This window comes from Haliotis cracherodii, unplaced genomic scaffold (assembly GCF_022045235.1).
Source record: "Haliotis cracherodii isolate W230 unplaced genomic scaffold, xgHalCrac1.p SCAF_10, whole genome shotgun sequence".
Classification (NCBI taxonomy): Eukaryota; Metazoa; Mollusca; class Gastropoda; order Lepetellida; family Haliotidae; genus Haliotis; species Haliotis cracherodii.
This window is the reverse complement of record NW_027266265.1, coordinates 53,407,204-53,695,561: the sequence shown is the minus strand read 5'-3', so window position 1 is coordinate 53,695,561 and position 288,358 is coordinate 53,407,204. Positions and strand designations below refer to the sequence as shown.

Here is a 288,358-nt window from a genome sequence, read left to right as displayed (position 1 = left end):
AGATGGAACGGACAGATGTCTAGCAATTAGTCTTGCCCTGTAGACATCAGGCACCATACATGCTTGAGCAGACGGCAGTGATGAATGTAAAGGGCATGAGGTCAAACTATATTGGGTCGTTCATCAGATAGGGTTATATTAGGAATACAAGGCTGTATCATCCGTAAAGAGTCTGTGTTCATGGAATGGATTGGGTAATGATTAGAATGATTAGGTCAATATGGCAGGGCAGAGCAGAAAGATTACCTTCTCAATCATCATGGGGATTGTGTGTCCACAATGGCTGCTCGGTATGAATATTGTTTGAACAATTGAGGGAACTGGGTAACACGGGTAACGTAGATTGTTTTTCAGTCAATGGATTATGCTAACATAACACACCAGTGGTTGAAAAATCTGTCATACAGATCTGAAACAAATATATCCAATACAGCCCATGTAAGTCTATAATAGTGGGCAAGTCTAGATTACTGCAGTATCAAGAAAATCTGAAAATAAAGAGATTCTCTGGGCTCCTTTTTCCTATATTTCATAACAGTGAGTGAGTGAGTGAGTGAGTGAGTGAGTGAGTGAGTGAGTGAGTGCAACCTTACACTTGGCCCAGAATCAGGATATCAGTTAGGTTTTAATATCCTTTTAATAAGTTTTTGCCTTGGATACTCGAGATATTGATATCCCATTTATTATAGCAGCTGAAACCTGGGACACAATTAATAAAGTTGTTTCAAGTTAAGACAATCCATTAATTCTAGGTTTCACAAATGTACACGATACAAACTCATGACCAATGTTACCAGGTTCAATGAAAAGAGTGCACACATTTATGTCAAATATTGTTATTTTCAATAATTATTTCTTTTTGTCAATAGTTCCAAGGTTTTATCTATATTGAATGTTAAACTCTTTTTGAAACAATTTTGTGAACAATCTATAAATATGTTTTATCAGGAATGGCATTCCACTCTAGAAATCAGTTCAAGGTATGACCTGTACAGAACCTTTAATAATCTTATTCAACCAGAAAAATACTTATCTACATTAACATCAAGAACCCTTTGATGTCCATTTATTCAATTTAGGCTCGGATTGTTAGATCTAATGATAAACGAAGGAAGAAAAATGTAAACTGAAACATCGAAGAGGCTGTGCCCATTATGTCATACAGCTATAGAAAATGAAATTAATTTTACTTTTGTCTGTCCTTATTATTGTGACCTAAGAAAAAAGTACCTGCTTTTATTTCTCGTCTTTCTTCAAAAGATGATGCTGTCATATCAAAACTGGCTATAAATGTTAAAAATGCAATTTCCCTCAGAAACAAATTGTTAAACATGAGTATATAGCCAAATATGTAAACTACTTTTTTGTAACTCTCTTGTGCATGGGCCGGGGACCCTACATGTAATAAATATCTTTGACTTTGACTTTGAAAGTCGATTAACTTGTACATTTCATACATTTCTTAAAATGGGTGAAGATAATATTCCACGGCAATTCTATATCGAATGGGTTTTCGCATTCAACACAAAGATGCAATTTTCCTGATCTAATCAGTTTATTGTAAAATATTCTTCCACTTTTTGATGTTTTGATGACTTAAACATACTGAAAGTTATAAGCATCAGTTTAATATCCTTTTGACTTCTGCAAATAAACTGCAAAGGATTGGGGGAAACAAGTAATTTTTTTCATTTATAAATTTCTCTTTTCTCATATGTTATGGAGTCAAAACTTCATTAGCGCCATCCCCCAAAACACTGACAGTAGTGAGTGAGTGAGGTAAATTAAAGTCGCATTGACAGTATTTCCGACCTATCAAGATCCCAGACACTGATCTATAACAGAATGCGTAGGTTTGTATGAGGTCCTTATAATCTGCTGATATGGATTATGAGACCATTCAAGGTTAGCACCATCGGAAGTCAAGATGGGAAATAAATGGAAATAACCCAGGAAAGGGATTTGTTGATGCCAAAATGGTTCTAATTTGCTCCTGGCTGATGTAAAACAGGATTAGAAGAATCCTTGGCGTCTTTCCTGTGTTTTCATAAAGGAAATTGTAGAAAGAGAATCCTTTCTTCGCAGATACTGAGGAGGAAAAAGAGTTCAAATGGCTGCTGATTTTGTTATTTCCTTCCAGCTGAAGAAAAGGCTCATATGTGTGCCAACCTGGTTTATTTCTAGTTTTACCGATTTTCATGTCGAACATGCAGAAGACAAAACATTTATTTTACAAATATTGTCAAGGGTTATTTAACGTTAATTTCCTACGAGAGTGAGTGAGTGAGTGAGTGAGTGAGTGTATGAGTGAGTGAGTGAGGGACCAGAATGTTCCTGCTGACAACTACCACTACTGATGTTGCAGCTGCTGCCGTCACTGCTTCTGACACAACTACTGCGACTACTACGACTACTACTATTGCTACTGCTACTACTAATGCTACTACTACCACCACTTCCACTATTGACATAACTACTACAGCTCCTACTACTACTACATATATGCTGATATTATGCACAATTGTGTCTTGACAATGCAAGATTTCTACCAGTTCTATCCAGTTCAATTAAGCTACAAACCTTCCTGCACCTATATGAAATTAATAATCTCCATCCAACCTTGCTTCAAACGGTCACTGGAACAAGTAATTAAAACGGTCACTGGAACGAGTACCGTATTCAACGTAATAAGTGCCCCGCTCTAATAAGTGCCCACAGCAATATTTGCTGATATATTGGCTAGTAAACAATCCTAATTAGCACCCCTTCCGATTGATCAACGTACACAAGACTTATTTATTCGCGTATATGCATATGTTATATGCACCCTTAATTGTGGGCAATTAAATTCTGGAAAGATATATGTCGTACATAAACATTTAAGGCTGTCACCATAAACCACGAAATTTATCTTTCAACTCTGTTTTTTTCCCACTAAAATAACATTCTAATAAGAGCCCCCTATTTCTAATTTTGAGAGAGCCCTGGGCGCTTATTACGTAGAATACAGTTATTAAAACGGTCAGTGGAACAGGTGAAATCATACATATATAATTACTATACAAACACATTCTGGGTCAATTGCACATTTGCCAAATGTATTCTACAGGTCATGAAACTGGACAAGAGGCAATCAATGACTGTGACACCGTTTATCAATAGGAACCTGTCAGCTGTACAATATTCCGAGTTTAAACTAATCAAGGATTTCATGCCACAATTCCTTTTAATAAACAAGCAAGATAATGACTATTTTCTATGAATGTATTGTTGAGAATTAGTAAGTGAGTGAGTTGGGTTTAACGCCGCTTTTAACAGCATGCCAATTATATCACAGCGTGTCAGCTTAACGTGGGTGGAAAGCCCGAAGTGATGTAGGTCTCAGACGTTTATCACTTCGGTGAAACCCACGAGTATGGGTATGGTGCTAACAAACCTTGAAACATAATCAGGGCGAACAAGGATTCAAACCCACAATCATAGGTTTCTGGTGTGCCCAAGGGACGTAATTCTGCAAAGTGAATCATGGCACCTTAGATGATTGGGCCACCCGTGCCCCCTGTTGAGAATTAAATGTATGTCAATAAGTGCACGGGAGACTGGTAATTTATTATGGAGGAAGTTTGGCTGGGACAGCGATGAGATTGGTCTTAGAACTGTATCAAATTGTGCTGACTACCCCCAAAATACCCCCATCACCCCCCAACCGCAACCTACCTTTAATAAATGACTGATAATGTTCAAATTTTAAATGTTAATTTGAAAAAATACCACAGTGTAATATTTTTCATGAAGATATGAAATTAAAACGAAATTCATGTGATCAAATAACATTATTAGTTATTCTGTCATGCATTTCATGTACGTCCTTTGCACTATGCAGCCGCAACAACGCCACCTGTTGCATCCGTGCTTACCTGTATGTTCATATCATTGCATATTTACACATTCTTGATAAATGAAATGAATTGATATCAAAAACACTTTTTCCAGCCCATAATGGAATGGACCTAGGCAGTGACCAGTTCTGGATAACAAAGGCAGCACACTGCAGGTGAGAAACAGATATTTGTTGATGTTTCATTGCTTCTTTCAGTAAATCGGGACTCATCTAATATACAGGGTGCAATAACTTTTCTTAGGAATGTATTATATTCTCCTGACACACACACCGTTTTATTTATGTATCAAGTCATTGTCCCCCTTCTCCCCCTCCCCCGACCCCCCAAGTAAAAACTTTCATGACCCCCATCCCTCCTCCCATTAATAAATGACCAGTCTCTAAATTATGTTCAATTCATTGAAAAAATAGAACTGTGTCACTTTTAAATGAATATTTGAAGAGAAGGCTTTGAGCCAAGCTGATTTTTATAGATGTACATAAAACATTACGAACCTATTTTAAATAATTCATCTTTGGTCAAGGACTTGCTTGCACATTAAATTTTCCGTTGAACTCCTAAAATCTGCTTTTTCCATTCATTTTAGTCATATTTGGGAATTTGACCTGCAAAAACTTGCAAGTGTAAGTAGCAACATAGGTAATTTGTCAGCCATTTAAACGTGTCTGATTATTTTCACAGCAATTTTTCAAAGTTTTTCACAACTTTAAGCAAACTATTAAGTGGCCCAATGTGATCCTTATGCCACTTCTCCGCCTTTGTCTTCCAAATATGTTTCATAATGTTCGGTAAAAAGTCCAGTGTGCGACATTTTGAATTTATGACCAGAGTTTGAAACTCGAATTTCGTGCAGATCAAAAATTTGTATGTTTGCTAGCATCATTGACACACATCTACCATAAATACTCAACACCTCAAACATATGTATGTGGGTTAAGAAGACATGTTTCCAATAATCTGTGTACCATTTAATGACAAAACTAACAATCAGCTTACCAGATTATGAAAGTGACAGTCAGAATGTGATTTCTAATCATACAACCTCGAAAACTTTGACCACAGGGTATTCTGAACGATGGTTACGGGTTTAACAACTGAATCCATACAATCTAGACCATCTATCAGCCATTGCAGAATGTTCTTTTGTTCAGGTTTCAAATTTGTAATCGAGAATTTGTCAAAATATGTTTCGAAGCGTAGTCGCCAGTTTGAAATTAGTGCCGTAAAACACGAGAAAGTTCCGTTCTGATTGGTCAATCCATTGGTCGGTCAAAGTTCGCGCAAGGTCGGTCTGACGTGACCCGTAATGGGATGTCCTCAGATCTTTGTTTAGCGGTAGCAAGAACTAAGGTCTGATTTTAATGTGATTGTATCACGATATGCAGCACGTGACTTCCAAACTTTACACGCTAATCCTGCACAAGACATATGGTGCATGTCGAGTCATGGATCTATGACGTCACATGTGATGTGATCATGAGCATCAGTTCACACAACATACTTGTATGTTCTTTGAGCATCGAACCAATCTAATATCTCTTGAATATGAGTAATTCTTCAAATATTAACCAACATGTATGGTATTCACTTTTCTTTTGTTGGTGATTATATAATAATTTTCTTTTCTGCTTTCAGATTAAGATGTCGTGTCCCAATCTGAGTCTAGACAATGATGGTAATACGACCTCTGACCTCCAAGACACCCAGAGTGCCGAGGAGCTTCAAGCAATCGCCATCCAATACTATTTCATGAACATTGGCATCCCTGTTGTGTGTTCGTTTGGGATTGTTGGCAACATTTTAAATTTATTAGTGTTAACGAAAGAAAAGCGTCAACGCACATTGACCAAGATGGAGTTATCTGCCCATATGGGCCTCATCGCGCTTGCCTTTTCTGATTTCATGTTTTGTCTATTGGCACTGTTGTTTGTGATGCTACCACTGAAGGGAGTTTACGTCCTAGGTGATGCTCTGATCTACTATGACTGGCTCGGGGGTGGCTTCATCACTATGTTTATTGTAACCAGCACCTGGTTGATTGTTGTAATGGCTGGTGAACGGTACATGGCCGTCTGTCATCCCTTTAAAGCCAGGAATCTTATCTCCCTTCGTCGCACTCGTATCAGTATCACAGCTATATTTGTTGGATGTGCCTTTTGCACCATACCGATCTTCATGCAAACACGCATTCAACACTTTCAATGTGCTGACAACGTAACTTACCTACATGTCATAGAACGAAGCATGTTCACGCGTAAAGTTGTAGCAGCCAGACGTCTCATGTGGTCGGTGCTGTTTGATTTCATTCCTTGCGCTGCTCTGATCTACTTCAATATCTGTCTGATATGGAAGATTCACCATGCCAAGAGGATGCGGAGGAACATGGCCCCGATGCAGTGCCATGAACAGAGTAGTCTGTACAGCGCAAACAAAAACGGAACGCTTTCAACATCTGTGAGTTTTAAAAGAAGTCCTGGACAGATATCGTACAAGCCATCCTGTTCTGTCGAGCTGGAGTCTCAGAGCTACAACTCCAGCCCCCATCAAACCAAAATGGCGCGGCATATTTCGCGGAAACGATCCACTGATAGTGCGTTGAACAGTGTGACAGCAACTCTGGTTGCCGTAGTGATAATGTTCCTTATTCTTGTGTCACCAAGTGAATTGCTCAAATTTGTGTTGAACTACACCACAGACTCCCAACAGTATAAAGTGAAGATCGTGAATGCCATCACTAATTTTATGCAGGCACTGAATTTTTCCACAAACTTTGTGTTGTATTGTGTAATTAACAAGTCATTCCGTGAAACACTGACATCAATATTCTCTACAGTATATTGTAGGAAGATGCTCCAAAGTCGAGAAGAGCATCTCATCCTGGAGAGATCTGGATGAATCACACGATGTGTGCAGGGACATTTTTCACAAAGCGATCTTATTGCCAAGCTTACGCTGAACAATATGAGTTAAGACAATCACAGCACTACTTGCTTTGTGAAATTGGCCCAGGACATTAATAGTAGAGCTTCAACAGAGTTTGAGACTACTTATCCTTATTTAGGGCTAGTAAGCCAGACAGCATGGCCCTTAGTGAAGATATAGTACTCCAACGGAACTTTTTTTTTTGGTGTAGTGATTCTGCTAGAAATGTTGCAACCTAATTTTGAAGATTATTACACAATTGTTTAAACAATGATCGCTGTACAGCTTGAAATGTGATGTTATATTATATATGTGTTACACTGCTAATATATTCAAAATCTCACAAAATCGAGGGAAAGCAGGATTCTAATCTATATTAGCCACAACGGAGCCTGATATTAATACCTAAACGGGATTGACAAAAAATACTTTGAACCAATGTGAGTGGAAAAAAACAAAGGCCATCCCAAAAATGTGTAATTATACTACTAAAAACAGTTAAGGGCACCTGATTCTTTCATATTACTATAGTTAATCTGTCATGGCATGACTTTTTTCTTGTTGAACGCTGCAGTCAGCAATATTCCAGCTCTATGATAGCGGTCTGTAAATAATCAAGTCTGGACCAGACAATCCAGTGATTGCATCATGAGCATCAATCCATGCAAGTCAGCGAGCCTGACCACCTGATCCAGTTAGTCACCTCTTACCTCCTAAGACAAACATAGTCACCTTTTACGGAAAGCCTTATTTCCAAAGACCTATTCTAACCTGGATCTTCGCGGGGCTTTAGTAATATAAAAGAATAGGGTGGTCCTTAGTACTTTTTGAGGAGTATACAATGTAAGGGATTGTTGTATCATGACCTAGTCAGCAATATTCTAGGTAGTTTCAACAACTGTGTCCTGGCCAGACAAACAGTAGTATGAGCAGAAGCAATGTCAACAGGATTGCTTCTGAGTGAGTGAGTGAGTTGGGTTTAACGCCGCTTTTAACATTATACCAGTTATATCACGGCGTGTCAGCTTGATGCGGGAGGAAAGCCCGAAGTGATGTAGGTCTCAGAAGATTGCATCTGAAGACAAGTGAAAATCCGAAAGAACTAAGTGTCTTCTCTAGAACCTCATCATTTCCTAAACCACTCATCCGAAATGATCTGACCTAGTTAATATCAGTCACTTGTTTGTCTGGTCCAGATTGAATTATTAACAAGCTGTCATCATTTCCCTTGGAATATTGATGAATGCTGCGTTAAACAAGAAACAAATTCAATTGTGGTAGGTATTTGCTGAAAATGATATCCATGTGATATTTTCTGAAAAAAGATCTTGAAGCATCCCAGAAGAAAGACCTCTTGGCGTGAGACTCCAATGGTAGTCACAGCGTGTGAGTAAGTGAGTTCGGATACCACAGCCCAAAACAATATTTAAATTTTTAGCCTTGAGATTTCTCATGATGCAGTATCCATGAACAGGGTTAAATATTGAGACAGCATAGCCCTGTTCGTGGATTGCTTCATACAATATGTTCCAGCCCACAGCGTATAAGTTAAGATCAAACCATTGAAAATATATTCCAGAAGGGGCTTTGTCTTTGTCCAACGTTTATGCACACAAATACTTCTTCACAAAATTACTGTTTTCCTTCTTAGATGAGCAATTTGTGTCCATGGTTTGATGTAGTGGTTGCTAAAGAATGACAGTTATCACAGCCGCCAAAGCATATGAAAGACGTCAAAGAATGCAACAGTTGTCTTAATCACGTAGCTCTGTCATTGTCATATTCTGTCTCTTATAGTCACTGACTTCAACACAACGGCCTTATCAAGTGGTCAAGACACTGCTGGTCATTCTCACACCGGTCATTGTTGGGAACTAAGAATATATGTATGATCTCATAGTAACAGTTCCAACCTCACACAATTCTTACAGTGACCGACTAGCCTCAGTTGAGCTGGGAGTCCAAGTTTGAAGTCATCAAAAAAATGTTTTCTTTGTGTAATAACTCATATTTGATTATGTACACAGAAACCCTTATATTATTTAACTCAGTTATACAGACTGAAGAATCATGCCATATAAAAACAAAACAACATTCCATAGCTTCTGACGTTTAGCCATTGTGGTTTGGTTTGGTTGGTTTTGTTGTTTAACGCCGCACTCAGCAATATTCCAGCTATATGACCGCGGTGTGTAAATAATCGAGTCTGGACCAGACAATCCAGTGATTGATATCATGAGCATCGATCCACGCAATTGGGATCGATGACATGTATCAACCAAGTCAGTGAGCCTGACCACCCGATTCCGTTAGTCGCCTCTTACGACAAGCACTGGTTGCTGAAGACCTATTCTACCCCAGAATCTTCACAGGCCTTAGCCATTGTGACATCGCTAACATCATTATCAAATAGAGGAATGTTCTTGATTGCCTTGACTGGTAATTGACTAGCCTTTGCATGTGCTTGTGACAGGTACCACCAGTGGGGCAGGATACGCCCACCTTTTCGCGAACACCTGGTATCATCCCTATTTGATTCATAAACACATGCTCGTGATATAGTCAGAATCGTACAATCAACTATTGAATATTGAAAGGGTTTTGTAGCTGTTATTTATCTAGAATCATTATTCTATCAACTAATTTACATTTCTTACCATGTATTAAGTGAGGAAAAAGTATATGTATACAGTCAAACAACGTGGTGTCGAAGTTGAAGGAACCTATGTAAATACTTCCAAGTTATCCAGGGTTTGACATAACCAAATATGTTGAATAAAGAAGGAATACAGAGGGACTAAGCTTTTTCTTTGAGACAACCGTAAATTTGACTTTGACTTTATTATCTCCCTTTGTGTCAGAACTACATTCTCTCTGATCCAATGACACATGGTCATTAAAATAAAAGGAGATTTAGAAGCCACATACAAAATACTTTACAAAGAGAATACTTGGCTTTCCCTGTGAAATAAGTAAAGTCTCATGCACCGGTCTTAAAAATATCAACGTGATAGGGTCACTCAAAGTAGGAACCTTATTTTTCAGCCGAAAACTTTATAACAGGTAGCCGTTAACAAGTAGCCTGTCTATCAACATTGCAATCATAGTTTATCAACAGTCTAAGAAGAAAATGTAAAACTTTCTGATTTTTTCTGAGAATAGCGTTTCCTGTTTTATTGAAAGACTTATGATGGCTCATAAGGGAAAAGAATTCCTGTCGGACCACAGAGTTTATTTATAGCATATGGGCTGATTGAGATCATAATATTACTCTAAGAAATGGTGGCTTATTTTAACTCATCACATATCAATTTATCATGCTCTTCTTTGTCAAGTTTTCTCCTTTTTGCATATGACAATAAAATTGCATATCGTTGACTGTAACTGTTGTGTCATTATCTTATTTTCACAAGTCTTCTCCAAAGTCAGATGCAGACTGAGAGATTGACCATCCATTTTCCTCCCTGACAACTTATCTGAGAAACAGAACCCATTTGACCAGGTGTGAGGGAAGAGTGAGTGAGTGAGTTGGGTTTAACGCCGCTTTTAACAGTATTCAAGTCATATCACGCCGTGTCAGCTTAATGTGGGAGGAAAGCCCCAAGTGATACAGGACTTAGATGTTTACCACTTCGGTGAAACCCAAGAGCACGGGTATGGTGCTGACAAACCTAGAAACATAATCTGGGTGAACTGGGATTCGAACCCACAATCATAGGTTTCTGGCGCGACCAAGGGACGCAACTCTGCACAGCGAATCGCGGTGCCTAAGACAACTGGGTTACCCGTGCCCCCTGTGAGGGATGAACTCCCCCACCCTGTGTTACCATACACATTTCAAGCATTCCTAGTTAACTATTATCTATCATTTAGGGCTGGGACAAGTCCAAATTTACTTCCAAGGTACCCGACCCCCTATTACCCGACCCTACCCAGGTGCCCACTGCTGATCTCAAGAATTGGGAACAAAATGTCTGATTGGGAATTGTTTTACCGCAGCCCTGGCCAAAATTATTTAGATACACATATCAAACAATCAGATCATGCGTACACTGAAGTTGACTGAAGCTTTATCGTTACTCAAACATATACACGTCAAAAGGACTATGTGAACCGTCAGAAAGAAATGCGAACATTAGCGACTTGTAGTGTAACTCTGAGATGAAGTGAGTTTTTGTCATTAAACGACATATCATGGGACTAACTACAGGTCCATGTAGTCCTGTGGGTACCCGTCTTACCCGTCCCAGCCCTACCTGACTTGCAACATATGTCAATATCATGTCATTAGGATGATAAACTTTTGTCATGCCACAGTTTAAATTGCACATGGGTGCAATGTTTGAAGCCCATTTTTGCTAAAAGCGGCATTAAAATGTCGACACTTTTTAAGAGCCTATTGTGAAATTTAGAATCCACATATATACGAATAAAAAAACAACAGAAAATGTTTACCTTGATCATTGGTTATAACAAACTATTCAAAAGGTTTGGATTGCTTTGTTAGACAACAAATAAACACTTACCGTATTCAACGTAATAAGTGCCCCAATCTAATAAGCGCCCATGGCGATATTTGCTAATATATTGGCTGGGGAACAATCCCAATTAGCACCCCTTCCGATTGATCAATGTGCACATGACTAATATATTTGTGTATTATAATACACACAGACTCTTCATTTGTATCATTCAAGCTGTCAGCGTAAAACATGAAATTCATGATCTTTCAACTGTTTTTTTTTCACCAAAATTATATTCTAATAAGAGCTCCCTATTTCTAATTTTAAGAGCACCCTGGGCGCTAATTATGTCGAATACGGCACTTATTATGCAAATTGTGGGAGTGGCAAGGACATGCGTACCCTTTTTTGCAAACACCTGGTGTCATAACTGACTGTCAATGATCAATTCATACAGTTATTACCACAAATAAAAAATACTGAATTAATTAAAGGCTATACCCAACAGATTCTTCATCCCTAGAACTAGATCTGAAAAAAAAAAGATTCTAACATGGATAACAAGCTGGTCAAAATCAGTCAGAGTCAGTCACCACCAGCAGCCAATCAAACATCAAATACATAATTATCTATAATGGCGGACATGGTTTTGCAAGTAACAAACAGATACAACACGTATTTGTCACAGAAGTGATGAAATGTCCCCCGCCTGTATATACACCATAGTACCAAATATGAAGACAATCCAGCGATTAGTTCTTGAGATATCGCGGCAACACCGTTTTCCAACTCCAAAAGCAGATATGCCTGCTGTGACCTTGAAAATGGGGTCAAGGTCACCAAAACCGACTGGTGTCAGCGGAGTCTGTATATACACCATAGTTCAAAATATGAAGACAATCCAGTGTTTAGTTCTTGAGATATCGCGGCAACAAACAGGTGGGACGTACGGACGGTCGTGAATACTATATCCCCCGCTTCGCGCTTTCGCGCGGCGGGGGACAACAAACTAATTTTTACAATCCTCAGAGGTTTGTTGTAACCCTGTTTTACTGTGGATCATTTCAGAGCACAGAATCACCAGCAAACTGCCAATCAAATCCAAGGAATCTTACAAATAACCCAGAAATAACCACCACCTTGTCGTCATCTTTGCTCCGATGATTCAGTAATAAACACCCAATTTCATAACTTCAGCAAACTTGAACACAACGATCGGCAGAAATGAAACCTGAAGCTATTATCGGCTAAACATGGCTAAACTATGCTTTTTTCACATGTGTTCAAATTGAAAAACATCTTCCAGGTAGCACTTGATATATAAAATACAAAACATCAATGCCCCAAAACATCCAGTCACGATCATCCACCAAAACAGATTCATTCCATTTGGTGTAAAATTCAAAATTGCAACCAAAATTATATGAATAGATCCTCTAAAAATCACACCAGGTGTTCGTGAAAAGGGAAAGCATGGTCCACCCTACCAGTAGCTACTGACACCTTGCAGAGAAAACTAAGTGTTTATTTGTTAAAATGACCCTGACCAGCTGTATTCCTGTCATACGAGGGCATCATAGGTCAGTTTTTTACATAGGCAATAATTTGACAAGCCACTGTTAAAAACTGACCAAGTATTCAGTATTCATGAAGACGAAAACATCCTAAAGCCAAGCTACTTCACACAAGAAAGGGGCGGTTGGGTAGCCTAGTGGTTAAAGCGTTTGCTCATCATGCTGTAGACCCGGGTTTGATTCCCGTCATGGGTACAATGTGTGAAGCCCATTTCTGGTGTCCCCCTGCCTTGATATTGCTGGAATATTGCTAAAAACAGTCTAAAACCATACTCACTAACTCACACAAGAAAACAAACAATTATTGCACATAATAATTCAAACAGTGGATTATAAAATATATTTATTCTCTACAACTATGGCATTGTTTAAGTTTTCAGTCATGGTGAGTATATGCAGTTGGCAGATCAGTTCACACACAGTTTTGCTCAAAATCACAAAAAACAGTACAGTAAACTATGGTTATAACGAACTCAAAGGGACCTCTAATTTTAGTTCGTTATAACCGAAATTTGCTATAAGCATATATACAGCATAACAGCAGCAAATAGTCAGGACAAAAATGTAAGTTCGTCATATCCATCAGTTCGTTGTAAGTGTGTGCGTTATAAACGTAGTTTACTGTAATTAATGTAATTTAATTTTGAATAATATTAATTAAATGAACTTAAAAATGAACATGATGCAATCAGGAAATACAAAATCACAGATAAGTGAATTAGGTGTTAGTGTTGTGTGCAAAGGAGAAAGAGAAATTGCAATCTAGTGTCGGTACTGTGGTCATGCTACCATGACAGCATCAAAACTCAATACTAACAGAATGTTACATTTAACTGACAATACATAGCATAGCAACAAGTGTGAGTGAGTGTAGTTTGATACTCCTCTACACATACACTACTCAGGTTGTGATGGGGATAATCAGTGAGTGAGTGAGTTGGGTTTAATGCCGCTTTTAACAGTATTCAATTTATATCGCGGCGGGTCAGCATAATGTGGGAGGAAAGTCCGAAGTGATGCAGGTCTCAGACGTTTACCACTTCGGTGAAACCCATGACAAACCTAGAAACATAATCGGGGCGAACCGGGATTCGAACCCATAATCATAGGTTTCTGGCGTACCCAAGGGACACAACTCTGCACAGCGAATCGCAGCACCTTAGACGACTTGGCCACTTGTGCCCCCGGGGATAATCAGACATGTCCTCTTCAACCATACGCGTCACATATTATGAGATGTATTTTTCTGTATTACGGAAAGCTAAAAATATTCCAATCAAAAGTGAAATGGGATTTTTCCAGGAATAATATAGCAGCTAACTTCGGACACCAAGATTGGCATTAGGCATGACAAGGGAACACTTCAACCACAATCCTACAATACCTTGCAGAAACTATAAGTAACTTGACAGATAATATCACAGTTTCAACAGCAGCAATCTACACAGTCCTAAAACCTCGAAAGGATTTTTCAAATGTGTTCATTATATCTGAAGTTCGCTAATCACAAAACCATGTCTGCCATTTTAGATGACCAACATGTATCATCGACTGCCTGGAATGCAAAAGTTTGGATGAATTTTAAAAACATTGTGTATAACTAAAAGAACTTTTTGTGAAGACAATGAAGACACATAATTGTTTTGGAAATCTAAACAAATTATTTGCATATTTAGAAATCTGTAGAAATAGTTTGAGCAGTCTTATGACATATATAACAGAAACTGGTGATATCATATGCAAGTCGTCTCATCAAAGTATTTAAAAAACATGACACTTTGCAACAAAATGAGACTCCTCACATCAGCAGGTAAGGTGAAAACTGAAGGCTTGAAATAGATTTAGTGATCAGTATTTAACCAGTGATAATATATTATCCAATTAAACATGGCACCAATCCACCGAACACCACAAAAGAAATGAATAAGTACTGAAACAGTGGAATCAACCAATCAAACGATGACATAGGATCAGGAATCATTTTGACCACTGAAAACGTCAAATTTGAAAGTTACTCAGAAAACCGAAATATTGGCATGAAATTCATGAAAAATAAAATTTTGAATGAGTATTTATATATACTACTCAAAAGAAGTAAAAGAACACCAGATTCTTTCATAAATGTATTACTGTAGTCAATCTGTCATGCCATGAGACATGGCGACATAAAATCAGAGCATATTTTGCGAATCCAAAGGGAGGTATTTTTCCCGAAATAATATTACTACTTTGAGTAAAAACAATACTGACAATGTTGGGTTCATTGGGCAAATTAAAACATTTCCTTGGTTCAAAACATTTTCAGCAGAATGTACTTCCTCAACATATTTATTGTCACGTCCGACCTGTTATATATCAATAAACTGGTACATATAAGTTCAGTTTAATAATTTAATATTACGTTTAAACATATTTCAATCCAAAGTAAATATTTCAATATTTGTTCAGACTATCATCGGTTTAACATAATGTTTAACAATGTTTTCATGGATATTTAATATCTCTGATGAAAATAATTCATCCAAAAATAAATAGGAATATGCTATGATAGTGCTATCACCTGACAAGATCCCGGTAGGTATACACAATAGTTCTGACAGTTCTGTGACACTTCCATTACAGAGGCTCCAGCAGATGGTAACCAGGTGACACCTGTGACAGTCTACACTGTACAATACATCTGTATCCTGAGCATCTTCACAGATACATACAAGCTCCTCAGGACGTAGCAGCAGTTAGCTCCCTTGGAACCAGGCCTGACCAAGCTTCTTCCCAGCATGTCACCTTCATTACACTCTCGGAAACATCGCTGCCACCAGTGTGTGCACGGCCATTACAAGAATCTTCGAATTTGCCCTCTAACCCCAAATGTAGTGACATTTATATTTATTGTAAGTCTTTGGGAATGCCATCATCATGAAATTTGAAAAGGTTTACAACTGACTTACTATTTTCCAGATGAAATTATGTTTCAAGGGTGAATCCTGCATTTTTAAAAGGGAGGGGTCCAAAATATCAAAATCTTCTCCCACATGATTTTACTGATTTTACATACTACATCCAGACCCGCTGGACCCGCCCCCTCTGGATCCGCCTATGCATTTGTTTGCTTGTTTGTTTGTTTGTTTGCTTAACTCTTTCAACACCGCAGGCCGGAAAACCGGCCAAGAAGCCTTGAGTCCCCAAACACCGCAGGTAGTAGTCATGTCAAAATAGTATATAATTTCATTATACTACCTGTCATATTATTCATTTATTAAAAATATCACATTGAACAATGTCTGAAATACGTTTTTCATTTCAATTTATCATATTTTTCAATAGATTAAAAGCTTACTCACTATTTCCTGCAATGTTATTGAAAATAAAATTCTTGGACACACACTTCAAAGAGCAAAATAAAGATGTTTCAAGTAAATCTTTAAATACATTGTATAAAGTAAGAAGTAAAATCAACAAAAATATATCAAAAAGATATCAAACTTACATCTAAGTTATTATTTCCATCTTTTTGTGTGATTGCGTATAATGTAAGTCAAATGACATCGCCTCGAATTCTTGGCTCGGACACAATGTCTAATGCAAAAATATATTCATGAGAAATCTTTGCACAGCTCATAACCTAGCATGATACATTCACGAAGTTCCATATTTTTAATATAGATCTCTATTTCCTGCTTAACACGATTTAACCAAAACCTTTCATCACAATCAAAAACATGAGGGCAGTACCATTGCTGTAATTTGATTGGCTGCCTGAGATCATGTGCTTAAATTTGACCAAGTACGAATCTAGCAGCAGATTTCGGCAAGAAAACGTCATAAACCAATTTCTATCTAATAAAATGTTACAGCTACGAAAAGATTCCAGGGGAGATAACCATGATATAGGTGAACATATAATCTTTCTAAATTTGCCTGACTTCGAGGTTTCGACAAACGTGTTATTCATACGAAGATTCGAAAAAGGAAGTATTTCCTCATGTTACTGAGCAGACAGTCACTGTTATCAGCAAATGACAGATTCTATTCATAATTCTTTTTAAAATAGTTTTCTGATTACGTAAACAATAAAAATAAAAAAGAAATAGGCAAGTGGATTTTATTAAATCTTATAATTGCCGAAAAACGTCAAATTTTCACTTCCATGGTCCTTAAAATGGGAATGATATGAAGGTGTTAGCTTACATTTTTTTAATTTAAAACGAACTTAATTAAGTTGTAAATGCATTATTTAAATTATGTGATAAACATAACTTTCATATGTAAACAGTAGGATTAGACCTTTCAAATGGTGTATAACATGTAGTAGCTTAGATGTTTTACAAGCAGATCATTTTCTTGATAAATGTTGGCTTCATATATCACACAAGAGGGAGACTCAGGGAGACTCAGTGTCACAGTTGTAAAAGCTACTGGTTGACTGGTGTTGAAAGAGTTAATCAGATAGGTTCGAGGTTCCAGATTGCAGACTAAAACAAAAGCACCTGAAAATGTAAAACGTTACCAACAACATATTGTATTCAATTGAAGTATCACATAACTTTAGGCCAGAAAAACTTTCAGTCAGTCCCGGTGACATGATTTATCCCTTATCGTGTCCCGGAAAGGAACCTGTTCTAAAAATAGCAACTTTGTAAGCTCAGGCTATGAGAAAAATGTCCCCTGACAAGTAAAGCAAAATATATCCAATATACAGTCAAGTCTTGTTGATACGACAATCGGTTTTATTCAACACTTAAATGATGGGGACCGATTAAATAAGTGCTGTTTAGACCCATTAATCCGACAGTCTTACACTCCCACACACCTAAATTTTGCATGAAATTGCTGAAATCACTCATCAATCAGTCTTGTTATTCCGACACAGTGATCAGCGTTATCTGCCTGCGAGTACACAGCCCATGTTTTGATGCAAGACGAGTGGGCTAGTGGCTGCAGAGAAGCTTGCTTAACAATAAACAATTAATGCTTTAAATAAACAAAACATGATTAATCACATTTCGCCGATGGATCCTGCAACACAATTCCACAAATTATGTTATCGGGTATTGTGACGTGATTGTAAACTTTGTGGTGCAGGACCATGTTCCACAAGGCGATCGTACTGTAGCGCAACTGAGTCGTGATAACCTTAGCGCTACAATAACTTTGTGGAACGTACGCCTCCCATCAGATACCAGAACTATTCACTCGTTTAATAAAATTGGTATTACATGAGAGCACCTTTAGTGTTCTATATATATTGGGCAACCTGTCTCTGTTGTTGTTATTAAAACAAAAGAAGAAAAAAATGATTGTTGTTCTATCATTACATAACTGCTACTGCCACAATAGATTCATACAACCATGAGAGAACACTATGCATGAGATTCAAGAGAAAATGAATGCTTTTATAATGACAAAAAATATCTGACAGAAAGGTAATGGTGATGGTGGTGGCGATGGTGACTGATACTTTGGTGTTTGTGTTTATTCTACTGGTGTCGGTTTTATTGTGCTAGCTCACTGAGATACAATGCCACAGTGTAATAGAGCTCAACTGAAAAAAACAAACTTTTTAAAACATGCTAATAGTCTTACAAAGTACATAGGTACAAGAGTCACATGTGATTTCATTAGGAAGAGAATTTATGTGTATGTATGTATGTATGTATGGATGGATGGATGGATGGATGGATGGATGTAGGGATGGATGGATGGATGGGTGGATGATGGATGGATGGATGTATGTATGGATGGATGGATGGATGGATGGATGATGGATGGATGGATGATGGATGGATGGATGGATGGATGGATGGATGTGTAAATTATTTTGTAGTAGATCTCGTGGACGAGAGATGGACACACTCTGGTACAGGAATGTAGCTAGACCGTCACAGGGTCACATTTAGTCCTACTCTGCGTGCTTATTCCAACCAACCCTCATCCTTCAGAAGACGTGGTGCTAACAAACCCAGAACTAGCATCAAGGCAAATCTGGGATTCAAACCCAAATTTATACATTTCAGGCTTGAGAGATGCAACTCAGATGAGTGAGAGAGTGGGTTGGGTTTGACACCGCTTTGAACAGTATTCCAGTTATATCACGGTGTGTCAGCTTAATGTGGGAGGAAAGCCTGAAGTGATGCAGGTCTTAGACGTTAATCACTTCGGCGAAACCCACGAGCACGGGTATGGTGCAGACAAACCTAGAAACATAATCGGGGCGAACCAGGATTCGAACCCACAATCTTAGGTTTCTGGCATGCCCAATGGACCCAACTCTACACAGCGAATTGCAGCGCCTTAGACGACTGGGTCATCACTGACCCCCAACTCAGATGGCACAACCAAAACCATCAAAAATAAAAGAAAATACAAACATTCAATTTTCCTATCCACTAGATGGGAACAATAAAAACATACAACTACAAAAATCATACAAAATTTAAGTAAGTATCAACTTTATAAGTAATAATTGTTTTATGTCTGCGGACACTGCAAAGTGCAAATCTCTTGCGAAGAGAACAAACCTTCTCAGAAGCATACCGCTACCGTATTCTCCTTATTACGTGCCCTGCTAAAAAAAATGCCCCTCTGGTCTTGACCAATCTGTAGTAATCTTTCTAAGCATCCCCTAATAAGACCAAAAAATTACATGACAACAAATCTTTTCTTTTGTACAACACACAATTTTTTACACAAAACATCATAAAAGTGCATATAATTGCCTTGTAACTTTTTAGTTCCATCATTATGGCTTAAATAAGGGCTGCCTTTTGTCAATTTTCTAAGCCCTTATTCTGGCAAATACGGTACATGTCGATGTGAAAATATTAAACATGCTATACTTTAAACAGTATTGGTACCTAGTCCACAAAACAATCAACCTAAACAATGTCATGTTATTGTAATTTAAAAGCAAGACGGGCTACACCAATATATTTATATTTTTGTTTTGGTTGACCCAAGATTATTAGGCAGCAGAAATACATAGACCATAAAAAACATTTGTGGCCTAATAATAAATGTAAGAGCAAATAGAGTGCAGGGCTGCATCGGTGGTATACTCGTTATTGTAGCTAGAGTTACTAGTTTCGTCGAGTTTCGACTCATCAGACTGATTACTAGCTGTTGTGTGAACCTTTTTATTTTGTGTGTTTGTAACTATAGTGACGCTTGTTAGCCAATCAAGTCCCTTAATCGGACCGGTGGTTTGAGGTTACAAACAGGCAGGTCACCGGTTTGGTGAGCTAGTGTTGTTATGACAACAATGGGGAGGTTGTCGCCGGTGATTGCTTCTCAAGATCAAGAGGCCGCCGGTGTCTTGAATGGTGACATCTAAATGAGTACCGGTGGTGTTATTGTCGCCAGTGTTTGATCATGGGTTAACTGCCAGTGGCAGTCGTGATTAAATATAGAAGGATTTAATATATAAACAACATCCTGGTTGAGATATTGTTGAGAAGACGTGGTGCTAACAAACCCAGAACTAGCATCAAGGCAAATCTGGGATTCAAACCCAAATTTATACATTTCAGGCTTGAGAGATGCAACTCAGATGAGTGAGAGAGTGGGTTGGGTTTGACACCGCTTTGAACAGTATTCCAGTTATATCACGGTGTGTCAGCTTAATGTGGGAGGAAAGCCTGAAGTGATGCAGGTCTTAGACGTTAATCACTTCGGCGAAACCCACGAGCACGGGTATGGTGCAGACAAACCTAGAAACATAATCGGGGCGAACCAGGATTCGAACCCACAATCTTAGGTTTCTGGCATGCCCAATGGACCCAACTCTACACAGCGAATTGCAGCGCCTTAGACGACTGGGTCATCACTGACCCCCAACTCAGATGGCACAACCAAAACCATCAAAAATAAAAGAAAATACAAACATTCAATTTTCCTATCCACTAGATGGGAACAATAAAAACATACAACTACAAAAATCATACAAAATTTAAGTAAGTATCAACTTTATAAGTAATAATTGTTTTATGTCTGCGGACACTGCAAAGTGCAAATCTCTTGCGAAGAGAACAAACCTTCTCAGAAGCATACCGCTACCGTATTCTCCTTATTACGTGCCCTGCTAAAAAAAATGCCCCTCTGGTCTTGACCAATCTGTAGTAATCTTTCTAAGCATCCCCTAATAAGACCAAAAAATTACATGACAACAAATCTTTTCTTTTGTACAACACACAATTTTTTACACAAAACATCATAAAAGTGCATATAATTGCCTTGTAACTTTTTAGTTCCATCATTATGGCTTAAATAAGGGCTGCCTTTTGTCAATTTTCTAAGCCCTTATTCTGGCAAATACGGTACATGTCGATGTGAAAATATTAAACATGCTATACTTTAAACAGTATTGGTACCTAGTCCACAAAACAATCAACCTAAACAATGTCATGTTATTGTAATTTAAAAGCAAGACGGGCTACACCAATATATTTATATTTTTGTTTTGGTTGACCCAAGATTATTAGGCAGCAGAAATACATAGACCATAAAAAACATTTGTGGCCTAATAATAAATGTAAGAGCAAATAGAGTGCAGGGCTGCATCGGTGGTATACTCGTTATTGTAGCTAGAGTTACTAGTTTCGTCGAGTTTCGACTCATCAGACTGATTACTAGCTGTTGTGTGAACCTTTTTATTTTGTGTGTTTGTAACTATAGTGACGCTTGTTAGCCAATCAAGTCCCTTAATCGGACCGGTGGTTTGAGGTTACAAACAGGCAGGTCACCGGTTTGGTGAGCTAGTGTTGTTATGACAACAATGGGGAGGTTGTCGCCGGTGATTGCTTCTCAAGATCAAGAGGCCGCCGGTGTCTTGAATGGTGACATCTAAATGAGTACCGGTGGTGTTATTGTCGCCAGTGTTTGATCATGGGTTAACTGCCAGTGGCAGTCGTGATTAAATATAGAAGGATTTAATATATAAACAACATCCTGGTTGAGATATTGTCTTGATGTTTTCTTTAACTCTGATTTTAGTTCAGCGATAGAGAACAAACATATTGTATTTAAGACAGAATAAAAATCATATAATGACACTGTGTTTTGGTCATTATTTGGTGATATTGGCACAAGTTGTGTGTATCACCTATAGAAGAGGTGTGTTCTGGTGTGATTAGTTCTCACATAAAGGGTGACAAAAAATTCTTTGACTGCAGAGGAGTTTTATATCTCTGAGTGAGTGAGTATGGTTATACGCCGCTTTTAGCAATATTCCAGCAATATCACACCAGAAATGGGCTTCACACATTGTACCCATGTCGGGAATCGAACCCGGGTCTTCGGCGTGACACTTTAACCACTAGGCTACCCAACCGCCCCTTTTTTCTCCGAAATTACAGGGTTATGTCTGTAATGTTGAGAAGCATGGATGTCCGTAGGATGTCTTGGTGGGTGGTCCCAGGGAAGGTCTGGTTGAATTCCCTAAGAATTTTGTCCAGTTCTTCCTGGACCTCGGGGATCCGCGGCTTGGGGGTCAGCCACGTCGTACCTGTTTTGTGGGCGGACAACCCTCCAATGTTCAGTGATGAGGGTCTCTCCTGAGGACATAAAGGTGTCCCAGTTACACATGGGTGGTACTAGCGTAAACCCGTAGTATGTGTGGAAGTTACTGCCGAGATGCTCAAATATTTTAAGGTGGTTCCTTACTTGGTTGGTTGCATTATCTTGCAACAGTGGTGGTGTCGTCTTGTGGGCTGTGGGGGCCTTGTTTGGTTGAGCTTCCTGAGACTTAGATGTTTGCAGTCTCCCGTTAGTTTGCATTAATAATAAATGTAGTACGTTCACTTGTCAGGAGTGAAAACAAACAAACACGATGAAAATGAAATTGTTTCATAAAACACTCAAAACATATGCAGATATGTAATAGTGGTAGAAGTTTCGTAAGAATTATCGAACAATAGTTATCATTGTTAATAATTCTAAGAGTGAGTTTGATTTTACGCCGCTTTTAGCAATATTCCAGCAATATCACAGCGGGGGACACCAGAAATGGGCTTCACACATTGTACCCATGTCGAGATTAGAACCCGGGTCTTTGGCGTGACGAGCGAACGCTTTAACCACTAGGCTACCCAACCGCCCAATAATTCTAAGAATACTACCTCTATTACATCCGAATTACTCCCTCCCATCTCCCCACATTATCTACCTCCAGTAGGAGATGAGGGAAAACACTGATATTGTGCCAGAGTGACATCACGGCATGTGTAGTTACGAGACTACATGGTGGCAACTAATTGTGTGTAACTGACAGTGAAAAGGATGTCTGTTGAAAATCTGAAAATTTTAGTTTTGATTGAAGTGTGATTGAAGCAAAAATACAGGATTTATGGCAGATATGTAATAGAGGTAGAAGTTTTGTAAGCATTAGAAACAATCTGTCATAGATGAAAACATGGCTGTGCAAACAGCAAGACGGTTGCCAGGCAACTGTCAGCTACTGATGATGTACATGAACCTGTCAGTGACACAGCCACCATCTCTGCTCCGACACTGTGGCCTGGTACAGCCTTCAACCTTCCTGTCACTACATTTCAAATAGATTCTTTAATATCAATTACAGAAGATTGGCTCCTGGGAAACCAAGATTAACAAACTCAGAGTGCAAAAATACCAGGAATGGCTAAAATGGACAAAAAGAAGAAGAAACTGCACTTAGGTTAAATTCAGCTTGGTAATCGCAAGCTAAATAGAAGTATTTCTAAAACACTTTTGAGGCACAATTGAGCATTCTGCAAAGATTTCTAAGAGTGTCATACAACTCTTGCTCAAAAGTTGTAGGATCAAGGTTACAACATTTAAGTCTTTAGTTAAGCTTTCAAAACGTATTATGGTGGACACGTGGAGGACATTTCCAAATTTGATGCATCAGTGACAAAGATGATGTTAGACGCAGTTCCCTGCTTTGACTTGCACCAGATGTTCATGTGGTTTTTTTCTTAGCTGAACAATTGACTTGCCTTTGCATGTGTTTGTGACGGATGCCACCGGTGGGGCAGGATACACTCACCTGTTTGCGAACACCTGGTATCATCACTATTTCATTGTGCTTTATAAACACTTGCTGATGATATATTATATATCAGTCATTTCACAGAAACACACACATTATTAGAAGTTGCTCGTCACGCTAAAGACCCCGGTTCGATTCCCCACATGGATACAATGTGTCAAGCCCATTTCTGGTGTCCCTTGCTGTGATATTGCTGGAATATTGCAAAAAAGAGTACTAACTCACACATTATTAGGAGTGAGAGAGTATGGTTTTATGCCGCTTTTAGCCATATCCCAGTAATATCATGTCAGGGGACACCGGAAATGGGCTTCACACATTGTACCCATGTGGGAAATCGAACCCGGGTCTTCGGCTTGATGAGGGAATGCTTTAAAGCCTGTACAAACCCTCCATCATAGTGACCCCTAAAACCTACTGATGACCCAGCAGAACACTAGCAGTTAATTGATTTCACATCAAATACAAGAAGACTGCACGGAAAGGAAGCTGCATCGTAAATCGTCTGCCTTCATCTTCATCCCTTCATTAGCCACGATATGTAAAGCACTAATGGTGCCTTACATGCAAAGGTTTGCCAAAAAGAGAGCCAAAAATTACAAAGAAAATACATTACCTCCCGTTGTTCATATTGCTCGAAGCAATTGCCCATTCACTGTCTGTCTAATTCATCAAGAGGTTAAGTCTCAATTAATGCTGTATTAATGATATAATCGTGTGGCCAAGACGATAATACATGTAGTCATAACCTATGGCATTAAAGGTGCATGTCCAAAATTAAACTTCTTTTCCAATTTCTGCGGTCAAGTGCATATTTTGATAGGCATTTGTCACACGTTTACATCATTTTGTGCAGACATAAAATCCCACACAATATTTCATTCCCTGTCAAGAGCATGACAGGTGACATGCTGCAATAATATGATTATATAGACACCCTGGCCGTATCATGCAATAATATAACTATATAGACACCCCTGGCTGTGTCATACTGCAAAAAAAAATATAAAGCCCTTCTTATATAGACTTCCTGGACTCGTCATAAAGATGCTAAAAGAAGAAACTTGTTGTTACCATGCCTGCCTGAGCTTTAAGGGCAAAAATCAGGACTGGTCAGCTCGGAGTCAGTAAAATGTGTATCCATAGCTAGGCTAGCACTAAGATCAGGCAGAAGTACAAGTACAAACAGTCCTCCCCCTAACCCCATAAAGGTAAAAATTTGACAAGCCACCTCTTATAAATAAATATGTCAACCATATTAACATCACAGAAAACTTATTCAATCATTAACACAAAAAGCTGTAGACAACTACAAAATCAGTGACAATGTTATCAGCTTAAAATGCAATCAACCAATCAGAAACAGGAGTCTGGAAGTGGGTGTGGCCTAATTTAGTTTCTGTTTATGGAAACATAAACATTCAAAACATTTCTTGGTTAGCCAATCAAATGTCATGGAATCACTTGCAATATATTCATAAACCAATCAACATGGAGTTGGCAGTGAAAGCCGGAGGATTCCAAGGTCAAAGGGCAGAAAATCGATACCCACTCATATAGAGTTATGCTATACCTCACCCATGTTCTTGCTGTCAAGAAAATCACAACCGGACACGCAGACATGGCTGAGTAATGGGTACAAATACCACTTCCAATATGGCTGTCATTCACTGATTTACCACATACAGCACAATTCGACTCAAAGCAGTTTTAATATTGCCTTGAACAAACTTTGAACCCCTGCACCTACTGATGGTCGGGACTATCTACAGTGCACAGAAATAAGCTTGAGCTCCATCCATCAAGCAGCTCTTGAGATGAAGTGGAAATTAAAACTACACAGATGCAAGACGATGATGGATCCTTTTCAAGTTCAAACGGCCCTTGGGCTAGTTGTAGGAAAGTATTTTAATTGACTGTCCAATGTGATGATATTTGGCAAGGTTCACCACTGATGACATCACACTAACTACTTTTAGTTTGCCCATTTGTCCACGATATGCTTTTAATTGGTCTAACAAGGTGTCTTGGAGAACCAATTCCCTCACAGAAGAGCAAGCCAGGTTGGATGAGGACTCTTGAAATCAGATCAAATGGACAAAAGCTGACGTGAAGAATCAATCAAGACGAGCAAACTTACGAGGAACCCGACCTTACGTAACCAGGAGAATCTCTTGTTTCTACTTCCAAAAGCAACAGATTGGAATGATTCGTCCGACTTAAACCATGTTATGGTTCTTCAATAATTTCCCTATAATTTTGCATTATGACCTATAGTTTCGTCAGTTTTACTTGTTGAGTGAGCGAGTGAGTGAGTGAGTGAGTGAGTGAGTGAGTGAGTGAGTGAGTGAGTGAGTACCTTTATAATTGTTTCCTCTGCTTCCACACTCCAATATTATGATGCCCCTGCCCTTTTGACCATCAGGTGAAACACGAATTTCATATTTCCCACATTACTGACATTGTAGTATTAAAAATATAATGAGTAAATATCTTATATATATGTACCAGAAATTCAAAAGGAATTTTCTATCATTATTTCAATCAGAAATTCTTATTTTCTTTGATAGGCATTTAGAAGTTGGAGGGAGTACCAAGTAAGGATAAGAATTTATGGATGAACAACTTCTTTATGACAATTGAGAGCGACATTTTGGTGTAGGTTCTAACACCGCTATCAAGCAAGAAATTCTTACTTTAACCACAGCGGTTATTACACAAATCATTCTCCCAAACAGTAGTTATGAACATTCATGACTGAGAATTTAACAGTAAACAAATTAACCTTTCAATTGCAGGTTGCCATTGGAACATCTCAAACAAACACTCTGTCAGAGAGACATGGATAATTAGGTGGGCCGTAACCCAACCACTCATCTCACTTCTGTCGAGTCACCGGCCTTGATTAGTGTTATACAATGAAGACAACATGATGTTAAAATGTTTTGTCCCCATTCTGGCATTGTGCTGAGAGCAGGATTCCTTGACAAAAACAACTTGACATCAGATTACCCAGGATTAAATTACGGGTCTAATAGGAGCTATGTCTGAACTCTGTTTGTCAAAGGCCTACCCATTGTGAATAAAAGCCAAAAAAACATTTCCATATCAATAAGAAAAATCCCCTGTCTGATTCTGACTGCATCATTAGAAAGGTATAATGCTAGCAGGGATGTCTTATTTACCATATTTAGTGGACAATGAGAGAACTGATTGAGCCATTCCTGCACAAAGAGATAGATGGCTTATACAAATAAGAAAAAGTATAACTTGATGGATAACAATTTCTGAATTATTGCATGTTGAGCTGTTTCCATGTGTTTTTTACACTGCTATCAAGCTGGATATGCAACAAGCTAGAAGTTGTTATCCATGAAGTTGTACGTTTTCTGACTTACTCACCAGCTTCTAGAATGCCAATCCAACAGATGACTAGCATGGACTGGCATTATTGTCTGTGGTATGATGAATAACAAACAGCCACATATTCTCAATCTCCCTACCTGATACAAGATAGGAATTGCTCATGCCACTCAAATTTATCTTAACACAAATATTTCTTCCATCAGGTACCCATTTCAAAACTTTGCATTGCAGTTCATTTTCCAAATAGTTTGAATCATTTCTCAACAATATTGAATTGTGTTTCTAATTCCTAAAATGAGTGAAGAATATCCCTGGCAACCGGAACAGCACTGTCAAAGCCATATGGCTGATTATGAGAGAGAGGTAGCCCTATCAACCACACAAATGGTTGATAGTGCAAGCAATGTTTCAGTCATTGAGAAACAACATTACATAATAAGTGAAGACACAGCTGAGAATCAGCTTAGATATTTTAGTTTCATTACTCGTCCATGAAGAGATAACCCGCTTAATAAACATACAGCGTATTACTCGTCCATGAAGAGATAACCCGCTTAATAAACATACAGCGTATTACTTGTCCATGAAGAGATAACCCACTTTATAAACATACAGCTTATTACTCGTCCATGAAGAGATAACCCGCTTAATAAACATACAGCGTATTACTCGTCCATGAAGAGATAACCTGCTTAATAAACATACAGCGTATTACTCGTCCATGAAGAGATAACCCCCTGAATAAACATACAGCGTATTACTTGTCCATGAAGAGATAACCCGTTAATAAACATACAGCGTATTACTCATCCATGAAGAGATAACCCGTTAATAAACATACAGCGTATTACTCGTCCATGAAGAGATAACCCGCTTAATAAACATACAGCGTATTACTTGTCCATGAAGAGATAACCCACTATATAAACATACAGCTTATTACTCGTCCATGAAGAGATAACCCGCTTAATAAACATACAGCGTATTACTCGTCCATGAAGAGATAACCTGCTTAATAAACATACAGCGTATTACTCGTCCATGAAGAGATAACCCCCTGAATAAACATACAGCGTATTACTTGTCCATGAAGAGATAACCCGTTAATAAACATACAGCGTATTACTCATCCATGAAGAGATAACCCGTTAATAAACATACAGCGTATTACTCGTCCATGAAGAGATAACCCGCTTAATAAACATACAGCATATTACTCGTCCATGAAGAGATAACCCGTTAATAAACATACAGCTTATTACTCGTCCATGAAGAGATAACCCCCTGAATAAACATACAGCGTATTACTTGTCCATGAAGAGATAACCCGTTAATAAACATACAGCTTATTACTCATCCATGAAGAGATAACCCGTTAATAAACATACAGCGTATTATTCATCCATGAAGAGATAACCCGTTAATAAACATACAGCGTATTACTCGTCCATGAAGAGATAACCCGCTTAATAAACATACAGCGTATTACTCGCCCATGAAGAGATAACCCCCTGAATAAACATACCAAAACGTGTGTTAATTTACAGCAGGAACAAGTTTCACAAATAAACATTGAAAACTCCCAACAATTCAAAGACATTGTGTGTAGAGATGATAGATGACTCAGTGGAGCTTTTCCACTCGATGACCCTAGCAACCTTGTTGCTAGGCTGATGTCACATGGCATTGTTTCCTCAGTGGATCTTGCAAAATAATTCCACAAATTACGTCATCGGGTATTGTGACGTGATTGTAAACTTTGTGGTGCAGAGCCCATGCCACAAGGCGATCGTAGTGCAATGACAGTCGTAAGTCTATGTTAAAGTACGGGAGTTACAATAACTTCAGAGGTACTATAGCATTGTGGTACGGACCCCTGAATTCAAAAGGTGGGTCATTGTATGGTATCAAATTAAAAAGTATAAACTTTTGACATGTTTGAAGTATTATTCTGTTAAACTCCTGTGGATCGCGTACTCTGCACCGAAAACGGCAGCCACTTAGACCACTGGGTCAACTGGTGTGACTCATGCTCCTCCCCTGTAAGCCAGGATAAAGTATGTGAGTAATATTCTGAAAGACTCTGGGGATTTATAGGATACAATAGGTCCCCAGTAACCCATACTTGTCACAAGAGGAGACAAAATGGATCGAGTGGTCAGGCAGAGTCATCATATCCTGGCAGAATGGCAGTTTCCTCTTAAAATCAAGCACCAGATTGTCTGGCCCGGTCTCCATTAAATACAGGCCTGTCATATAGCAGGATTAATGTTGCATGATGCATTCAAGAACAAACAAACAAAATATTCTGTCATGAATATTCAAGATGTCAAAATCATAATTTGGTATTCAATGCTTTATATGACAGATCTTTTAAGAAAACCTCTGAATACTTTGGAGACACTCCAGTTCAGTTTGCATAAAAATAAAAAGAGATGTTTGCATTACATATAAACCCTTTTGTACTGAATGATCACAAAACTTCCACCAAAAACATGTATCAGAAACTATTTGGACTTCACCAATTAAGTAACTGTTATATTCTTTGCAAAAATAACAAAAAAGGACAAAGCGTTAAAATTCTTATAATTGCGATAGATGTGTACAGATGATATATAAAATTGATTATTCTGAGCTTATGTTGTCATGTCAATTCTTACCATAGTGTCACATGACAAAATCCCGCACACATGCACGAATAAAATTATTTTTTGTCAAGCCATTTTTAACTGGCACTGCATTTCCATAGTCTCGGTACATGAAAACTACAAAAGGTAACACAAATGTTAATAGATTTATAACTTTTTCAAAGTTTTTCTCTTTCTTTATTACTGTTTTTCGTTTCAACAACATTATCAAATCCGTTTTCGTGTCACTGGATTGACTGTTACAGAGTGGTAGTACAATATACAATGGCAGCATAGAATGTGAGAGCAGTGGACATGATAATTACAAGAATAACAAGAGTCATCACGGGATCACAAATCACTGGCCCCAACAAGTTCGAAAGAGCAAATCACCTGAAGTCCAACTTGATGAGAGAATTTCTAATCTGTCTGTCCATATACAATAGTAGTTTTTGAGCTATAAAGACAATACTATGGAATTGGGATTCAGAACTTCGTATTTCTTTGTCAGTCAAAATTAAAGTTGTTGCCATGGATACAGATATATATATAAATTCTAAAAATACCTTAATAGCAAAAAGTTGATAACCTGGTCTTTGTGTGTGCACAGTTTCAAGAAAGAATACCTTTTAGTTTTAGATACATGGTCCAGATAAACACACTACTATGAACAGAGACAAAGTCAAACTTGTTGCCATGGAAACAGAAAAAAATAAATTTAAAAATTACAAAATAGCAAAATGCACCACTTCAGCCCTTGGTTAATACATGTACCAAGTTTGTATAAAAATTCTCTCACTGTTTTCAAATTGTGCTACATAAATGACACCTACCCCCACCCTTTTGAGACTAAGTCCAAATTATTTCAACAGAAATCAAGAATTAAAAATAACAAATTTAAAAATTACAAAATAGCAAAAGGCACCACTTTAGCATGTGACTGATACATCTTTCAAGTTTCGATCAAATATACTGAATGGTTTTCGAATTCTGCCCTGGAAACGAACCCCATCCACAAAGGAGCCTCTGTCTAACTTCTTATAGAGTCAATGTCCAACTTCTTTCCAAAACAATGTTAAAAAATAAAAAAATTAAAAAAATCCCAAATTATCAAAAGGCACCACTTCTGTATGTGACTGATAGATTTGCCAAGTTTCGATCAAATACACTGAATGGTTTTCGAGTTCTGCTCCAGAAAAGGAAATTATTACAGACGGACAGACTGGCTGATCGCTATATCCCCCACGCATTATATGCCTTAACAGTGGTCAAGCTTCCATGATAGCCTAGGCTAGGAATCTGGGGTGAGAAGTGGTCTTCACACAAAAGCTTGTCAGATGAAATTTGAGATGACAGACATTCGTCCGCTCCACTTACATAGTCTAACTAGCACTTTCACACAGTGCAAACCAACCCAGTGTCACTAGAACATCACAGAATATTCAACATATTTCTAATGCTTGGTAACTATCAATACTATTCCGGATGTTTACAGATAATTTTAACATCTAAATCTAATAACTTCCTGTCCACTGCTTACATGAAACAGAACTACATTCATAACAACTCATCATAGTCCAAATACAATGCAATGAACATATACTGAATCTTAACAGAAACAATGTTATACAGTTACAATCATTGTTTAACAATACATTACACTGCGATATAACACGTATATTTGCCCGTGTCAACCACAAGTTGATGAGGGAACTGCACCCAAAATAGTCATGACTGAAAAAGAATGATGTCAAAGTCTTTCATGCGTTCAGTTAAACAGGTTTTTCAAGGACTCCAACAGGAATGATCCAACTTTAAAAATATCCAATTAGATTTCAACTGATGTGAACAAAAAGTCTCATATTTTACCTTGAGTATAAAGCAGACAATCATCAATACAAGCTAAAATATTCCCAATTCTCAAGTTTGTTGACAGCCTCTCATTGTGCTTGAACACTTTGCTATCTGTGAGTAATAAACATGGAATCTAATAATATGTCATCATGAGAATGTCATCTTCATAGCGGTTTTCAGGCACAAATAATATCTGTCTTCTAACTCAATTTGACATCAATATATCAAACTTGCTTTGAAAATATTTTTCTGCATATGCATTTTTTATATCTGAACATTTATCCACATGAATATAGAAAAAATGAATGCAATTTCACAGAATGAAGCCCAAACACAATTGTTATGCTAACTAAGGCGTGTCAGGGAAATATTTGCAGTGTAATTTCAGGGTTTTTTGGCAAGTATTATTGTCTGAGCAGTTATTTTCTAAGCCTGGTTTAAGTATGTCATTAAATGCAGAATTCTATTACTTCAATTCCAATTGTCTAAATGCAAATTCTTCAAAATTGGGAGGGAAAACGTAACTTCACCAAGTTTATTAATTAAAAGGAGACATCAAAAACTGAGATCCATCAACAAGTATAACTTCAAAGGCTCTCTCCCTTTCCTTGTGGATTTCAACATCCTGATTACATGGGCTTCATGAAACCGCACGGTGTCAAGTTGGTGTCTCGTCAATAATCTTGTAAGCCATGTAAAAAGGTACTGTATTGCAGAAGCTATAGTGAACCCTACACTCATCATACCCGGTACATATTCCACGATACTGTCTTCAGCCCGACTTCCATGAGTTACTCTAGCAATATGACTTTCATATCATAGTCTTTTGTCAGTCTGACCATTTAATTTTAAAATAGTCATAAGGCTGCTTAAAAATAATAACATGGTTTTGGGGAATATTCATTAATCTTCAAACATTTATATTCATTCTTAGCCAATCAGAATATGCCTACATATTTTAGCCAATCAGAAGATGGCTATGTATTGTTAGCCAATTAGAAGATGCCTCTGTATTGTTAGCCAATAAGAAGATGCCTACTAATGTCAGCCAAACAGAAGATGCCTACAAAATGTTAGCCAATAAGATGCCTACGTATTGTTATCCAATCAAAAGATGCCTTCATATTGTTAGCCAATCAAAAGAGATCTCCTGACAGCTGTTCTTTGCCACAAGAGCACAGTTATCTGAGACACCTCTCAGTGAAAAAAATGCAGTACTAAATTATGAGTTGGCTCTGAAGGCTATTTCCATCTCATATTCAGCCTGAGCTAACCCACCTTTAGAGGATTTATCAATCTCAATTCATCTTCCTGAGGCAAAGCAGTTAACTGATAACAAAAGTTGCCGACCTAGGCTGGAATTTCATGGCACTATTGTAGCGCCACCAGTGGCGATTACAAGTTACATGTATGTCCCTTCTGTGTTCCTCCTATTGACACATCAGTTTCCAACTCTCATATGACTAAAAGATGGCAGTGCACAGTCAAGACGATCTAATTGATAATCAAGATCTATATTGTGATAAAACATGTCTTACCTCGCAAAGTGCATCAAATTATAGCTTGAGCACCTTGATTAAAAATATGAATAGATTTGGAAAAAAGTTGGCAGTGCAAATGCTTTGCAAATCCTGCAATTGACTGAAATCTGTATGACTGTTGTCATGTTACGAACTAGAGATCGATTTCATTGTACCATTTTGATTGGACTACGCAGACTCATTTGTCCAGCCAAAATGTAATTCAGAAACTCCAACCAAGTTTGACAATGACGGGAACTGGATTTTTATAGTCAGTTCACGCCCTTGCCTTGGGAAGATGATCTAAAAATAACACATCAATGGCATGGGTCATTGCTGTGAACTGTCTGATGGCGTCTACATCCAGTAATGGCATGGATCGTTGCTGTGAACTGTTGACATACACCAATGGCATGGAGCCTTATTGTGAACTGTCTGATAATGTCAACATACACCAATGGCAGGGATCGTTGCTGTGAACTGTCTGATGGCGTCTGTTTAATACACTAATGGCATGGATCGTTGCTGTGAACTGTCTGATGGTGTCTATTTTGTTTATACACCAATGGCATGGATTGTTGCTGTGAACTGTCTGATGGTGTCTATTCTATTTATACACCAATGGAATGGATTGTTGCTGTGAACTGTCTGATGGTGTCTATTCTATTTATACACCAATGGCATGGATCGTTGCTGCGAACTGTCTGATGGTGTCTATTTTATTTATACACCAATTGCATGAATTGTTGCTGTGAACTGTCTGATGGTGTCTATTCTATTTATACACCAATGGCATGGATCATTGCTGTGAACTGTCTGATGGTGCCTATTCTATTTATACACCAATGGCATGGATCATTGCTGTGAACTGTCTGATAGTGTCTACCTATACCAACATGACAAGGAGCGTTGCTGTGAACTGTCTGATAGTGTCAACATACACCAATGGCATGGATCATTGCTGTGAACTGTCTGATGGTGTCAAACATATAGCAAGGATCTTTCTCACACAATCATTGGTTCAGCTCGCACACTCACTCACTCAATCGTGTTAAGGCCAGATTGATGTTATAAATGGACATGAACAGTATTAACACCAACTTGATTGCACCATGACGGATAACATTTCATAAGCCTGCCATGCCATTGATTTTTAAGGTACTGACGATTGCAGTTGAATGCATCTGTGAAGAAGTAAAATATTCAATCTTGAGATTAAGTTCAACAAACACAACTGGAAGGTGCAGTGACAAAAAACACTTTGCCATCATGTTTCAAGTGCAATCAGCTCAAGTTAAAGATAGCGTAGCCCCCAAACACTTTGCTCTCAACGCGTGTGTGAGATTGATTTGAACCGTATTTTAATCATTTCATGGTGTGCCCCCTTGATATTAATAATGTTTCAAGTACAACGAACACAAGTGTTTACAAGTTAATATATTTTTAGAGCAAATAAACAATTTACAAGTTGTTATCGTTGACGATTCAGATTCTAGGAATATGGCATCAGAGTTTCTGAAGTGGTACATTGAGTGCGTGCGTGGGTGAGTGGGTGAGTGGGTGAGTGAGTGAGTGAGTGAGTGAGTGAGTGAGTGAGTGAGTGAGTGAGTGAGTGAGTGAGTGAGTGAGTGAGTGAGTGAGTGAGTGAGTGAGTGTGTGAGTGGTTTGGTGAGTGAGTGAGTGAGTGAGTGAGTGAGTGAGTGAGTGAGTGAGTGAGTGAGTGAGTGAGTGGTTTGGTGAGTGGTTTGGTGAGTGAGTGAGTGAGTGAGTGAGTGAGTGAGTGAGTGAGTGAGTGAGTGAGTGGGTGAGTTTGAGTGAGTGAGTGGGTTCTGAGTGAGTGAGTGAGTGAGATACCACTTTTACCAATATTCTAGCAAAACCATAAAGGGGACATACAAAACATGAACCAAACTTGGTGTTTCAAAATGAAACTTGACACCAGTCTCAGAAGTACAGTAGTTGGGGAGACAGTTGGGGACAAACCAAACCAAAACTCCAAGGGGCTGCTTCAGATGCTACACAACACATCACTTCGTATTAAGCCAAAATTTATGAATATTCTGAAACATGAGTTTGTCAGAAGAAAGTCTGAGAGTGCCAAATGAGAACAGGTTGTTTTATTTTTATCAGCCTAATATCAATACCTCCTCATCTGTTATATGTCCTTCTATTCCTGGGATTGGTGGAATGGTTTCAGTTCGCAATATCAGGAGGCTTCGGCATCATGTTACAGGCAATAATATAGTTGAAAATGGAAAACTGAGCACACGGTCATCATGTCAAATTGACAATTTACAATGGAGGATCACCAGAAATAGCAGGCAAATTTTGCATTCATCCAATTATTTTGATGAAGCAGCATCAGCTTTCAGCGCCAATGGTGCCAGGAAGGCTTTTGCGTCGCTAGAATCATGCAGAACATGGAGCCTAATTGTGCATTCTTATAACAAAGGTTTTATTCACAACATAATGTGTTAATTCAGAAAGAAAAAACAGTTGCATTTTTAGCATTTTAGACTGATCAGAATAACAGATGATTAGTAACAGCTAAATAGGTCAGGGAAATTATGGGAAAGAAGAGAGAGGGAGATTAACTGAGTGTGAGTGAGTGAGTGAGTGAGTGAGAGTGATTTTATTGAGTGTGTGAGTGAGTGAGTGAGTGATTTTATTGAGTGAGAGAGTGATTTTATTGAGTGAGTGTTTTATTGAGTGAGTGAGTGAGTGATTTTATTGAGTGAGTGAGTGAGTGAGTGAGTGAGTGAGAGTGATTTTATTGAGTGTGTGAGTGAGTGAGTGAGTGATTTTATTGAGTGAGTGAGTGATTTTATTGAGTGAGTGTTTTATTGAGTGAGTGAGTGAGTGATTTTATTGAGTGAGTGAGTGATTTTATTGAGTGAGTGTTTTATTGAGTGAGTGAGTGTTTTATTGAGTGAGTGAGTGAGTGAGTAAGTGAGTGATTTTATTGAGTGAGTGAGTGAGTGAGTGAGTGAGTGAGCCACATGTCATTACTTGCAATCACATGTCACATATTGTAAGTAAGAGTTTTAAACCTTTGCTGTTGAGCTGAACTGCATCTATGCACACAGTACCTGCTCCCTAAGCCTGACAGGAATTGCCTATTACATCATCTTGTACATAATAAAAGGGAAAGAGGTGAGGACAGTTAGGGTTTGATGCTCATCTACTGATCTGTTGCTTGAATCTAAACATCTACTGTTTGCAGAAAGGATTAACTGTCAATCTCCAGTCTTAATGCCGCGAATGAATATGCATGTGTGTGTGTTGGATTTAATGCTGCTTTGAACTATATTTAAGTTACATCACAGGATGTCAGCTTAATGGTGCTGGAAAGCCTGAATTGAGGTTTAAGATGATTACCACGTTGGTGAAATCAGCAAGTATTTGTATGGTGCTGTCAAACCAGGAATTATAATCTGGGTGAATCTGGGATTTGAACTCATGATCGTATGATTCTGGTATGCCAAAGGGGCACAACTCTGTATAGTGAACATACTTCTTTAACCTTGCAGTGATTTTCTAGCCATAAGTTCTTGTGTGAATTGTTTGATTCAGAAACGGATGGTCAGCGGTTGAGAGATTCATGTCTGTCAGCAATCTTACAACACAACCAGTGGCTGTGAGAGTGAAAAAGATTCACATCTGTCAGCAATCTCACAACACAACCAGTGGCTGTGAGAGTGAAAAAGATTCACATCTGTCAACAATCTTACAACACAACCAGTTGAAAGTGATTCATGTCTGTCAGCAATCTCACAACAAAACCAGTGGCTGTGAGAGTGAAAAAGATTCACATCTGTCAACAATCTTACAACACAACCAGTGGCTGTGAGAGTGAAAAAGATTCACATCTGTCAACAATCTTACAACACAACCAGTTGAAAGAGATTCATGTCTGTCAGCAATCTCACAACAAAACCAGTGGCTGTGAGAGTGAAAAAGATTCACATCTGTCAACAATCTTACAACACAACCAGTGGCTGTGAGAGTGAAAAAGATTCACATCTGTCAACAATCTCACAACACAACCAGTGGCTGTGAGAGTGAAAAAGATTCACATCTGTCAACAATCTTACAACACAACCAGTGGCTGTGAGAGTGAAAAAGATTCACATCTGTCAACAATCTTACAACACAACCAGTGGCTGTGACAGTGAAAGAGATTCATGTCTGTCAGCAATCTCACAACACAACCAGTGGCTGTGAGAGTGAAAGAGATTCACGTCTGTCAACAATCTTACAACACAACCAGTAGCTGTGAGAGTGAAAAAGATTCACATCTGTCAACAATCTTACAACACAACCAGTGGCTGTGAGAGTGAAAAAGATTCACATCTGTCAACAATCTTACAACACAACCAGTGGCTGTGAGAGTGAAAGAGATTCACGTCTGTCAGCAATCTCACAACACAACCAGTGGTTGATAGTACAAGCAACAATCAAGAGACAATTCAGTCAGTTTACGGCCGCCACGATTTTGCTGGAGTATTGCAAACATTGGCACAAAAATGAAACTCACTCACTCACTACTTTAAAGGGGGCATTATGGCTGTGATGTGTATCAAACTGCCTATCATTTCAGTCAGTTTTAAACAGCATTAAACCTACAGGGGACCAAAGATGTTTTTCTAGGGTCTAGCAAAGTCTAAGCTGAGCATGAGAGACGGACATACTCTGCGCACTGCACCAGATACTCCAATTCAGCCCACTCAGTAACCCTGATGTAAGCTCCACACAGATGTAATCTCTAGGAGACTGCTGAAGTCGTACTCAATAGTCAGCGGAGGAATTGTGGATATCATAAAATGAGATCCTTATTTTCGAAATGCTACATCTAACCAATATAAATGGAAATTACGAGACAACAGACAATTCTGGAGACAAAATGCTCAAACAAAAGAAAAAATGTCATTGATAGTCTCTGCTTATGAATACAAGAAGATATACACAATTTACAATGATAAGATAAATAACAATAGTCTTTCTCAATAGCTTCCTATATATTACTTTTATACCTCTATACATATCATTAATGAATATATTAACTATTCAAGCATAGTATTGGAAATGAATGAGCGAGTGAGTTTGGTTTAACGCCACTTTTAACAGTATAATAATTGGGGCGAACCGGGATTCGAACCCACAATCGTAGGTTTCTGGCGTGCCCAAGGGACGCAAATCTGCACAGCGAATCGCAGCGCCTTAGATGACTGGGCCACCCGTGCCCCCATATTGGAAATAAACTTAGATGTAAGAGATTCCATCAGCCTTTTCTCTTCCAATTGCCTATGAAACAGTCAAGTGATTATCTTTTGATCACCTTTTTTCTCTGTGAAAAGTAAAAAGTGTACCTCTGCCACAGGCCAGCGCCATGTGATGATTCGTCACATGTTAAGACACTCCATTCAAGATATTGCACATGATTCTCACCTGTTTCATTATTAACAAGTCTACACATCTAGATAAACATATGTCATAGAATGGTTACATTTCATTGGGAAAATATCCTAAAACGTGAAAAACTATTTCCATTTGTGTAGTTATCAGTATTTTTGTTTACATTGATTGTACAGCTCCACGTGCTGTCGCCAAAGCCCTACGGAGAGCTAGCGATAAGGCCATTTTGATGTATAAATATATATTGTCATGCACTTCATTGTCTCAATTGCAGTAGCATATCTATGTAAGTATGCAAAACAATGTGTAAAGCACACCGAAAAGCTTGCATTAGGCCAGTCTTTTCTGATTTCAGAAAAAGCATGTATGTTTACAAACAAGAGAAAACCCTGGTCACATGTTATGCAAATTAGCCTGTGGTAGTGGTGTTATGCTAAGTCACCACTGCACCAGAATGTGTTCGGGAGGGATTTTCTGCATAACTAAAGCTGATTCTCATTCATATATAAACCAACATTCAGTGTCTGTTTTTTTGGGGGGGGTTTAACCTATTTTGACCTTTGGTGGAGATCTTTTTTAACTCATGGATAAATTTAATTTTTTATCATTTTGACCTCATCACAAAACCATCTTTTTAATTTTTGTTGTTGTGGACTTAATTGTTGCTAATCGTGTGCTAGTGAAAACCCCAATGAAATCATTAGTGTCATATTGTTATTTGTTATGTATTCAGTGATATGAAATATATGTCCTGCATTTATCTGATACAATAACATTGATAATTCACCTGAATGAATAACATAAAAATAACAGAATGCCGGAACTACTTTCAGTCTACCCAAAAGAGACTATCATTTTCAGAGGTAGGACCTTGAAGATCAGTCCGAAATTCCACACTTTGTCAGATCAACATGTTATTCATCTTCCCGAGGCAAGAGAGTTAACTGACTTCATAAGTCCAGTTTCCACCCTTGCTGAACTGGGCTGGAATTCCTGGGCTCAATCATAGTATCATGGAACTGTTCTGTGAGAACAATACCTTCCAAATGGCGTGCTGGATTTCTTGGGGAATTAGTCAGCAAAGACCCAGAGTCACAGGAGACTAATCACAATTTTATTTACAAGAACAATTAACAATTTACAATATACTTAGAAAATAATTGAGGGTGCCACAGAGAGTCGGTACAACACTCTGGGCTGTGGGAGAGAGGTCTGCTTGGTAAGAGAGTCAAACCCCTTCTCTCCTCCCTCAATCTCTCTGGACCAAGGCTTATATAGCCAAGGTCACCTGACATTTAGTAAGTAATAAATGTAAACAGTAAATCATCAGTGACATACTTGCACATCCTGTTCAGGATGGCAGATGGTCGATGTACACAAAAATGGGGATTAACAAATAGGATTAGCATCTAATAAATAACAGCAATTAAGTGTTTCAAGGCATATAGATGTCATGGCTCCAGGGTAATGAGCCTTTGCAATCAAATGTTCTTCAGACAATGGATGTCGTAAATCAGTCGCTATGACAATAGCACCACCAGAGCCTGTTACGAGTTATATCCCTTCTTAGCCTCTCCTTTGGACCAACCAGATCCACCTCTCGTATCACTTGCATTTCTTCAAACCAAATGGGGGCACTCAGTCAAAACGATCTAATCGATAATCAAGATCTATATTGTGATAAAACGGGTCTTACATCACGAAGTGCATCAAATTACATGAGCACCTTGATTAAAAACATGAAAAGATTTGGAAAATATCTGTTGACAATGCGTTGGCAGTGCACATGCTTTGCAAATCCTGCAATCGACCAAAATCTTCACAACAGTTTACAAACTGGATTTCGATTTTGATTGAACTATGCATAGACTTGTTAGTCCAGCCAAAATGTAACTCCATAGTACCAGCCTTGTTCGGCAAGGATGGAAACTGGACTTTTTATAGTCAGTTAACTCTCTTGCCTCGGGAAGATGCATGTTATTTGACAAGAAAATACAAAGACATACTATATCTTATACTTTACAATTACATTCAGAATTATATTTGATTCTTGACTATAGTTTTTAAACTAATACAAATTTGTTTGTTTGTTCAACGCCGCACTCAGCAATGTTCCAGCTATGTGACAGTGGTCTGAAAATTATCCAGTCTGGGCAAAAAAATCCAGGGATTGATATCATCAACATTGATCCTTGAACCGAGATACGATGACAAGAAATCAACAACATCACTGAGCCATTTCGTCGCCTCTTACGACAAGCATAGCTTGCTGTGGCCCTTTATTGTTACCCAGAATCCCCATGGGGGTATGAATGTAATAATTATAGTTTGAACTAAAATAGCCATTTCGCAGTGATGGCGTCCTCGGAATATTCATGTAAAGACCGGGCTCTAGATGATGTTTTGAGCCACTGAATATTTACTCTCAAGTTATCATTCACCCTGGATATTGATAGTTTTCTTTGGGTAATCACTATATCTCTACTCCCCTGTGTTCAATCTATTTGATATTTTTACACCAATGAGAAGACATATTTTTTAAATAATTCTGCTTAAATGCTGTTCTGGTGACTTATACTTTGTGTCTGTTCGTGTGCTGCCCCAAGTGTGTAACTTGTCACTTAGACTGACAACAGCGATATAATGTCCCATTAACAGTAAGCAAGACACAGTGCACAGCAGAAGACTAGAGTTCATGTGTGTGGGAGGACTGCATTTAATCAGCAAATATAAAATAGCTACACTATAATCATAAAGAGCAATGAAGAACGAAGCATGGTTTATTTCACGATAAAACATTATTCTATCATGACGTCATTTCCAGAGATTCGAACATATTCTCGCATCTTGATGACATCGTAAATCAGATGACGTAATTTTTGGTAGTGTCTAGTGAGTTGTTCCCCTTAGATGTAGCTAAGCGATCCCTATGGTCGAACATCATAAGTGGGCAACATATACTGAGGGAAACAGATTTGGGAACACACGAAAGAACATGTTCCTTTATTCTTATCCAGGTTTCTTCGCATGCTTTGAGCTGCTCTGTGGGTGAAAGTCTGGAAATAAATAAAGGAACAGTATGATAAAGTGGTGTTCCCTTATTTGTTTCCCTCAGTATATTACAATCGGTATTGGGAGAAAAGGTACAGATAATCAATGTAAAGATTGTGAGAATATCAGTGAAATACCAAATATAAGTCCCCTGTTCATTAAATGGAGTTGTTCGATATTGCCAAAGTCGGATTGTATTCAGGGAGTCATCATTATTTAAATACGGGCAAATATTTTTAAAACTTGAACGTTTTAACGTCCATAAGGAGGTTGTACATAATGTTGATATCTCATATAAGAAAAAACAACTCTTGGTCTTTGTTTACCGTACATTTTATTCTCCATGCAGTCTTTTATTAAAGAATTGACTTTCATTTTGTGTGAGTTCATTGGAGTAACTTTCATAGAGTGAGGGCCAAATTGTATGAATGTCGGAGCTCATACAATTTCACACAATTTCTTACCTTAAAGGATGTCGGCCAAGATCTTTACACAATTTTATTTAGTATGTGTGACTTCATGTTTACAATGACAGCCATACAACAACCATCTATATCGTGGAATATAATAGTTCCTCAAAAAGAGAGGTCACATGAGCGTATGGATGCACAACTTGCTCTTCAGAAACATCTTACACAACACATGTATTTAAATATTATCACCATTAGATAAGAAAGGTCTGTTAAGAACAACCTCACTCGTTACAATGAAAGCGTGTCATCGTACATTTACACTAAGTACAAAAGTATGATAAACGTGAGAGGAGAGATTTCGGGAGTTGCTAATGAACCCATGGCGGTTACATGTTTTAGTCATCATTGATAAATTGGCCGATCATTGAAAGGTGATTAAAGATGTGTCAAATAGACAGTCACTGCCAGCCTAGACACGGATCGAGTTTTTACTACCATAGTTTGGATGTGCATTTCTTCGTTTTGATCACTAGGATTGGTCATAGCGAGGATATTTATGAACGACCGTGCAGTCAAACTCTGACATTTCTCAAAAAGCTGAGTTCAAGATTAAAGGGTCTAAATGATCAGATTGTTTGTTTTGTTGTTTAACGCCACACTCAGCAATATTCCAGCTATATGACGGCGGTCTATAAATAATTGAGTCTGGACCAGACAATCCAGTGATTAATACCATGAGCATCGATCCACGCAATTAGGATCGATGACATGCATCAACCAAGTCAGCGAGTCTGACCACTACTTCTGTACGTATTCGTGTTTGGGAATTCCCAGGGGTTTCCCCAGGAATGTGGAATTAGTCCATCAGTGTTTACGTCATTTCAAGAATATGGTCTCGTGAAAAAACGTATGAACGTCAAATTGTGTCGTTCATACACATATGAATGTAAATTTCGAGGTCAGGTGACCGACGTCTCGCCCAATTGGAAAGCCATATATCGTGTAAACTTCAAATTAAAAAATTAGAACTCCCACTCGTCATTCATTTCTTAAATAAAGTGTGAGCAAGTGGAATCTAAGTTTTAATAATATTTTCCTTATTCCGTTTCCGCACAAACTAAGATTCACATTTCGGTTGTTATTGCCTGGCCGAGTTTTTTGATAAAACACCCATCACCAAGCACCCCGCTTGATTTACTTTCTGCCTCAAGACATTCCAAGTTTTCTTGTCAGAGGCAGGCTAGTGAACTGCCACCTTTATCTAACCCTGTAATTCACAAATTCTTATAAGTAATTCTACTAATAAACAGACATTGAATTCAAGTGATGTGTGTTGTGACTATAAAGTGGACCTGGCTACAAAAGATTTGTAAAGAAGTAAAGTTCACACATGGGCTTCACACATTGTACCCATGTCGGGAATTGAACCCGGGTCTTCGGCGTGACGAGCAAACGCTTTAACCACTAGGCTACCCGACCGCCCCTGTTAAGAAGTAACGTCATGCAAGTTGTAAGTATACATTGGGTGACTTACAGAGTGCTGGTATAGGGTGGGATTGTAAAAATAATTTCATGCCGACTTGTACCCAAGCAACTCCATATTAAATATGTTATGATGGTATGCTTTGCTTATCTTATGCAAATATGCAATATACCTGGATAAAGAAGCTCTGGAAGGATAAACATAAACACATGCATATATGCAGGACTGCAGGATATGATCTCTTGCAGGAAGATTGTTTGACGAAAGAAAAAGTTCAAGAGACTTCCAGAGCAGCAATAATAGATTCAGTTATGTAGAATAGTGGCTGTTACTGTGGATGGCTTGGGTATAATGCTATCATTCATATGACATTCTTCATCAGCTTTCAGTCAAATACAACAATAAGGCTGGTCTTAGACGGCATCTATAGACCCAGAAATGGGTGAGGTGAGATGCTGTTTAACGCCACGTCCAAGATTATTGCACTTGTATAGCCACATGTACGTATGTATGTGTTTGTGTGGCTGCTTGTACTAGTCCGGACTGATGCCGGTTTATAGTGCTAGCTCACTGAGATACCATGCCGCAGTTTAACATGAATACCCCACTCAGACACAGTATACCGACTCTGGACTGACCAGCTCTCGTTTTAGCCCCTTAATGCCGAGAGGCAGAAAGGGTAACAAGCACCATCTATTAACGTCTTTTAGTATGATGTGGCCAGGGATCCAACCCCAGAACTTCCCCTCTCCGGGTACGCTTTACCACTAGACCTTGTAGACGTGTACCAGGGTCTCAGTCCTCAATGGTATGACATTGAGTGAGTGAGTATGGTTTTACGCCGCTTTTAGCAATATTCTAGCAATATCATGGCGGGGGACAACAGAAATGGGCTTCACACATTGTACCCATGTCGGGAATCGAACCCGGGTCTTCGGCGTGACGAGCGAACGCTTTAACCACTGGGCTACCCAACCGCACCCCCAGTATGACATTGAAGGCTACAATGTAGGTACACTATGCTGAGAAAACATAATAAATGATGACATGCAGATGATTGTTCAAAGGGAGATGGGTAAAAAAATATGTCATGCCTGAAAAGCTCTTCAATATGGTGAATAACAAAGAAGTGCTAGCCAAAATGCATTATGGGACAATTAGCCAAAGGCACTGTGGGTATAAGTATTGTTTGATAAATAAAATAAAAAGTATAATATAAATTATTTCCTACGACTTAAAAAACAATATCAGCTCTAATGAAAAAGGAATAATATATGGGAAAGGACCATGTTAAAACTGCAGTACTGGACACAAGGTCGTAATTATCACCATACTTGTGGACTGAGGTTGCATCAGTGAACGTGGTAAATGAAAATATATACACCGCATTTGTGACCAACTTGTGTTATTCCGGGACAAGCAGAATAGCGACTCGTGGCCATTTTTGCGACCAGGTTCCCTCTTAGCACAAACCGGCATACATAAAACAATTGTCAACTCGTTGCGTAATGTTTCACATATATTTCCCCATATATTATATACATTTCAGATGCAATTAAAAGCACACCAGGATATGCGGATTTATACAGTATTATTGAACACATTTAACTGTGTCTTGGGTATATTTTTAGATGCAAGACATATGTAAAATCAAAAATTGTTTCTTTGGGATTCTTTGACGAAGAACTTGAAATCATACATGCATTCTGATTGGTTTGTCGTATTTTTGCACATAACATTCATCGGTAGGGGGACGAGTCTTCTTGCAGGTTACGGAAAGGGGTGAGTGGTGACGAATGATATACACCGATGGAGACATGCGTAAACTGACAGGTAGAAAACAAGCAACGAGGAATGTACCTGACGTTTGAGCCAGTTATTCAAATGTTAAGATTGGAGACAGCATATAAATACCGGTAGGAAATGTCGCTGTTGCATTAACTCAAGTTATGTATATTTATGAACAGTTTGGTGAAATGCCTAAATTATACTGGCTAAAACTACTTCATATGTCTTGCAGACTGTGTAAAGCATATGAAATGTTATTTAATCTTGATTCAGTAAGTCGACAGAACTGGGCAAGTAATGTCAGACAGTTCCTATTTAGTTCAAGTCTTGCCTATGCCTGGGTTGAACAAGAAGCTGGATGTACAGCTAGTTTTCTGGACCTTTTTTAAGCCAGAGTGAAAGGTATGTACAGCCAGGGTTGGACTTATATATTATATTCTTGAACTAGTTAATCATCTCTACCAGTCTGCTTGCTGACTCTGTGTCCATTAGACAATTCACTGGCTTCTAGTTCTAATTCACTGGCTTCCAATCATCCCAATCAGCTTCCGTGGTTGTTAACCCTGTCCCATTTGTCATTCACTGGCTTCCAATTATCTTAATCAGCTCTCTGTGTCCATCAATCAGTTTATAAACATTGATGTTAATAAGTATATATACCTATGTTGTTTATTGCACTATCCATCACTTGCTTGATAAAGGTGTTAGGATCTACACCGAAATGTCGCACTAATTGTAAAAAAGTAGTTGTTCATGCTTAGAACTTGTCCTACTTCATCACACCAACTTCTACATGCAGTTATCTTGTACTAGATATGAATGTTATATACTTTGTAAGATAAGCCAAGCATAGATTAACAGATTCGATCTAGTGTACATTTGCTACAGAGTTGCTCATGCTCGAGTTGGACATACAAGGCTTAAACATGATACCGGAAGTACATCACAAAACTCCTCAATCTGAAAGATTATGTACATTTTGTAACTTTAACAGTATTGAAGATCTGTGTCATTACAGCTTTGTAGTTGTTACCAAGTAGTTGTTGCACAACAAACGAAAACCGAGGGAGCAAAGATAAAAAAAATGTTTATTCTGTCAGACATCATCACAGTTTCAGGCTTGTACATAGTCAAATTTTATCTTTCAAGTCCTGTATATGCAGCGGCCATAAAATCTCCGAGTCCCGTCATAGTTCCCCGTCAACAGAAGGTACGCCCCGGGCCGCATAGTAGGGTACTGAGACTTATTTCACTCAAATTTAATATGAGCGCGTTCAGCCCCATGTTTGGCACCAATGTAGCGGCCATAAAATCTCCGAGTCCCGTGATGGGATTCGAACCACGAACCTTCTGATCAGAGGTCGGACGCCTTGTCCACATGACCAAAGAGGTTAACCCCGTCAGCAAGCTGACAAGGTAAGGATGGCATCTGTGGGATGACTCCACACCCTGCTACATAGTTCCCCCGTCAACAGAAGGCACGTCCCGGGCTGCATAGTAGGGTACTGAGACTTATTTCACTCAAATTTAATATGAGCGCGTTCAGCCCCATGTTGGGCACCAATGTAGCGGCCATAAAATTTCAGAGTCCCATGATGGGATTCGAACCACGGACCTTCTGATCACAGGTCGGACGCCTTAATTGTCCACAGGACCAAAGAGGTTAAGTTAACCCCGTCAGCAAGCTGACAAGGTAAGGATGTCATCTGTGGGACGACCTGATGCCCTGCTACATATACATTACATGTACGAAAATATGTACGTTAAACGTCATGGATCACCCAAGGGTGCAGCATTACACATGGAAACAATCCAAACACATCAATCTCCCGCAATCCCACACAACTCCATTATTCCCAGGTCGCAATCTGACCACATGGCATTTTTTCAAGGGAGGTAACTCTAGTTCAATCTCCTAACTCAAGCCAAAAGCTTGATCAACATAACAATGTTCCTCTTTAAAAGATATTTGAAAGCAACACGTACCAAATATATAGGTGAATCGACCTTCAGCCCAACAATGTATTCACCTTATGGCAACCGCAAATTATCAAGATTTAAAATCTGTTCTATTGTGTTTCCAGCATGCCTTCAAGAGCAGAAATGTACTGAAATGAAACACGTTTGTTAGTTTGTTTGTTGTTTAACGCTGCACTCAGCAATATTCCAGCTATATGACGGCGGTCTGTAAATAATCGAGTCTGGATCAGACAATTCAGTGATTGACATCATGAGCATCGATCAACGCAATTGAGATCGATGACATGCATCAACCAAGTCAGCGAGCCTGACCACCCTATCCCGTTAGTCGCCTCTTTATACGACAAGCACAGTCACCTTTTACGGCAAGCATGGGTTGCTGAAGACCTATTCTTCCCCAGATCTTCATGGGTTGAAATGAAACATGTGAATGTATTTGTATAATGATCCTGCATTTTATTGTGTGCAATTCATGTATTTGGGTCTACGGCCTTTCATTCAATAAACATTTAAACAATTCAGTATGAAATTGGAGTTGCATTCTACCCGGAGATATTTAGCTTATTGACACACACGGGTTTCACTGCAAGTTTTGGATATTAGATGAAGCACTTCTATGACTCAGAGCCAATGCCCCCACATTCATTCCGTCGAAAGTCAGCAATATTCTCGTGATGGCTTGACCGTGGCTGTCCCCCTGTGTGTGGTCTCTGATTGCAATGTCGATGCTCCGACATCTTTGCTATTTCAAACAGCATGTGAAGCCATGGTCGTTATTCACTGACTGTGCGACAACATAAAACATTCCAGATTAATAAAAACATGCCAGCACCCTAAGTAATGCATGTGATATGACATAAACAGCCTTGACCCCCCCTCCGCCCAGACAGCCAACACATGATAAAGAACATCAAGTAGGAAAACGTATCCTAAAAACAACAAAAACATTCCCAGCTGACTTGGCCTCAGATGTTTATATTGATCTGTATACTTTCTCTCCTACCAGGGAGATAACGTATCCTGACATTTTTACGATACACACACGAACATGACTTCACTGCGGATACTTGTGGAACGTTCCTGAAAAGATTGAAAGTATTTTTTCAACTGCAAGGCAGTAGTCTTTAATTTGATTAAAGTTAGATCTTTTACTATGATTAATATCCGAAAACCTTCCACGAGAGGTCATGTCAGGTAACCCTGAGCGAACTTTGACTGACCCCAAAATAAAAGATGCGTGAGTTTTGAGCCAGTCAGATGTCACTGTTTTTTTAAACAATTCAATTTTACCATATTCTTAATTTGGTTAAAACTGTCCGGTTTCTGACCCCAAGAAGAAAACTTACACAAAGTTACCCTCGATGGTGTTTCATCCAGGCCACAGATAATAGCAGATGCCATGCTGCTCAGACAAAATGACTCTTTTATCTCCACTAAGAACTGCCCTTTAAAAACCAATTTCGAGACAAAGAACTGAGACGTGCTGCTTCAAAAGTTCGTGCCATTCACTCGTACCAAAGAGTTTGAAGTTTTAGAAGTCCACCTGATGTGGCCTCAAGTGGAGGTTTTATCAGATCTGATGGAGAGGCGCTGAATCAGAGTGAAGGATCTCATTTAGATGAAAGTGTTTTGATTAACGTGATTACAGAATTGGCAGTAAAGTGAGAGAGTATTTACATATCAGTCAGGTCAGATAATGTAACCACCCAATACTCCTTTGTCTGCTTTTATGACAAGTCTGTGGTTCTGGTGATAGGTTCTGACCTTCGGATCCTCACTGGGCAAGTCAGAACTTTTCTTTTAAAAGAATCAGGTGATGTTGGTAACTTATCATTACCCTCATCTGCAAAATATGTTAGCGAGTAAGTAAATGTAAATGTTCACACCTCTGTCACCTCTGTCACTTTCAAGAGGTAATGTAATATACAGCATGGATTTTGGCTTTGTATGACAAGAACACAAAACACAACCCAAGCTTACTGAAGTAAACTGCCTTTTGGAGAGATACATTTCTTCAACATTGGGTGATATGGGCAGAGAGTGAATTCCACGGAGATGTATGGAAGCTTCATTTTACTTTAGGCCTTCCTGCCTCTTAGGTGGGCCCTCTTTACTATTGCTGCTTTATGAAAGCCATCTGTAAATAACAGAGTCTGGGACAGGCAAACCAGTGGTTGACAACATGAGCAACAATCAGTCGGGTCACATACTGTGACATTAACCTGCATTTTAGCCATCTCGCTACAAACTAGGGATCTTTAGGAACATATTCTGTCTGGAGATACTGGGGACATATTCTGTCTAGGGATACTGGGGACATATTCTGTATGGAGATACCGGGGACATATTCTGTCTGGGGATAATTGGGGACATATTCTGTCTGGGGATACTGGGGACAAATTCTGTCTGGGGATACTGGGGACATATTCTGTATGGAGATACTGGGGACATATTCTGTCTGGAGATACTGGGGACATATTCTGTCTGGGGATACCAGGGACATATTCTGTCTGGAGATACTGGGGACATATTCTGTCTGGGGATACTGGGGACATATTCTGTCTGGGGATACTGGGGACATATTCTGTCTGGGGATACTGGGGACATATTCTGTTTGGGGATACTGGGGACATATTCTGTATGGAGATACCAGGGACATATTCTGTCTGGGGATACTGGGGACATATTCTGTCTGGGGATACTGGGGACATATTCTGTCTGGGGATACTGGGGACATATTCTGTCTGGAGATACTGGGGACATATTCTGTCTGGGGATACTGGGGACATATTCTGTCTGGGGATACCAGGGACATATTCTGTCTGGGGATACTGGGGACATATTCTGTCTGGGGATACCAGGGACATATTCTGTATGGAGATACTGGGGACATATTCTGTCTGGAGATACTGGGGACATATTCTGTATGGAGATACTGGGGACATATTCTGTCTGGGGATACTGGGGACATATTCTGTCTGGGGATACCAGGGACATATTCTGTTTGGGGATACCAGGGACATATTCTGTCTGGAGATACTGGGGACATATTCTGTCTGGGGATACTGGGGACATATTCTGTATGGGGATACTGGCGACATATTCTGTCTGGGGATACCAGGGACATATTCTGTCTGGGGATACTGGGGACATATTCTGTCTGGGGATACTGGGGACATATTCTGTTTGGGGATACTGGGGACATATTCTGTCTGGGGATACCAGGGACATATTCTGTCTGGGGATACTGGGGACATATTCTGTATGGAGATACTGGGGACATATTCTGTCTGGGGATACTGGGGACATATTCTGTCTGGGGATACCAGGGACATATTCTGTCTGGAGATACTGGGGACATATTCTGTCTGGGGATACCAGGGACATATTCTGTCTGGGGATACTGGGGACATATTCTGTCTGGGGATACTGGGGACATATTCTGTCTGGGGATACTGGGGACATATTCTGTCTGGGGATACCAGGGACATATTCTGTCTGGGGATACTGGGGACATATTCTGTCTGGGGATACTGGGGACAAATTCTGTCTGGGGATACCAGGGACATATTCTGTCTGGGGATACTGGGGACATATTCTGTCTGGAGATACTGGGGACATATTCTGTCTGGGGATACTGGGGACATATTCTGTATGGAGATACTGGGGACATATTCTGTTTGGGGATACTGGGGACATATTCTGTCTGGAGATACTGGGGACATATTCTGTCTGGAGATACTGGGGACATATTCTGTCTGGAGATACTGGGGACATATTCTGTCTGGAGATACTGGGGACATATTCTGTCTGGGGATACTGGGGACATATTCTGTCTGGGGATACTGGGGACATATTCTGTCTGGGGATACTGGGGACATATTCTGTCTGGGGATACCAGGGACATATTCTGTATGGAGATACTGGGGACATATTCTGTATGGAGATACTGGGGACATATTCTGTTTGGGGATACTGGGGACATATTCTGTCTGGAGATACTGGGGACATATTCTGTCTGGAGATACTGGGGACATATTCTGTCTGGAGATACTGGGGACATATTCTGTCTGGAGATACTGGGGACATATTCTGTCTGGGGATACTGGGGACATATTCTGTCTGGGGATACTGGGGACATATTCTGTCTGGGGATACCAGGGACATATTCTGTCTGGGGATACCAGGGACATATTCTGTCTGGAGATACTGGGGACATATTCTGTCTGGGGATACCAGGGACATATTCTGTCTGGGGATACTGGGGACATATTCTGTCTGGAGATACCAGGGACATATTCTGTATGGAGATACTGGGGACATATTCTGTATGGAGATACTGGGGACATATTCTGTTTGGGGATACTGGGGACATATTCTGTCTGGAGATACTGGGGACATATTCTGTCTGGAGATACTGGGGACATATTCTGTCTGGAGATACTGGGGACATATTCTGTCTGGAGATACTGGGGACATATTCTGTATGGAGATACTGGGGACATATTCTGTCTGGGGATACTGGGGACATATTCTGTATGGAGATACTGGGACCATTTTCCATCTGGGGATACCAAGGACATATTCTGTCTGGGGATATCGGGGATATATTCTGTCTGTGAATATCGGGGATATATTCTGTCTGTGGATATCGGGGATATATTCTGTCTGGGGATATCGGGGATATATTCTGTCCGGGGATATCGGGGATATATTCTGTCCGGGGATATCGGGGACATATTCTGTCCGGGGATATCAGGGATATATTCTGCCCGGGGATATGTTGGACATATTCTGTCAGGTGATATCGGGGCTATATTCTGTCCAGGGCCCCGTTCCACAGAGTGATCGTAACGCTATGACCGTCGTTAACTTATGTTTAAGTATGGGAGTTACGATCACCTTAATGCTACAATCACTTTGTGGAACAGACCCCAGGAATCCCCAAGGGGTGGAAAGATTTGAGACAAATGTTTTCAGGAATCATGACTGGAAAATTCCTCAGCATTCCTGTCCATTTCACTGAGATCAGGTTTAATCAAACTATAGGAAAATATTGATTAAGGATATTTACTGCTTCTGATCTGACAACTTGACATAATCACCAAGGAACATGATCAATAATGGAGGTCAAATTGGCACTCTGATGATTGCCCAATTATATGGCTGACACAGTTATTAACTCTGTGACACTATGGGTCACCTGGTGCTCAATTTGACCAACTACCACCAAGTTTAGTCTGGCTACTTCCGGGATTCTCCATCAGTGGCCGGTAATCATGAGGAAACACAGCAATGACAGAGGTCAGCTCACCATGGGTAGAGGGAAAATCTTTTCGGTCTAGTCACCAAATGTGTTGAAACTGGCACAGAGGTTTACTGGATGCACAACATTGTAACACCAGCGAGGAAAGAAAACTGGTAGTTTGGACTGATTAATTTTCATTTGCTGATTATATGATGTGAGTGAGTGAGTGAGTTGAGTGTATCGCCGCTTTTAACAGTATTAACATTATTCAGCTTAATGTAGGAGGAAAGCCCGAAGTGATGCAGATCTCAGATGTTTACCACTTCGGTGAAACCCACGAGCACGGGTATGGTGCTGACAAACCTAGAAACATAATTGGGGCGAACCAGAATTCGAACCAACAATCAAAGGTTTCTGGCGTGCCCAAGGGACGCAACTCTGTACAACGAGTCGAGGCAGCTTAGACGACTTGGCCACCCGTTCGCCCCCTTATATGATGTGACAACAATGTAATGCATTATGTAATGTGAGCTGTGAAAATGGAGGGCACTACCCTTGTTGTCCTCGGGGGTGTAATGTAATAAGCTATGTAATGTGAGCAGGTGAGTATGGTTTTACGCCGCTTTTAGCAATATTCCAGCAATATCATGGCAGGGGACACCAGAAATGAGCTTCACACATTGTACCTTGTGGGGAATCGAACCGGGCTTCAGCATGATGAGCGAACGCTTTAACCACAAGGCTACCGAACGCCCCTATGTAACGTGAACAATGAGAAGGGAGCACTCTGCCCCTGTCGTCCTCTGTGTTGAAGGAGATTCAAAATGCATATTAGTACCAACTGTTTAGTGCTCAGTTGACTGGACTGCAATGTGAGGTAACAGAAAGGACACAAATAACTAGCACTGCAAGTCTCACAGGATGCAAGAAAGTATGGCTGTTTGAAGCATAAAAACCAACTAAATTGTAGCCACGTTAGCATGACATTAATTCTACTGTCCATGACCAATATTTTTAACTCAATCACCAAATTTGCTTCAAAGAAGAAACGTCTCATTCACAGTTTGGAAAGATTTTATGTTTTATACTACTTTGGGACACCCATATACATACCCACAGCCCTAAAGACATCTCATTATAATAAATATACCAACAGCCCTAAAGACATCTCATTATAAGATATATACCTGCAGCCCTAAAGACATCTCATCATAAGAAGCATACCCGCAGCCCTAAAGACATCTCATAATAATAAATATACCCACAGCCCTAAAGACATCTCATAATAATAAATATACCCACAGCCCTAAAGACATCTCATAATAATAAATATACCCACAGCCCTAAAGACTTCTCATTATAAGAAGTAAACCCACAGCCCTAAAGACATCTCATTATAATAAATATACCCACAGCCCTAAAGACATCTCATTATAAGAAGTATACCCACAGCCCTAAAGACATCTCATAATAAGAAGTATACCCACAGCTCTAAAGACATCTCATTATAAGACATATACCTGCAACCCTAAAGACATCTCATAATAAGAAGTATACCCACAGCCCTAAAGACATCTCATAATAAGAAGTATACCAACAGCCCTAAAGACATCTCATAATAAGAAGTATACCCACAGCCCTAAAGACATCTCATTATAAGAAATATACCCACAGCCCTAAAGACATCTCATTATAAGAAGTATACCCACAGCCCTAAAGACATCTCATTATAATAAATATACCCACAGCCCTAAAGACATCTCATTATAAGAAATATACCCACAGCCCTAAAGACATCTCATGATAAGAAGTATACCCACAGCCCTAAAGACATCTCATTATAATAGATATACCCACAGCCCTAAAGACATCATGTTATAAGAAATATACCAACAGCCCTAAAGACATCTCATAATAAGAAGTATACCCACAGCCCTAAAGACATCTCATTATAATAAATATACCCACAGCCCTAAAGACATCTCATAATAAGAAGTATACCCACAGCCCTAAAGACATCTCATAATAAGAAGTATACCCACAGCCCTAAAGACATCTCATTATAATAAATATACCAACAGCCCTAAAGACATCTCATTATAAGAAATATACCAACAGCCCTAAAGACATCTCATTATAAGAAATATACCCACAGACCTAAAGACATCTCATAAAGAGAAATATACCCACAGCCCTAAAGACATCTCATTATAAGAAATATACCAACAGCCCTAAAGACATCTCATTATAAGAAATATACCCACAGACCTAAAGACATCTCATAAAGAGAAATATACCCACAGCCCTAAAGACATCTCATTATAAGAAATATACCCACAGCCCTAAAGACATCTCATTATAAGAAATATACCCACAGCCCTAAAGACATCTCATTATAAGAAATATACCCACAGCCCTAAAGACATCTCATTATAAGAAATATACCCACAGACCTAAAGACATCTCATAAAGAGAAATATACCCACAGCCATAAAGACATCTCATTATAAGAAATATACCTACAGCCCTAAAGACGTCTCATTATAAGAAATATACCAACAGCCCTAAAGACATCTCATAAAGAGAAATATACCCACAGCCCTAAAGACATCTCATTATAAGAAATATACCAACAGCCCTAAAGACATCTCATAAAGAGAAATATACCCACAGCCCTAAAGACATCTCATTATAAGAAATATACCAACAGCCCGAAAGACATCTCATTGTAAGAAATATACCTGCGGCCCTAAAAACATCTCATTATAAGAAATATACCCACAGCCCTAAAGACATCTCATTGTAAGAAATATACCTGCGGCCCTAAAAACATCTCATTATAAGACATATACCAACAGCCCTAAAGACATATTGTAAGAAATATACCTGCGGCCCTAAAAACACCTCATTATAAGAAATATACCTACGGCCCTAAAAACATCTCATTATAAGACTTATACCCACAGCCCTAAAAACATCTCATTATGAGACTTATACCCACAGCCCTAAAGACATCTCATTATAAGAAATATATCACCACCCCACCCTTTCACAGGCACCTTATATGACAACCTTGTAGGTCTCTCTATTGTGTATTTGTGTGTTCATATTGGGGTCGTGTGCACCACCCATTTTCGAAATCATTGAATCAATAAATGTATTGGTAGTAAAGTCACTCATCATTATCAGTAAATGTACTGGCAGTCAAGTCACACATCAGTTAATGTATTTGAAGTCATTTCATATATCTGAATAAGTAAATTTATTGGTAGTCAAGTCACACATCACTAAATGTATTGGTAGTCAAGTTATACATCAGTAAATGTATTGGTCATCAATTTCCACATATGAATCAAATAGTGTTTGATACAACAGCTGCAGTAGGAAATACTTCCTCCAATTTGTCTACAAAGTTCAGCAACACATCTTTTGCCAACCTGTCACCAGGCTTCAACATTGTGTTGTTTCCTGGTGTACAAGAGGCAGAAATAATACCCCTGGCTTCAGAATTGTATTGTTCCCTGGTTTACAAGAGGCAGAAATAATACCCCTGAGTTCAGAATTGTGTTGTTCCCTGGTGTACAAGAGGCAGAAATAATACCCCTGGCCTCAGAATTGTATTGTTCCCTGGTGTACAAGTGGCAGAAATAATACCCCTGGCCTCAGAATTGTGTTGTTCCCTGGTGTACAAGAGGCAGAAATAATACCCCTGGCTTCATGATTGTGTTGTTCCCTGGTGTACAAGAGGCAGAAATAATACCCCTGGCCTCAGAATTGTGTTGTTCCCTGGTGTATAAGAGGCAGAAATAATACCCCTGAGTTCAGAATTGTGTTGTTCCCTGGTGTACAAGAGGCAGAAATAATACCCCTGGCCTCAGAATTGTGTTGTTCCCTGGTGTACAAGAGGCAGAAATAATACCCCTGGCTTCAGAATTGTGTTGTTCCCTGGTGTACAAGAGGCAGAAATAATACCCCTGAGTTCAGAATTGTATTGTTCCCTGGTGTACAAGAGGCAGAAATAATATTCCTGGTTTCAGAATTGTGTTGTTCCCTGGTGTACAAGAGGCAGAAATAATACCCCTGAGTTCAGAATTGTATTGTTCCCTGGTGTACAAGAGGCAGAAATAATACCCCTGAGTTCAGAATTGGCATGTTATTTAACTTGTCTTTCTTGAGAACTTCAGAAGACAGACTTACAGCAGTCATCTCTTACACCCCAGTTTGGATGGACACCAGTGTTACTTAAGCATAGGACATACTGGCAGCAAATCCAACAAACAAACAAGTGTTTGTGGTGTAATATATTTCTCAAATGTGTATAAAAATGAGTTCAAAGTATGACTGATCCACAGTGGCTGCCATATGGCTATTTCACCTGACATAGTTGTGACCTGACGTAATGGCGCAGGGGCAGGTGCTCACATAAATCTGTTCATGGCGTGACCACAGGGCTCAACACTTGCATATCTCACAGTTAACCAGATTGGAATAATCAAATATTACAACAGAAATATTCAGCATACACTTTGATTTGATTTAAAACAAATAGATACATTGTAGTGTTTAATCAGATCTAGCTCCAAGGGAGGTAACTGATAGTGCCATTACCTCTATTTTCTACATAATTCATGCCTTCAATCCCATCACTAGTTCTAATCCAAGCACAACTGTTTTTCAATTTTTTTTTGTTTTTGTGTATTCTGTAACGTCCAGTGGCAGATTGACTATACAATTTTCAGCCGGATTGTTTTTAAATTCTTTAGATTAAGAAAGATTGACACATGATGACTTTACATCTTGATGACTGTCATCTATTCCCAATTTAAAAGCGTCATGAGTTTCAATTATTGATTAACATCAATAACTTCCTATTTTGCAAAATCTGTTAGACAGCTCAGATGGGAGCTTCATAATGGACACATTTTATAATTCACAAAATAAATCAGTGAATCACCCTGTCTGCAAATTCAGACCATGGAATGACACACCTGACACTTACCTGATTGCACATCAATGGTGGCTGGAGACAAACTGTCAATCATGGAAGACGATTCAGAATTGCTATTCCATGACTTGTGCAGACTCTTTTCCAAATGATTCATTTCACCAAAATAATGATGTTCAGAGTGGCAACTATTGTGTACAGTCACAAAAAACTAAATCCTGAAATAAAGTGTTTCCTCAATCCTTTCTGATAAGTTCTCAACAAGTGTTATAGCCATGACAGAACTTTACACCCTAATATTGGAAGATTTAACTTGGCAAAAGAACTCAAATCGATGTCATGGCAAACATCAATAAACCAAATTTGGTTAAATACATCAATAATTAAATTTTCCTCCATTCTGATTAGCTGAATTGGTCACGTGTTATTGCATTCATTTCCGAAATAAAAGTAAAAAATTAAGCCACGCCCACCGGGGCGGACTACTTTTATTACTACGGAATCCCACTATTACAGTCGAGGGAATTCCCTTTCTGCTCACGTGTATCATCATGCACAGGACATCAAGCGAAAATCACACAGCTTGCACATCGGTTTTTTGATTCATACCTCAATGAACCGAAAAAAATACACAGTCAATCCTTAAATAACTGTCCTCATTATTCAGAAAGCCGAGGTCAGATGGTAGGAAAGACGACCGACCTGCCATTGTATAAGATCTACTAATCAGTGACTAGTTGATTATCTGGACCAAACTTGTTGAATCAAACCACAATTAAAAACATCCTTCCTCCAAAGATATATCCATTATACATTTAAACCGAACAGGCCAAATAAAATCAATTTAATGCTTTTTATGTTCGTTACTAATTAATGTTTAGGGACGAAAATGATTATCATTATATTGAATTGAATAAACAAACTTATTTTGCAATTGCAATTATTAAAAATGATATTGTGGTTTGATCACAAAGAAAACATATCACCATCACAAAATCAAATTATCTCCCTTACCTCAGGGTCAAGGAAGAGGTGGCAGTGCGAAGTCTTCCCATCACGTCCGGCTCTCCCTATTTCTTGAACGTAACCCTCGAAGCTCTTCGGCATGTTGTAATGTATTACTGCCCTCACATCGGATTTGTCAAGTCCCATGCCAAACGCAACTGTTGCCACGACGATACGGAGTTGACCGGACATGAAATTCTTCTGCACACGTTTTCTCTGTGCAGGTGTATGGCCAGCATGGTAGCTTTCAGCGACCGAAAACTTTTTCTTTTTTCCTTTCCCCTTCGGCTGTTCTGCTGTTAAATAGGAGGACATGTCAGGTTACTATACAATGTGGGGTGAGTGAATACTGTTTTATAAGCATGGTGAGTGAGCAAGTGAGTGAGTGAGTGAGTGAGTGTGAGTGAGTGAGTGAGTGAGTGAGTGGGTGAATGGGTGGGTGGGTGGTCAGTTGAGTGAGTGAGTGAGTGCGTAGGTGAATGAGTGAGTGAGTGAGTGAGTGAGTGAGTGGCTTGGTGGGTGGGAGGGAGGGAGGGAAGAAGAGAGCGAGTGAGTTGTTTTAAGTCAGTTAGAAATTCACGCAGTGATGTAGTAGACTGTACCTGACAAACCAGTGACTGATAGCATGAGCAATCATCCGCTCCCCCACCACAATAACCCCTTGCCCCGGATATGATCGACCGTTTGACAGACTGTAAGTGAGTGAGTTGGCTTAAGAGCCGCTTCAGGTGGAAAGCCGGAATTGAGGTTATAGACGTTTACCACTTTGGCGAAACCAGCAAGTATGGGTATGGTGCTGACAAACCAGGAATAACAATTGGGGGGAATCTTGGATTCGAGCCCATGATCATCTGATTCTGGTATGCCTAAGGGGCATAACTCTGCACAATGAATTGCAGTATCTGTTACCCTAGAAGCTACAAAAAGTGAAATTCACTCAAGTCTCGCCATGAGCAAGGGCATGGAGCTGACAAACCTAGAATCATAATCAAACCCCAAATCATAGTTTACTTTTGTGTGGATTGGGTAGTCAGACTCACTGACTTGGTTGGAGCATGCCATCAATCCCAATTGCGTGGATCGATGCTCATTATATCAATCACTGGATTGTCTGGTCCAGACTCAATTATTTACAGACAGTCTTCATATAGCTTGGATATTGCTGAGTGCGGCGTGAAACAACAAACCAACCTACCAACTTGTGTGCCTTTGGGACCAATTTTGCATGGTGCATTGTGGCGCCTTAGATGACTGGGCCACCGTCACTCCTTGTAACCATCTAACCCCTTGTTTAATCTGCACTACAATGAGCAAGGATTCTGGGACCCGTTTAACAAGCAGAATATGACTGCCAGAACTCCCTGGCTCTAACATAAAATAGTCACAACCCAAGGATCTTATTGTGAAACGGAGCCCAGGATGTGTTCATTGAGGTTTGCAGTATTTCTGTTCTTTACCTGCTTGATTAAGATCCACTTCCTGTTCCTTGAGACATGTGCGTAGGAGGGTGGCAACACGATTGGTCAGTTCCCGTCGTGTGCAGTAGATGATGATGGAGTGACAATCCCGGAACCTCTCACCCTGAAGCAGCTGCACCAGAGCCTGGAAGAGTGAGTGAGTGAGTGAGTGAGTGAGTGAGTGAGTGAGTGAGTGAGTGAGTGAGTGAGTGAGTGAGTGAGTGAGTGAGTGAGTGAGTGAGTGAGTGAGTGAGTGGCTGGGTGGCTGGGTGGCTGGGTGAGTGAGTGAGATTTTACACCGCTTTTTCAATATTCTTGCAATATCACAACGGGGGACACCAGAAATGTACACATGTGGGAAATTGAACCCTTTGTTGTTACATATAACCAATGGGCTTGAAATGTCAAAGATTTGGACAGTTCAGCTTCGGCAGTGTGGCAATTTCAGGGGAGAATATATTTACAAAGCTAAAATTCAATAGTCAAAACACCTAGTTGCTTTTCTGAAATAGTGATACATTGGGTGTATCTTGTTCCCATGTTACCTTGACATTGACCTACAAACTAACCATGTCTCAAAATTGCCATTTAAGCTTTTGAAACAACCCCTGCAGCCTGTCAGCAAGGTGTTTCCATCAAGCAACTAATATGACAAACAATGAAAAACAGATGCTATTAACATCAGTAGCTCACAATTGCTTTTCACAAATGATACCACTTTCATTTCATCACTGTCATCCATTTGTTGTAGTAATGACATCTAAGCTGTTTTGTATCATCTAATTTCAATTTGCATAAATTGTACTTTTTGTCATCTATTCGCATTTGAATAGACAAGGCCTTTTAGAAAGTGGTCAGATATAACATATGTTATATTTGGGATTCACTGTCTTAGTAAAATGCCAAACCTAGTTATTTCGAATACCATCCAGAATTCGAACCCACACTTCTTACTTTGATAATTAAATGCTACATTCATCTTGGATGAAGAAAAAGTTGCTCAGACACAAACTGAATTGATATTCCTCTTGTACAGTGTGCCTACTGACACTGCAGTTGTCACCATTCCCGACAGTAATACATAGGGACATCTCCAATAGTAATACATAGGGACATCCCTGATAGTAATACATAGGGACATCCCTGATAGTAATACATAGGGACATCCCCAATAGTAACACATAGGGACATCCCTGATAGTAATACATAGGGACATCCCTGATAGTAATACATAGGGACATCTCCGATAGTAATACATAGGGACATCCCCGATAGTAATACATAGGGACATCCCTGATAGTAATACATAGGGACATCCCTGATAGTAATACATAGGGACATCCCTGATAGTAATACATAGGGACATCCCCGACAGTAATACACAGGGACATCTCCGATAGTAATACATAGGGACATCCCTGATAGTAATACATAGGGACATCTCCGATAGTAATACATAGGGACATCCCCGATAGTAATACATAGGGACATCCCCGATAGTAATACATAGGGACATCCCTGATAGTAATACATAGGGACATCCCCGATAGTAATACATAGGGACATCCCCGACAGTAATACATAGGGACATCTCCGATAGTAATACATAGGGACATCCCCGATAGTAATACATAGGGACATATCCGATAGTAATACACCAGAAAGTACAGAATGATGCCGCTACATGCAACATAACCCTGGGACACCAAGAAGGGGTTTCACACTTCATATCATGTAAGGAATGGGTTGGTATTCCCTATGCTGTCCTACCCTCTGTTTGCTGGGAGGACATTTTGAGTGGAAGTATATGTCTTATCGCCTTCAAGAGACATATTCATTACATTCCTGAAAACAATGTCGTAAAACTACTACGATAGACTGATTTTCTGTACCTCATCCCTGTTCTCATCCTGAGATACAGACAGGACCAAATTCTTTGGGATAGGAAGCCCTCGGACAGTTGCCTTATCGACGTCTTCTATCCCAAGATGCCTTGCAACATCCTGTGCTGTTGACTTGGTTGCTGTGGCAGTGAGACCCAAGAAGCACTTGACTCCGTATCTCTCTCGCAGTACCTAGTCATAAACAGGACAGCGAGTCAGTCACATGGGTTAACTTTGAACAGTATTCATTTATACTGAGCCCCTGTTAATCCAGAGGGAATTGTTCTTAGTGAAATTGTACAGATTCAGGGCAAACAAATAATAATAAGTAGTCATATTGCACAAGATACATATGGGCATCCCCGATAGTAATACATAGGGACATACCTGATGGTAATACATAGGGACATCCCCAATAGTAACACATAGGGACATCTCCGATAGTAATACATAGGGACATCCCTGATAGTAATACATAGGGACATCCCCGATAGTAATACATAGGGACATCCCCGATAGTAATACATAGGGACATACCCGATGGTAATACAAAGGGACATCCCCGATAGTAATACATAGGGACATCCCCGATAGTAATACATAGGGACATCCCCGATAGTAATACATAGGGACATCCCCAATAGTTATACATAGGGACATCCCCAGTAGTAATACATAGGGACATCTCCGATAGTAATACAAAGGGACATCCCCGATAGTAATACATAGGGACATCTCCGATAGTAATACATAGGGACATCCCCGATAGTAATACATAGGGACATCTCCGATAGCAATACATAGGGACATCCCTGATAGTAATACATAGGGACATCCCTGATAGTAATACAAAGGGACATCTCCGATAGTAATACATAGGGACATCCCTGATAGTAATACATAGGGACATCCCCGATAGTAATACATAGGGACATCCCTGATAGTAATACAAAGGGACATCTCCGATAGTAATACATAGGGACATCCCTGATAGTAATACATAGGGACATCCCCGATAGTAATACATAGGGACATCCCTGATAGTAATACAAAGGGACATCTCCGATAGTAATACATAGGGACATCCCCGATAGTAATACATAGGGACATCCCCGATAGTAATACAAAGGGACATCTCCAATAGTAATACATAGGGACATCCCCGATAGTAATACATAGGGACATCCCTGATAGTAATACATAGGGACATCCCTGATAGTAATACAAAGGGACATCCCCGATAGTAATACAAAGGGACATCCCCGATAGTAATACATAGGGACATACCCGATAGTAATACAAAGGGACATACCCGATAGTAATACATAGGGACATCCCCCGATAGTAATACATAGGGACATCCCCGATAGTAATACATAGGGACATCCCCGACAGTAATACATAGGGACATCCCCGATAGTTATACATATGGACATCCCCGATAGTAATACATATGGACATCCCCGATAGTTATACATATGGACATCCCCGATAGTAATACATATGGACATTCCCAAAAATCAATAAGGAATAGGTTTGTTGAAATTGTTTTCAACATTAGATCATAAAGGCCATCATACAAGGGTAGAGAAAAAATAAAGGTCTAGATGCACTTCAGGGCTACTGTAGGGGAAGAAATACACTGATATCTATACATGCAACATCCTCGATAATCCAGGGTATAATACCTCCATTCCACTTTGCATGTTCCAATCAAGAGAAAAGAAGAGTAATTTGATTGGCCTAGTTTTAGTGCTATGTCATCTGTATTTTTGGTTGTTTAATGTTCCACTCAGCAATATTCCAGCTCCATAAAGGCAGTCTGGACCATACAATCCAGTGATTGACATCAAGAGAATTGATCAATAGGAAAAGATGGCATGCATCAAGCAAGTCAGTAAGCCTGATCACCCAATTTCATTAGTAAAACAGTCATTGTGGTGAATGTGTTCTAAGTAGATATCATAACAGAATAGTGAGTGAGTATAGTTTTACGCCGCTTTTAGCAATATTCCAGCAATATCATGGCAGGGAACACCAGAAATGGGCTTCACACATTGTACCCATGTCAGGAATCAAAGACGAGTGAACGCTTTAACCACTAGTGAGTGAGTGAGAGAGTTTGGTTTTACGTCGCTTTTAGCAATATTCCAGCAATATCACGGCGGGGGACACCAGATATGGGCTTCACACATTGTACCCATGTCGGGAATCGAACCCAGGTCTTCTGCTTGACGAGCGAACGCTTTAACCACTAGGCTACCCGACCGCCCCCATAACAGAATAGAGCTGTAATACAAAGAATAATCATGGATGATTATGTTTACAATTAACAAGTCCATACCTTGCATAATCTCAAATATGATGGTCTAAAGTTGTGTGACCATTCCGAGAGACAATGAGCCTCGTCAATGCACACAAATGGTATTGGCGGCAGTTTATCGGGAGGGGGGAAAGCCCCCTTCGTTGTTCCACCACCACCCACTATGGCCTCGGGGGACATCAACAGGAAGTGCACACTCCCATCATTCACCGCTGCGATAATACCATCACGCTGGGCTGGGGTCATGTTGGCGTGTAGACATGCTCCTCGGACACCAGGGGGCAGGCCAGTCACCTGATGCGACAAATGTCAAAGGTTGAGTATGTTTAGGTTGAATATGATGCTAACAATAATAATAACAAATAGTAACAATACTGTTACATAGTGAAGGTAGGAAGACTGCAGAGAAGCAGATCCATGCACAGCTAAGGGACACAACTCTGCACAACAAATAATAACTCAAACAACTAGGTCACCTGTGCTGACAAGCATGCACCACTGACAAATTAACTTTGGTCATATTGAAAAATTAGGTGTTCCTGTACTTATTTTGAGTTGTATACAACAGAAACACTCATTCACATATGCTATACAACATTACTCGTAAAAAAATCATAAACAGAAAATGAGAAGGAAAGTACATTGTATCACATGAATTTGTACAACAAATATTTCAAATTCACAATATTGAAATTCTGTGTCAACATTTCTTTAAGCATCTCACCTGATCTTCCATAAGAGACACCAAAGGGGAGACAACTAGGGTCAGACATCGGGAACGTTGGCCATAGATGTATGCAGGGAGTTGATAGCACAAACTCTTGCCTCCACCAGTAGAGAGCACAACAAGGGTAGACAACCCAGACAGAATTCTCTTAATTGTCTCCTCTTGACCTGGTCGGAACTGTTTGAAACCAAACTTCTTCAAACCAGTTTTCAAATCAGGTATGTCTGATGTTTCTGTTAAAAAATGAAGACAAGTCACAGCTTACATTTCAGCAATAATCATCTTACCCAAGCTCCTCACAGCGATAGCCTGTTATTGTCATAGTAAGAATGTAAGGGAGAAGTTGGTTGATTTTCCGTTAGTCTGCAATCTCGAACCAATCTGATTATTAAAACAACAAAGTAAATTCATCTGGAAAACATGGTCAGTCGTAAACCTTTTCAAAATGAAATATCATGGAATTCCCAAAGATATAAACAAAAGTATCAACGTTACTACATTTGGGGTTAGAGGGCAAATTTCAAGATTCTTGTAATGGCCGCGCCCACACTAGTGGCAGCGATGTTACCGAGAGTGTAACGAAGGTGTCACGCGCTGGGAAGGAGCTTGCATCTAACCAATGCAAGGGAGTTAACTGAATTTGGAAGTTCAGTTTCCACCTTTGCCGAACTAAGCTGGTATTATGAACTTATATTTTGGTTGGACTAACGAGTCCATGCTTAGTTCAATCAAAATCACATAATGATATTGACATCCAGTTCATAAACAACATGACAACTGCCAAATTTGTTTGATTTCAGGATTTGCAGAGCATGTGTACTGTCAAGTGGGCATTGGCATATCTTTATGATATAGGTGCTCAAGTGATCTGATACACTTTGCAAGGTAAAGCCCGTTTTATTACAATAAACATCTTAAAATTATCAATGAGAAGGTCTTCACTGGGCACAGCCATTTTGTTTGGAGCAAATGCTATAGAACGATAGAAGGGACATAACTCCTAATAGCCACTGGTGACTCTATGATCAAGCTCAGAAACTCCAGCCTAGTTCGGCAAGGGAAGATGTCGTTAATGGGCATACAAGGTCAGAAACATATTTCAGGTATATGATGACTTTGCATGTCAGTACACTGAGTAACACTGTACACTATAACTGAGTTTGGACAAGATGTACATTCTCTGTTGGGAATCATTTCTTGAAGCATTACGCCTTGGCACATTAATTAACACACATCATGTTATGGTCTCCATGTTTGCCTTCTGTTATTACTTGATGACATACATATAAAGGATATTACATCTAACAAATGTTATATTTGGGATAACACTTTCTTTGTAGAGTACAGATTCTAGTACTCCTTAGGGTTGAGACCCATCCGGGATTCCAACCCACACTGGTAACTTACACACGAGCCTTGAACATTTACTTTTAAAAAAATTAAAAAAATAAAAAGATGCTCAATTTGAATTTTTATCTTTTGCCGCATTGATCAGTCATAGCAGTGACTTGGCTCTTTGCGTCTTTGTCAGACATTGCTGAATTGCCTTAGTTTTCCTAGGTAAGCTGACATTTCTGTTACTTAAAGAACTTGAAAATACTAAGGTTGATGCTGAAAAAACAGTAGTCTAAACACTCCAGTACCAGCGACTTCTCCATTAGGTTGCAATGTAAGAAGAGGCTCCACAGATTTCGGAGGTTCCATGACTTCCCGCCGTGATCTAACAATCGACATCTCCACATCCATCATGGGGTCTTCATTCGCTGGTTGAGTGTCTGTCTGTGTGTCCTGCATGCCTCCTGTCTGTGTGTCCTCGTGGCCTTCAGTCTGTGATGGTCTCGCCACAGTTGATGAGGCTGATTGGACAGATATCAAAGATCAAGAACTGGTTTATACTTTGTGGGAGGTCATCAGGACAAGCTGCATCAACACTGATCAAAGTGTTTTGGGATCATCAACACTGATTCTGTACTGTGAGTGAAAAGATCTGTGTATAAAAAGTTATGACAAAAAAGTTTTGTTTGATTGTTTGTTTGTTGTTTAACGCCGCACTCAGCAATATTCCAGCTATATGACGGCGGTCTGTAAATAATCGTGTCTGGACCAGACAATCCAGTGATTGACACCATGAACATCGATCCACGCAATTGGGATCGATGACATGTATCAACCAAGTCAGCGAGCCTGACCACCCGATCCCGTTAGTCGCCTTTTACGACAAGCATAGTCACCTTTTACGGCAAGTATGGGTTGCTGAAGACCTATTCTACCCCGGAATCTTCACGGGTCTATGATGTTAAGAAAAAGTTTGGTCAAATATTTGTCTGTGTAAATTAGACGCATCTTGTGAATGGCATGAGATTTGCAGGAATGGAACTTGAAGCAGGAACAGGGGACCGCTATATTGTGACATGACAAGCAAGTGACACCACACCACAGCTGTCATGATGTCCATGTCTCTGTTCAGAGTGTACGGACAACATTCAAATAACTAGATTCTTTAACCATTAATGACACATAATTATACAAGGCAACCCCAGGTGTTTTCTGAGGAATGTGGCTGTAGTCCGTGAGAGCTCACATCATTTCTAGAACAGAGTTTTGTGAAAAACATACGATTGTTAACCTTCTAAACTTGAACACTTTGGTCAGCAGCTGGTCCAACCAAACCATCAAATAAGTGTACATATTACTTTATAGAATGATAACTCCTTCAGCACAGAGGTTAGCTATGATCGGTAGCCAAGCAGAAGAAGTGTAAGCCCATGACACTGATTTTTCCATGTTCCCATACAATACCTAGCAGTTCACTCCTTCTAATAGAAAAATGTGTGGCGGGGTAGGCTAGTGGTTAAAGCATTTGCTTGCCATGCTGACAGTCCAGGTTCAATCCCCCACAAGGGTAAAATGTGTGAAGCCCAATTCAGGTGTCACCCACTGTAATAATGCAGTAATAATGTTAAAAGTGGCATAAAACCTCACTCACTCACTCACTCACAGACTGTGAGAGTATACATTGCTGTCTCACCTGCAGGTGTTCGGACTCCTTGGGCCAACAGTGCTGCCTCCTGGATTGAGGGGAAGTCACTCTCGTCTATCTCTTCCACAACCTTCTTCGATCCACTATTCTTCTCTGAAACATCAGACATATTGAGTGCATGTTTCATATCCCATATAAACTACTGACCAAAAGTAAGGGAAGTGATGAAATGATAGTGAGTTGCGATGACGATAAATGTCTGTAAAGTTAATTTCGGGCGGGTAGATCAATATCTGGTGTGTCCACCAAGTTGGGTGATACATGCATGACACCTTGTTGGCATACAGTTCTTGCGTGTGGTTGCCCTTGGTATTGCCCGCCATTCCATGTGAAGAGTTTTCCCGAGCTGGGCCATGTTGGCGTACACACTTCAACCAAGAACATCCCTTAATTCAAAATTTCTGCCAATATTTCTAGCAAATGGAACAAGGACACGACGCTGGCCAGTCAAATGTCCATTCACTAGAACCAAATCAGTTCGTCTGTCATGTGCAACACACCATCACATGTACACTACCTGCCGATACCAATCATGGTCAAGAATTGTTCCCTGGCATACCGCTTGCCTCTACATCTCCGAAGACGTTTTTGGACCACCTCCATGGTCTAGTGGTAGAGCATCCGCCCGGAGCGGAAGGTCTGGGGTTCGATCCCCAGCCGCGTCAAACCAAAAGACGTTAAAAGATGGTACTTGTTGTTACCCTGTCTGGCGCTCGGCATTAAGGAGCTAAAACAAGGACTGGTCGGCTCGGAGTCAGTATACTGTGTCTGAGTTGGGTATTCATGTTAAACTGCGGCATGGTATCTCAGTGAGCTAGCACTATAAATCGGCATCAGTCTGGACTAGTACAAGCAGCCACACAAACACACACACGTACATGCACATCACTTTATAAGTGCAATAATCTTGGACGCGACGTTAAACCCCATTTCACCTCACCTCACCTCCAAAGACGTTTTTGACCATCTGCTTCCAAGGCCAAACCTTGATTTGTCTGTAAATATGGTGTAAAACCCATTATTGCACAGCCGCCCCCTGTGCTGCCTAGCCCACCCACCCATTTTTGCCGCCTATGATAAGCAGTTAGGGTCACACCCTTCCCCAGATGCCTTGCTTTCAAGCAGGCTGCAAAGAGCTGTTTATAATGGTTGAATTTCGCGTTCCTTTTATACGAAATTCTCCCTTGATAACAGGAGCAGATTTTAATCTATTGCGTGATGCAATTAATGTAATAAGACGATCTTGTCAAGGTATTGTTTTTTAGTGTGTGCTTAGCTCAATTGCATTAGTGTTTGTGAGTTCCCCTATAGCTCCACAGACTTCGGCTTCTGTGTCCACGTGCATCACCTGCTGTTCACGCATGATGTGAAATGATGTGATAAGGTGTTTCGTTCAGAGGCACCACCAAGGTAATGTCAATGTACACCTCAGTGATAGCTACATTCAAATCATTAGTTCATCAGGGCACTCTCAAAATAAGAAATGGGGGACTCTTATTAGAATGTTATTTTGGTGAAAAAAACTGACTTAAAGGATAAATTTTGTGGTTTATGCTGACAGCCTGAAATGTTTATATGTGACAGATATATTTTTCTGGAATTTAATTGGCCATAATTAAGGGTGCATATAACACATGAGTGCGTATTATACGTGAATAAATAAGTTTTGTGTACATTGATCAATCGGAAGGGGTGCTAATTGGGATTGTTCACTAGCCAATATGTTAGCAAATATCGCCGTGGGCGCTTATTAGAGCGGGGCGCTTATTACGTCGAATACGGTACTTCTGGTCTGTAGTATACCAGTAAACTGATCTCATGGTTCACACTAAACAAAATCCATGTCTGATCCCATCACTTGAAGCCAGTGAACTGAACAGTTTTTCAGTAATATCACACTCATCAGCCTCGTGTGGGTGGCAAGCCCAAAGTGAGGCAGGTTGGAGACATTTACAGTCTTGTGCCTCCATTTGATACCTGTAAATTTCCTTTGAAACTGAACTTGAAAGGTATCAAATTGAAGTAATCTATACCAGTTGGGAAAGGCACAACAACCAATACACTTCCAATATATCAATGTTCTTCTACTTCAGAAGGATAACATACAAGATGACCGCCGGAAGTGGCCATTGCCAAGTAACTGTAGCATTTTCCTAAAAGGGATAATGGCGCTAGTCATCAGCAAGATAATGGTCTAACATGGATTCGATACCTCTGGTAGACCAATCAGTATGCAGGATTCTTTAAAATGTCATGGCAGAATTAAAATAAACATGCATCAATACCATAATATACTTACGTGGACAGTCTCTTGACCAATGACCTGTTCCATTACAAACGAAGCATTTATCACCATAACTCTTGCTGCGAGCTTGCATCTTCTGTTTCCATTGGTTCCTCTTATACTGTCCACCTGTCATATGGCGGCCATCTTTACGTCTGTATTTTTTCACCTTCATGTTCAAGCGAACAAAATTCCCAGAGGAAACCCTCGATGCCGTTGCTTTTCTGTAAACAATTGCAGACACTAATAAACATCAAACTAGGTCATCGCTTAACATTAAGAACATGCCAAGATGTTAACAGTCCAAAATCTTTCATAAAATCGGTCAACACCTATGTACACATCAGAAGCACATACAAAACGTTAAGTATGATAAAAGTTTAATTATGGTAAAAACAGTAATTATGGTAAAAATGGTAAGTATGGTAAAAATGGTAAGTATGGTAAAAAATAAGAAGTACAGTATGATAAAGACAGTAGATATGGTATAAATGGTAATTTTGTAAAAAAAGTGAATATGATAAAACGGTGAGTATGGTAAAACGATGAGTATAAAAGATAATTAAGGCAAACAAAAAGATAACAGACCTAGGTTGAGCTTTTGGATTGGACTTCTTGACCACTTCCCCATCCTCTTCCTGATCTTCAGGAGCATCACCGGCCTGGAATTGTGGGTAAGAGTGAGTGAATTGGGTTACATGTTGCTTGGAGAAGTAAGATTTCAGTTTTTTAAAAAGCCAACAATCTGGTAAAAAAAGCCAAAATTAGACACTGACATCCCATAATGGTGAAACCCTTGGGTATGGCACAGACAAACCAAGAATCATAATCAGGATTCATCGTGGATTCGAACCCATGATTAACAAATTCTGATACAACTAAGGGACAAAACTGAAGTGGAGCAATGGATGGGGCTAGCCATCACCCAAACACTTCATAGAAAGGATCCAGAAGTGGTGAGTGAGTGAGTGAGTTGGGTTTGACGCCGCTTTTAACAGTATTACAGTCTTATCACAGTGTGTCAGCCTAATGTGGGAGGAAAGCCCAAAGTGATGCAGGTCTCAGATGTTTACCACTTCGGTGAAACCCACGAGCACGGGTATGGTGCTGCCAAACCTAGAAACGTAATCGGGGCGAACCGGGATTCAAACCCACAATCATAGGTTTCTGGCGTGCCCAACTCTTCACATTGAACCGTGGCGCCTCAGACAATTGGGCCACCCGTGCCCTGGTTCCAGAAGCAGTTTGACTCAATGCTTTATCCTTTTTGTCATTTGACCACAGTAAATATTAATCTGCTGCGATAATTTCCCTTATTTAATCCCATCAGCATTTTGTAAGCTGACTGATTTACTGAAATACAAACACACTTTACGTCATGCATAAAAGTCAATTACATTTGTGTAAAAAATATTATTTCCAGCTAGCCAGCCCTAAATTTAATTTTGAAATTATTGCAAGTGGTACTACACCTATTATTTGAGCTAATATTTCAACTGACAGTCTTAACACAATAAATGATACTTACTGTACAAGAACTGCCATCATTTGCCTTGAGTCTTTTCCTCGAGGTCGACCCTGACTTTTGTTTCCTCTTCTTAGTCTTTTTATCCATTGGATCCCCATCATCACTACCATCATCACTGACTTCACCAGCATCATATGCGTCTGTCACTGCTGCCCTCGACACAACTGACGTAGACGGTGATGACTCGTCTTCTCCAAAACCTCCCATAAAGGACGTATATTTCTCTCTAGATACACTAGTTGTTGTGTTTCTTGTAGTATTATTACTTGCAACAAAAGAAGGCATCTCAAAGTTTTCCGCAAACTCTTGTTCAAACATACTCTCATCCACCTCCATCACTGTTCTGGTTTGTGTGGGGAGAATAGAGTTATCTCCCTTTACTGTATTTTTATTTGAAAGGTTATCTCCCTTTACAGTGTTTATATTTGAAAATGAATCTGATTCATCTTCAGGAAATGGGTTTTTCAATTCTTTTGGTTTGAAAGCAGATACAGAGAATTTTTTTCGAGCTGTGAGAGTTAAATGACCTGGAACATCGACATTATCCGGGAAAGATTTTGTTGAATACCTATTTTTCGGTAATTTGGGTGTTGGTGAAAAGATTGAATTTTTCACTTTATTTGTAAATGGCATTGCAATGTCACCATCAATCTCATCCATGGCCCTTTCTGATTGTTTGTCACTCCCACGTTTAAAGTCACTACCAGTGCTATGTTTATATTGTCTGACGCTGACAGGTTCAAGGTCACCCCCAACATCCTCAAAAGGTGTGCTAGGCTCATCCTCAGGACCTGCAGGACTTGAGACAACTTTCTCATGAGTATTCTCTGACCCGCTTGGCTTCCAGCGCCATGATGCCTTCTGAGGATCCACTTTCTGAAATAACATGTGAAACAATTAACTGACTTATGAAAGATTACAAGGTGGTTGGGTAGCCTAGTGGTTAAAGCATTCACTTGTGACACCAAAGACTCGGGTTCGATTCCCAAAATGGGTACAATGTGTGAAGCCCATTTCTGGCGTCCAACACCATGATATTGCTGGAATATTGCAAAAGGTGGTGTAAAACCAAGCTCTCTCACTCACTCACTCACTCACTCACTATTAAAGTATAAACATCTTGAAACTAAAACACTGGGGACCAGTCAGCAGTATTCCAGCTGCATCATGGCGGCCTGTATAATCGACTCAACGCCAACCACTGACTGAAATTTTGAGCACCCCTATCACGTCCAGCGGGGCACAATGGCCGCAATCAGTCAAGTTCCAAAGTCTGACCACCTGATCCAATTTAACATGATCCATACAACATAAGGGATGTATCATAATAATGTTTGGTTTATTTTGAAAAAAACCCATCTAATTTTCTATTTAGAGTTTCCCTTTAAACATTGGTATTAGAGCATTAAGCTTCTCATAATCACTTATCTTAAACCATATGAGTGAGTGAGTGAGTGAGTTGGGTTTAACTCCGCTTTTAACAGTATTCAAGTTATATCACGGCGTGTCAGCTTAATGTGGGAGGAAAGCCCAAAGTGATGCAGGTCTCAGACGTTTAAGCTTCGGTGAAACCCACGAGCACGGGTATGGTGCTGACAAACCTAGAAACATAATCGGGGTGAACCGGGATTCAAACCCACAATCATAGGTTTCTGGCGTGCCCAAGGGATGCAACTCTGCACAGCGAATCGTGGCGCCTTAGACGACTGGGCCACCCATGCCCCCAAAACCATATGAGAGTATGACTTTATTATAGATACAAATGTTTTTGCAAAGACAGAAGAGCTTCTGTGGTCAGTTATAGAAGCATACAAATCAATTCACCACCAACAAATAGATCACTGAGCAGTATAGGAGGCTAACACTGGTTGTCCCTTTAAGCACACGAATCATAAAATTTCCATACATTTTTCACTTAAGCCACCAACTATTTTACATGCAATATAAAAACGTGCTATCTACACTGTCATTCAGATGTCTCAAGGAACAGATAGAAATATTTTCTGGACTAAGCAATACACATCGAAACAGTACATTTTGTTAGCCTTTTAAACAGTGTAATGAGGATACAAACCTTTCCAGCTGATGAAAACTTTTGTGAATTTTGGAACAGTTTGCTTCCAAGTTTGTCAAGTAGTTTCTGTGATTGATGCTGTTTTGTGACTTTCTTCTGTTTTTTGCTTCCCTCAGCGATGCCTTTGTTAAAACTGACCCCCCATACTTCATCCGAGTTGGACTTGTCCACATCATTGACTGTCTCCCTCTCGTCAGCTGATCCGTCCTTCACATCAGCTGATCTGTCCTTCACATCAGCTGATCCGTCCTTAACATCAGCTGATCCGTCCTTCGCATCAGCTGATCCATCCTTCACATCAGCTGATCCGTCCTTCACATCAGCTGATCCGTCCTTCACATCAGCTGATCCATCCTTCACATCAGCTGATCCATCCTTCACATCAGCTGATCCACCCTTCACATCAGCTGATCCGTCCTTTACATCAGCTGACTGTATAGCTACACTGTTGTAACTGGTTACATGTTCAAATGCAGACAAAATCTGAGGGCTTTGTGATGTGTCAGGAGTTGTCTCCCTTGATGTGTTCAGTATGTTGTCAGTATTTCGTCCATCAGCTGGTTTCTGTGAGCAAAACAATCTGAGTATTATATCTATTTCCACATAGCTGATCATAGTAACACACATAATATTGCAGATTTTATCAATTCTGTTTTCTTGTATTACTGATAATGCATTCTTTCATATTTCACATCCTCCTTGATTTGCAAGTGTATGATATCTTTCTACTCTTAAGATACAGACCATGGGTACATCGGCTATCATACCTTTGTCTTAGTCCAGCTTTAATGACACAACACTGGAAAGTAGCTATCCAATCAAGTTACACTTATTTAAGAACAAATGCAATGTCAATATCTTGATAGCATAAGGGTTTTCTTCACCGTCACTAAGGAAAACATCTTTTCCAGAACGATATGAAGTTCATTGATATTAAATGATTATTATCTTTCTGATTTGATTAAATAAATTGATTAAGAGTTTTTGTTTAGAAGAGTCACTTTGATGATGTGGTGATGATGAGAACTTCATGAGCATGATGAGCAAGAGACATTTTGTGCTATGTTATTGGTAAGAGATAGGGATGGAAAAGTCAGTGTTGAAATGAAGCCAGGTTTCAGATCAGTTCCTTTTATAGGATACTGTCTGATTATCATCAAAATTGTTCTGAAGGTTTTGCTCCAAATTTGAGAATGATATCACAGGAAACCCTAATTTAATCACAGTTTGTTACATGGGTGAAAGAACATTGAGAAATTAGCCTTATAATATTTATAAAGAAAAAGAGATTAAACAATGTTAAAGCCCAAAGACATACATGAAACATGAAAAAGTTTACATACCTTACTGTCACTTGAAATGGAATTTCCTTTCCTCAAATTGGCATAATTCTTGTAAGCATCTAAAATGATGATTTTACAGTCATTAAACAGATAGGTATCTTAAAATTCTGAAATATTTGTTCATGCCAGAAACCTGAGTAAAAAGTGGACGTGAAACTGTTTACATAAGTCTGTAACAATATTTTCATAATTAGTCAAAAAACAGTTTGGGACAAGGTTGCACGTGAGTTGAAGTTAAAGCCATTCCAGTTATATCACTCATGACAGTTTGATGTGGGCTGAAAGCCCGATCTGAAGCAGGTATTGGATGTTTACCACTTTAGTGAAGCATGGTGCTAACAAACCAAGAATCATACTCAGAGCATATATTGGATTGGAAATCATTATTATCAGATCCTGGCACAACTAGGGGATGCAACAACAAATTGTAGTGATGAAGACTGCGCCATCTGTACCCAATGACAAAACGGAAATGTCCTTAAAATAGAAGTTAAAAATAAGATAATAGAACACACATATATCAGGCAATATTTCCAATACGATGTGTGATACATTAAGTGCATGATACAGTTTAAGTAAGCAAGGTAAGCATTAAGCAGTAATTACCTCTGATTTCTTGAGGTGCATCGTCTATGTCAGTCTGAAAGAAATAGAAATCTTGGGATATTAATTATCTTACTGGTTTCACATTTTGATGTGCTTATTCTGACATATATTTGAAAATATTCTTATAGATAAGCACCGTTGCCATGTGCTCTTGGCCTTTGTAGTGCAGTTGCCATGGTAGCTACTTAGTCATTATTCTTGGCTACAGTGAATGTGCTTAGCAAAATCTGTTCCAGGCGTGGTGAGTTTACATTCTTACAATCATGAACTACTTCTATAACTTAAATTTACTGTAAAGTTTATTAAACTTTTTTGGTATCTTACTTTGCTATTGAAAATGAATCAATACACACATGATACAACTTCATCATGCTACTGTCTTACAATTTTCGTAATATGTTTTTCAACAGACTATAAACAATAAAGTTCTAGCTTAACTATTGTATATATATGTGTATGAAAGAAATGTATAAGTTGTTCATAAGCAAAGTAACACTGAACCATGCTAAACAGGGAAGTTAAAACATGTGAACCTCAGGAAAGCAAACCCAGGATGAGTATGACATGAAAGGGGTGTGTCATCTTAATGTTAAAAATACTACTTGTGTAATTAATAAACTATAATGATTACTGCAAAATTTATCAAAAAGCATACACCGTGAAAATAACATTTTATGGAGGGTTGAATTTGTTTAAATACACACAATGACATATTGATCAGCAATACCAATATCGACCGCGATCGATAAGCTGTCCATTGCTTCAGTGACCAGTTGGGGACGGGGATTTGACGAGTATCCTACAGATTATACAACCTTGGATGGTTTCCTGCTGTGTGTCTTGTAGAATGTCACTTCCCACTTTTTCAGAGTTTTCTTCAATTCTGTTACGTCCGACATCTTCCACAAATATTATGGTACTGATAGTCACAACTAGCTCCACAATACAAACAATAACGCTGCTGTCGCGTCAAGAAACGTCGATAGACACTGCACTGTCATCGCGAAAGTCCCGCCATCTCTGTGACGTCATATGGGGATTTCCCAAAATGAACCAATTAAATCCCTTGACAAGACGCACGGCTTCATAGAACGGGCACGTGTGGCTATGAACTGGATACCGTCTATGGGCGGAATAGTAACCACTATGTCTTTGCGGACGCGGAAGGTATGTAATGGTATCAGTCAGAAACGTTCATCAACTAGAGTTATTCGCCCTTTGTGTACATGCACGAGAACGTTGCAGGCCGGGTTTTGGACGAAGTTTGCGTTTGTCCGTTGTCTGTTGTGGAAGAAACAGAATGACTACTTGCGAACTTGTTTGCGTGAATAAGACCCACGAACCTATACTCCTGCCAAACGGCGAGGCGGTGGTTATAGGGAGAAGTCCGCAAACACAAATAACAGATGCACGATGCTCGAGAAACCAGTGTGAGAATGTTGTGATTATTGACCCGTGACGTGACATAGCTGATACTAGTGATGTTTTCAAATACTATAAATATTTTTTATATATTTAAACGAAGTAATCACATTTATTTAAATTATCAGTGCTTAAAAGCTGATGCTGTATATTGCAGTTTTCTTGGCGCAATTTCAGTGAGTAGTGCACTTTACCAGGCGCACTTTTTCATATCCAATTAGCACTGTGGGGGCGCGAACGCGCTTCGCCGGCTCACCGGCTTGGCTAATTTATGTGTTAATTAGCCAATGCGCTACCACTGGACCACTAGCGCTATCACATGTAATCAGTGCTCGTTTAACGGGTCATTAGCACCCCATTAACAAGCAGTAAACAATGAATTGTGCATGTGTATGACGTCACTGTCCGCAGTCCCATTAATCTTTTCTGGAAACCACACCCGCCATTGTTTATGTCAACCTAACCGACCAATAAGATTAACCGGATTAACGCTTTAAAAGGTAAGAAGATATGGCTAACCCTTGCCCAAAGCAAGCTAACCCTAAGGACCGAAAAGGTGTGTTGGATCGTAAATACACGTAAGTTTCCCTAAGACTGAAAAGGTGTGTTGGATCATAAAGACGTGTAAGTTTCCCTAAGACCGAAAACAGGTGTTGGATCGTGAAGCAAGAGTCACCAGAGTGTGAGGCACGGTAAACCGTATAGCGAGACAGCGGTAGGACTATAGCGCGGTAATTGAGATGATGGTTGAGCTCAAGCTGTGCCTGGTAAACTGCATTGTTGCCCAATTTCATATTGTGCATCACAGTTATCAAGTCGGTGTTTAATCCTGATTATACGCCAATCAGATTGATATCTTATATATGTATTTAAGACTAGACCAGCGTTTGACATAACGAAAGTGGACATTGGTAGAAGCGTAAATTGTCTCTGTAATATTTCCTCAATTAATAATGTTGTACACAGAAGACAGTAGCATGTTATTTTCGAAGGGGTTCATGAACATGATTAACGGCCAAATTCAATTAAAATTCTACTTATGCTGCAAGAAGTGAAGGTTGTGATCATTTTCTTGATAATCTTGATAATCAGGAAATATGTAGTTGGCACACTAGGTTATATACTGGTACACTGCTCCCAACAAATCAGCCTTCGAAATTCACACTAGTCGGCAAGCCCGAGAAAATAAATTGTGCTGAGGACAAGTAAAAAAAACCTTTGATAGTAGTCCTCATTGACTTGTAGCATTTGAGGGCTATGGTTCTGAACCAGTTTGAATGCTTCAATTTTGGTACAAAATGGAACTGAATAAAACTGACAGAAAGGTAGACATTGTAAAAATATTTTCTTGTTTTGGCAGGACAAGCTACAAATTACAAGCCAAAAATATCTAGAACTCGATGGTTACAGTACAAGTACTATTGTTCGCATTTCTTTCTGACTAAGCACCATTGCTTCTGACCTTTATAGCTTTAAATAAAAATAACACTTCAGTCAACTTCAGTGTATGCATGATCAGATTGTTTTACACATATATTTAAATACATTTTACCAGGGCTAAGCTCAAACTATTTCCAGTCGGACATTTAGTACCAAACTCTGTAGGCTGGATACCAGTTTTATTTATCATGTTGTTCACTGTACCTTCATCACCTCATGTTTCCCCCTCTGTCATCCTACAGTGGAACTCAAGGCAGACTGCAAGAGGAAGGAGGTTCAAGTGAAGCAGGTCGGAAGCAACCCTTCGGCTGTCGACAACACAGAACTAGAGAAGGGGAAAACTGTCAAAATTAAACCTGGAGACATTGTTTATGTTCTTGTCGGTAGTTATCCACATATTGTCAAGTTTAAAACCGCTGACAAAATATCTGTAAAAGATAAAAAGAGGACCTCCAGTTCTGATTCAGTGAAGGTGTCGTCAGTTCAGAATGGTAGTAGGAAGAGGACAAGCACAGGAGAAAGTGAGCAAGACACAAAGAAACGCAAGTTGTCTAAAGATGAACAAAACAAAGTCAGTTCACTGAAGAAATCGGAATCACATGACAGTGACGAAGAGCATATAAAGTCTGTGGCTGAAAAACTTCAAATGTTAAAACAGTCAAAGCCGGACAAATCTGAGAGTGATTCAAAACCAAAACAGAAAGTTTCATCTAAAGTCTCAAACACAAGTTCAAAGGATGTACAGCCAGCATTAGAATCAAGTTGGTCACAGCATGACAAACTATATATCTACACAGGCAAAGGTGTCAAGTCCAGTGACAAGGTACTGGTTATATGTTTGACTACTGTATTTGACTACTACTGAAAATCAATGGAATATACATTTTCCATATTGTTATCTCTATGACAATCAGCGCAAGAGGTTTATGGGTAAGAATTGGTCCCCAGCAACCTAAGCTGGCCGTGCTCATGTTATCAATCACTGGATTATCTGGCCTAGACTCAATTGTTTACAGACCACCATCATATAACAGAAATATCGCTGAGTGCTGCCTCAGACGTTATCTATAGCCATGATAACCATGAACTGAAAAAGAATAGGAAAACATAGTTCCTCATTATACATAAATGTCATTTTATGAATTATCACGTTTTACCTTTATTAGTGTTACCATGGTTGCGCACCAGATTCCTGGAATAACTCAAAGAAAAGAAAGTTGCGACACATTAACATAACTGGTAACTGCAATGACACATTCATACTTTCCTGGGGGCAGTGAGTTAGCCTAGTGGTTGAAGTGTTTGCTCATCAAGTGAAAGGTCTGGGCTCAACTTTCCACAATGAGTGACCCCCATTTCTTGTGTCCCTGATTTTGTTAAAACTAGTATAAAACCACATTATCTTTTCATATGGATTTAAAAATATGTCCATACGGCACCAATGAGTGAGTGAGTGAGTATGGTTTTATGCTGCTTTTAGCAATAATCCAGCTATATCACGTCGGGGGACACCAGAAATGGGCTTCATACATTGTACCCATGTCGGGAATCGAACCTGGGTCTTCGGCGTGACGAGCGAATGCTTTAACCACTAGGCTACCCGACCGCCCCTACGGCACCAATGATACATGACAGTTGCACAGTAACTCAAAACTATCGCAGCAGACATCCCAGTATAATCAGTGTTGCCTGCACTGTTGAGTTCATGTCTGCATCCATCATCAGCTGCATCATCATGACTCTGATTCAGATTGCCAGCTTTGACATTGACGGCACTATCATCACCACACAGTCAGGCAAGGTGTTTGCCACACACAATGGAGACTGGAAGTAAGTGACAATATTTTATAACCTCACAGGTTTTCTCTTCAAAATGTAGCTAGAATTTGACAAAATATCAGTGGGATCGCCTGTGGCAGATCCAGAATTATTAGTAATTTTTAGGGTGGTGATGGGGAGTTAAAATATTTTCAGTGGGAGTGTTTTTCAAATTCTGAATCTTCATGGGCTGTCAGGTTGGTGGGTGTTAATTCAGACACGATTGGCTGGTGGTATGATCATGCCGATGAATTCATCTGGTTCAATGATACAAAGGTATTATTTTTTGGTTTGTGTCATTTGGGATCAGTTTATGATTTTAAAAGTTTTGGGTTTGAACCCCATTGTTGACATTTAAAGTCAAGCATGATAACCAACTGTCGACCCCTTTGAACCTCAATACTTGTAATGCTGCTTAGTGTGTTTGATCAAATTTGAGGTCTGAGAGTAAGAGCTGGTACAAGTCCAAATTTGCTACATGGGTACCTGACCCCCTATTACCATGATTACCTGACCCTACCCAGGTACCCGACCCCCTATTACCTTACCCTACCCGGGTAACCGACCCCCTATTACCTGACCCTACCTATGTACCAGACCCCATATTACCTGACCCTACCCATGTACCTGACCCCCTATTACCTGACCCTACCTATGTACCCGACTCCATATTACCTCACCCTACCCGGGTACCTGACCCCCTATTACCAGACCCCATATTACCTGACCCTACCTGGGTACCTGACCCCCTATTACCTGACCCTACCTGTATAACCGACCCCCTATTACCAGACATTACCTGGGTACCTGACCCCCTATTACCTGACCCTACCTGGGTACCTGACCCCCTATTACCTGACCCTACCTGGGTACCTGACCCCCTATTATCTGACCCTACCTATATACCCGACCCCATATTACCTGACCCTACCTGGATACCCGACCCCCTATTACCTGACACTACCTGGGTACCTGATCCCTTATTACCTGATCCTACCCAGGTATCCGATCCCCTATTACCTGACCCTACCTATGTACCCGACCCCATATTACCTGACCCTACCCAGGTAACTGACCCCCCTATTACCTGACCCTACCTGGATACCCGACCTCCTGTTACCTGACCCTACCCGGGTACCCGACCCCCTATTACCTGACCCTACCTGGGTACCAGGTGTGGGTCTCAAAGGTTTGGTACAAAATGTCTGAATTGTTTTACTGGAGCCCGGGCAATCTGATCATGCACACACTGATGTTGACTGAAGCTTTATCTTTACTCAAACAACGGGAAGGAATGCATGCACATTCAGAAAAGAAATGTGAACATTTTTTTAGTGGCTTGTAGCAATGTGTAGTGTAATCAATTGGGTTTGTCATTAAATAATTTCATGTGACCAACAAGGGTTCCAGGGTTCACGGGTCCTACTCAAGACACCACCCCGAATCGAGTACCCAAGTTACCCATCACAGCCCCAAATAGAGTATCTGATATATTTGTGCCTCTTATTTACCCCCTGGGAAGTTTGTTTTTGTTTTATACATTTTATTTCACCTTTTCCCTGTTACATGAGGAGGATGGCCATCCCCCCTGGGAAATTTAGTGAAATTTGATGAACTTAAAATTCAAGGTCACTCAGTATGAACTCAGAGTGAAAACAACTTGTGTATTTGTAATTGGAATGTGAAGAGACTTAGCATGCCGAATACCAAGGCATAGAAAGGTGGGGTCTGAATATCGTCAACATTTGGAAGATCTCCATATAAGGTCATGGTCACTAGAGGTCACATGGCTCCTATTTCAGGACATTTTGGATTAATTGATGAAAAATCAAAGCATTTTCCAATCAGTAATGATAGACTCTAAATAACTATCAAACTCAGTACCTGTTGTCATGGTCTTGTGTCATAGCTGTGTCAAATGTCAAGGTCACCATGAAGGTCAATCACTCATGAAATTACTTTCAACAATGCTCAACAGGAATCTTATTTTTAGAAGATTCCAGTGACTTCTTTCTGTTTCAATGAAACTGGAAGCGATGTCATGTGTTAATGACTTTGTTGCTTCAGGTAGCTATAGAAACAGAAATTTATATTTCAAAGTTGCATTGGGTATGTTTCTTCCTAGGTTTGAATGTCATGTAATTAAACCGGAAATGCTCTCAATTGTTAGTCAAGTTAGGGTTCCTCGGGGCGCATTACTAAGTGATAATGCATTAGTCAACTTCATGGATCAAAGATTATTGCCAATAGATATTGGTGATGTCACCTGATTTGGTATGGTCAAAATGGTTCCGGATACAAGTTTCTGGTGGGAAAGGTTTCGGGCATTTATAAAATGGTGGTGAGGGAGCTGCTCCTGTTTTCTTATTTCAATTTGTTTTAGGTTTACAATCTTTTTTTATCCTGTTTTAGGATTATGCTACCAGAAACATTTGGGAAGTTAAAGAAGCTGCATGCAGCTGGCTTCAAGATTGTCTTCTTCACAAATCAGGTAAGTTTGCACTGCCCACACTGCTGGGCAGGCTTTCTGATACACCAGTGCAGTGCAGGGAGAACGAGTTAGGTCACGCCTTGATCATGTTGATCATTACTTCGGCTGCATCTAGAAGGTTGGCTTGAAGTGGAAGCAAAAAGTGTTGCAGGCCAGATATAGTTAGCACTTTGGTCAAGAGCACCAGCAGACGAGTGAAGATCCGGGGTAGAATAGGTCTTCAGCAACCCATGCTTGCCGTAAAAGGCGACAGTGCTTGTCGTAAAAGGCTACTAACGGGATCTGGTGGTCAGGCTCGCTGACTTGGTTGATGCATGTCATTGATCCCAAATGCTCATGATATTAATCACTGGATTGTCTGGTCCAGACTCGATTATTTACAGACCGCCGTCATATAGCTGGAATATTGCTGAGTGCGGTGTTAAAAAACTAACAAACAAACCAACAACCAACTTTGGTAAACACCGCGAGCAAGGGGAGGTTCCCAACAAACTATAGATCATAATTTTGGCAAATCTTGGGTCGAAAGTCGTTTTAAGAAGATTTGATATCTTGAGTCTGTTTATGACAATGATGTATTTTCAGTATCATAAAAATGGGATCTTTTATTCCATTGTGAGACTGCCTCTGTGGTTTAGTGGTAGAGCGTCCGTCCAGAGAGCGAGAATTCCAGGGTTCAATCCCCGCCGCGTAATACCAAAAGATGTTAAAAGATGGTACTTGTTGTTACCCTGTCTGACGCTCGGCATTAAGGGGCTAAAACAAGGGCTGGTCAGCTTGGAGTCAGTATCCTGTGTCTGAGTGGTGTATTCATGTTAAACTTGTTACCTCAGTGGGCTAGCTCTATAGTATATGATCGGCATGAGTCCTGACGAGTACAAGCAGACAGACACACACAAACGGACACACACATGCTATATAAGTGCAATAATCTTGGACGTGAAGTTAAACCCCATTCATTTCACCTCACCCATATGTAATGCCGCTTATCTTGCCCTCTCACTACACTGTTTTAATAAAACTTGCTTAGTGTGATGAATTACCACTTACCGATGTTAAAGAACATGACGAAGGACTGCAGGTCTTGCATGGACCTGGTGTTGTGTTGTGTACCTCTGTCAACCTGCCTCTGTGACATATTGCTAATTGTTGTACTGTCCTTCGGCGACAGGTTTTTATATATAATATAAATGTATATCTTGTTCAAGTCACGATATGGCTGAAATACTGCCGGTGTGACTTTAAATATTAACTCACTCACTCACTCACTCACTGTATCTACAGATGGGGATACAGCGAGGCAAGGTGAAGATTGATGAACTTAAACAGAAGTTCACCTACATTGTGGAGAAACTGGGCGTACCTGTACAGGTAACTATGACAACCAGAGGATTTGTATCTTGACTTTCATGGGACAGCCCTGTGGTTAATGCATTTCATATTGTTGAGAACTTGGGTTCGATTCTCCACATGGGAACATTATGTGATCATGGTGATGCCTCTTTCTGGTGTCCTCTGTTGTGATACTGCCAGAATATTGCTCAAAGCAGCGAAAAAGCATACGTTCTCATTCACTTCAGAAGTGCTTTCTGATATCAACAGGACTTTCACATGAGTTATTAGCATTATTAGAAGGCACTTTGTCACAATATGACAATGTGGTGCCTCAAGTCATTTTGTTAAGATGAAATAACTGATTATGATAGGACCACTGTCAACATTCATCAGTTACAGAGCTACTTGTGTCACTAACTTTGTGTGGGACGTAGTGAGTCTGTCTGTGTGTCCCCCCGCGGAGTCGACAAGCGCACATGACTGTGTTGTGTCATGTTGAGTGGCGTACGTAAATGCTTTAGAAGTCAGAAGGAGTTAAGAGTTTTCAACGATGCTGATCTGAGAGTGGACATGAATATTGCCAGTCTCCAGCACATTATGAGACCACTTTGACCTGAGACCCATGAAGATCCGGGGTAGAATTTGTCTTCAGCAACCCACACTTGTCGTAAGAGGTGACTAATGGGCTCAAGTGGTCAGGCTCGCTGACTTGGTTGATATATGTCATCATATCCCAATTACGTCAATCACTGGATTATCTGGTCCAGACTCGATTATTTACAGACCGCCGTCATATAGCTGGAATATTGCTGAGTGCGGCGTTAAACAACAAACAAACAAACTTTGACCTGAGAGTGACCTTGTGATCCATATGCTGTTTTTACACAATCAATTTGTTTCCTAAATTTAGTAAGATTTACGAAGTTCCTTCTCCGCAGATATTTATTGCATCTGGAAGTGGGATATTCCGGAAGCCGTCGACGGGAATGTGGAAATATATGGTCAAAAAGGTACTAGTTTCATATTTGGGAGGTCGCATGATTATTTCTGAGACAAATATACCACTCAAAAGAAGTTAAAGAACACCTGATTGTTTCACATGACTACAGTTATACTCTAAACTTCTTTTGAGTAGTATATTATCACATGATTATGTTTATAATATTGTGGAAATAAGATTGTATTGAGGGTTCAACTTCACTCGTCATGTGTTATGACGGGATTTTAGATCATACAGAAATTCATTATGAGCATATATACAGCAAACGGACGGGACTAAAAACAGTTTGTTATTAGCGTGTTCATTATAAACATAGATTACTGTATTTGACACAGTGTATTGACATGTGGTTATAGACCTAACACTGCATGTTTCAATGTAATTTGTTAATTATTCAGTGACCTTGTGTCATTATTTACTGATTTCACAATATAGTACTGTTATAACGAACTAAAATTATTAGTCCCTTTGAGTTCATTATAACCGTAGTTTCTGTAGGTGGCAGCCGCAGTAAGTTACAGGCCCGATAACATGTGACAGTGCACTCACGATAGTCCAGAATATTCTCACTGTTTATTGTAAATCTGGACGAGTGTTGGGAACTGCTAGGACTCAGTGTTTCAGATAGGTGTCCTGTCTACACATGGAAAGTAGTTGAGACGGACGCAAGTCACACTTCATGTTACAATCTGGCCTCTGTAACACTCGTTAGTATATGAGCACTCTCTCACTCACTCACTCACTCACTCGAGCTGGTTATCTTGGTAATGAGTTTCTTTATCAAACTGATGTCAGTTTACTTTATTTCAGCACAATGATGGCATCCGTGTAAATATGACTGATAGTTTCTATTGTGGAGGTAAGTCCTGACCTGTAGATCTGTCATACAGCAGTAACCATGGTAACAGTTGTTCCTCATCTTTGATTATGCCAGTCTCCGCTGTTTACTCAAAGAAAACATTAGACAAAATTGGGTATTGGCATGGGTAATGGTGGGCTTATTTTTTGTGAAAAATATTTTAAATTTTTTACTTATCCTGCATTACTCCTTAAACATGTTAAACGTAGTAATGCAGGATAAGTATACAAATGTAAAAAATATTTAGATTTTACTAAATTTTTTACTTATCCTGCATTACTACGTTTAAGGAGTAATGCAGGATAAGTATACAAATGTAAAAAATATTTAGATTTTACTAATTTTTGTTTATTTCAAAAACGTCATCTTTTGTTAAAAGCAGAAATAATCTGGTTTCATGGGTGTTGTGTGTTAAAGTTTAAAAGAGGATTATTTGAGTTGATGTTAAGTAGTTTGTTATGTCATGTGACAGATGCAGCAGGGCGACCTGACAAGTGGACCCAGGGCAGGAAGAAAGACTTCTCGTGTAGCGATAGACTGGTAGGAGTCTTTATGTCCAAATGAAAACTTTTCAAGGAAACATGCTTCTCGTTCACAGATCCTTTGTCTGTTAGTGTTAGCACCGGTCTCAATAAAGTGGGAGACCAATATTTGTTCTACTGCAACGAATGACTGAAAAACAAACAAGTTTTAACATAGCAACATACACAAACATAATGGATTGGGATTTTTGTAGAATAAATTTTTTAGGTATTTCCTATGAAACACCAAACAGTAAAACACTATTTTGTCAAAAGTCATTTTATTTTGTTCTAATTTCAGGTTTTTTTATTGGTCGTATAAAGATATAAGGCCTAAACTGAAAAAAAGCTCAAAGTGGTGTTAAATCCCAACTCACCTCTAAAATTGTAATTCTCGTCACAATTCTTGATAAGAATTTGAACTAGCTGATAAAGGAAGAGAAAATCAATGCCAGACCCGGAATGTCTGTGGATTAAAGCTGTGTATTTATGTTGCAGTTTGCTCTGAATGTAGGCCTGAAGTTCTACACACCAGAGGAGTATTTCAGAGATCACAAGGCAGCTCCTTTCAAACTGCCCGAGTTTGATCCTGTGAGTAGCCATCAATTTCGATACTGGTTTGCTGTATTTATTGTTGACCACTGACATTTGTATCCGCTCCCATGAAGATCCGGGATAGAATAGGTCTTCAGCAACTCATGCTTGACGTAAAAGGCGACTATGCTTGTCTTAAGAGGCGACTAACGGGATCAGGTGGTCAGGCTCTCTGACTTGGTTGATGCATGTCATCATATCCTAATTGCGTGAATCAATGCTCATGATGTCAATCACTCGATTGTCTGGTCCAGACTCGATTATTTACAGACCGCCATCATATCATGCATATAGCTGGAATATTGCTGAGTGCTGCGTTGAACAACAAACAAACATTCATATCAGCAGTAGGGCACAGGTGGCTAGTCATTAAAGCACCACATTTCACTTTGCAGAGTTGCGCCCCTTAGATGTCCCAGGGTTCTATGATTATGGCTTCGAAAACCCTGTTCATTCTGAATTTGGTGTAATTATAACTGCAATTCTGTTCAAAGCAAGAGAAGGAGGAGAACTGAGTAAAAAAGTAGCATCCACAAACTCATCCATGCTTTGTTGTAAGAGGCGACTAAGAGGATCGGGTGGTCAGGCTTTCTTTCTTGGTTGATGCATGTCATTGTATCCCAACTACGTGGATCGATGCTCATGATGTTTCAATCACTGGATTGTCTGGTCCAGACCCGATTATTTACCAACTGCTGTCATATATCTGAAATATTTTTGAGTGCATTGTTAAACAACAAACAAACGAAGTGTAACTGTTTTAATATCAATAATAGAAAAACAATTATGACATCCGGGTAGGTTAGATTTCACACATACACATGTTAAAACAGACTTGTATGCTGTGTCATGTTATTTGTTTCACTAGTACAGTATGGACATGAAGATATGACATATGTTACCGTACTGCTATAAATGCCCTCTTCACTTACTTTCAGAAGAAACTGAGTTCAACCAGTGAAGTTGTCTCCCCTGCTGGTAGCCCTATCGCTTCTTCCACAAAGGAGGTAGGTTTTATGTTTGCCATGTCATACTGTGTAGGCACAGATGGGTGTAACTGTTGCCTAGTCCAACCTTATCTGTGCCATGCTCACTGACAGTACTAACTACTACAGGATACTGGACTGGTGATCATCATTGGCCAAAGGGAACACTCCATTTGTTTATAAGCTCTCTCATCTTCCTGAGGTAAGGGAGTTAACTGTCTGAAAAAGTCCACTTTCCATCCTTGCCGACCAAGGCTTGAATTTCTGGACTCAATCGTAGTGCCTCCAGTGGCTTACAAATTATGTCCCTCCTATGCCTCTCCCATTGACCAATCAGATTCCACCTCTCATATCACTTGCATTTGATTCAATCAAGATTGCGAATCTGATGAAATAATCAAGTTCTCTTTATGTAATAAAACAGTTCTTACTTCGCAATATGCATCAAATCACATGAGCCCCTTGATTAATAACATGAAATGATTTGGAAAATATCTGTCGGCGCATGCTTGGCACATCATCCTGCTGTCGACTGAAATCCTGCACTTAGAAATCCATGTTGTTTACAAACCTGATGTCAATTTTGTTACGCAATTTTGATTGGCCTATGCATAGACTCGTTAGTCCAGCCAAAATATAACTTCATTCTCGCCTAGTTCGCCAAGGGTGGAAACTGGACTTCTACAGTCAGTTAATTCCCTTGACTTAAGAAGATGAAACGCTCTCTGTTTCTTTGTGATTTGCTCTCAGTGTATGCAGTAGTAAGCCTGTTGTTCAGTGGCCTGTGAAGAAAAGATGATGAAATTGTGCACCTGGTTTTGTCAACACATGCCAGTACTGTACGTTAAAGCGTGTGCTCGTCACACCGAAGACCCAGGTTCAATTCCCGACATGGTTACAATGTGTGAAGCCCATTTCTGGCGTCCCCTGCCATGATATTGCTGGAATATTGCTAAAAGCGGCGTAAAACTATACTCACTCACTCACTCATCTGTTTAAAAATGTATTTTCTTTTTGCAGGTTGTCGTGTTAACTGGCTTCCCAGCTTGTAAGTATTTCATTTTTATCTATGACTTGTCATGGAATAATATTGTCCTACGTCATGTATATGACATGACTTTCATGATATTTTTTTTATCTAAACTGAATCTATTTTATTTTTTCCTGAACGGTTTAACGGATATGTATGGAGTTGTATCACTTTGCACAGATGACCATTCACAACGAATCATTCTGACCATCCGGGTCTCGACTAAAAGGGCTTCACTGTGCAGTGTGTAGAAAGTAAATCAGCTTACAAGGAATTGTGTTGGAGCTGTTACAGATTACCATTCATTTAATATTTGATGTATTCAACAAGATCTGTTTTCGTATTTCAGCAGGAAAATCTTTCTTTGCGAAGGCACACCTTGTACCCAAAGGCTACGTACACATTAACAGAGTAGGTTATAATCTGACACATGGTACAAAATGTGAGACGTGACACAGTGATCAGCTGATGTTTGTTTGTTGTTTAATGCCGCACTCAGCAATATTCCAGCTATATGACAGCGGTCTGTAAATAATCAAGTCTCGACCAGACAATCCAGTGATCGACATCATGCAAACAAGCAAACAAGCAGCACCATACCCATTTTCATGGGTTTCACCAAAGTTGTAAACATTTCAAGACCTACGTCACCTCTGACTTTCCTCCCACATCAAGTTGACATGTTATTATCATGGTAATATCACTGAAATACTGGTTCAACTTAATTAAAGAGACATTATACCCAACTCACTCACTCACTCACTCACTCACTCACTCACACATTCACCCGCCCACCCTCACTCACTCACTCAACCACCCACCCACACTCACTCACTCACTCACACACACTCACCCACCCGCCCACCCGCCCTCACTCACTCACTCACCCACCCACCCACCCTCAATCAACCACCCACCCACCCACACTCACTCACTCACACACCCAATACCCTCACTCACTCACTCACTCACTCACCCACCCACCCACCCTCACTCACTCACTCACTCACTCACTCACTCACTCACTCTAATGTACCGATACGTCTTTCTTCAGGACACTCTAGGCAGCTGGCAGAAGTGTGTCACACAATGTCACAAAGCTTTAGCCGAGGAAAAGAGTGTTGTCATTGACAACACCAACTTGGATGTGGAGTCTCGAGCTAGGTAAACAAAACAACAAAACAATTCTACATTTTTAAACAATTTCATTATTCATATATTTGTAAACAAATAAGAGACAAATATTTTATGATGAAAATATATACTTATCTAATCTATAAATTTGGCACTATGAGTAAGATCCGTAAGCAATGGTAAGAATATACATAAGTAGAACATTTGTCTTTTCTTGTCAATAACATGTTTATCTTGTGAGAAGTGCCACTTAGGAAAATATTACTTCTTCAGGTCACTTGATAAGATACCATGTTAATTGACAAGAAAAGCAACAGTCATCCTCTCTATACACTGTGATAAACTACTCAAAAGAAGTTAAGGATCACCAGATTCTTTCATATTACTTTAGTTATGACAGATTAACTATAGTAATAAGAAATAATCAGGTGATCCTTAACTTCTTTTTAATAGTATATATTACCAGTACTGAACAGGCTCTCTGGAAGTCAATCCTCTCCCATCATGTTTATCAAATTCATCTTAATGTTTGATTTTATCTCAGAGATTCTCGTTCTCATTGTTTGCTGTTACCATGGATACAGTAAATAGGTATGAATTGAGTACTGGTTAATAGTCACAGGATTCCAGGTAAGAATACACCCCAAGGAGCCATGGTAACCGATGCTTTTCGGAAGGGGAGGTCTGGCTGAGTGACTTTGTTGATTATACTTCAACGACGATGGACCTTGTTCCTAATATTAACACAGACCGTTGTATAGCTGGAATATTGCTGCTCACTTCAGCATAAAACAACAAACTAATAATTATTTGAATGAGGTTCATGATTTTTCTGACTTTTTTTTTCAGGTACGTGGATTGTGCCAAGAAAGATTCTGTACCATGTCGATGTTTTGTGTTCACCACTAACATCCAGCACATTCGACACAATGAAAGGGTAGGTTGTGTGCTTTCATTACCAGCGAACATTTCAGATGTCAGTCAGATACTGTAAATTATGAAACTATTTCACCAGACAACGTGACATAATTATTTATTTTTTTATTTTTAGGATTACAGATTTTTCAGCCAAAAGTCTAGGGTTGGAGGAGGGGAAAATAATAAAAAAAGCCAGATGCATTTTTCTTAATGCAGAATGCCTCTGGCATACTTTATGAACATATTCTGTACTCAAAAGACTGCCATTTGTGACGATAAAGCCCCTTGTAACAATAAAACTTCTACCACTTACAACATGGACAATTCATGTTCGGCTTTGAGATCAACAAAGATCAATTATGTATCTCTTTACAAGTTTACAACGGTAAATTCATACGTTTTTTAATAAAAGGGGATGATAACAAACAAAATAACTTACTATGCGGCTATCGGTGAGGGTAAAAAAATGGAAATATGATTTATTTTTTTTACATTTTCTAAAAAATTAGAGTCGGTGGGTCCGTAATCCGAAAAATTTATAACGCCTGGCCTTAAGCTTGAAAACCCCTCGTCTGAAATGCCAGTAGCCTTGAAACCTAGAAACAATGAGTAGGGCCAACATTAAGACTCAACTCAATATGTTGTGTCATTAGATCTAGTTATGTAAGACTGTAAATTAACTGTAAATGTAAGATTGTTTGACAAGGATACAAGGACAATGTGCCATCATAAGTAACTCTGAAAGATTCTTTATTGGGATCAAGGGCATTGCTAACATTTGGGATGTTAACTTAAAACTGATGTTGCAAACAAGTTGCTAGGCTTGTTGCACAACGCCTCAGTGTCATGTCTGATGGACAGTTGTACTGATCGGACCTGGAACAGTGGCAGCATTGTGATTCGTCAAATATACAACAGTACTAACATTGACATAAACATTTTCCTTGTAGTATCGTGAGATGACAGACAAGAGCCACAAGCCAATCAATGAAATGGTCCTCAATTCTTTCAAGTAAGTCAATATGGGCATAACAAGACTGGAAGCAGTCAACCCCTGTTTCCATGGTTTCCAGTATGAATTATTTTCACCCGGGGTTGTTCCAAATCCACAAACACCTCTGGAAACAGAGAGAGTATTTCATTACTTTGCATGTGATTGTGATTAAATGGAGACTGGTTCCAGTCTTCTCATGATCTGGGACAAGACAAGCAATATATAAGTTTCATGTGACCTGGCTGATCTTAAGTTAAGCAAATGATTTGCCTGACCTTGAGTCTTCTTAGTAATAATATTACTTACAGGGCACCCTTAACTTCAGTCGAACCTTGTTGTGTCAAACTCATTGAGATCTGGAAAAAAGCTATTCAGGGTTCGAGACAACCATCAAAGTGAGTTGCCAATAACAAAACATCATGTTCTGAGAGATGATTACATGTAATCTAGTCATCTTTGGTCTTATACTACCTTTCAACGTCTATGATGCTTTTTCTCGTTACTCCCATTGACACGTGTCAACAACAGACACATGACAATGGTCCAATATCTTGCTGCCAATGTCTATACAGTAGTCAGGACAACTGGGAATTAGACAGATCCGAGTATAAATGATGATAAATATAGAGGGAATTTGTAGGGACAGGAAGTAGAGTTTAAGACACCCAGGAATTTGATACAGGCAAGTTCGACACAACAAGGTTCGTCTGGAGTTTGAAGTTCGTTGACTGCAGTTTTAAACAACCTTTGCTTCCTTCTGAACAAGTCTCTCATTTGAAATGTGAATGATCCTGGTGGAATTTTAATCTTTGAAGTGTAGCTGTGCATGATGTCATTTCAGGTCTAAGTACAAGGAGCCAAACAAAGAGGAGGGATTTTCTGAGATTCTTAAAATAAACTTTGTGCCCAAGTTTGAGAGCAGCGCAAGCGAGGATCTCTACAAACAGTTTCTCCTGGAGAAATGAAACTCCACTGGAACACATGAATGGTTCTGAGATGCCTTGTGAAGTGAGTGAGTGATATATCACGGTGTGTCAGCCAGGTGTGGGAGGGAGAACAGTCTGTGGTGATGCAGAAAGCAGAGTATTCCACCTGGAAGAAGCCCCCAATACAATGTAGATGACATCTCTGCCATCATTCCTTGAGCCATTCTGGGATTCTGGGATTCAAACCCATGATCAGTGAATACCAGCACAACTAAGGGATACAGCTTTTGCCTTATTGAAGCAATATCTGTTGCCATGGTATCCTGGCATGTACCATCTTCCAAAGGCAAGGGAGTAACTGACTATAAAAGTCCAGTTTCCACCTTTGCCGACCTAGACTTGAATTATGGAGTAATGTTTTGGCTGGACTAACATGTCTATGCATTGTCCAATCAAAATCGCATAAGGAAATCGACATCCGGTTTGTAAACTGCCGTTCAGATTTCGGTTGATTGCAGGATTTGCAAAGCATCTGCACTGCATCAACATACATATTCCAAACCTTTTCATATTTTATATAAAGATTTGATTTGATGCACTTTGTGAAATAAGACCTGTTTTATTACAATAAAGATCTTGATTATCGATCAGATCGTCTTCACTGGGCACTGGCATTTTGTTTGAAGCAAATGTATGTGATATGAGAGGTGGAATCTGATTGGTCAGTAGGAGGGACATAGAAGGGACATAACATGATAGCCGCTTGCAGCACTACAATCAAGCCAAAAATTCAAGCCTAGTTTGGCAAGGATGGAAACTGGACTTTTACAGTCAGTAAACTCTATGGCCTCGGTAAGATGGGCATGAACTGTTGCTGAACACTCTGTTGCCATGGTATCATAGCTTGTACTGTTGCTGAGCACTCTGTTGCCATGGTATCCTGGCATGTACTGTTGCTGAACACTCAGTTGCCATGGTATCCTGGCATGTACTGTTCCTGAGCACTCTGTTGCTATGGTATCCTGGTATGTACTGTTGCTGAGCACGCAGTTGCCATGGTATCCTGGCTTGTACTGTTCCTGAGCACTCTGTTGCTATGGTATCCTGGTATGTACTGTTGCTGAGCAATCTGTTGCCATGGTATCCTGGTATGTACTGTTGCTGAGCACTCTGTTGCCATGGTATCCTGGCATGTACTGTTGCTGAGCACTCTGTTGCCATGGTATCCTGGCATGTACTGTTGCTGAGCACTCTGTTGCCATGGTACCCTGGCAAGTACTGTTACTGAGCTCTCTGTTGCCATGGTATCCTGGCATGTACTGTTGCTGAGCACTGTGTTGCTATCGTAGCCTAGTTTGTACTGTTGCTGAGCAACCTCTGTAGCAATATATGTTTCTGTGTTTGCATTTGAGATTTGTTTTGAATCAATGGACAATGTAAACTTGAGGGAGATTGTTTCATTTGGCTGCAGTTGAGAATGAGACTGAATGTGGTCGCGAAGTGTTTGCACGTGATAGAGTGTAGCTGCCTCGTCCAGAGCCAGCCAGATAATGAAGGACCATGTCCAGAGATGCCCTCGTGTTCAACTCATGGTGTTAGGACAGTAAGGCCTTCTTTTCAGTTGTATATTTACACAAGTAGACAATGCCTTCTCGTACAAAGTAACAAGTGGTATTCTAGATTGAAGTGAACATAAAGTGTAGGAAACGTCATGTCATGCTATATATACCGGTACCTGGGAGGGGGAATGCATGGTGCCGGCCCCTATTGTCATCATGATACACTACCCAACTTGACTGCATGATTGCTTGGATATGTTGTCATGTCAATATTTAATATTGCCATGGAATTGAAGCATGTGTAGCTTCATTCCAAGTTGATTGCACAGTTCTGTAAGTTGTTGTTGTGGTACGTCACAGTATGAAATATCCCAGTATCCCTACCACATGTTAGTAGTATATCATAATACCCGTGAAGATCTGGGGTAAGGGAGGTCTTCAGCAACCCATGCTTGCCGTAAAAGGCGACTATCTTTGTCGTAAGAGGCAACTAATGGGATTAGGTGGTCAGGCTCACTGACTTGGTTGATGCATGTCATCGTACCCCAATTGTGTGGACCTCATGATGTCAATCACTGGATCGTCTGGTCCAGACATGATTATTTACAAATGCAGTCATATAGGTGGAATATTGCTTAGTGTGGTGTTAAACAACAAACAAACAAACAAATAATACACTGTTTTTGTAGAAGTATTTCACACCAGTAAGTCTTATGTACCTGGCATAATTATTTCAATCCCACAGAACACAATCAATACATACTCGCAATATGTGATAAATATACCGTATTCGACGTAATAAGTGCCCCGCTTTAATAAGCGCCCACGGTGCCATTTGCTGATATATTGGCTGGTGAACAATCCCAATTAGCAACCCTTCCAATTGATCAATGTACACAAGACTAATTTATTCGCGTATAATACGCACTCGTGTGCTATATGCACCCTTAATTATGGGCAATAAAATTCTGGAAAAATATATCCGTCGTACATGAACATTTCAGGCTGTCAGCATAACCATGAAATTTATCTTTCAACTCTGTTTTTTTTTCACCAAAATAATATTCTAATAAGAGCCCCCTATTTCTAATTTTGAGAGCGCCCTGGGCGCTTATTACGTCGAATACGGTAATATGAATGTGGCGCCATGTTATATCAGATGGTCAGTGGAATATACCATGATATCCCCTCCGTGAAGATCCGGGTTACAATAGGTCTTCCACAACCCATGCTTGTCATAAGTGGCGACTAACGGAATCGGGTGATCAGACTTGGTGCCCTTGATGATACTTGATAATATGGATGATGAAGTGAAGTATTTCACACAGACAGTCAACACAAATGTCCTTTCATGTTTGATTATTGCACAACTATAGTATCACAACACTGTATCATGTGGGTTGTGGGCATCAACAGAGGTGAGTGGTCAATTTGCCTTACATTTGGTCCAATGTTTTTGTTGAAAACAAGGCTCTTCATCCATTAAGATTTTTGTCATAGCATGGTATGGTGTAATGAGAAGAACATTGACCAAATTGACTTTATACTTTATACTGTTGTTTGGAGATGTTTCAAGCTTGCTTGATATGTTTTCATGTCAGAATAAATTGAGGTCCTGGCCTACCTTTAGAATACAGTACCACAAACTTTTCAAACACGTGATCATACCCTATGACGTAATTTGTTGCCAGTCACACCGGCGAAACAATGCCCTGTGACGTCAGGGGTCATCGAGTGTGCATAAGCTCCTCCCAGTGATCTATCTTCTCTACACGAAATGTCATTGAATATGCCAAGCGCTGTGGAGAGTTTTGAATATTTGTTTACTGAATATAGACTGCGGCGGCGCATTTTATAGCAAGCGCTAGTTTACGAAAGCACTTTTATTTTTTATTTATTTTTTATTTCGTTTTTCTCGTAATTCAAGTGGCTAAAAGGGTTATAAATGGGGGGATACATATATTATTTTTTCGGTGCATTAATTTTCATTGTTATGCAAAAGAATGTAGTTTGTTAGGGATATTTAGTGGTGCTGAACACATCCAAATGTCGCCAGTGTTAGGGTAGGTTACCCCGAACTCTATCCTTAGCCCTTGGATCCCCTTTACAATAATTCACCCCTTTACGATCATTAGGGTTAGGAACCGGTTTAGTGGCTATTAGATTACCCTAAGTCTATCCTTAACCCTTGGATCCCCTTTACGATCAATCACCCCTTTACGATCATTAGGGTTAGGGGCTAGGTACTCATTTAGTGGCTATTATAGGGTTAGGGTTAGGGTTAAAAACGTCGAGTAAAAAGGATGAAATGGTTTTGTGTCGAATATTTTGGCAACTGGAAACTGTCCCGGAACATTCACACAAGCCACTTTCACCGGCTACATTTTTCAGTACTGATTCAAAAGCGAACTCACCGTTGTGTCGTCACTAGTCATGCTTATTCCTCCATCGTTCCTTACTTTTATCCACATCATCCTTACAGTGTTCCCTACCACTCTTTTCTGTCACAAAAATCACCCGACGAATTATTAAATACCATATCATTCATGCGCACTCGCGAGTTCGACGTCTGACGTCTGACGCCTGGAGCCGTTTTCAGTTCGCAGCATATCGGCTCATTCCTCACCACCCGGTATCTTGTAGATTACGGAATGGGACGAGTGTGCCAAATGGCATCGGGATCATTCGTAAGTGTCCGTAGACTAAAGTCACGAGACACCATGCCCACCCGTAACCTTCGTAAGTGTCCGTCACCTATTCGACCCTTTTCGTTCAGTTCCGTAACGTCATAGGCATGACTAGGTAGATTTGCACTAAGTTTAACAGTGTGGACGTAGCTCAGTCGGTTAGCTGTCAGGCTAATAATCCGAAGGTCGCGGGTTCGCGTCCGACGGATTCTCACTAAAACTGGTTGCTTGTCTTGTGACATGTGACCTTCGGCAGAGATCGTCCTCACGAGAAGTTACGGTACTGTATTCTAAAGGTGCTCCGAAGTCCTTTCTTACACTCACTGTTGCGTCTGTTGTGATGGAAAAACAGCCCCTTACTGACTTTTGGTGTAATGTACACCATGTTTGCCTTAATAAATGCTTAAAAGATTTATGTGGGGGGAGGGCTTATTACACAACGACTCAAGTCTTTTTTCAGAGATTGTGCAGAAGTGGATGAACTACCTAGTTCAATTAAGAATTGACCTTCACTTTGTGTGAGTTCATTGGAGTATGAACCTTCATAGAGTGAGGGCCAAACTGTATGAACGTCGGAGCTTGCGACGACGTTCATACAATGTTTGGCCCTCACTCTATGAAGGTTCATACTCCAATGAACTCACACAAAATGAAAGTCAATTCTTATAATTTTTTATCACAATTTCTTACCTCTAAGGATGTAGGCCAAGATCTAAACACAATTTTATTTAGTATGTGTGACTTCATGTTTACACTGACAGCCATACAACAACCAGCTATATCGCGGAGTAAAATAGTTCCTCAAAAAAAGAGGTGACGTGGGCGTATGGATGCACAACTTGCTCTTCAGAAACATCTTAAGCAGCACGTGTGTTCAAATCATATCCTCATAAGATGAGAAAGGTCTGTATAGAACTACTTTTGTAAGTCAGTCACAATGACAGCGCGTCGTAATACATTTACATCAAGTACAAGACGTCAAAATGGCAGACACGATAAACGTGACGGGAGAGATTTCGAAAAAAAAAGTTGTTAATGAACGTGTGGCGGTTGCATGTGTTAGTCATCATTGATCAACTGGCCGATCATTGAAAGGTGAATAAAGATGCGTCAAACAGACACTAAGGTAAATTCATAGATTGCTGGAGACGGTCAATGTCAGCCTAGGCACGGATCGAGTCGACACTACGATAGTTTAGATGTGCATTTCATCGTTTGTTCATTAGTATAGGCCGCAGAGAGGATATTCGTGAACAATCATGCAGTCACGCTCTCTGACATTTCTCAATGTATACTGAAACGCTGAGACCAAGAATAAAGGTTCTAAATGATCAGAAAGAACGCTTATGTGTGTTTTCGTGCTAGGGAATTCCCAGGGGTTTCCCCAGGAATGTGGAAGTAGTCCGTCAGTGTTTATGTCATTTCAAGAACACGGTCTCCTGAAAAACGTATGAACGTCAAATTGTGTCGTTCATACACTTATGAACGTCAATTTCGCGGTCATGTGACCGCCTCTCGTCCAATGGAAAAGCCGTATATCGTGAAAACTTCAAATTAAAAAATTATTAATTGATGAAACTAAAAGTTTTTCAATACTTGATTGTTATAAGGCAGTTATATACTCCTTCCTCGCTGCTGTGTTATGTAAAAATATAACATACATGAGAAATTATGGACTGTCATTATGTAACTTTTCAGTCTTTGTAGGGAATGTTTATAAAGATTACTTACAGATTGGTATTGTAGTTGGTCAGGGGGCACTTATTGGAGCAGTTTCTAGGAGGATTCGGGGTCACGGATGGCCCAGTCGTCTAAGGTGCCGCGATTCGCTGTGCAGGGTTACGTCCCTTGGGCACGCCAGAAACCTATGATTGTGGGTACGAATCCCAGTTCACCTCGATTATGTTTCTAGGTTGTAAACGTCTGAGTCCTGCATCACTTCGGGCTTTCCTCCCACATCAAGCTGACACGCCATGATATAACTGCAATACTGTTAAAAGCGGCGTTAAATCCAACTCACTCACCGAAGACAGATATTTTTGGCATTGACCTGAATGTTTCCACATCTTTGATACTTCATATGTTAAGTGACAGAGAGTTCCATAAAGTTGGGCCAGCTTTTGCAACCGAATGATCTCCAAAAGTGCTTGTCCTCATTCATGGTATCTTCAGAAGATGATCAGGGCGGTGGGGTAGCCTAGCGGTTAAAGTGTTCGTGTTCCAGGCATATCAGCCAACAAGGTCACTATGATCAAGTCATCATCTTTTGAGTGAATGAGCATGGTTTTATGCCACTTATTATATTCCAGCAATATCACGGCGGGGCACACCAGAAATGGGCTTTACACATTGTACTCATGTGGGGAATCAAACCCAGGACTTGGGAGTGACGAGCAAATGCTTTAACCACTAGGCTACCCCACCGCCCCGGGGGTTCCGAGAGTACCTCAGGTTGGTCAACAGATGAACCTGTGAAAACCTGGGTGACAGTTGATCTTCAGCAACCCAACCCATCGAAGCATTATGATACTGCAGACCAGCAGAATTATTCCAAGTTAATGACTGTCACCACTTGAAACGATGAAGAAGAATTCTTGACAGCATTAGTTATGAAAGTTTATTCCATAAACTTCAGACAGAAAATAAACATGGAAGTATAGGGCATTAGGATGAAACTAAACAGGTATAAGAAATAACAATTCTGTACAGGGCAATAAATAGTAAAATAGATCAGCCAATTAAATGAAGACAGTTTCATTATCACAGTTCGTTGTACACACATCCTAGAGGGAATACAGCAAAGGGAGACAACTCTGGAGTTGGGCCTAGAGGAATACAGCAAAGGGAGACAACTCTGGACTAGGAGCTTCATCACGTCAGGTTGAATACTGAAGTTACATAAAACTGAAATACTGTTTGGGAAATCTGTTATTACAAATGCCGAATAAATATCACTACTCTGGATATTATTGCAATAAGTTGTAATACAATCACTACAAGGAATGTAAATGCTATGGATAGTCATCACCTAATTTTATCTACACTTCTGAAATATTATTCAATAATGGTCAGACAAGAACAATTTTTGTTTCTAGTTTTAAGGTCTTATAAAAAATCAGGTCATCTTTAATATCTAATGAAAAACCGTACAATTCAGATTGAACCAAATAAATAAAAACTTAATTGAACGCATTTTTATAATATATTTTTTCACCTTAACTTCAAGGGAAGGCTTATCCATGAAAGAGAAGACAAAATTGTCTTGCCTGTTAATGAAACATAACACACAGATGCTATGCGCGTGTTAGTACAATTGCTCTACTATGTACTGCATGTAATAACACATACATACCACCCCTGAGTAGAAGCACTATCTTTATTACAACATATCTACCAGCTAAACACATGGTGAGTGTATAAATGTTTTATCACAGTGTGGAGGGGCTTCCAGAAATACTGACAGTGGATACAATGGATGGTTCCAAATAAATATACACAAGATATTTAAAACAGTTTTTATCACGGATACTTGACATGACTGCTAATCAAAATTCATCACAATAGAAGAATGTTTGTGCAATGAAACATGGACGGACTGTATGAAGACAAAATTCAATATTTTCTGATCAGTTCAGAAACCCAGCCTTTTTGAAAGGCTATTGTCACATCAAAATTATCCATTTAAGAAATATTATACATAGAAACTGGCTGCTTTTTTTAGTATAATGTTGATGATCGGAATAAAAATACCATGCAATAGTTTGTGCATGTAGTTTTTTAATCCGTCACATTTTCATCATGACAAGAAGTTAAAGCATTTATAACCAGTTGTTCAATTCAATTCTACACCGGCTCATGGCAATTCAAGAGCAACACAATCTGCTGTCGATTGTGTCCAGTAACTCACATATGGTAACATTGTTCCGAAGAATTGTACTTTTTGACAAAAAAATGTCATAACAAAGAAGTTGATTCTGTTAATAGAGTTTGATATAAATGCTTTCTAAGCAAAGCAAGGCAATACTTTAAACATATGTGAATCAAGACCATTTTCCAAAAATGGAAAATATAATAAGAAATATGGTAAATCTTAAACTACGGCTATTCACAATATTTTGAAGTAGTAAACTCAGATCACAAAGTGGATCAATTATTTCTCAAAATGAAAAGTCTGCTGACGTGAATGTTCCTTTATTTGATGTCACACAGGAGGGCCACGCCACGCAACACCCAGTGATCTGGCGGCTGGTTCGTCTTCAGGATGACGCCAGCGATGTACGTGAGATCTGTACGCTGTGGCTTCTTGTAGATAGGACAATAGTACATGCGTGCATCAGTTGTCCCGGACGTGCTGTTGATGGCGTAGATGTGGATGACTGGCATCTGCTCGAACAGCACCTTGGGTTTGGGTTCAATGAGCTTGCTTCCTCTCCGGTCCCAGCCAGCGCCCTCTAGGTACAGACCGTACACGTACACGCCCTCTGTTGGTGGCTGAGTGACATCGTCCCGGTTATACTTGGTGACGTCGTTATGGAGGATGACGGTGTCCAAGGCCCATCCCTTGTGAGCACGTGTAACTTCCTGTAGACAGAGGTGACGTGTTAATAGAGTTTACTTCCCTTCACACAAAATTCAAATACACATTGTACTCACCACCAAGAGAAACGCGAACCATAGAAACATATAGAGAAGTATGTATGTATGTTAAGTCATGACACCAATCTCATTTACATCAGACCTCAGTCAGTCATGACACCAATCTCATTTACATCAGACCTCAGTCAGTCATGACACCAATCTCATTTACATCAGACCTAAGTCAGTCATGACACCAATCTCATTTACATCAGACCTAAGTCAGTCATGACACTAATCTAATTTACATCAGACCTAAGTCAGTCATGACACCAATCTCATTAACATCAGACCTCAGTCAGTCATGACACCAATCTCATTTACATCAGACCTCAGTCAGCCATGACACCAATCTCATTTACATCAGACCTCAGTCAGTCATGACACCAATCTCATTTACATCAGACCTCAGTCAGTCATGACACCAATCTCATTTACATCAGACCTCAGTCAGTCATGACACCAATCTCATTTACATCAGACCTCAGTCAGTCATGACACCAATCTCATTTACATCAGACCTCAGTCAGTCATGACACCAATCTCATTTACATCAGACCTCAGTCAGTCATGACACCAATCTCATTTACATCAGACCTCAGGTTCGGGTCACATCGGAACAACATCTCATCCAACCAATCAGAACGTTGCTTACCACATAGGGAAAGTGACAGTCGGATAATGTTTTCTAATCATGGAAACCTTGAAAAGATTAACGTGTTATTTCTAACGACAGTTTAGGGCTATACAACAGATTCCATCAAAATCGTCTAACTCTCGCTTCTGTGGGATAAACATTTAAAAAAGAGAGACTTTCCACGGACCATGGTAAGAACTGCCACACATTCTTAACCATCTATTATAGTCATTTAGAAAATTTCTTTTGTTCCATTTTCAAATTTTGAATCAACATTTTTCAAAGGGTATTTTAGAATGGAAGTCACCAGTTGTAAACTGGCACCGTAAAGCTTGAGAACTGAATGGCAAATGTTGGTAGTCATTTCATTGGTCAGTCAAAGCTTACGAAAGATCATTCAGACATGACCTGTAATGGGATGTCCTTTGTATAGTGTTAGCGAGCTAGAAGATCTGATTTTAATGAGATAATTATTACACAGAAATAAAATCAACCTGATATGATGCAATTCTATCGTTTTTCAGTCAACTCCGAAATTGATCCTTCTCATATACAGAATTGAAAGAAAGGAACCACAAAATATTTGTATCATTTTGTTCTGACCTGTCGCATGGCCGTGAGGAATCCCTGTGGGTTGAAGAAACCGGTCATCCAGAACGTGTGTGGTCGGCCATCGAAACACCAAGTGTTGAACTGACTGTTACGGTCAATGAGCTCCGTGAACCAGAAACCCAGAGTGCTGGAGTCCCAGGATATCTGAGAAAGCAAGGTTACATGATCATAGCTAGGTCACATGATCATAGCTAGGTCACATGATCATAGGCAGAGTCAAGGGATCCAAGGGAACAACCCTTTTGAAAATTACATGTACACCAATGAATTTTCTATACATAACAATACATAATCAGCGCCAAATATTATTTTATAAGTCTACCTGGCTACTACTCAAAGAGTGAGTATGGTTTTACGCCACTTTAAGCATTATTCCAGCAATGTCACACCGGGGAACACTGGAAAATGGGCTTCACACATTGTACATATCTGAGGAATCGAACGCGGGTCTTTGGCGTGACGAGCCCTCTACTACTCAAAAGAAGTTAAAAAACACCCAATTCTTTCAGACGACAATAGTTAATCTGTCATGCCATGAGAATCAGTGTTCCTGAACTTCTTTTGAGTAGTATATACAAATTCTGAGTCTCGACCACACGACCCCGGCAGTGAAATGCTACAATATTTATACACAATGTGATCCAATATAGAGAGGATTACAAGGAATACATATATGTAGAGAGGCCCTTTCCCAACAGTTTATTTGGTTACATACTAGTTTGAGCAACCCAAATAAAAAAATTGCCCACCCACACTAAATTTTCAATAGCCATTGCCTGAGAACAAATTCTTTTATTTTGTTAGCCTTAGAAGTAGATATTTTTAGTAGCATTCATAAATTTCCTCCTGAAACTGCACCCACCTTCTGCCACGCCTTGGGAATCCTAGCATCATACATGGAGTCCAAGGCATCTCTCAAAGTCTCACTCATGATGATGGTGCCGTCAATGGCCAACTTGAGGTCGGTCAAGGTCAGGCGCACCAACGTGATGACTTTCTGCATCCTGTCAATCTCCTGCCTCAGGAAGATGTTCATGGGCTGCAGGATGCCCATCTTTTGGAGTCTGTTCTGGACCTCGAACGGGATGTAGTCAGCCGGTAGTTTGTCCAACATGTCGTCACAGAGGCGGTAGACGATGGACTCGCGGGTCTCCCCCGTGCCGCCGCTGCTGTCCTTGGGTTGAATCTGGAGGATCGTGTCCAGGATGTTGGAGGCTGTCTTGCTCTGGTAGCTGCATGAGAGGGCAACCATGTTAACATTCACACTTGGTTCCGTGTCATGGAACGTGTCCAAAAATATTTTTAAAAGCATGAAATACTCATATCCCCTGCCAATATGACGTGTCTGGTTATGTGGAGCACTACCACCATTTTCAGTCTAAGTCAAAGTCGTTGCCATGGAAACTAAGAAAGTAATTTTTTCAAAAAACCCAAACTATCAAAAGCATCAGTTGACCACTAGACCTATCTATGTGTTAAGTTTGGTTCAGATATCTCTCATGGTTTTTGAGTTCTGCTCCGAAAATGAAATGTGATGGACGGATGGAAGAACGGAAGGACATACGGACAGCACCCATTCCTATATCCCCCTTCCACTTTGTGGTGGGGTATAATAATAAACACATTATCTAAACTTTCAGATATGACAGACAATGCGCAGTGTATCTGATTTTACATCCCTTTTAGCACCATCAGGGACACCTGGGATGTGGCGCACAATGTCCCTGTCTCGTGTATCAGAGGGAATGATACAGTGTGTATCACCTTTTCCAAACTGAACACTATCAAAATATCAACTGGCAGTGCGAAAAAAAACCTCTTTTCAATGCACGAAAAATTTCAGTTGTCACAGCTAACAGCTGAATTTGATCAAGCAACACTAAGTTATATTTACAACCAAAATATGTTAACAAACCCTCATGGTCATGTCTACCAACAATAGACAACTCTAAAAGTATGTGACAATGTGTATGTCAAGTAGGCCAAACCAACTTTTGTTTTACATATCTAGTAGGTGAAGATACACAAGGAAACATAGTTTAAGGTTTGATTTGAAAGTTGTAACAAACATACAATTTTTTTTTTTTCAGAAAACACATTTTATCCATGCATTTTAATATTATATATAATGAAGCTAAGGCCCAACCAAATGAAACGACATCTGCCCGAGGCAAGGGCGTTAACTAAAAGTCAATTTCCCACCCTAACTGAACTAGGCTGGACTAACGAGTCTATGCATATTCCAATCAAAATCGTGCAACGAACTAGATATCTGGTTCGTAAACAATGTGGATTTAAACGATCAGATTTTGGTCGACTGCAGGATTTGCAAAGCATGTCTTCTGCCAACTTGGCGTTGACAGATATTTTCCAAATGATTACATGTTTCTAATCAAGGTGCTCCCATGATCTGATGCACCTAGCGAGGTAAGACACGTTTTATTACAATATAGATCTGTATTGATCAGATCGTCTTGACCAGAAGCCGCCATTTTGTTTGAAGGAAATGCAAAAGATATGAGAGACCCCTGTGGAATCTGATTGGTCAGTAAGAGAGACATAGAAGGGACATAACTCCACTGGTGGCGCTACAATTGAACCTGGAAATTCCAGCCTCATTCAGCAAGGGTGGAAACTGGACTTTTATAGTCAAATAACTTACTTGCCTCTAGAAGATGATGAAACGATTGCTATAATGTAAAGCTTACATGCAATAGTTACAAAATAGTATATATATAACTGGCAGAATGGACAAATGTTCTCAACATACGTGATGTCAGCGTTGCTGTGAAGTCCGAAGGCCTCAGGAGTGTCCTTGATAGGCAGGTTGTTGATGTACTCCATGTATTCGTTGTGTTTGGAGCACTTGGGGATGACGTAGCCCTTGTAGAAGTTGAAGTTTGGAGTGAACATGTTCTCCCCAAACCAAACCTTGCAGAAAGTGTTCAGGAGGCGCTTGTCGAAGTCGTCTGTGACTCGACCGCCATATTGGATCTCACCAAGCATGTAGCGAGTGCAAGTCCAATTGACACCCTGTGAACAAAATATACATACATGTACATACAAATATTGTTTACACAGTAGAAATTCCTGCAAACATTGCTCAATAGCACTTCAGTTGGAGAAGAAATTGTCACAGTCTTGGAAACCTCATCAGAGACCCAGTTAGAGAATCTTGTCTGACGTGACGTCACACATTATCTTGAAAAAGTGTCTTCAGTTGGGACTTGAAACTACATCAATTTCAGACATGTTGCTTCATGTTTTATATTTTTTGGATTACGGGCCCGCCGACTCTAATTTTTTAGAAAATGTAAAAAAAAATGATATCAGATTTCCATTTTTTTTTCCCCGTCAATAGCCGCGTAGTCAGTTATTTTATTTGTTCTCATCACCTTTTAGGAAAAAACATGAATTTACCGTTGTAAACTAGTAAAGAGATACATAATTGATCTTTGTTGATCTCGAAGCCAAACATGAATAGCCTCCCTTGACAACTGTCCGTGTTGTAAGTGGTAGAATTTTTATTGTTACAAGGGGCATTATCGTCACAAATGGCGGTCTTTTTTTTCTTTCCCTTTTCTTTTTTTTCCCTCCTCCAACCCTGGACTTTTGGCGTAATCCTCAAAAATAAAAAAAGCCTGGCCTAACATAACATCGCATCTTACCCTCTTTATGTCCATGTCATCAAGATGGTTCTGGACAAACTGCACACTAGCGTTGAAGTCCGAGGCGTTGAACTCGTACGGTATGTTCCATCCAAGCGGGCCGAACTTCCTGCGTTCCTGCACCGTGGTGTGGAGGAAGGAGACGCCGTACAGCATCGGCTTCCACTGCGGCATGTTGGAGATGTCCAGATAGTCCTGGGTCATACTGGCGTAGGTTCGCTTCAGACCCGCCTTGATGCCCTGCGGCGGCTCCATGGTGAACTTGATGGCTACCTGTTAGTGGGTTAGAGGTTATCGACAATGAAGGATTATTTGCAACTTGTTTGTGAGTTGCAACAAAATAGTTATCTCTTTGTATAATTATTCATAATACTTCTTCTGTGCTAATGTAATTAATTATTCTTCTATTTGTGATGACAAAATATAATGTAAGACATGACTAAACAGTGAAACCAACAAACTTCAACAGCCTCTTTTCCAAAATATATCCAGATGGCAGAATGCAAGGTCAGTCAAGATCCCAAGGTCATTAAGGATCTCATGGTCTGTAAGGATCTCAAGGTCAGTCAAGATTTCAAGGTTAGTCAAGATCTCAAGGTCTGTCAAGAAATCAAGATCAGTAAGAATCTCAAGGCCAGTCAAGATCTCAAGGTCAGTAAGAATTTCAAGGTATGTCAAGAAATCAAGGTCAGTCAAGAAATTAAGGTCAGTAAGAATCAGTAAGGTCAGTCAAGGTCTCACCTGGAGGAAGCTGATTGGGAACTTGGGGTGGACCTCGGTCGTGACCCACAGACGGAACTCTTCATGAATGTTCTCGGTCTCCATGATGGTGTCCATCACCTCTTCCACAAAGTCCAGACTGAGATGACAGTTCTGCAGCAGGAGCCAGCCACCATTCTGGGTCCCTTGTGCCATCATGCGGCGGGCGTGGACTTCCTGTCCCTGACCCATGGATATGGCCCTGTACTCTGTGAGAGGAATACAAACACGTGTAAAGACAGCACTTGGAGCCAGAGAGGTGGTTCAGGAGTAAATAATCAACCATATTTTCATTATCTTAGTGGCGAATATATAGCTGGCCAAGACCTTATCAGTAAAACTTCAGCCAAGTTTAAACTTTCCACCCATGACATTTTGTTATAGGCTAAAATTTACCATCCACATGGAAACTATGGGGTATTTTTTTTTTAAATTTCCAGTTAAATTTCAATTTCATGTTTTAAAGGTAATTCCACATGTATAATGATGTGAGTCTCCTTACCTAGCCTGAACTTCTTGGCCAGTGCCTCAATGTTGTTGGTGGGATCTGACCCCATGGACAGCAGACACACCATGGGTGTGCGGCAGACGCTCTCTTCCCACATTTTCTCGATGTCCAGGATCACCCCCTCGGCATACTTCTGTCCCAGGGTGTCTCCAATGTAGTTCTTGGCCTGGGACAGTGTCCGGTCTGGACACCATGACCTCACCAGCAGCAGACGTCGGAACACGTCCAGTGAGTTGTTGTAGCCGTCGGGGATCACCTCCTCCTCGGGAGCATCCTTGTCGAACCACTGCCGCCATTGTTTCTCATTACGAGTAACCTGTAGAGCAAGATTATATTCGTGAATGGTTAGGAATAAGTGGTGGTGATGATACAACAGTACACTGATTGACGTATTAGTGAGTGAGTGAGAGAGTGAGCAACTCCTAGTAATATGTTTCTTCCATGATTCCACCAGTGTACAGTGGTCTGAAGAAATATTTTGGTTCTATTAACCCTGAAGTTAGCAATATCACAATCTCATAGAAATCAGATCTAGGTTCTCACTGCTGCTAAACAAAGATCTGAGGACATCCCATTACGGGTCACATCAGAACGACCTTTCGCGAACTTTGACCAACCACTGAAATGACTAACAAGAAGTCGACATCAGCGATCAGAAAGCAGCTTTCTCGAGCTTAACGGAACTCGTTTCAACCTGGCGACTTCCATTTCAGACTACACTTGAAAGATATGTTGACACAGTTCTTGATTAGGATTTTGAAAACTGAACAAACGAACATTCCGGAATGTCTAATATATGGTTGAGATTGTATGTCAGTGCTTCCCCCACGTACTGTGCAATCCCTTCTCCGTTCAAATGTTTATCCCACGGAAGCAAGAGATAGATGATAATTTTGACGGAATCAGTCCTATGGGTCGTAACTGTCATTCAGAATACCCAGTGTTAACGTTTTCAAGATTGCATGATTAGAAAACACATTTCACTTTCACGATCTGGTAAGCGACGCTTTGATTGGTCGGATGAAAGGTGGCTCTGACGTGACCCGTAATGGGATGTTTAGCGATAGCGGGAACTAAGATCTGATATTAATGAGATTGGCAATATCACAGTGGCCTTACACAACTGAGTCTGGACCATGTTATTATGAGCAGCATCTCAAGACATCAGGGTCAGACGACACATCATCAACACGTCACCAAGTCTCACCCTCCAGTTGAATGGATCCACCTCTTCTGACAAGCAATGAGAATACTAGGGACCTATTCTGACCAGGAATCGACACGGCCTTGTCTGATGAAGGAAATACTGCACCTACCTGTTCCAGGATCCCGGAGAACTGGTGCAGGTTGCTCAGCTCCACCAGGTTCAGCCAGGTCAGGTCAATGATCCACTTGTGAGGCTTCGGCTGAACCACGTTCAGATCCAGGGAGGCACCACCTACAGGAGGAAGATCATAGCCATCAACACATTGAGTACCTTGCCAATCAATGTTAGAATGACGTTTAGAATTTGGGATCTAGTCCAATGACACCCAAAATTATTGACAAACTGCCCTCACCCAATTCCACAAAGTAATCCCAGTGGTCTGACTGTCACAAGTGCTTTGCAGAAAAAGGTCAAATATTTAAGTTTGCACAATTATCAGACAATGTTATTATGGATGACTAAATCTCCCATGACCTTGTGTCTTGTTATATCTTTCAGGAAACCCTGGGATTAACCAACAGCCAGCAGATCTTGGCATAGCTATTGGGTACAAATTTTCCCTAGCCCACTATGCCACCCATATCATTGACAGATGGTATACAACCTATGATAAGGTGGAGAACGCCTCATCTTCATCTATGACTTAGACCGCTTGGCCACCTTACACCTATATGGCCCATGATAAGGTGGAGAATGCCTTAAGCTTAATCTTAATCCTAATCGTATCCCAAAGGAATAGACAGCCATAATGGAACAGGAACGTGGAGGTATACTTACCCTTGATAAGTGTGGAGAACTCCTCATGCTTGATCTTGTTGCAATGAAGGTCAATCTTCAGAGCCAACAGCAAGGTGAAGGTCATCTTGTCTGTCTCATACAGACCACGTACCGCATACTTGAAAACTTCAAACGTCATGTACTCAATGATGTTGGTGATTCTCTTCTGTGTGATGGGAGATTTTTGTGACCTGAAAAAAGATGAAGAAAGGATTAGAGACAGACTGATTAGCCAGGAGACGATAATATCCAGATCAAAGAGAGGAGTGAAGAAGCATTGTTAGTCACATACACACCATGACTGATTCAATCATATTCCCCAATCTCATTAGAGACAGATCTTAATTCTTGCTACCGCTAAACAAAGATCTGAGGACATCCCATTACGGGTCACATCAGACTGACCTTTCGCAAACTTTGACTGATCAATAGAACGACTGAAAAAAAATCACCATTAGCCAATCAGAAGGCAGCTTTCTCGTATTATACGTCACTAGTTTCAAACTGGCGACTATGCTTCGAAACATATTTTGATAAATTCTCGATTAAAAATTTGCAAACTGAACAAAAGAACCTTCAGGAATGGCTAATAGATTCCCTAGATAGTATGGATTCAGCCATAAAGCCTGTTACTCTCAGAATAACCTGTGTTACATTTTTCTAGGTTGCATGGTTAGAAAACACATTCTGACTGTCACTTTCCTGACCCTGTAATCAACTCTCTGATTACTTGAAATACAAGGTCGTTCAATACACATAATCAGCTGACAGTACGAATGTAGACTCACTTTTTCATGGACATGTCAAAGATGTTGAGGAACTGTCGTAGGGACGTCTGGTACATGACGTTGACGAGACTCATCTCTACAATCAAGAAGTACAAGATGCTCCCCCTGGTTGCCACAGGACGGAACTCTTCTCGGGCGGTGTTTATCTTCAGCTCTGTCTCCTCTGCGATCTGAAGCTTCTGGCGGACATCTTGTGATGTGGTCTTTGTGACATTCAGCACATTGATCAAGTCTTCATCATCGACCAGAGAACCCTAAAATACAAGTGTTAAATTTATATCAGACCAGTGGATGGTCCATGCAGTCCTATCTTGTAGTGTAATTGAAGATGAAGTGAAATGGGGTTTCATGCAGCATCCAAGATTATTGCATGTGTGTATGCACATGTTTGTACTTGTCGGGAATAATACCCACTGAGAAACCATGCTTCAGTTTAACATGAATACCACACTCAGACACAGTATACTGACTCTGAGCCGACCAGTCCTTGTTTTAGTCTCATAATGTCAAGTACCAGGCAGGGAAACAATAAGTACCATCTTTTAACATCTTTCGGTATGACGCAGCCAGGGATCAAACCCCCGATCTTCCGCTACCTAAGCAGACGCTCTACTACAAGTCCAAAGAGGCGGTCAGTTTTGTATATGCACAATACAGTGATTTATAACTCAAGCATTTCCCCCAAACCACTGAAGGATTTTTACAGTGCTTTGAACATATTGCAGTAATATCACAGAGATGCAGGTGACAGATCTTTACATCTTTGGTGAAACCCACAAGAACAGTATAGTGCTGATCTCAATAGGGGCAAATCATGGATTCAAATAAATACCAGCGTATCCTGGCATAGGGAAGGGATACAACTCCACACAGCAAACCAATCTTAGACCACCGGGTCTCCTGTGCCTGGTAATATAGATGAAAACTGGAAACATTGGAGATTCTCACCTCGCAAGTTGAGAGCATCATGTGTCATGAAGCCCACATTGAGAAGCAGGACAGCCCATTGCTGACTCACTGGTTGGTTGGTTTGTTGTTTACCGCCGCACTAAGCAATATTCCAGCTATATGATGGCGGTCTTTAAATAATTGAATCTCAACCCGACAATCCAGTGATTGATATCATGAGCATCGATCCACGCAATTGGGATCCATGACATGCATCAACCAAGACAGCGAGCCTGACCACCCGATCCCGTTAGTCCCGATCCCTATGACAAGCATAGTCGCCTTTTACAGATTCTACCCCGGATCTTCATGCTGACTCGTTTTCCCACCTGTGTGCTGGTGAGGCGATACAGCAGGTTGTCCTCGAGCTCCTTCATCTTCTTGTTGTTGGCCGTCACCTCCTCCATCAGCTTCACTCGTTCACTCTCCAGCTCCTGGAGGCAACAAAGTCACGTGTCAATATAAACGTACACTTAAAAATTCAATTTCGATAAACAAAGTTATAAAATGAATGAGTAGTATTCACAACAAAGGACCGAATCCAAGACACGTATTATCTCACCATGTCATAACTTGGAACTAATACATTCTGTCACATACAGAATGGAACGCAATGGTAATCAAAAATAATCTTGAAGTATATATAACTTGCTCTCCTGATTTGACCAGACAGAAACTCCCATAGCCTATGGTTATTGTTGGTCCCACAATGCTGTTATAATAACCTGGGACAGAAAGCAGGAGGCAAACTTTAATAATTAAGTGTTCGCTCATCCTGCCAAAGATCTGGGTTCGATTCCCAACATGGGTACAACGTGTGAAGCCCATTTCTGGTGTCCCCCGCCGTTATATTGCTGGAACATTGCTAAAGGCGGCACAGAGCTCCAGATAACTTTTTTTTTTCACTCTATGGTTTCTATTTTAATTGGGTTATAACATTCTTCATTGGGTAACCAATATTATTTCACTCATCCATTCATCACTCTATTGGGATTTAAAAAAAATGAAATAATGTTTAAGATGTATGTAACTGTACTAAATATACAGGCTTGACTCAGAACAATGTCAGAAAGTAAATTAGCTCATAATTGTGTTTCGGAAATTAGCTCCGTTGTACGCATGCTAAAAAAGCTTTATTGGGTATTTACACGTACTGTTTTGATACATTTGAGTTTTTCCTTTAATGAATGTGTTTTACGCAAGATAATTGAAAGTAATTGGGTTTTGAATATTTTTGTGGAGTATTTTACACAAGTACGCAGCTTATCTGTAGCTCAGCCGGCATAAAACCATACCCACTCACACCCTCACTGACTCACTCCTAATCTTAGTAATCAACTCTTTGGCACCAGTCAATACGATGATGTATTTATTCACTACATGTTGCAAGTTTTGATCAGAATGTTAATTTCCTAAAATAAAGTCTCGATATAAAAGTTTTAACAAAATTGTATACAAATCAATTTCAATAAAAATTGTATTTAATTTTTTGGGGGGTATGGAGTTTGTTAAATTTAACATAGACTTGTCCAAAAAACAAGAAATTTACCCTGAAAAGAACTTAAAGGACAACAAATGTTGTCATATTATTTCCGTTAATCTGTCATGACATCACACAGAGGAACACTAACCACTTTCTCTGTGAGGATGACACGTCCTAGGAGCTGGTCCTCCAGGCCTTTCATGGTGACAGTGAAATCAATGATGGAAGTTCGGGCCGATATCTCAGGAGTGTAGGCAGGGTTGGGCAGCTTCGTTGTTATGTAGAGCGTGAAACCCTTCATGATGTCACACTCTTTGTCTCCAACCTTCACCTTCAGGGTTGACCCGACCTTAATGAAGTTCTTCTCAAGGACATTGTCAAGGGCAGGGTCAAGCTCTTCTGCTACGTCTTCAAGAAGCAATGGTCTCCCCAGGGACATGGAGTCTTCAAGATGTGTACGGAAATACTTGTGATTCAAGGATGTTATCTGCAAAATAAGAACAAAATATTTTTAAAGATCATCTTGTATCTGATGCATGTAGTAATTGTAGCATTTGTTTACTCATGTCATCAGTTTGATAGTTGTAGTAGAGGGGTGGTGGTGTAGACTCGTGGTTAAAGTATTTGTTTGTCCCGTCAAAGAGTAAGGTTCACTCACTCTCACTCATTCAAAATCTTAGTAATCAACTCTTTGGTACAAGTAAATTTGACGATGTATTTTTTCATTAATGAGGGATGGTGGGGTAGCCTAGTGTTCAAAGCATTCACTCACCACGCCGAAGGCTCGGGTTCGATTCCCCACATGGGTAAAATGAGTGAAGCCTTTTTCTGGTGTCTACCGCCTTGATATTGCGAGAATATTGTTTAAAGCAGCATAAACCCATACTCTCTCACCCATTACTGGAATGTAAAAGTTTTGTAAAACAAGCAGATGTCTCTAGGATAGCCTTGTTCATGTCTGTTTCACACATGGCTACATCATCACAACAAGTTACAGGTCTGACCTATAGACTTCTACGTTCCTACCTCCAACAGTCCAGAGTAACTTCTGACTCACCTGCAGCTCGTTCTTGGACTCCTTGTTCTTGATCCAGATCTTGCCCTGGCCCTGGGGGTCGATGAGCAGAGGGTAGCGAGCCGCCTTGGTGACGATGATACCGTTCTGGACTGACAGCTCGTCGTTGGGAAGCCCCTGGAGATTCCACTCAGCCACCTGGTGTCGAGAAACAACACAACAAGAATAAACACAGGAATATAAACAGGAATTTACAAAGGGATAAACAACAGCATTTACAAATGAAATCACTTTGAAGCTAACATTTGGGTAGAGAAGTAGGCATTTCTTCTTATCACTGAAGATTTGCTTTACTAAGACAATACTGTTTGAAATGAAACAGGAAATATCTTGGTTCACAGATACTTCAATAATTTATTTGCATTGTATCAGTGACCATCAGCCATAATTGTCAATCATCCATTTGAGCTGAAGAAGGAAATGACATTAAAACTGGAAAGCTAATTTTTCATTGTATACTTTCATTCTGTTACCAATAAGTTGGGTGATAGTTTTCACTAACGAATGATGCCCATTTTATATGATGGTGTGTCGACATAATGTGAGAGGAAAGCCTAAAGTCGAACAGGCAAGAAAACTTTTACTGCCCTTACGACACTGATAACATGGTGCAGATAAACCAAGGATGATAATAAGAGCAAATCTGGGAACAAACCCCATGACCACCATATCCAGGCACATCTAAGGGGCACAACATCTAAGGGGCACAATGATTGAAAAGTCAGGTTGTTCTCATACATACCGTTGTAGGGTCTGTGAGCATGGTGGTGGTGTTGAGGTTGGCGGAGTACGGGATCTTCCTCGTCTTCATCTCCTTCATCCACTCCTTGTTGAGCAGACTACGGTAGTCCTGGTTGAAAGGCCCAGAGTAGGACAGGAAGGCTGTGCACGCCAACACGTCACCCACCAGTCTGGAGGGAGAGCAAGTTCACCATATTACCCTTTGAACTGTGACTACAGGAAATCTAGGAAATCTCAGAACCATGGGAACCCATAGTTCAAGTTGAGCAGGATGCCAAATTAGACCAAAGCGCCCATATTAGACCACAGTACCAATATGACACCACAGTACCAATATGAGACCACAGCGCCCATATGAGACCACAGCGCCCATATTAGACCACAGCACCCATATTAGACCACAGTGCCCATATTAGACCACAGTGCCCATATTAGACCACAGCGCCCATATTAGACCACAGCGCCCAGATTAGACCACAGCGCCGAAATTAGACCACAGCCCCAATATTAGACCACAGCGCCCATATTAGACCACAGTACCCAAATTAGACCAAAGTGCCCAAATTAGACCACAGCACCCATATTAGACCACAGTGCCCAAATTAGACCACTGTGCCAATATTTGACCACGGTGCCCATATTTAGACCACAGTGCCCATATTAGACCACAGTACCCAAATTAGACCACAGTGCCCAAATTAGACCACAGTGCCCATATAAGACCATAGTACCAATGAGACCACTGTGCCAATATTAGACCAAAGTGCCCACATTAGACCACAGTGCCCATATTAGACCACAGTGCCAATATTAGACAGTACCAATGAGACCACTGTGCCAATATTAGACCAAAGTGCCCATATTAGACCACAGTGCCCATATTAGACCACAGTGCCCATATTAGACCATAGTACCAATGAGACCACTGTGCCAATATTAGACCACAGTGCCCATATTAGACCACAGTGCCCATATTAGACCATAGTACCAATGAGACCACTGTGCCAATATTAGGCCAAAGTGCCCATATTAGACCACAGTGCCCATATTAGACCACAGTGCCCATATTAGACCATAGTACCAATGAGACCACTGTGCCAATATTAGACCAAAGTGCCCATATTAGACCACAGTGCCCATATTAGACCACAGTGCCAACAATAGACCACAGTGCCCATATTAAACCATAGTACCAATGAGACCACTGTGCCAATATTGGACCATTGTGCCCACAGTGTCATGTCTGTGTATCATCAAATCTAATTTTTCGTGAGCCAAGCTAGCATTATTTTTAAGTCCAAAGGGGCGATGGGGTTAAAGCCTTCACCCGTCATGCCAAAGACCCAGGTTTGAGTACCCACAATGCCTATTTCTGGTATCCCCTGCCATGATATAGATGGAATAATGCTGAAAGTGGCCATTAACACACGCCCTCAGTTGTTTTGGTCTACACCCATATAGAGAAACCAATGTGTTTGTGACATGGTTGTTTCAATATTTTCATGTAGTTCACCTTCCAATCTGAGCCTTGAACTCCTTGCTCTGCTCTGTCCATCTCTCCTTCTCCCCAGCCAGGCCATTGATGAGAGCAGACGCAGCATTCATCTTCCGTCTGCACGTCTCAGCATCATCCATCAGAGCCTGCAGCATCACATCATATCAATGAACTGAAAGTGTTTCCATAGCATTGGATTGGTTAACCAAGCAATGTCCTTTTTTTGTTTATGATTCCTAACCAGAACTAAAATGAGCCATGTCTAATAACAGACTACTGTTTCCCGATTGACTGATGATAGAATGGCCGTTGCATTATGCAGAGAATGATGTCACCGATGTCATATTGTTGTCTACAGGTTTTTGTGTGTTAATGATTAGATATGCAGTCTGTGAAGTTATTGTTGATGTATGTATCTGTAAGAACTGACTTGTGTCAACACACTGACCATCATAACATCATACACAACAACCTATCATCACATGGACCAATTCATAGGGTACAGACTAATTCGTAATTCAGTTTGAAATTATTTTTTTAAGAACAAAATTGGGCATATATTTGTCTTTCAGAAAAGTCTTGAGTTCTGAAGTCAAGCTGGAATATAATAAATTATGTAACTTGCAAACTATCAATTGAGAACAAATTGGAAAAGATCTGAAAGTAACCCTATGCTGCCAACAACTCCTCAGATCTGCCTCTTACGTAATGAACCATGAAGTTAAAGTATACTCCTAAAGATACGTGAACCATAGAAACATGTAGAGAAGTATGTACGTTAATCATGGATGTTTCCAATGTGTATCAATTAATGACAAAACTAACAATCAGTCAAGTCTTACCACAAAGTGACTTTATTCTTATCATGATATGCTGCACGTGATTTCCAAACTTTACACGCTAATCCTGCACAAGACACATGATGCATCTCGAGTCATTCATCTATGACGTCACATTTGATGCATTCATGAGCATCAGTTCAGACATAATACCAGTATGTTCGTTTGTGCATCGAACTGATCTAATATCTCTTGAATAAGATAGGTCTTCGTATATTAAGCAACATGTATGGTGTTTTGGCTGGTGAGTACCGGTATTTGACATGTATAATTCTCAGTTAACTAGATTTCCTCACCTGTTTCTCGCTCATGGCCTTGTCGTACTGTGCTCTCACAATGGCCAGCTCGGCCTCCTTGGCGTCCAGCTGCTCCTGAGCCGTCTGCAAATCTCCCATGGCAACCTGAAGTCTTGCCTCCTGTACCACCAGATTGGCCTGGGAGACAAATGGACGAACATTAGCAATGGCAGCACAATATGTTCATACACTTGTAGTTTTACCCAAAGCTGTGAAACATCCATTGGTTTGTGAAATGATGTTATCTGGTTTATTCATGATACTGTCTTTTTCACCATCCAGTAAATAACCTTCCCTTAGCTCTTCCATTTGTGCTTCCTGATGAAGAGGGGAGGTCAATCTTAACTGTTTTATTGCTTTTCTAAAAGTTTGTAAGTAAATAAGAAAACATACAACTTTGTGGATAACAACCTTTGGTTTATTGTATCAACAAGCAAACGCTTTAACCACTAGGCTACCAGACCACCCCTGATTACCACTATAATAATCATAACTCCCTGTGTGATAATAACACAGTAATAACAATAACAACATTTATTACTTGCCCGTGAAGAGATCACCCGTTTAATAAACATACAGCTGTATTACACATTGTGTAATACCAAAACGCGTGCTTGTGTACTCTCGGAACACGTTTCACGAACAAATATTGAAAGCTCTCAACATCACTTGGCTTATTCAACGACATTGCGTGTGGAGTTGATAGATCACTGAGAGGAGCTTATGCACACTCGATGACCCCAGCAACCTTGTTGCTAGGGTGACGTCACATGGCATTGTTTCGCCGATGGGTCTTGCAAAAAAATTCCACAAATTACGTCATCGGGTATTGTGACGTTATTGTAAAGTTTGAGGTACAAGGCCCGTTCCACAAGGCGATCGTATTGTAGCGCAACGACAGTCGTTAGTCTAAGTTAAAGTATGTGAGTTGCGATAGTCTTAGCCCTACGATAATTTTGTGAATTCTAAAGGTGGACCGTTGTATGGTATTAAATTCATACCTTTCAACTTTTGACGTGTTTGAAGTATTATTCTGTTAAACTCAATTTGACTATGCCGTGGATCGTGTAGGTGTCAGCTAGCCTATTCATACTCAACAGTATAATTCTAAAAACATTGTAAATGGCAAGTAATAAATAAAATACTAAACTCGCTCCCGTGTAAAACCAATTTTATGAAACTCGTGAATAGTTGTGGTATCTGACTCGCTTTCGCTCGTCAGATACCAGAACTGTTCACTCGTTTCATAAAATTGGTATTACACGGGAGCTCGTTTAGTATTCTATATTTATGAAACATACCCAAGGACACGTTTAAATATCCACAATAAAGACCTCACCTGAAAGCCAGTATTGATTAGTTTATCTTCATTTAAACATTTCTCACCTTGAGAGGCAACACCTCTTTGTTGATGGCAAAAAAGGAGGCCATAGCCTTCGTCCAGGCAGCCAGACCAGCGACGTTGCCACACACTTTCTTCGCTGTCTCCAATGTGTAATCCTCAGAGGAAAAGTAGGGTGTCAACAGCTCCACTGTTTCATCGTTGATGGTGTCCTTGGGGAAGGTGATCAGGGACTGCAGGAAGCCTGTGCCTGCCATCATCTGGAAGAGTGAGTGAAGCTGCTTTTAGCAATATTCCAGCAATGTCATGGCGGAGGACACCAGAAATGGGCTTCACACATTGTACCCGTATCGTGAATCGAACCCAGGTCTTCGGCTTCGCTACCTGACTGCCCCAAAAAGCTGCTTTGAAGGGAATCATGGATCGTTCCATCATGCTGTTAAACCTAGGATTATGATAAGGGCCTTCAACCCTAAGATTTGTGGAAACTGAGTGGTAAGGGACACAACTCTGCACAGCTAAAAAATATGTCATTGACCAGTGAACTGCCCATGCTCCATATATGGAAGAAGGTACACTTATTGATTATACCCAACTTCCGATCTTGCTATAGCAATGACTTTACAGACTGATCAACAGGTAACACAACGGTCTACATGCAACACAACGGTCTACAGGTAACACAATGACCTACATGTAACACAATGACTTACAGGTAACACAAAGACATACAGGTAACACAATGACTTACAGGTAAAACAATGACCTATGACCTATAGATAACACAATGACCCACAGGTAACACAATGACCAACATGTAACAATGACCTACATATAACACAACGACAGACAGGTAACACAATGACCTACACATAACACAATGACCTATATGTAACACAATGACCTACACATAACACAATGACCGACAGGTAACACAATGACCTACACAAAACACAATAACCCACGGGTAACACAATGACCTACACATAACACAATGACCAAAGGTAACACAATTACCCACAGGTAACACAATGACCTTCATATAACACAATGACCAAAGGTAACACAATGACCCACAGGTAACTCAATGACCCACACATAACACAATGACCGACAGGTAACTCAATGACCCACAGGTAACACATTGCCCTACAGGTAACACATTACCTTCAGTGACTCCCCCCAGGAGGGTTTACTGAACTCTGGCTTGTCCACGTCCTGTTTGACGGGCTCCAGTCTCCCCTGGAACAGCAACAGCACACAGTCCATGATCCTCATGATGAGATGTGGCGGCCGACCCAGCTTCCTCACTGTGGCAATGTCAGCAGGCTTGATGGTGTTAAGCGCTGCCTCGGCCTCCTCCAGAGCGGGTTTAGCTGCCTCCAGCTTGCCCTCGGCTATTTTCTTGTCCTTCTCAATAACGTCTACAATGGCTTGAGCTTTGTCCTTGACCTTCTGAACTTGTTCTTTGACCTTCTCAGCAGCCTGTGCCTTCACTGTCACTTCCTTCAGGACCTTCTCTGCTTTGTCGTTGGCAATAGCAAGCTCCTTTTCCTTGACTGCCAACTCCTTGCTTAGTTCTGCGACAGCTAATGATGCTTCAATCAGCTTCTCAAGACCTGGAACAATGGAAGGATGGAAGAATGGAAGAATGTAATAATGGATGGTTGGAACAATTGAAGGTTGGAACAATGGAAGGATGGAACAATGGAAGGTTGGAACAATGGAAGGATGGAACAATGGAAGGATGGAACAATGGAAGGTTGGAACAATGGAAGGATGGAACAATGGAAGGTTGGAACAATGGCAGGATGGAAAAATGGAAGGATGGAACAATGGAAGAATGGAACAATGGAAGGTTGGAACAATGGAAGGATGGCACAATGGAAGGATGGAACAATGGAAGGTTGGAACAATGGCAGGATGGAAAAATGGAAGGATGGAACAATGGAAGGTTGGAACAGAAGGTGACACAGTATACTGACTCCAAGCCGACCAGTACTTGTTTAAGCGGCTGATTGCTGATCACCAGGCAGGGTAACAACAAGTACAATCTTTTAAAGTCCTTTGGATTTACGTGGCCGGGGATCAACCCCCCAACCTTCCACTCTCTGGGCAGACGCTCTACCACGAGGCCACGGAGGTGGTGAGGCGACATTTAAAAAATACAGGGACTTAGGGGTTGATTGTTGTATATCATTTCAGGGTCAGAAATGTAGATGCTGAGTTGATGAAGTTACAATTTGGTTCAAAGTTGTAATAATTAGGTCTTTACTCCCTAAACATTTCAAATACAACTTCATATGGATTTATACATTTAAACATAATTTCAGACTCCACTTCTTTTCCATGATATTATTTTCATTGCTTACTTAATATTCTACTGAAACCTTTCTCTACCCTGGACATTGGTCACTCGTGTCTAAGGGGGTTCTGGACATTGGTCACTTGTGTCGAAGGGGGGTCTGGACATTTGTGGCTTGTGTCTAAGCAGATTCTGGAATAAACATTTCAAACAACCACATTCATACAGACACAATTATTACACACCTGTGTTCATTCTCTGGGCCAGTTCACCGACTTCGTTCCTCTTCTCAGCGTAGATGCTCTTGTAGCCGTTGATGAAGGACAGGTAAGACTTGGGTGTCACATGAGTTGCACGTCGGTATCTGAGTCACAGACACACAGATACTACACAAGTGGTTACCATGGTTACATGCAACAGTAGGAAGCAGACGATTTCCAACGATTCATGCAAAAGGTGTCAAATATTGTGTACATCAACATCAATGACCTTCGCCTTCAACAATATTCATTCAAAACCTATCCATGCCTGAAATATATACAGTGAAAGCTCGTTGGTTGGGACCCTGTTTGTAGCCCACTTCCAAACAATACTGGAGTGGAATGTGGATATAAATGGCTCCTACACATAAATGAGGTTCACTGAGATACTTCCTACACATTGAGGTTCACTAGGATGCTTCCTACATTAATGAGGTTCACTGGGATGCTTCCTACATTAATGAGGTTCACTGAGATGCTAACTATAGATTAATGAGGTTCACTAGGATGCTTACTACATTAATGAGGTTCACTGAGATGCTTCCTACATTAATGAGGTTCACTAGGATGCTTCCTACATTAATGAGGTTCACTGGTATGCTTACTACATTAATGAGGTTCACTGGGATGCTTCCTACATTAATGAGGTTCACTGGTATGCTTCCTACATTAATGAGGTTCACTGGGATGCTTCCTACATTAATGAGGTTCACTCAGATGCTAACTACAGATTAATGAGGTTCACTAGGATGCTTCCTACATTAATGAGGTTCACTGGGATGCTTCCTACAGATTAATGATGTTCACTAGGATGCTTCCTACATTAATGAGGTTCACTGAGATGCTTCCTACATTAATGAGGTTCACTGAGATGCTAACTAATGATTAATGAGGTTCACTTGGATGCTTCCTACATTAATGAGGTTCACTGAGATGCTAACTACAGATTAATGAGGTTCACTAGGATGCTTCCTACATTAATGAGGTTCACTGGTATGCTTCCTACATTAATGAGGTTCACTGGTATGCTTCCTACATTAATGAAATTCACTGAGATGCTAACTACAGATTAACGAGGTTCAATGGGATGCTTCCTACATTAATCAGGTTCACTGGGATGCTTCCTCCATTAATGAGGTTCACTGGGATGCTTCCTACAGATTAATGAGGTTCACTGGGATGCTTCCTACAGATTAATGAGGTTCACTGGGATGCTTTCTACATTAATGAGGTTCACTGAGACGCTAACTACAGATTGATGAGGTTCACTAGGATGCTTCCTACATTAATGAGGTTCACTGAGATGCTAACTACAGATTGATGAGGTTCACTGGGATACTTCCTACACATTATTGTGATCTCACTGAAATAGTTTCTACAGATTAATTCAATCTTACAATGTCTATTATTACTACAGAATCATTTCCTGGAGCCATGTCCATAAATTGAAATGATTGTCACTGGTCTTGTATTGGACTTCAGATCACTGGATACATTTACATACCATCTTGCATTCATTAGGTTTCACTGAAACTAGTCTAAACTTGATTATTCAATACATCTTTCTTATCATTATTCTACAAACAATCCACAAGTGAACATCTTTGCTTCAGCATCAATGTCTACAGGCAATGTTTTCATATTTTCTTATTGTTTTTTTAGCAAGGCTCCGGAACTTATAAATACCCCAACTGTTAACATGACCATCTTCCCGAGGCAAGGGAATTAACTGACCCTAAAAGTCAAGTTCCTACCCTTGCTGAACTAGGCTGGAATTTCTGAGATCAATTGTAGCGCCACCAGTGGCTATATCAGAGTTATGTCCCTTGCCTCAGGAAGATTCGTAACATGACCAGCCCTTCTGAGATTAGTCGCAGTGCACCCTCATCCAAGCACACCTTTAAATAAATGAACCCTCCCAAAAAATGACCTTGACCCACCTCTGGAAGTAGCTGACACAGTTCTCCGCGACGCCATCATGAATGGTGCCCATGGTGTAAATGACCTGCTTCTTGACGTCTGCACTGCACTCAATGTCGAACTGGGACAGGAAGTGGTCGGCCACAGCAATGAGAGCATCCTTCGGCCATCGTTGGAACCAGTCCATGGTGCAGCCTGAGATCAGACCAGGGAACTTCAGCGACCTCTGTCGGAACTTTTCACCAACCTGAAACACATGCATCATTGACTAAAATGCTCTCAAAACATTTAGAAACATTATATAGTGCAAAGCAGTACATGATAGGCATTGCTCATAGGCGGATCCAAAGTGGGGTTGGCCGGAACCCCCCTTTTGAAAACCAAATGACATATGTTGTTGGCTGTTAATTTGACTGAGGGAAGATTTTGATATTTTGGACCCCTCCTTTTATAATGCTGCATCTGCCCTTCCTGCTGGACAATTTCTGTCATCCCTCCAGAACAACTATAGTTCCTCAGTGTCAGGACACTTTCAAAGACGTCTTTCCTTCTACAGCTGTTTCTACAGTGTCTAAATGGTGAAAAGGTGTCCACAGTGTCCCCAGAAGAACAAACCAAACACTTCCACTTGTGAAAAGGTTTCCACAGTGTCCTCAGAAGAATAAACTTCCACATGTGAAGAGAAATCTGGATATTTCCACATGTGAAGAACGTTGCAAAAGCATATCCAAAATGCTTCCACAATGTCATCTACTGGTGATTGCATATCTGAAGATCTTCAAAAATAATTTTTCCTTCAGAGAAATATTTACAGCACACCTTCATTTTCCTTATCGGCTTTCTCTATAATCAAACCAGGACAGGACTCTAATGAATGTTTTGTGATGCTGCTGATACAACTGTATGACTGACATACTGTTCTTGTTGGAGACTGTTGTCATATTCACTTCAATTATGTTTTCCTGCAACTGTATGTAGGTTACTTACAGGAGAGAAGCAGAGCGTGACATGGAGATTGTTGCGGACACGGGACAGGTAGTACTCATCTAGGTTCTCATTGGATGGTGGTCGTCGTGGAAACTCTTTCTTCATGATGGGGATGAGGTCACCACGAATCTCATCAATTTCATCTCTGGCAAATAAGTTAGCCACCTAGGGAAACATAAATATGATTATCAAATACTCGGTAAATTGACCAAAACAATCTTTCCATATTCATAAGAAATATCTGCTACATGGAGAGTCAATTTCAGGATTCCGACTGTATTATGAGCTTGTGTTTATGAATCACCATAAAAAAGAAATGACACTAGGTGTTCGCGAAAATGTGAGTGTATCCTGTCCCTCCAGTGGCACCCATCACAAACACATGCAAAGGCAAGTCAATTGTTCACCTGAGAAAACACGGGAACATATAGAAATTGCATTGGACATAATATTTGTCACTGATGCACCAAGAATGGAAATGTCCCCGACATGTCTACCACAAAACATTTTGAAAGCTTTACTGAGGCCTTGAATGTTGTAACCCTGATCAAACAACTTTTGAGCATCCACACCACACCCTAAGCCTCAGCCCAGAACATTCATATGTATATTTAGTTTAACATGTGTCCTTGGTGTAAGACTACGGACACACGGCCTACTCACCACACCAGACGAGAGCATGTTGTTGAGGTACTCCAGGAAGCCCTCGTCCTTGATCTCCTGGTCGGTGAAGATGAAGGTGATGCCCTTGCCCTGCTGCCCTGCAGTGCGGTACAGGTACTTCAGGTCCTCCAGCAGGTTCGACATGTTGTACGACCTGAGGGTACAATCACAGCAGTATTAATAATGGTATTGTGAAAACCCAAGTTGTTTGTTTTCCAGACACACTTTGCTTCACAACTCTGGCATCCGCAAACATTGACAGTCAAAAACATGTGTGAGAGTATGCTTGAAGAAAAAAGAATATAAATGGTGTATGGGTGTGTACGTTTCTGTGCAGACAGACCAAACATAATAATCAAAACAAATCTGGGATTTGAACTCGCAATCAGTGGACTTTGACAATCAAATTGCATCACCCAGGACCACAGGGCCATATGTATCTAACTGTATCAGATTTGTTTGTTTGTTTGTTGTTGAATGCCGCACTCAACAATATTCCAGCTATATGACGGTGGTCTGTAAATAATCGAGTCAATCCAGCGATTGACATCATGAGCATCAATCCACACAATTGGGATATGATGACATGCATCAACAAAGTCAGCAAGCCTGACCACCCGATCCCGCCAGTCACCTCTTACAATAAGCATAATCGTCTTTTACGGCAAGCATGGGTTGCTGACGACCTGTTCCACCCCGGATCTTCATGGGCCTTACTGTATCAGAATTGTGAATTCTACAACCAGAACCAACACATACCTTGTCAGGGTTATCTGGAAGGTTTTATATCCAGCAATGAATGATGCCAGTCGGGTGAGGGACTGCTTGCCTGATCCGCCCACACCAACAAGAAGGGCGTGGCCACGTGGGGTCCGAATGATACGCGAGATCTTCACCAGATGTGTCATGGCGTCCTTAAAGAACACCAGGTCCATACCGGCACCACGGATACTGTCATTGTACTGTTGCAGGAAGAAGTTGAGGCGCTCTTCAAGAGCTTCCAGAGACTCACACTAGGACGAAAATACGAGAATTTATCTACCATGTCAAGTTATCCATATTCACCAGCAAGTAAATATATGAAGCATGTGTGTCATAATTATTTCCTAGGCTTCCACAGACTTGGACTAGGGAGGAAACTACAAGAATTTCCATTCATAACAAGATCTGTGTGAAGAACGTGTGTAATACTGATTTCAGGAGCATCCAGAGATTTGCACAGGGGAATAATATAGCAGAATTTGCCATCCACGTTTATCCACATTTATCACCCTTCATAAAAGCATACGTCTATAGCACATGTATAATAATGATTCTATGAGCCGAACAAACATTAATATCATTCAGAACCATCCTACATCGGACTACTCACTGCCTCATAAACTTTCGGCATGTCGAAGTCTGCATCATCTGGTTCATCACCAGTTGCCTCTGGGGCATCCCTGTGAGGGGGAACAAAGGTCAAGGTCAGTGATGAAAGTACTGGTAGTTGTCAACCAAACAGTATATGTAAGAAATAAATATCCAATCGAAAAAAGACAGTTTGTAGAACAGTTAAATTAATTCTTTTCAAATCAAATCACCTTAACATTACAAAAACATTTTTTTCAAAACAAGCAATTTGAATGAAATATGATCCTGCAATATCAAACTTCATTACTGGGTGTTAATGGTGGACCACACAAAAACACAACTAATGTAGACTTTCATAAAATGGAGTGAAAACGTGTTACAATAACTAGTTGTACATGTTTGTGACGTTACCACACACGCTGCAGTGTTAAGCTGGTTATCTTATGGTTTAATATATTATATAATGTGCATTTCATGTTAAGATATTAACATAAACACTCAAAAGCTTAAGTCGTGGGCAATATTCAAGTCACCTTTTAATTCAAAATGAATGCAGATTTCAATTTGGCCTGAACATTTAACAATGAATTTGACTGTATATCTAAATGAAATATTCATTTATTGCATTCATTTTTAACCTTGGTGTACATTAATTTCCCGCAGTGCAAACAACAAACAATGGTGAAAGCATTAAAACACACACAAAGAGGATTAAAAAAAAAAAATCTTAATGAAAGTAAATATAACAGAACTGAATCCCCCTAAATTAATACCAGTAAACAACACCAAAACAGTACCATGTTAGCCATCAGTCTCTGAAACAACTCCAAGTTTAAGATAAGTTCACACTGCATATCCTGGACTGCCTACACTCAATAGTGGCCACACGAAGCTGCAATAATGCTGATGTGGCATAAATAATTATTTCACCACTCCATCAATTTTAGCATGTTTGTGACTGAATATCAACATTTAGAGAGAATAGTAAAAACTGAATTCACTTCAGTTATTCAAAATTATCACTAGTCTCTTAATGGTAAATTTATCAAGAAAAACATTCAGAATTTCCAATGCCCTTTATCACATACCGGTATTTGGAGAGTATGGGATAAGAAGCACAATTGAAATAGAACGACTCTAAGTTTGAAATTGCCTTTTTTATCTTCAATTATGACTTGATTTAAACCAAATCAATGAGCTACATTACCATTCCTCCATCTGACTTAATACGCAGTTTGTCAAATATCCATGTAAGTTTGTGTAAGTTCAACATCAACATGAGTTATCAGCCATCAACAGAATGGCGTCAGTGGAGGTTATGCCATGTGTTTGTTATTCACCTTCACAACAACAATATCACAACAATGTCAACACGGTGCAGTTCCTTCTCTAGCCACAGGTGGACGTCAGTGACGACTAGTTCAGTATTGTGTACAACAATGTGTGGCGGGTACATCATGTCCAGGTTGTATGTATATGTCATTTAAAGAAACAGGAGGACACTTCTTGATTCTGATTGGTTGAATTGGTTTTTGATCACCCCAACAAAATGAGCCCTTACCCATAATTCACTGAAGATAAAACACTCAATGAAAATAGAAATGTGGTGATTAGAAATATGCTTCCTTTAACAAGTTTGACATTAGACAATTACTCTATTGGATAATGAATGTCAAATTAATCCTGTTTATTAATCTTTTTCACAAATATTATCTAAAATAGGTCTTCAAATCATACATCATTACGACCAAAATGTTTCAAACCAAACTAAATAAAAACAGATAAATCAACAACCTTCAGAAAATGTCCAGCTGCTTCTTCAAATACAGTCGTGGTAGAATATACTCAGTGTCCATTTACGAGCATGCAGACGCATCTCTTGATATCAACAACATCTTTGTTGTGAGTGGACAGCAATATGACACATTAACTGATGAATGTTGTGTCGTGTGATCAAAGCGTTGTATTCTGTACTATTGTGTTTATGGCATTGTGTTGTTGTAGCAGTCAGTGAAAGTACCTCAGGAAGTCAGTAAACCAGTAGGTTGGGTTAGCTAGTTGTTGGATTTCTTCTGACATTTCGCATTCACCCAGCACCCGCTTCAGCGTTTTGTCGAACCATACATAATCTTCAGGTTGTACAAATCTAAACATAGCAGCCACAAAAATATAACAACCAAAAAAAGAGTTAGAGTAAAAATAGAAAAAAATTCAGACTGTTTCCATTTGATAACTGGATTTTGTTCCGTAAACAAATTCATAGTCATTTGAATATCTATACCAATTTCAGGCATCATTTGTAATAAACCAGACGACAATAAAAATTTCACAGTTATTGGACCAGAAACAGTCTGATTTTAGGAGTAGGAAAAGGTAACTCTCATACCAGATCTGATTAGTAATACAGAGTTACCTCCCCATAATAAAATCTCTACAAGCTCCCCACAGTGCTAAGCTACAGATCAGTGCAGTCACACATAGCAGTACACTGTACGGAGTAACCATGTACCTCATAAAGTCTACAAAATAGTCACTGCGTTCAATCATTGCGGGGAAATGCTCCCCAAGATCCTCTGAGGCAACACGATTCATTGTCTTCAAAAACCATTGCAAATCTTCCACTCCTGTAAATCTTTGGTTTAAACAGACACATGTCAAACATTTTCTCCATTATCATACATGTCACACATATGAAAGGACCCTGAGCCACAAAGCAACCTTAGCACAATGACTGTTGTAAGTCTATGTTGAAATGGGAGTTAAGATTGCTTTGTAGAAGGGGCCCTTGATCTGTTCAGTGAGTGCGTGAGTGTGTATGGTTTTACACCGCTTTTAGCAATATTCCAGCAATATCACGGCGGGGAACACCAGAAATGGCCTTCACACATTGTACCCATGTTGGGAATCGAACCCGGGTTTTCGGCGTGCCAGCGAACGCTTTAACCACTAGGCTACCTGACCGCCCCTGATCTGATCAGTGTCAATGGTAAATATTGATTTATTATACCACTTTGCTGGTATGGACAGGCGACCTAAAATAAAACAAACATCATTAACATCATACATTTTAGTTACAGCAATGTAATAAAAGCCAGTAGAAAGTAATTAAGAAAAGCGTACAATGTAACAATTAACCAGAAGTGGTTATCCATAAAGTTGTACGTTTTTCTTAACTATTTGCCAACTTGTAGAAAGTAATTACTGAATTAACATCTATTTTTTTCTGCAGATTTGGGCTGTTGAGAGAGAAGCATTTTATTTTTCAATTCCTTTTTCAGACAAATTGTGATATAGATTTCAATTGAGTCTGACACATGAAGAACTACAGGAGCAGCAAGTTAGTCTCCCACTCAAACATGTCTGAGTTTGAGGGGATAAAATTAGAAGGATCAAATCACAAAGATGAGGTGAGGCAGTAATATTAAATAATTACTTTATATTGGCCTAACTGAAAAATAATGATAATTTCAATAACATTAATAACAGATCTTCATGTCAGGATGAGTTAGTAATTACCGCTTAGCACCAAGTCAGCAATTTTGCAGCTAATCATGGCCATTGATTATAACCAGCTTCTTTTAAGAAAACAGTTAGTCCTCCAATAATGTCAAACGTTTCAGACAAGTAATAACATTCACTTCTAACCCTTGAACGACACATAAAACCCAATTATGATGACATATTTTCTCAAAAAAGTTTTCAGAATTTTAAACAGTTGTACATCATAACCTTGACCCTATGACCTTGATGTCAAAGGTTACCTGTCTGAGATGACCCTGGAACACTCATGTTTCCATAGCGCCATGACACTCTCCTCTGACTTGATGACAGTGGAAGAAGTGTTCAACATGCCCTGCCAGATGCGAGACAGATCTCTCAAGTTGAAGATGTAGTGGAACTTGGCTGGGGTCGGCAACATCTTGATCTATATGGAAAAACATATATTGATTGTGTAGGGTTTAGTGCTACTTTGAATCATATTTAAGTCATATTATTGCATGTCCATTTCTGCAGAAGGAAAACCTAAGATAAAGTAGGTCATAACCACTGACGTCTGTGCAGAAACTTTCAAGGAACCCTCAAATCATGGATCATAACTCAGTCAACTATAAGATTTGGACCCAGGGTCAACAGATCCAGGCTTAGCAAAGGGGCACAACTCTTGTTGTGTTCAAGAATTAAAAGATGAATAGAGTATAAGCATGGTCTCTGTTAAAAAAAATTAGAGCATTTTAAAATGTCTGTTGAGTGGGTGAGTGAGTATGGTTTTACGCCGCTTTTAGCAATATTCCAGCAATATCACGGCGGGGGACACCAGAAATGGGCTTCACACATTGTACCCATGTCGGGAATCGAACCCGGGTATTCGGCGTGACGAGCGAACGCTTTAACCACTGGGCTACCCGACCGCCCCAAATGTCTGTTGAAATCAAATCTATCTGTAAATAGATACTTTTGACCAATAAACATGCAGTAAGATTATCCCATGCTGTTTATCCAGAACATAAAATGATTCTACAATACAAAGCTAAATTAAAATTAAAATCATTATTCAGTAAAATAAACTATTAATAGTCACTGCTGGAAAGTGACCTTGACATGACCTTGACCCACTGACCTTTGTGAGCTGCCAGAGCCTTCTTGTGACAGGGACAAGATTCTTCACAAGTTTCTGGACACTTTCTGAGAAGCCACGCTCTTTGCAGAAGTGACCACAACCAATAACATTGAAGATCTTGTCAATGGAGGGGTTAGACGGCAGTGTACAGTTGAAGATGGCAAACTGTCGCTTGAGACGTTGGGGAATGTCGTTACGACCGCCTCCTGGCTGGATCATAGCGGCCAGGAACTGAAAGAGAATAATTATTCCCAGGGATAGAAATGTTGTGTTATTTTCAAGTGTGCCACAGTTGTAATTTAGACAGTTTGCCCCTTCCCTGTTCGGTGAGATTGATAATAGCCTTTACAACTTCCCCATCCAGGGTTTATTTCGGCAATCATATTGTGCATTAAAGATATTAATATGGCCATCATCTTCCACGTCTTTGCCCAGTTTACCACTAAACTCAATCACTGGCTTGATATCAAAAATATTGACAAAAACCATTTTTTTTAAAAAATAATTTCAAAGTGTGCCCTTATTGCACCATGAACATCATTTAACCGTGGTTAGATATTCAGGTTAGATAGTTTTGATGATTTCTCCTAAGGGAGCATGTTTCATGCCAAGAGTATTTCATAAATCCAGGTTTATCTCAGCTTGTCAGATGAAGTCGGAAGGCCGCAACATGGCCTGGGGTGTTGTAGTGACAGACCAATGACAAGAATTTGGGCAAATCAGAGATTCAACAGATATTCAGCAGATCCCTCTTTGGCTAAGGGAAACAACTCTTGAACAAGATGGGTTCAAGATGAACAGAGAGGAAGAGAAGATCTATCAGGACAGACATGGCACACGACAAACACAAAATGATGGCTAAAGGGAGGCAACTGGGATGTGAAGTTGCCTACCTGGACATCCACAATGTTCGTGAAGTCTCCAGGCTTCTCAAGGTTATAAAAGCCACCGTTCTCCATCAACTGTCTCACGATCTCGTTAGCGACCTGGTCGCCCCACTCGTTAATCACTGGCATGTTGATATCATCGATAAACACTGACATCTTCTTGCCAGCAGGGGGACCGTATGTCGAGCCAACTCTCTTGTCCACGTAGCTCTCAACGGTTCTCTGAAACAGGAAGTGAATGAGTGAGTGAGAAACGAGTATTTCGATTCCATGGCATTTGATTGGCTAGCCAAGAAATATTTTTGCATGGATGTACCCCCAAAACGAAACAAAATTAGGCCACACCCACTAGCCGTTTACTGTTCCCTGATTGGCTGATAATAGGGTGGGCAGGGCTTTCAGCTGCATTATTGTGATGAACAATGCCACTGATTTCATATTGTATACAGTTGTTTTGGCTAATAAATACAAAGGCAGGCTGTGAGTTATTATTGTTGACTTGTTGATTTATAAGAATTTGTCTTAAATAAGTTTTGGCGTTTATTGGGGTATTACGTAAAATATTGTGTGCACACTTATCCAAACATATATATGTTAACACACTATAAACGCAAAAATTATTTTCGTCAATTTTTTATTAGCCTGTGATGAATTTAAGTGTGATGCATGTCGTAGATGTTTACTGCATTGTGAGATGGAAAAGTACAGGTATAGTGTTGACAGCCCAATGTTCATAATCTGGTCAATTTCAACCCGCAGAGAATCCGGACACAGATGCATGTCATGCAGAGTTGGAACTTCATTTTCAATCAGTGTATTTTCCTTTGCCAGACCCTGGGAGCTTCTTAACTCAGCACTCGTGTTAGAGGCTGGCTCTCACTCCATTCCAGAGTGAGAGAGTATGTTTTTTAGCCTCTTTCAGCAATATTCCAGAAATATCACGGAGGGGGACACCAGACGTGACAAAGAACAACTTAGTTCATCAAACATAATGCTATCAAAATTTCTTGTGGATAAATTATTAATATTAATTTTTTATCACTTTGAACAGTCACACAATCGGATGATCTGTAATCTTACGCATCTTCTCATCATCGTACCTTCCATATTGTTTCAGAGAAGAAGGATTTGAAGTTTAAACAATCCTTACCACTCTACTCTCCACAGAGAACTCTCAACAACAGAAACTATTTTCTATTCCACATTTGGCGAAAGAACCTTCACTATTCCGCAGCGATTCTTTGAACTCTCTTCCAGATAGTGTGAAAGTATCTCATTCAATCCCTGCTCTTAAAGCCCACCTCAATACCCACCTTTAGAACAATAACTATCAATGCTAAGCATACTGAACACAAAGTTTTGTGCCCTTTTAGTGCTGTATTAAATTATTGAGCAAGCATTATTATAAGTAGTATTACCTGGAACATGTACGGCGTTGTGGCAGAGGAGAAGTTAAGTGACTGTCCGACGTGTTCCTCTGGGTTGTACTGGTTGAGGTAGTTGTTGATCATCACAGTCTTCGCCGTTCCCTGTTCACCGATCAGCAGCACAGCTTTGCCCTGCTTGGCGATGGTGTGGATGAGGAACTCCGTCCTCACGTTGTCCACCATGGGGACCAGGATGTTGCAGTACTCCGGCTCATAGTCGCTCGGGTAGAGGAAGTCTGTCACCTTGGAGTTCCAGTGCACCCAGTTCCCTGTGTTGTGGACAGGCAAAAACATAGTCAAGGTCGTCGAGTCAACTCAGTGGAATAGGTTTACAAGGTTTCCATAACTCCTGTTCTTTTGTTTGTTTGGTTGTTGCTAAATGCCGCACTCAGCAATATTCTAGCTATATGACGGCGGTCTGTAAATATCTGGACCAGACAATCCAGTGATTGACACCATGCGCACTGATCCACGCAGTTGGGATACGATGACATGCATCAACTAAGTCAGCGAGCCTGACCACCCGATCCCGTTAGTCGCCTCTTACAACAAGCATAGTCGCCTTTTACGGCAATAATGGGTTGCTGAAGACCTGTTCTACCCCAGATCTTCACGGGTACTATCACTTCTGAACAACCTAGGCCCTTAAAGTACACCACAGGTCCATTGGAAGGGAATATTTGTCCTGAAAATTTTCTATTCATAGCAAGTCGTAATGCAAGAAACTGATCAATTAGATATCTAACATACAAGCGACAAAAACATCCGCCTACCGTTGTTGTCCACCATGTAGTCAAACATGGTGTAGTCTGCATCAGAGGGGATGTCGGGGAGGTCCAGTTTGATCTCCTCGTGGTTCTTGAGCCACTCCTGCACCCGGTACCTGTCGTCCAGCTCCAGCAGGGCGCCGATGCTCCACATGAGCGTGAACACGTACAGCTTCTCGTAGTGATCCCGCGTGATCTGCATGCCCTCCTTCTCATCTTTCACCGGGATCAGCCCGGACAGCAGCTTCGTGCACTGAGGGGCAGGACAACACACACTTGCAATGTCGGACATGATTCTTGTTTAAGGGATTATTACTTGTAGTTCCTTATAATAACAACAACAACAACAACAATGATGTGTGGAGCGTGGTGAGAGAGAGTGCCACCAACCTGGGAGATGATGAAGGCCTCCAGCATGTCCATCTTGAAGACGAGGTTCTGGGTGGCGAAGCGGTACAGAGCCGGGAAGGAGTTCTCAAACAGAGTCAGGATGATGTCCCGCTCGTAGCTAGGACGGTTGTTCAGCCATCCCTGCAACAAGCATGTATATAATAGTACATAAGCTTTTCCTAATCCAAATATCAAACCCACTGAGTCCTGTACCCCCATTACTCCCCTACACCCACAGTGACCTCACCATACTGATCTCGTTTCCAACAGCTCCCCTCACACAGCTACTCTCCCCTACCCCCAGATCCCTTACCCTACACCCACAGTGACCTCACCATACTGATCTCGTTTCCAACAGCTCCCCTCACACAGCTACTCTCCCCAACCCCCAGATCCCTTACCCTACACCCACAGTGACCTCACCATACTGATCTCGTTTCCAACAGCTCCCCTCACACAGCTACTCTTCCCTACCCCCTGAAGCTCCCCTACACCCACAGTGACCTCACCATACTGATCTCGTTTCCAACAGCTCCCCTCACACAGCTACTCTTCCCTACCCCCTGAAGCTCCCCTACACCCACAGTTACCTCACCATACTGATCTCGTTTCCAACAGCTCCCCTCACACAGCTACTCTTCCCTACCCCCTGAAGCTCCCCTACACCCACAGTTACCTCACCATACTGATCACGTTTCCAACAGCTCCCCTCACACAGCTACTCTTCCCTACCCCCTGAAGCTCCCCTACACCCACAGTTACCTCACCATACTGATCTCGTTTCCAACAGCTCCCCTCACACAGCGACTCTTCCCTACCCCCAGATCACTTCCCTTACGTCACCCCTCCCTTATAGGTCACTTCATGCATCTTTGATTCCCACCACCAAAGCCAGTCTACAGCTCCTCTACCACAGTTCCCATCCAACACTGCAGCTCTCCCAAATAGCTCCCCGCCCACATGGCTCCCCCCCCCAACGTCCCCCCCAGTCCCCCTACCTCCAGGATGGGCTGCCAGTGGAGTCCCCCCCAGTCCCCCTACCTCCAGGATGGGCTGCCAGTGGAGTCCCCCCCCCACGTCCCCCCCAGTCCCCCTACCTCCAGGATGGGCTGCCAGTGGAGTCCCCCCTACGTCCCCTACCTCCAGGATGGGCTGCCAGTGGAGTCCCCCCTACGTCCCCCTACCTCCAGGATGGGCTGCCAGTGGAGTCCCCCCTACGTCCCCACCAGTCCCCTACCTCCAGGATGGGCTGCCAGTGGAGTCCCCCTACGTCCCCCCCCAGTCCCCTACCTCCAGGATGGGCTGCCAGTGGAGTCCCCCCTACGTCCCCCTACCTCCAGGATGGGCTGCCAGTGGAGTCCCCCCTACGTCCCCACCAGTCCCCTACCTCCAGGATGGGCTGCCAGTGGAGTCCCCCTACGTCCCCCCCAGTCCCCCTACCTCCAGGATGGGCTGCCAGTGGAGTCCCCCCTACGTCCCCCCCAGTCCCCCTACCTCCAGGATGGGCTGCCAGTGGAGTCCCCCCTACGTCCCCCCCAGTCCCCCTACCTCCAGGATGGGCTGCCAGTGTTCCCCCCCCAGTCCCCCTACCTCCAGGATGGGCTGCCAGTGTCCCCCCCCGTCCCCCTACCTCCAGGATGGGCTGCCAGTGGAGTCCGGAGCTGCTCATGTACACCATGCCGTTCCTGGACACCGTAGCTGGGGAAGCGTTGTCGATGTTGTGAGGCTCGAAGATGATCTTGCAGTTGGGGGCCATCGGGATTCTGTCACCGTTGGCCAAGGTCAAGGTCTTGTTGTCATCCAACACAGAGTTCAGGTTCTCAATCCAGATGGCATCAACCGGGCCATCAAGCACCAGCCACAAGTGTTCACCTGGTAACATTGAACAGATATCCCTTGATAGATACACATCTATACCAGAAATCCGAATACTGGGTTGGAATTTTAATGACAATCTTAGCAACTTAGCAGCTTTTAGTAGAAAATAGCAAGTAGTGAATGGATAAGATTTTAGCTCTATTGGCAACCATTTCACAGTGGGGGACACCAAGAATGGGCAGTACACACAATACCCACGAGGATAATAGAACCCAGGTTTGGGCATGTAAAGTGAATACCTGTACAACTGGGCCACCCAACGGCCCCCATAACTTGCTTGGCAGTTTAATACCAGTTGATCTTGGGAATGGATATGAGAACAAAATTAAAAACTTTTTTTCGATCATTTAAGATCATCCAACTGTGAATGAAACAGAAAGAGTTACCTTTCTTGACTCGAGTAGTTCTCCTCCAAAGTGTAGAGAAGATACCATCGGTCCAGTCGTTGGTGGCGACATCAAGGCGACCAAACATCTGTGGGGCTGTGATGGCCTTGGGGTTCATCCTCCACTCCTTGTGTGGGTCTCCGGTGTCGGTCATGGCCTTCATCAACATGTGGATGCAGCTTGTCTTGCCCGCGCCGCTCGGCCCCAGCGCCATCATGCCGTGACGGACCCGCTGGGTCTCGAACAACTGGAAAAGGTACAACATGGATGAAGTTCTACGTTAAACAGTGTTCAAAATAAGTCCAGGGCCCTGTTCCACAAAGCGATCGTAGCGCTAAGATGATCGTAACTCCCATACTTTATTATAGGCTTACGACAGACGTAGCGCTATGACCACTTTGTGGAACGGGGCCCAGGACCATAGGCCCGTGACATGAAGAATTTGTATCAGGCCCATACAGTAAAGTACGGTTATAACGAACTCAAAGGGACCACAAATTTTAGTTCATAATAACTGTAGTTCGTTATAAGCATATATACAGCAGATATACAGCATATATACAACAAATGGCCTGGACAAAAAAATAAGTTTGTTATAAGGGGGTTCGTTATAAACATAGTTTACTGTAGTTTTCAAATTTGTCTTTTGGCCTACAGTAAATTTACGTCTGGATTTATCTGTCACAATAAGCTGCATTTTTTTTTAAATGAGGGCCTGAAGGGTTTAGTCAGGGCCTGCAGCTTCTAAAGTTTGTGGGTCCTGACGGCAGCCTGGCCAAAAAAAATTATTTCGAACACTGACGTTAAGCTTTCAGTACAATATAATTTTGTGGCAGTATTTGTCACATCTGCTTTTTGACAGAATTGTGCCATATAATCTCAAAACTACCAAAGCCTTCACCAATATATCATCAAGTTACACATGTTTGTCAAGAATTCTGTCCTTTGTGTTACTTATCTCCAAGGCCAAGTTCACCACTGATATTGAAGTATGGTGCAATGGGCTTTAAAGTCACATTCAAGTTTATTGCACTTATATATGTGTGTTTATAAGGGAGGAACTGCTTGTACTAGTCCAGACTAACGCTGGTGTTATAGTGCTAGCCCACTGAGATACCATGCCACAGTTTAACATAGATACCCCACCCACAAAGGCCATGGAGGTGGTGTTATTGATATTGACTCCAGGGGAATGTTAAACATACCTGAATGAGTTTCAGTATCCATGACGGGTGACACACCAACTTGGCATCCTCAACATTCTTTGCAATGGCCGCCTCCAGCTCTGGGTAGCCTGCTTTGTCCAATGTGATGCCAGGGAACAGATCGTTGATGAGAGACAGGAAGAGAGGCTCGTCCTGGTCCACCAGTTTAGACAGGTTCATGTCTCGCAGGACCCTCATCACGATCGTCTGCTCGGTGTCCTCAGGGGACTGGCGCTTCACAGTTCCCAGGGTCCTCAGCACAGACAGGATGTTACGCAGACCAAAGTCATAGTGAACCTGGAGACAGCAACAAGAACAGTTATGATGATGATGATGATGATTTGGTTTGGTTTGTTTGTTGTTTAACACCACACTCAGCAATATTCCAACTATATGATGGCGGTCTGTAAATAATTGAGTCTGGACCAGACAATCCAGTGATGGACATCACGAGCATCGATCCACGCAATTGGGATAGATGACATGCATCAACCAAGTCAGCAAGCCTGACCACCCGTTAGTCGCCTTTTACAACAAGCATAGTCGCACTTTACGGCAAGAATGGGTTGCTGAAGACCTATTCTACCCCGGAATCTTCACGGGTCTGATGATGATGATGATGATGATGATGATGATGATGATGATAATAATATAATATAATCTGGACCAGTGATTGACATCATGAGCATCGAGCCACACAATTGGGATATGATGACATGCATCAACTAGGTAAGTCAGCGAGCCTGACCACCCAACCCCATTAGTTGCTTCTTTCGGGAAGCATGGGTTGCTGAAGACATACTGGTAATGGTGTGCACCTGGTTGTCACTCCCTACTGAGTTGTGGTGATGATGTGTGCTGTACAGTCGAGATGTGTACCTGTTTCGTGAGCTGCTCCTCACACAGCTTGTACAGGGTGTAGAACTTGCGAGCCAGGATGATGTTGTCCATGAAGCCCACGGCAGCAAGTTTCACACGGATGATGATCTGACGATCTGGCACCATCATGGCCACAGTACGGAAGTTGATCTTCAGGTTCTCAGGCAGCTCTTGTCGGCCGGCATAACCGGGGTTCTAAAAGGAGACATTATGACATCATTGAGACCCGTTTATATCCATGTCCTGAAACCAATTCTCAACAACACGTAGTGAATACATAATTAGTGACCTTTCCTTTCCTCGTAAATGAGCAAAATCTGGTTTCAAATGAGCCATGATTTGGATAAATAAACAAAGTGTTATATTTCGGGCCAAACTTCTAAGGCTCATCAATGTCTAGAATTAGAGCAGAATATATGAACTCTGCAGGCAAGATGTCTCACTTTTCTGGATAAAGAAACTGCCTTAATTTAGACAACCGGCATTAAACTGACAACTTTCAATAAATAAGTGAATAAAGAAAATGTTATCAGACTTTAGTGATGTTAATACATTGCTCTTCGAATCAGAGAGACTAGAAGGTTCGAGAGTCTCACCATTGTCAAGAAGATGCCGAATTCTGGGTTCATGTCGACATTGTCGCCATCAGTGAAGATGAAGTTCTTCTTGCGCTCTTTTTTACAGGCGAGCACAATCGCGATCTGCTGAGCCGCCACAGACAACACTGGCAGGTCAATACGGTTAAACTCATCGAAACATCCCCACGAGCCGGACTGGGCCAGACCTGGAACAAACGGAACAGTTCAACTGAAGAAAAGCAGACGCCATATTGCAAACACACAGAACACATCTACCTAATATGCAATGAAAGTACAGAACTGTATGAAACAAATATAAAATATTAATATAAAATATTTTGTAATTGTTGCAAATAGCTAAAAAAATTGCTGTTCTGGCAATATTTGGTATTAACCAGAGCATAATATGTGAACATATATAAATTACCCCGAAAGCAAAGAATTCAAAACTTGAACCTATCCCGAATCTGGGGGCTGAACCTGAATCTGCCCCTGCCTTAGACCACTGGGCCATGATCACCTCTGTCATAACAAGGAAGCTTCCTCACCTTTGTAGATACGTCCCAGACCTCGGAAGTCCATCTGATCTGAGCAGTTGAAGACAACGACGTATTTGCCGAGACATCTGCCCATGTCCTTGACTGTCTCTGTCTTGCCCGTCCCTGCCGGGCCAGCTGGGGCCCCGCCCATGGACATGCCCAGTGCCTGGGACAGTGTGATGTAGCATCTGGAAACAGAGTGAGTTTGACCTTAACGCTGCTTTGAACTGTATTTCAGTTATATCATGGTGTGTCAGTTTGATGAGGGAGGAAAGTGATGCAGGTCTGAGATGTTTACCGCTATGGGCAACCCATAAACAGGGTATGGTGCTGACAAACCTAGAAAAAACGGGATTTGAACAGACAATCATAGGTTCCTATCACGCCTAAGGGAGACAACTCTGCACAACGAATTGCGGCACCAAAGATGACATCCATGTCCCCTTCAAATGGAGAAAATAGGGTCAATGCACAGTTTCTTACATGTAAAATGAATAGTAATAAATGTGTCAAGTCACTGCTGTAGTCTTGTCTGACTCTCCTGTCAGTGAGGGGGAGATCTAATTAACTCACCTGTCAGTTAGGGGGGATCTAATTAACTCACCTGTCAGTGAGGGGGGTGATGACCAATCTCTCAGTGCAGCCAAGAACCTCATTCTGGTAGTTGAAGTCCACATCCGTGATGGAGATGAGACACTTATCCTGGTCCTCGATGAAGTAGAAGCGAGACTGCTTCAGCCACTCAAAGTCTGTTGGCGACTTGATATGTTGACGACACTACAAGCCAGACATAAGATGCTGCATGACAATGACCACAAAAAGTAACATTGTTTATCCTAAACCTGAACAATCATTTAACTACTGTTCTAAAACAACAACAATGGTCTATTAGGTCTCCAGTTCAAGAAGGGTCCACTAACAAGAATAACTGATCGAACTATTGCAATTAATCATCAGTTATTGGCATAAATTGATGACAGGGGAAAATATCAGGACAATTATTCCTCAGCCATTGGCAATAAATCAATGACGGTAACAATATCAATAATTGACATCCATACCACACTAAACTATCAATGGTGTATCTCAATTGTTAGACAACTAATGTTCTTGCATCAGAAAAGTGTCTTTAAATCTTTAAATCAGTACTATACTGCATTATTCAAAAAGTCACCACTCAGATATCACAAGATTCTGGAAAATAATATCAATAGTTGACATCAATACCACAATAAACTATGGTGTGTTATAACTGCTGCATGTGCATCACAAAAGTGTCTTTACATGTTGCAATACTGTATTGTATTATGTAAATGTCACCCTGCCAATAACCATTCTGACACACTCACCAATTCCTCAAAGATGTCTCTCTGATGTACGTGGATGGTGATCAGAGTCTCAAACTTGGTCCTCTCGATCTTCTTCAGGTCCATGGTGGTCTGGGCGATGAGAGTGTTCAGGAGCTCCAGGAACGCGTTGTTCGTCTGCTGCATGATCTTCTTGTCGTACTTGGCGTGGGTCAACGCCTCTGTGGCATCACGTGTCCAGATCATTTGGATGCCAAGAAGCCCGACCTACATGAAAAACAAAATAATTGTCAGAATTCTCAGATCATTAGGAAACCAAGAGTATCAACAAATGTGAAAAAAACAATTGCGTGTGATTATTATCATTCAGATTATCATTCAGATACCAAGGAGGTCCACAGATACGAAAAACAAAAATTGTGCAATAGATCTAAAATTCAGCAACAATATCATTTCAGTTTCTGTTTCTAAAAGATCCAAAGAAAGTAAAAAATATAGAGAACAGATGAGCTCTCTGCACTGATGTCTTCAATAATTCATAGGATATTAACATACCTGCACTCAAACACCACATATGACTTTAATTCACACAGAATCTATCTTGCAACAGAGATCTTTTCCAAACTTATACTGACTGAGTGAATGGGTAGTTACGCCGCTTTTTGCAATATTCCAGCAATATCCCGGCGGGGGACACACATTGTACCCATGTGGGGAATCAAACCCGGGATTTTGGTGTGATGAGCAAACGCTTTAACCACTAGGCTACCCAACCACCCTGGATATTCACACAGAATCTTGCAAATGAGATCTTTTCGTAACTTTAACTGAGATGAGCAAAAAAATGCTAACAAATGTTACAGAGATGAGAATTTATTTTGATTGCCCATATCTTGAATTATCACGGTAGAAGTAACTAAGGGTGTGTCCCTCCCACCTGTGCTGGGAACATGTTGAGGAACTCCAGCAGCTGGAAGCTGGGGTCCTGGATGGCCATGGCGGCCTGTCGGATGACGCCGTGGACGGAGCGGTGAGCCATCTGCATCAAGGCCATCAGCCAGATCTCCACGTTGCCCTCGGCCTTCACGGGCTTCTCCAGCTGGAACACAGAACAGTGGGTGTAGGCATGCAGTGAGTGTAGGCATACAGTGAGTGTAGGCATGCAGTGAGTGTAGGCATGCAGTGAGTGTAGGCATACAGTGAGTGTAGACATACAGTGAGTGTAGACATGCAGTGAGTGTAGGCATGCAGTGAGTGTAGGCATACAGTGAGTGTAGGCATACAGTGAGTGTAGGCATGCAGTGAGTATAGGCATACAGTGAGTGTAGGCATACAGTGAGTGTAGGCATACAGTGAGTGTAGGCATACAGTGAGTGTAGGCATACAGTGAGTGTAGGCATAAAGTGAGTGTAGGCATACAGTGAGTGTAGGCATGCAGTGTTAAACTTAGGCATACAGTGAGTGTAGGCATGCAGTGTTAAACTTAGGCATACAGTGAGTGTAGGCATACAGTGCGTGTAGGCATGCAGTGAGTGTAGGCATACAGTGAGTGTAGGCATACAGTGCATGTAGGCATACAGTGAGTGTAGGCATACAGTGAGTGTAGGCATACAGTGAGTGTAGGCATACTGACAAGGTCATTGGTGGGTAACACACCAGTTACTAACACTAAAAACGCAGTAAACTGTATCCAATATATTACTATGTTCACTTATGTTGGGTCATAAGCATGTAGATAAAAAAAAGCTAGGACAACATAAACGAATAGTTCCATATTTCATTGTGGTTTCATAAAGACTGATGTTAAAATTAAACTGACAATCTGTTTACTCATAGGAAGGTGTATCTGTTAAGAATTCTCACCTCAATTGACTCTCCTTCTGTAGAGGCCACAGACAGGATGAGGTCATAGTTCTTCTCGTGGAACTTGACCGTCTTGATGTTGTCGAAGACGGACAGGAGGTGAGCCTGAATGGTGTGGGGGTCACTGGCCTGACCCAGGATCTCCAACAGGGCGGGGTCAGATACGAAGAAGAATCGAGGGAATGACAAACGCTTCTTCTCCAGGTAGCTAGAGAATGAATGGATTCATCAGAACTTGATCAGTTTTTTTATTTCACAATGTATCCTTAACCACATAAATAAGGATCTGGCAAAATTTAAAGAAACTCAGTCTTCACTCCAAAAACAATATCTACATAAATATTTAATCCTTAAGTCTTTTTGTTCAGTATAGTATTTTCAACAACGACAATGTAGAAGAACGTACCCCGTGAGAGACTTCTGGCAGAGTTCCAGCTGTTCCAGCAGATGAGGCAACAGCTGCATCAGAGTCTCGTCTCCAACACAACATGTCACTACGTTGGGAGTCTCGTGAGCGCGCGTCATGATCTTCACCCAGGACTTGTCGATGTTGCTGAACCTTTTAGCTTCCTATAACATTAAGCGAGTCAGTCATCATTATAAAAATAATTATTCTTGACAAGGTCAATATGCGAAAACAAGTTTAAACCGTGCTATTTCATAACAGTAACTTAGCTGCGAACTGTGAAGTGTTCATACCATACGCCATCGGCTTTCTAGCAGACAATATTCATCATGTGACAGGACAATACTGATCATGTGAAGAGTCAATATTCGAGGTCTATGTCAGTCACATGATTTCAGGGTCCACATTTAAACATATTGTTCCGTCACGTGGTATTAACCAATGGAATTGTAACATTTTTAATAGAGGTATTACAATGTTTAACAAGTATCGGCCACTTCATGGTGAGTCTTGTTTCTATAACATTTGTTCTTTATTATACAGCATGATTACAGTGATGGAGATGGACGTGAAACCTCTTCTGAAATAGGTCCATGGTACATAATAGAATGGAGACATAATATCCTGGATAACAGAGGATGGTAGGAGGGTACTGTGTGTCATAGCTCTTACCTTAGGCAGCTGTTTGGCGATGTCCCCACCAACAAACACGGCTTCCAGATACACCCAGAGGTTCTGTACTGTCATCCAGTTCTCAATGATCTCAGACGAGTTGGTCAGGTTCTGAACCCAGGTCTGAATCTTGGGCTTGAAGGGTGCATTGTACCGGTTGCTAAGTAACGAGCTGAGCACCATGAGAGAGTCCTCCATGAGGACGATGATCTCAGAGGTTGTGTCGCCTCGGAGGAGGAGCTCGCCGCGGTTCTTGAAGTTGCCGAAGGTGAAGTCCTGGTGTCCCCAGTCACTGATGACGCCTTTCAGCTTGGCCTCAATGTCCTTCTCCTTCACCGCCGATATACAGATGTCCTGGAGAAACAGACAGAGGTTAACCAGGGCCCAGTTCCACAAAGGGATCTTGGCACTAAGGTGATCGAAACTCCCATACTTTAACATTGGCTTACGATAGTCAAAAGCACTTTGGAACAGGGCATTTTGGAAAAGGGTTTAATATAAACTTAATATGTAGTTTATGAAATTCTACAATATTCTAGGTTAAAATATGAAATATAAACGAGAAAGGTGATTGTACTAGGAGGAGACATAGGCCTATGAGGTCAATGATTATTGATTCTGTTGTTCTTGGTGAAAGAAATAACTTCTCATGAGTTAGCGGGAATTACCAAGATTAGGTCTTGTAATATAAGTGCCACAGAGCAAATGAAAAGAAGGAATAAATGGTCAGTTTTGTCATGATCAAATATAGCTTGATTGGAAACTTCTAAATAAGGGTCTTCTGGCACCTACTAGTCTGACACTTTATTTGTTTTTCATCCTATGTTCACGTGTCTGATGAACTTTGGTAGTTAACTGAATTATTTTAGACAAGAAGAGTTTGATAGCATGAGTGAGTGAGTGAGTTTGGTTTTACTCCGCTTTTAGCAATATTCCAGCAATATCACGGCGGGGAACACCAGAAATAGGCTTCACACATTGTACCCATGTCGGGATTCGAACCCGGGTCTTCGGCGTGACAAGCGAACGCTTTAACCACTAGGCTACCCGACCGCCCCGTTTGATAGCATGAACTGAATCTACCAGTTGTATCATTTAATGGAGTGAGTGAGTGAGTTTGGTTTAATGTTTCCTTGAAGAAAGTATCATCTTAAACACCCTTCTCTAATACATGACCCATGGGGAGCTTCTAGGCCAATCTGTAAGTAATCCTTGCAACCGCCGCCTAACACTGAATATTTACACGACGGTCCTGAAGTTCTTGTGTATGATAAAGATATGTTAACAGTAAATAGCTGGGTAGAGAAGGAATATATGATTGCCTCGTAACTATTCTCGAAAAAATGTCATCTTGACCGCATTAGAACTAATTTTGTTCACTACTACTCAATCACTGACAACAAATTTAATTTGTGTATGGTTATAAAGCACCCCTCTTTGTTAATTTTCTAAGCACTGGGTGCTTATGACAGCAAATACTGTATATCATGACATGTCAGCTTGAGAGGGGAAACCCAAAAGGTGATGCAGGTCATGCCTCAAACTTTGTCTGACAAGCATGTTGTGAATCAACTGACAGGGGCGGTCAGGTAGCCCAGTGGTTAAAGCGTTCGCTAGTCACGCCGAAGACCCGGGTTCGATTCCCAACATGGGTACAATGTGTGAAGCCCATTTCTGGTGTCCCCCATCGTGATATTGCTGGAATATTGCTAAAAGCGGCGTAAAACCAAACTCACTCACTCACTCAACTGACAGAATCTCGGATATAATGTACCAACAGCTCTTTCAGACCATCATGTGGTTCTAGAGAGAGAATGAATCTGTATAACTTTAGGTGACCAGAATTGCCTTAACTCCATACCACCCTGTGGGGAGTTTGGGCTAGAATAGGGAATAGGACCCCTTAACCTATGCTGGTTGTAGGAGGTGACAGGTGGTCGGACTCGGGGGCTTGTTGATAGCGAGTCATCACACTGTGGATCATTGTTCATTGACTGGTCCAGACTTAATCATTTACAGCTATCATATAGGTGAAATATTGCTGAGTGTTGCATACAAACAAACTAACAAACAAACAAACAAACACTCCATACCTCAATGTCCTCCTTGAACTGCAGCAGCGGTGCCTCCAGGATGTTCCTGAGTGTGAAGTTCTCTCCCTCGATGTCGAACATGTGGCCGGTGGTGTCAGACATACGTTTCCAGTGACGAGGCTGCATGGACTTGTTGGCCATCAGCTCCAGTAAAGGCACCATTTCGTTAAAGTCGTCAATTGTCTGTTTCAAATCCTCAAAAGCTTGCCAGTCTTTAAGGGCACGTGGCAACTTGCGGCACCTGTGGCAACATACAACAGTTACAGTATATGAGTGGTGGTGAGAGACAGGCTTCACTACATGTTTTGGATAGCTAATACATCCTGACATTTCTGCATATCTGAATTCTGAATCTTCAAAATGAATGTAAGCAGGCAGTTCTGAATGGAAAATGATACAGGCTTCACTATGTGTTTTGGATAGCTAATACATCCTGACATTTCTGCATATCTGAATTCTGAATCTTCAAAATGAATGTAAGCAGGCAGTTCTGAATGGAAAATGATACAGGCTTCACTATGTGTTTTGGATAGTAAATACATCCTGACATTTCTGCATATCTGAATTCTAAATCTTCAAAATGAATGTAAGCAGGCAGTTCTGAATGGAAAATGATACAGGCTTCACTATGTGTTTTGGATAGTAAATACATCCTGACATTTCTGCATATCTGAATTCTGAATCTTCAAAATGAACGTAAGCAGGCAGTTCTGAATGGAAAGTGATACAGGCCTCACTGTGTGTATTGGATAGTAATTACATCCTGACATTTCGGCATATCTGAATTCTGAATCTTCAAAATGAATGTAAGCAGGCAGTTCTGAATGGAAAATGATACAGGCTTCACTATGTGTTTTGGTAATTATCACAGCCTGTCATTTCTGAGTCCCATAGCATCTGCTACCAAAAGGGTGTACTATTTTATGGCATATTTATGTTCTGTGTCAGTTCTCTTTTCTTAAAGTCAAAACATAGTGGTCAAGAAATAAACATTTTAGAAAGCTGACATCTGACGGGCACAAGACCCCATGCATCCTTCATTTAGATTGGGTACTATTTCACAACAATAGAGCCCTTGTGGTTGTTACTAAAAGTTATTAAACTGTTTCGTGGCTCCTTCAGCAACTTTACCTGTTTTGGAACTCCTGCAGTTCCGTATTAATCTTATCAATGTTGACATCCTGCCAGTTGATGTCGTAGTACCCGTGTACGGTGTCAATGACGTCATTGTAGAGGCCGTACAGCTTCTGAAGGAGGTTTAGTTCCTTCCTGATGCGGACCAACTCTGGGTAATCGGTCACAGGGAGGCCGAACAGCTCCTCGCCTCCAGAGTATGTCACAAACTTCCTGTTGAGCGTGTCAAACTGGTTTTGGAAGATGATGAGTCTGTCGGAGGCCTCACGCGGGGCAACTCCAGGAACCATTGGTCCAGTCTGTCAACACATAGTACACCCATATTACCATTCATGACCAACTCTTGTTATTCTGGAACAAGCTGAATAGCGACTCGTGCCCCTATCGTGGCCATTTTTGTGACTGGGTTCCATCTAAGCGCAAACAGGCATAGCTAAAACAATTGTCAACTCATTGCGTAATGATTCAAGTATATTTCTCCTATTTGTCATATATATGCCAGATGCTATTGAAAACGCTGGGACTTACAGTATTATACAGTATGATTGAACACATTTAACTGTGTCTTGGGTACATTTTTTAATGCAAGACATATGTAATATCAAAAATTATTCCTGAGGGATTCTTTGACCGAAGTACTTGAAGTCATATGCACATTTCAATTGGTTTGTCGTATTTTCGCACATAACATAAATCGATATGAGGACGTGTCTTCTTGCAGGTTACCGAAAGGGGCGAGTGTTCATGAAACCCATATTACATGCATATTACATGCACATTACATGCATATTACACCATGACTTGAGTGTATGTATTCACACTGTGACTTACAGTATCGTAACCTCTGTAGAAGTCCGTTGTTTCCTGCTCGAAGATCTTGACGTTCTCCACCAGTTCGGACTTGAACTCAGGCTGGATAGTGAGCAGGTGGGTCTGGACCTCGGCCGCCTGGGTGTTCAACTTCTCCCACGAGTATCGCAGCGTGTCGCATCTCTCCGTCTCCTCTTTCACAACAGGGAGGTCGTGTTTGTTCAGCACTGCATAGGATTCCTGTAGGACACAATACCAATCATTGGAGAATGTCGTAATTCACAAACCAATTCTGTTATTCTCAAGAATATCAGGATCAGTTTAAAAAAGCTTTCAAATAATTGTATTCTGATTTTTTTATCTGGCACACCCAAAATCAGAAATATCTTGCATGCATGACAGGATATTTAAAAAACTTGTCTGATTCAAATCTTAACTAAGGTTTTTCAGTAGTCATGCCGCCAAGCTCCCATAACGAGCGAAAGTCTTGGGCCTTACACCTCCATATTGTAACACACCTCTAACATAGTAATGGTCCTTTTAGGAGAGCAGAGCAGCATGGCTCTACAGAGTGATCAGATTACTTTCTTAAAGGGTAAGTAAAGTAGACATCTCAACTTTGGAAATTTTAATATTTTAGGGCATACCACGGTACTTAATCACAAATGCACAACCAACATTAAATTTGAAATATGAGCAAGTGATTTCAGCACTTTCTCTTCGACATTTAAACACTTTCTATAAATATTAAGAATGTTTATCTCTTGGTTGGTTTGTTATTTAACGCCACACTCCAGCTATATGACGGCAGTCTGTAAATAATCGCGTCTGAGCATGAGCATCAATCCACGCAATTGGGATCGATGACATGCATCAACCAAGTCAGCGAGCCTGACCACCCGATCCCGTTAGTCGCCTTTTACGACAAGCATAGTCGCCCTTTACGGCAAGCATGGGTTGCTGAAGATCTATTCTACCCTGGAATCTTCACGCTCATTTTTATCTCTATATAGTCAATTTCCAAGAGATACATATAGTCAATTTATATCTTGGAAATTGACTACCGTATTCGATGTAATAAGCGCCCAGGGCGCTCTCTAAATTAGAAATAGGGGCTCTTATTAGAATATTATTTTGGTGAGTTGAAAGATCGTAAATTTCATGGTTAATGCTGACAGCCTGAAATGTTTGCATACGACAGGTATATTTTCCAGAATTCAATTGCCTATAATTAAGGATGCACATAACCCACGAGTGCATATTATACATGATTAAATAAGTCTTGTGTACATTGATCAATCGGAAGGGGTGCTGATTGGGATTGCTCACTAGCCAAATATTGGCAAATATTGCTGTGGGCGCTTATTACGTCGAATACGGTATATGTATCTTGGAAAAGTGACATTCGCAACAACATCGCAATCATTCTTTCCCTTTACTTGCCCATTCAGCTTAGTTGCAGCATAATCCCGAGGGGTAGATGAGGTTTTATGATTTGGTTTTATACCATTAGCTTATACCCCCCGTGATACTGCTACAACAAATTTATCTTGCCAACATGTTTTAATCTGTATAGGAATAAAAAACCAATTAGATCTCAACATTTTGACAGGGAGTTGGGGTGGGACGTGTCCAAATTTACGACCCCACTATTACCCAAACCTACCCGGGTACCTGCTGTTGGTCTCAAGAGATGGGTACAAATGTCCGATTGGGAATAGTTTGACCGTAGCCCTGGCAAAATGTATTTAGATACTCATATAAAACTATCTGGTCATGCATACACTGAAGTTGACTGAAGTTTTATCTCTATTCAAAGATATAAAGTCGGAAAGAATGCGTGCATAGTCAGAAAGAAATGTGAACATAAGTCACTTATAGCGCAACCGTGTAAGTTCAAGATAATTTTTGTCATAAAACAATATAATACGTGACTAACCACGGGTCCGGGTAGTACTCCAGAACCACCCGACCCGAGTACCCAAGTTACCCATCCCAGCCCTAACAGGGAGATAAGATCATAACTTTTATTACATGAGACCCTAATCCTCTGAAAACAAAAAACGGAGTAAAAAGTAGACTAGTCCCAATATCGTCTCCTCACCTCGATGGGGCCGATGCTCATGTCAATCATTATCTCCCTTTCCCTGATCTCCTTCAAGACAGCCATTGAGAACCTGATGTCATCCAGGTCTTTGATTGGTCGGGTCAGCCTCTTCTGGGATTCGTCAATGAAGGTGAAGATATTCTCCATCTCATCTCGGTACTTGGCGTTGCAAGCTTTACCATAGTGAAGGCGCCACGCTTTGGTCTCGGTGGTCAAACCCAGTTTCAGCTTCTCTGTAAAACACGGATTGATTGAGATTGGTTTGACGCCTCTTTGAACATTTCAGTTATCATATCATGGCGTGTCAGTGATGCAGGTCTTAGACATGAAACCCACAAGCATCGCTATGGTGCTGACAAACCAGGAATTATAATCAGGGTGAATCTGGTATTCAAACCCACAATCACAGGATTCTGGCATAACTTTGTTTGTTTGTTGTTTAACGCTGCACTTAGCAATATTCCAGCTACATGACGGCGGTCTGTAAATAATCAAGTCGGAAACGGACAATCCATTGATTGACATCATGAGCATTGATCCTTGCAATTGGGATGCGATGACATGCATCAACCAAGTCAGTGAGCCTTACCGCCTGATCTCTTACAACAAACATGGGTTGCTGAGGCCAATTCTAACCCAGATCTTCACCGGGGTTTCAAAGGTCATCACTGAAACTGTTTTCTTAAACTTTCACACTTTATACAATCCTGCTCACCTGTATAGAGAGCAATGGCGCCCACATCGTAGTACTCCGGCTCGTTGTTGATCCGAACCTCTTGTTCTTCGTAGTGTTTGATCTTTGCCTCAAACTCCGACAGTTTGGGGTCGTCTTTCATGAACTCAGTAAGGTCCTCGTCGCGGTCACACTCCCAGATGGCATGGTAGTGCGAGAACTTGTCCAGTGCCGTTGTTACCTCCTGCAAGGAAAACACCGCCATATTTGATAACCAACTCACTATGTGCAGACTGAATTTACAAATAAATACAATGAAATAATCTAAATAAGATGAGACACACCTATTACCTCTGCAGTGACTTCGTAAGGTTTTATGCTTCTTATACCAACGTTCCAGCAACATTCTAGCAACATTCCCGCAATGTGCCCACAACGTTCTGGCAACATTCCGGCCACGTTCCGGCAACATTCCAGCAACATTCTAGCAACATTCCTGCAATGTGCCCACAACGTTCCCGCAACGTTCCGGCATCATTCCAGCGACATCCTAGCAACATTCTAGCAACATTCCCGCAACGTTCCCTCAACGTTCCCGCAACATTCTCGCAACATTCCAGCAACATTCCAACAACATTTACACAAGATTCCAACAACGTTCCCACAACATTCCTGCAACGTTCCAGCAACATTTACACAACATTCCCACAACATTCCAGCAATGTTCCAGCAACATTTCCGCAACGTTCAAACCAATGGGCTTCATACAGTGTGGCCACATTGAAAATCAAAATTATATCTTAAGCATGACGTGTGAACCACCCCCTAAGGTTGGTAAACTTATGTTTCTCATAAATAAATTATGTCCCAAAGTGAAATATTTTGGAACAGAAAAGGGTTGAATAACACACTGTACTGACCTTCTTGGTCGAATTGATGGACGTGGACAGAAGGGAGGCCAGTTTAGCAATGTCCTTGTTGTCCGACACGCTCTTAAAGTAATTCTTGACTTGTTGCAGGATGACCAAGTTGCTGGGTGCAGTCTCTCCATCACCACGCCCTTTGCGGTCAGGGTGGGACCCCTCAGAAGGGGCCTGACTGGCCACGCTGCCCCTCCTCTCGTGGGAGTAGTCACCAGTGACCGACCCGGACCGCTCGGTCTGGGCTGGTTTCACGATTCGCTTCCGTTCCTTGCTCCACTGAGACACGCCCTTGCTGACACAGATGATGTTTTGAACGGCTTTGTTCAGGGCCTGCTGGACCTCGTCCAGGGCAGGCTGCATCGTGATATTCGGAATCTGTAGCGTGGCGTACGTTCGGTAGAAGGGACGGCTGTCTCGCTTGTTGTCTCCAAACACGGACGTGTCGGCTGGAATTACAAAAATAGAGGAAGGAGTGAGTCAGTTGGGTCTAACAGCACATTGAACATTATTTGAGTTATATCACAGTGTATCAGCTTGATGCTGTACAAAAGCAAAAGCAAAAGTAGTGACGCAGGTCTTAGACTTTTACTACTTCGGTGAAATCCACAGGTATGGTGCTGACAAACCTAGAAACATAATCGGAGCGAACCAGGATTCGAACTAGCAAAAATAGGTTTCTAGCATGCCCAAGGGACACAACTCTACACAGTGAAAGGAGCTGTCTTAGACGAACCCTTGACCCAAGAATAAAGGACAGAAATAACTTTAGAAAAACAAAAATAACTCCTAAGTTGTATTATGCCAAATCATTCACAAAGAGTAAAACTTTTTTTGTAGGTTTTCTTGGTTGATCTGCTTAGACCCACTTGGAGTCAAAGGTGGAGCATAAGCTTTTATTAAAAACATGTTCTTGACAAACTAAACGGAATGAGAAACTAATCTCTTAAAATTTGCACAAATATATGATACAGATTTGACACTCTTTATAGTTTGTAGGGATTAAAAGAAAAACCTTTTGTCGCCCCCCCCCCCATACTTGTAACCTTTTGTCATGTGGCAACCCCCCACACTTTTGATGTCTTTTGCCTCCCCCATAATCTCACCTCTCCCTATTATAAACAACCAGTACCTCATGACAGCCTATCAGAATATGCTACTTTGACAATAAAAGTATCACTAGGAACATGCCCTGTGACTGCCAGACTTACTCATATAGTGGGTGATTGAACTGGAGGTGATCCTCTTCCTGAGTGACTCGAGGGTGTTGCGGACACAACGTAGGAGGGCGTCCAGGTTGCGGTTGTTGAAGTGGATGAGCAGCTCCATGGCCGACTCCTCGATGTTCTCCCTCATCTCGCGCTTCTTCTTGGCCACATTGAGGGCCTTGGAGGACAGAGGACGCGATCGCTTACTGCCGCTGTGCGACATGCGAGACTCACGAGGAGATCCATCATGGCTCTTCACCTCAGCTGTCAGGAAAAATGTGGAGGTCAATTGTGTGCATGTATACCATGGAATCTTTAACAGTACCTCAAAGTTAAACAAGAGTTTGCCACTAACATGGCTATATCCCCCGCCCCTGTTGCAGAATTTATGAACTTGTCATGGAAATTGTAAAAAATAAGAAGAATTCCATCTTGTTGCCATGGAAACATAAAAAATAAAAATTGCTAAAATTGCTAAATAGCAAAAGGACCAGTTCAGCATGTACCTGACAAACCTGCAAAATTTCATGAAAAAATATTGAACAGTTTCTGAGTTATGCTCCGGAAACGAAACGAGAGGGACAGACGGACGGAGCCCGTTTCTATATCCCCCACCAACTTTGTTGGACGGGGGATAACAAGCATATTTGAAATGTGACAGAGGGAGTTATAGGAAAGTGTACCCTTGACAGAATGTCAACCTAGAGAAACACAATAGTGGATATTAAACATGGCGAGGTCAGAGACTGCAATACTCAATACTTAAAGTCAATTCTTTAATGTTGGTTCACAGATCTGGTTAACAATTTTTCCACAAGTCTTTTCTTCTTCTTGCAAATATAACAATAATATAATTTCAGTAATGCTGTATCATTTGTGTCGTCAGCGAGCAGGGAGCAAACTGACATAAGGTTTGAAAGTAATCATTACAAGAACAAGGGAGACAACTCACCATCTTCCTCCGGCTCCTCTTCTTCCTCCTCCTCTTCCCCCTCCGTCTCCTCGGGCTCCGAGTTGCACAGCATGTTGATCAGCTCATTGGCTGCCTCCTCCACGGTCTGACTCTTGGTCTGCAGGATGTGCGCTCCCTTTGCACACAGGATCTGCCACAACACAACACTTGATAACACACGAGCATGGTGGGGCGGTCGGGTAGCCTAGTGGTTAAAGCGTTAGCTCGTCACGCCGAAGACCCGGGTTCGATTCCCGACATGGGTATAATATGTGAAGCCCATTTCTGGTGCCCCCCGCCATGATATTGCTGGAATATTGCTAAAAGCGGCGTAAAACCATACTCACTCACTCACTCACTCACTCACTCACTCACTCACTCACACGAGCATGGTAGGTGATTGTAACAATAATAACAGGCCGGAAGTCTTTGATACGCATTTAGGAGTTGGGAGAACATGAATGCATGACACTTTTTTATGGATAGCAACTTCTTTTATTCTGTGTATGACGTTTCAGAGCTACTTCTTGCTCCTTCACCTGACCATAAAAAAGTGTCATGTATTAAAAAACAGGCCTCTTAAAAAGCGCCTTACTCCAGTTTATGAGTGAGTTGGATGTAAAGCAGCTTTGAACACTATTCCAGCTATATCACAGCATGTCAGCTTATTGTGGGAGAAAAGCCTGAAGTAATGCATGTCTCAGGTGTTTACCACTTCGGTGAAACCCACGAGCATCGGGGTGAACCAGGATTTGAACCCGACAGTCCAAGATATTCTGTACTCTTTATGCTCAGAGCACATAACATATTTAATATGCATTCTTAGCTGCCTGGGGAGTATACAGTGCAGTCTAACATTAAGTCCCAGAAATACATTTATCTTATTTAAAAATATATGTCTACAAAATACAAAATAAAATACAATGGGGCCCAGAGCAATTCGTCAATTCTAGACTTGTCAAATCATTCTAGATTTGAGTTGGATTCCTTTTAATATATTCCCTAGGGTCTGGGAGACACTACCGGTACATATTGTGGCAACTACAGTGAACATTTTTTCAGTTATATTGAGGCAGGTCTTACACGCCTGCCACCTTCAGGACACCCACAAAGACTGACTAAGGCTCATTATCAAGGAGAATCTCAGACTCAAACCCACAACCAATGGATGCTGAATAAAGATGTAATTCACAGCCATTTGGCCACTGGTGGCCTGGCAACATGTTAAGTACTATCATAGTTCATGTCATATCTAGCAGATACATTTCCTCATATATCAGCTCGGAATGACAGCCTGGTTCTATAGGTTCTCAGTACCTGTGTATTCTCAAGGAAGTGGTCGACAGTCCAGGGTTCATCGTCCGGAAGTTGACACAGTGTTGTCATGGCCATGTCGCGTAGGATGGCGTCAATACGGAACTCGGTCAGGTCATGGGCTCGGTCCATGAGCAGCTCCAGTTCTGCCAGAGCCTTGTACACCTCACCCACATACTCATGTATGTTGATGGAGGTCCACGTCAGAGTTGTCACCCCTGGTTCAATGGCATCGTCCACTTTGGCAATATGGAGGCCCATCAGCATCTCGAAGGCAGCAGGAATCTTCCCCAGGACTCTCTTGTTTTCTTCCAACATCATCTACAGACATGAAGCACATGTTGTGAAACTGTCCAGACAGTGACACACAACATTGTCATAAAATGCGTAATCTACAGCTTGTCATCGTGTTAATCCCCTTGTGGGAAATGATAGGAAGAGTTTGGATGAAATGAGGTTTAACAACATGTCCAAGATTATTGCACTTACATAGCGACGTGCATGCACATGTTGGTGTGTGCGTCTATGTGTGAGTGTGAGTGTGTGTGTCTGTCCATCTGTCTTTCTGTGTGTGTGTGTCTGTCTGTCTGTGCGGTGAGAGAGTGTGTGTGTGTCTGTCTGTATGTCCATCTGTGTCTGTGTGTCTTTCTGTGTGCCTGCGTGTGTCTGTGTGTGTGTCTGTGTGTGCCTGTGTGTCAGTGAGTGTGCGTGTGGACATGCTAATCCAGGCTATGCAATAAATATTCTAACAATAAACTGTCAGTCAAGAGTTACTTCCCTTGCAGGTCTATTTTGGAGGGGATTTTTTAGTGATGACAGGACTTGTCAGAAAGAAAATAGACAAGTAATAAAATCTTAAAGTGACGTTTTTGGCTTGGCTTCTCCACACACATGCAAATCCATGCCTCACCTGAAGTGCATTATAGTTGTCCTTGTACTCAATCTGTTTGGCTCTCATGGTCCGAGCGGCAGGCGGAATCTCCAGGCCAAGTCGACTCATGCACTCCGTCTCTCGGATCATGGTCAGTATTTGGGAGTCAAAGTTGACATAAAGCTCTTTTGTCTCTGGATGGCGGACCAGCAGAGACGCATGGAGGCCAGACTTGGCAGCCTCAACCTAGAGGAGGACAGGGGACTTACTGAAGGCTCAGATAATGTGGCTTAATGTTGAAACATATCTCAAATGACAATCTCTGTCTGTTGTAGTCGTCAGGTGAGAACTTTCTAATTACATGTATATTCCTGACTAATTTCAGGTTACAAAAGCTTTGAAACATTAATGAAAAAAAAAAATCAGCCAGTTTTATTCATATTCAATCTCACATTCTTATAGTCTGAGACCTAATTACATCGCTGCCAAATTTCCAAATCTCCATCATGACAGAAGATATTCAATATGTTAATGTAAGAAGAATGTAAGATCGAGCTTCCGATTGCCATATGTTATATTTGTCATCTTTCTTGCATCATGGGCCTATGGCTACAATACTTGTCTACCATATTTTCTTGAGTATAGTTCGCACTTATTTTCCAAAAAACATAGCTGTGTAGAAGGGGGTGCGCATTATACATGCAATGATGAGTTTTGATGTTTTTTTCCCAAAACGGAAAGACATTACTGTGAGCATGTAACACCTGAAATACCATGTCAACAAATCCATACTGAAGTACGCAAATTAATCATGTAATTACACTGTCTGGCTATAAAAAGTGTTCATTGTATATCTAGACTCATGTTTGTTACTTATTTCATTTTTTATTAAAAATTCCTTTTAATATTATTTGAAATTAATTTCGGTGAAATCGTGTTACTAACAGCAACCACGGTCAGATTACCGCTATTGACACACCTTGAAACGAACTTTAGTTGACAGAGAATGGATACATATATAAAAAATGCCATACTTTGACTCGTTAAAAGTTATGTTTGTCATAGTTTGACGATTCTATGTCAACACATAGTTGTCGCGATCATGTGCACGGGAGCCTCGACGGTAACTGGTCAAACTTGTTCCATGTCAAAAATAATAACCGGCAATAGGGATCAGCAGCCACCCTTAGGGTTATTATAAGTTTAAATATATTCAGTAAAAGCTGCAACTAAAATAACAAGATATTGGAATATATTATTCCTGATAAAAAATAGTTTTAGATACAATTTTTGCTGATCCTTGCATTAAAATCCTGAAAATTATATCATTGGGTGTGTCTTGACTGAATCACTGGTAGATTCCAAGAAAACGTGTGTACAAGCTGATTGCTATTTCCGGCTTAGTTTACCAGAAAATACAAAAGGTAATCTTAATCCCTGGATGTAAAACAATGCCTAGCAGAACAAAAAATACAACCGTAAACGGTAAATCAACATGGTGATTTTTTATCTCAAATTTCAAATTTGTATTGACCAAGTTTTTTATCACTCATTCGTTTACCGGGATTCGCTGAAGGGGTACAGAATTTTTTTTCTGCGCTTAATATTAAAAAAATACTGAATCCACTTGAGGGGGGTGCGCATTATACTCAAGAAAATACAGTAAATAACTACTGAATATATCAATGGCTGTTTCAGACACCCTGACCATTTCACACAGGGCAGGTGCTAGGACTAGAGTTGTCTCCTACCTGTCTGATCCATCCTCGGTGGTACAGGACCTCAAACTCCAGCAGCACCTTGGCAAGCTTGTTGAAGCTCTTGATGATCTTCTTGGCCTCGGGGCCCTGCAAGATGGTGGCATGTTCCTGGAACACCTCCATCGGCTCTTGGATACGACGGTACAACTGGCGCGCCCACGAGATCTTGCCTGCAGAGGGATTGAGCAAGTGAGTGAGGAGTCATATTTGTATACTGCTCACCGCAATAGTCCAAGAACAAAGGACACCAATATTAGGCTTAACACGCTGTACCCTTGTTGGGAATCAAACTCAGGTCATCAGTAGAGTGAGTGCTCTTACCCCTAGGCTAACCCACCAACCCCTTAAGTAAGTCAGGCAAAGAAAACCTTCATCCCAAGTAAGATGACCAATACTATTGTTCACTATGACTGGAACAGATTCATCATGCAGTGTGTACAAGGTTCCTAGAATACTTGATGTTTCCGGCAGTCATAGTTTAATCTTGGGGCCACCAAAATCTTCAGTTTTGATATTAGGCTAATGACAAGGAAACCTCTACCCCTCTCAAGTTTCAACACTGTCACAGTATGTTTCAGAAAGCAAAAGTTATCAATTCAATAATTTCGTTTGAATGGAAACAACCACCACCAGCAAATGAAAATAATCTTAGCGCTAAGACTGTCGCAAGTCTATGTAAAGAATGGGAATTCTGACAATCATGGAGCTATGATTGCTTAGTGAAACAGGGCCAAGGAGTGAGTGAGTGAGTGAGTGAGTGAGTGAGTGAGTGAGTGAGTGAGTGAGTGAGTGAGAGAGCAAGTGAGTATGGTTTTACGCCGCTTTTAGCAATATTCCAGCAATATCACGGCAGGGGACACCAGAAATCCGCTTCACACATTGTACCCAGGGGAATCGAACCCGGATTTTGGCATGACGAGCGAACGCTTTAACCACTACACCACCCCACCAGGACAGAGAAACAGTGTTAGACTCCTACTGACAAGCAACTGGGGGCAAGTTTCTGTCTACAATTGATTTGTAGAACCAGGGCCTGGCCCTGTTATATGAAACAATAATAGCGTTTTTACTGTCGTAAAGATACGTGTGAATTCCAACAATTATATTACTACGATTGCTTTGTGACACAGGGCCCAGGACAAAGAAACAGTGTTAGACGCCTACTGACCTGCAACTGGGGGCAGGTCTCTGGCCACGGGCGGATCACTCTTGTTCTTCTGGTACAGACGGGCCACCATCTCGATGTCCCGGCCGTAGTGGTTGAGGATGCGCTGGTACTTCTCCTGGATGCCCAGGTTGGGGATGTCCAGGCGCTCAAACTTCCTCAGCAGCAGCAGCGCCCTCGCGGTGTTTGAGATGCGATCAAACTTGCCGTCCATGAAGCTCACAATGCCAGACTGGAACATACAAGCAGACCTTCTGACTGATATATATATATATATATATACGGAAATATTGAAACATAGGGTCATGGGACTCAGATGTTGTGAGTGAGTGAGTGAGTATGGTTTTATGCCGCTTTTAGCAATATTCCAGCAATATCACAGCGGGGGACTCCAGAAATGGGCTTCACACATTGTACCCATGTCGGGAATCAAACCCAGGTCTTCGGCGTGACGAGCTAACGCTTTAACCACTAGGCTACCCGACCGCGCCCCCCAGAGATAAAGGGCCACTTGTTGTTTTCAGGGTCAGTGATCAGGGGCAGGAAATTGTCTCCATCCAGACAAGACCTCCCCCCTTACTTACAAAAGGAGGTACAGGCCATCTTGGGCAGCCATCTTGTTTTGGGATATAAAACTTGTCATGATTTCAACATGCAGGTAGAATGTGAAATAATCCAAACATGATATTCATTAACTTAAAGTGAACACAAGGTAATGTGAGGTATATAGATATATATAGATATCTGGATTCAAGCAGGAGGCTGAATCTGACCTGGTATTGATAATAATCATATGTTACAGCCTGATCCCTATTTCATTGTATTCATAAACAGAATATGTATGCGTTTCATAAACAGAGTGCTGAGGTCTAGTCTGGCCCAGAAACCACAGGGGACAAGAAAACATAAGCCTCATAGTGTGAATGGATTAAAAAAGAACGTAATTATTGACAATTATTAAGCACACAAATAGCATCATCCATTTCTTACATCAAGACCCTCAACACAAACTTTTTAAAAGAACGATTCCAGAGAACTCGGTTCCTCAAAGACAATGGTAAGTTACAAATCTGGAATACTGACGTGCAGTTCTGAGATCTGGCGCTTGAAATCATCAAAGTCCTGGTCCACCTCCATCTTTCTCTGGTCCAGATAGTCGTACGACTTCTTCTTCATGGCTGTCACAATGACGCTGAACTTGTTGGCCATGATCTCCAGACCTGCAACAGATCGGTGTGCTTCACAACGATTCTACACGCACATCATGAACATAAAGCCAGGTGTGCCTGGGATACTCTCGACACACAGAGGTACATAAGAACAGACAAACCATTGGTGGATATTATGAGGGTACAACTACATTGAAACGCAATCAACCAAATCACAGAATGTAACCGACCCATCCTACTCAGTCTCCTACGACAAGCAAACAGGCTAGTGATTATTCCGGTGGTTATTCTAGCCTTTGTCATGGTGGAGGCCATGAAACCAGCTGACATGCTGTGATATGACTGTCATACTGTACAACTCACTCAATGGAGTCTTGCCTCGGAGTGATTCCAGCTTAGAATTGGTCCCCAACAACCTACTGGTAGGCTGGTCAGAAGACGAGATCAAATGGATCGTGCTGTCAAGCTTGGTGCCTTGGTTGATAGCGTGTCAACATATCCTGATGGCGTAGATTGCTGCTCATTATGTCAATCACTGGATTGTCTGGTCCACACTTAATTATTTACAGGGCCCCCGTCATAAGGTGGCAATAGTGCACTGTTAAACCACACACACACCTCACAAGGAAAGTAAAACGCACATATTCTGTCTTGACATCAACAGGAAATAAATCCTCCCTACCTTCAATCTTGGACTCTGCTAGATGGGAGTAGGTGTCCATTGTCTCGAACATCTCAATGATCTTCTTGAGTCGCCGTGTGAAGGTGTCGAACTTGCCGAAGATGTACATCTCGGAGAAGTCAAACGGACGTTCCTGGGGCATCTTCTCCAGCTTGTCCTTGGTCTTGTGGAAGTGGCGCTGGTAGTCTATGTTCAGTTTGATGCAGTCGTGGAGCTTGACAACCACCTGGTCCTGAGGCTGAGACCAGATCGTGTCTCGGTGAAGGTCGGTGATGTAGGCCTTGCATGCAGTGATCATCTGGTTGGTTATCTGACGAGGAGGAGGATTAATAAATAATAATGATATGTACTTTTGTACATTCCATACAGCGTATGCCCATAACATGTACATATTACCCCACTTCGCATTCTTTTTGCATTTTCAGCTCCATGGGGAAATTACAACCAAGCTGCCTTGAATGAGTGAGTGAGTTGGGTTTTACGCCGCTTTTAACAGTATTCCAGTTATATCACCACGTGTCAGCTTAATGTGGGAGGAAAGCCCGAATTGATGCAGGTCTCAGACGTTTACCACTTCGGTGAAACTCACGAGCACGGGTATGGTGCTGACAAACCTAGAAACATAATCAGGGCCAACCGGGATTCGAACCCACAATCATAGGTTTCTGGCGTGCCCAAGGGACGCAACTCTGCACAGCGAATCCCGGCGCCTTAGACGACTGGGCCACCCGTGACCCCAGCTGCCATAAAACCAGCACATCAATATAGCACAACCTTGTTACATCAAAGCCCCCTAGCATTAAATATATATCGAGTGATCTATAGTCAAGGCAAGCTGTGCACTGATTCTAACCAGTGAGTCGAGCTTGATGCCCCTTTCAGTTGGAATATATTATTTATAACCCATCCTCCTAATTATGTCTGTCCTTGTACTTGTTCATGTCAAAACACAGTGTATAACACCTGACAAAGGTACGCACCTTGACGAAGAGCGACGTCATCCTCTCTGAGGTGTTGTAGTAACGTGAGATGCTGTGGATCATACGGATCGCGTTGATGAGTCCCGGGATACCTTCCAGCATGCCCACCTGAAGTACACATCACATCATGTTGGTATACTTCGCATAAGTCTTCAATCATCTCTTAATTAGAGATATGCGGGGTACTGGGGGGTACTGAGGGGTACTGGGGGTACTGAGGGGTACTGGGGTGTACTGAGGGTACTTCAGCTTCAGAAGACCCCAATGAAATTTGTGTTACTTTTCAGTATTGTTTATTCACAAAAAGTGTTAGGCCGAAGGCCTATTACACAGAACTATTTACAGAGAGAGGGAGAAAAAAGAATTACCACTATTTTACATATATATCCTTATCCATACGCATTCATACACATACACATGCATATATACAAATAAATATTTAGACTGTATGCAATGAAGGAAGTCGAAAAGCTTTGTAAACCTAGACTACTAGATTTCGTATGATTTCGTTACTTTTGTCAATATATGATTTTATTTTTATCATGTTTATGATCCATCAATGATTGAGCAGTTGGGCAAATAAAAATACATTTGATCTATTCATATTATATTTTTTTTATTGTGGCTTTTGCTCCAGTTGGTCGAACCCCTGTACCCCAAATAAATACAGTGCCTCTGTGTGTCCCAAAGCAATGATTTCTTTCCTGAACAGGACCATCTATTCTTGTGATTTTAAAGTCAAAAAGTGATTTGGCAGAGTGAAACAGTTTTGATTGTCTAGGCCTGGGACTGTTCAATGGCAGTTTAGGCCGCAAGTAGTATCAATCAATGTGTGTAGGAGTGTGAGTGAGTGAGTTTGGTTTTAAAGCTGCTTTGAGAAGTATTTCAGACATGTCATGGTGTGTCAGCTTGACGTGGAGTGAGTGAGTGAGTGAGTTTGATTTTACGCCGCTTTTAGCAATATTCCAGCAATATCAACGGGCTTCACACATTGTACCCATGTCGGGAATCGAACTCAGGTCTTCGGCATGACGAGCGAACGCTTTAACCACTAGTCTACCCGACGTGGAAGGAAAGCCTGAATTGAATTGATGCAGGTCTCAGATGTTTACCATTTTGGTGAAATCAATGAGCACAGGTTTGGTGGTGACAAGCCTACAAACATAATTGGGGGGGGGACCAGGATTTGAATCTATGTTCCTTGAATGCCAAAGCAATGCAACTCAACAATATGCAGTGTCTTAGACAACTGGGTGTATGTGGGTAGGAAGAAGGTCTCACGGGGTCACTGTTGTACAGAGGGTCACAGAACTTCTCCAGCGTGTAGAGGAACTTCACGTTATCCTTCGCCTCATTGGCCGTGTCGGTGATACGCCGGTCGAGTTCCTGCCAGACCTGTATGCATAGTGAAACAAATAAAACATTTGCAAATGGAATGACAACAATTGTGAGGTACATATTTCTGTTCAGTAGTGTACTATAAAAGTCCCACGTCTTCAAGTTCTGCCAACTTGTACATGCCTATCAAAGAGAATCTTATTTTATCTCTAAGGAAGAAAGCTTTTATTTGTAGGAAAATAATCCTCCTCTCACAACAACATATTCTGGTTCTTCAGAAGTTATCTGCAAACGTACCTTGATTAATTTGGACTTGGCTGCATGAAGAACGCCCAGAACGGCCTTGACATCTGAACCCTTGATCTGATCCAGAAGGTAGTTGAACTTTGACATACGTTTCTTCCAGTGGTCGAGTTCAGCCCGGGGCCCGATGTCGTCTGCTTCTCGTCTCATCTGCTCACTCTCAGCAAGAACCTGCAGCAGCAGACGGTCACATTATCAGCAGACGGTCATACTATCAGCAGACGGTCACATTTTGAGTAGGGCAAGGTTTAGGACTTAACGTTTAGTCTCATTTAAAAAGATTACTTATGTCAAGCAAGACTTTACCTATATAATGCAGAAACCAAGTCAGTTTTTGAGTGAATAAATGGTGTTTTATGCTGCAGTAATCACTATGTCACCCATATCTGGCCTGTAAATACTTGAGTCTGGACCAGGCACACCAATGGTTGACTGTATGGGCAATGAACCACTGAGTCAGGTACGATGACACACAGTGCAGCCACCGGATCCCCATCATTTACCGGTAAGTCAGCATTAAAGCAAGGGGTAGCGGGAGTAGTGGGACGCGGTGGGGCGTGTGGGGGTTAGTAGGAAAATATGGGCCTATTTTTACTAAGAAATCACCAAAGGGTTTTGCAAAACCTAGCATCTTACTGTATTTGTCAGTTGCAGATTCATTGAAATCCTGCCTACCCAACACTTCGAAGTGCAATAAATCAAAAGAGCAGTTTTTGCCATTTTAAAAGAAGACAACAATAAAAAACATTTGGACAACAAAACTATCATTTTATAGCATACTATATTTCAAAGGCACCATCACCTGTTCAATCTGTTTGATCCACACATGCATGCACGATTCAATGGCCTCCAGGGCCTCCGAGCTGTTGGCCACTGACTGGTAGTCAGCAGCTGTCTGGATCTTGCTCAGCTCATAACCTTCACATGGTCTCAAGGTCACCTTCTCCTGAAGACTCTCTTGGGCACCTGCAGGTACAACATTATCTAGCCTTATAAACAACATCTTGAGAGAATATGTCACACACAATTAGCAACTTACCACATCACTATCATATACATGTTCTTGAATATTTGACCAATCCTTTACAAATATTGTCCTCTGTTTCAGCTATAGTCTGTTCCCCAATTTTTTTTTTCAGTCTAGTTAGCTAATTTTATGACAGCCCATATCCAAAGATTAAAAGCTACTGTTAACCATCTTGGAAAAATGTTCAGGATAACTGAAGGTCAGGTTGATATTAACGAAGGATGCACAGATTCATTTTGGAATAAACAAAACTAAATGTTCTGGCCCTCGTTTCACAAAGAGATCTTAGCGCTACGATGATCGTAAACCTTTGTTAAAGTATGGTACTTATGATCACCTAAGTGCTAAGATCGCTTTGTGGAACTGGGCCCTGCTGCATAAGGTGTCCCTGGGTCATGTTCCTCATGTGTTCTTAGCACTAAAGGCGATTGTAGTTCCAATACTTCAACATAGACTCATGACAGTCGTAGCGCTAAGATCGTTTTGTGGAAAGAGGCCTTAGTTTGGCTCTGTTCCTTCCTCACCGACAAGCACCGACACAAAGGCATCCAGGGAGTTGAGGAAATCAGCTCGGACATTGGCGTCATCTTTCTCCAGCTTTCCCCACCCTTTCTCCAGGTTCTTGAGGGCCGGGATGAAGATGCTGGACAGCAAATTCTCCACCGCGTGTAGAAGACCACGCCCATTGTGAGCATGACCATTAGTGTCAAGCATCGTGAAGTTCACATCCTGTGTAATTGAATCATATAATTGGAAAACATGATCAATCATTTTCTGGGGCACACTGGTCGGAAACTCCCATCACCCCTCAGATGTCCTGTGACATAATGTTGATGGGTAGGCGGAGTACATGAAATTCATCGAATCTCCACAGGGATAATATTGATGGAAAAAAATACATAAATTGTAACCATCCATGTTGAAAATTTACAAGTCTTGACTGCCAATCTGCCCCTATAGATACAACACTGTCCATGACTTTTGTTTATATAATCATCCAAATTGGGATATAAACAACAACAAAGACAATAAATCAAAATATTTAGTTCAAATCTACTATGAATAGATATATGTAAAAAAAATTAAAGTAAATTAATTCAACTAGTTATTTTCTTAAATATCTTTGGGAGAAGTTTGGGAGAAGGTGTCCTAAGTTGGAGAACTTGTACCAAAACCTATTAACTTTTCGTGAACAAAATATGTTTAAAACAAACCAATAAAATAACATCATGCCCAATGCCCCAGTAATGCAATAAGGAAAATATAGAGACGTACTGGTCGAAAAATACCATTGTTTCTTGTGTATAGTGTGCACTTGACCATGATGCATATATTTTGACCCACCCTGATCCATCCTGACCCACCCCAACCCACCCTCATCCACCCCGCCCCACTACGACCCACCCCAACCACCTCAGCATAACTGTAACTGGTGGAAAAAGTGCACATCACACACAAGAAAATATGGTATCTCAGTTTCAACTGTCATCATTCTTAGAAAGTTTTGGTAAAGTTCCCCGAGAACTGCAGACCTTTGAGATGGTTTGCTCAGTGATGGCGTTGTCTGTGGGCGCTTTAGTGAAGACAAGGCACGTCCCTCGAAGTGGCACCTCCTTCCCATCGGCTAGAAACACCTTCGGTTTGGTCGACTTCACCGTCTTCGTAGTCGGTGGGCCAATACGAACATGATCAACTGGAAATTCAACAAATTGATTTAACTCTGTTCATAAAAACATATTTTAACTTAAGGTAAAAAAAAATCAAGATATTCTTGATTAATGTAATATAAATAGGCTACTCCATAAACGGTGACAATGTGAATGTATTAATGATTGTGTTACAATATCTATGTCATGATAATGAAGAGAATGTGCTCCACTGGGTTAGACGACATCATTGTCTGGATGTTGCTGTGGATAAGCTAGACGTCATGGAAAGATATCATGAATGTTATAACATATTATAGCTCCGGGACTGAGTATGTCCTCAAAGTCAAATCTAATCATTTAAGTCAACAATATTCCTGACATTTGTCTGTTAAAACAATAAAACCTAAAAGTATGTTCAATTTCTAGGCCAGACCAATTTTATTTCTTGTTTTATGAACAAATATATGTTCAGATCTAGCAAACACTAAAATAATAAATTAACTTTTGATACGAAAAATGCTTTTTAACCAAAATTTTGTTTGTTTTTTTGTTGAAATTTTTATTGCAAGATATATAGCTAACATCCACATGGATCAAAAGAAAATAGTTTTACAAAAACAAGAAATAAGACATGGAATACAACTGGTCGGGTGCTACTAAATAAGACAAATACATCATGATGTGATAAAACTGTAATTTCATATAGTGTCTATTGAAATTTCTTTTTCATATTTTTCAAATATAAACTCTTATCAAGAAATAAAGAGCAAAATAGCTGTAAAAATTATGAGCGATGACAAAAAGAATGTATCTGGTGCATACTGTCAGCTATGAAGCAGAAACTATACTGGAATAAACTTGAAATCCTCCGGGAACCAGGTGTGCGTCCATGATTAGAATCAGTTGTCCACCAGCACAATATTACCAGTATTACTTAAGCCATAGCAAAGCCAAGTAATGTTATAGCCGTGGCTGTAGATACAAAGAGTAGTACCATGATACATGTGCCGTTGTGCCATAATGACGTCATTTGTGTCAAGGTTGTAATGTTAGACTGACCACACACACCATTCTGTTATAAAAATAGGCAACTGTCACTCTGAACACTGTACATGCTTTACATAAACATAAAAAATGTGATGTCTTTATAGATTTATCTCTATCTCAATGAACAAATGGATGACAAGAAATATCGGTACATATCACGTCCGCATTAGTTGTATTCTCCATACAGATACCGTATTTGACATATTAAGCACCTGCTCATGTTAGCCCCCACAAACATTTTGAAAACCAAACATCAGGCGTTTTTAATAAAGATTACACGTTTCTCGCCTGTAATTTAATCAAGCTTAATCAAGTTAAAACAACATCTTTGATCAATGTGAACAGGCACCCCACATGGAAACTTATCATGATTATAGGAGCATAATACGTCGTATATATGGTATGTTCGACTGACCCATTGATACATATTTATTAATATAATTTCATGATAACAAAAACACAGATTTCAAGATGCCAGTTGCCTACAAACACCAATAACACCATGTGACAGAGTTAACCTCGCTAACCATCACCAGTAGAGTGTATCAATGACAGTTACGTCAAATCATGCTGTTTAAGTATAACTGATATTTTTCAGTGATAAATAGGATCTTTGTGTATATTGACGTTGTCTGTACATATGTACATTCTAATTTCATCAAAATCTTGCCACTAAAAACATATACACTAAAAAAATGCGAAAGCACTTATACTGGTAGATTTTACATAAAAATTTAAAAAATGCAAATATTCAAAAATATGAAATTTTTACACTTTTAACAAAATAGGACAAAGGACTGTCAAAAAAAAAATCAACATTTTCATTGTACAGATCCATCTGTAAGATAAGTTTTTTCTCTTCTTCACAATAAGAAATGTGCATAGGTTTAGTATTGGTGTTCAAAAGTAATGAGGTTTGGTTAGAGGGTAGGTTACAGCAACCCCACCACAGACATGTTCCGTAAATAATATTCGCACTTATATCATAGCCAAAACTATATCCATGACTTTGACCTATTTTCCATCCTAAATTTTGGTACAGAAGCCATGAAAATAGAGAACTTGTCACACTGATAAGTTCAGAATCAGTAGGTGATTTATCAATATTATTGATTGTTTAGTTTAGGTACTGATTCTCTAAACCTCTGTGATATGATACTCATAATGTACACAGCTTTTTAAAATATTTTAAGGGGCAAGAGATTTTACCTATTTTAACTCTGATAAAAAAATCAAATGTTTAATATTCAAATGTTTATGCCCTGTTATAAGTAACGACAATTACACAAATGTCTCGCTGACATGAAAATACAAAAGCCAATCCTGGAATACCAGTCACTGAGTGCCAAAATATTATAACAATTATCCTTAGAAAACATGTCACTATGGGCCACAGCTTCCTGAAGCATGTAACCCAATATTCTAAACTACACAACGTATAATGAATAAGTCATGAAACGCGACATTTCACTGACACAAGCGTAAAGAAAGCAGAGTTCCTATTCATGCTCTGAGATTTGATTTCATTGTCGTGCCTATCCTGCTGATAATTGTTCAATCACCATGAGTCCAATATTGACGACAACTTAAACAATTCCTTGGACATTCTTATACACTGCCTCAGTCAGGTCAAATAGAACCTAGAACTCAAGCTGCAATAAAAGTAACAAACTGGCCTCCATTCACAAGAGAGTGCTTGCAGCTTCGTAGCCTAGCAACGGGTAAACAGTGTGCAAATGACATGAAAGTGTTGACAGGTATACACTGGTGTACGCCTATGACACTAGGGCGACACAGAAGAATTGACAACATCTAGAACAAGAGTATCCTTCTACCTGTTTCAAATAGCAACGTATACAACACTGATATGCAGGAGTTTAAGTACAATCTACGTAAGCAAAAGGATTTGCTTGCTCACACATTAAACCTCAGCTTTAAGGTTGTATATCGACAATCATGAACATGAATGTTAATTTACTTGATATACATCTTGGGTGGGTGAATACATAATTTTTCACAGGGTCAATAATTCATATTGTACTTCAGGATCTGATATTAATTAATATTTGATATGATTCCAGAGGGGGTAGGCGGATAACATGTAAAGTTATATTGCAATATATATCACTATATCATTAGTAGTATTGAGATTATTAAATAATAGCAGAGATCATCAAATTATCCTTTCAAAATACATCCATGTTGATTATGCCAGTACCATCTCATGTCATGATCTGAGTTCCTGCCATGGGTAAATGTTGGAAAATTACTGGAAAAACAATTTGGGGAGGTTCTGAAAAAATGGACATGGTTATGGGGATAATAATTAAAAGAAGCCTTTTTCTGTTCACCAAAAAAGGATTATCTTTTCACAGGTCATGAAAACATACAAAATATTTGGGGGGCCTAAGATATGGACTGGTTTTAAGGAAGGTTCTGAATAAATGGACAACTTTCTGAGGTCCGGGAACATGGTTGGGCCTTCGGGGAGTACATGAAGACAAGTATATGAGGAGGGTAATAAATATAATTCAGCGGCTAAACACAAAACCATTCAGACAACCAGTAACAAAAACAAAACTACAGCTCTGTCATATGGCATAGATTACAAAACCCTCAACTCAAAAATCTTCAAAAGGGATTGTAGGAAAACCCAATTCTAACCAAGAAACAAATGCTCTACCGTGAGTACAAAAGCTACTACAGTGCTATGTCTAAGTAGCTATCTCATCATGGCTGTCCTATTTACTCCACAATATATTATCTGGGGCTTGATCTAAGACTAAACATGATATACCTAAAATCTTCTATGCTTCAAGTCTCAAATACAGAAAAAAGATGAAAAAAAATAATTCTATTTCAAATATCGCTATTTTTCCAGGACTGTCAAACAGATGTTTGTTGCAACCAAAGAACTTTAACCAGATGTTGATATTGATGTTCACAATCAGGGTTGATACTTGTTGATTCGAGATTAACTTTTAAAAAATGTTCTTTTCAATAAATTAAACAGAGCATAATATTTTCATAAAACCTTGGTAGTTAAAGAAACCAGAAAACAATCTGGTCCAGGCTAATCAGAGTACTGATATCCCACATCATTCTCCAGTTTCTTCTCGTATAATAATGCAAGATTTATCCGAGCATACGCATGCCATGATTTTTTATCTGGATGTTTCATTACCACCCAACTGAAATCAGATCTAGACAATCAGAAAAAAAACCATTTCAAATAACACCATGACCTACTCTTTCAATAATATAAAACATTGATAAATTTACAATGAAATATAGATTGCTTTTCCATCCAAAGTGATTCTGGAAAAACAAAATGTCTTTACTTCCGCCTACGATCATTTCAAAAAGTTTTATCTGGTTAAAGATTGATCAGTGCAGCAACAATGTTTGCATAGATAGTTGTACGGCTAACGCTACATATGTCTGGGTGTGGCAAGTGCTGAGAAGCAACATGAATTAGGTGCGCAATGCTGGTCACAAAACATACTCGTGCTTTTACGCCGGCTGTCCATGGTTTGAATGCGAAAATCTACCGATGCTGAAAGAAAATTCATCAGCAATGAAACTAAAAATGACAACATGTTAGAAATACTAAACCATCTCCAATGTTAGCGCTAAAGTCATTCTGGACCAGTACCAAGGTTTGAACTTAAATCATTAATAAACTATGAACATGTATCAAACAGAAATTGGTCAAATTGTTGCTTAAGTCAAGAATAGTGTTCACTATCCTCCAATAACCAATGAGTGAGTGTGTGATTTGGTTTAACGCCGCTTTTAACATTATTCCAGTTATACCTTGGCGTGTCAGCTTAATGTGGGAGGAAAGCCCGAAGTGATGCAGGTCTTGGACGTTTAACACTTCGGTGAAACCCACGGGCACGGGTATGGTGCTGAGAAACCTAGAAACATAATTGGGGTGAACTGGGATTCGAACCCACAATCATAGGTTTCTGGCGTGCCCAAGGGATGCAACTCTGCACAGCGAATCGCGGCGCCTTAGGCGACTGGGTCACCTGTGCCCCCCTAATAACCAATGATTGTACGTAAAGATATATGCTGGTCTTGTACTAAGTTAAGAAATTATTGATGATTTGCTGGGATGGTTGATCTGTTGAGGTGAATAATCAACAAGATAGCCATCTTAATGAACACTGGTCAAAATAATTAACACCAGTTAAGATAACTAATTAATGCTGGTCATACGTGACCTTCCCCTTTGTCAGTCTTCCAAGGAGCATTAGGCAGCATTGTTTGGCTACTTTTGTTGTTGTTGGTTTGTTTTTTAACGCCGCACCTAGCAATATTACACCTATATGACGGCGGTCAGAAAAAATATTCGAGTCTGGACCAGACAATCCAGTGAGTGATATCATGAGCATTGATCCACGCAATTTGGATTGATGACATGCATCAACCAAGTCAGCAAACCTGACCACCTGATCCGTTAGTTGCCTCTTATGACAAGCGCAGTCGCCTTTTACGGCAAGCATGGGTTGCTGAAGACCTATTCTACCCCGGATATTCACAGGTCTATTAGGCTACTGATATACCATGTGGTAAAAATTATCATCAGCCCTATTGTTAAAAATAAAAAAAGGAAACGCAGTTACGATGATACCTTCAGTTTTGAGATATAATTATAACTACAACGGTATTATACTAAGACAGTACTGTCCAATAAAATTGACAAAAAAATCATTTCAGGTTTGAGACAAAGAACGTTTACAAATTGTGAAAGTTGAGTGAAAGTAGGCGCCAAAACAAATGAAAGGACCCTGTAACTCACCTTTAGAAAAACATTTTAGAAATTTAATAATTACGGTTTTCGGCACGTTTAGCAATATTTCAGACATATCAGACAGGGGAGCACCAACGTGAGACTTCAAGCTGCAAACTGCTTTAACCTCTAGAAAAATGTACCACCTGATCCAAAATGGAATATAATTCATATGCTTTCATGTTTCACATTTTCACATGCATTTTACTTGAGATTCAAAGAGCATAATAATGAACCTAATGGTTGAATTTTTAAAATTTAAAAAAAAATTCTTTTAATCAAAGCAAAGGTAGCCAACTATAGCAATTTGATTTCATGTCTCCTTTATTGCATGACATTAAAGCTGGTGAACTGTACGATGAGTGCCAGTGGATTAATCAGTACCACAGGTAATATCAATAATTAACACTCATCTTCAAAACACCTCCATCTTTTGCGAAATGCAAACAATTCACAAGAGTGTAAACAATATACGTCTTGTGCCTCAGTGAGTGACATAAACCGTATATCCCAACCGGTGAATACATGACAAGACTTTATTTGGTGATTACAACATCGGAATGCAGAGGAAAGGTGTCTTTACAATGTACTGATATTTGGTGAAATGTGTCTTTAAGCATTCCGAGCAATTCTGGTTACCTTCCTAACTCAATGCCATAAGCTAAACACTCTGAAAGTAATTAAAAGAAATCAATAAAAACAAAACTGTTACATAGCATTCCTTTATGTTACATATTGCATGCTGGGTACTGAAAATGTAATACAAAATGTCTAGTCATTCTCAAATGCTATTCAGGCAAGATGACAACTAAACTTGAAAATATATGACTATATTAATTTCCTTCGCTTTCATACAAAAGAGTAAGTACCTATGAATTAACGAAGAAATATATGAAATGTGCAAGAAAGATACTCTACATACACATCTAAGACAGGATTCTAACATTAGTAATTTAACACACAATGTTTCTACGATTAATTTGAATGATTATTTAGAATGATTGGAGACAGCTGAAAGTTGATGTGGTTGATGCAAAATAATGGTTCTCTGGGTTACTGAATATTCCCTGGTTGATAAATATTTTCCAAGATTAATGAGTAGGTTCTCAAGGTCATTCAACATTTTAATAATTCATACAGTTTCTCATGTTTTACTACTTAGTTTTTATCACATAGAATTGTTTCCATGGTTCAGAATGAATCTCATTACACTTCAGTCAGAAATTCTCAAACCCAAATACAATGACAATTCTTTGGATCTTGTGTGCTCTTTTAATGTTAGGTAGCACATCACCTCTACAACCTACTCAAAATGATGCCTAAAGACCTGGGTCCCGTTAGACAAAGCAATCTTAGCGCTAAGATGATCGTACCACTTATGTTAACATAGGCTTACGAAGTCAGAGCCCTAAGATCACTTTGTGGAAGGGGACCCAGTGGACATCTAAACAAGGCTGATCATAGAACTGCCGTTTCTTGCTACGGGTATGTTGGTGAGATTAATCATCCGTATGTTACAGTATCCAAGAAGGAGATCTTCCTTCATCTTCTCTAAGTGAACAAATCTGCCCAATGGTAAATGGGGTCTTCCATCAGTTCCTACTTTTCCCTTAGCAGTTATGGTAAATATAACATACCTGGATGAGAATCTTGATCCTAGGTTCTATATAGGATTCCTTACACTATCAGGAGATTCCCTTCATTAAGAAATTTCTCTTGATTAAGTTTCCTTGACTATGTGAAACTTCCCTAGGTTTGTTTGTTTGCTTGTTTGTTTGTTGTTTGACGCTGCAGTCTGTAAATAATCGAGTCTGGACCAGACAATCCAGTGATTGACATCATGCACATCGATCCACGCATTTGGGACACTATGACATGCATCAACCAAGTCAGCGAACCTGACCACCCGATCCCATTAGTCGCCTCTTACGACAAGCATTGTCACCTTTTACAGCAAACATGGGTTGCTGAAGACCTATTCTACCCCGGGTCTTCACGGGTTACCTCCCTTGGTAGTAGGAACATTCCATTAGTAATAAGGCTTCCCAAGGTTATATGAAACTTTCGTAGATCCTGTGACTTAACGCAAAGTTATAAGGATATTCCTTGCCTAGGTTAAAATGAAACTTGCCTGGGTTATAGTAAACTTGCCGAGGTTATATAAAATATGCCTAGGTTATGAAACTTACCTAGGTTATGAAACTTACCTAGGTTATGAAACTTGCCAAGGTTATATAAAACTTGCATAGGTTATGAAACTTGCCTAGGTTATATAAAACTTGCCTAGGTTATATGAAACTTGCCTAGGTTATAAAACTTGCCTAGGTTATGAAACTTGCCTTGGTAATAAAACTTTCCAAGGTTATATAAAACTTGCCTAGGTTATGAAACTTGCCTAGGTTATATAAAACTTGCCTAGGTTATATGAAACTTGCCTAGGTTATAAAACTTGCCTAGGTTGTGAAACTTGCCTTGGTAATAAAACTTGCCAAGGTTATATAAAACTTGCCTAGGTTATGAAACTTGCCCAGGTTATATAAAACTTGCCTAGGTTATATGAAACTTGCCTAGATTATGAAACTTGCCCAGGTAATGAAACTTTCCTGGTTATAAAATCATAGGAATGACCTCACCTTGTTCCCGCTCTGGCTCTGGTTCCTGGTAGTAGAACATGAGGCGGTTGAGACCATTGGCAGCAAGGAAGCGTTCCATGTTCTCAATCTGTGGAGAATAAGGATAGCATGGCATGGACAGTGTTAACACAAGTTACACTGAAGTAGATTAAGTTTCAAAATGAAACTAACCAGCAACATTAAATCTTTCTCCAGTATTCAAACGTCTTCCGAGTATTTAACTTTTTTCAAGATCAATGAACACCCATTATACGAAAGTGTTCCGCAGTAAATTTGGTAAAAAAGCGGATCTTTTCTTTTTCAATCAGAAATAAAATTACAGCCAGATGACAACAAAAAAATGAATAGAAAATTAATTAACACAAAACAATAATTCAGTTTGCTACTGAGAACTGAAACCATTATTCAGGTCAAGGATCATGTAACATAGGTTTGAATATACAAACACACCGTCGTTGGAGTTGTTATGTGAACACCACGGAACACATTGTAGGTATGAACAATTATCAAGATAACATTTCACCCTTACACAAAGACAGCAAACACAAGCACCTGACATGAAACATGTACTGTCAGCAGTGTCAAACCCCGGGGTCAAGGTTATCAGACATTTAGAGGAATGGTACTCTAAAAACACTGACATCAACATAAATCAAAACTATTTCAATTAGTCTCCAAAACCCATCCTTAAATCAATTTTTTTTAAATCAAATTTTCAGTTCTCAATCCTAAGCATAGAGTTGCATATACTAACTAAATAAATGCTGTGAGCTGATCTGATACGATTTTGGTGTGAAGGTCGCTCATGTACACAAGCTGATTCATCAAGCATTCCATGAAGGGAGTGAGATTAATGGCACCTTGAACAGTATTTCAGATAATGTCAGCTTCATGTCATAGAAAAATACAAAGTGATGAAGATGGGTTTTATTACCCATCACAAAAAAGGAGTCAAAGAACAGCCAATGCTTCCATATGACTATAGTGAATCTGCCATGCCATACAGATTAACTAAAGTAATATGAAAGAATCGTGTTCCTTAACTTCTTTTGAGTGGTATACTTCAAATTGAAAGAAAGAAAATGTCAACATATTTCTGAAATTATTTATCAAATAATTTTAAAAAAATAAAAAATTCAGAAAGAAAAATTGTCAAAGAATTAAACCACTTTTTGAAATTACAAAACTGCATTTTCCGTGAAAGGACAAACAAAGAAATCAGTCATACCTGGTTTCCTTCCAAGATGGCATCTTCGACCTCTGACCTTTCCAGGCCCAGGCTGTCGGCGACAGTCTGCAGGATGTAGTAGTGGCGGTCATCGAGTTGGGCACGCTTCGCTTCCCGCTCTTCCTTCAGTTTTTGCTGCAAAACACAACCAGGTGTCACTCACGGCCACAGGCATCAATAACGTATGGGTATTGATCACACCCGAGTCCGACCAGGAACTGCCATCCTTAGTGCCAGGAGGCCTGGAACAGTTGTTGTGATTCCGATTCGATGGCTTTAATAATTAGGGTTGGTCAGAAGGACTGGCTGTGAGTGAAAGAATTACAGCCATGGGTGAGTTGGGTTTAACGCCATTTGAATAGTATTCCAGTTATATCACGGCATGGCTCTGAATGTAGTTTGAAACTGAAGGAGACAGATACAATCAGTTAACCCACTGCACACAAGACACACGGCAAATTTCATTAAATTTTTAATTCAGTGTCAATGAAGGGCCAAAAGCCATAAATATATTGTTCAATACGGTTGCCATGGAAACAAATCTATAAAGTTGCTTCTTGTTTTTTCATGGTAGTTCTCATTCTAACTATCAGTATCACTAAACGAGGGTCCTGAAGGGCTTCTACTGATTAGCTAAAAATGTCTTAGGTTTACTGATGTAAATAAGGCGAAAAAATTCTTTCCATATTCATAAGAAATTTCTGCTAAATGCAGAGTCGATTTTATGATTCTGACTATATTATGAGCATGGGTTTATGAATCACAATAAAAAAGCGATGATACCAGGTGTTTTCGAAAAGAATAGAGTATCCTGCCAATCTATATGTATCTATATACATAAGTTTAAGATTGGTCTCAGTATAACCCTGGTGAAATAAACTGATGACTGAACAAAAATATGTTTTCGGCTTATCATACAAGTAAAAATAATGAGAAACAAAGTGACCCAAACTAGACTTGGTTTGGTTTCACAGGGCGCTTTACAATACATCCTTATCAAAATAATTAAGATGGTACTAGTGCAAGATGTTTGATAAAACATGAATTCAGTTCAAAATATGAAAGCAGAGTAAATGTTGCCATGTTCAACAATTCACTGACAAATTAAGATTTCAAAACTTGTCAGCTTCTATTTTATGAAGAAAAAACTATTACTTCAGTGACGTCCCCCATCTGGACCACCATATTGGTAAGGTACATGCTGGTTAGGGGGAGGTGGGGTTTGCCTAGTGGTTAAAGAGTTCGCTCATAACACCGAAGGCTCAGGTTCAATTCCCCACATGGGTACAAAGTATGAAGCCCATTTCTGGTGTCTGTGATATTGCTGGAATATTGCTAAAAGCGGAGTAAAATCCAACTCACTCACTCATTCACATGTTGGTTAGGTGACCGCGCCATGGACCAAGAAGCTTGAACAATGTTTCTTATAGCATCACTTTCCTTCATGAGTAGGGAACCAAATGACAGGAAATTTACACAATTTGTCACCAAAGGTATGTCTTGAGTCCAGTTGGAATAAGACAACACTAAAAATAGCCATCCAATCAAATTACACGCTATTCACAGGAACTCTGTATAGGGAAGTACCGATATCGCAAGAACTTGATTTGAGTTATTTACCGTATCTCCCACCTTAAATATGAATGGGAACACCTGGAAGCACAAGGACATACCACCCATGTCTTATTACTCAAGAAAACATCTCTTCCAGGTACAGCTTTCATTCTGATTCAAAGTAAAGTTCTCTATTTAAACATATTGAGGTCTTGCTCAACCGAGACTGCTATTTTGAATGTTGATCGATGCCAAAGTCTTGTTAAAATGAGTCCTTCTGATTGGTTGGTGAGTTCAAGGTCATATGCAACAAATTTTGTGCTTGGGTAGTGATACAGGAGACAGAGGTGGTGACGTCACTTTCGCAACAAAAATCTTGGTGACATTTGGGTCCTAGATATCAAAATGGAATGGACATATCATAATATCCTAGATAATCAAGACGATAGGCTCATCTACCCTGTGTCAGAGAATCATTTCAAACATAACAAGTCGATCATACTTCTTATGGGTTGTACGGTAAATTAATTAGTTCTTATTTGTATTGGGCAATTCCTGCCCTAAATAAACTATATTAAATATGTAGAAACACCTCGCTACATAATTTGTTTCATTATTAAACATTTGGAATATATTTATTTTGTTAAAATACCTCTGAGCAATTTTGTTATTTATAAAAAAATTAGATTCATTAATATTATCATACATCTATATGGTTAATTTTGATCATGGTTGTTGTGTACAGGATTACTGACCTACCTGAAGCTACAACTGTATCCTATCAATTTTTTAACAAATAAAAAAACACAGGATATGGCTATAGTCATCATGCCAGCCCATAAAGCAATGTTTTTACAGAACTTTCATCAATCCATATTTCTGCAACATGAGAACCATATAAAAAATCCAAGTAGCAGACGTGTAGAACCTGATGATGCAGCAGACGTCACCTAACTCACCAACGTCCGGGAACTGTAGAGAGACATACTGCAAGTCATACTCCTTGAAACTCTACCAAAATAAATTGGCTAAATTCCCAAAATATTGCTGTGATGATGGCAGCTGACATAAAACAGACTTGAAGCAGATGTCATCAGACTGACATCTTGTACAGTTGGTGACATTTACCGGACAAATCTTAACGATCGGTTACATGCATCTCGATAATAAATGCATGACAGTCACGAAATATGAGAACCAAACATCTCTGAATTATCTCCACATATTTTCACACTTTCTGTCTTTCATACAAATGGAAATATTGGCAATCCCTTGAACTCCACTTCAGAACATACATGCTGACATACCAGTGTGGGTGGTATGGCCACGTGTGTGAACATATACGTGGACCTATCTCGTGGAAGATACAAATATAATTCCTACAAATAATGTATGTACTGTATTTTGGGTAAAATCAAGATAATTTCAAGGAAACTGATTGAAATTGATGTCGTTATACTGTAACTTGATGCAAGACAGTTCCATTATATTCTCATATTGAATTTCTGAATCAAGTGACATTTTGTGTTATTCAAAGAACATGCATAATGTAACAGAAGTGTTTCAGGGCACTAGCAGATGATGGGTTCATTGTATATATCACGTATGCCATCACATTAATGGTGGTGATCTAGCTTGTGTAGCTGCCTGTACTAGTCCAGACTAATGACGATTTATAGCGCTTGACCACTGAGATACCATGCTGCAGTTTAACCTGAATACTCCACTCAGACACGGTATACAAATTGTCATTTCTGATATTCATTCATTGTTCAATGTAACATAAAACAAACAAAATAACCTGATAACTTAATGGACTGCCAGAAGAAGAGGGACCTTTTGGTTGCCAGGGTACAATTGTGCTATGACTTCCGTAAAATCAACCCATATGCATACAGTGCAGACTCTTGTTCATTATGAACATAATCAAAACATTATTTCAAAACATATCAGTATACACGTCTACTTTCGATTAATCAAACATTATATCTAAAAACTGCTATTGGTACCTAAATAATTATTAAATGTATTTCAAGTAAAAAAATTGGAGGGCTGCCTCCATGGTCTAGTGGATAGAGCGTTTGCCCAGAGAGCAAAAGGTCATGGGTTCGATTCCCTGGCCGCGTCATACCAAAAGACATAAAAAAGATGGAACTTGTTGTTCCCCTGCCTGGTGCTCGGCATTAAGGGGCTAAAACAAGGGCTGGTTGGCCTGGAGTCAGTATCCTGTGTCTGAGTGGGGTATTCATGTTAAACTGCGGCATGGTATCTCAGTGGGCTAGCTATAAAATCGGCATTAGTCCGGACTAGTACAAGCAGCCACACACACACATGCATGCACGGCGCTATATAAGTGCAGTGATCTGGAACAGGACGTTAAACCCCATATCACCTCACCTCACCTCTCCTGAAAAGGGTGACTTTGCAGAAAGTGAGTGAGTGAGTATGGTTTTACGCCGCTTTTAGCAATATTCCAGCAATATCACGGCGGGGGACACCAGAAATGGGCTTCACACATTGTACCCATGTCGGGAATCGAACCCGGGTCTTCGGCACTTTAACCACTAGGCTACCCGACCGCCCCTGCAGAAAGTGAGTCCAAATGTTTGATGCCATGTATCTCTGTGATAAATATGAAATAATTTTTTAATTTGACGTTTACACGATATACGGCTTTTCCATTGGACACAATTTGACGTTCATACGTTTTTCACGAGACCGTGTTGTTGAAATAACGTAAACACTGATGGACTACTTCCACATTCCTGGGAATTCCCTAGCACGAAAACATACATAAGCATTATTTCTGATCATTTAGAACCTTTTATCTTGGTCTCAGCATTTCAGTATACATTGAGAAACGTAAGAGAGCTTGACTGCATGATTGTTCACGAATTTCCTTGCTACAGCCCATCCTAATGAACAAACGAAAATATGCACATCCAAAATATCGTCAGTATCGACTCGATCTGTGTCTAGGCTGACAGTGACCGTCTCCAGCAATCTACGAATTTACCTTGGTGTCTGTTTGACGCATCTTTAACCACCTTTCAATAATCGGTCAGTTGATCAATTATGACTAACACATGTAACCGCCACAGGTTCATTAACAACTTCGGAAATCCTCCCGTCACGTTTATCGTGTCGGCCATTTGACGTCTTGTACTTGATGTAATTTATGTATTACGACGCGCTGTCATTGTGACCAACTTACTGAGGTAGTTCATTACACACCTTTCTCATCTAATGGGGATATTATATGAACACATGTGTTGCGCAAGATGTTTCTGAAGAGCAAGTTCTGCATCCATACGCTCATGTCACCTCTCTTTTGGGGGATCTATTTTATTCCGCGATATAGCTGGTTGTTGTTTGGCTGTCAGTGTAAACATAAAGTCACACGTACTAAATAAAATTGTGTTTAGATCTTGGCCTACGTCCTTTGAGGAAAGAAATTGTGATAAAAAATTATAAGAATTGACTTTCACTTTGTGTGAGTTCATTGGAGTATGAACCTGCATAGAGTGAGGGCCAAACATTGTATGAACGTCGTCGCAGGCTCCGACGTTCATACAGTTTGGCCCTCACTCTATGCAGGTTCATACTCCAATGAACTCACACAGAGTGAAGGTCAATTCTTAATTGAAGCTTGTGCATTGTGTTTTATGTCTCTGAGGTGTGTCTAACATATAATGAGAAGACCAAATGTGATTTACACGCTACTTCCCTCATTTCATGGTTGTTTACAAAGGATTAACAAAGGATGAAGGTAACCATTTCCATCTTAAATACATTCAAAATATTTTCACAACTTAAACCAAAAAAAATGTGCTTACCCGACTACTGTTTGCTACTTCTGCAAAGTTCGCCAACGACGAACCAGCAATTCCAAACACTTTCTTCTTAAACATGGTGTCAATACAAACACATAAAGTGATTGTCTGTTATGTTTTTGTCAACCATTAAGGGCTACAAGCCCAAACTATTCTACCTCTTCTACAGCTACAAGTTTGACCACCAACTGAACTTGGACTGAATCGTCTATGTTTCAAACATGGCTCCAACCATTGTCAAGTATTTGTCATATTTCTTGAGCAGGCCATGTCAGTTTGCACACAATGCAGATAAAAAAATGATAGTTTTCATTTTCTAAACACTGAAATATGACACAGTTATCACGAATAACCTTTCCACTCAGTAGACTGAAAATACAATCTTCCCAAACTGAATTCAAGATTCACATATTCCGCAGGTATCTTCTTCCCAAATACATTTAGAATCTTTGATCTGATATACTCGCTCCACAATCGATTAAATACACTCGTTCCACAATCTTCGATTAAATATACTTGTTCCACAATCCTCGATTAAATATACTCTTTCCACAATCTTCTCACATTCAGCAGCAAGGATTCCGACATATTTGAAACCTTAACATTCCCGTGTAACTGAAATGGGAGTTCTACTCTTGTACAAATCTGGCCGTCAATCCTTGATTAATCCTGGATTAAATATATTTGTTCCACAATCTTCGATTAAATATACTCTTTCCACAATCTTCTCACATTCAGCAGCAAGGATTCCGACATATTTGAAACCTTAACATTCCCGTGTAACTGAAATGGGAGTTCTACTCTCGTACAAATCTGGCCATCACCATTGGCGATACCATCACAAGACTCATCAATCAACCGACACAGGCTACACCAGTAGAAACTTATCTCAAACTGCCAGTAAAACTTTATCCAAGACCCCCAGAATCCTTCACTTGGACAAGGGAGTATACAAAGTCATGAAATATGTATAGTCCAAGAAAGACCCATAATCTCCTTTCCAGTGATTGGATCCGTAAATCACCTGTGCTAGGCTATTTGCACGCACAAGGTCTATTCACAAACACACATGTTCTACACAGAGGCTTGGGAACATACTGTGAACTGTTCCTAAATTACTTATACCGGCGATGAGAACAGGAAATTATTCAAACCAAACCTGGGAATTGGGGTCATCAAGTTTATGGGATTTAACAAGTGAATGTTGTTTGACACTGCAGTCAGCAATAATCGAGGTTTAGACCAGCTAAACCAGTGACTGAAAGCATGAGTATCGGCCCATGTCGTCAAGATAGGATGACATGCAACAACCACCCGACCCTTTGGACCATGCATGACCATACATAAACATACAGTCAATCTTCCTTAAACTGAAGCCATCAGGGCCCCATGAAAAGAATATAGACAGAATACCACATGAGTCTGTTTTTAGAAGGTAAATATCCTGTATTAGGAACAAACACTGTGTTTAGCAAGCTTTGAGTGTGGGTGAGTTGGGTTTAACGCTTTTTAACAGTATTCCAGTTATATCATGGCGTGTCAGCTTAATGTGGGAGGAAAGCCCGAAGTGATGCAGGTTTCAGACGTTTACCACTTCGGTGAAACCCACGAGCATGGGTATGGTGCTGACAAACCTAGAAACATAATCGTGGCGAACCAGGATTCGAACCCACAATCATAGGTTTCTGGCGTGCCCAATACTATGACTATCGTAAGTCTATGTTACAGTATGGGGGTTACGATCGTCTTAGCGGAACACCTATCATAAGTCTATGTTAAAGTATGTGAGTTACGATCGTCTTAGGGGCACACCTATCATAAGTCTATGTTACAGTATGTGAGTTACGATCGTCTTAGCGGCACACCTATCATAAGTCTATGTTACAGTTTGTGAGTTACGATCGTCTTAGCAGCACACCTATCATAAGTCTATGTTACAGTATGTGAGTTACGATCATCTTAGCGGCACACCTATTATAAGTCTATGTTACAGTATGTGAGTTACGATCGTCTTAGCAGCACACCTATCGTAAGTCTATGTTACAGTATGTGAGTTACGATCATCTTAGCGGCACACCTATCATAAGTCTATGTTACAGTTTGTGATTTACGATCGTCTTAGCAGCACACCTATCATAAGTCTATGTTACAGTATGTGAGTTACGATCGTCTTAGCGGCACACCTATCGAAGTCTATGTTACAGTTTGTGAGTTACGATCGTCTTAGCAGCACACCTATCATAAGTCTATGTTACAGTATGTGAGTTACGATTGTCTTAGCAGCACACCTATCATAAGTCTATGTTACAGTATGTGAGTTACGATCGTCTTAGCGGCACAACTATCGTAAGACTATGTTACAGTCCGGCTGGCCTTTAAATAAATGAACAGAGACTAACAAGCTGCAGGAAACAAGTAAGCCCATTAAACACATGACATTACACAGCAATTTCCTGGATAAATATACCCTGACAAAAACAAGTTCAACAATAACTTCACGAGATAGAACCAAGATAAAAAGTGCCTCCCTTAATAGCCTCTTTCGACACACCACCCTTCACAACAGAGGAATGGGATATGTATTTGTTTATCAAGGTTGATCAGAAAGTCATCGATCTTATTGTCAGAGGGCCTGCCAACTTCAGGTGAACAAACAGATCTCTGGAAACTGGTCCTCGACTGATTACAGGCTCCAGTCAACGTACAGTACCTTCGTGCTAACACCATTTATCACTGATTTAAACATCAACACATTGATCTGCCCCCGACTGAAATGGTTGCAATAATCCTGGCTACCTTATCATGAATTAAAGAGCAAAGACACCTTTAATGATATTAAGGTCAAACTATTAACCACCTGAGAATTCAGGTTGGTAGTTCCAAAATAGAAAAAATAGATTTCATTTTCAAACGTATTTTTGTATTTAAGAAATAAATGACAAGTGGGAGTTGTTTATCGTACAATAAAACACTGCAGGGAGAAAAGACCATGAGGGCCCAGTCCTGAGTGGTTTATTCTCCCTGCAGTGTTTTATTGTATCATAAACAAAGACCAGGTGTCATTTATTTCTTATATGAAACATAAACATTAGGTACAGCCTCTTTAAGGATGTTCTTAAAAAGTACACGCTTTAAAAATATTTACCCTAATTTAAATAATATTGACTCCCAGAGTGAATTTGACGGAGGCAATGTCAGACAAGTCCATTTTATGAACATGGGGGGTAAATTTGGTCTTTCCCGCATATTCTCACAATTTCCTTCTATTATCTGTACCTTTTCTCCCAATACTGATTGTCATATCTCTTCCACTTTTGGAAGCGATCATTGGGCCTTTGCGTTTACCTACGTTGCCCAGCTACAACTATGGGGAACAGCTCACAAGACACTTCCCTCTTAAAAATAACGTCATGAACTTGCGAGAGCATGTTCGACTCTCCAGAAATGATGTCATGATAGAACTATGTTTTATCGTGAAATAAACCACACTTTGTTCTTTATTGTTCTTTGTGTTTTCTCGCAAAGGGATCGTATATTTCCACATAATTTTTATAAAATTAATTTGAAGCAGTGTTTAATTATGAAAAATTTAAATAAAGTTTTTACATTGAAAAGTGTTGCACCCTCATTATGCATATTCAAACCCACTTTATTTGTCTGCAAAATTAAATCTTCTGATGACGATCCGTCGAGCTGTTGATATAATTACCGATTCAAAATCTCAGTATCACATGTCACTACTAATGCCTATTGCAAGGTTGAGACCTAAACTGGAATTATAGGCATTAAAGAATGGAGAAGAGATTAAAAATATATATATATTGCCATGGTAACCAATCATTCTTACAATTGTTTTTTTAATTTAGAGATAACATAACAGTAAATGTGCTTTTGCCCTTTCGACAGTTTGATTATGTACTTTTTCATATTTGTATGACATTAAACATTATATTTCCAAAATGTCATATCCTCATTAAGCCCATTATCATCCTTTACATCTGTAACATATCTGTATAACTATATCAAGATATCCATGTTGTTTACGCAATTTTGGCTGGACTATGCATAGACTCGTTAGTCCAGCCAAAATGTAACTCCAGAATTCTAGCCTCGTTTGGCAAGGATGTAAACTGGACTTTCATAGTACATTTCTCATAACTTTAGACTGAGTGAGTGAGTGGGTGAGTGAGTTTGGTTTTACGCCGCTTTTAGCAATATTCCAGCAATATCACGGCAGGGGGACACCAGAAATGGGCTTCAAGCATTGTACCCATGTCGGGAATCGAACCCTGGTCTTCGGCGTGTCAAGCAAACGCTTTAACCACAAGACTATCCCCATAGTGAGTGAGGGAGTTAGGGTTAGTCGATAGTGGGTATACTATTCGCTCAATTAACCTATAACCCACGCCTTCAACAATATCATGCAATATCATGTCATGGTGTATATCTGGATGTATTCCTGTTTCCAAAAACATCAGGGACCATGTCAAATGTACTTTGCCCATCAGTTTAAGAATTAAATGTTCGAGATACATCATTGATAATATTCAGACAAATTTTCTACCCTGTTTCATGTTTCGAATTTTTAAGAATTTTAGATTTGTATGTGATTCACAGTTGCACTGTACAGAATGATTGTATTCAAATAACCAAATAAAATAAATATATGTCCTAAACTTTTACCTAAAAAATATATCACTTAGATACAAGTCGGACAGATTTGGAGATGTCAGACAAAGACTTTGACACTTAGTCATAGCCTTGCTTCAAGGCTATACTGAAAGAAAAGTCCATGGATGTGTAGTAATTCTATTCTCCTAATAGGCAAGTCTAGATAAGGACTCCAGTCTCTTATTGGGACAACTTGTTCTTATTATTTACATAATCTAGAACTTACGATTTAAACTCATAATTATTGCCTTAGAGATTTGTGCAAGTCTAACTTACTCATTGCGACATTATTATTCAAATTTGCATGACTTTATACCATAAGCATACACAGGCAATCCTATACAGTAACAAAAGCCTGACTGTCCTGTTTCTCATAATGTGGATCAAATTGAGTTGATTCTCCTGTCAGTTCGCATGGGACACAGAAACTGAATCTAATTATCAGCTCAACCAATCCAAGGCAATCGTTGAAGCATACATAGAGATTATTACAGAAACACAGTGCCTTGTGGTGTACATTGTACGTATAACACACGTAGGGATGGAATATGATCGCAGATCAGAACAGACGAGTTTCCATATTGCATGCTGGCAAAACATTTGAGGGACATTTTTCTACTGTTGAAAGAAATCCTTGTGAATAGCCCCTTCAAATGTAAGTATCAAGAATCTCCATGAAAAGCAATACAGTATGGGACACAAGTAATTGATATACAGAAATAAATAGAAATTATCTTTCTGTATGTCACATATTTGAAAACATTACCTTATATTTCATCATTAATTGTCACAGATTATGTACCGAAACAGTCTGGCATCAAATATCGGCAATTGTCATTTTATACATGTCAAACCTGTTTGTTTGTCAAATATTTGACTATTAAACATTATAAGGCTAATTATTATTAGGCTATTAAACAGAACAAATTGTCACTGGTAATGTAAAAAGTGTACATAAAACTGAAATTACAGCATCATTGAGGAATAACAGATTAATAATAATTTCTATATGATAGAGTGGAAACCTCACACAACCAGTTCCCATTAAATATTTGGAAATTAAGCATGTGAGAACATCCTTTTAGATTGAAGGGTATTTTCCAATCAGTCACAGGTTCCAGTTTTATAATTATAATACTGTCATGGAGGAGAAGTATTCTTATACATGTGCAGCCCGAGATCAAAGACCTAAAATCTATGATTTACACAGATAGACATGGAATATTCCATGTTATTAATACACTTTGGAATCATGACTATCAACCTACTGCTACACAGTCAACAAACTTCCAAGTGTTGATCTGTTGTAAGGAAACTATTTGCACAGCTCTCGCAGACACCACTAATCTATATACAAAACCAAAACACTGTCTGAAAAAGTTTTGAATTTTTCTCAACAAGCAGCCTGAATAAGAAGTCATAAATACCACTTATGCCCGTAGTGTTCCCAGTCAACCCTTACACCATCCAAAACTCACCATCTGAAGTTCGCGGTTCATCTTGCTGGCCGCGACAACCGCTGCGGCCGAAGTCGTAGTCATCGTGACACTTGTAATTCACTACACGACTAAAATAAACTTGTATTTAAAAAATCCACCTCTTTCCAGCTTTCATTTAATCCATATGCCATAAAACTTAACACGTCACCACGTGACTTTCGCACTGAAGTGAGAGTGACTGTTTTAAAAGTCGTCAGGATAACACTGTTGTGTATCCAAGCATAGAAGTGAAGTGGATGGTCCTGAGTGATTCCCCTTGCCTATGTCCACAGAGACACATACAGGTGGCAGCTAGGTGGGCCTACCAGCGATCGACCCAAGTCACTAGCAAGTCACAAGCTGATCAACCTGCCTCCTATCATTGATCTGAAGGCCTCAAGCCAAAGCCTGTGCTATGTATACCGGGCCAATGGAGAATGTTCATTCACAAAAAGCTCTTTGCTGTACGAGGCAGCTGATTGATTCCATTGAAAATTATATTCAATCACTTCCCTTCACGATCATTACGTAGGTCATGTTGACAAAAACTGGATTGCAACTTGACAACATTCATAATTGTTTCAAAAGTTGTGTATAAGTGTAGGGATTATGTTACAGTCGTAAATCATTCTGATAAAATGAATCTGCAGTTTTATAGTATTGACAAATGGAGTCTTAGAAGATTTATGACTCAATCAGGCATAGAAGGATTTGCAGCAAATTGAATCAAGTTTCATGTGACTTGAAAAAACATAACAGAAAACAAACAGCTCATATTTCCTACCTTTTGACTATTTTCTTGATATCAAATTTATTATTTATTTGTCTTTATGCTTATTGCCATGATTTATTATCAATAAAAGGTAAAGCTCTCTCAAGTATACAGAAACTTAGACATTATTTCATGGTTCAGACTGTGCTAGTATATCATGTACAAATATATTGTACATATCTTTATGAAAGATAAATTCAAGATAAGAATACTGCAATATCTCAATCCTGGGGGTTTGTTCAGCATGATAAATCTACAATATCATTTTTAGAAAAAAAGGTAAAATGAAGTATTCTGTTGCTATCGAATAAATAAATAATTTAAAAAACTATAATTGAAACCTGTTTTAAATTTATCTTAAAAACATTAAAAAAAATTGTATCTATATTTTTTTGTCCTTCTGACCTTTTTGTAACCACCATGACATCCCCCCACCAGATAATCAGATAATGAGTGAGTGAGTGAGTTGGGTTTAACACCGCTTTAAACAATATTCTAGTTATATCGCGGCATATCTGCTTAATGTGGGAGGAAAGCCCGAAGTGATACAGTTCTCAGACGTTTAGCACTTCAGTGAAACCCACGAGAATTGGTATGGTGCTGACAAACCTAGAAACATAACAAGGGCGAATCAATCTAAATTTATTATTTTATGTACAGTTTACTCTTATTAACTGTTAAATTTCTTTGTAGGGAGAGGTGTTTAAATAGGTTGAACCTGTTCACCAATCCCATTCCTTTTTCTTGGAAATAAATATTGTTTCAATCACATCAAAAAAAATCAACATCAGGTTGTCATATTGGAAGTTAGTTCGTTCAATTCACGCTAACCCAAACAATTCCAAGTGGGTTTGTAACAACTTCCTATTCACAACATTTGTCACCTCCAGAGTCGACTGTATTATGAAACCTTACATAAAACCTAATTATGCAAATAAACAAATTATCTTGAAACAACAAATGAGCAATCACTATTAAGAGTAAGTTAAGAAACCATGTTGAGATCTTCAGTCCCGTGGAGGTCAATGGGGATGAATTACATAATGCCTGTGATTGCTTAACTATGTGACTAAACACCCTTCACTGTGTTGGTATAGGCTAATTCCTCGTATAAACACAGGGGAGTTGGGTTTCTGGGAGCCCTGTGGTTGTCAGTAACTCTACCACACATTACAAAGGCAGTTCATCTACTTGTGGGACTTGATCTGCTTCATTAGCTCGTCAGATAGAGTAAATTACAGAGAGAGAAATAAAGGTCCTTTGAAACCTCCCTGCTTGAACAAAGTAGTCAGTGCATATGTGTTAACATTAGGCTTGTTTGCAAGAGAAATTTACTGTCAGGGCTGTAAGTATTTCTCAAACAATGAAGAACCTGGAATACCATATTCGATGTAATAAGCGCCCAGGCGCTCTCTCAAAATTAGAAATAGGGGGTTCTTATTAAAACATTATTTTGGTGAAAAAAACAGTTGAAAGATAAATTTTGTGGTTAATGCTGACAGCCTGAAATGTTTATATGACAGATATATTTTTTCAGAATTTAATTGCCCATAATAAAGGGTGCATATAACACACGAGTGCGTATTATACGCGAATAAATAAGTCTTGTATACATTGATCAGTCGGAAGGGGTGCTAATTGGGATTGTTCACTAGCCAATATATTAGCAAATATTGCCGTGGGCGCCTATTAGAGCGGGGCGCTTATTACGTGGAATACAGTATGTGTCCAAAAGTATATGTTCCTGTATTTTTTTCTAAGGAAATTATACCAGGAAAATCTATATCCGACACCAATGATGGGAACCTATTAGCTTTTTCTAATTACGTGTTTGTATCGTTATCTGTCATCTGTCTGATTTTCGATCACAAACGTTGATAGTTCTTAACATTGTTTATCCGACATAATCATATGCAACCATCTGATATGTCTTGACTGTATATTGTCTTCATAACTTTGCATAATGACCTATATTTGTGTCAGTTTGACTCATGTAAATTTTGTTCACTATGGTCATTGAATTCCTGGCTCAGAATCAACTGTACAACTATAGTTCGACCACTCAAAACAAGTTAAAGGACACCCACAATTGGAAGGCTGTGTGTTGCAATATTCACCAGCCATGACACATATTTTTTTAAATATGGGTTTTCTTTAACATGTTTAATGTCTATTGTGTAGTTTACATAAGCTCTTGGCTTGCATATGTGTCAGGTAAGAAGTGAAACATGATCATTTATTTATATATATGTATAAAAATATATCACCACTCTATGTGTACCCAAATAAAGCATGCTACAAAAAACTGATGATAATTTCTTGAATGTACAAAGTCAGCCAACATAAACATGATAAAGAGTTGGTATAAGAAAAAATGTCTGGCAATTGAGTTTTCATTATTCATCATAAATCTGAATTTTTATCTCTGAGGCCATTATTTATTTGTGGATCATGAATCTGAGTCAGTCACCAAGTTCATACTTATCCAAATGTTACATCAAATGATACGTCTTGACTACTTTGTGTTTATAGAAAATAATAAAACAACTAGAACTAATGATACTTTATTTGACATTCCTAGTTTATTCTTTTTTATTTCTTTTTTATTCATGGTATCTATAAACATATAAAATCACAATGTACAATGGAATAAAAATAAAGCTAAGTTGATATCGAAGTTAGTATGTATGATAGATAATTGAGACAAAATGTCACAAGAAAGAGTTACAAAAAGTATAGACTTTGAAAGTACACTTCTAGAGATGAGTTGATACATCTTACAATGGTTATTTTCTATTTCACCCCACAGTGTTATACATATACACTGTTATACAGGGAAACCATGTCCATTACTTAGATACAATGTAACTTTATGTTACTTTTTGCTTCCAAAAAAATCCTTATCGACACATATACGCGACATAAAATACTTGACAGAATCTATGACAGATATAAGCTTTAGAAAATATCTGATGCCGAGTGGTAAACACGCTTTGCAAATCCTGCAATCGACTGAAATCTGCACAGCAGTTTATGAACCGAATGTCGATTTCGTAACACGATTTTGATTGGTCTATGCATAGACTCGTTAGTCCAGCCAAATTAAAAATCCATAATTCCAACCTTGTTTGGCAAGGGTGGAAACTAGACTTTAAGTCAGTTAACTCCTTTGGCTCAAGAAGATGAGATAAGACAGAGAACTTGACAAAACAAGACCCCACGGGACATTGTTAATAGTTCAGAAATACACTGTAGAACATAGTAGAACACTGCTCACAAATCATAAACAGAGAGACCATATCTCCACATATAAACATTGCCCAAAACATGGACTGAATGACTGGCAAGATGAATGCCTGCATTGTCAATGTCACAGATCTGTGTATACACTCTTAAAGGGACATTGAGGGGCCAGGTAGATGTGGTATGTGATTGTCTCCCTGAAAGGGAATTCACACAATGCTATTGATTTGACTATTTAAGTGGTGGACTGGGGGATTACATGTTTTGCCTACACAGTGGGAATGCAGGCAACTGGAAGCAGTTACTGTAAAATGTATAGCCCAAAATGATTCTCTCAACAAAGAAATGGCAGTTAAAGTGTGATCTTTATGTTCAGCAGGGATTATGACCATTGATACCAGGATTCCTGATGAAAGTATAGCGCTTTGATAAAGTCTGTGAGACGATGGTTCTGGCGCCAACGGTGTTAGCAACAAATGTTGTCGTGAAGGCACTGACCAATAATAAGTAGAACCTTATAGAAAGAGCATATTATAACAAGTCATATTCAGATTTTATGACCATGATGATAGCTTTCTTCAAAACCTATAAGAATACAGGTCTGACCGAAACTGTTTAAGACAAACCATGTTTCAGTGACCATGAATTGAAAACTTCTGAACCCTCCTTCCTCCTGAAACTTACACTGTCCCCCAAGACACACTGGATCAAGAGGGGCCCCCAGATCAGGTCTTTCGTGAAGAGTTGTGCATTATTCGTTAATTTATTCTTCAGCATCTCACCGAGAGCTGTTATGCATACGTGGCTCCAGATTCAGTGGACTATTGGATGAACATTGTGCACTAAGGTAGGGTATGGAAATTGTCATTTCATATTCAGCAGATTTTGTCTGTATATTTAGGAAAGATATTACAGAGTATTATCACAGTAAATTGATAGTTTGTTGTATTACAGTTATTAACATACGGATTTGATTTGAAACTCAAATTTGATATATGGTTAAGATACAGCACCCCACATACCAATAATTGTAGGTTTCACATGATAAACATCTACAGATACAATCTGCATTCCTGCCACATTAAGCTGACATTTCATGAAAACTGATTTACTGTTTAGAGTGGCATTGAGCCCACATAACTCATTCTCTCATTCCCGGCACATAAAATAGTCATATAGTACCTAAAATATGCAAGCGCCCTGGCATTTGATAGGCAAACCAAGTAGTTTTTTACATTTCTGCTTCCATAAAACTTGTTTGTTTGTTTAACGTCACACTCAACAATATTCCAGCTATATGACGGTCTGTAAAAAATCAAATCTGGACCAGACAATCCAGTGATTGATAACATGAGCATCGATCCACACAATTGGGATACGATGACATGCATCAACCAAGTCTGAAAGCCTGGTCCCGTTAGTCGCCTTTTACGGCAAGCATGGGTTGCAGAAGACCTATTCTACCCCAGATCTTCACGGGTCCATAAATCTTTACAAAAATTAGACCACACCCACAATCAGAGTACCTTTTTGTTATATGGCAGTGTAATTTATTGTTAAACAATGATTGTAACTGTATAACACTGTTTCTGTTGAGATTCAGTAGAAGTTCATTGCATTGTATTTGGACAATGATTAGTTGTCAAGAATGTAGTGCTATTTTATGTAAGCAGTGGTGAGGAAAGTATTATGTTTAGATACTCGAACTATCCGTAAACTTCTGAAATGGCATGGATGGATGTCAAGCATTATAGAAACATGTTGAATATTCTGTGATGATCTAGTGACACTGGACTGGTCTGGCACTGTGTAGAAAGTGTTGGATTCTGGTTAGACTATATAAGTGGAGCGGTGTGTCCCTGTCTCATGTTTCATCTGACATTACATCAAGACCAGCTTTCATGTGAAGATCACATTTAAGCCTGGTGTTCAGCCTAGGCCTATCTAGGAAACTAGAGGTGAGGTGATTATTATACTTGTCATTTCCACTGCTTTCAGATTTTATACTGCCATTGAATATTGTACTACCACTCTGTTGTGTAATGCCATTGTAAATACTGTGCAGTAATTTGTGTTGATTTGTAAACCTAGTTAATTTTGTAATACAATTGTTGATTGTATACCATTTGTTGGTTGCTTGTTGGTTTCACACTAAATTCTTTTACGTACAGATTTCTTGGTTAACATATTGCTTTAATTTTGGAATTGACACATAACTCCTTATTGGGTAATAACAGAGTGGGCGGGGATTGTGTTGGATAATTATGATGAATCATGTCACTGATTGTTGTCAACTACTTTTCGTGTGTGTCAATGAGCAAATGAGCAGTCTGTGAAGTTATCATTGCTGATTTTATTATTTAATAAAATTGACTTTGACATGTTTTCACGTTTACAGAAGCATAGATGTGTAAATCCGTACTGGTTTTTACGTACAGTAAACTACGTTTATAACGCACTCAAAGGGCCTACTGATTTAGTTTGATATAACCATAGTTTGTTATAAGCATATATACAGCATGTATACAGCATACATACAGCAAATGGCCGGGACTAAAAAATATGTTCATTATATCCATCAGTTCATTATAAGCATGTTTGTTATAAACATAGTTTACGGTGTAATCTTCCCTAACCACAAACAAAAATATTGAAGTTAATTATTAAATATTTTTTTATATTACAACTTTCCAGACATGAACTAAAATTGAAGTCTTAGAGAAAGTAAACATTCTCAGAGCTCCAAATAAGCTTTTGGTATTGTGGGTATTTTTCCCATGCATTTTAAAATCATTGGGCATCAGTAATTCTATCTAGGTATTCAAATTTCTGTTACCCACTAGTTTTTACACATGTGGGTATTTAAGTTAAATATTTAAAAACGCTATTCATCTAGTCCCTGCAAACTGGTGTCCTGTGGGTTCGGGAGCTTTATAGGACCCCAAAATACCCTGATACTTCCACAAGAAAGTGTGATGGGAAATGATCATGATGTAACTATCATCTTGGAGTTTGGCAAGGTTGACGGAATGCCCGTTTATAATTTCAAAAGAAGTTGCTTATTTGCTAATCGAATACGCAGGGTTACTCCACAATATTTTGATGATATGCACAAGTTTTATTTTTGTAGCGTATCTGTATATTCGTTGCGTATTTGATACGCATGGATTTTATTTTACTGCGTATGTCTGCATTTCTGATGCGTATTTTACGCAGATACGCAGTTGTCATTTTGTTTCTTTTGTCAACATTACAATGGAAAAAATACATAAATACTGATTCATTTTGATATTGATTTTAGTAATACCAATATGTATCTTGGTGTCATTGCCATTACAGTTTCATTTGTGAAACCTCCATTGCAAATACAATGACACAAATGCATCGACCATTACACCTAAAAAAAGCATGGTCACAATCTATTTCAACGATTCTTCCTGTGACAAAATAGCAATAGTTAGGGGGAGAGAAGATACTAAGAACACATTTTGTTTTGTCTGATTGGCATTCTAGAAGTTGGTCAGTAAATAAGAACACTTTATGGACAAAGTGACATTTTGATGTAGATTCTTATACCATTGTCAAGCTGGAATGAGTACAACCAAGTGATAAGAGGTATGTGTTTACATAATACATACATTCCCGCTTGTCAACGGTGTAAGAATCTACATCGAAACATCGCTAATGCAATTAACCTGAAGCTGTTATCCATAAAGTTGTACCTTTCATGATTTTCTCACATTTTGTATTTTAAACATTTACATGTAATCTTTAGAAAGAATATCTATTATGTTGATGCAACAAGACACCCTGGTATTTGATTAACACTTAATGGGTATTATACACTACTACTGTAAAATTAGTGAAATTTGTTTCCAAAAGTAATCAGGTAACGAGGATATTTGTAACCTATATAGTCTGAAATATCTAACTACTGAATTCACAAGTGTGTGTCTCCCTCCACCCCCCCTCCTCAACTCTCTGCCCTTTTGTTTCTAATTTCTCTTTGTAAATCTCTGTATTGTAGCCAAACAGCACAAAATAAGACAACTCAATAACGACTTGTCATGTTGGTATAAAGTGGGTAGTTGGGTTCACAAAATTTGTTATTTAACATATTTAAAAACCCTGGTAAAAAACTGCATGTGAACCATATTCCATACATAATTTACTTAAAAACAGAAACCTATAATTTTTTTAAGTCAAGGTTAGAAAATTCTACAAACATGAACACAAAATGACCACAGGAAAACAAAGTTCAGTAATTATTCAGAGGGTGATTCACACATCTTGTGCTACATCATATGAAGTATGTTAGGTATTCAAAGAGTCTTAGACAGACGTGCACTTAATATTCAAAGAGTCATACATCTGCATAGACAGTATGTGTAGTATGATAGATGGGAGGTGTATAACAGCCTATACCAACCAGGAACACAGTCTTGTCCACGAACATAAAGCTGGACTGTTTTGTAAGGTTTTTCTTCTTTCCTCCATCCATACTAGAATTTACCACTATCTCACAGATCCACTGGAAAAAGGTTTCTTCTTTTTGGTCAACTCAACACCATCACAAGTTGGTATTTTCACATCACCCTATAGTCAACTCAGAAGGAAGACTGTCAAATGATCGTTTGAATCCAGGTCAAAAGCAGTCTAATCTCTTAATCCACCTGGGTTTTTTGTCTATTGACACAAAATGAATTGAATTTTTTCATTCAGTATCAAAAGAATCACATATCATTCCATGACAACAGTGAAGGAGTGAGACGTACATGCACTTAGCAATCCCACACAGTGCTGACGTTAATCTACAATTCTGAGGAAATGGAAAAGTTGTTTCCAAACAGTGATAAGGTGGTCTGATGTTAACATGACGAGAAAATGATTAACTACCCCTATATCTACGACTCCAATACCGGTATTGGAAGAAACGTAAAAGGGGAGTGATAAATAGGTCCATTGGCTCCATGGAGAATACCAGAATCATTCTGTTTGGCGTCACCCCAGTAACGTGCACATAAAATGTATTATGGCTCCCGTAAGGTCTCTTATCTCGAGCTTCACATCTGTATAAGTGTAGTAGCCCATCTATATGAAAGCAGGGTCAAAACTACCCCGTATTGTGAAAGCGGTTGTAAATTTCCCGCATGGCAGTTTATGATGATTTAGACCCATAGGGAACAATACAACCTTTACAATCAGATGACACTTGGTTGTAAATTACAGCCCCAAACGGGGAGAGAGGAGACAACTTTGAAGTTTCACCTCAATGACTTCGAGAAACACAATGTAATATCCCTTGGTGCCCACTGGGTGACACAATAAAGAAGTCTGTGCATTGTACATGAGAGTTGACAGCTAACAATAGCCACGTTCCTCCGCTTACACCGAGATGCCTGAAGCACATAAATACACCTGCATTGGAAGGTAAATGTGTTTTATTCCTATCTAAAGAAAACAATATATAAACCTGTTTTCTTCTTCTCTGGGATATATCACATACAGATGCTTGAATGTATTGTATGTGTCATTGTTTATGAAAGAAAATATATTCAGTTCTTGTGATCATGCATTTGGGAATCACGGCACTGGTCATAAATGTTACTCAAAAATAGATTTGTATATCAAAGGATAACATTTAAATAAGTATTGAGTTATTTCAGAATAGATCCTTATCTCTCACAATCACAATGGTATAATCAGAGCAGGAAAATGTGACATTCATTTTTTTTGTAAATCTGTGTTTGAGCAGACATTTAACACAGAGCTTTGATTCCCAAATCTTGATTTCCCAGCAACAGGATGAGTTATCTACCCTTGCTGTCACAACAACCTGTCACATGACACTGTTGCCCAGACAGAAACAGTTGTATTGAATGAATAAAGATGTTGCAATCCAGAAATCAGCATCTCTTCACATTCTCCAAGGAAAAAAATGGTTATAAAACACAATCTTTGGCAAAGAGGCCATTTTTTCTTCCTGTCTGTTGACTTAAGATATTTAAGCAATACAAAAAATCTCAAATACTAATTTGACATGAGAAGGGAGGTAACTTTTTGAATTGTCATCAAAAGTTTCATCGAAATATCATATTACCTTTTTTCCTTTCAACTTCTTTTCAAAATTCATGCTGCCAATCATACCTATAAAATAATCACTTTGTTGCAGTTTTATAACATTCTTATTTATACCAATAACAATACATTGGTTTACAAAAAAGAATGCATAAAATACATAAAAAAAACATAATCCATGACATTTACCAGACTCTCATTACAGGATATTTACATCACGTAGTCTGAGATTGACTGATTTATGTGCAGGCAGTGGAAGGGTTTGTTCTTGTTGGGTTGGTTTGACAAGTCAAACAACTTCAAACATTTCTAATCAAAAGCAATAAAACAAAAATAAGACAGCATGAGGACGGTGTAAATATCTCAATAGCCATTTGTAATCTTTTCCAAATAGTAAAGCATGACTATACAATGTTTAGCAAAACGATTACGTGACATATCAGTTATTCAGTCGGACATTTGTGACTAACTACAAATCACCCAAACCAAAACACCCACTTGTGGAGGCTTTAAATGCTTGCAAATAGTGCTTGTAATGTACCAGTGTATCATGGAATATTGCGTATAATGATCCAGTGTATCATGGAATATTGCTTGTAAAGTACCAGTGTATCATGGAATATTGCTTGTAATGTACCAGTGTATCATGGAAAATTACTTGTAATGTACCAGTGTATCATGGAAAATTACTTGTAATGTACCAGTGTATCATGGAATATTGCTTGTAATGTTCCAGTGTATCATGGAATATTTCTTGTAATGTACCAGTGTATCATGGAATATTTCTTGTAATGTACCAGTGTATCATGGAATATTGCTTGTAATGTACCAGTGTATCATGGAATATTGCTTGTAATGTACCAGTGTATCATGGAATATTTCTTGTAATGTACCAGTGTATCATGGAATATTGCTTGTAATGTTCCAGTGTATCATGGAATATTTCTTGTAATGTACCAGTGTATCATGGAATATTGCTTGTAATGTACAAGTACCGTATTTTCTTGAGTATAGTGCGCACTTTTTTTCCAAAAAAAACAGCTGTGTAGAAGGGGGTGCGCATTATACACGAATTATGAGTTTGGATGTTTTTTCCTCCCATGGAAAGACATTACCGTGAGCACGAAACACCGGAAATACCATGTCAACAAATCCATACTGAAGTACGCAAAATAATTATGTAATTACACTGTCTGTCTATAAAAAGTGTTCTTTGTATTTCTGGACTTATGTTTGTAACTTACTTCATTAATTTTATTCAAAATTTCTTATAATATTGTTTTTATTAATTTCGGCGAAATCGTGTGTGAAGCGATCGGAAGATCGCACAACTCACCGTTATTAACAGCAACCACGGTCAGAATACCGCTATTGACGCCTTGAAACGAACTTTAGTTGACAGAGAATGGATACATATATCATAAATGACATACTTTGACTCGTTCAAAGTCATATTTGTTTTTGTTTGACGATTCTATGTCAACATGAAATTCTCGCGCTCACGTGCGCGTGAGCCTTGACGGTGACGGGTCAGACATGTTCCATGTAAAAATAATACCCGGGAATAGCGATCAGCTGCTTCGCTTAGGGTTATTATTATTTTAAATATGTTTAGTAAAGAAAATAATGGAATATATTATTCCTGATAAATAAAATAGTTTCAGATACAATTGTTGCCGATCTTTGCATTAAAAATCCTATAAAGTTATATCATTGGGTGTGTCTTGACCGAATCACCGGTCGATTCCAAGAAAACGTGTGTACAGCTGATTGCTGTTTCCGGCTTAGTTTACGAGAAAAAACACAAGGTAATCTTAATCCCTAGATATAAAACAATGCCTAGCAGAACAATAAATACTATTTAAACGGTAAATAAACATGTCTGGTGATTTTTTATCTCAAATTTCGAATTTGTACTGACGAAGTTTCTCAGCACCCGTTCGTTTGCCGGACTTCGCTGAAAGGGTACGGTGTAAATTTTTTCTGCGCATAAAATTCAAATTTCTTTTTTTCCAAAATATTGAACGCGCTAGAGGGGGGTGCGCATAATACATGGGTGCGCACTATACTCAAGAAAATACGGTATAATATGAAATATTGACTTTAAAGAACATACTTTTTATTTGTTAGTTTATTAGGACATTATAAGTCTACTTTATGATAGAAATACAATATGAATGATGGAGAGTTCGCTTCACCATTATTTCAGTGACTTTACACATGTACCTGGTGCAGTGAGGTTGACTGTAAAGTCATCATATGATAAACAGTTTCATACATGACACCTCCATCCTCAGGTAGACTATGACATATTTTTAAGAGTGTTCCACGAAATCAAAAAGTTTATTCTCAAACAAAACACAACAGGGTCTATTTTTAGTTGATACCATGTTGGGCAGGCTCTTTTGTTTGATATCCAGCTTCATCCCAGAATGCCAGACAGTAAATGAAAGCCACACATGGTTTTCTGCTTTCCATTTTTTGTCAAACAAAACAGGGACAGACTTGATAAACACCATAATAACTTAATTGGATTTAATGTAACAAAATCACTATAATTGCTGATGGTCATAAGGTATAGTTTGATACAAAATCAATTACTTGTTCCCTTATAATATCAAAAACTGACCATGTAAATAAAACTTTCAATAAAATGATAAAATTAATTAATTAGCAACCATGGAATTTTGTATTAACTTGTAACAGTGTGGCAATAACAACATAACTCATCTACTAAAAAAGTAGTAATTCACACATTATACCAGATTGTACCAAATTAACAACATAAATATACCTAATTTGACGTAATAAGCACCCAGGGCACTCTCAAAATTAGAAATAAGGGGCTCTTATTAGAATATTATTTTGGTGAAAAATAAAGGATAAATTTTGTGGTTTATGCTGACAGCCTGAAATGTTGACATACGACAGATATATTTTTCCAGAATTTGATTGCCCATAATTAAGGGTGCATATAACACATGAGTGCAGATTATAGAAATAAGTCTTGTGTACATTGATCAATCGAAGGAGTGCTAATTGGGATTGTTCACTAGCCAATATATTAGCAAATATCTGCGTGGGTGTTTATTAGAACGGGACGCTTATTACGTCGAATACAGTATAAATTAGTCTAAATGCAAAATAGTTTGACTCTGCTGTGAATATACAAGACTAAATTATCCTATCTTCCTTGAGGTACTGCTTTTATGACTATTTTGTGCCAGTCATTAAGTTGTGCATATTGATCTCCTATTTCAGTCCAGCCATAGCCTATAGGAATGCTGCCACCCGCCCTAAGCCTATCAAGTCTGAGCATGTCGTTGACGGAGCTCGTCAGCTGGCCTCAAGCATGTATGGGACTTTCCCCGACCACCCAACAGGCCTAGGTAAACAACAATAAACAGTCCAGGTAACATGTCTAGATCTGTCACATGACACTTGAGTTACCCCCGACAGGTACACCAAGTGGCTTGTCGTCACCCCCAGGGAACCAACATTCAAGCAGGCACATTCAACACGGAACAGATCATACAAACTAGAAAACAATTTAGGCAAATGGAAATTTTCTGTAATTAGTATTGGAAATAAGATTACAGTTGTACGGAATTTCAATCATAAACTGATTTAAATCAATATTTTCCAAAAAAATTATAAAGTGAAAAACAATTGAAAATTTTAATAACACATTTATGGAAATGGAGAGTACACGTTCACAAGTGTTTACAAAAATAATCAAAATACAATGTTAAAGGTTCTAAAATTCCCATAACTGATTGTAACATGATTTTTAAATATAAAATTTTATGAAAAGTTTATTTTGACATTTAATTCTGAATAGTAAACCTCAAAATTCTCCTAGAGGAGGGAAATGTAATGCTATTTGTTGACTGTGTTAATTCTGTGTGACTCCATGCGTGATCAATCACATTAGGCATATTGTGTTACACTCACAGCTGGCTGTCAGCAGGATTATCTCCCCTGCATAGATCTTATCACCCTTGAGAGCTCTGGTACAATCATGTGCAATGTGCTGTGAAATATGATTAATAAGGTGTGATATTAACATATGTATAACCTGCTAATAAACACTACTAAACTGATTAGTGTCAATACTCTCTGCTTCACGAAGTAATAATCAGACATGTGATTGATATTAATGAAATCTCTGCACATGTGCTATACACACGAATCAATTGTAGCATAATTACTCACACAGCATACATGAATCTGACGAGAAATTATGCATACACTAAAACATATTTCTCGTCTTAAAGTGGGATAACTAATAACATGAAGGTTTTCTTTTGTCCATTTCATCATGCAGATGGTAGATAGTTATAAATAAGATTGATAGTAGGGCTGGGACGGGTAACTCGGGTACTCGGGTCGGGTGGGTACTGAGTAGGATCCGGGTACCCACAGCACTACCCGGACCTGTGGTTAGTCATGTGATATATTGTTTAATGACAAAAAGTATGTAGAACTCTATGTTTAAACTACAAGTCACTAATGTTCGCAGTTCTTCCTGACTACTTCGCCCATTCCATCTGATTTTTATATGTTTGAATAAAAACAAAACTTCAGTCAACTTCAGTGTATGCACCAGGTCGTTTCATACATGTATCTAAACACATTTTACCAGAGCTACGGTCAAACTTTTCCCAATCGGACAGTTTGTACCTACCTCTTGAGACATACAGCAGGTACCCAGGTAGGGTAATAGGGGGGTCGGGGGTAGTAAATTTGGACTCATCCCAGCCGTATTTTCTTTATTACAATTGTTGCAATGTTTGGATGAAGATCCTAATGCTGTTCTGTCTTTTAATGTGATTTGTTCGGTATTACATCAAATTAACTTTATCATCAACTTACAAAACAGTTAGGGAGGGACTCGACAGAATAACTGGCAGTTGTTACAAAATCCATTCTGTCTGCTAACTCTAAGTCTATGATATACGTCCCGTGAAGATGCGGGGTAGAATAGGTCTTCAGCAACCCATGCTTGCCGTAAAAGGCGACTATGTTTGTCGTAAGAGGCGACTAACGGGATCGGGTGGTCAGGCCCGCTGACTTGGTTGATGCACGTCATCGATCCTAATTGCGTGGATCGATGTTCATGATGTAAATCACTGGATTGTCTGTCCAGACTCGATTATTTACAGACTGCCGTCATATAGCTGGAATATTGCTGAGTGCGGCGTTAAACAACAAACCAAACCAAAAATCTATGATATACATCCAGCTATAAGTTAATGATTACCCTAATCACACAGTGACAATTGATGTCTCAGCTTCTCACACTAATAACATTGTGAGTGAGTGAACTGGGTTTAATCATAGTTAATGACATTATACATTATTGCGTTTATATCAGGGGAGGAAAGTCTGAAGTGATGAAGGACTTTGGTGAAACCCACGAGCACGGGCATGGTGCTGACAAACCTAGAATCAAAATCAGGGCAAACCGGGATTCGAACCCATGATCATAGGTTTCTCGTGTCCCCAATTACACTGTGACAAGTGATATCTCTGTTACACCTACAAATTACATTGTCTTGACCAATTAATGTTTCAGTGCCGTACAATAAGCATTCCATAATTGCACTAGACTGGAAAATGATAACTAAGCGTTGTTTTTCTTTTATGCTCTGATAACATGTAGTTTTATTTTCATTTTATTATCACTATCCACAGTTCCAGACAAGCCGAGTGATGATATAACATAATTGACTTCATAATGATGTTTATGGGTCCATATTGTCTTAAACAACATAATGAGGTTCCACTGTAGTCATTTTGATTCATAGTCAAACATTAATGAACATGATGAAAGAACAACTTGCAACATTTATAGGAGATATTTAGATTCTCAGTAATTAAAAACAACATGTGAATAAGATAATTATGACAATGCTAACAGGCCTGTACAGACATCTATACGTTATCCATAGATTTTATGTTCCACCACCTACACAAAGCAATGATCCTCACTAATCACCATGGTCTGCAGAGTTATGTCCCTTTATTCTGCATAGGAATTTTTCATTTAACTTACAGCCACTAGTCAATTGCCTGGGTAAAATATCTTTTGATCCAGTAAGCTCAGCTTATACTGTTCTATACACTAAGCCTAAAATCTACTGAAAATAATTACAAAATATTAGTTCTGGCTTGTATAGACACTCAAAAGTATTTTACACAGACTGAAATGTGATATGTTTTGTGAAAGATTTGAGATTATATGTAAACAAATTTAAAAATGAACTTTGCACAAACATTTAAGAAGTGAATATAGCATTGTACACATCAGCAATAAGTATGTTTTGTATGTACTCAGATCAGTTAATTATTGAATATAACTGTTATAAGCAGGTTCACAAACTGTAACCATGGTAACCTGTCCAAATGTTCAAACCATACACCTCAAAAGGGTCATAAGAAATTAATAAATTGATGTATACTGCCATGTTTAGATCATCAACAGGAATGGTGATTAACTGATTCCTAAATGTCTTAATGAAATAATATCAAATCAAACAAGGCACAGTATATCTAACATCAGCAAGTAACAAAACATTCATTCACATGCATCAATAAACACTTACTAGTCCTTGACTTATGTTGAGTTTAGTAGCAGTTCTTGAAAAGAGTATTCTCATCTTGACGATGACAAATACTTTACATAGAGATCAACTGATGAATTACAAATAATAATGTCTAATGAGTCACAGGGTATCCAGTTTTCTATGAGTCTATGTGAGCTAGCCAACAGGACTAGCTGCCTTCTACCCCCAACTAGTTTGTTAAACTGTTAAGTAACTGTAGTCTAGTGGGCAAGTGTAAACATGTAACACCACTAAATAGGAGGATTATGATCCCCTGCCTGTTGCAATTTGTCGTCTAGGTTAGAAATTGTAATTAATACCTATGAGGATCTGAGACACTGTCTCTGTGAGATCATGGTGATTATGTTGACGGACATAGAGTAACATGGAATAAACAAACATCAATTAGACACTACAGCAGATTGATAAAAGTAGTGATTATTACTGATTTATCATGCTTATCAAAGAGATTTTTTCATCACTAGCAATCCTTAAACAATATCAAGACTGCTTCAATATGTAATATCTGTGAAAGAAATATTTGTTATTGTGGAAAGTTATCCACACTAGAGCACAACAGAGCACCCTGATAAGTCGGATAAACCACACCATTGTCCCAGTTTAAGGTATTAAATAAATATTACATATAAGTATGCCTTGTATAGCAATTGGGGACATATTTTAACCATGCAGTTGGCAAGGAAAATCAATACCCAACACAGAATCTTTTATTATAGAATATATTGTTACATCTTCACAAAGTATTCATGGCCTTTTCTGAATTTTATTTTACATGACCATGCTGTGACATGGGCTGGGCCTATTGTGTTTTTGCGATATTCACATTTTGGACATCAGGCATGATTTGTAGGGTTTCTTATTACATAATGTGATTTGATATCTAGATCTCTTTGTATTTGGAAAACAGTGCATGTCTATCCTCTAATGATAACCAGTGGAAACTATATTAGTTCCTTTCATTTCCTTGTGAATGAATGTGTCAACAACATCATATTTAATTAATAACAAATATTTGTAAAATAAATATCAAATATCATATCATCCATCCACCATGATGTAGGCCTATATAGATCTCTGTACGGGTTAAAATAGCTTTTTCCGTAACATGAAGACATGTTTTAAGATGAGAGAGGCTGTTAGGCCTATATGGGTATTTTGATACCAACATCGAATTCGTATTTTATAAAATTTCACAGAGTCGTGCATTGTCAGTGCATTGACATACTTGAACTTGTGCACTGTCAGTGTGTGCCAGTGGGTTGACAGCGATCAGGGTGTCCTAACCAGATCGATTTTATCACTGTAAACATGCGTTTTTTTATGTATAATGTGATAAACTCAAAATGATTTTCTAATTAAATTTATCATATTTCTGTTGACAATACCTGCTTTTCTTTTATGTTTTCACCGGGTCCTAGGGCAGCGAGTCGAGTTTTCTTGGCCTCGGCGCTCGTGGCCCGGTTTTTCGAGCCTCGGCCAAGATTTCCGTCCGACATTGCGGATGTATAAACCTCCAAACCAAATCAGCTGCCTTTTCAGTTGGACAGATTCCGTGGGTTGGTTTCTTTCAAAACTTTCTGTGTGCAAACGAGCATCTGATGTTCAACACAAACTAGCCGCCATCTTGAATGTTTACCAGTTTCCACGCTACGGCACGAAAGGTCAGGGGTCGTTTGCATATGTGCGGCCTCATTACCGTACAGCTGATAGCAGGTGCCCGTTAGCTGCAGGTGCGAGCGAAAATGTATATTTTTTCCTGTTCAGTATTGAGAAACCGGGTTATTTCAGTGACACTAACTCTCACGACTGAAATATTTTTTATCATATCAAACAATCTTAAATTAATATTCTATGGATATTTATGTAAGTTTAATCCAGATTCTCCCTAAACGACCTTGACCTTTGAAGTATTTTACTGTTATATATATATACAAGGAAGATAGTCGTAAAAGCCAAATCTACATAATATTTCTTTCTTTGACGTGTATACTTTGACACCCAATTTATTTTCTTGTTTTACGGATAGTTCTACCCTAATATTTACAAAAGTAAACAAAATACAAATGACGCGTTTTCTTACAAATACATCGTTTCTCACACGTTTTTGTTTGTTTTTATCAATTTGTATTGTTTTAAGAGGCGACTAAATGGATCGGGTGTCCACACTCGATGAAGGGGCGGGATGGGGTAGCCTAGTGGTTAAAGCGTTCGCTCGTCACGCCGAAGACCCGGGTTCGATTCCCCTCATGGCTACAATGTGTGAAGCCCATTTCTGGTGTCCCCCGCCGTGATATTGATGTAATATAGCTAAAAGCGGCGTAAAACCAAACTCACTCACTCGGTGAATTGGCTGACCGCGTGTCACCACACCCGACGGCGTGTAGAACATGCGTGGAACGTACGTTGCTCATAATATCAGCTACTGGTTTGTCTGGTATAGACTCGATTATTTAAACGTCGCCGTCATATATCTGGATTATTACTGAGAGCGGCCTTCAACAACAAACATGCAAATCTGTTTAATCCTAGACTTGTTATGGGCATATCATCCCATGGGTGATGGAGCATAGTCGGATTACCTGCAACCAAATCTAGTACAGTAAACAACGTTTATAACGAACACACTTACAACGAACTGACTGATATAACGAACTTATTTTTTAGTCCCGACCATTTGATGTATATATGCTGTCTATATGCTTATAACGAACTACGGTTATTACGAACTAAAATCAGTGGTCCCTTTGAGTTCGTTATAACCGTAGTTTACTGTATATTGTAGACACAATCTCCTTCCCAACCGAGAGAGGATTTTTAAATTTTGGACCCCTCCCTTTTATGAATGCTTGGGTATTATGATGATTTTACTCTCACTAATTGCCTCGTTTAAGTTTGGATCCCCCCTGTTGAATATCAAATGCTTTTTTTTGTTGAAAACATTTTAATGTGTGGATGGGTGAAACTATTACAGCTGACCTGCTGAAAAATTATTTGAAATATCAACACTCAAAGACAGGATAGTTTCCTTACCAATGGTAAATGAACAATGTAGCCTGAAAATCGGTGATAATAGAACGGATGAACTTTAAAATTAGTTGCTACAGTATCATTTTGGAAACGTTAAATGTAAAGATGTTATAATACTATTGCACGAATGTATGCAAACCTCTGCATCATAAGTTTTATCCAAAAAAAAATGCAAGGTAAGTGAGTGAATATTGCTTAACGCCATATAGTGACTTGTAGACAGAAGTTTAAGGTTAATCGTATACGGACATCGGTGGGTATACGGTGGAAGAAGACGCTCCCGCCACGTAGAATCATTCCCCGACGCCGTGGATGTTTGCTCATGCTGTGGGCCTGGTTTGATTTCCAAGCAAGATAACACTATTTTACTCATTAAACAGTGCCTATCAAGTTGAAAATATCTTTATAGCGGTGACGAAATTACTTTCATATAATGTTTATGCAAGTTTTACAATGTACTGTTGGCTTGCGATTTCAGAGGCATATGAATAAATTATGTGTTGTATTTTGTGATTGAAATAAATAAGATGTATGTCTAAATGCGCCTTCGTGTTAAATGCATCCCATGGTTTGGAGCTAGAAGACGCAAAACGGCTCGGTCCGTTGTTTGTTTGTTGTTTAACGCCCCACTCAGCAATATGACGGCGGTCTGTCAATAATCGAGTCTTGACCAGATAATCCGGTGATTGACATCATATTAAGGCATCGATCTACGCAACTGGGATACGATTACACGCATCAACCAAGTCAGCGAGCCAGACTACCCGATCCCGTTAGTCGCCTCTTACGACAAGCATTGTCACCTCTTATAACAAACACACATGGGTTGCTGAAGACCTGACCTCAAGATCCCTACGGGTTCCCAGTCTGTAGTGGTGGGCAGATGAATGAGTGAGGGGGTTGTGTTAAACGTCATTTTGAACAGTATTTCAAGGGGGTGGGGGGGGGTTGGGGCAGGTCGCAAACTTTTCCCAATCAGGGCAAACCACCGAGGATCAGTTTGCATTGTGCAGGATATTATTCAGGGTTGATCTTGTATCCGACCTTCAGCGGATCCTGGAACGGCTATGGGGCACAACTAAGCAATGCGAATTTCGGTGCTTTAGGCCGCTGTGCCACCCATGATCTCCATTGCAAATTAACAACAAGAAGTACGGTATGGTGTTTGAACCGACGAAAGCAAGGTTATGTCATTATCGTGCTCCCTTCACCCAGCAACGCAAGACTGTATGTACATATTATGTATGTGTACAACAACTAAACACATAAATCACACCACTCAATACATTTGTAGATATTGAACATATATTGGATTATTGTTAACGTATATTTGAGTAGGAATCGGTGTCAAACATTTGTCGTAACACATCCATTCAACGATCGATCTTGAATAGAAGCATATTGTGCAAGTACCTTTAACTGCCCGAGTCATTATTCAGTACGACAAATGACACCTTTAAGGGCTCCACATACAATCGCTAATGTCATGCTTTCGTATTATATTCGCGCTGTACGAGATTAAATACTGAGTATTCAAATGGATATTAGTGATTGTACGAAACCGAACGGTTCAAGAGAAGAACATGTCTGGATTGAAGGTTAGCCGCGTTCGGGCCTAATTTTAAAGCAGTTTTACAAAGGAAAATGAAGATGTTCAAATGTGATTGCAGAAAAATGGAAAACCCAATAATATTCTGATGCACATACAAACCTGTAAGAAATATAATGCCACCCTTTCTTTCCTTTGAAATAAACTGTACATCCTTTGTTCAAAGTGGTTTTGTTTCTAACAATAAAACAATATTAAGATCAAGTCCTGGAGACAATTTCTTTCAAGATAATACAGTTTAATTCAAGTATGAAAGTTTGGCTGGCTATTCTACATTCCTCATTGTGTCTATAACATTTACACGAGGCTTCGGATACTTTTCTCAACAAGAGGCTGGCCAAAGTGAAAACAGTATTAACATTCGTGGTATCAAACATCCAAGTATATTACACCAAAGAAGTTGGAGATGAGTTTGGTTTAACGTCACTTTGAACAGAATTCTAGTAAGTTAATGGCGTGTCAGTTTCATGTGGGAGGAAAGCCCGAAGTGATGCAGGTTTCAGACCTAAACCACTATGGTGAAACCCACGAGCACAGGTATGGTGCTGTCAAACCTAGAAACATTACCAGGGCGCAGCGGTTTCGAACCCATGATCGTCGGTCCTAAGGAACGCAACTCTGTACAGAATCTTAGAAGACACTCGTATACTACTCAAAAGAAGTTAAAGAACAATAGATATTTTTATGTGACTATATACTGTGTTTAATCTGACATAACATGACAGATTAAATATAGTCATATGCAAATATGAAAAAAATCGGGTGTTCTTAACTTTTTTTGGAGTAGTTTACAATGACACACTGAATGTGGCACATGAAAACAGAGCCAGGAACTTCTACACTGAGACAGTGAGTGAGTGAGTGAATGGGGAATGACATGGGCAGCCATATCTCGTCAACTGTACAGCAGCCTCAAGCCTTCACATGACAAACCCAGTGGTCGATAGTGTGCGCAACAATTCATGCATGATCGGTTAAGTCACTTGGTGCGCCTAAATAACCTGTTTAGTGGGTAGTTATGTCTGGAGTTAGTGGGGTTGTTTTACGCAGGTGACCGCAATCTAACTCTGTATCTCTACCAGGAATGGGGAAACCAGTCACGATTCAACACACGCCCACTAAAAGAAGGAACTTCTTGTAAGCATCATCTCTAAGACTTGCTTATCCCAACCCGCAACACAGGACGTATTCGACAGCTGAGGACAAAAGAAGCAGGTGTCATGTCTTGACTACTGCGGATTGTGGGTTCGAATCCCGGTTCGCCCCAATTATGTTTCTAGGTTTGTCAGCACCATACCCGTGCTCGTGGGTTTCACCGAAGTGGTAAACGTCTGAAACCTGCATCACTTCGGGCTTTCCTCCCACATTAAGCTGACACGCCGCGATATGACTGGAATACTGTTAAAAGCGGCGTTAAACCCAACTCACTCGCTCACTTGACTGCTGCGACAGTGGGATGGCTAACATCACGAATGAACAACTCTTAGAGGCCCCAACGTATTGAGATTGAGCCAGGATTGAGTTAAATATTCTAGCACTAGCATACACAAGTCACAATAAAACAAACCGAATCTATTTGTAAGAGTCTTTGTCACAATACAAGCCACACAGATGTCCCCCTCTGAAAATGAACAGCTGCTAAAAGTTCCAGAAATGCGCTTGAAGACAACTGGTCAAAGATCGTTTTAATACTGTCGTTATGGAACAAATTGCCATCAATCTTAATCCAATCTCATTAAAATCATACCCGGGTTCGATTCCCGACATGGGTACAATGTGTGAAGCCCATTTCTGGTGTCCCCCGCCGTGATATTGCTGGAATATTGCTAAAAGCGGCGTAAAACCATACTCACTCACTCATTAAAATCAGATCTAAGTTCCCGCCAATCTCATTAAAATCAGATCTTAGTTCTCGCTACCGCTAAACAAAGATCTGAAGACATCCCATTACGGGTCACGTCAGAACAACCTTTCAACCGATCAATCAGAGCGTCGCTTACCAGATTATGAAAGAGACAGTCGGAATGTGATTTCTAATCATGCAACCTCGAAAACTTTAACATGGGGTATTCCGAACGATAGTTACGGCTTTAACGACCGAATCCTTACAATCTAGACAATCTATTAGCCATTCCAGACTTTTTTTTGTTCAGGTTTCAAATTTGTCATCGAGAATTTGTCAAAATATGTTTCGAAGCGTAATCGCCAATTTGAAATTGGTGGCGTAAAGCACGAGAAAGCTGCCTTCTGATTGGTCATTCCATTGGTTGGTCAAAGTTCGCGCAAGGTCGGTCTGACGTGACCTATAATGGGATGTCCTCAGACATTTGTTTAGCGGTAGCGAGAACTAAGGTCTGATTTTAATGAGATTGCGTTCTCACTGCCGCTAAACAAAGATCTGAGGACATCCCATTACGGGTCATGTCAGAAGGAACTTTCGCGAACTTTAACCGACCACTGAAACGACTAACAAGAAGTCCACATCGGCCAATAAGAAGGCAGCTTTTTTCGACCTTTACGGCACTCGTTTCAACCTGGCGACTTCCATTTCAGACTACGCTGGAAAAATATGTTGACACAGTTCTCGATTATAATTTTGAAAACTGAACAAACGAACACTCCAGCATGTCTAATATATGGTTGCGATTGTATGGTAGTGCTTCCCACGCACTGTGCAACGCCTCCTCCGTTCAAATGTTTATCACACGGAAAGGAGAGATAGACGATAATTTTGACGGAATCAGTCGTACGTTCGGAATACCCCGTGTTGACGTTATCGAGTTGCATGATTAGAAAATACTTTCCGACTGTCACTTTCATGATCTGGTAAGCGACGCTTTGCTTGGTCGGATGAAAGGTCGTACTGACGTGACCCATAATGGGATGTCAGATCTTTGTTTAGCGATAGCGAGAACTAAGATCTGATTTTAATGAGATTGATCTTAATCTGTCTCCTTGTCCAGGAACAATTCTAATCTGGAATCCCCACGTGGTCAGTGAAGTCCTGGTTGAATCTAGATTAATTTGGGAACATATAAAGGACCGGCCATCACTGCACATCAAGTTCGTCAATCTATTGATTGTCTTGTTTGTTTACAGGCTACCATTATAATGGCAGGTACTGTGCAGTGTCAGGCAATAAATACTTGTTTATGCAAATTGTGTGGATGGCGGGTGCTACCGGAAGGCAGGACATTCTTACTCTTTATGCGAACATCTATTGTCATCACTGAATTTCAGTGGTCCATTCATATACCTTTCACAGCTCGTTTGCCCTTTGCAACAAATGAAATCTGCTTCAGTGGATAATCAAGACTGGTTACTATCTTGCATTGACCTTTAATGTTTAGGTTGTCTGCGCCATTGATGTCTGGATGCAATGTGTAAATGATTTGAACATGGGATAGCAGGTACGAGCAGATGAGCTGCACGAGTTCGACTGCGATGTCTACCTGGAAACCTACCTATAGCCCCGTGTAGGTGTTTGGTGATGTGATTGGCTGTTTGTCGTCTATTCCAGAGTCGGGGTCCTTCTGGGACGATCCTAGACGGCTGTTGTGGGTCCTGGGTGACCTGATCCGGGTTGATCGTCAAAGTTTTGTTTGGCAGAATCTGTTCCGCTATCTGCTAACCACGGGCTGTGATACACTTTGTGTATTGGTTAGAATACGCTGACTTGTACCAATAATGAAGTATTCTCATAACCCTAATACAGTTCAAAGGCGTTTGAGTCGTTTTCACATCAATTGGACAGCGAAATGATGGTAGGGTTGTACAGTATGTTGTTTCGAACCACGAAGGTGGTTTGTATTCACAATCACTAAATTATTAACTTTTGATAAAAGTGTTAAAATTACGAAATTCACCCCAAGTCGTGCCAAGGACTGTCCAACGACGCACGTGCAGTGGAGGGCTGTACTCGGTGTTTCGCTGTCACAAAGTGACCTTAGAAAATCCCCTCCTTTCCTGTAACAGTGTGTAACAAAAAAGCCTGGCCTGAGCAAATCAGTTGACAGCATGACTAAGGACATCTTCCAAAGACAAGGGAGTTAACTGCCTATAAAGTCCAGTTTCCACCCTTGCCGAACTAGGCTGCAATTACTGACTTGTATCTTAGCTGGACTAACAAGTTTATCCAATTAAAATCGCGAACCAAAATCAACATCCGGTTCGTAAACTACTGTGCAGATTTCGGTCGATTTGCAAAACATGTGTATCGTCAATTTAGAGTCAACAAATATTTTCTAAATCTGTTCATGTTTTTAATCAAGATGCTCACGTGATTTGATGCACTTCATGAAGCAGGACCTGTGCTATTACAATATAGATCTTGATTATCACTGGGCAATTTTGTTTGTTACAAATGAAAGTGATATCAGAGGTGGAATCTGATTGGTCAATGGGAGGGACATAAAAGGGGCATTATTCATAATAGCAACTTGTGGTGCTATGATCGAACCCAGAATTCTGGCCTTTTTTTGCAAGGGTGGAAACTGGACTTTTACAGTCAGTTAACTCCCTTGCATCAGGAAGATGGAGCAAGGATACATGTTGAGAGGTTATGACCAAATATTATCATCTAGGTCACACATTGTGACCAACCATTCCCCTAGTTGACGCTTACAACAAGCTATCACACAGGCACCTGTTTACAGGTTAAACATGTGGCATGGGATGAAATGAAAGAATGACCAACCAATCCCCACAGTTCACCCTTACGACAAGCATATCACACAGGCACCTGTCTACAGGTAAACATGTGGCATGGGATGAAATGAAAGAATGACCAACCAATCCCCACAGTTCACCCTTACGACAAGCATATCACACAGGAACCTGTTTACAGGTTAAACATGTGGCATGGGATGAAATGAAAGAATGACCAACCAATCCCCACAGTTCACCCTTACGACAAGCATATCACACAGGCACCTGTCTACAGGTAAACATGTGGCATGGGATGAAATGAAAGAATGACCAACCAATCCCCACAGTTCACCCTTACGACAAGCATATCACACAGGAACCTGTTTACAGGTTAAACATGTGGCATGGGATGAAATGAAAGAATGACCAACCAATCCCCACAGTTCACCCTTACGACAAGCATATCACACAGGCACCTGTCTACAGGTAAACATGTGGCATGGGATGAAATGAAAGAATGACCAACCAATCCCCACAGTTCACCCTTACGACAAGCATATCACACAGGAACCTGTTTACAGGTTAAACATGTGGCATGGGATGAAATGAAAGAAAAGTGAGCATATGTTAGGACATTGTTTATTGTCTACAGACGCGTGCAGTAGATACAGTACAACCTCACAAATATATTCCTACACACAATGCTGCAGTCATAGAACTTTCCAATAGTATCTCTCCCTACCTTATCTACACAGCAATGAACTGAACAAATTCTGTAAAACCTTCTAATACTAAAATGTATCGAAAGGAATGATCAAAACACAGTTTGATATGTAAGTTAAAATATAAAGTCACTAAAATATGTGTTACTCATGTTTCATGGAAGCAAAAATCTTGACAACATATTTGCTAAGCCCTAAAAGAACAAAACTGACCCTTTCGTGAAGTGTAGGCTTAAAGTTAACAGAAAGGTGCCTTGGTAGTAAACGTGCATACATAAATTGCATTGATTTTGGCACTTGGTGTCAAATTTTGTGTGTGTGTGCGTGCGCGCGTCTGTGTGTCTGTGTGAATCTTTCACTAAAAGTCTGAAAGAAAAAAAAGGAATATAAAGATAAGAGTCTTGAAAGAACAATCTTGTATTATAAGGGTTGTGGAGAGAAATAAAGTACAAACGTGTAACATACTGTAACAAAACATAAGGCCAGATCAGTTTTTCTTCATGTCTTCAGAAGTACCCTAAATTTCATAAAAATTAAAAAGAATAAAAAAAAAATTATATCAAGAAAAATATCCCTTAAATTACCTGACATAAGAAATGTCTTTTTATTGTCCACATTCCTGTCATATCAGAAACTAAACTGGTCTTGCCTTACTTATATCAAGAACATTACTTATCTCATCAATGTCCACCTCAATGTGTTCACACATAGCAGACATACAAATAGTTGGAATGCATTCATCACTCATCAGCACTGGGTTACAAAAGTCCTTCACAATACACAATGCCTTCGGCACAAATAAACAATATTCTAGATCCTCCTACTCAAGGGAGTAATCATCAGGTAATATATTAGGCTTATATCTGTTATAGTAAGAAGGTTATGGGTTAAAAATCAATCTGGTGGGGTTCCAATCATGGACGTATTCTCGACACTATTATGGGGACAAGACCTTGCATCTGGAGGACAGACTCCTTCAAATATCATAGTTAATATTTATTTAGATAATTTATTATTCTGATGCTTCATAACTTCCACCTAAAAAAACCAAAAGATTGTCACAAAAATATGAGCAAGGTCCTGCAGTCAAAATGACATCTACACCTGGAAATTAGTTAAGCACAGCATGCTCAGTATTTCCTTACGAAATAGCCATTTCTTAAATTTGTATCTTGTCAGCTTAATTTGGGAGGAGAGTCCAAAGTAATGCAGGTCTATGACATTTACCACTTCGGTGAAACCCATGAGCATGATACAGAGTTGACAAACCTAGAAACATATTCTGGGATTGAACACGATCCTTGATTTCTGGCGCCTAAGGGAAGCAACTCTGCACAACAAATTCCAGCACGTTAGACAACTGGGCCACTCGTGCCCCCAAATTCTCAAAGGATACATTTATAATTCCCAAAGTATACATTTATGTTCATTACATATGAAAACATGAGGGGTGGCGCTTATATTAGTTTTCAGGTGTATATTATTCTGTAGGACTGTGACTTTAATAAGCGTAGAAGAAACAATGAATACAAAAGAACATGTAGGCTCAAAAACAGTGGTCAAGACACTGCAAGATGAGATGTTCACATATCCATTGACATATACTGGAGCAGGAAAATCTGTTGTTTCAACTAGATGACATGAATTTAAAATCAAGATAAATGAAACTAATTGGTTCATTGCATGATATTACAGCATAATCATGATAATGTTTTCACTCAACATAATAGACATAATCTGTACACAGTTAAATCTTCCATTCACGATGCAAATAAAATGGAAAATGTGATAATCGCAAATGTGAGAAACAAAATATTTACAAAAGGGCATAAAATTCATACAGGTGTAAAACAACTGCTGTATAAGACATCTAATGAGACATCAGACAATGCCAATCAATTTGATTATGTTAAAACTCTTTCAAAAAACCACTGTAAGGTCGGTCATCCAAAAGTCATCTTACATGCATGTACAGCATAAACTTGACAACATCACAAGCAAACATTTAGCAGCAAGTCCTGATTAAGTGTTATTTTGACATAATTGCTCCATCAGCTAAACCATGGAATATCTCACAGCCATTGCAGAATTATATCAATCAACAATATTAAAACATTGTTAAAATATTGACACTAAAATATTCTATTATGGTTACGCAAGGAACTGACATCAAGGAACTGACATCAAGAATGTCATCAATAATGTCATGAAAAATGTCAACAATTGCAGGTAAAATATTTCATATAATCTGGCAAATCTGACCTTAATTGTGGCATCAATATATTAAATGTGACAATTTGTTTTGTATCTGTTTTATCAACAGGTTCCAAATCCATGTATTCAGCTTATTTGATGTAACTTTCACAAACTTTGATAACATCTTTCTCAAGAAATTCCCATTTTTCCACCTTTCTACAAAGGGAGAATTCTGTTCCTTGACAGTCTCGTTCAGATAAAGTGTCCAACAACTAAAACTTCACCAAGCAAACACAAAAAAATACAGATAAAAGTTAAAATGAACTCCAATATTCCATATTCATCTTGGTTAATGCCAAGCAACAAGTTCCTATGCAAGACACTGTACACAAATAATGTTTGTTTCCCGGAAGGACCGACACATGTTATTGCCAAGGTGACACAACATACAATGAAAGTTTATCATGTTTCTCTCAGCTCATTATTCAAACTGATCAAACCAAATCACGACGGAATTCGTCAGCACATACCACAGGAGTCGAAACAAAGGTCATGTGATGGGTCATTGTAGCTGCTCGGGTATATCACACAATCCCTTCCCCCTCCTTACATATCACAACTCAAGGTTACCCCTGTCAGCACAAATGAGTGCACGGCCTTTCTCAAACCGAGAAATCAAAATAGTGTACAGGACAAAGATGGCGGTCAGTGATAGCCAGCTGCTACAGCCTTCTAGCTAGGTTGCTCTATCTGAGCTAACGTACTGGGAGGAGCAATGGTGGGGTCTAGGATGGACACACACTAACAGACAGCAGCTGTCTTATTCCCCAGGCTGTTCGACGAGCTGAGCTGACTGATTCTTCCTGCAGTGCTTCGGGACTGCGGCAAGGAGGGAACTGGAAGAAAACAGTGAGTGAGTTTGAACAGAAAGGAAACACATTTGCATTAGTTACATATACTTGCTTCAAGGATGAAGTCTTTATCAGTGAGGAGGAAGTGAGTTTTGTTAATGCCACTGTTAGAAATATTCCACCCAATTTGCAGCATAGAACATCCAAATTGGGTCTTATAGACTGAACAAAAAAAGGTGGGGGATATTTTTTGTAGTGAAGACAGGGCACATTTTATAAAACATATTTCACAAAATACTAGTGATAGGCCTTTTGACAACTGGGCCTACCGTGCAACACATTGCCCCATGTACCCTCAAAGGTTAGTCTCAAGCACTAGGATCAATGCAGCCATCATTCTTATTAGTTCACAGAGAGCAAGAGAAAGGCATTAATAGGTGACAAATAACAAGACAGGGAAAGGCATGACAGTACACACTTAACATTAACAGCTATTAGTCTGATGTTATTGCTGCAGGGCATGTTATAGTTACATATTTCAAATCACGCGCCTCTTGTTCCTAACATGGCAACACAACTCTTTCAGGTGGAGAAGAAAAGTGCAAATAAAAAATATATAAAATATTTGTGTGCATGACTATATGGATATTTGTTAATTGGAAAATATGCAGTTCAAATTATTAATTTAATTTAGAATTAATTTAATTTGTTATGTAAAGAATTTCTGCCAGGAAAAAATCATGCAAAAAAGATTGACTTCCTTATATAAGAATTCAGTGCTTCCATGGATGATAATGCAGAGATACATATTTTCCTTTTTAAGAAAAGGGGAAGAAGAATTCAGTTAGTTTTGTTATTTTCTGATATTTCACTGTAAACAAAACATAAGCTTTTAAGCTGTATAAGCTTTTAAATTAAGTTATCTTCATAGCGAAACAGTGCTCATAACATTACTCACAATGGCTGGTAAGTAATATCTGACAAAGTTTTGTTTTTATTATATGAACATGATGGATGCTATAGAAATGATAGAAAGTGACCCCTCAACATGCTAAAATCATATACATTTTTATTAAAACATCCCCCATATTAAATGATTACATGCATGCTGAATAAAGATAGGAGCAGTGAAAATTGTTAACTTCATGATTTGAAAGCGATGTTGAGACTGGTGTTTTCTAACAACTTCAAAGAAAGCCTTACATTCTTTATCCTCATGCACAGGCTACAAATATCTACCCTGGACTTGAAAACTTATCCAAACACGTGAAGACAAAAGTATGAACAAGTTAAAAGTCATTCACAAAATAATTTATCATAATATTTCAAATAGTAATTTCATCCTTGAAATACCCAAAAGTTCAAAGTCAGGTTTAGATACCAAAGGCACCAATCACATGTGTTAAATATCATGAGCACCAATGATGAGTTTTATATCACAATATGAGCACAAGGGCTGGGACGATACATCAACTGTGCGATCCGATATGTATCATGATACCTTACTCACAATCTGATATGTATCACGATACTTGCATGTGCTCTTATCTGTGTCGCGTAAGCCATCTTTTTCATACACAAATGGCCAAATACTTGATTTACAGTTGGCAGTGTCAAGTATTGCACAACAAATGAAAATAGGTATGTTTTCACTATTAACTTGCAGTACTGATTAGTGTTTAGTAGAACAGTTATAAAATGAAACATTTAAGGTCAGAATCGATATTTTTTACTTAGTGTGTGACTGTGATCGATACTTGTATGGAGAAGTAAAAAATCGCGATCCACCGATGCATTGGTGTATCGTCCCATCTCTAATGAGCACAAATGATTTATTTTTAAGTCCATACTTAGTCCTAGCCAGTGAACTTGGAGGCAAGTTCACAAGACCTGAAACTGAGAGTATTTACACTTGGTGTGGGCTGTAGGTGTTTAAGACTGCATCCTGTTCTAGATAATAAACTGAATATTACCAGGTGAGACTATCATACTTAGACAGTCACATCTATGCTGTAAGCCATCCACATAAGAGTTACCTCCCTTACAATAATATTTTCTGCCACACAAAACCTGAGCCCTGTCTTAATCACCGGTTTAAAATGTGAGATGTGACTAAAAGAATCTACAAATTAAATAAGCAGGAAGAAAAAGTCATCCTTATCTCTCACCATCCTTGAACGCCTACACTTATATAAATAAATAAATAAATAAATAATAAATAAATAAATAAATAAATAAATAAATAAATAAATAAATAAATAAATAAATAAATAAATAAATAAATAAATAAATAAATAAATAACAGAAGATTGACTTATCGCCTTAGTCATGTTGCAAACACAAAAGAAAAAGAAGGCCTCCAGTCAGATATTAGAGGTTAAGAGTACAGTCCAAAAGCAAAGGAAATCAGAACTCATTGTCAATACTTCATGCCCTTGTATACAATACCTTCCTGCATGATCTATGCATACATTCACTTTGAGATATTGTTATGTTTAATCAACAAGAGGTTCATGCACAGGGTTTATTTGCCTCCTTATTTGCCGAACACGTCTGTCACACTACAAGATCCTGAGTACATGTGTTCCATCTTACCATAGCCCATGCCCTGTAGGAAGAGTTTGAAGGCCTCGGTGACCTTGCCTGGCTGTTCCTCAAGCGGCATCCCTCCACAGTCAGCGATCTGGAGGGAGAGGAAAGAGTGAGACAATGAAAACTCGAGTGAGTGAGTGAGTGAGTACGGTTTTAAGCCGCTTTTCCCAGTATTCCAGCAACATCATGGCAGGAGACACCAGAAATGGGCTTCACACATTGTACCCATGGTGGGTATCAAACCCTTAGTGCTACCAGCCAGCGGGTCAACCCGAATCTAGTTGGACACATCAGCATGCCTGACGTCCTGTAAACTGACGTCAGCTAACAAAACAGATGGTACAATCTACTGAAATTCATGGCAAGGGACAAGTTCATGATATTTCAAGAATATTCTCAATATTAACACTATTTAAAAAAGAACATTTGGTCAACTCGGTTCAAAGTAAACACTGAAAGTGCAACCTATTCCCTGAATTTTCTAATATAAATTCAAGAATATTCTCAGTATCAACACTATTTATCTCTCTGTTAGAAATGCAGAGGGACTATCAGGGCACAAAGAGAATTCATTGATGTTTCCGTGATAAATGCAGAAGAGTGAGTGAGTTGGGTTTAACGCCACTTTTAACAGTATTCCAGTCATTTCGCGGGGTGTCAGCTTAATGTGGGAGGAAAGTCCGAAGTGATGCATGTTTCAGACGTTTACCACTTCGGTGAAACCCACGAGCACGGGTATGGTGCTGACAAACCTAGAAACATAATCGGGGCAAACCGAGATTCGAGCCCACAATCATAGGTTTCTGGCGTGCCCAAAGGATGTAACTCTGCACAGCTAATCGCGGCGCCTAAGACGACTGGGCCACTCGTGCCCCCAATAAATGCAAAAGAAATTTGTAATCCCTAATGTTTCTGAAGAGGTGAGTTGAGGTGAAATGGGGTTTAACATTGCATTCATGATTATTTCACTATTTGGACGTATGTGGCTGCTTGTACTAACCCAGAACAATATTACTAGTCCACTGAGAGACCATGCTACAGTGTAACACAGATAACCCACTCAGATAGAGGATAATGACTCCGAACCAACCAGTCCTTGTTTCGTACCCTCAATACCGAGCACCAGGCAGGGTAACAACAAGTACCATCTTTTTAACATCTTTCGGTAAAACAATACTTGGGACCGAACAACTCTATCCGCTAGACCAAGGAGGCAGTTTCCTGAAGAGTAAAAGATAAACACTTTGGAATGATGAACATGAAATACTATGTAACTACCTTCATGAAGTCTGTTTCCTGTGGGTCCATGCGTCCGTTCATGTTGACCACATCTTCCATGTGGGGGGAATCGTCTCCAACTAGCATCAGTGTCCGGCACCTGAGACATCACAAAGAATAATGAGCCTCTCTTTAATGATAATATTACAACATGGCACCATGAGTGAGTGAGCGCTTTTAACAGTATTCCACTTATATCACAGTGTGTAAGCTTAATGTGGGAGGAAAGCCCGAAATGATGCAGGTCTTAGATGTTTACCACTTTTGGGAAACCCACGAGTATGGGTAAGGTGCTGACAAACCTAGAAACATAATGGGGGCAAATTGGGATTTAACTCTACACAGCGAATTGGACCACCCGTGCACCCTTCATCTGTATGTGGAGAGAGAGAGAGAGAGAGAGAGAGAGAGAGAGAGAGAGAGAGAGAGAGAGAGAGAGAGAGAGAGAGAGAGAGAGAGAGAGAGAGAGAGAGAGAGAGAGAGAGAGAGAGAGAGAGACACACACACACACACACACACACACACACACACACACACACACACACACACACACACACACACACACACACACACACACACACACACACACACACACACACACACACAACTCCATGTGGCATTCCATGCAGTACAAGCCTCTCTACACACAACACATATCTGTCACCTACCTCACAGTTCTTGTCTGCATTTTCTTCAAGGAAGTTCCCGGAAAATGTTCAAGTCTGAACGTCTGACAACAAATAACAGGTGTTCACATAAGTCACATGGCCACATAAATCTTTGGTGCAGGTGAGCTAACAAGTGAAAAAACACACAGAAAAAAACCAAAAGCAGAACCTTTTATGCAAGCCTATAAATTGTAAGGACCTCTCTTTCCAAATAAATCCTTTCTTTTGAGGTCAAATACTTTCAATTACAGCAGCAAATCACAAGGATATGTTTACTTCCTTAATACGTGTGTTTGTAGTTCACTTCCTGTTGGAAACAGATCATGGTAGAGAGACAATATATACAAAGTCAGTGTACATGGTGCAGGTTGTGCTGCTACAGAACAGGTCTTCTTGGTGATCTCATTTCTTTCTTAATCATTCTATCTGTTTTAATACTAATATTTGTTATTTGTTTGTTGTGGAGCTCCACACTCAGCAATATTCCAGGTTTATGTCAGTGGTCTGTAAATAATTGCATTTTGACCAGACAATCCAGTGATAGACATGAGCATCAATCTATGTAATTGGGATGCAATCATATGCATAAACAAAGTCAGTGAGTGTGACCACTTGATCCTTTTTGTCGCCCCCTTACGACAAGCACGGGTTGCTTAACACCTATTCCAACTCGGATCTTCATGGGTAGAGCGTGTAATATCAAGACAAACCCAGATAACTCACTTTAGGTAGGACTTATACCATTAAGACAAAGCCAGACAACTCACTTCAGGTAGGACTCAATGAAGAGAGCGAGGTTCTGTGGATTGATTGACTTGACAAAATCCCTGTACACAGTTATCAGATCATGGTTATCCCAGCGAGTTTTCTGTAAAAGACCAAATGACAAAGATGAGATGCTAGACATCAAAGATGCTGATTAGATGATAAAAAACTATACTGCTAACATGATGCTAGACATCAAATCTGCTGCGTAGATGACAACAATACTGCTAACTTGATACTAGACATCAAATATGCTGTCTGGTGATAATAATCTATACTGCTTACTTGATGCTAGACATCAAACATGCGTGTAGATGATAATATACTGCTAACTTGATGCTAGACATCAAATACGCTGCATAGATGATAATAAACTATACTGCTTCCTAGATGCTTGACATCAAAGATGCAACAAAGATGATAATAAACTATACTAGTAACTCCATGCTAGACATCAAAGATATCTATACACTGGAACACTGCAAACACTAGGCAGAGAAACCAGTTTTCCAAGTGAGTTCGGATAGTGTTCGGATTAATCAACTCAATGAACATTTATATGGTTGACAATAAGATTGAATAATTTTTCAGGATTTCTTCACATCAGTCTTTTACTGATAATCATCTTGTCCATCTTTTTGTATTACAACATATTAGAAGCATGATCAAGATTAGTTGATCTTTGGTAATTTGCCACATGGGATGTTGAATCCGAGAACAATGTACCCATTGCTTATAGCTTTAGTATGCTGACACTGGATTCTCAGTAACACTTCATGTAACTATGGTAACCTACATGTCCAAACCAGTGCCACAGAAGGTATTCCTCGGTGAAGTTGGTCAGCTGACCAGAGAACAGGTACCAAGAGTTCATCTGAAATATATTCATTGGGCATGTTTATGAAAGGTTATAACAATAACAGTATGAATATATTTATCTTGTAAATATCGATCAAACGTATATAAAATACAATTGTGATAAAGAGACAACCCCATGCCTAGTGTCATATTTACCATGATGTTATGCAATTCAAGTATTCTAATGCAATGTCATGCTAGATCAGGTGACGGGACATCAAAATTAAATACCAATATAATACCTCACTTCTCTCTATAACAGAATTATTGTTTTCAATATGTATCTAGATATTCAGAATAGTCATGCTATTATCAATATATATTTTTAGGATATATCATCGTTCATCCCTATTTACCATGATTACATGATTTTACAGTTTCTTCCAGTATCATGAAAAACATGACTTTGATGTTTGTTTGTTTGTTTATTTGTTTGTTGTTTAACACAACACTCAACAATATTCCAGCTATATGATGGCGGTCTGTAAATAATCGAGTCTGGACCAGACAATCCAGTGATTGACATCATGAGCATCGATCCACACAATTGGGATATGTCAGCGAGCCTGACCACCCGATCTCATTAGTTGCCTCTTACGACAAGCATAGTCGCCTTTTAAGTTAAGGCAAGCATGGGTTGCTTAAGACCTATTCTACCCCGGATCTTCATTGGTCAACCTGACTTTGAAGTCTGAGTAAGTGTGACTTAAGCTGCTTTTCAGCAATATTTTCAGCAACCACACAGCAGGGAGCTTTAGATATTTTACCAATGTGGGGAATTCAACCCAGAGTGTCAACACAAGTACACACTTTAAACATTGTGCTATCCGATTATTTCGAAGAAGAAAGGAAGAAAAATAGAGAGAGAGAAAATAGGTAACAAGGGGAAAAAGTTTTGCATTTCTTCTCTGTTGTTTCTTTCAAAAATGTTATTCAGGTACCTCGTACATAATATACAATAGTAGATCTCACCTTCTGGTATCCCCACTCCATCCAGCCGGCCTGACTGGCCGTAGCATTGACCAGGGCGAGGGAGTCCACACTGTCTGGGTGGAGCAGCTGAAACCAGGAACATGCTTCATGCATACGGAGGCAAAGTACAGGGAAACCTCTAGGGCTGGGACGGGTACAGGACTACCCAGACCTGTGGTCAGTCACGTGATATATTGTTTAATGACAAACATTATCTAGAACTCTATGGTTCCACTACAAGTCACAAATGTTTGCATTTCTTTCTGACTATGCACCCTTTCCTTCTGATTTTTCATATGGTTGAATAAAGATATAACTTAATTCAACTTCAGTGTATGAATGACCAGATTGTTCAATACATGTATATAAATACGTTTTGCCAGGCTATGCTAAAAAATGTTCCCTTTCAGACATTTTGAGACATCTCCTAAGACCTACGGTGGGTACCCGGGTAGGGTCAGTTAATAAGGGGGTGGGTACCTGGGTAGTAAATTTGGACTTGTCCCAGCCCTAGAAACCTCGCTAATCCACAAACCCCCATAATCTGGACAATTGCTGTTGGGAACACATATTTTTGCAAATGAAAAGAAGTTAAAGAAAACTCAATATTTTCATTTGGCTATCATTAACCTGTATACAAAAAGTCGTAAACAATAACGGACATTACAAGATGACCATGATTGTTTGATCAGGAAAAGTGTTAATATGTACAAATAGTATCATCGTGATTAATAGGGTTTCAGCGTCAAGTTCAGGACAGTATCTTCTTATTCAAGGAATGACTTAATTACTTATCAACCATGTTAACTATACAGCCGAGACATGCTAAACGTAGGATGACTTTGAACATATTGAGATGCAGACAGCTGAATCTTTGGAATCAGTTTGTTGTTCATCACATCTTCCACTAGCTGGTGTCTACTTACTGAATATCGACTGAGGATGTTGGCGCCAGTGCCGATTCCAAAGCCAATGAATCTCTTCAACCTGTAACAAGAGTGAGTGAGTGAGTGAGTATTTGGGTACAATATTACGTGTAGGCATAACATGGAAGGAAGCCTATGGTGAGGTTTCTTGTTTGTTGTTTAACACTGCACTCAGCAATATTCGAGCTACACAACGGCAGTATGTAAATAATCGAGTCTGGACATCATGAGCATCGATCCTCCCAATTGGGATACATTGACATGCATCAACCAAGTCAAGCGAGCCTGACCACCCGATCCCGTTAATCGCCTCTTACGACAAGCATGGGTTGCTGAAGACCTATTCTACCCCAGATCTGCATGGGTCAAGACATACACTCGGTGAACTAAATTACTTACTACTTGTTTAATGACCCCTGGCGTTTTTATCAGTCAGATATAGGAAAATGGGTTGTAATTAGTGTTTCATGTTCACTACTAAAAACTGCCATTATTAACATCGGTCTACAGCTAGCTTTTCCCTTTGAACAAGCTCTGAAATATTTACCGTCAAGGCTTTCCATGCGATTTGATTTAAATATGTGTATCGCGATACGCATCGCATCATGACCAGACTGTATCGTTTCAACCCTAATATGATGACATGCATCAACCAAGTCAATGAGCCTGACCACATTAGGTGAGGAAGGTTGCAGATGTTCACACATGAAGAATAGGTATGGCGCCGACAGACCATGGATTATAACAATAGATCAACCTAACCTGACGGGTGTAAGTTTGTTTAATCAGTACCACAGGCACCCACAATTGAAATCCTGCCTTTCTTTATCAACTGCATTAATAAACAGCTGTTGAAAAGCAGCAGCATCGGCTATTGGGAGACATGAGGTGGAATGGGGTTATTGCACTTTTATAGCCAGGTGCATGCGCACACATACTTGCAAACATGTGTCTGTGTACCTGAGAAGCCAACAGAAGCCACGTTAAGTCTATGTCAACAATCAGTGCGATGTCCCCATCAACTGTGGTGTCACTAACTTTTATGTCAACAATCAGTGTGACTAACTTTTATGTCAACAATCCTCCCTGTATGGCATCCACAATGGTGTCAGCTAGGGTGTCATGCTGTGCTTCCTGTAGGCATTTCTTAACTCACTTATTTAGAACCATACGGATAATAAACAATAGCACAACCTGACCAGATTTTGAAAAATAAAACAGGAGGCCATGGAATTCCATTTGGATGCTAAATCTCCATCCATTATGGCCTTGGACAAGGTCTATTGGATCGATTTGATGATAGATTGGATCAGTACAAATATTCACCAATATGACGAGTCAAGTAAACCATAACACAATAGTTCCAAGTAAAGTAAGTGGTCTTACCCATAGTGCTCCACAACGGAGTGAACGCCCTCTGCCAGTTCATCCATAGTTGGGAAGACAAACCTGTAACACACCAGAGAGAATAGCATGAAATACAGTACACAGCAATCAGCAAAGACTTGAGTGACTTGGGTCATATCGTTTTTCGCAATATTCCAGACTTATACCATGTATGGGGGTCTTCAAGATCAGTCTTCACACAGTGTACTCATGTGGGGATCACACGTGGGTCTTCAGCATGACGTGCCAGTGTTACTTTCAAAGATGAGTCCATGGGGTTTCATGATCAAGAAGCATGATGATGTTGCCAGTGGCTTATGAATTAACTAAACAAAAGTGTTGAAAGGTTTGGGTGTTTATGTGTACAGGTATCTTGCTTCAATGTGTTCATGTTGATTGGACTTCTTTGATATTCTTTGGTTTCAAAGCATGCAAGACTTCCCAAAATGAAAATATGGACACTCAATCAACTTAAGCACCTGCCTACCACATCTACTTAGTCGCCGCTTACGACAAACATAGAGAGAGAGAGAGAGTATGGTTTTACGCCACTTTTAGCAATATTCCAGCAATATCACGGTGGGGGACACCAGAAATGGGCTTCACACATTGTACCCATGTCAGGAATCGAACCCGGGTCTTCGGCGTGACGAGCGAACGCTTTAACCACTAGGCTACCCGACCGCCCCACGACAAACAGAGTTACTGGGGAACTCCCCTTGGGAGGTGAAGATGAGGAGCATGTGTGTTACTACTGAAATGTATTATGATTACCATGAATCTTGCCATGAAATTATAAAAAATACTTAGCCTTGAACAAATATAGTATTTCACTTGAAACTATATGAAATTACTGCCTTGGCTTTCCAAGTGTAATCAATTCTTTTCATGTTAAATAAATAAAAAACTTTTGTTACAAATAATATATTCCTAATTCATTACAAACAATAATCATGTAGATAACAATGCAGTCCCTCTAATTCTATATAACTCATAAACTAAACTTATCTAACTATATTTCACAACACAAACAACATTTACAACAAACAATCATGCATAAAAGTTCATATAACCTATTTCCTCATCATTTCCTTATCAATCAGTTATGAATCAAGTTAATTTTACATGTTAATCAGCTGTGTAAAGATTTCACATAAAATAATACATCAATGTCTTATTATCTCAAGTTAGTAACTGCCATGCCATTGTCAAAGTACAGGAAAGCATTATGAAATAACATTACATGACATGAATACCTGCTAATTGCTCCTGGTATAGCCCAGGGTGTTATACATGTTATCACAATGGCTCAATTAAGCTGACTGTGACTGGTCAGACAGGTTACTGGAAGTGACCTCAGGTCATGTCCTGACCAATGTCCTGAGGCATGTTAGGCTGAGAGACGTGATATATTCTCTTTATAGCCTCGGGTTATAACTCACATTCCTGGGGTGTATTCCTAGTCTCTGAGTAGACAGTTAGTAGCCTTAAGTATGGAGTGGATTGTCTACAACAGCCAGGTGTATGAGGACCAAGTTACTCTAAAGGTCTCCTTTAACATTAAGAATTTATTGTTCTATAATATTATTTACAAATATGTTGGCCTAAAAGAAAGAAAGGTCTATCTTTAAATAATAATACAACTTTAAAGTTAACTTGCTATTAATGAATGAAAAAGGTACAAGTTTTAACTTGGCAGGACATTAATAGTGTTGGTCGTGTTGGTTGTGGATGGTCTTCATATAGATACACAAATACTTGCAATAGAAGTCTCAAAGGACATCAATTGGTTGGAGCATCCATTGTAGGATGTTTCACAAGCGATTCTCCAATCAACTGATATATAATATTGCCAACACATTCTTGGGATGATACTAATTATGAACAAAAGCTGCCCAATGATTGTCGAAGGTCTTCTTTTTTTCTTTTTTCAGTTTCTTATGCCAGTCAATTTTGTAAGTGAACTAGTCAAAGACAACAGGCCTTCCACTTGGATGACCAAATGTGGATTAAACGAAAGTATGTCAGCCAATTTAGCACAGCATGCAGAGTGATCAGATACAGGCATTTTACAGCGAAAGAGTTTTAGACCACTAGTCCTTAAAATGATAACATATAGCAAAACCCCTAAAAATGGCACATTTCTACTGGTCCTGAGGATACTTTAACTATTGGGCAGTTTGGCAAGGACTACAGGACTAGTGCCAATTTCTAACACTGGGCAAACCAGTATTTGACAGTGTGAGGAACTGACCACACCGTCAGAAAACAACAGCCTTCACATTAACCAGTGTTACTCATTATCCAATTTTCTTCAATAATTTCTACAATATCGAAGTTGTATTTGAGCCAATCTCTGCCCCAGAATCTCCACTGGGAATACACGTAAAGCTTTCATAGTGCAGTACAACATCCGTGCACCATCCACATGCAACATAAAAAGTTCAATCTCACCGAGCTGATATAATTCTAAAAATAATATCAATGATATACACGCGACATATTTGTATGCCCATTCATTTCACATACAAACTACACACACTGATTCAGAGTGAGTGAGTGAGTATGGTTTTACGCCGCTTTTAGCAATATTCCAGCAATATCACGGAGGGGGACACCAGAAATGGGCTTCACACATTGTACCCATGTCGGCAATCGAACCAGGTCTTCGGCGTGACGAGCGAACGCTTTAACCACTAGGCTACCCGACCGCCCACACTGATTCAGATCAATACTTGCCAATAGTTCTCCACAGGATCATGCACTAAATACCCATGGATGGGGACAGTGTTGCTGTCCCCTGTATTCTGATAGTACTACTACTCTCACATCGGTATCCAACATGACACTATATTTCTAAACATGCAAGGACAAAATACCAAACCCAAACAAAAAGAAGCACAACAGATACTGCAATATCCCCAACCTCCCCAGCTTACTCAATAAGGCATCATACCAATAAGCTGAACATCGACAAACATATTAGAAATGGTGAATTGCCATTGGAACCTTTTTTTATTACAAAATAGCACCCGGTCAGCAACTTTAATATGTGTACATCATATACCAGTATATGGTTAATTGTATCTCATTCAGATGTTAAGGCCATGTTGTAACTCATTTTGTAAAAAGTCACATAATGTAAGATGTAAGTTTTGTTTGGTTGGAGACAAAAAGGAATTTTTCAGGTTTAACCTCTTTCCAAGAAAATGGCATTTGTTGCTAAAAATGTCCATCTCTAGATTTAATGTACCCTCTTCTGGTTAACAAGGTAATTTTGTGATGACAATTAAAGAACTTACTACATTCATGAACCAAAACAAAAGATGGAAATATTTCAATGATTATAATCATCAAATTCTAATCAAATCATAGTACAACTAAGTTGAAAAATATGAGATCAAAGGTTGTGCAGATTGTACATATATAATTAATAAATACATGTATAATTAATAAATATTCTTTCATAAGGCAAATGTGAACAAAAAATTGCTGCAATAGAGTTTGCCTGGTTTACAAATCCGTGACGAGAAGAAGGGTTTGGCGAGCCAATGACGGTGTTCTGAGAGACGTGAACATGTGTTAGGTGGTACACAGTGCACACAAGTCACATGACCAACATACCTGCTACCTAGAGAATCAGGATTACCCAGAACATCGTGTCTGTTAGGAGGAACGGCAAGAGATTATATATGTTGCATGTCAACTACAGGCTATAGACATGTATGTCATTCCAATCTGCGGTACAGCAGTAACTATCTACAAGATGCAGGACATGCCTATTGACAAACACAAAGGATGAGTAGGTCAACATTATACACGCTCTGAAAATAAACATTTGTCAGTAAAATGGTTATATTCTTATAATGGTTATAACAAAACAGTTGGTTAGTAGAAAAACAAGCATTCAGACACAAACATTAGTAGAACACAAACCCTCAACTATCCCCGTGTTATTGGTTTTCGACACATTCTTAGTTTTCTCTCTAATCACTTTAACAACTGTCACCTCATTCACTAATAAAAGACATCTTTCTCCTAGAAACAAGCCATCACCTGAGTATTTACAATGTCTGCGTGATGCTACACCTCTTGTTATAGCACAAATGATCGCGATAAACATGGCCGTCCAAAAACGTATGATGTCCATAAACGTATGATGTCCCAAAACCTATGATCTGACAATACATGGTTACAGAATTTTATGCTTACAATCGTTCATTTGGTCTGCACTACTAAATATGATAAAGTTTTAACACTGATGCCAGATCCAAGTCTTCATCTGTCTCTGGTTCTTTTGTTGTGTATGATATATACAATGAACAAGGGATTGGCCAAATTTGATAGTGATAGGCCAGTTGGATGAAATCTTTTCTTAACAAGTGTATTCAAAAACATGCTATCCTGCCTCAGTGGACATATTTTAACAATTTGAAGTAATTTGAGTGAATATGCTCATGTTCAGAAAAACCCATTGTACAACTGAATCATTACAAACACATCTTAGTAATTCCATTCCAACATGCAGACTAACAATAGCTTGCATCATGCTATGAGAAGTAGCACACGGACGATGAGCTAGCCTGGCAAGTGGGACTCAGGCCAAACAGATTTATGGCGGTCACAATAACAATATAAACTAGCTAGACTTTGGTGTGATTGCTGTCATGGGGGGCTATACTCGGTTGTCATAACTGAAGCACATGCTCGACTTACTCTGGTCAGTGACAGCAAAGGCTACACCCTGTTATTGTGAGTGACGCACATGCTCGACTTACTCTGGTTAGTGTCGACACAGATGGCTATACTCGGTTGTCGTAACTGAAGCACATGCTCGACTTACTCTGGTCAGTGACAGCAAAGGCTACACCCTGTTATTGTGAGTGACTCACATGCTCGACTTACTCTTGTTAGTGTCGACACAGATGGCAATACTCGGTTGTCGTAACTGAAGCACATGCTCGACTTACTCTGGTCAGTGACAGCAAAGATGGCTACACCCTGTTATTGTGAGTGACGCACATGTTCGACTTACTCTTGTTAGTGTCGACACAGATGGCAATACTCTGCTGTCGCAACTGAAGCACATGCTCGACTTACTCTGGTCAGTGACAGCAAAGGCTACACCCTGTTATTGTGAGTGACTCACATGCTCGACTTACGCTGGTCAGGGCCGACAAAGATGGTCATAATCTGCTGATGTGACTGACACACATGCTCGACTTACTGTGGTGAGGGCAGGCAAAGATGGTTACAATCTGTTATTGTGACTGAAGTACAAGCTCTACTTACTCTGGTTTCAGTTGGAGAGCTCCTTCCTCCTGCCCAGGAGCATTGACGTGGTAGACACAGAAGTGGCGTAATATTGGCTGCATCTCAGCATAGCTGAAGAACCCTTGGAAACAGGTCACATCTGCAACACAATTTAAAGAGTGAGTGGGTGAGTGATTAACCAGCTTAAGCAGGGAGACTGTCCGAACTGCTCTGCTTCTTTTCTGGTCAATAGCTGACATTGGGACAGTCTGACTGTTACCCCTGTTTGACTCCCAAGAAAATACCAAACATGTTAGATTTCAAAATCCTTTCAAAACACAACACCTCAACTAAATAAAATGAATTGATTTCAGATTTAAAGTCCAGTGCCCTGTTCCACAAAGCGATCGTAGCGCTAAGATGATCGTAACTCCCATACTCTATCATAAGCTTATGACAGTCATAGCGCAATGATCGCTTTGTGAAACGGGACCCTGAAAAATAAATCTATGTTCAGACTAATCTCATTAAAATCAAACCTTGAGCTCGCTACCTGCTAAAGAGAGGTCTGAGGACATCCCATTAAAGGTCACACCAGAACGACCTATCATCCGACAAAGTGTTGCCTACAAGATTGCAAACATGACAATTTAAATGTGTTTTCTAATCATGCAACCTTAAAAAGATTAACACAGCCATCTTGAAAGGCACCTATAGGCTGTATGACTCATCCTGAATGCTAGACATTGTTTATCTCTGGCTTCAATGAGACATACATTTGAAACGGAAGAGACTTTCCACAGCCAGTAGAAAATACTGCCATACATTCTTGGCCATATATTACACATTTCAAAGTTTGTTTTCTTCAGATTTAAAATTTTGAATAGAACTTCATCCAAATTTTATTCAGAGAGTAGTCTTGATTGGAAGTTGCCATTTTATAACTTGTGCTGTAAAGCTCCAGAAAGCTGCTTCCAGCTAGTCAATTCATTGGTCAGTCAAAGTTTGCAAAAGGTTGTTCTGACGTGACCAGTCACCATTTACGGGATATCTTCAGATCCTTGTTTAGCTATATAGCAGGCACTAAGATACGATTTTAATAACATTAATCAACAGACAAACATGGCGATCACTATGCAGCATTTACAGGCGGAACACATATGAAAACACTTGTCTCTACTACTTACGGTTGAGTCCAATGTCGTGGAAGGTGAGAATGGCCATCTTGGATCGGTCCCCCTGAATCGCCACATGCATGTTGCCATAAGGAGTCTCGATATCATCCTCCTGTAACACAAGCATCCACAATATGTAACAGAAGACTTGTTTAGTCACTATCAATAGCCTCTTTCAACATGCTAATGCAGTCTGCGCCAAATACTTTTTGAGCCTATTCACCCAAACTTTTATTTTGGCATTATTTCACTAGATTTTAGTCTTAGTATATGAAGTATAAGCTAATTTTACTATACCAGAAGAAATTTTAGTAGACTTGGGGTTCGGACTAATGGCTGAACTGTACTGAGTACAAGTAAGACGATTTTGTTTCGTTTGTTTGCTTGTTGTTTAGCACCGCACTCAGCAATATTACAGCTATATGACAGCGGTGTGTAAATAATCAAGTCTAGACCAGACAATCCAGTAATTGACATCATGAGCATCGATCCACGCAATGGGGATGCGATGACATGCATCAACCATTCAGCAATCCTGACCACCAGATCCCATTAGTCATGGTAGTCCTATTTGATGACTAGCACTTGTGGACAATAAATTCTGAACCGGTTCCTAATGCTTCAATTTTTCTTCAAATTGGAAGTGAATAAACTGACAGAAAAAATAAATAACATTGTTGTCTCATTTGTCAAACAGGACCAGCTGCAACCTCTGAAGACGAGCGAAAGAAGGGTTACACTAGTCTGCTGGGCTAGTCCTTAAAACATATGAATTTCTAATGCTGTAGTGTATTGTGACACATATAAGGGACGTAATGATACGACTATCTCACCACAATACCTATCATAATCATTTGTTCACAATGCAATATGAATGGATACTTAATTCGAGGCAATTTTGCTTGAATTTTTATATTTCAAAGGGCATAAACAACCATAAATTAAAAGGCTTGAAACTTCCTGAATATGTGCAATTATATTTGAAAATAAATGTCTCATTTCAATCAATACTTGATTTCAGATACAACTGGAGTGTCAGAACCAGTTGGAAAAAGCTTAGAACAGATTTTAAGTCTTAAAACTATGTACATTGTACAATCTAGATATAACATGAACTAATACTGATAAAATTGTTCATTAAAACATAGGTAGGACCCATTTTGCCTACTAAGTCATTCCATTGCTGTTTTAAATGCCCCATGTGTGAAACAATAAAGGGCTAAAATGTGAACCGATATAGGATCAAATGTGTGAGTGAGTGAGTTGGGTTTAATGGCACTTTTAACAGTATTCCACTTATATCGCGGGGTGTCAGCTTAATGTGGGAGGAAAGCCCGAAGTGATGCAGGTCTTAGACGTTTACCACTTTGGTGAAACCCATGAGCACGGGTATGGTGCTGACAAACCTAGAAACAATATCAGGGCAAACCGGGATTCGAACCCACAATTATAGGTTTCAAGGGATGCAACTCTGCACAGCGAATCGTGACATCTTAGACGACTGGGCCATCTGTGCCCCCGATCAAAATATGAATCCATACAGGTAAGTATGTATTGCATATCGTATCGTGTGAGCAGATCAATGCAGTGATGTACTGGAAGATCGCGACATCCCTAATACACAGATCCCAACTCTGGAAAGAGTCCCTACCCAGTCACATCCTTTCAAATCCTTATCATACACCATGCACTTGCAACACAAATGATTATATATCACTATCCAGGTATGTATTTTATGATCGATATTGACAACTCCTCCCCTCTTAACATGTCTAAGTAGGTACAGTGTTCCCTCGTTATTGCGCCCTCAATATAGCGCTAACTCGGTTATAGCACGCGATAAAGCATGGCTCCCAAAGTTTACTAACATTTTCAATACACTCAAGTTCTCCAATGACATGATGTTTTCCCCCATCTCAGATAACCGCGATCATGTAACACCAGAAATACCAGTCAAATCCGAACTGAAGTACGCAATTTAATCCTATTATTATATTATCTGGAAGATCTAATTAAAAAAAATGTTCATTGTTTATTTGGACTAATATTTGCAAAATACCTATTTAATTATATTCAAAATTTCATTCAATAATTATAATAATGTTTACAATAATTTCGGCGAAATCGTATGCGAAGTGATTGGGAGATTGCAGAACTCACCGTTATTACAGCAACAACAGTCAAATTACAGCTATTGACGCCTTGAAACGAACTTTAGTTGCAAGAGAATGGATACACATATCATAAATGCAGTATGATGACTCGCTAAAAGTCAAATTTGAGGCAGTTTGACTATTAAATGTCAACATAACGTTTTCGCAATCGAAATACATGTAGCTCGGGAAGTCCCTCCAGTCAAAATCGTTCCATACGTCCAAAAATATCCTGCATACAATCTGTACCAAAGTGCTACGCTTATGGTTCTTATAATTTTGAGTATATATGGTGGAAGCTGCAACTAAAATAACACGATATTGGAACATATTATTCCTGATAAAATAATAATTTCTTCCGACCGTTGCATCAAAATTCTTTAAAGTTGTATCACTGGGTACGTTTTAACTGAATCACCGGTAGATTGGGAGGAAACGCGTGCACAGCTGATTGCTATTTCCGGCTTAGTTTACGAGAATATACACACAGTAATCTTAATCTCTGCACATAATACAATGCCTTTGAGAGCAGGAAATACATTTTAAATGGTAAATCATCATGTCTAATGATGTTTTATATCAAATTTCATCCTTTTATTGACCAAGTTTGTTATAGATCTACCTGCTTATTCACCTGAAGGGATAGATTTGTTTGTATTTTTAAAGCGCATGTTAATACTCGATAAATCTTTTTTTACACTATGAATCAGAAATAACTTCTTTCGTAATCTTTTTGGAAACTAAGAAACGTGCAACGTAGATCGTGTTAGGTAGGCGGAGTATGTACATGTATACTGTTTTGTTGGTCATCTACCACCTACGACTCGACCTTGGCTAAACCGCTGATCATCTATAACACTCATCAATTATTTGGAACCCGAAGGTACCGTTGTAGCGAGGGATCACTGGACTACAAGGGGTTCAGCACAAAACCACAACAGGCATCAGCTTGCTACTTTCAACTGATTTGCATCATCTGGGCTGTTTTGAAACATTCATTTGACATGATTTTGATATTAATTCAGCATAATCTGTTTATCATGAAGTCTTGCAAAACTGTGATCATAGTGATCATCTTAAAACTCACAAGATTGTACAAATTGAATAAGGTAAGCACTCTTTGCCTAATGATTACATGTGCCAGATCCTCACTTTGGAAATCATTTTCAGTACAGTTTAGCGTTAATATGTGGATTTAAGTAGTTGAGGACATAAGACCGGAAGAAACAGGGAAGTGCTTCAAGGTGCAGGCAAGATCTAGGCCTGTGTTCTCAGAGGCCAGATGTGGAACCTTTATTTTTTTTAACCCTGTTTACTAAAAGACATCACCAGTGTGGAATGCGCATATTATTCCCTGCGTTTTTGAAGAAAGGTTCCATGTTACATGCCATTTAACAGTGCCCAAGTACAATCAGACAAAAAGTTGAAAAGAAAAGGCCTTCTAATACATAATAATTAGTCTAAATACACAAAATTTCTAATCCAACACTCAGACATTGCTCACCTGAATCAAAATGGCTGTGGCATCTGTGTTTGCGAACGACCTTGGTTTGGGGTCAGTGCTGTCAATGCTTGTCAGCTCGATGTCCGTTAGCTTCTCCATTGTTCGCCGCTGTCACAGATAATATTCACAACATTACACTTCAATCCGAGAACCTTGAAAAACAACACTCACATTAAAACTATCAAACAATTGTCTGCACACACCAGCCTTAACTAGTTCCAAAGTGAACACCTAGTTTCAAAAAATCTTCCGGTCAGCATGGAAAACTAGTGGGGGTGTTTCTGAGGGGGGGGGGGGGGGGGGGGGGGAAGAGGGGGAAAGAGTTATTGGGGACAGGTCTGGAGGAGGGGGAAAGACATTGTTGTCACCAACACTATAAATAAAGCAACATGCCCTGGCGGAATATGATCAAGGGCCTATCGCACTTGTCAATACACTTATAAGATCATCCAACATTGATAAACCCACATGAGGGCAAGCAGGGGCTTATGTTTCAAGCTGGCATTTCAACCCCTTGAGATCCTTGACGAACAGTTTCAACCTTCTTCAAGAACATGCCATGAAGTTCGCCATTTTACTTGATGAACACTTTCAGTTTCACTTCCACCAGCGACTATGAACAAATGTTATGTCGACGATGACATAAGGCAGTTACAAGTCTCACTCACAGGTATGGTCATTGGTGAGCTCATCATTAACTGATAAACTATACCTTGTGGAACATGATATCCAGGAAAGCTACAAGTGAAAACAAAGGTATCCAAACTAGTGTCAAATTTTTATTTTATTAATATCTAGTGGATGACGTCTTTTAAGATCTATCAATGCACCAAATACTTTCAACTTAATCAAAATAGCTATGTGTGAAGTCTGTGCTTTTATTTTTACATAGTATTACTTGGTTTTATCAATGTTCAATTTGTGTCAAATTTTTAACTGAAGAATATTGGTCATTTTCCCCTATAAATTTACAATTGTGTCAGCTATTGGTCATTTTATCCTGTATATTTACTCCATATCAGCTATTGGTCATTTTATCATGTATATTTACTCCATATTAGCTATTGGTCATTTGATCTTGCATATTTACTCTAAATCAGCTATTGGTAATTTTATCCTCTATATTTACTCCATATCAGCTATCATATCCTTTCACCCTGTTTTTTTAACTCTATATTAGCTATTCATCATTTTATCCTGAATTTTTACTCTATATTAGCTATTCATCATTTTATCTTGTATATTTACTCTACATCAGCTATTGGTCATTTTATCCCGGTATGGGATAATAAGATGAGAAAAAGCTTCAAAAGTATAATAAACAAGGTTTCAAGCCTTTTGCTTTTCATAGTAGATGATAGATGCCAAGTACCCAGTAATGAACGACATTTGACAATTATCCAAAGGCGAGGTGTTGGCCTTCCTTCTGGGGGAGATCGGGTATCCAGAAAGAAGCTTCCATGTCACCCCCATCTGACACCGGTTTGCCTAACTGAATCAACATGCTCATGTGTGTTGTGCCATATTCAGCGATAACAATCAAACACAGTGGGCAGTGACAAGATGGAAGGATATCCTAACATGATAACAACAATCCAGAGAGTAGAGGGTGAACATCAATAATAGTAAAAGGTCACCAATGGAGGTTCCAAATCTGACCTGTAATTTGGGCGTAAGGTGATGTACGAACCTTAATATTTTAATTGTACATAACTGGTCTGTAAATTAGCAATTGGTATCTGTATTAATCCACTTCATGCCTTATTGTGACAAGGTTGCATAGCTTCATGTTTAAGTCAAGCAATACAATTTAGTTTTTGACAGCACAGTATACACAGAATGGCAATTTTTTCCCAAAACTGGTACCGTATATGACTGCAGATAAGCCGACCCCATAGATAAGCCGAGGTATTAACTTGACCATTGAAATACGAAAGAAAATGATATGACCCGTAGATAAGCCGAACCATGAAGTGATAGGCAAAAAACACTGCGAAGTCGGAATGCAAGATTTGTGCCGGTACTCGCACATATTCAATAATAAAAGATGGAAAATGTTGTAATTATATCGAAAAAGTCATTATTGTTTCTATTAAAGATTTAACACACCAGTCATCCACTGGTTTCTCTTGTCTTTTTTTAATCTCATAATGATCTTTATATGTTGCCATCAACAACGAAGTACCATTTTGTGAATCGTTGTATATAAAATTATGAACCCATGAGAAAATATATCAGCTAGAGCGAAGACTCGCAGTTTGAATGCAGCAATGTAAGCATGGCGTTTTCGTTTCAAATGAGAATGTTAGTCAGTAAAAACATATCAACTTTTATACCCCCCTTTATACCACTATTGTATGTAAATCCAATTGAATTAAATAAACTATGAACACATTGAATGACCATCACTTACTCACAGGCTTCTCCAGTTTATTAAACTAATCTCTCAAAAACAAAGGAATTAAGCCCCTACTCCCAACACGATCGCTAAGCACCCACAACTTGAAAGTGTTTGTGTAAACAACATAACAATACCAATCGGCCCGTTATTACCAGTGCCTTTTTCCTTGTGTACTGTGTTGCTTTTTAAACAAAAGGAAGCAATCACAGTGGTCATCGTTTGTGACGTCAAAGGAAACGGCTGATCACATGTTTTTGCAAATGGCACACGGAATAACTCGCCATTACAGCGAGTTATTTGCCTCTTTCAATAAAGGTAGATACTTGTTCACTATCAATTTATGAACTTTGCAAAACGTACCAGCTATTGGCGATTTCATATGTGGATTATATATTATAGCTGTGGATTACATATATTGTTACATATAAAGACTGTGGAGTTTATGAAGAAGAAGGATAAACTTGGAACATTCAGTTGAAAACTGATTATTGGAAGTAGTAACATGAATAACATTTTTTTAATAATGACAACATTGGTGTATAATAATAAAATTATTGATAATCTATAACAATAATGGCTCTATTCGTGGCAACTTCCAAACTTTCGGGAGGTTGTAATATATCGGACCATCATTCAGGCGATGTTTCTGACAGATCACGATCTGAAAAATACTATAATGAAAGTGTATCCCGTGGATAAGCCGACCCCTTTCTACAGAATCTTTTTTCTGGTCCTCAAAATTCAGCTTATCTGCGGACATACACGGTACCCAAAAATGGGGTATGTGCATTAAACTCAAATGCACACTCTACACAAGAAAATATGGTACTCCTAGTCTTCGACATGCTACATGACAAAATACACAACATAGGAAACCTGGCTACTGTTTTGAGATTGATTCTGCTCAATATGCAACAATACCAACAGTCCATTTCCTTCAATCAGTTTAGTTAGGTAAACAGTCATGGCCATATGTTGAAAGCATGAAACCTAACCTAAACAATCCAATATTCAAACACCAACTTACGGAATCATACAATATGTCGATCTTTTACCTTATCAAAATCAGCAAGACTTCATACATATCAACATGATATAAGCTATGAAACTTAACAAATTAAAAGTACAGAAATGAAGACCAATTTGACCTAATTAGGTTAGCTGAAACCTACCTTTGTCGTTTGTGCACAAAGCAATACACCTACTCCAAGTGAAGAAGTTTAAGAAACAGGTACAGCCAAGCCAAAGGTATTATGACAGTGTGTTGTTGAGAAGGCAGTGTACAAAATTCTCGAGGCCTCTGGTGCTGATAGTAATGAACCCCATATCTAGCTTGACGAGTCTATGAAGTGGACACAACTGCTGGAGGCAATACGTGACATCATGACTGTCCCCAGGCTCCGACTCACCATGTTCCCCCATGTCTGTGAATAATCTTACAATAAACCTGCAAAGTCACAACCACCCACCGATGACCATCATATACTTCCACAGTACATCACCCACAACCGACGACCATCATGTACGTCCCTCATACAACCTCACTCCTAAGACAAAATTCTGAAATTCTGTCTACTTCAGTACTTGAAGCTTGTGAAGCACATTAGAAAGTTAATATTCATGATGAATAATTAACACTGATTAAATTATGGACATAGAAGCCGAATGACAAACTGAACTTACGGATGAGGAAATCCAAAGAGTCTGAATGATGTGAAACTGAAAGAGTGGTATCGCTCAGCGAATAAAGAAAACAAAATGGCAGAGAAAGAAGACAGGAATATGAATAATGGGCTGTCTTGTGTCGTGTCAGAGGTCACATTGTGCAACGTTAACTTCCCCCCAGGAGAGTCAGGCTTTTGTTTCTACATGAGTAAGTACAATAGACATGTCAGGGCCGTGAGTCGTAATTTTATTACGTCATAAGTTGGATACCAGTGATGTATGGATTATCTCGGATACAAGGGAGGAATTGACAATAAGGTAAGGCCAATTGGGCTAAGATATATACTTACTTATTCAATTTCTTTAGAGAATGATTCTAAAAAGTCTTGAAAAAGAACTGAATTAAATTAATATGTCTATGTTAATAATTCTGACCAAAATGATTTTGAAAATAAATCATTTATAAGAATATGATAGGAACTTTCACATTTCGTATCATCATAGGTTAATAAAACTTTATTTTGGTTGATGCTTACAAAGTAAACTTTAGCATGTTTAGTAAATGGAGGGTAAATAACACAATAAAGTAATTGTCAATGGCACAGTTAGTTTGTCACAATACATCTCAATATGCTTAATGTTAAAGGGCTATGAATTATTTATCATATATACTCCAGGACTTGTTCTAAATTGAGTATAGTCACTCTTCAAACAAAATGCAGTATTCAAGGAAAGACTAGCGAATGATGGATGATGTACATTCCAGTACATTTATTTCTAAGGCTGAGGAGCAAAGTCCAGTTGCCTGTGACTAAGATCAAACTGACACTTTGAAATGTCAAAACAGACTTGTTTCTGCATAAGTCGCCCTTCTCATGACAGCGACATGAAATGGCAACATGCTGTCATGCTGGTACTAAGCAGTCACAACTGCATCACACAGCAACGATCTTCCTCATCCACAGACAACAGGGACATGTTTTTGATTACCCTGTTTACAGCTTTTATTCCATGTCAATGGAGTAGGTGAGGGATTTAAAAAAATGTTCACCTGGCAAAGATACTTAGATGACAATTGCATATAATCAGTCAATATTTGCATGAAATCAGTCAATATTTGCATTAAATTAAGTCAGTATTTGCATAAAATCAGTCAATATTTTCAACAAGTCAGGTGTATTTGAAAGTTGGTTCATCATCACTTTGATTTTTGTTTATTGTTTCATCAAGTTAATGCTGCAGTCATCAGTCTGCGAAACAACTTCCTGCCCTCTATCCCATGGATAGAAACATCGGGCAAAAAATTCTGAAATGACCCCATTACAGGCTATTGAAATCTTAAACCATGATTTTTTTTTATCAAAATATAAAAAAGTTCTCCAATTTCTGTAGATCAATACGACTATCAAAAAAATATTTACTATCCTAACAAATCGGGGTTACAATCGGGGTTCTCACTTCATAATATTTGACTCATGATTTGCAATTTGGGTTTACTTTATTGATACCTTCGCAAAATCAAATTTCCTGAAATAATAAACTGTCGCATATTTAAGCCAATAAAATTTGAAACTGGCTTGTAACTGTAAAGGCTAGCAAGCCCACTTGGCCAGCAATATATTAAGACTGTGCCACACTGGTAGTCACCATGGCAAGGAATATCATAGGGGTGAAACGATACAGCAAGGTCACGTATCGCAACACACATATAAATTTACGTCAAATCGCTGGGAAACTTCATGACAATAAATATTTCAGATAAGGTTCAAAAGGAAAAGCTAGCTGTAGACATGGTAGACACATGTTCGTAATGGTTTTTTTTAGTAGTGATCTTGAAACACTAATTACAACCCATTTTCCTATATCTGACGCCAGGGTCATTAAACAAGTAGTAAGTAATATATTTCTGCAAGTGTATGTCTTGTATCAATACAGAGAAAAATGTATTGTGTATTTTCATGAAAAATTGTATGTATTGTATGCATCTTTTCATCCCTAGAACATTAGTCATATCACAGCTGCCTGTGTGTCATTAATTCTGAGCAAGACAAACTAGTGGTTGATATTATGAGCAACATTCCATTATGTCAGAATATGATGACACCCCACACACAAAGTCACTGAGCCAGACCACCCGATCAATTTTATTCGCCTTATACAACCAACATAGTTGCTTGGGACAACTCCATCTCTTGTTAAGACTTGCACAAGTCTCTAAAGCAATAATTATTAGTTTTAATCATAATATCTTGATTATATAAATAATAAGAACAAGTTGTCTATAAGAGACTGGCGTTATTCTAGACTTGCCTATGAGGAGGATATAATACTTTACATTCATGGACTTATCTTTCAGTACAGCCTTGGAGCAAGGCTAAATCTCTTATATACAACTTTCAATTGACCCCCATCATGACAATTATCTCACAGTATCTATGGATTTCCTATCATGTCATCGATCCCAATTGCGTGGATCTATGCTCATGATTTCAATCACTGGATCATCTGGTCCAGACTCAATTATTTACAGACCACCGTCATATAGCTGGAACATTGCTGAGTGCGGCGTTAAACAACAAACCAACCAACCAAACCAACCTTTCAAAGAATGACTATTTTGTAAAAGCCATGACAGCAGTGTTTGAAAATAAGGAAAGAAACAAAGGGTCAGGGATTGATACTAAGGGGGAAAACAAACACCAAAGCCCCTAAAATTACTAAGTTTGGGGCCAGTGTCTAACAATATCCACTATTTGGCATTGGAAGAATACAAGTGAGTGAGTGAGTTAAAATTTAACATCGCATCGGCATTATTGCAGCCATATCGCAAAGAGACCAAGTTAATATATTCACAATTTAGTTATTACTGCAAAGTTATATTTAAAAACAATTTATGACACACATTTGAGAACAGTATCATGTATACAGTTTTAAAACACATGCTATAGGAAGAGTACAAGAGGGAAGTGGGAACAGTTGTTAAGTTTTGAGTGAAAAAAATGCCCATTTGAACATCTTATAATACAAATGACAAAAAATGTAAAATGGTTTCAAGTATGTTGTAAATCGCAACCATATCATACATAGAGATTATCATAGGAGCATGTGTGTCATACTGATTTCACGAAACAAGGTTCAGAATTCTTGTATTTCCCGAGCGAGAAGGAATGTAATACATGAATTATTACACAAGTTCCGTGAGGGTAATAATTTCTTTATTACCCATTTCTTAATCCTTTTGAGCTCCCCTTAAGAAAAGGGCAGTGATCACCACTGCTGTCCTATAAACAATGATTTGATTGATGTCAACAATTTTCAGCTTTGATGTCGTTTCTAGTATTATTCTAGTTTCTAGTCATTCCAACCTTTGTCACAATAAGAATTAAAAGATGTCAACAATGTCGTTCAGATGATGGACACTAGAGCGTGAGAAGTCATATTTTCACTAGTGCACACACAATTTTTTGCACTTGGTTATTTCTAACGCTATGAGTAATAATTTAGAATATCACTACCAGTACATTGACCATGTGGGCACAATATACATTAAATTGTCCTGATGGAAATCTTGTAGTCATTGGCATCTGGGTCATGTCACCTACCCCAGAGCATACATTTAACTTATAAACCTATTCATTGGGGTCGCTATTAAGTAAGAGACTTCTTTCTATAGGCATTAAAACCTATTGTGAGGTTTTTCTTTCCAGTCGGGTTAAATCTCATAAACAGGGACGTTGTAATGTCCCTGGGAATTTATACAATATCCCAGGGATTTTATAGGATATTCAAGTCATATTTGCTATATACCCCGGTAATGTGTTATAATATCCCAGGGATTTTATATGATGTCCTGGGTATTTTATTAATACAACTTCCGTTCAGATTGTAACATGTAATGAAATGTAAAATCAAATGACAAATGTTTTCTTTATATTCCCGAGGATCGAACTCGCAACCTTCATATCTGTAGCCCAGTGAGTGTACCACGAGGCTACAGGGGTGTTGATAAGCCACACTGGTTTTTAGAATGTCCTTTTCAAGATCCATACGCGAGTAACAGATATTTTACGCGCGTTTCCTAAGGTTCATGGAAAGTATGTTCGAAACATAAAAATGTTGATAAATGTTGTTTTAAGTTTCTTTTTTCGGTTTATAAGTATGGAAAAACACTTTCCCTCGGTTTTGGTAGACAGAGCATGCCCTGGGGGTCGTGAAAAAAACGCAGGGGCTTCGCCCCCTTGGTTTTTCCCTCTCACCGGGGCATGCTCTGTCTACCAAAACCTCGTGAGCGTGTTTTCTCCAATACATAACAACCACCCCTATTCCATTCCATCCCATCCTCAACTTTCTCAGCCATTACACACCCCATTCTCATATCTAGGAAATAAGAAACTTAATGGTTGAGTGAGTGAGTGAGTATGGTTTTACGCCGCTTTTAGCAATATTCCAGCAATATCACGTTGGGGGACACCAGTAATGGGCTTCACGCATTGTATCCTTAATGGTCAAGGGTTCCCTTATAGAATATATTTTATTATTTAATCACATACATAACTTTATTTCAGGGAACATTGTTAGTCTAGCACCTGGGCAACTGCCAAGTTTTATCCTTGAGGTCCTTGCCATAATGTTAAGAATTAAGTGCTAAGGGTGCCCTAGATTCATATATTATAGCAACAGGGATTCCAGGAGCCCATAATTTGAAATCCAAATTATTATTGTTTTGATAAAAATGTACAAAATATTGGAGGAAACCAACTTGCAAATTCAGTCACTTCAATAAAAGGACAAAGTAACCATGGTAACAGACCAAACACAACAAGTAATTATCTCAAGAACAGTATCACAATCTTGCCAATCCATGAAGTGTCTCAACATGTTCCATAATCAACAGTTAATTGCTAGAATTTCAATCTAATGTAGATTTTACCACCCATCTATAAGTTGTTAGAGAGATAGTTCTTCATTCTTACATAAGCATAAACATCAAGTGCAAATGTGAGCGTGACCAGCCTAGTGTGTCAGTAGTTACAAATTAAATAGCTAGGATAGGGTTAGCCTAGGGTTTGAAACATTCATAAAAAAATGGAAAATTAATAAAAACAATTTTTTTCTTTTGACTGCACCCCTTCATATGACACAGATTATATGTACTAAGTTTGAGATGAATCCCCTGAATAGTTTAAGAGAAATCACGCGGACAAAGTTTTCGGACGGACGTTAGGGTTTGAAAAATTCATAAAAAAATGGAAAATTAATAAAAACATTTTTTTCATTTGACTGCGCCCCTCCATATGACACAGATTATATGTACTAAGTTTGAGATGAATCCCCTGAATAGTTTAAGAGAAATCACGCGGACAAAGTTTTCGGACGGACAGGCTGACGGACGGAACCTTGGTATAACTATATACCCCCGACAAAATGTCGGGGGTATAATAACTTAGCACACCACACTATGGGAGTGTCTGTCTTGTACCTTCACTTTTAGTCTGCAAGTCCTATTTCATATTACTTTGGGAGTTTGAAAAAGTAGACAAAAAAATTGTCTACTTCGTCAAACTCCCAAAGTAATATGTGGGTATCAGAAGCTATACCGAAATGTTGCAATTACACTATTTTAAAGATGCTATTCACAAAAAACTGCTTTTCTAGTTTGTCATCCATCAAATTCTAAGAAATGCTGATCCAGCAATTCGGGAGTTTGTGTGGGAGGGATCTTCTGAGCCATAGAGTGTTAATTGTCTTGACATAGTGCATTAACACACACTGATAGCTGAAATCAATCAAACCTTGGAACTGAAAGGCCTGGATTACATCCTATTCACCATACTTTACACGTAAAGCTGAAGTATGGATTTGTTAAATAATGAAATACTTCGGCTCCACACACTTGCGGACAACACTAAGAGTCACCCCGACATGCCGACACGCAAGATCAGTTTTATCAAGTCCAAATCCTGACTTTCTCTGCACCACTTTATCATGATTATTACATGTAACATGATGCTTGATAGACAAATATCGGTTGACATCACTGACAGAGCGAGTTTTGTTTAAGACTGCTTTGCATAATATTTCAGTTGGATCAAGGCATGACAGCTTGATGTGGAAGGAAAGCATGAAGTGATGCAGGTGTTAGACATTTACCACTTTGGTGAAATCAATGAGCATGATGTTTACAAACTTAAACACAAAATCAGGGTGAATCTGGGATTCAAACCAAAAATCATAGATTCCTGACATGTTTAAGGGAGACAACTCTGCACATCAAACATGGGGCCTTAGACCACCGGGCAGCCATTGCCCTGCCCCTAAGACAGGCATGGAGCTCAGTTAAATGTGAGACAGTTTTTTATGGAGTCATTATTCAGAGCGTTGGCCACAAATCTATTCATGGTGACAGGACATATTCCCCAGTACAAGAGTGTGAGTGACTTTTCATAGAACAGTATCTCAATAATATCACGACATGTCACCGTACCTTGGGAGGAAAGCCCAAAGTTGCTTAGGCTCAGATATTTACCACTTGTCAGGTTGGGCTGACATAGTGCTGCCCTCATCACAATTGCAGATGAGGTACTACGCCTGTATTGAAGTGCTTGCGGGTCACCTGTAAATCAGCTTTATGACCAGTCATATATACAAACCACCATAAACGTAAATCACGAGGCTGAGTTTTTATGAGACATATTTCATATATCTCACGATTATAAAGCAGCCTTGACCAAAATGATGCTAAAACAAGAGTGCTCTGAGAACACAACATCCCCCGCATGAATTTTTTTAACGAGTCAAATGAAGCTCACTAAAACAGGGGCAGTAACTCTGTCAAAATATGTTGAAATGAAACGGGACTGCAATATGCGTATCATCAACATGTCGACATCTTGTGTGTAGAGTGTCAGGGATATTCTCTGGAAACTGTAGGAAGAGTTGATTTCACAAGCTTAGTACCCTCTCTCACAATTAGGCAAATGAAGCTCACTAAAACAGGGGCAGTAACACTGTCAAAATTAGTCGAAATGAAACGGGACTGCTATATGCGTATCATCAACATGTCGACATCTTGTGTGTAGAGTGTCAGGAATATTCTCTGGAAAGTGTAGGAGGAGTTGATTTCACAAGCTTATTACCCTCTCTCACAATTATTGAGTGAGTGGGTTTGATTTTACGTCGCTTTTAGCAATAATCCAGCAATATCACGGCGGGGGACACCTGAAATGGGCTTCACACATTGTATCCATGTCGGGAATCAATCCCGGGTCTTCGGCGTGACGAGCAAACGCTTTAACCACTAGACTACCCGACCGCCCTCTCTCACAATTACGCAAATGAAGCTCTTTAAAACAGGGGCAGTAACTCTGTCAAAATTAGTCGAAATGAAATGGGACTGCGATATGCGTATCATCAACATGTCGACATCTTGTGTGTAGAGTGTCAGGGATATTCTCTGGAAACTGTAGGAAGAGTTGATTTCACAAGCTTAGTACCCTCTCTCACAATTAGGCAAATGAAGCTCCGTAAAACAGGGGCAGTAACTCTGTCAAAATTAGTCGAAATGAAACAGGACTGCGATATGCGTATCATCAACATGTCGACGTATTGTGTGTAGAGTTTCAGGGATATTCTCTGGAAACTGTAGAAGGAGTTGATTTCACAAGCTTAGTACTCTCTGTGGGACAGACAGACGGACGGACGGACTGCGCCACGACATAATCCCACTTCAGCCATTCTGGCCCGGCGGGGGATATTTAGGATTGAGAACTTCAACAGAACCGATGAAAGTTATTGACTTCAAATGTCCGTTACCATGATTACACAGTGGGTAATTGTGTTCATGTTGAAACCCCTGGATGTTCATATGAGCAGCAAAGGTCAGCTTTATTGTATCTTCCAGAGGCAAGGAAGTTAACTGACTGTTAAAGTGCAGTTTCCACCCTTGCCAAAGTAGACTGGAATTTCTGGGCTTGATCGAGGCGCAACCAGTGGCTATTACGAGTTATGTCCCTTCTTTGTCCCTCATATTGACCAATCAGACTCCACCTCTCATATGGCAATGCCCAGTGAAGACGAAGTGATCAACAATCAAGATCTATATTGTAATAAAACGGGTCTTACATCGCGAAGTGCATCAAAATAGGTGAGCATTTTCATTAAAAACATGAAAAGACTTAGGAAGTGGCTGTTGACAGTACACATGGTTTGCAAATCCTGCAATTGACTGAAATCTGTACGGCAGTTTACAGTGATTTTGATTGGGCTATGCATAGACTCATTAGTCCAGCCAAAATATAATTCCATAATTCCACTGGAATGATTAATGGGCTTATATAGTCAGTTAACTCACTTGCCTCGGGAAGATGCCTTTGTTGCAACAATTGATAAGGAACAAGAAAATAACCTATTTCTTTTTTTCCAAATATGTATTCAGCCTGAAGATGTCAAACCAAACTTCCTCAAATGTGCCATAAAATATCTGTGTTAATACTTAACATGATCATGGTAATTAAGGGCAGATGTTTCCCATTTCTTGGTTTACAGATATTTTTTGCGAATTAAAATCATGGTTGGTAGGTTGGAAAAAAATTAAATAAACATGAAATTACTGCTGTTGTTTTCACTCTTCAAAATATTGAAGCAGCGATAAAAATTGGCACTGGTGCAGTAGTCCTTGCCAAACTTCCCAATAGTTAAGGTATCATAAGGACTTGAAGGAATTTGCCATTTTTTAGGGTTTTTGCTATATGTTATCATAAAAGGACTAGTGGACTAAAAATGTTACTTTCTACCACTGTGAAGTTGTGAAGTACACTGCCATATGACCCATGTTTATCCGGCAGGTTTAATCTTGGGCAGGGCTTGATTTAAGGAACTTCAATTAACTTTCACCAGGTGCATGTTGACAGGAAAACCCAGTTGTACCAGGCAAAACAAGGCTGCACACTGGTCCCATACAATACACAAAGATGAAACATCGAGGCACAAACTGAATGAAGTCATCTCAGGTCTCTGATGACTGTCATGATTTTATATAAATAATGCAGTAAAGCGTAATAGGATGCACATAGTTTTGAAGTCCCTCCAGATTGACGACATCAAGCCCAAGAGTGAGTGAGTGAGTGAGTGAGTGAGTGAGTTGGGTTTAACGCCGCTTTTAACATTATTCCAGTCATATCGCGGCGTGTCAGCTTAATGTGGGAGGAAAGCCCTAAGTGACGCAGGTCTATGACGTTTACCACTTCGGTGAAACCCACGAGCATGGGTATGGTGCTGACAAACCTAGAAACATAATTGGGGCGAACCAGGATTCGAACCCACAATCATAGGTTTCTGGCGTGCCCAAGGGACGCAACTCTGCACAGCGAATCGCGGCGCCTTAGACAACTTGGCCACCCGTGCCCCCGTCAAGCCCAAGAAAGTATGTCAAATTACATACATAGGGACCAATGATGCTGGATGGTGCATAAAGCTTAGAGGTATGCACTGTGTTCAGAGATACTGTGTGGACATGTGAGGGTTAGTCAGACACAAACTTGAATTTTTTTACCATGTACTTGTTGCAAGTAAAAATAAATAAACAGGGCATAAACACTTGTCTCAAGGATTTATGGTACTACAGTTCATGTGTCATTTGTAAATTGAGTTTACCAGTATATCATGACATATGAACCTAAATCTACTGTAGAACCTATATAGGAAACGTCTAGAAATCTCAGTAGACAGTGCTCCAAGTCAAGTAGGGTCCTAGGGTCCTTAAGCATGTTTAGGTCTATGGTATTTGCTTCTTATGATCCCTCTAAATGTTTCATTTTTAATATTAGGTATATGCAAGAACACCCTGACTTTCATGATTAACTGTAAACACTGGTTGGGTGATTTACGGAACTACTGAACCAATACAGGGTAACCATGGAAACCAGTTAATCACCAATTACCGGTAACATGATTAAGTACAAAAACATTTAACTATTGATCACAAAACCAACAGTTATTGACAGAGGGAGTAACATACAGTTTGTATTAATGTTACAGCATCTCACATGCAACATATAACTGTTGTTATGATGTCATACCCCAATCACCCGTGAAGATTCCGGGATAGAATAGGTCTTCAGCAACCCATGCTTGCTGTAAAAGGTGACTATGCTTGTCGTAAAAGGCGACTAACGGGATCGGGTGGTCAGGCTCGCTGACTTGGTTGATGAATGTCATCGATCCAAATTACGTGGATCGATGCTCATGATATCAATCACTGGATTGTCTGGTCCAGACTCGATTATTTATTCAGACCGCCATCATATAGCTGGAATATTGCTGAGTACGGCGTAAAACAACAAACCAACCAACCAACCAACATACCGCAATCACATCACTGGGCACTTTCCATATTGTACACAAAATGGGAAGACTGAAATTTCATATTTTCATATGTTTAATGCCCTTCTTGTGGACCAGATTGACGTGAACACTTAGGTCTTTTAGTTTTTACTAGTTGGTTTATAAACAATTTGGCCTACAATTCAATGTCGGTGGTTGGAAATAAAACAAATAATTTTCAACTTTCAGGTTAGTATTGCTACCAATGAATGAAAAACTAATTGGTAGGTCACACGATCACAGAAATATAATCACAAAACAATACCGAAAGACAACTGATTGGTTCTTTTTGTTTGAATAACTTTTTTATTAGTGTTATTGACTGTAACTTCCAAACAACGGTGATAAGTCTCATGGTTATACCATTTAACCTATTTGTAAAATAGTTGATCACAAATGTTTTTCTAATTTCAGTAGATTTTTTTTTAGGCCGCCTCGTAAACCAACTGAAGAAAATATATGGGATCTTATGGACAGGTGACACATTACCTGCCAGGTAGCATAATAAAATCTCAAGCACCATGCTAAAAAATGGTAGCTTATTTTCTCATAGGTTCAACATGATCAGTGTCATGTTGGTGACCCAGGCCCCATGGCAATCAAGACAACTGATTACAGTATAACAGGTAGACTGTCCCAAATCTGACTATGCTTGCAACATTGTACTGTGCTGGGTGTGAATATTTCACAATTTGTGTAATTATTCTATTCATAAATCAACACAATAATTTCAGGCACTCGTTGAGAGAGAAGAGATTTTCATATTCTCTCAAGAGTTATCCCCCTTTGACTAAACTGTTGACATGATGCCAACAGCCTGAAGTCTTATCATGATTATTTGATAATGTACGTATCTGTGATATTGGAGATAGATTATTGACTGTTGTTTTCACCTCGCAGTCCCATGAGTTAGAAGGGGAGAGGAGAGGAGGGGAGAGGAGAGGAGGGGAGAGGAGAAGAGAGGAGGGGAAAGGAGGGGAGAGGAGGGGGGAGGAGGGTTTGGAGTGTTTTAAGGACACTGCAAAGGAAGAGCTCAGATACAAAAGGGCTGATCTTCAAATAACATTCAACAGTAATCTGACATGGCTATTGCAGAAACATATTGTTGGATAGCAAATGTGAATCAACAAACTAAACTCATAGTATATAGCATATCACATGTAAAGTATTAGTACAAAGGCTTCAAAGGTAATGTATTCATAAATACATAATAAATCATGCAAAACATATTAATGTAAATTATTAAAACAAAGGTATGGTAAACTGGTTCTCAAACACTTGCATGAATAGAATACATCATGTCAAATTGGCATCAATAGCTTTTTCTTTTATCATGTTTATTTCACATGCATATTTGCTACTCTACCCTTTGTATCTACTTTCTAATTTGTTTATCCACAGCTCCAGATAAGCTGCGTATCTGCGTAAAATACAGAAATGCAGAAATATGCAGTAAAATAAAATCCAAGCGTATCAAATACGCAACGAACATTACAGATTGTGCGTATCATCAAAATATTGTGAAGTAACCCAGGTTACCCTGTGTATTCGATTAGCAAATCAGCAACATATTTTGAAATTATAAACGGGCATTCCGTCCACCTTGCCAAACTCCACGATGACAGTTACATCATGATCAATTGCCATCACACTTTCTTGTTGAAGTATCGGGGTATTAATAAATCCTATAAAGCTCTCGAACCCACACGACACCAGTTTGCAGGGACTAGATGAATAGTGTTTTTAAATATTTAACTTAAATACACAGATGTGTAAAAACTAGTGGGTAACAGAAATTTGAATACCCAAATAGAATTACTGATACCCAATGATTTTAAAATGTATGGGTAAAATACCCACTACACCAAAAGCTTATCTGGAGCTCTGTTATCTAATCAACTTTGAATTCACAATTTACCCTTCTTGATTGCTAGTATGGATATTTACAGGAGTTATTTCAGTCATAGTGGAAACAAGCCATTTAAATTTCAATAATATAGACAAAATAATCACTTGTCTATTCAGATGCTTGCCCGAGAACCAATTATACCATTCTTTAGGTCATCAACAAACTACATCTAACATCATCTAATGCAGATAAATCAATTCTACATATGCAAATACACTTAAGTATAAACAAATTAGAACAGAAGGAAAAAGCATGCAGACCTGATCATGTGACGACAGCAGACGCCTCGTTTCAATTTCAATATCGTCGATGTTATCCATCTTAGCAAATTGTCAACACGGCTTGTGTACTGGGTGGTTGAAACAAGCAAATCATTCATGAAAGCAAAACGAAAAAAACACAATGCAAATCAAACATCAATCATGACAACATGAAAGCACGAACTAAGAATGTCAGCTCTTGCCATTTTCACTTCCTGAATCAGTGTATAATGAGTAGCTCTTGCTTAATTGAAGAAATTTGTTATTTTGAACATAACATTATCCAAAACAATAATCATGATAATGCTCAAGATTATCTTTTAATGCATGCCTCAGGGAAACAATAAGCACTTGACCACTCACCTCAAGCAATCTGCCCAATGTTAAAGGATACCCTTTAGCTAGTTCAGGAAATTAGATCAGCCGAAATTCCTTATTTCCACAACAAACAGTTGACTGCGGATTTTACACACACAAAAATCAGTTGATCGTTGGGAAACATTTATTTTATTTCCGAGATAATAAAATCAAAATATACCATGGAAATAAAAAGATGAGTGTTGCATTGCAATAAAGTGCATGTTATGATATTCATGAAAAATACATGATGTATGAGATAATTAATAAGCACAGAAACACATTTCAAATAGTTGTCATGTTGTGACCTTTATTGGGTTTATGTAATTTTGCAATGATAATAAAAGAGTCCTTGACTTTCCTGATTAATTTTGAATACTGATATGAATTGTCCTTTCGTTTACACTGCAATCTGGTAATAGGGGAAGAAACTATGCAAATGCTGACGTTTTCAAGGTGTAACAATTGGTATCGATAGACATTTCAAACACTTTGGAGCTTCATTTTGTCAACAATCTTTTGCTTGTTAGCAGCTGTTACGATGTAAATGGCAGACAGATAAATTTACAGAAATCACCATGATTAGATAGATAGAGAATTGAACATGTTGAAGTGATAAAAGAATCCTTTAATCTTTAAAGTGACTTTGAGTCTACACTGCCCTCAGCATTGTTGTGATTCCTTTAACATTAAGCAAACTGGCTTGAGGTTGCATGCAGGCTGTCATGGTCTGGAGGCTGTGAGTGCTTGTTAATGATAATGCTCAAACAACATATTGACCACACAAATACTATAAAATATTGGTGCATTTCTAAAATAGAACACGATACAGTTTATAACATTAAGACTACTGACACAATTCAAACATCACATAAAAGGAGAAAAAAACGACAAACATCTAACTTACACGGTCACTGCATTTGAAAAATTCATTTACAAGCATATACAATATAAGTCATGATAGCATACCTTTTGTTCTTCAATGTGTTTCAACCAAATAGTCCACAATATATTATTCACAAATTTGATTCTCCTGATTCACTTTATATCCTGAGGAGGAGGAAAGGACTTTTTACTGACTGCAGCAATGAGCACTGTAAAGACTGACTGACCTTATATCCTAATTCATAAACAGTTGCATAACCAGGGGCCATATTGCCTTGAAGCATGGAAAGTGTGATATCTTTTCAAAACAGGTAAGAAAAGGAGCCATTTATCCTTAGGCAATTGGCAAAAACACACAAAATAATCCTGATCCAAGGGCTGGGACAACAATTATCACCCCTTTGCCACATTCAAATGTATTTCAATGGCTTGCAGAGAAAATCCCTGACCTGAGGCTGTCTCACAACCTAATGGTAATTGCGATCACTGAAGCATACTCACTTTTCACAACATGCACAAGGACAGGTCAAAGTTCAATGGGCAGTGGTTGTTCAGGTCAAATTTGTAAACAAACAGCTAGGTACCCCTTAGATTTTAATGTCATGTTTTTGAAGGATTCTTTTCATTTCGCCATATTATATTATTTCAAATAATGGAAAAACGATAGCTGTTCTCTTGTCAGGCAAGTTAACAATAACTAAAGATGGGTAAAGCTAGGCTCCACTAGTCAATGAAAGGATTTATTTATTTTTAAAACCTATCACACCTGGGATCAGGGGCAGCTTACAATGTGAACTGATTATTAATATTATCATTATTATTATTATCAGGGCAATTTTATTATTATGTGGATATAACTCTGCCCCATGGAAATATGTGGTAAATTTCATAATACATGGAACATATCAACCAAGTGAAAACAGCCATACCTGAAATGTATTTTTGTGTACTCTCGTTTTGTTTGTCCTCTACATTGATATAAGAATTGATCACTTCCCTAAATGTTCACAGCGGTTCAGGTGGGACTAAATTATTCCATAAGAAAATTTTACGTATGTACTTAGCATGCTTACTAGTCTAGATTGGGACCCGTGAATTGTTCTAGTATCTAATATCGCTTACTTGCTGAACACGACAACACTAAAATAACCCAATATGCCCAGAACTACACCTACCTTGTGTCTTCCCCCAACACGATATCAGTAATGTGGCCATGAGAGAGAAATACGGAACGTTGTTAATGTCCACATTGGGATGTTTATTGCGAAATTAGAATGTTTTGACCTTTCCTTAAATCGATTTCAACACATCCGTATTTTCGTCTAGTCTATGCAGTATGCTTGTCCTGCTGATTATTCAAGAAATGCAGACATTGTTAGGACAGTTTTTCGAACTATCATACTCACAGGCGCAAATACGGTGCATGATTTCTACTTATGCGAACAACTGACTCAAAATTAACACAACACTCACCTAAAAACCTTGTGAATATTCTCCTTTTCTCAAAAATATCTCGATTTTATGACTAGTTAGACGTAATTAACACATTTGCAACAATATTTCTCATTGGTCACTTCATTAACGCTTGAACCAATGAAATAACGTGTTACTCCAAATTGTCCAAGAGGAGATAACTCTAACCGTAGCTCATATTTACACTCGGTAAAAGTCGTAACTCTCCGTGTAATACCAGTTATTGCAGGACGAGCCTTCGTTTTAGCATGGAAACTAAATATAATAGATCGTATAAAGTGGCCATGGATTGTTACACTACAGGGCGTGTTGGCTCGACTGATACTGCTGTAATGCTTTCTATTTACAACAGCATCCTTTTATCTCTCAATAGTGTTCCGTTTAAACATTATCAATGTAAATTAATCTATTTACTCAATAGACTTAAAATTGTCAGTAATTATCTTTTCGTGGCAGGAAAAAGCATTTGGGGAATATAAAAATGATCATACAGTTCATTGGCCCCATGACAACAAACAACTCATCTCTTCAACACAATATTCCGTTGTTATGGATACATAATAATGATATTGCATGGTGTCTTCTTCGGGATAGCAAACTATTTTCTTTCTTGGAGAGGGCACGGAGTTAATGAAAGTCTCTTCAAGATTCCATTGAAAGTCTTATTTTCATCTGGCATTGCATTTTACTCTGTTAATAAACGGTTGTGATACAGCTGGAATTTTCTTAGTGAGTCCAGGGACATATAGAATCTAATACTAAAATACAATGCCGGGTAAAAGAAAGTATCCACTTGAACATAGGATTCGACCAGAGACCATATACCGATACCGGTATATGGTCTGTGGATGTGACCAAACAAATTACAAACGTTATTATGTAAACGGCCGAAAGCAGTCGTCTAAACATTGCAAACTACTACCGCGTTCACATGCTCCTTTATACATCTATGTGTATAGTTGCATACGTGTGTACAAAACGCGTTTACTCATGTGTGTATATTTACATCAGGAGCAAATTTGCATCATGTCTGGAGCAGGTGCAAATGTAAATTTGCACTGTGTGTGTATGTTGCAATTTGAACGTTTATGTCAACGTAAGAGGGTGATCTTTCTTCTCATTCAACTCTGATTGGAGAACAATCTGTTTTGTGTTGAAAGCCGTGAACAGACGGACGAATATGAGTGCCTTACACAATTTACATACTTTATTTATACACGTAAGTTGATTTTCATGTGAACGCATAGTAAATTTACACACACACACGTATGTAAAGTTACACATGTGCAAAATCACTTACGTTAGTAAATGTAGTGCACATGAACCGGGTATAAGGTCCAACATGTAACTGTCATACCCGTATCAAACATCACCACCGAATAACCCTTTCTTGTTTCAGCCAGCATCAAACTTGAGTGTATACTTTCTTTTCTCCCGCCAGTTTAGACTCACTTGTGTGGCGTAAAACACACTTACTCACCCCCTTTGCTGATTATATGAATTTATGATTTATTTTAATTATATAAGGATTTGAAATACTAAATATAACTAATTCCTTTTCATTTTATATGATAAACTGAAACTGACTTAATTATATCAGTAATTGGATTAAGGATGTGATTGTTCATTTACCTTTGGTAATAATAACTGTTTTCTTTAATTCAGTTTCAGAAATAATTAATTCATTTCACCAGGGACCATAATATAGATTTTATTCTATTTTATGGTCTCTGATTACACAATATCATCAAGCATTTGCCGATTTCATATTTCTTCCATATCAGTAAAGAATTCATTATATATCAATAAAACAGTAATGATGTGCTTAAGAAAATACAAATATTATGAAAAGAATCTATGATGTCAGTAAATCTCTGATAAATGTGGAAACGGTTTTCCAAAGCCAAGAGTGGGCAACTTGCTGTTTGAGTAAGCTAGGCGACCGTCTTTGAGCAACACACAACGGCTACCAGTTTACGGATGTCACTTCCGTTTTACACGCCAGAAGCGCTACATTTGAACTACAGAAAGTTAAACATGCCCACGGGAACATATTTCAATTTTTATGTTGATATTGGAGGAAAAGAGCAGAAAGAATACAGAATCAACGACAAAGATGTTATAGCCGTTTCCTTGCATGGGAAACACAGTTTCTTCGTCGAGGAATCGGAACATGAAGTCGAAGGCGATTGTGGACAGGTGCTTGCTCGGCTATTAACGGCTGTTACATGTTGCTAGATACTCATTAGCGTGTTTCCTTTGTTTGTAGTGCCAAGATGACCCAACTGCGTGGAGGTCACACCATTCATTGTCGATGATTAACCATTAGGTCAGGCTATTCCTCATTTGTTTGTTTATATCAGTTCTATTTGTATGCCAAGGTCGACCTGTTGGAAACGTATTTGAACTACATTCAAAAGATCTGTCCAGTACACATAATATAACTGGGTCTGTCCACTTTTATGCTTTTGGGGATATGTAACTAACAGCCTGGTGCAGAGAATCATGGCCATATTGAACTTTCGACAAAACCTATTTCAAATAGGCTAGTATTCATGGTATTTGAAATGTGAATATTTCAGGGATAATGCAGGCTTTCTAAGTGGCTTTATATTCATCCAAGTGTGCAGCAATGTCATTATAAAACTCCAAATAATTATCAATGATATTAACTTTTACAATTATTAACTTTTTATTGCTTCACAAAGATTATAAATAGTTTATTTAGATCAGCTAGGACTAATATTTGTGAATGTAAGAGTGTAATTTAGTTACTAAGATTCATATAAGTGGACCATATGTTTTCCAATCTGCCTGCCAACTTTCCATACGAGCAAAGAAATATTGTGTGAAGTGGTCCGGTTTATTAAATTGGTCCTATTGTGTCCCTCTTCTGCTAACAGGGCTGGTCACAAGAATGTTTGAGGGAGTACTCAAGAACATATTTTTGGGGCATGTCAGCTTAATGTGTGTTGCAAGCCTAAAATGACAGCATTTTATAAATAATATCTTGAATCCCCGTGAGTTATCATCATGGTGATAATCCAGGTATGATGCTGATCAACCAAAGATAATAATCTGCCAAGTCAGCAGATCGTGGTATGTATAACATGTATACTACTAGCAATGCCAACCAATCTGCACAGCTTTCTAAATTCTGTGTCTGAGACCCCGTAGAAACAATAGAACTCATTCATGATAACATGATTATATATATAAAAGTATTATAATATATTGTTTCTTGCTCTAATTCCCTGTTTGTTATTTTCAGTTTCAAAAGTACCCTGTGCTGCCATTCAAGATTGTGATACGGAAGACCTACACCTACCCATGTTGGTTCCAAATCTTTGTAGATGGCGAGCATGTGAGGTCGTTTCCTATTGCCACATATGGACTAGCTAGCAGGTAGGAATACGGGCAATAACGTACCAGCAATTATGAATGTCTTTTGTGAATTGTTTTTGTAACATTCGGGGGCCCAGTCGTCTAAAGCGCCGCGATTCGCTGTGCAGAGTTGCGTCCCTTGGACACGCCAGAAACCTATGATCGTGGGTTTGGATCCTGGTTCGCCCAGATTATGTTTCTAGGTTTGTCAGCACCATACCTGAGCTCGTGGGTTTCACTGAAGTGGTAAGCGTCTGATACCTGCGTCACTTCAGGCTTTCCTCCCACATTAAGCTGACACGCCGCGATATAACTGGAATACTGTTAAAAGCGGCGTTAAACCCAACTCACTCACTCACACACTTTTGTAAGATTCCTGGACTACAAGTAAAACAATTTATTTCCTGAGCACTAGGGTCTATTTGAAAAAACCTATCTGCCCTTGATTTGCATGCGCCAAGTGGCAGATTTTTAGCCGATTATTACTTCCTTTGCGTACATGCTCCAGTAGCTTGCAACAATTGCCTTTTGTCACTTTTGGAATAGCACAGACAAGGGTATTATATCGCTCACTGATGTTTTTGCATGCAATATTCTGATCTTGAATATTTAGCTTGTTTTACAAATACTGCCGTTTAACTAAGATACAGAAATATGGATTATAATGTCAAATGAAACATGTGTTTCTAATAGACCCTGTAGTTTCTTGCTATCTGTAGTCAGGTAATTTAGATCTATTACACACTTGAATAAAGTATGAATATCACTCCATTGCTATTAATATTAACATTATTGTTGGGACAATACACAATGGTGAGGTGGCAATCCGATATGTAACCCGTTCAGAAAGATTGACACATGGTGGGGATGTAAGATGAAAGTTAATGTTACTTTTGAGAGTGAGAACTGGTTTACGAACCCATCGACCCTTTCAAATTGAAAAGTATAAAACAATATTATCTGAAAAGCTTTTCTCATTAAATTATCCCACTGAATGCAAATGTTCATTTTTCAATAAAAGACATAGTTCATATAAGTAGTAGCAGAATCACAAAAGGGGTAATTGGATTTTATGTACCCTCATTAGGTTTTATACCACGAGCTGGATAGAAACAGCTGTTCCACTGAGCTGAGGTTAACTTGCCCTATGTCAAGTGACTTCCAGTCTTGGCGGGGGTGGGGGTGGGGGTGGGGGGGTATAAATGATTGACTCTGTCTCTCAGAAATCCACATGCAGCCTGACTTGCCCATTCCCGGGTATAATATAAGAGATTTATTTCCCCGCTGAGAAATTTATTCCCATCCAAGGCGGTTTATACAGTATTTTATCAAGGTCACGTGGACCTATCAGATCTCATCATTCTGACATGATATGATAATGCAGAATGTTAAACAGTCCCGTTAAACAGCAAAAACAACTGGACTGGCTTACAAAAAGCTTAACAGATACAGCACACATTGTACATTTAACATTTTGAAAATAAGAATGAACCAAAGTATGAAGTGTCCTATTTCTTTCTTGCCAGTATTTATATTTTTGTTATCACACACAAAGAAATAAAAAAAAGTATGGTGTGACAAATTACAAAGATCTTCAACTTTTCTATACTATGACTTTGTGATCTCTTACAGAACAGTGGATGGATACAAGGTGAAGAATGAGATTCGTGAACTTGCATTTTCACTGCCACGAATGTCTCTCACTCAGGTTTGTAGCCATGGTCTTTTCACTCGCAACGTTCCCATTAGCCATGGACACCAGCAGTCTTTGAACTTCTCCCTAATGTGCATTTCATGGTCCCAGTATACCAGTGTCAACTGGGCCTTCTGATGATTGTGGGTTTGAATCCCAGTTCAGCCTGATTGTGTTTCTAGGTTTGTCAGCATGATACGTGTATTCATGGTTTTCACCAAAGTGGTAAACATGTAATTCCTGCTTCATTTTGGCTGTTCCCTCACGTTAACAGCGTCATATCACTGAAATATTGTTCATAACATCATACTCCCATGTTATGAGGTGTTGCTGACTTCACATAGCTTCCTCTTTCGGACAAAAGAAGGCAGTAAATGCATTAAGTAGTAATGCAGGATAAGTATACAAATGTAAAAAATATTTAGATTTTGCTAAGTTTCCACCATATTCATTGGCCAGTCATTCAACAGAAACATCTTGTCTCAAGGTCTAAGTCTGATAATTTATGGTACGGCCCATCTTCCCCAAACAAGAGCCAATCAGATATCTGTTGGAACCTCCTAATGCTATTGTAGCTAACATAGTTTGATACTTTGACTCTACTTTTGTCTCTATCGTATGATAAAACAATTATAGATTTTATATGAGGTCAATACCTGTTTTTATGGAACTGAAAATGCAATATCCTCATCTTCGGTCTATATTGCTTCTTAAAAACAAGTACTGACCTGATATGAAGATTATAATTGTAGGGGACACGGGTGGCCCAGTCGTCTAAGGCGCCGCGATTCGCTGTGCAGAATTGTGTCCCTTGGGCACGCCAGAAACCTACGATTGTGGGTTCAAATCTCGGTTCGCCCCGATTATGTTTCTAGGTTTGTCAGCACCATACCCATGCTCGTGGGTTTCACCGAAGTGGTAAACGTCTGAGACCTGCATCACTTCGGGCTCTCCTCCCACATTAAGCTGACACGCCAGTATATAACTGGAATACTGTTAAAAGCAGGCGTTAAACCCAACTCACTCACTCTATAATTGCAGACACTAACAAAGCAGCGACAGATCCATGCAGGGACGGTCCGTATCGTCTGCATGGAGGCCACACCCAGCCACACCGAGACCTTCAGGCAGCCCAGAACGGTCCAGAAGAATGAGCTGCCAGGTATCACAATGTACCCACAGCTCACAAAGAAGGACATGAGCTCCGTACAAGGTCAGGCTGAAACCATTCCCCACATTACTTATGTAGATCGTAACCTTGTGGACCCATGAACATCCGGGTTAGAATAGGTCTTCAGCAACCCATGTTTGTTGTAAGAGGCAACTAACAGGTTCAGACTAAGTGTTCAGACTCCAGAGCTCCAGATAAGCTTTTGGTGTTGTTGGTATTTTACCCATGCATTTTAAAATCACTGCGTATCAGCTATTCTATCTGGGTATTCAAATTTTTGTTACCCACTAGTTTTTACACATGTGGGTATTTAAGTTAAATATTTAAAAACACTATTCATCTAGTCCCCGCAAACTGGTGTCGTGTGGGTTCGAGAGCTTTATAGGACTCAAAAAGACCACAATACTTCCACAAGAAAGTGTGATGGCAAATGATCATGATGTAACTGTCATCATGGAGTTGGGCAAGGTTGACGGAATGCCTGTTTATAATTTCAAAATAAGTTGCTGATTTGCCAATCGAATACGCAGGGTTACTTCACAATATTTTGATGATACACACAAGTTTTATTTTGTAGCGTATCTGTAATGTTCGTTGCGTATTTGATACGCTTGGATATTATTTTACTGCGTATTTCTGCATTTCTGATGCGTATTTTACGCAGATACGCAGCTTATCTGGATCTCTGGACTCGCTGACTTGGTTGATACATGTCATCGTATCCAAATTGGGTGGATCGATGCTCACGATATCAGTCACTGAACACTCAGGTCCAGAATTGATTGTTTACAGATTGCCATCATAGATGGGATATTGTTGAGTGGCGTTAAACAACAAACAAAGAAACTACAGATGGTACTTGTTGTTATCCTGTTACAGCATACTAACATGGAACATGACTGAACATATATGTCTGATGTAATGTGACAAAGAACATGAAGAATACAAAACCTGTAACTTTTTCAAATGTCACTTTTTGATGCACATGTAATTTAAGGACAACACATAAGGGTGTCCTGAGACATCACAATTTGATCTGCTCAGACAACCTTTCATCCGAGTAATCAGAGCATAGCTTACAATATTGCGAAAGTACAAGTAACAGTCTGAATGTGTTTTCTCAACATGCATCCTCTAAATGCTAACACGGGGCATTCATTTTCATTTATTAGACGTTCCAGAATTGTCTTTTGTTGAGTTTACAAATTTTGTATTCAGAACTTTGTATATATTTTAGAAAGCGTAGTCTGGAATGGAAGTTGCCATTGTGAAACTTGTGCCTTAAAGCTTGAGAAAGCTGTCATGTATAGGGGACTGTCATGTTTTTGGAACTGTCACGTATTCCGGACTGTCATGTATTAAGGACTGTCATGTATTCAGGACAGTCACGTATTCGGGACTGTCAGGCATTCCGGACTGTCATGTATTCGGAAATGTCATGTATTCGGGACTGTCATGCATTCAGGACTGTCATGCATACGGGACTGTCATGCATTCAGGACTGTCTCGTATTCGGGATGTCATGTCGCATATTCAGGATGTCATGTTTTCGGGACTGTCACGCATTCGGGACTGTCACGTATACGGGACTTTCATGCATTCGGGACTGTCATGTATACGGGACTATCATGTATTCGTGACTGTCACGTATACAGGACTGTCATGCATTCGGGACTGTTATGCATTCGCGACTGTCATGTATTCGGGACTGTCATGTATATGGGACTGTCATGCATTCAGGACTGTCATGTATTCAGAACTGTCATGCATTCGGGACTGTCATGCATTCAGGACTGTCATGTATTCGGAACTGTCATGCATTCGGGACTGTCATGTATTTGGGACTGTCATGTATTCGGGACTGTCATGCATTCGGGACTGTCATGTATACAGGACTGTCATGCATTCGGGACTGTCATGCATACGGGACTGTCATGCATACGGGTTTGTCATAGCATCAGGACTGTCATGTATACAGGACTGTCATGCATTTTGAACTGTCATGTTTTCGGGACTGTCGCGTATATGGGACTGTCACGTAATTGGGACTGTCATGTATACAGGATTGTCACATATTCGGGTCTGTCATGTATTCGGGTCTGTCACGTATTCGGGACTGTCATGTTTTTTAAAAAGCTGCTCTCTGATTTACTTACGTCAACTTCCTGTCATTTCTTTGGGCGGTCTAAGTTTGCAAAAGGTAGTTCTGATGTGACCTGTAATGGGTCTACTCAGATCTTTGTTGTAGTGGTAGCGATTATTTGAAATAATGACACAGACTCACTGTGCTTGTTTCAGGCGGTATGGGCGTTGTTTGCCGCGAGGGACGCACCATGGTGGAACTGCAGTACGATGACAAGTGCACCTATCGTACACGGACACGTTTGTGTAGAGGGCCAGTCTTGGAGGAAGTGGTGTTGCATTATGGGACTCAAGAAGTGCTGCAGGATATGGGTCTGTCTGTTGACATGGACATTGCACAAGAAGTAACAACAAGACTGACAAACATCGACATAAACAACAGTACTGAACAACACGAACAGCAGCCAGTGGTTGCAGACAAGGGGGAGAAGCCCCAATCAAATGTCAGTCCACCTAAATCAGTTGCCGACAAACCCAAATCAAATGTCGATGAACCCGACTCAATTGTTGACAAACCCGAATCAAGATGTCCGCTTCCAGAAGATCAAACGAAAGACCTAAAACAAGAACAGATCAGTCAGTTCACCAATGACATTGAAATGAGTACACCAAGTAAAAACGTTTCACGTCTTGTCAAGCAAGATAAATCCATGTCCCCAATCGCCATTAAGCATGAGAAGTTGAAACAAGAGGTCGCGAACAAAGACCTTGTGGAGGTCAAATGTAAAGTTGAGATTGATGAAGATGATGATGATGTTGTCTATGTTGAGACGACCTTCATTAAGCGTGAGCCAGGTGACCTTGATGACAGTGTCATATACATGGGAGACGACTCTTGCTGTGAGCTGGATATCCCAGAACCAGATGTCTCCATATTGGATCTGTGTGATGATGACTGAATTAGTTGTCAGTGAAACATTAAATTTGTTTACAATTTGCCAAAAAAATGCAGATATATATCATGGCCCAAATTATCTTGTTTTTTGTTTGTTTTGTTTTTTTTCAGTACAAGGAAATGCTCAGGCTGAACAGATATTATTTTGTATCCTGGCCCTACCTTATTATGTTCAAACCTCAACATCATTGTTGGACATTATAACATCATGAAGATCCAGGTTAGAATAGATCTTAACCCCATGCTTGCCGTAAGAGACGACTAAATGGGTGGGGTAGTCAGGATTGCTGACTTGGTTGATGCATGTCATTGTATCCCAATTGCGTGAAGATACGGGGAAGAATAGGTCTTCAGCAACCCATGCTTGCCGTAAAAGGTGATTATGCTTGTCGTAAGAGGCGACTTACGGGATCGGGTGCTCAGGCTCCCTGACTTGGTTGATGGATGTCATCGATTCCAATTGCGTGAATCGATGCTCATGATTTTAATCGCCGGATTTTCTGGTCCATGCTCGAAATTTACAAGAAGAAATAATAGCTCTCGTCCCTGAATCTTTGTGGTTCTCATACTGACAGAACAGTTTCATAATTTCTCCTTGACCACAAATTATTTCCTGAATTATGTTTTTCTTTTGTATTTTGTATAAAAGAGTTTATCATGCAATTGGTAAGCAGTGATATGCATAATATACAATCATGAATATCTGTTTACAAATGACATATATTTAAAGGAAATGTGAGGTGATGGAAATGTGTATTTTATCGTAAGTAATCTGAACAATCTAGAGTGTACCAGTTTTGTTTGAATTATTTATCACTTAACCCAGAGAAGAATTGTTTTTATGGCTAAAAAACCCTTATATATACTACTCAACATTTGCAAAGGACAGAAATAGTCATCTTTAGTTAGAGGTGGTCCTTTGCAGATATGAACTTGAGCTTGACATGATCACTTCCCTCTGAACATTGTTATGCTCAAGGTGATGCTATTGTTGTCATTTATGTTATTTTGATTTTGTGTATATATCTTTTATAAGTACTCATGATTTTTCCACCATAATATGTTTGATGATAAGGTCACTGTGACCCAGCGGTCTGTGGTTGATAAAAAGGGGCACTGTGGTCTGTGGTTGATAACAAGGGGCACAATGGTCTGTTGTTGATAACAAGCGGAACTTAGACCCAGTCGTCAGTGGTTGATAACAAGGGGCTTTGTAATCAAATGGTCTGCAGTTGATAACAAGTGTCACCGTGACCCAGTCTGTGGTTGATAACAAGTGTCACAGTGACCCAGTCTGTGGTTGATAACAAGTGTCACCGTGACCCAGTCTGTGGTTGATAACAAGTGTCACCGTGACCCAGTCTGTGGTTGATAACAAGTGTCACCCTGACCCAGTCTGTGGTTGATAACAAGTGTCACCCTGACCCAGTCTGTGGTTGATAACAAGTGTCACAGTGACCCAGTCTGTGGTTGATAGCAAGTGTCACCGTGACCCAGTCTGTGGTTGATAACAAGTGTCACTGTGACCCAGTCTGTGGTTAATAACAAGTGTCACAGTGACCCAGTCTGTGGTTGATAACAAGTGTCACTGTGACCCAGTCTGTGGTTGATAACTAGTGTCACAGTGACCCAGTCTGTGGTTGATAACAAGTGTCACTGTGACCCAGTCTGTGGTTGATAACAAGAAGCATTCTGATCTGTAGTTGATAACAAGGGGCATTGTGATCTGTAGTTGATAACAAGGGGCACTGTGGTCTGGTTGATAACAAGAAGCATTGTGATCTGTAGTTGATAACATGGGGCATTGTGATCTGTAGTTGATAACAAGGGGCACTGTGGTCTGGTTGATAACAAGGGGCATTGTGATCTGTAGTTGATAACAAGGGGCACTGTGGTCTGTGTTTGATAACAAGGGGCACTGTGGTTTGTGGTTGATAACAAGGAGCATTGTGATCTGTTGTTGATAACAAGGGGCACTGTGGTCTGTGTTTGATAACAAGGGGCACTGTGGTTTGTGGTTGATAACAAGGGGCACTGTGGTTGATAACAAGGGGCACTATGGTTTGTGGTCTATAACCAGAAGTTATGTGATATAGTAGATTTCATATTGCACTATGTCCGTGTGGTATACATGGTTGATATGCCATAACGCTGCAACATGCTGTGCAGAGTTGTGCCCCTTTTCGTCCAGGAACAAAGGAAGTTCCACATATGTAGCAACCCAGATGATTGTGTTGCCAGCTGTGTGCCCGTGATTGTGCAGTTCACAGAAGGTGGCACTTGGGGATTACCTTACACATTTGATTGAGTGAGTGAGTGAGTTGGATTTAACACCACTTTTAACAGTATTCCAGTTATATCACAGTGTGTCAGCTTATGTGTGAGGAAAGCCTGAAGTGATGCAGGTCTCAGGCGTTTACCACTTCGGAGAAAACCACAAGCATGGGTATGGTGCTGACAAACCTAGAAACATAATTGGGCCGAACCGGGATTCGAACCAACACTCATAGATTTCTGGCGTGCCCAAGGGACGCAACTCTGCACAGCAAATATTTGATCGAAATAAAAAAACATTTGCAGAGTCAAATGGTAAAAAATATATGAATATATATATTCTCACATTGTTTTTTGAAGTTTTTCTTTGATTCAAGCCATCTCCTCTATAAATATTGGTTAAAAAAATTAATTTATTATTTGGTGTATTTTTTTAACCCATATTTATAGAGGAGATGGTTTGAATTGGGGGGAACAACTTTGAAAAACAATAGCTACAGGTGACAGTAAGTTTTTCATTTGATTTTGGTTTTTGTTGGTCGATCCATAAACCAGGAGAGTGTGTGGCCTAAGCATGCTAAAGATGCTGTGTGCTAGCCCTTTGGCTGTGTATTTAGTGACCAACCAATTCTGTGGTGTTGGCTCCATCAGGAAGTGTTCTATGTGTCCTCTTTGTAAAAAAAACATCTGATAAACTGCCAATGAAATTCAGGGGATCTGTTAGAGTTATTTCATGTGATAACATTGTTGTTTAACAGTCATGCTTTGAAGAATGTTTGAATACAGTTTCTATAAATGTTATTGTCAGTGTTTGTTATATTTAAAGGCATTTTCCACTGAAAAGTACCATATAAAACACAATCACACTAAAATCATAATTAACACACTTTGCACATTAGTATGAATGGATGTCGCCATGTTAGATCCATGATGTGACACATCAACTAGACATGGGTGGCCCAGTCGTGCAGAGTTGTGTCCCTTTGGGCATGAACCACACCCTGCTAGTGGGTTTCACCAAAGTGGTAAACTCTAAGACCTGCATCACTTACGCACTTGGGATCGATGACATGCATCAACCAAGTCAGGGAGTCTGACCACCCGATCCCGTTAGTCGCCTTTTACGGCAAGCATGGGTTGCTGAAGACCTACTCTACCCCGGATCTTCATGGGTCGCATCACTTTGGGCTTTCGTCCCACATCAAGCTGACACAAAGTGACACGCGGCACAGAAAATCGCGGCGCCTTAGACGACTGGGCCACCCGTGCCCCCCGTTTTCGTAAGTTAATGAATATGTTGGTTTTACGACATGCAAGTCATAAAGCTCAACATGGCGTGTGAAGTGAAGTAGGTACTGTAGCTCACCTTATTTAATATATATTTGTAGCATATATAGAACTTAAAATATTTGATACATTAATATCACACTGGTCATATGTAACGAAGAATACATGAGATTCTACACTCAAGAAATCAGACACTTTTGAAGGAATTGAACTCAGCAATACCTTTTAGTGTAATCGTGATTTCACAGGCAAAGAAAACAATGTTTTACCACAAGAGGTGAGGTGAGGTGATATGGAGTTTAAAGTCGCGTCTAAGATTATTGCACTTTTATAGCTACATGCGTGTGGGTGCTTGTACTGCCCGGACTTAAGTTGATGTATAGTGCTAGCCCACTGAGATACATTGCCTCAGTTTAACATGAATACCCCACGCAGACACAGACAAACTGACTCCGGGCCGACCAGTCCTTGTTTTAGCCCCTTAATGCCGTACGCCAGACAGGGTTATAACAAGTACCATCTTATAACGTCTTTTCGTAAGACGCGACCGGGGTTCGAAACCGGACCTTCTGCTCTCCGGGCGGACGCCCTACCACTAGACCACGGAGGCGGTCCTTTCTCCACAAGAGTATGTGTAGGTCAAAGATGGTAGTAGAACAAAATATCATGTGATGACTATAAGAATAACGTACCATATCATGTGATGACTATAAGAATAACGTACCATTAATGGCATTACCGATATCTCAAACTCTATGTCAGTATGCCATAATTATATGTATGCACTGATACTTGGCTAAATAGAAACTGGAGTGGGGTCATTTTTAAGTGCATTTATTCATATACCATTAAAAAATACCCTTCAACGTAAATATACTTCTATGAAAACGCTAATCTCACAATGGTAATGACGCGACAACATGTTTGTTTAAACACCGACTGACATCTACATGACATGACTCAGTAAGTGTTATTACAATGCACTGCCGCACTACAATGTTCCCGGCGGGAGGTGTCAGTAACACCTAATGATACCATTATCTGCCAACTTGTTGATGATTCCCGGGGGAGGAGAAAGTAAATGCTTACCAGCGCACCTGACACTGCATGCTTATGAGAGTACACGTTTCCTGTTTGGGATGGGCGGGTATAGGACAAACTGAGCACACATAAATTAACTATGAATGCACGATAGTCACAGTGTTCTAAAAGATGCATATCTGGAGTTCCTTTTTTGTTTTTTATCTATCAAGATGGAACTGTGTTTCATAATATAAAACTTGAACGCCAGAGAATAACTACTATCGATTTAGGAAGAGAATATATGGAGGTCAACTTCTTTATTATGAGGAACACAATGTTTCGGAGTATATGCTTACTCCTTCATCGATTATCCGCCGAAACAGATTCCTTATGGCGTAAAAGGCAAAATAACGGTGTAATAATATGAATGGATCACTGAAAATCAGTGATGACACCAGGTGTTTGCGAAAAGAATGACTAGAAACATGTCTGGGTTCTGTGTAGTGACTGGGGGTGGTGAAGGTGGGCTTCGGACGTCTTGTATACTAGTATTTGACATTTGATCAGCAGTTGGTTGTTTCACTTTATATCTATTATAAAACTCATTATCTTGTCCTGTACACAGTGCACTGTGTGTTTCAGTTGAAACGTGTTGCGTTACAGTCACAGTCACAGATAGTACAGTGACGGTAAAGGGACCCGTGAAGATCCGGGGTAGAATAGGTCTTCAGCAACCCATGCTTGTCGTAAAAGGCGACTAACGGGATCGGGTGGTCAGGCTCGCTGACTTGGTTGATGCATGTCATCGATCCCAATTGCGTGGATCGATGCTCATGATATTACTCACTGGATTGTCTGGTCCAGATTCGATTATTTACAGACCGCCATCATATAGCTGGAATATTGCTGAGTGCGGCGTTAAACAACAAACCAACCAACCAACTTCAGCAACCCATTCTTGCCGTAAGAGGCAACTATGCTTGTCGTAAGAAGCGACTATCGGGTGGTCAGGCTCGCTGATTTGGTTGATGCATGTCATCGTATCCCAATTGTGTGGATCCATGCTCGTGATGTCAATCACTGGATTGTCTGTTCCAGACTCGATTATTTACAGACCGCTGTCATATAGCTGGAATATTGCTGAGTGCGGAGTTAAACATCAAACAAACAAACAAGGAGGACACTGACAGAGAATGTATATATAGGTAAGTGTATTTTGGAATACAGTGGGACTACCTTTATCAAATACATATGTTATATGATATTGTATGACAATAAAAGGAAGCCAATCAAATGCAACACTGATTCTGCCAACTTGCGAATTGTTTAATTTTCTACAGAATCACCTGTCAAGTCTGCATGTACAAGATCTGAACTCTAGGGGACCGACCATTAGACATTCGGGGTGGTGGGGGTGTTAAAATAAAACAATTGTCAAATTGAAAATTCTTGAAAAATATATTTATGCCTCAGACATTTGAACCCCCCAAAATTGTCTATCGCAAAAAAATACTTTCTTTCATGATGTTATAATTTTGTTGTGTCTATTTAGGCTCATTGTTTTAAATGTAACTGAATAACTATGTAGCTGAAAACATATCGGTTCTCCATACAGTTTCCCAGATCTGTATGTTTGTGTTGACACCAACATCGCGCCCCTGACTCTACCCGCCCCACCATCCCCAAGCAACCAAACTAATGTGAATGTATGTAGATGCATGAATACTAAAGAATGGTTGTCTTGCATTCAGGACGTGTCCAAACAATTTGGACATTCCTAAAATCATGTTGAAAGAATTGCATGTATTGCATTGTAATCGTCTCAAGCATGCTTGCAGGTTTTTTCACCTTGAAAGCTACGAAGATATGTAATAGCATCACTTAATTAAATGCCGCCTTCCTCGACCGCCATACGTCAACAACTGACAGTGAAGGTATTCATTCCAGGTGCATGTATATAGAGGATGTTATAGTGACTGAGTATGGTTTTACGCCGCTTTAAGCAATATTCCAGCAACATCACGGCGGGCGATATTATATGAGTGTTGATGTCATACTATGTTTACGACACTCGTGCCTACATTCCGGTATTACCCGAGCGAGAAATGAACACGAATATAATGTTCTATGTATTACCGAAGACGATGTCTACATACAGAGACATGACGTCGTTTCTAGTATGACGTCATTCCGACCTTCGTCACAATAAGATTCGAATGACGTCAACAATGCCGTCCGATTGCTCATGATATTAATCACTGGATTGTCTGGCTCAGACTCGATTATTTACAGACCGCCGTCATATAGCTGGAATATGGCGTTAAACAACAAACCAACCACCCAACATTAACCTTTTTTTAGAGCGTGGATCGATGCTCATGATGTCAATCACTGGATAATTATCACTTTTTAAACAACAAACCAACGTAAATAATCCAACTCTTATCTGTCTTTCCCCTAACTGTGTTGACTGTTCTGTCAGGAGAGAGGGGACCGCAAGGTAGCCCAGTAGATAAAGCTGAAGACCCAGGTTTGATTTCCTATAGCTACAATGTGTGAAACCCATTTTTCATATTTCGTGTGCCAACCTTCCTCCCCTGTGATAACTGGAATATTGCTAGTGAAGTAAAACCACACTCTCTCAATCTGTCAGGACAACTGGATGTGAACTGCAAACATTATATTAATATATAATTTAAAAGCTTGAAATTTACAAGTGTAAACGATACCTCTCGTCCCTGAATCTTTGTAGTTCTCATACTGACAGAACAGTTTCATAATTTCTTCTTGACCACAAATTAGTGCGGCGTTAAACAACAAACCCACAGCCAACCCTCATCGGATGTGAAGGTATTAGCAACAGGTACATGCATATAGTTTCTTCCATCAATACAAGTATCAACATAGTAAATACTATTAGTCAGCATATATTAAGAAAAAACGTGCAAAATATATTCAACTACAACGAATAATATACAAATACCAGCTACTATTAATGGTACTACCTGGAAGATGAGTCATGCGTCTTGATTAATATTTTACCAAAATTATTTATGTTTTTTACAATTTTCTTTTTAAAAAAAACAACCATTAAACAGCGAGCAGGCTCATTTAATGAATGTACAAGTTACTGATTCATGACTCGTGTGCATATTCTACTTTGCCGCCAAACACGTTGCGTTAGCGTATCAATCATTGTAATGGCGTAGGTCCCGAAGGATGGAACGTCAGTAACTGAGGCAGTCCATGCTATTGATTTGCAAAGCTAGATAATTTAGTCCCTGCTCTCAGTTAATCACCGTTACGATGCATTCAATATCTGCACTTGTGATTGAGGACAGACCTGGACCCGTGTCTCATTTGCACCCATATACGAGTCTGACCGGGGCCTCGAGTGGGTGTGTGTTAGGTCATTCAGTGTCTGCGTTCCCGATAATGTCGGAATTTCCTGCACGGAGTTACGATTGGAAATTACGTGCGTGTTGTCGATGAATCCGCTGTCAACGAGCTGATGTGGGTTGAATGGCTGCCTTTAGAATTGGTAGGTGGGTGTTTGAGATACTCTGTTCCTGTCAGCTCTGTTTTGTATCGAGATTCATCTGCCCTTTCCGAGAGCTGCGATGAGGTCCTACAGTCAAGACATGAACCTACATCACGGCCATGTCTTTACTGTAGGACCCCATCGCGGCTCGCGGGTACACCGACCCCTGTGTGTACATTTTACTGTTGTAGACAAGAATACGACAGTCAAGTTAATGGCAGTATAACGAGACACACTTTTAGACATATATTTTCGACATTCTGTTTCAGTGCGTGTATTTTTGTTTATCTTATATTTACCATAGGCGGTTAACTTGGGCACAGAGAATAACGATTATACTTGGAGTTCATTTAGAGTTTCTCGCCGCTTTGAAATTACACATCGATTTAAAGCAATGTGGTTTTTTTTATTCAAAGCTACGTAGTCCAGTGGCTGAATCAAGGGTAATATGTGTGAATGTTTCGATCCCATCTCTTTTTAGCCTTGGATGGCCGCAATAACGGGGCACCATGCACGTCGAGCGTTCATTGCCAGGTTTAGTTATTGTAATTAGTTACTTGTGTTAAGCTTAGACATTGTCCTCGCGTACTAAGTGTGATCAACAACTTCTAGATTCATGATTCATTATACAATTTGAGTTTACAAACACGATATGTTTTGAAGTGCTTGAATCTACCTTGCAAGGTCTACCAATTGCAACTACACCGAATCCTTAACTCGAAACGATTTAAAATATTAATTCCAATCTTGATTAAACCACCTCCTCAAAGAGGCCATAGCCCTGAAGTCGCAGCCTCTGACATACGAACACAACGACGCCAACAGCTAGACGTTAAAATCTATGCAACGTTTTGACGTACCGGCACCCGAAGAACACTTGCGGCAAGAGTTAGTGAGTCTGTTCTTCTAAAGTGGTTATTATGTCAACAGCCTGTCATCAGCTGAAGCCATACTGCATCTTCCAGATTACGTTTCTTGGTTTGTCACGACGGCGCCAACAGCTAGACGTCAAAATCAATGCAACGTTTTGACGTACCAGTACCTTAAGAACACTTTCGGCAATAGTTAGTGAGTCTGTTCTACGAAAGCTGTTATTATGTCAACAGCCATTCATCAGCTGGAGGGGGCACGGGTGGCCCAGTTGGCTAAGGCGCCGCGATTCGCTGTGCAGGGTTGCGTCCTATGACCTATGACCTATGATTGTGGGTTCGAATCCCGGTTCGCCCCGATTATGTTTCTAGGTTTGTCAGCACCATATCCGTGCTCGTGGGTTTCACCGAAGTGGTAAACGTCTGAGACCTGCATCACTTCGGGCTTTCCTCCCACATTAAGGTGACACGCCGTGATATAACTGGAATACTGTTAAAAGCGGCGTTAAACCCAACTAACTCACTCACTCACTCATCAGCTGGAGCCATACTGCATCTCGGGTTCCAATTCCAGTTTACGTTTCTGGGTTTGTTTGCACCATACTCGTGCTCATGGGTTTCATCAAAGGAGCTAGTCCTACACCACCACCGCGCCTGTCTTTTCTCTCACATTAAGCTGACGTGATATAACTGAATTATTGTTCAAAGCGGCGTTAAACCAAAATCTCTCGTTCATCCCACACTGCATCAAATTGGACGAATGTTGACTTTGGGGTTTTGCCTCTAAGTGAGGTTGTGGCTCTATTTAAACTCATAATCACATTTCCTCTTGATTGTGATTTTGAAAAAAAAAACAGTCTAAAATGTGGCCATCCTCATCAGTACAGGGTATTTTGTGAACAAGGCCATAATCTTTGACGGAGAGATATCACCAATAGACACAACATGTCTGTAACCCATATTTATTAATAATCATTTCGAATCTCAAAGAGCTATTTCAAGAGACCATTTCATGCAAGGCTTTTGTATCCTTAGACAAGGTTTTTGACTCCGCTTTTCCCACTGTGATATGACTGAAACAGTTGTTGACTGTGATGTGAAATGACCATTATTAACCCTTACTTGGAAAAAAAATACAATTTAAGCATATGTATAAGTAAAAATATTTTATTGCAATAACCTAAACTGACGAGCAAAAGAAAAGTTACCAGCCAACATTGTTTGATCCTAAATACAGAGCAGGACCAATGTCAAGGAAGATACTTGTATTGCCAAAAGACATGAATTAACAACATCATTAGAAGTTAAGCTATGAGAATCAAGTTGGCCTAAAACGTACCCTATCGCAGTTTGGGATGCATCAGTTTGAGGAAGAAGGGTTTGCTGTAGCTTTTAGATTGCCTGTTGGTATTTTGTTGGACCGTTCGAAAGACGCGTCTTTTTTTCCGACGGTTGTAGAGAGGGGATGCTGTGGTAGAAAGGTTTGCTACAAATTTGCGCCAATACGAGTCCAAACCTGAGAAATAACGCCTGTCATAGACACATTGACATTTTTAGGGGGTGGGATCTATATGTGACTGAATCTTTTCTTGAAGGATCGACATGGATGACATATTTTGTCGCGAATATCCGTTTGCTTTGTTTTAGTAAATCCTCTATCCCTCCAATTAAAGCACCCATCCACCCACCCACCCCCAAGGCAGGAGGAAAAGGAAGAAAAGAAATCTCAGCCCCTTAAAATGAAGAAAACCTCCATCACTCAACACCCCCTCAACAATTGTGATACAGTTCCACAAAACGGACAAAGATGTTGCCCTTCACAAATTGGAATGTGTCTTTGACTTTTGTAATTTCCAAACAATTTGATCTGCAACAATTTACATAAATTTCGATGTTATAGGCTTTCGAATGACTTTCGATCACGAGGACTTACCTAGTTTTTCATACGACAGCGGGGCTTGGTATTCTACCTACCACTATATAAACATGTAACTGTCTACATTGTATACATTTCAAGGTCAACGTGGTGTCGTGATGACTTTGACATCTGAATGTACTTTAACGATGTCTAATCAAGGGCGGATAACTCTCATTGGCGGAAGTTGCTTCAGACCACTGCGTGGGTGAAGGTCGTTTGCGGGAGGCATTGAGAAGTTTGTTGATGTTTTTGTCAGAAATGCCTCCCTAATTGTCGCTTGATTGTAGTTCTACATTTGGTAGAAACTTATTCCGTTAATGATTATAATTCAGAATACCAGGTAAGAAAAGTCTACGTTAGATGTGTAATCTATGTGCCTACGACAACATAAACATGCCCTTTTCAGTACAACGCAAGAGGGAGCATGATCCGTCAGGTTGTTGTCAATTTTGTTCCAAGGTCCGGCATGTCAAAAATTACGACAGCAACTCCCGTTTGAAAGATTCGCCTCACTCGAAAATACCATGGAAATTGACCCAAAGCGTCATTAACCACACACGGGTGCAACAAGGTCCTCGTAACCAGAAAATGACATCACAGTTCGCGTTTCCTTCAGTGTAAAAGAAACATTAAAGTTATATTCGTGGTTGTGACAAGTATCTGATAGATATGTAGGTAATGCACTACAAATTAACCTGAAACATTTACTATCCTGAATACAAATAATGCCATTACAATGCTACAGTGTTTAAGCATACTAAAATCATTTTACATTCATCACACTTTCTGCATTCCTTACATCTCCAAATTCATAAATATTCAACAAAAGTTTAACATTTGATACACATGGGATTCTTCCACTGTCATCTGATTTGTTCATGAACATAGGACATTTCATGTTCTGTCATTGCCAGGTGGAGTTAAAACTGTAAGTAAAACTATGTCTATAAATATGCAGCCATGGCAAGGGACAGTATGTGGACTGTTCATTGTTTGCAAACAATAGCCAATAACCCCTGAGCTTACTCTGATCACATTATTCCGTGAGAGAAATTTCTGCCACAGTGACTACACGGCAGATGTAGCCTTATCACATGACCAGACTTTTCTCTTGTTTGTAAACAAACACACATATTCTGAAATCTGAACAGATGGGCCTAATGCAAGCCTTTCAATGAGATTTCCATATTATTACAATTATGATTCCTAGTTTGTCAGTAACATTCAAAGACCTGTGAAGATCCGTGTTAGAATAGGTCTACATCAACCCATGCTTGTTTTAAGAGACGATTATGCATGTTGTAAGGGGCAACTAACAAGGTCGGATAGTCAGGTTGATGCATGTCATCGTATCCCAGTTGTGTGGATTGATGCTCATGATATCAATCACTGGATTGTCTGTTCCAGACTCAATTATTTAAAGACCACTGTCATATAGCTGGAATATTGCTGAGTGCGGCGTTAAACATCAAAGAAACAAAGTATCATTCTCAATGACCCATACTGATAGGATTCACCACAAGTGTTTTACTTGCTCCCCTCTTTTGGTAATACACGTTGATAAAACTGAAAAGCACTACAAAGTCCAGCTCATACACCACTCAGTGTTGTTTTCTTTCAGAGTCCATTATGTCTGTGACATACAAAAACAACGATTCCAGTGGTGGAGGGAAGCCAATCACGGAAATTGATTGCGACCTGACGATTAACAGACAGTGTGAAGATGGCACCTGTATATCAAAGGTCGAGCTCTGTCGTAAGTAGTGTTGTTGCGATTCACTAGAAATGATTGTGACCTGATGGTTAACAGACAGTGTAAAATGGCTCCTGTATATAGTGAATAGAGCTCTGTCGTAAGTAGAGTTGTTGCGATTCACTAGAAATGATTGTGACCTGATGGTTAACAGACAGTGTAAAATGGCTCCTGTATATCAAAGGTTGAGCTATGTCAAAAGTAGTTTTGTACTGATTCACTAAAAATGATTGTGATCTGTCGATTAACAGACAGTGTGAAGATCGCTCCTGTATGTAACACAATGAAGGTATGTTTTAAAGTAGAGTTGTTGCGATTCACTAGAACTGATTGTGACCTGATGGTTAACAGACAGTGTGAAGATTGCTCCTGTATATAGTGAATAGAGCTCTGTCGTAAGTAGAGTTGTTGCGATTCACTAGAAATGATTGTGACCTGATGGTTAACAGACAGTGTAAAATGGCTCCTGTATATCAAAGGTTGAGCTATGTCAAAAGTAGTTTTGTACTGATTCACTAAAAATGATTGTGATCTGTCGATTAACAGACAGTGTGAAGATCGCTCCTGTATGTAACACAATGAAGGTATGTTTTAAAGTAGAGTTGTTGCGATTCACTAGAACTGATTGTGACCTGATGGTTAACAGACAGTGTGAAGATTGCTCCTGTATATATTAAATAGAGCTCTGTCGTAAGTAGAGTTGTTGCGATTCACTAGAAATGATTGTGACCTGATGGTTAACAGACAGTGTAAAATGGCTCCTGTATATCAAAGGTTGAGCTATGTCAAAAGTAGTTTTGTACTGATTCACTAAAAATGATTGTGATCTGTCGATTAACAGACAGTGTGAAGATCGCTCCTGTATGTAACACAATGAAGCTATGTTTTAAAGTAGAGTTGTTGCGATTCACTAGAACTGATTGTGACCTGATGGTTAACAGACAGTGTGAAGATTGCTCCTGTATATATTAAATAGAGCTCTGTCGTAAGTAGAGTTGTTGCTATTCACTAGAAATGATTGTGACCTGGTGGTTAACAGTGTGAAAATGGCTCCTGTATATAGTAAATAGAGCTCTGTCTTAAGTAGAGTTGTTGCTATTCACTAGCAATGATTGTGACCTGGTGGTTAACAGTGTGAAAATGGCTCCTGTATATATAGTAAATAGAGCTCTGTCGTAAGTAGAGTTGTTGCTATTCACTAGAAATGATTGTGACCTGGTGGTTAACAGTGTGAAAATGGCTCCTGTATATCTGAAGTTGAGCTCTGTTGTTTGCAGGCTTGTAGATTTACCACGAATGTTCAGTGAATGACCACATGCATAGGTCATGTGTGTATCAAATCAAGACAATACATATGTATTTAAGGGTGACATGTAAAATGGTGTAAATATGCATTTGAAGTTGCCCTTGATCTATTTCATTCGGAAAATATCATAACTATTCGGTGAATGGCATCTTACATCCTTGATCTGAGATACAAAATTGTGGTTGGTGTGTTGCAAAAGTTATTACTTGCCCGTGAAGAAATCACCCATTTAATAATCTTACAGCTGTATTTCACATTGTGTAATACCAAAACGCGTGCTTATGTACTCTCGGAACATGTTTCACGAACAAATGTTGAAAGCTCTCAACATCCCTTGGCTTATTCAATGACATTGCGTGTGGAGTTGATAGATCACTGAGAGGAGCTTAGCCACACTCGATGACCCCCAGCAACCTTGTTGCTAGGCTGACGTCACATGGCATTGTTTTGCCGATAGATCTTGCAACAAAATTCCACAAATTACGTCATCGGGTATTGTGACGTTATTTTAAACTTTGAGGTGCAAGGCCTGTTGTGCAAGGCCCGTTCCACAAGGCGATCGTATTGTAGCGCAACGACAGTCGTTAGTCTGTTAAAGTATGTGAGTTGCGATAGTCTTAGCCCTACGATAATTTTGTTAATTCTAAAGGTGGACCGTTGTATGGTATTAAATTCATATGTTCCAACTTTTGACGTGTTTGAAGTATTATTCTGTTAAACTCAGTTGGACTATGCCGTGGATCGTGTAGGTGTCAGACTGTTCATACTCAACAGTATAATTCTAAAAACATTATAAATGGCAAGTAATAAATAAAATACTAAACTCACTCCTGTGTAAAACTAATTTTATGAAACTCGTGAATAGTTGTGGTATTACACGGGAGCTCTTTTAGTATTCTATATTTATGCCCACAGTTCTACAATTCGAGAGAGGAACAATAGACATGTTCCTTTCATAAATATATTGACACAGTTCTTGATTAAAAATTTGAAAACTAAACAAACGAACATTCCTGAATGTCTAATATATAGTTGAGATTGTATGGCAGTGCTTTCCACGTACTGTGCAACACCTCCTCCATTCAAATGTTTACCCCACTGAAGCGAGAGATAGACGATGATTTTGACGGAATCAGTCATGACTGTCATTCGGAATACCCCGTGTTGACGTTTTCGAGGTTGCTTGATTAGAAAACACATTCCGAATGTCACTTTCATGATCTGGTTAGCGAAGCTTTGATTGGCCGGATGAAAGGTCGCTCTGACGTGACCCGTAATGGGATGTCCTCGGATCTTTTTTTAAGCGATAGCGAGAACTAAGATCTGATTTTAATGAGATTGTTGTCAGTGTGACATTAGATTGAAATTTGCCTTTCCGGTGGAGATTTTGTCAGAGCGATGTTAAATTGAAATTGCTCTTTCTTTTCAGCTGATGAGCAGATTATGAACCAGAACACAATTCTCATCATGATTGTGGTCGGCATGGCTGTTGTCATTTTTCTCATCATCCTCTACTGCTTCCAACAGCGACAACGGGGCAATGGAAGAACGGGTATGGTGTTTCTGTTGTCTGCAAGAAATGCATGTGGTATATTGGGAAGTTATTTCACTAAATCTTTCACTTTATATGGTTTATTTTTGCATTCAGTAGGTATTTTCAAAACCAGAACTTATTGACTTATTGCTTATTGACTGCACAGGGATGAGAATGTGTATTTTTTTAAAAACACTAAAAGTTAGCCAGGGGTCTGGGGGCATGACTTATGAGTATATTGTAGTCATGGTAATGGCACTTGACGGAACAAAGTCCTTAAGAGTTCTGTGGATCCTCCAAAAATTCTCGAACTGTGTGTTACACAACTTACTCATGTCATGCAGGGGGCACGGGTGGCCCAGTCATCTAAGGCGCCGTGATTCGCTGTGCAGAGTTGCATCCCTTGGGCACGCTAGAAACCTATGATTGTGGGTTCGAATCCCGGTTCGCCCCGATTATGTTTCTAGGTTTGTCAGCACCATATCTGTGCTCGCGGGTTTCACTGAAGTGGTAATCGTCTCAGAACTGCATTACTTGGGTCTTTCCTCCAACATTAAGCTCACACGCTGCGATATAACTGGAATACTGTTAAACGTGGCGTTAAACCCAACTCACTCACTCACTCACTCACTCACTCACTCACTCACTCACTCACTCACTCACTCACTCACTCACTCACTCACTCACTCACTCACTCACTCACTCACTCACTCACTCACTCACTCACTCACTCATGTCATGCTTTTTGATGCAGGAAGAAACGACAACTTTGAATCCATGAATGGCGATGGGATGAGTGGTGATGGAGACAATGCTTCATTATACATGCCGCCGCCTACGTACGACGAGGTTGTCACAACAGACCTTTACCCAGCCACGCCACAGATGCTGAGAAATGTAGGTACTAAACTTGCTGCTGGGTAAAGCACAGCAGGTCCCAGCTCCCCACACCTGTCGTAAGATCCGACGAATGAAGATTGTGATCATGCTTATTGTGATATTGATTCATGGCGTTGATCATGCAGTGTAGTAACAGAAGATCCTTTGGCCACAGATCATGCTTATTATCCCCCGCCACGAAGTGGAAGGGTGATATGGGAATGGGTGCCGTCCGTCCGTCACATTTCGTTTCCGGAGCAGATCTTGAAAACCGTACTATATATCTTCATCAAACTTGGCACATAGATAGGTCTAGTGGTGAACTGGTGCCATTTGATAATTTGGGATTTTTCAAAAAAAAATTTTGTGTTTCCATGGCAACGACTTTGATTTAGACTGAAAATGGCGGTAGTCCTCGTTTCCGGAGCAGATCTTGAAAACCTTACTTATATTTCTTCATAAAACTTCGCACATAGATAGGTCTAGTGGTGAACTGGTGCCTTTTGATAGTTTGGGATTCAAATTTTTTTTTTTTTTTGAGTTTCCATGGCAACGACTTTGATTTAGACTGAAAATGGCTGTAGTCCTCGTTTCCGGAGCAGATCTTGAAAACCGTACCATATTTCTTCACCATACTTGGCACATAATGTCATCTCACAGTATTGAATACATTTCTTTTCTTCTTGGTAAGTTCTGCTTTGCTTGAGTGTATGTTCCTCCAAAAGTGTCATGGACACAGTTGTTGCATTCACTGACTAACTTCATGCAGAAACACAACTCATTACAAATACAACAGTGTAACTGATCTTAAACCTTCTCAACTGTATAAACACTATATATTCTTGTCAGCCATACTCTGTACTTCACTTGCTTGATAACGGTGTCAGAACCTTCACCGAAACTATCGCTCCTAATTGTAATAAAGAAGTTGGTCGTCCATATGTCTCATCCTTACTCATTACAAATTCAGTTACATATTCTATCATAAACTGCAGATGGAAAAACAACACCAGTAATAACTCTTCTTAGTGCTACAATTAGACAATTTACATTGCACACAATCCGACATGTCATATTGGCGGGGGATGTGAGTATTTCATGCTTGTTGTAATATTGATTGATGGCACTGGTTATACGCTAGAGTAACACATGACCTAAATACATCACAACTGCCTCCGTCGTCTGGTGGATAGAGCATCTGCCTGGAGACTGGAAGGTTTGTGGTTTGATCCCCGGCCGCTTCATACGAAAAGCATTAGAAGATGGTACTTGTTGTTACCCTGCCTGGCACTCGGCATTAAGGGTATATGCTACATGTACAGTAAACTACCGTTATAACGAACTAAGAGGGACCACTAATTTTAGTTCATTATAACCGTAGTTCGTTGTAAGCATATATACCATATACCCTATATACAGCATATTGACAGAACCCCAAAACAGTTCTATAATATCTGGCAGTTTGGTATGAGCGTGTTCGTTGTAAACATAGTTTACTGTATGTCTATATATATATATATATGTATATGTATATGTATATTTTAAAACTGGCATATCTCAGAGGGCTAGCACCATAAAACCAGTGTTAATCCAGAATAGTACGGACGGACGGACGGACGGACGGACATACGGACGGACGGACGGACGGACGGACAGACAGACAGACAGACAGACAGACAGACAGACAGACCTGTCGCTACATAAGTGCAATAATTTGAATGTAACTTGTAAACTTTATTTTGGGAATCAACCTTACTTGGAAGGAGTGTTTGGTGGGTACCTGTAACTAGTGTGGAAAATATATCATCCTTTTCAGGCATAATAATTATACAGAGCTCCAGATAAGCTTTTGGTGTTGTGGGTATTTTACCCATGCATTTTAAAATCATTGGGTATCAGTAATTCTATGTGGGTATTCAAATTTCTGTTACCCACTAGTTTTTACACATGTGGGTATTTAAGTTAAATATTTAAACACTATTCATCTAGTCCCTGCAAACTGGTGTCGTGTGGGTTCGAGAGCTTTACAGGACTCAAAAATACCACGATACTTCCACAAGAAATGATCATGATGTAACTGTCATCGTGGAGTTTGGCAAGGTTGACGGAATGCCCGTTTATAATTTCAAAATAGGTTGCTGATTTGCTAATCGAATACGCAGGGTTACTGAACAACAGTTTGATGATACGCACAAGTTTTATTTTTGTAGTGTATCTGTAATGTTCGTTGCATATTTGATACACTTGGATTTTATTTTACTGTGTCTTTCTGTATTTCTGATGCATATTTCACGCTGATACGCAGCTTATCTGGAGCTCTGATTATAGGGTTGGGGGATTTGCTCATAAATTGTATTGCAATACATGTATGTCGCAATATGGATGAATTGCAATACGTATTGGGGCCCAAATTATATATATTTGTACTGTTCAAATGGTATTCCTTTTTCCAATTATCCAGGCTTCAGGCTTCAGATTGCGAGATGGTAGTATGGATAAACGAGACTGTCTATGTCATCAATGTAAACAGCATGAAGCATGTGTTGTTTCCTAGGTTTAGATAGGAACCCAGTCCATCCAAATGCCTCAAGATAATGGATATAATTTATAGAATTATGTCTTCATTCTTCTTTGACTGTATCGGAAAATATCAATACACAAGTGTTGTAATACGATATGTGTATTGCTGATGACGTATTGCAGTATACCGGTTTACCAGTTATATAGCACACCGTATGTAATAACATATAATAGGATCATAGGATCAACTAAACACACTCTGAGAGTATATTGACACACACCTGTATATCTCCACTCTATCAGAGATTACAAACAAAGTATTGATTTTCAATTACTTTATACTTTGCTAATAAGTTTCAATTTTATGACATGGTCCATGAACAAGAAATATCATTTATGCAGTCAGTAATGCAATATGTAATTTCTGTTCTGATAACTATTTCTTCCTCAGACGCGGATGTCTTCGTCCGACGAGCCACCGATGACCCCACCACCTAATTACGAGGTAGCACTTCACATTTTAGCTCAAAGCCACGAATCTGTGTTAACGAACAAAGTAGGGAAGAACTTGCGGACATCGCCTGTTGTTCGACGTAGCATCTCTATAGACCACCACATGGGGGGACAGTATACACAGCTGAGGGAGGGGTCAAGGTCACCCGTCCGGAATGTGGATGAAGAAAATAGGTAGCAGAGAGAGAGGAAGGACTGTGTGCTTGGTTAAAACTGTGTTCCAAGGATTGGCATTATGCAGTAGTGGCCTGGAAATTCAGATTTACAGATGCTGAGATGTCTGGAATTATACTACTCCACTTTTGACAGGGGTGATCAGATATGAAGATAAAAATAACCCTATCAAAAATAGAGTAGTATGTAAATACCGTATTCGACGTAATAAGCGCCCACGGCGATATTTGCTAATATATTCTCTAGTGAACAATCCCAATGTACACACAGACTTATTTATTCATGTATAATACGCACTTGTGTGTTATATGCACCCTTAATTACGGGCAATTAAATTCTTGATAAATATATCTGTCGATCTGTCGTGTATAATACACACAGACTTTTATTTGGTATCATTTCAGGCTGTCAGCATAAACCACGAAATTTACGATCTTTCAACTTTTTTTCTCCAAAATTTTATTTTAATAAGAGCCCCCTATTTCAATTTTGGCCGCTTATTACGTCGAATACGGTAAGTCTTTATAATGAGTACCTGATACATTTTAAATGGCAATGACACTTTTACGTTATATACAATCTGTGTCAAACACTTTCTAATCAACAAGCTCAAGACATGTATTTCTGCATTATTTTCAGTATATTTAGTCTCACTATACCAGAAGAATGTTGCTAGACTTTCGCTTCAGACAAGTGGCTGAAGTCACAGACTGTATGTATATAATTGATATATCTATTGTGAAAAATGGCCTTTTGTGGAAAGTGGGGAGTGGGGGGGTTTAAGAGGAAGGGACCATATGGAATTACCAGATGTACATAATACCTCTTATTTATATAAAGCATCATCAAATAGAACACTCAGTTTAGTTCATTGGAATTTTTTGTTCACTGTATTACTTGAAAAATATGGCTGGGACGAGTCCAAATTTACTACCCGGGTACTCACCTCCCTATTACCCGACCCTACCCGGGTACCCACTGTAGGTCTCAGGAGATGTCTCAAAATGTCCGATTGAGGACATCTTTAGCATGGCCCTGGCCAAACGTTTTTCGATACATGTATTAAACAACCTGGTCATTCATACACTGAAGTTGAATTAAGTTATATCTTTATTCAACCACAGTCAGAAAGAACATTAGTGACTTGTAGTGTCACCATAGCGTTCTAGATAATTTTTGCCATTAAACAATATATCACATGACTAATAGAGTTCTAGATAATTTTTGTCATTAAACAATATATCACGTGACTAACCACGGGTCCGGGTAGTCCTGTGGGTACCCGGGTCCTACTCTGTACCCACCCAACCCGAGTTACCTGTCCCAGCCCTACTTGAAAGATTGATGGAAATAGTGCTATGTTGTTGTTAGAAGATGTCACTGACAACCACAGCTGAGTAACAAACGTTTGGTCGTGGTACAGAGTTTATGCATAATACTATCAAAGTACTTGTTTGTATTTACTGACTGGCAGTTAAACATCATCTGTGCCTGTAAATGTTTGGATATATCGGCAAGAGTTTGATATTATGTATATCATGTTACTACCTGTGTTAGTTGTGATTATCAGCGTTAGAAATTGGCACTAGTCCAATGGTCCTTGCCAAACTGTCCAATAATTCATGAGGACTAATAGAAATTGTCCTTTTTGTTATCATTTTGAGGACAAGTGAACTAAAACTGTTTCTATTGCTGATAATGTTTCGAGAACATGCTGATAAATTTTGGAAATGGCTGCAGTAGTAGGCATGGCATGTAAATAGCTACTGTGTATTGTGCAATGATATTCCACATGTGAGAGTTCTTCTCATGAACTGATAGTTTACATTATCTTTACATTGTTACTTAATCATGTACATCTTGATCCTGTCAGGTTATTAATTTTGCAAAATAACCACCCAAACATAATGTCTCTTTTTCATATTTTACATTCTCTAGGATACTATGTTTAGCTTATGATGATATAAAAGAACATATCAGGGACCTTGCACTTGGTGCCATCTTTGACTTTACTATAGAATTTTGTCCCTTAATCTTGAAGTTGGCATTTGCCATATTAACACTTTTTGAAAAGCAGGATATACCCAGAAGTACCTTTCCTCACACAAATGTCGCAGTAAAAGAACAGTTCAGTTTCAACTAATTGCTCAACTAATTATGTACATGTACTTTACTCCACTTGTAGGGGTCACGGGTGGCCTAGTCGTCTAAGGTGCCACGATTCATTGTGCAGGGTTGCGTCCCTTGGGCAAGCCAGAAACCTATGATTGTGGGTTCGAATCCCGGTTCGCCCCGATTATGTTTCTAGGTTTGTCAGCACCATACCTGTGCTCGTGGGTTTCACCGAAGTGGTAAACGTCTCAGACCTGAATCACTTCAGGCTTTCCTCCCACATTTACCTGACACGCCGCATTATAACTTGAATACTGTTAAAAGTGGCATTAAACCTAACTCACTCACTCACTCCAATTGTAACAGTAATCTTTTTGGACAAATGAACCATTGTGAGTAGACATGAGTAAAAACATGGCTCTTCTTGGTTACTGAAACCAAGGCGGTTTGATTAATCAAAGCCATGTGACACGACTAACACTTTCCAAGCTGTGAATTAACAAGCTTGAGGCGAGAGTGGCACTTTGATGTTTTTGTTAAGTGGACAGACTAAATAGTGATTGCTAGGCCAAAGGTAAATGTACACTGTTCATTATTTGTCACAGTTATTATAAATCATTGCTGGTGAAAAACATTTCAATTTATCATCACATGCATGTGATGTGTTCTTAATGCAGGGGG

At 39.6% G+C, this 288,358-nt stretch overlaps 7 protein-coding genes across 10 annotated transcripts in view; 4 read left to right on the top strand and 3 right to left on the bottom strand.

The window, feature by feature from the left end:
• Positions 1-7,323, top strand: part of LOC139454532 (cholecystokinin receptor-like) — an 88,743-nt gene extending 81,420 nt beyond the window's left edge. Inside the window, exons 3-4 of the mRNA XM_071236304.1 lie at positions 3,994-4,054; positions 5,538-7,323. Coding sequence (XP_071092405.1) covers positions 5,544-6,797 — 1,254 coding nt within the window. The 5' untranslated portion in view covers positions 3,994-4,054; positions 5,538-5,543 and the 3' untranslated portion in view covers positions 6,798-7,323. The remainder of the gene's footprint in view (positions 1-3,993; positions 4,055-5,537) is intronic.
• Positions 1-76,745, bottom strand: part of LOC139454531 (ATP-dependent DNA helicase Q4-like) — a 393,084-nt gene extending 316,339 nt beyond the window's left edge. The window contains exons 1-14 of the mRNA XM_071236303.1: positions 76,660-76,745; positions 75,845-75,878; positions 75,239-75,297; positions 73,896-74,459; positions 71,822-72,697; positions 70,882-70,955; positions 70,309-70,517; positions 67,998-68,102; positions 66,613-66,825; positions 64,967-65,202; positions 64,264-64,536; positions 61,929-62,111; positions 60,037-60,181; positions 58,589-58,875 (exon numbers count right to left, since the gene is read on the bottom strand). Of these exons, the coding sequence (XP_071092404.1) occupies positions 58,589-58,875; positions 60,037-60,181; positions 61,929-62,111; positions 64,264-64,536; positions 64,967-65,202; positions 66,613-66,825; positions 67,998-68,102; positions 70,309-70,517; positions 70,882-70,955; positions 71,822-72,697; positions 73,896-74,459; positions 75,239-75,297; positions 75,845-75,878; positions 76,660-76,743 (3,342 nt within the window). The 5' untranslated portion in view covers positions 76,744-76,745. The remainder of the gene's footprint in view (positions 1-58,588; positions 58,876-60,036; positions 60,182-61,928; positions 62,112-64,263; positions 64,537-64,966; positions 65,203-66,612; positions 66,826-67,997; positions 68,103-70,308; positions 70,518-70,881; positions 70,956-71,821; positions 72,698-73,895; positions 74,460-75,238; positions 75,298-75,844; positions 75,879-76,659) is intronic.
• Positions 76,746-77,102: 357 nt separating this feature from the next.
• LOC139452587 (bifunctional polynucleotide phosphatase/kinase-like) lies at positions 77,103-94,218 on the top strand. The gene is made up of 16 exons (XM_071234115.1): positions 77,103-77,274; positions 78,949-79,529; positions 80,457-80,536; positions 82,937-83,015; positions 84,300-84,386; positions 85,289-85,360; positions 86,161-86,209; positions 86,682-86,749; positions 87,229-87,321; positions 88,263-88,331; positions 89,331-89,358; positions 89,690-89,751; positions 90,395-90,504; positions 91,324-91,411; positions 92,343-92,404; positions 93,228-94,218. Exons 1-16 carry the CDS (start codon positions 77,145-77,147, stop codon positions 93,349-93,351), a joined length of 1,782 nt encoding a protein of 593 aa, XP_071090216.1. The 5' UTR covers positions 77,103-77,144; the 3' UTR covers positions 93,352-94,218.
• Positions 94,219-100,200: 5,982 nt separating this feature from the next.
• On the bottom strand, positions 100,201-206,410 carry LOC139454528 (dynein axonemal heavy chain 5-like). Of its 3 annotated transcripts, none has more exons than XM_071236301.1 (67): positions 206,163-206,410; positions 176,520-176,654; positions 175,292-175,379; positions 171,366-171,416; positions 166,697-166,857; positions 165,689-165,893; positions 164,940-165,103; positions 164,132-164,308; positions 163,778-163,891; positions 162,497-162,604; positions 161,517-161,826; positions 160,749-160,885; positions 159,669-159,897; positions 158,492-158,670; positions 156,780-156,986; positions 155,873-156,190; positions 154,556-154,706; positions 153,607-153,867; positions 152,396-152,844; positions 151,518-151,719; positions 150,800-151,035; positions 148,717-148,935; positions 147,883-148,184; positions 146,752-146,992; positions 144,659-145,012; positions 143,987-144,150; positions 143,581-143,788; positions 142,655-142,816; positions 141,760-141,984; positions 141,015-141,187; positions 140,420-140,598; positions 139,890-140,077; positions 139,294-139,488; positions 138,415-138,711; positions 137,210-137,456; positions 136,576-136,817; positions 134,946-135,086; positions 134,562-134,808; positions 133,780-134,057; positions 132,368-132,583; positions 131,475-131,705; positions 130,618-130,781; positions 129,366-129,488; positions 126,876-126,945; positions 126,263-126,516; positions 125,504-125,657; positions 124,841-125,005; positions 123,874-124,100; positions 121,919-122,037; positions 120,536-120,987; positions 119,413-119,628; positions 118,027-118,164; positions 116,910-117,037; positions 115,398-115,566; positions 114,638-114,793; positions 113,729-114,067; positions 112,427-112,531; positions 111,150-111,403; positions 110,362-110,552; positions 109,694-109,815; positions 108,372-108,693; positions 107,852-108,078; positions 107,111-107,383; positions 106,213-106,475; positions 104,305-104,674; positions 103,434-103,586; positions 100,201-102,139 (listed from the first exon to the last, which is right to left on the bottom strand). In XM_071236301.1, exons 1-67 carry the CDS (start codon positions 206,271-206,273, stop codon positions 101,750-101,752), a joined length of 14,046 nt encoding a protein of 4,681 aa, XP_071092402.1. In that variant the 5' UTR covers positions 206,274-206,410; the 3' UTR covers positions 100,201-101,749. The 3 variants fall into 3 exon arrangements, with proteins under 3 accessions (XP_071092402.1, XP_071092401.1, XP_071092403.1); XM_071236300.1 differs by lacking the exon at positions 129,366-129,488 and adding an exon at positions 128,877-129,002; XM_071236302.1 differs by lacking the exons at positions 129,366-129,488; positions 206,163-206,410 and adding exons at positions 128,877-129,002; positions 188,056-188,346.
• Positions 206,411-215,099: 8,689 nt separating this feature from the next.
• On the bottom strand, positions 215,100-256,476 carry LOC139454527 (protein NDRG3-like). The gene is given in 16 exon segments (XM_071236298.1): positions 215,100-217,874; positions 220,425-220,512; positions 221,700-221,799; positions 222,368-222,398; positions 222,401-222,429; positions 223,135-223,235; positions 223,929-224,006; positions 224,963-225,049; positions 225,889-225,949; positions 227,275-227,337; positions 230,899-230,937; positions 232,567-232,687; positions 233,715-233,814; positions 237,360-237,467; positions 253,975-254,063; positions 256,392-256,476. Coding segments are annotated over 15 exon segments (1,161 nt in total). The 5' UTR covers positions 254,035-254,063; positions 256,392-256,476; the 3' UTR covers positions 215,100-217,779.
• A 2,193-nt stretch (positions 256,477-258,669) lies between these two features.
• On the top strand, positions 258,670-266,018 carry LOC139452577 (uncharacterized). Its single transcript, XM_071234103.1, has 5 exons — positions 258,670-258,888; positions 259,961-260,094; positions 261,706-261,781; positions 262,808-262,979; positions 265,236-266,018. Exons 1-5 carry the CDS (start codon positions 258,670-258,672, stop codon positions 265,976-265,978), a joined length of 1,344 nt encoding a protein of 447 aa, XP_071090204.1. The 3' UTR covers positions 265,979-266,018.
• An 8,010-nt stretch (positions 266,019-274,028) lies between these two features.
• Positions 274,029-286,858, top strand: LOC139454526 (uncharacterized). 2 transcript variants are annotated; one of them, XM_071236296.1, is made up of 5 exons: positions 274,029-274,099; positions 278,508-278,642; positions 281,375-281,497; positions 282,234-282,376; positions 285,330-286,858. In XM_071236296.1, the coding sequence occupies exons 1-5, from the start codon at positions 274,081-274,083 to the stop codon at positions 285,567-285,569; spliced, it is 660 nt and encodes a 219-aa protein (XP_071092397.1). In that variant the 5' UTR covers positions 274,029-274,080; the 3' UTR covers positions 285,570-286,858. The 2 variants fall into 2 exon arrangements, with proteins under 2 accessions (XP_071092397.1, XP_071092398.1); XM_071236297.1 differs by lacking the exon at positions 274,029-274,099 and adding an exon at positions 277,097-277,226.
• Positions 286,859-288,358: the final 1,500 nt, after the last annotated feature.

Coding starts and splice junctions, on each gene's coding strand:
- LOC139452587 (XM_071234115.1), top strand. CDS start 77,145: ATGACTACTTGCGAACTTGTTTGCGTGAATAAGACCCACGAACCTATA. Junction 79,530..80,456: donor GTGTCAAGTCCAGTGACAAG/GTACTGGTTATA, acceptor ACTCTGATTCAG/ATTGCCAGCTTTGACATTGA. Junction 86,210..86,681: donor TGATAGTTTCTATTGTGGAG/GTAAGTCCTGAC, acceptor GTCATGTGACAG/ATGCAGCAGGGCGACCTGAC.
- LOC139454528 (XM_071236300.1), bottom strand. CDS start 206,273: ATGTCGGACGGAAATCTTGGCCGAGGCTCGAAAAACCGGGCCACGAGC. Junction 164,309..164,939: donor GGATCAAACAGATTGAACAG/GTGATGGTGCCT, acceptor CTGCTGCTGCAG/GTTCTTGCTGAGAGTGAGCA. Junction 110,553..111,149: donor TTTGACATGTCCATGAAAAA/GTGAGTCTACAT, acceptor ATCTTTTTTCAG/GTCACAAAAATCTCCCATCA.
- LOC139452577 (XM_071234103.1), top strand. CDS start 258,670: ATGTCACTTCCGTTTTACACGCCAGAAGCGCTACATTTGAACTACAGA. Junction 258,889..259,960: donor TCGAAGGCGATTGTGGACAG/GTGCTTGCTCGG, acceptor TGTTATTTTCAG/TTTCAAAAGTACCCTGTGCT. Junction 262,980..265,235: donor GGACATGAGCTCCGTACAAG/GTCAGGCTGAAA, acceptor TGCTTGTTTCAG/GCGGTATGGGCGTTGTTTGC.
- LOC139454526 (XM_071236296.1), top strand. Junction 281,498..282,233: donor ACGGGGCAATGGAAGAACGG/GTATGGTGTTTC, acceptor TTTTTGATGCAG/GAAGAAACGACAACTTTGAA. Junction 282,377..285,329: donor CGCCACAGATGCTGAGAAAT/GTAGGTACTAAA, acceptor TTTCTTCCTCAG/ACGCGGATGTCTTCGTCCGA.